Source organism: Patagioenas fasciata, chromosome 23 (genome assembly GCF_037038585.1).
Source record: "Patagioenas fasciata isolate bPatFas1 chromosome 23, bPatFas1.hap1, whole genome shotgun sequence".
Classification (NCBI taxonomy): domain Eukaryota; kingdom Metazoa; phylum Chordata; class Aves; order Columbiformes; family Columbidae; genus Patagioenas; species Patagioenas fasciata.
In genome coordinates, this window is record NC_092542.1 from 6,927,521 (window position 1) to 7,209,874 (window position 282,354).

Genomic DNA, 282,354 nt, shown 5'->3' on the forward strand with positions numbered 1-282,354 from the left:
TTCTGCCTTTTGTTACAAGATTTGATCCACGAGCATCTGTTTTGCCTGACACAGAAATGCTCTGATTGTGCTCTGGGACGAAGTGACAGTGATGATGGGTCTGTGCTGCGGCAGTGAGTCTCAGATCACAGTCCTGCGGACTTGGTGTCTAAAGTGACACTTCAGGTGACGCAAGGCAACTGCCCGGGTGTGGCGGTGGCCACATCCAATCTATGCAAGGGCTTGGACATGTGGACAGGGAGGTCACCTCCCTCCATGGCACCCCTTGCTCACACAAGCTCTGCATTTGCCCCGTTAGGCACAGCAAACAGGGCCTTTCTCTGCTGCAACCCGCAATCCCCTTTCAAGGGCACAACTCTCCAGGATGCACCCCTGTCCGATGTGTGACCTGCCCACCTCAGCCTTGGATGTGCGACCTTGCCTCTGGCCTTGTTAAAATGCATGTTTCTGAAATGAGCCCACCTCAGCAGCGTTACACAGTCATTACTGATCACACGTCCTGCTTTCTCTCTGTCTCCCTGTAAATAATGTATTTTAATAATAAAGCATGCAGAGCAGGCTTCCTTCAACAGACATTGCCATGCTGAGGAAGCGCATTTACTCCTGCTATGCCTCAAAGCACTTCATTAGTACATCAGAAAAGGCCAGAAAAACAATGCAAATATTCTGATCAGCCGGTGCTTTTGGAAAGATTTACTGTCCCTGCCTGGCTGTGCCAGCTCTGGAGCAGCGCCCTGCACACAGCTCCACTGCAGCCCCATGTCTGGGCCTTTCGGGGCACTTCCTGTCCAGCTCCACCTGCCTTTGAAACTCCCCTAATCTGCTCATGGATGGTCTCAATCTGCTCGTCCTTTGGGCTAAAGGTTTAACCCCTCAGGGACTGCACAATGCTTCCCACTCCCTCCTTCTCCTGAACCACTCTTCCTAAGCTGCATCTCTCTCTTCTCCTGGCTGGGACATCCTGTCCCCCCCCATGACAGCTCTGGTCAGATTGCCAATCCTGGTCCTGTTGGACACCACCAGTTTGGAAAAACCCCCTTCCAGAAACTTCCCCTTTCTATTTGCAGTGCTGAACTTGCTGCTGATAAAATGGGAAAAGTCCAGGTCATCGCTAGTGCTGCTGGGGTGATGCTCCAGGCAAAAGGAGCAAAGCGTGTGTGGAAGATGCTGCTACCACCCACAATTCTGTCCTATTCATAATCCTGTCCCAGCAGCAGGCAAAAGATGCTCCCAATACCAGCGACCCTGGCCCCCGGGTTGCCATCAAACTTTCTCTCCAAGACTTGTCAGCAGCCATCAGGACTTGCTCTCCTCAGCCTGTCCTGTTGGCAGAGCAGCCAGAAATCAGTCAGGAGGGTGAGCTGTGGGCTGGCTGCAGAAACACCTGTGCCAAACACACTCTCACTGGTGCATTTTCCCCAGTGAAACACTTAAACATCAAACCAAAACAAAATACCACAGACAAAGAAACAAACTGCCCTCAAACAAACAAACAAACAAACAAGAACCAAACAATGGATGAAACCACATTAAAAAAACACCAAAAACAAAAGAAAAAAACCTCAAGCAAAACAAAATGCAAAACACCCACAACCCTATTTTGAGTTGTGAGCCTCGGTGAAATAGATCAGAGACAGGTGTGGATGTATGTGTGGGAGTGTGACTTGTGGTTGAGATGGACAAACTACATAGACCAAGTTCTTCCAGGATGAAAGTAGTAGATGCCATTTATTGCCACAAGTGCATTTTTATACAGTTTTACCAATTCATGTGTCTCTTCACTATTGGTACAAGTTACAGCAGTAACATCACATTGGTTAGTTTTGCTATCATCAATGTTACTCTTCTACTTCCTTCTCTCTCGTGGGTACATCCTTAACATCTCCGGATACTCCTTCAATCCCATCTTTCTCACGGGTTGGCCTTCATATCTTCCAGGCTGATCTCTGTTGCCGTGCCCTCTGTCAGGGAATCCACGGACCCACCGTAGTCCCCCACAGTGACTGTCCTTGCTGTACTTGTTTTTATACCGCCTGTTTGCACACCCCTGCCATGCTTCATGCTTCCATCCCTCACATCGTGCACACGTGTGCAGCCCTTCCTGCTGTGCCCTGCACCACGGGTGTGTGAACAGTGCCCATGCACAAGTGCGGGTGACACCACCTGTTTTACAGAGTGTATAAACCTTTCTACTAGGGTGGGACGTTTTATCCGTCTGTGTTTGCCAGTGCCTGTACGTGTGCCATGCATGACAGTGCAGGCTGCACCCTGCGCCTGTGTGTGCAATGCACATGTGTGTGCCCTGCAGGCAGCTCTTCCCACTGCAGCGCACGCTCGTGCACCTGGCTGTTGGGACCAGCCCTCCCACCAGACCCAGCGCAGGGAGTTAAACTTAAAAGTCTATTAAAAGGTTGTAAAACAACACTGCTTTCCCGCTTCCCCTGCTTTTCAAACTGCCAGTACCTTATAATCTCTTAGTCAAGACACAAGGGGTTTGGGGTCTGCACTGGACCAGGACCAGGACCAGGACCAGGACCCATCCATCTTTCCCCACACTGCCCTGCAAACCACATAACTGAGATCGCCCTACCAAGGGAGTGCAAATCTCTGCGCAGCAGGACGAGGGGCAGTGATGAAGAACACTGGTGTGTTAAATAACCCCTTCCTTGTCAAAATAGAAAGCTGTGCCTCTTATGCAACCCCTGAACTGAGTGCTGGGCCAGGGTCAGAGGCTGCAAGGGATGATCTCAGATATTCGGTAAAGATCCATGTCCACGTCTCATCCTTGTCTACAGGATCATAATGACTCCATGTCTGTGCCCCCTAGCTGGAAGCTCTCTGTGGGATGTGAAGGCTGCTGATGACATGTGAAGCCACCATCACTGCCAGGGACCCAGTCAGACCAGTACTGCTTCACTCTTGTTTTACTGAGCGAGCCCGGAGCCGGACTTACAAAGCCAGTGTGCTCCTTCGCACAAGCCTCTTCCCCTGGAAAGCCCCTTGCTTGCAAAGAGCAGTTAACAACAGCTGAATTTGCCACGATTCAAGGTGTTATTAGAATGAATGTGAGCGTGAATTAATAATGGCACTTTGATGCCTCTCTCTGTGCTTGCCTGCATCCCTCCTGCTGCACGGCCGGCTCTGTGCTGCTGAGGAACCAGGTACGTGTGGCTTCATTTTGCAATAATAACAGCCTTCTACTAAAAGAGATAGACAGCATGAGGAAGTTTTGCTGGCAAAACACAACTCCAAATGAACTGCTAAAAAAGGTTCACAGAAGGCTATTTCCAGCTCCTCCACTCAGCTGGAGCTGGCTCTCCTCCCTGCCTCTTGTCATTGCAGAGGATGCATCTGCATCTGTAGCAGGAGGGTTGCTGCACAGCGGAAGGAGGCAGGGAGGAGTGTGGGAAAAGGGGCTGCAGTCGGATGCCTCAGTGTCCATCCACCAGGCATGGAGAGGAGACACAACCATGCCAACCATGTCTCCAAAGGGCATCCCCACCCAGCCCAGCCATGCTGGGAGGCGTGTGCGGGCACCATCCCCATCCTCCAGTGCCCTCCTGCACTCTGCCCTGGCTGCACAGCCCAGGTTGGACCTTTGATGCTGTCAAGCTCTGGGGTCCACAAGGAAAACAAGTCCCAGCAGTGCCATTCCCCGGCTACTTCTGCTGCTCGCTCACGCAGGGGTCTCATCAAAATGCAGAGCATCCTTTACTTCTGGCCGACTTAGAGTAAGCAGTTGTCAGACACTTCTATAATCCCAGGTATAATAAACCTTCCCCAGCTCCCTGATTCCTGTATCTGTCATGTGAGCCAGCTGTGCACGAGGAAAGCGCTTTGCATGCAGATTATTTATCTGTCCTCGCTCTGATCCAAGTGACATCCCCCTAAGCACAATCAGACAGCAACAGCTCCTCCTTCCAGAGTCTGTTTTTAGGACAGTGGAGCGAGAGTTCGGACTCACAGAAGTCATCCCATGAAGAACCTTTTAGGACCAGTTGCAGACAGCTGCAAATCTGCTTATGCATGTAGAAAACCTCAGCCTCCCTGCTGGGCTCTGGGGTTGTCCAGACAGCAGGGCTGAGCCATCACAGGGCACAGTGAAGTGCTCTGATGCAAATGTATCAGCAGCGTTGAAGAAGAGGGAGATGCCTGGTTAAGATGGATGCCCTGGAGTGCTTCTCTCCAGCCTGCAGTCCTGCCAGGTTTCCCTCAGGATGGGTGTCCTGATGGTGGTTCCCCTCTGTTCCTCCCCTGCAAGGACTCCATGGAGTTGGATAAGAAAGGAGCAGGATCAGCTTTGCTGTGAGTCCCCTGAGGCAGAGGGACACAGGAGAAGTGCTGCCCCGGAGATACCAGAAACACAGGAGACGTAGGCAGTACAGCTCTAGGGGCTTGGAGATAAACATTGCCAAGCAGGCTTGATTAGGAATTGAGCAGCATCCAAAGCAAAGTGTGGTGTTTAATAAAGGGTGAGGACATGCAGCGCATCCCAAGGGCCAGGCTGACAGCTCTGCAGCCCTGAGACCTGAGGGCTGGCACAAGGAGGGGTCCCCGTCCCTGAGCACAGCCCTGGGCGCACAGGGCATACAGAAGGTCGTAGCTGCCGCTCAGCCTATGTCTAAACCTCAGAGGCACAGGGGAAATGAGTGACACCTGTGTTCCATGTCCCCGAGTTTTCCAGAAATTTAGAAATGCTCCTCGGTGTCACCCTGGGGATATTGGTGAAGTCCCTGTTCTGTCCCAAACCTATTCCAGCCCTCCAAATCAGACCTGGCTTAAAATCCACTACTGATTTTTTATTCTCATCCTCACCTTTTGATGTCCAAACTAACAGCAATCTTTTGATAATACTTTTGGGCTCTTCCATCAACAGATGGGGAAAAACATACTTTTTTAGGTGGAAACTGAGTTTTACACTTAATCTCATGACTTGAGGAAGTGGGGCTTTAAAGTAAACAGCTTTATTGGAGGAGCTGAAATAAAGAGACTATTGCTTCCTGATTCCCCTCCATGAGAAGGGCATGACCAGACAGGGAACAATGATTCTGCTGTTGAGTAGCCAGGTGTCAGTGGAAAGTCAAGCAGACATCATCACAAGGCTGCAGACAGCCGTCTCTCACCTCTAGGTCCAACCACAAAGTGACTGGGATGCTGCAGGAGAGGCTTCGCGTGTCACGCACTGCGCTAGCGAGATCCCAGAGGAGCAGGAGGATGCTCAGCTCCTGAAAGAACAACATCATAGGCTGCCTCTCTTGGTTTTCTCTCAAAAAAAGGGATTTTTCTCTCCCTGTCTGTATATCCAGCAGATGCAACACTCAGGGTCTGCAGCAGAATCCGTAACCACAGCAGATACAAATGTAGGTGGTTCCTATGCTCATTCCCAAAATCTTCATCATGAAATTGCTGTTTTCAGTATTTATTATTAGTGGGAAGTATGTTATGCTCTATGCAACAGTTGGGAGAGGTGACGCTTCTGTAGCTCCATGTCCCCAGGTCCAATCAGTGGTAAGGCTGAAGATGTGTGTTCACAGCAGGCACACACACGCAAAGCACACATGTACTTCACATTATATGTCTATATATTTATATACCTATATACCTGGCCAGCCACACAGGTCACAGAAAAACCTATTGAATGGCCTATTAGAGAACAGTGTAGGGGAAAGGGACCTGGGGGTCCTGGGGACAGCAGGGTGACCATGAGCCAGCACTGGGCCCTTGTGGCCAGGAAGCCAATGGTACCTGGGGTGGGTTAGAAGGGGGTGGTCAGTAGGTCAGAGAGGTTCTCCTGCCCCTCTGCTCTGCCCTGGTGAGACCACACCTGGAATATTGTGTCCAGTTGTGGCCCCTCAGCTCCAGAAGGACAGGGAACTGCTGCAGAGAGTCCAGCGCAGCCACCAAGATGCTGGAGGGAGTGGAGCATCTCCCGTGTGAGGAAAGGCTGAGGGAGCTGGGGCTCTGGAGCTGGAGAAGAGGAGACTGAGGGGGGACTCATTCCTGGGGATCAATATGGAAAGGGGCAGTGTCAGGAGGATGGAGCCAGGCTCCTCTGGGTGACAACCAGTGACAGGACAAGGGGCAATGGGTGCAAACTGGAACACAGGAGGTTCCACTTAAATACCAGAAGAAACTTGTTTGGGGTGAGGGTGGCAGAGCCTGGCCCAGGCTGCCCAGGGAGGTTGTGGAGTCTCCTTCTCTGCAGACATTCAAACCCGCCTGGACCCCTTCCTGTGGAACCTCAGCTGGGTGTTCCTGCTCCATGGGGGATTGCACTGGATGAGCTTTCCAGGTCCCTTCAACCCCTGACATTCTGGGATTCTGTGATTCTGTGATACACTCAGAGTACCCACATGAACACTGACAGCACCAAAAGCCTCATCCTGCTCTCCTCTCTGGCTGAGCAGGGTGGAGATCCACTAGTGCGAACACATTTATCTGTTCTCCATATATGTATATATACATACACATACATACAATGTGAATCCCTCCAGTAGCTAGGCTCAGACACCCAGTTTGCCCACAATTAATACAAAAAAAGCTCTTTCCCTGCATGATGGGTCTCACACCCCTAGATAGCAACCCCCATGGTCCAAAAGGTGACCTGGGGAGCTGCTCCCAGTGACTCCTGTGGTGAGTCCCACACCTCCCAGTGGGGCTGATAGCTCTGCTGGAACAGCCCTGGGGGGCCTAGACAAAGTGCTTGTTCTTCAGGGGGCTGTAATCTGAGTTTCCACCTGCCACCATGTGCCTCTGTGATCCTCTGGGCTTGTGGAGATTGGCCTGTGATGAGCTGATGGTTCTCCTGTGATGAGTCTGGTAGTAGCCCCAGGGTGTTGTTTGGGCTCCCTCTCCTGCCATTGTCTCTTTGTACTCCTTTGTGGGTGTGCAGATGAGCTCTTATCATGTACTCTTATCTTTGAGTGTGACAGATAACTCTACTTTAACCCGGCTGGTAGCCAGGAGTGTAGGAGGGACCACCTTGGGCAGAGCCCTTCCAGTAGGCAGAGTGCAGAGGGGTGCAGGTCCGGGGTGCAGACAGGTGACATCTCCAAGTCCAGGCTCAGCAGCAGGTTTTGGCAGTGCAGGAGGGTCCTTTCCTCTCTTTAATTCGTGTTTCCATGAGGAGTTGCACAGCTGTGTGTGTACATCTACTGGGAGGTCTCTCCTCAGTGTCTCAGCACTGGGAAACGCTCTTGGTGCCACGTCCAGCAGGATGGAACGCAACATGCTTTGTGCCCCATGGGCTGTCTAAGCCCTGTGCGGGTGTGGATGGTGCTTTGCAGGGCCCTGAAGGGCAATTCCTTGCCCAGTTTGCCCAGCTCTTCCCTGAGCTGACGCCTGGGTGGAAAACGATGGAAGTGGTTGAGGAGAGTGAACTCAGGGGAAGCAACAAGACTGGGGAAGGGACTTGAACACAAGCCCTATGGGGAGAGTCTGAGGGAGCTGGGCTTGTTCAGTCTGGAGCAGAGGAGGCTTAGAGGTGAGCTCAGCACTCTCTAGAACGACCTGAAGGGCAGTTCTAGCCAGGGGGGATTGGGCTCTTCTCCCAGGCACTCAGCAATAGGACAAGGGGGCATGGGCTTCAACTCTGCCAGGGGAAACTGAGGCTGGAGATTTGAAAGCAATTCTGTGCAGAGAGAGTGGTCAGCATTGGAATGGCTGCCCAGGGAGGTGCTGGACTCACCGGCCCTGGAGGTGTTTAAACTGAGATTGGCCATGGCACTTAGTGCCATGATCTGGTCAATGGACTGGAGTTGGACCAAGGCTTGGACTGGATGATCTCTGAGGGCTTTCCAACCCAGTCCATTCTGGGATTCTGTGATTCAGTGGTCTGCAAAGCCTGTTTCCCACCAGTCCCAGGTACTGGCAGTCACTGCTGCCCTGGCTGCGCACACGGGGACGCACAGTGTTTGAATTCAGGGAAGATGTCCTGCCTAGCACAAGGTATGAATTGTCACTCATTCACTTTCTGATGAAGCACCTAGTTAAACCTTCCAGAAAGGTGACCACCCTGGATCTGAAGGCAGCAAGCAGGGGGGAAGCAGGGAGGGTCAGTGCCCGTGTCCCCACTGCGCAGTCAGGGATGCCAAGGGACCTAAGCACGGTGACACAGACAGCCAGCTGCCATCAATCACAGGGCCTCAGCAGAGGTTTCTGAGTATTTAAATCATTAATTAGGATTAATGAAATGTGCTTTTGCAGTTTATCTATGTGCATGTTCCGAAACTGAAACCTGGTCATTAATTAGTGAGTAAGACAATTTGGAGGGCTCAGTGAAATCCCTTCTTAAGCCTCAGTGAGGCACATCAGCACATTTCCAAGTGGAAGGATACAGCCCTACCCAGCAGATGCTACACCTGAGCAGGATGGGTGATACTTGAGAAGAGACACAGATGCACAGTCCCGCCAATATGGGCTTTCAGGGCTTTTGGAGGGTCCATCCAGCTCAGGACTGAGAATCAGAGGCAGCACCTGCTAATCTCCTTGTACAGCTGTGGCAAATGAGCGGCCCCATTTGGCTTCCCCAGATAAATTAATTTGAAAAGCTCAGTGATTAGTGGAAGGATTAGAGCTCCCTAGAAATCCCACTGCCTGCTCTGCCCATCCCGAGGCTCCTGAAACCTCCTCTTGAAGACTAATGTGGACACATCTGTCCCATTACAGTATGACTCTGAACTGGAAATCAAAACCTGCAGCCTGTGTAACATGAAATGCCACATGAAGCTCTGCTGTAAAACCCTGCATGTGCCATCTTGTGCTCATCCTCATGTAGGACATCTGTGTTCACCGGACTCAGATCCAGAGGACCAGGGCTCGCTGTCCAGAGGCAGCTGCGCACCATGTTGTGTTCCTCCCGTGCCACGTGTGGTCCTCCAGGGACCTCCTGGGTGAACATCTCTGGTGACAGGCGCAGGGCACAGGACCACAGTCCTCTTCTGCCCCCCAGAGCAAACTTGCTCCTGGATTTGGAGTTTGGAGATAAATTTCAGAGCATGACTTATGGCCACTCACTAGAGTGTTTGAGAAAATGGTGTTACAGAATTACCTTCTCCACAGTGCAATAAAACAGATACATTGGCAGTAAATTGCATCAATTACATGGAACTCAGGAATTAATTAGAAGCTGGGAATCTTCCCCTCCCTCAGTGCAGCTCTGAAATTAAGAGTCCAGATGAAGAATAACTTCCAGGGCAGGGAGTTGGTGCTGGGGCTGCCACACGATTGCCCCACACACAGAAACTTGCTGAGGACTGCAATTGCCTCTTAGAGGTTGATCGATTTGCATTTGAGTTGGCAACAAGGACATGGGTTTGACCTCTGCCTGTGGAGAGGAGGGAGAGCAGGGAGAGGAAGGAGCTCAGGTGGCGCCTGTGGGAGGGGATCCCGAGCAGTTAATGCCATTGCAAGTGTAAAAGTGTCTGCTGGAGCAGATGAGGGGCTGACTCCTGGGTGGAAAATGATGGAGATGGTCAAGGAGGGTGAACTCAGGGAAGCACAGCAGAAGCAGAGAGATTGGGATCTGCCCATGGAGGGTAACGAGCTGTTCAGTTAATGAAACCACCTGAAAGGATGCTGCATGTGTGTGGATTACAGACTGCAGAAGATACGGGTGCTGCTGCCCTCTGCCTGCCCAGGGAACCAGAGCCCTGAGAGCCACTGAAATCAAAGCCTTGTGCTGCTGAAGAGCTCAAGTACAGGCCAGGAGGGACAAGGAGGCATCATGACTTCCAGCCTACTGCAGGCTGAATACATCCCCACCTGAAAAAGTCAGGGCTGGCCCTGCACAGCACCACTGCAGCTTGGCGGGGTCATTCCTGGGCAGATCCTCTCAGCCAGGCTTGGCTGATGGTGCCTGCAAGGCACTCGCCGGGGTCCCATCGGCCAGAAGCAAAGGCAATCAAAGCCTCTGAAGCAGCAATCAGACGCCCTCCAAATTGAGCGGACGTGAGAAGTGAGTTTGCAGCTTGGGATCGATCTGGCAGCCAAGGTCAGTTAGAGGGAAGCCAAGTTCCCCGAGAAGCCCCTGCGGAAAGCGAGTTGTAATAGAAATAGGTTGTAATAGTCTCCAGCCAGCATGGACCTCCAGCTGTCGCTGACCCAGTTAACACTAACTCTCGCCTGCAGGAAACCTCTACTCCATTTTCAAGATGTTATGTCAGGGAAACCAGACCATGGCATGAAGAGCAGCCTGGGAAGGGCACACGATGCTCTGGCAGCTGTCAGGACCTGGCAGTGCACAAGGTACAAGAAAGGTCTGTGCTGGTCATCTCAGCCCAGTGGGAAGCACAAAGTTACTACAGATGAGTGCACAGTGGTCCCCACCCCGCTGGGATGAGCACATCCCTGTCTGGTAGAGTGATTCATGATGGTCTTGCCACGGCCTCACGGCCCCAAGGAGTTCAAACTTTGCATACCCAGGACTGAGAAGTCAAAACACAAAGCCCAAAGGCAAAGACTTTGTGCCTGCCCCCCAATATGACCATCACTTTGGATCTAGAAGGGAATCCAATGCTGTCCAGCGTTCCTCTCAGAGCCCCATCTCCTGAGCCCATAGCATAAAGTCAACAGGTGAAAGAAGGACCAGGATTTGTTTATTTTTCACTTCACTTGCAGATTTCAAGCCATCTTTTAAACCCTTTAGGATGTTTAGGAGATACTGTGCAATCTCCCCTCTCAGCCTACAAGAAGCACCAACTTTGACACATGGGTGAAGAGGCTGTGGACTCACAGCCTGGAGTAGGGAAATGGTTGGGATGGGGAGTGGTGGACACCAGGCTGAATGTGAGCAAACCACAGATAAGATAAATTGCACCTTGGGCTACGTTAGGGGAATTGTGGCCAAGGTGAAGGGAAATTATTCATCCTTACAATCAGCAGTGGGGAGGCCACCCTGCTGGGTTGTGATTAGCCAGACGAAGAGTGCAGCTGCTTGGAGCAATTGCAAGGAAGACAGAGCCAAACACATCTCACTAGTGGCAAACGATGTTGACAAGGAGCAGCAGCCACACATTAGACCTCCAGAGATTCAGGGTGGACACTTTCAGGATGAAATGCTTCTTCACCCGAGTGTGGTGCAGTCCTGAGACAGGTCCTCAGAACAGTAAGAGATCTCTGTCCTTGGGGGGTTTCAAGACATAGGTAGGTAAACCCACAGCCAGCCTGATGTAGTGTTGGGAGGAGCCCTGCATGAGCAAGAAGCTGGACAGGAGATCCCAGAGGCCCTTCCACCAGCCCTGCTGGGACTCACGGTGCTGTGCCTGCTGAATGTCACTTTTTCCTGGCTGGACTTCAGCCCAGGGATGCCCTGCCCCGGAATGATACAGGCACTTCTCCCCTAGCTTTGCAGAGATTCTGGTTGTTCCCTTCTCCTCAGCCCAGCTGCAGTGCCTGTTGCATGCGGGAAGGGTTATGGCACTTTGATCTCTTTTATTTAAGCGATCCTTCTTACTGACCTTGAGATGGAGAGAATTGTGTCCTGGATGCATCCACTGACTTCTGATGCAGCCCAGAGTGGTGGAAAGAACCCAAACATGAGCCACGGTGAGAAGCAAATCAGTATCCTGCACGACGGGCCAGGTGTTCCTTGCAGCCCATAGTCCTGTGTCTGGACACTTTTCACCATGCTAGGCTAACCAGCCATCTTCAGAGACTGGTGCAAGTGGTCCTCAGCCATGGGCCAGATCCTGCTACTCTTCAAAAGTCTTTTGCTTTCTGTTTGCCCTTCTCTAGGACTATGAGGATAATGAGGGCTCTGGAGCATCTTTGTGATGAGGAGACACTGAGAGAGCTGGGGCTGTTGAGCTGGAGAAGAGAAGCTGAGAGTGATCTGATCCATGGATCAATATCTCAGGGTGGGTGCAAGAGGATGGAGCAGACTCTGTTCAGTGGTGCCCAGCGCCAGGGTGAGGGGCAACGGGCACAGACTGAAACACAGGAGGCTCCATCTGAACATGGGGAGAAACTTGTGTGCTGGGAGGTGCCAGAGCCTGGCCCAGGCTGCCCAGAGCGGGTGTGGAGTCTCCTTCTCTGAGCCATTCAAACCCCCTGGCCCCACCTGTGTGATCTGCTCTGGGTGATCCTCCTTTAGCAGATGGGTTGGACTGGATGATTTCCAGAGGTCACTTCGCTCGCAGTCATTCTGTGATTCTGTGATTCTCTCCGTGGTGAAGCCACCTGCAGAGTGGTGCCAGCCCTGCCTGGTGCACCCGGTGCTGCAGAGCAGGGGCTCCTGCTGCCTCGGGGCTCCTGACGTGTTGTCAGCATAGCTCTGGGCACCCTGCTCGGATCCCGTCTTATTTATGGCACATCCTTCCTGTCTTTTCCCTTCTATTATTGCCTGAAATGTTGTAATTTAGATTCCGGCTGTGTTTGATTGCAAACTCTCCCAATCTACAAATTTCAGTGACAAGCGCTAGAGTAGCTCATTTACATGCCAGAGTGATCAGTCCGGAACTGCTCGTTACACAAGTGAATAAATAAATAACGGATACATTAAAGAATGGGAAACAATCAGCCAAATTAACCAATAGATGTTGAATAACAACAAGCTGTGACATCCCTAACAGAGAACAAGAAGAGGAGGGATGGGACAAGCTTTTCCAGCATTGCCCAGGGCTGCTAAGCACTCATATATCTCCTCTCATCCCATGAGCCGGTAGTGATGTTCATCAATGCCAGGAGACAGTAAGCAAGGGCTGGAGTGTGAAATCCTGGCTTTTAAACATCATACCTGTCTGTGCTGCTCCCACCTGTTCTGTGTAAGCATCTGTCATAGGAGTAACACATCCTCTGGGACAGCAATTAAAACACTTTAGACATGAGTGGCAAATGGCCTTGCAGCCTGATTTTCAGCTGACAGATCAGGAAATCCTCCCAGGACACCTGGACTATCACAGTTCCTTGTTTCATTGATTGAAACACGGAAGATTTCAAAGTTCATGCAAACACTGCCTCATCGTGCAGGAGGTTTATCAAGTGTTGCACATTTTTGGACAGACCAGCTCTACAGCAGCAAAACTTGCCAGTGAAACAGGCTCAGTTATTTGTGCACCATTAAGCCAGCAGTGACTGCAGAGCAGGGATGCTCTGGGCTGTCCTGACCTCCCGGTGGGTGCGGGTGGTGGACTGGGATGCAGAGCTGCGTGCAGTACCTGCCAGTACTGCCGATCTCCCACCACCTGCCTTGTTGCTGTCACCTGGACAGTGACAAGTGAGTGCCAGCTACCTGATTTATCCTCCTCTGGCAGCTCCTGCCTGTCGGTGCTCCGCACCCTGGGGGATCCCAGCAGGGAAGCATCTCTCCCTGTTGTCTGCTGTCAGGCAGCTCGGCTGCGCCTGTAGGCACTGAGGACACAAGGAGGAGGTTTTGCAGGAGCCACTTTTCCTTCATGAAGGGCTGCAAGGCTGGGCTGGCACCGATCTATCTGCCCAGCACCACCAGCTGGAGGGCAGCAAGGAGGTGAAGGAGCTGCCCCATGGCCCATCCTGAAAGGAGGAGGAGGAGCGTTGCTCAGGGTAAATCCATCTGGAGCAAGGCTGGTCCTGGGTCTGCAGCAGAGCCAGGAGGTCATGATGAGTGCCCTAAACGATGTGGATTCTCACCAGAGTGGTAGGGTTACCCCAGACCCAGGGCTGTCTGCTTTGGGGCTGGATTTGGGGCTGTCTGGAGCTCTGCACAACACCTACATTCTCTGGTGACTCCAGCATATACCCACCTTCTCCTCTGCCTTGAGCTCGGCCCCATTTCATGTCATCTGTGGGTCCCCTCCATTGTCCTTGCTCCTTCTCCATTCTGGATCCTGCGGGTGATGGTGCTGCACCTATATCATCAGGGATAACCTGCCAGGGCATCGCAACCCTGTGTTCTTCCACCACGGTTTGCCCCTCACCGAGGGAAAATCACTTCTCCCCTTGGTGCAGGGGGTGCCGAGTGACTCCCAGCGTGGGGCTCTGGTGGCTGCGGCCCCAGCAGGGCCATTTGCGGGAGGGAGCTGGGTTGTTCTGGTCCCCAATGCGTGGCTGCTGGGTGCTGAGGCAGCGGTGCTCCTGTGCTTGCTCTGCAGCTGGACATCCTGCGGTGTGGCCTCTGGGGACACGGGGGTGCCCCGGCGCTCCCCCCCAGCTCAGGTTTTGGAGGAGCCCTGGCGGGCAGGTGCCACCAGGCATGGCTGAGGCAGCACCGCCACCTCGTGGCGTGTCACCTCGTCACATGTCACCTCGCTACCGGGGCCACCCGCTCCAGAGACACCCCGATGGGAAGGGGAGGGAGGACAGTGCCAGGCTGGGGGTGTTTTTGTGCTGGCAGCCGCTGGGACGAGGCTGTGTGATGCTCACCCTCGGCTCCCCATTGTCAGCCGTGCTCCAAAGCCACCATGTCCCGGCTGCAGGGCAGGAGGAGGAGATGCTCAGAGGATGGGAGAGGAAGGCTTGGCTTGAATGCAGCAACACTGAAAGTCAAGTGATCGGGGCTAAATATCACTCAGGAGTCTCCAGGACCTGGAGGAAGTGCTGCTGGACCAACACCAGCTTCCAGGAGATGCTGGAAAACTATCAACAGCCCCCTGTAATTCAGCATTTAAATGGGGTTAAGGGGATGGTCAGGGACAAAGGACACAGGAGCACCAGGACACAGCCATCAATCAATCTGAATGAAATGATGGAGTCGTCTCATTTTGGCTGTATATTAAGAAAGGGCAATAGGGCAGAAATACAATTCATGTCCAGAAACACTGCTTTGTGGAAGGTAGGTCTTTTCAAACTTACTTGTCATCTTTTCTTGACATTATTACAGGTCTGGTTGACAGAGGAACTCTGCTGATAGAATGAAATTGCATTTCTTTTGGCCATCTGATTTATCATGGGGTGACATTTCGATTAAAAATATGTATTATATTGCATTAAGAGGGCACATATTCAATGAATCAAAGATCAGGTCCGTGACAGATCTCCAAAGGTAATTATTAATGGAGATGCACTAATGAATGAAGTTTTGTCTGCCAAGGATCTCTGGGGCTGATTTTTGGTTTCACACTAGTTGTTCCCTTCTTCAGCTGTTTTGGAAACAATGCAACAGCTTCCCTGGGAGCGCTGGAGGCAGCGGGTGGGGGGAACGGAGGCTTTGCCAGCCCCCCCAGCCTGGGGAGCAGCCTGACCCCCGGCTCTTTCCCTGAACACCCCCGCCTGAGCTCCAGCTGCTGCTGCCTTTGCTCTGGGCACCCCAGCGCTGCTTTCCCATGCAGGTCAGGGCAGCTGCCACAGGACTCCTGAAAGGAGATTCCAGGTGGTTCTGGACCAGAAAGCCCCTCCAGTCCACCCACTGCGCTCCTCAATTGGGTGGCCCAGCTGGTGTCCAGGGTCCCAAGGATGTTCACCTGCTGGTATCCTTGTGACACATCTTGTCCCTCTGCTCCCTGCTGCAGTGGGGCTTGGATAATGGTGGCGGTTTGGGGCTCTTTGTGGCAGAGCTGAATGTGCATCCCTTGGCACATTCTCTGGTCTCCATGCTGTGAACCATTGGCTTTTTCTTTTTGCAGGTCTGGGTCAGGCCACACACAGCTCCTGGGTTTGCCGAGAACTGCCTGGTAGAAGGCACAGCCACTCAAAAAGGACCAGGAACAACCTAGGTGTCAGAGACCCCCATCTTCTCTTGTTCTACCACAGAAACAAGGTCCCTAGACCACTGAAGAGAGGCCAGTGGGAAGATGTCTCACCAAGGATGCTTGAGACTCTGTTGAGCCACACAGACACTAATGGTCCCTTTGCTGGAGCTCTGATCCATCAGGGTGCAGCACCAAGGTGGGCATCTGGAGGGGTCAGTGCCCCGCAGCAGCTATGGCCAGGCTGGGTCCAGCCTGGAAAGGGGAACAAGTTTCTCTCTCAGAGAGAGAAAGTAAAACTTAGAACTTCTCTTTTCCAACCAGGCAAATCACTGTGCAAGCAAGTACATGTCCCCCACCCTGCTCCTCTTCCTCCCTGCTCCCAGGAAAGTGTTTCCAGCAAACAGAACTACTGCTCAGACCCGTCTGTCTTCACCTCCAGCAAGGAGGTAAGTCACCCCAAATATCTGGGGACACACGTGTCCCCTGCCACTGCTCCCCAGTCCTCACTCCCTGTCCCCCTTCTTTCTCTCCCTGCATGGGCTTAAAGCAGGAAAAGGGGAAGAAGATGATGGGCGGGAGGAGGGGGCTTCAGGAATCTGTTCTTGCTGGCTCTGGACAACACTGGGCTCTGCAGGCTTGTCGTGGGCTCAGTGCCCCAGGTTTTGGGGTAAGTCTGTGTGCTCAGGACCTTCCTTCTCTTTCCCAGTTCTGTGTATTGGAGATCTGCATCCCTTTTGCCTGTTTATCCCTTTCCTCTCTATCCCTCCTCTGTTGTGTTTCTTTCGCACCCCTTCCTCACTTGTGCTCTCCATTCCATGGGGCCACTGCCTGTTCCTCAGTGCTTACTCCCCCAAGCATCCTCTGTGTGCATCTGATGCGTGACCACCCATACCCAGAACACTCACCGAGTGATTTATGGCACGCTCCACATCCTGGGCTCTCCCACCCCACAGCCCTGCCACGGATGCACATCAGAGGTTTTCAGCAACAGCAATGATTTCAGCTCATGCAATGCAACAACCTCAAAATCCTTCTGTGAAGTCGTTTTCACCATTGCATGTGGTGTGTGTCTGTCTGTATTGGACAAAACATGGGTGCTGTGGTAGATCAATGGATGCATCTGGTGAGAGCACTGGCGTGTCTGTGTCCAAGGTGCAGCTGTGTGTTTGCTGTATGTTTGCCTCCTCTCAGTTCCCCCACCCCTGTGCTTGCAGGGAGCAGGATGCAGCCCGTGCTTTGGCTGGTGACCAGCGCCCTGGCAGCGGTGCTGGGCACGGCGCAGCTGCAGGAGAGCGTGTGTTTGGCACCCAATGGCCGGCAAGGCTTCCCGGGAGTCCCTGGCCTCGATGGGAGGCCGGGGCAGAAGGGTGACGTGGGAGAACCAGGTAAGGGGGTATCAGAGATGTGCAGTGCGGGTGGCCCAGGAGCCTCCAGCTCTTTGGTAGGAGCATCACAAGCTGTGGGAGCATCTTGGGAGATGCCAGACATAAATGAACTTCTCCTCCTCATCCTCTCTCCCCAGGGAAATCAACACCGAGGACGGGCATCCGAGGATTCAAAGGGGATCAAGGTGAACCAGGGATTCCTGGTTTACCAGGGAAACGGGGCTACCAGGGCCCACACGGCCCCCCCGGGATCCCAGGCCAGCCAGGGCTGAAAGGGTTCCAGGGCAAAGCTGCCAACATCCTGGAGCAGCCACGTCCTGCCTTCTCCGCTTCACGGAGGTCCCCACCATCTGTGGGCAGGACGGTGGTGTTTGACAACATCATCACCAACCAGGAGAGCTCCTACAGTCCCCAGACCGGGGAGTTCACCTGCCGCGTCCCCGGGCTCTACTACTTTGCCTTCCAGGTGGTCTCCACTGGGGATCTCTGCCTGAGCATCACCAAAAACAGGGAGAACGTGGTCAAATTCTGCGACCACAACAGCCGCAACATCCTGCAGGTGAACTCGGGTAGCAGCGTCCTCAGCCTGGCCAAGGGCGACCAGGTCTCTGTGAGCACCGACTCTGCCAGGGGCAGCATCTACAGTGGCTCTGAGGCAGACAGCGTCTTCAGCGGCTTCATGCTCTTCCCACAGAAGGGCTGAGGGACCACCAGTCCAGACCTGCTTAGCACCAGAGCATTGCAGTGTGTGTGTCTGCATGTGTTTTCCCCTTGTGAGTGTGTGGGGTGGTTTAGTATCACAGTAAAAGAGGATGGCCCCAAACTGAGCCACCAGACAGGTCCTGTGCTTCCACCAATGTCACCAAGTGGCCAGGCTGTTGGTCACCACTGCAGCAGCTGTCTCTGTGCTGAGCCTGCCTGCTCCATCCTGCAGGCAGAGCACTCGTGGCCCCAGCAGCCCTTTCTGCTCCTGGGTGCTCAGACCCCACACCGGGGGGGACCAGTTGATACTGGGGCCGTTCACCAGCTCTTTGCTCCTGAGTGGGAAATCACTGTGTGCCACTGCTCCTGCTGCACTAACCACTGCAAATGCTTTTCTGGTGCTGGGTCACTACTGCCTCTGACATCAGAATAAATAAACCCTTCTTCCACTATAACCGTTGGTGTTTTCTTTCCTGTTCGTGAATCCTCCAAAACCATCAGTGTCCTTGGCTGCTTCCCAAGCTTCCCAGGGAGAGAAGTCATCCCAGCTTCCCCCTGGCCAAGCACAGATCCCAAGTGCAAAGGCAGAAGGACAGGAGGCAGCTGCGTGCAGAAGCAGAGCTGGCATTTACAGGAACAGGAAATTTCTGGGACTGGCCCGTGTGTGTCCTTTTGCTGATGAATCCAATCTTGCTGTCCTGCACCAGGGTGAAAACAGGCAGCACATCATCTACCTCACCCACATGGTCTTCTGTTGGTACCCAAACTCTCCCAGGAAGGGAAAAGGCGTCTGGGGTCCTCCAGCCTTTCAGCAAGGGGGGACAGGGACATCGGGGTGACTGATGGGGTTGTGGGGTGATGGTGGTGGAGTTGTGAGGTGAAATGCTTCTCCGTCTGGGTTGGGGTGAGACTGGTGAGCAGCACAGCAGGCTGGGCAGGTGTCAGGTAGCCAGAAAGCATCAGGGAAGCTGCACAGGTGTCATATCCTGCGACTGCTTCTTGGAGGGACTTCTCCACACATGCTGGGCAGCCAAATGTCTCCATTCCTGGTGCAGTGAGGAGGAGACCAGGTCACCTGTGAGGAGCAACACCCTGACCAGGAACACTGGGGCCCCAGCACACCCAGCACCCAGCAGATGGAGCACAGGACAAGGTGCAGCCAGGACAGCCAGCCTGCAGGTCAGAAACCCTCAAGCAGAAATGCCCTTCAGTCCCATTTGCTGCGAATGCAGCATCTCCTGTCAGAGCCAGGCGAAGACCCTGCACCAGCCCTTCATTTACACTGATGGCTCTGGCTCCATGGACCTGGCACGAGGGTCTGTTCCCCATCCGCTCACTGGCCTTCTGCTCAGAAACAAGCTTAGGCTGGGTGAAAGGGAAGTGATCTGCAGTGAGTTATTCCCCTCGGTGGTTGGGGAATTTGTGACACATCTTTTGCCAGCAGTTTATACCATCTCTGTCCATCCGGACCCTGCTGCTCTGGTGGCATCAGTGCAGGTCTCAGTGTACAGGAAAGTGCTTGTTTAGAGGAAACAACTAGACAAGAGGATGTGAAACTCAGCTGGGGGTCAGCTGGACATTCTGGGTCCCCCAGGGTTCTTTCCTAACTCTGTGACTTCCTCCGGGAGGTTGTCACGGAGAGTCCTCCACGCCGTGCCGTGACAGCGGGCAGTGGCCACAGCAGCCAGAAGCTCAGCAGCTCAACCAGAGGTAAGAGCTGCTGCAAGATCCGTCTCTTTGGGGTGGGTTGCGTGGGGGCTGGGGCATGGCACAGTGCTGGGCTATGTGAGAGGAGGAGAGAAAGGTACTGCCAGGCTGCACACATGTCATGGGGGCTTATGCACACCTGTCCTTGCCGGGGGAAGACCCAGTCCCCTGGGCCAGGCACTGTCCTGGAACATCCCCAGCTGATGGGGGCTTGATCCTGACAGGCAGAGCCAGGAAAGCCAGGTGGCTGGTGGAGGAGGGGGGAGATCGTCTGGGTCCAGCCACAGTGCAACTGTCTGCCCTGGTGTGTGCATCTCAGGGGTTCGGGACGCTGGGCCAGGAGGGCTTGGGCCTGGCCACAGGTACTGCAAGACCTCATGACTCCATCCAAGTCCAGCTGTCCCTTGTGCCATCAGAGGCTGTCCTGGGGGTGGTGATGAGCCCGAGGTCCATCATCACATATCCACCCCCCCAGTGCCTGGCGATAGGTACAGGGGTGACACTGAGGGTACAGCCATCACAGGCAGGTGCTCCTGCTGCAGTCAGACTCATAGCACAGTGCCTCCTTTGCCCCATGGCCTGGAAGCCACCTGCTGTGGCCCCTCACTCTATCACTTTCTTTCCATTGTCGTGCTCCAGAACACCAAAATGAGACAGAGCTTCTGGGAGCAGCTCTGTCTGGCCCTTGCCCTCCTCCTGAATCTGGGGTCTGCTGTGGCTCAAGATGCCCCTCACAGATGCTATGGGACTCCAGGCCTGCCTGGCATGCCGGGTGTGCCGGGCAAGGATGGCCGGGACGGGCTGAAGGGAGCCAAAGGCGAGCCAGGTGAGTGAGCAAGGAGGGGAACCACACAGGCTGTTGAAGGGGGGGCACTGAGTCCTCCGTGGCCAACTGCCTTGGTATGCAGGCCATGGAGAGCATCCTCTGCGGACAGGGCAGGAGGAGCAGAGGCTGGAGAGAGACAACAAACTTCTCCTGCCTGAGGGAAGGGTCTGGAGGGGCCTCTCCCCACGTCCTGCCATTGACTCTGACTGTTTCACTCCCCACCACCCCACAGGCATCCCAGCCACTACTGCAACACGAGGTCCCAAGGGCATGAAAGGGGAACCGGGCAGCCCTGGTGTGCCAGGCAAGATGGGCCTCATTGGTCCCCCTGGTCCCCCTGGAGACCCTGGGGTCATGGGCCTGCCCGGAGAGCCAGGCTTGCCAGGCGTCTACAAGCAGAAGCACCAGTCAGCATTTTCAGTGACGAGGCAGACCATCCAGCCCCCCTCGAGTGACGTCCCCGTGGTGTTCAATCACGTCATCACAAATACCAACGATGACTATGACACCACCACGGGCAAGTTCACCTGCAGGCTTCCCGGCCTCTACTACTTCATCTACCACACCTCACATGATGCCAACCTCTGCGTCGCCCTGTACAAGAACAAGAGCCAGATGGCCAGCTTCTGCGACCACAAGACCAACACCATGCAGGTCAGCTCTGGTGGGGTCCTCCTCCACCTGGAAACTGGGAATGAAGTCTGGCTGGAGGTGAACGAGTACAACAGCATGGTGGGCACTGGCAACTCTGACAGCATCTTCTCAGGGTTCCTGCTCTTCCCGGACTAGAGCCCATTCCAGCACGCCAACCTCTTTGCCCTGCCCTGCAAACACTGCTGCTCACTGCCAGGCTGCTGCTGCTGCTCCAGGTTTCTCTGCTGGGCGGGAACCCCTCACAAGGGGTCAGCCCCAGCTGCCAGGGACAACCCCCTGGCCTGGGGACCAAGTGCAGATGGCTGCTGAATGGGGGAACAGGCAGATCTGGGTGCAGATTCACCCAGAGTGATGGTGCCACCCCCTCCAGTGTTGCGCTGGCACTGCCATGTGCATCTACCCTGATAACCCCACATCACCATCTGCTGCTGGAGACAGAGGTCTCTCTGTGTCTCTCCCTCCCCACCTGGGTTGGACCAGGGACAGCCAGGTGTCCCGGAGCAGGCTTGCAGCAGCACCTTTGCTATGACCCAGCTGTTGGAAGTGTCAATAAAACCTTCCCCAACGTGCCTGGCTGAGTGTGTTTTTTCCTCCATGACTTGCCTTTCTGCAGGAGGAGCCCACGTGTGGCTGGCTGGATGTGATGTTCACATGTGCATGTGTGTGTGCACAACTTCTGGACATCTACACGGCATGAGAATGTCTCCAAACCCTGTTTGGCCCAACTGTGCTCAGCGCCAGTGAGCACTGTTCCCAATCCTGGCTTTGCCCAGTTGGTTACAACCTCCAGCTGCACTGACTGCAGGAAGGGGTTGGTTCCCATACCCATGCACACAGTCCCCGCTTAGGGGGGATCAAGACTCTTCTCCAAGCAGCTGTCCTGATACTCCCTTTCCCATCCAGGTGGATAGGATTCAGTTGCAGAGGGCCACAGACCATGCAGCAAACCTCCTAGATATGTGTCCAGTGCCTGGGACAGCCCCAGGAACCAGCCTCACCAGGGACATGGCAGGGGAAGCACTGGCTTCCCAGAGTAAGATCAAAGGAGCTCATGGCTGTGGAGGTTACAGAGCCCACTAAAAGCCATTGGAGATTCCTCCTGGTGGCACACATTTTACTGTGGAAATAGACACCATCTTCACTGAGCATCCTGTGATCCACCTCTGCAATACATCAGCAGAAAGCAGGAGTGGAAATGTTTCTACCACAGGGTGGAACCATTTCATAAAATCATCATAGAACAGTTTGGGTTGAAAGAAACCTTCACAGCTCATCCAGTGCCACCCCTGCCATGACAGGGACATCTTCACCAGCTCAGGTTGCTCAGAGCCCCGTCCAGCCTGGCCTGGGATGTCTCCAGGGATGGTTCAGCCACCACCTCTCTGGGTACCTGGGCCAGGCTCTCACCACCCTCAGGGACAACAATTCCTTCCTCATGTCCAGCCTGAATCTCCCTCCTTTAGTTTAAAGCCATCACCCCTTGTCCTATCACAACAGGCACTGCTCAAAAGTCTGTCCCCATCTTTTTTCTTGACTCCTTTTAAGCACTGAAAGGCCACACTAAGGTCTCCCCGGAGCTTCTCTTCTCCGGCTGAACCCCCCAACTCTCTCACCTGTCCCCAGCAGAGCTGTTCCAGCCTCGGATCATTCCTGGGGCTCCTCTGGCCCCTCTCCAGCAGCTCCATGTGTGTCCTGTGCTGAGGACCCAGAGCTGGACCAGCACTGCAGGGGGGGCTCACCAGAGTGGGGCAGAGGGGCAGGATCCCCCCAAACCTGCTGCCCACGGGGCTGGTGACACAGCCCAGGGCACCCCTGGCTTCTGAGCCGGGTTGTGTTCAGTCTTTCATCCCCCAGCATCCCCAAGTCCTTCTTCACAGGGCTGCTCTCCATCCCTCCATCCCCAGCCTGTGTTGGTACTGGGGGCTGCCCCAACCCAGGTGCAGGACCTTGCACTTGGCCTTGTTGAACTTTATGAGCTTCACACTTCCCATCCACAACATTTTGGAGAGCTTAGGGGACAGATTTAAGGTGAAGGATGCTGAGACCCTCTGGGCCTGCTGGTACCTCCTGGCAGAGCTGGGTATGTACAGAGCAGCCTGAAGGATGTTAGCTAAGGGCATGCACATTTCTGCAGTCCTGAGGGGTTACCCCAAACTTGACTAGAACTCATGGCAGTGTTCCCCAAAGCAAGCTCACCAAAGCAAGGCCCAGGGATCCTGCAGGGCAGAGCAGATATCCCTCTGCTCCCTGGCACCAGAGCTGTGTGTCTGAGGGGCCTCAGAGTGCCATTGGAGACAGAATGAATGTCTTGCTGAGCTGACAGCATTTGTGAGGGATATGAAAGTGCTGCTGAAGAAAGAGCAGGAGCTAAAGATAAAAAAGGGATGTGGCCCGGATCCTTTCACAACAGCCCTTGCAGCAAACATCTGCTTCCCATCGTGGTCATTTCACGGCACGACACTGGTGTGTCCTGCTCCATCTCCGGGTTCGTGCAACGAGGTGTTCAAGGTAAGAGCAAGCAAGGCTGAGCCCCAGCTCTCCCCTGCAGGCAGGAGCACGCGGGGGACACGGCAGCACCAGGGTGCCCGTCACCCCCTGCATCAATGGCACTTTGATGTGTCAGAAGAGGAAGGGTGCTGCTGGGATGGGGGTGGTGGAGATCAGGACCCCATTGGGGTGATCAGGGGCTGAGTATTAGTCTGAAAGGTGTCTTGGAGATACTCTCCTGCCCAAGACGCTTTTATCATCTGCCTGGGCCTGGGCTGGGAACCTGCAGGTTGGTCCTTGTGATTTCACATCTGAAATGGAGTTGTTGTGGCTGGAGGATCCAACTTACTGGCCTCTTTTCCTGCTGACAAGAGAATTTCAGCACTGGGAGAGTCCACCTGAGTCCAGAGAGTGTGATTGGGGTGGCTTGATGTCCTGATACAGTCCCCTAATTCCCAGTGTGTACCCTGCATGCACCTGCACCAGGAGCTGAGGGAAGGAGCTGAGCTGTGGGATGCAGGGAGGGCAGAAGGAAGATGGGACCCCAGGGACTGGAAGCCCAGATCACCGTCCCAGTATGGCTGGTTAGATACAGAAATGCTTCTGGGATGAAGCAGGCATGTGGCGGTCCACAGCGGGAACCTGCAGGAGTTAGGAGAGCAGGTCTGGAGACTTCTTTGCTATCTGCAAGGACTAAAGCTGTTTCTTGCATATGTTGGTGGAAAGCAGATGGTGGAACTCTCTGGCCTGGGGAAGGATTTTACCCTACAGTTGTGGTCCTAAGATGGGATGGAGAACTTCTCCTCTGAGGGAGCAGTGGGGACTCGGGACAGCAGGGACTTCCAGCACGTGCCTGTGGCAGCGTGGCCAGGCTGGACATCAGACCTCGGGGACAGGATAACCTGTCCCAACATGTTCAGGTGGCTGAAGCTCTGGGCACTTGTAAACCGGTAAATTAAGAGTGGGAAGAGACTGACAAGCCCTTCCACGCCCAAAGGGGATGGTGCCTCCAAGGCCATCAGGTGGACAGATTTGGCTCTGCAGCAGGGTGTTTTCCCTCTCTCATGGTATTACCCAGAAGTGCTTTTAATCCTCATCTTCCAGAACAGCACAAAGTGCCTTCCCCATCCCTCCAACTGCCCAAGCCAAGCCCCTCGACATCCTTCTGTGCTCCAACAGATGCAGACCTTGTGGGTGGTGCTGATCTGCCTGGCTGGAGGGCAGCTTGCAAGTGCCAAACTCTGTGAGACGTATGGCTACATCCCAGGCATCCCAGGGATACCAGGACAGCCAGGCAAGAATGGCAGAGATGGGGACAACGGCCCAAAGGGCGAGCGAGGTAAGGAGGATGCTTCAGGTGGGGAAAATATTGTCCTGTGAATACCAAGAGCAGGAACATCATAGAATCATTGACCAGTTTGGCTTGAAGGGACCTTCCCAGCTCCCCCAGTGCCACCCCTGCCATGAGCAGGGACATCTTCACCAGCTCAGGTTGCTCAGAGCCCCGTCCAGCCTGGCCTGGGATGTCTCCAGGGATGGTTCAGCCACCACCTCTCTGGGGACCTGGGTCAGGCTCTCACCACCCTCAGGGACAACAATTTCTTCCTCATGTCCAACCTGAATCTCCCTCCTTTAGTTTAAAAAAATTACACCTTGTCATATTGCAACAGGTCCTGCTCAAAAGTCTGTCCCCATCTTTCTTTTAAGCACAGAAAGGCCACACTAAGGTCTCCCCGGAGCTTCTCTTCTCCAGCTGAACACCCCAGCTCTCTCAGCCTGTTCCCAGCAGAGCTGTTCCAGCCTTGGGTCATTCCTGTGGCTCCTCCAGCCTCTCTGCAGCAGCTCCGTGTGTGTCCTGTGCTGAGGACCCAGAGCTGGACCAGCACTGCAGGGGTTCTCACCAGAGCGGGGCAGAGGGGCAGGATCCCCCAAACCTGCTGCCCACGGGGCTGGTGACACAGCCCAGGGCACCCCTGGCTTCTGAGCCGGGCTGCGAGCGCACATGGTGGTTCATGGACAATCTTTCATCTCCCAGCACTCCCAAGTCCTTCCCCGCAGGGCTGCTCCACATCCCTCCATCCCCAGCCTGGATTGATACCCAGGGTTGCCCCAGCCCATGTGCAGGACCAGGCGCACGGTCTTGGAAATGTAATCCATTTTCCACGCGTCCCTTTGGGGTGTTATCAGGTGGGGGTGATGCTCGGAAACAGGAGAGACTGGACAGACTGGAGAATCCCAAGGAACCTGGGGATGGAGGGTGCACGAGAGCAAGGGGTGTCACGCCTGTCAAATCTGTGGGTGTCTCTGCTGACCTACACCCCAGCATAGATACTGGTGGTTTCCTTCCGAGTGCCCCATCTGCAGACATGTGGTGCATGGTTGTGACCACAATGATTCTGCCTCCTTTTTACTAGGTCCCCCTGGTCAGGTGGAGCATGAAGAAGACATAGGGGAGAACGGAGACCCAGGAATGCCAGGGTACCCTGGGAAGATTGGCCCCAGGGGCCCCTCAGGTTTCAGGGGGCCACCAGGTGTTGCGGGACCCCCTGGCCCTCCCGGAGACTCTGGTGACTACGAGTCCACTTTCAAGTCCGCCTTCTCAGCTGCCAGGAGCATCAGCTCCTACCCACGCCGGGACCAGCCTGTCCGCTTTGACCGCATCATCACCAATGAGAAGGGCCACTATGAGAACCGGTATGGCCGCTTCATCTGCCAGGTCCCGGGCATCTACTACTTCACCTACCACGTCACCTCCAGGGCCAACCTGTGCCTCAGTGTGAAAAAGGGCCAGAGTAGAAGCAGGGCTGAGAAGGTGGTGACCTTCTGTGACTACGTGCAGAACAGCTACCAGGTCACCACCGGTGGCGTGGTCCTCAAGATGGCAGTGAATGAGTCTGTCTGGTTGGAGCCGACAGAGAAGAACTCCCTCATGGGGATCGAAGGCTCTGACAGCATCTTCTCTGGCTTCCTGATCTTCCCCGGGCCTTAGTCCACCAGCAGTGTCCCTCTGCCCTCCCCTCTGCTGGCTGGCCCTGGATGGCCGAGGACTCCCCAGGAGATGACTCTGCTCCAGATTCAGTGCCCTAAGCCTGTTGCTGCCGGTCTTGTACATTAAATGACAGGTCCTTGTGCTACCAATCCTTCCTACATAGGATTTGCCTCCTTCTCCCCATATAATGCTCAGACACCCAGGGCACTGCCTCCTGCACCTCTGGATGCCTCCTGGGCTCATGAGTATCTTATTATTGCTGATCAGATCCAGATGATTCATGCATCTCCTGCTGCAGCCCACACTGAGTATCTGCTTCCAGAACCACACAGAGAAAGTCTCAGCCCAGGGTTAGGAAAACGTGGAGAGGAAGCCCGATGTCTATTGGGACACATGAAGTAGTGGGAAAATTGGGGTCACCGGCTACTGGTAGTAGACAGGAAGGTGCTGGAGATGGTGCTGAACTGGAGAGTCCTGAGGCTGGTGTAGGACCTGGGGACACCAAACTCTCTATATGCCTTTTGGGGGGAGGGTGGTGGTGACAATGATACCCACAGAAGCTTGTCAAAGCTTGTGACAAGGTGACCCAGGTGTATGTGGGGAAGCCAGAGCTTGATGCCATGATGAAAGAAGTGTGGGGCACACGGTTACCCCCTGGTCCAGCTGGGCAGGGGCCAGAGCAGCCCCGTAACCCTAGCAGAGAATCCACACCTGTAAGTCCTATAGCGCACCCAGACCCCCCTGGAAAGCCAAGGACCCACGGCCCTCCAGATGAAGACCCCGGGGATGTCCCTGTCCCTGGGCAAGTGACACTCCAGAATTGTACCTGAGTGGGGGTTTGCCTACAGCCCCCAGTCCAGCCATAGCAAGTGGTACCCAGAGCTGTGGGGCGTGAAGCCCATGGGGATGTACACGAGGTACAGAACAGGAGAGTTTTTTTGGGAGGGGTCTGAGGTTTGAAGGAGGCTGGTGGAAGGGGATGATGACAAAGGGTCTGGAGGGGAGTGGGCTGTAGCCTGGATTTTATGAAGCTTCGCTCCTTTGCTCTCAGGGCCTGCTGGTGGGGTCAGGGTGCGCGGTTCCCGCTGCCCCAGCACAGGACGGTGCCCCGGCCGGGCCCGGTGCGGCCGCTGCGGCTCCGGAGCGATGTGCCGGCAGAGGGCACCGGAGACCGGCTCAGCCTTCCCCGTCCCACCGGCTGGGGGGCAGAGCTCTGCCGCTCAGCTCTGCCCTGCCCATGACATCGGGAGGAGGCATCGGGCAGGATTAGTGCCGCCTTTCGCTGCCCTGTCTTCACACTCTGTCCTCGCCACCTCGCCGCTTGACCCTACCCCCCGCAAAATCAGTGGCTCCTGGTCCCTGAAGTGCAGCCGCCCCGCGTGCCCAGACCTCCAATCACACAGTGATCACCTCTGATCAGTGATCAGAGCAGAGATGTTCAGTGTTGGACGCCAAAGCTCTGCCTGTGCACGAGTGCTGGGCTGCTTCTAAAACGCAGCTGCAACGCTCGCACCATTTGCAGCTGGAGACGCAGCACCCCAAATAAAATCAGGTCAGCGTGGCAGGTGGAGGAAAAGAGTAGGTGTTTGACCCCCAAAACAGGGGCTGAGCATCAGCTAAGTCTCCTAAACCCTCTGCAGGAGACACCAAAGCAAGGAGCAGTCAAAGCACTGGAGGACAGGGCTGCCATTCAAAGAGCCTGGACAGGCTGGAGAAATGACCTGGCAGGAATCAACTGACATTTAACAGACGTGGGATAACCCCATGGAACAGGACAGGCAGGGGGCAGGAGGAAGATTTGCAGGATGGGATCTGGATGCAGGTGGACAGCAAGTTGAAGTTTTCTGCCTTTCAGAGTAATTGATATAATAACTTTGGACTTTTGAAAAGGTCTTTGTCAGGACCTCTCTGGAGTGGAGTTGTTTTTATTTTTAAAACTGATGTCTGACCTAACACCAGCACAAGCCAAAGGGTTTCTGGTGCCTCGGCTGTACCTGGAGAGGGTCGGAAGGCAGTGCAGGTACCAACTGTCCATAAAGTGCCGCTCACTGTGCATATGCAGCTGGAAAACAGAGGTGCACAGGGCAATGCTCCCTCCTGCGGGGCTTGGTCAGCACCCAGTAACACCACCTCAGGCACGAGGTCTGGGGGACAGCAGCTGTCTGCTCCCCCCAGAGCTGTCACTTCTTTGGCCACAGAGAAGCACACCCCTCAATACCCCAAATGAGTGAGAGAAGTGGGGCAGACGGCCATGGTCGCTGTGGCGGGTGGTGGTCCATGAAGCATCCCCGTTCGCTTCTTCCAGAGCCACCCAGGGAGTGTGAGGAGTTTCTGACTCCGCAGGAAGCCCTAAAGCCCCAGACCTGCACCCCAGGGCAAAGGGAGGACCCACAGTGCCGAACTGCAGGTGCCCTGTCCCACGGGAACATCCGCAGCCAGAGGCTGGACGGCTGCCCCGTGGGTGAACCCTCTGTGAGATCCTCAGTGGCGCTCAGGGTCATGGCGAGGAAGATGAAAACCCGTCTGGGTAGCTCTGTGCTGTGCTGCCAGACATGCTTTTCCTGCCCGATGGTCCCCGAGAACGGCAGGACTGCTCCAGCCCTGCTCGCAAACCTCCCCGCCCTGCACGCTGGTACATAATTAATTATTCCATGTAACATAAAGCAATCTTGGAACAACAGAGCAATTAACAGGAGAGTTGAAAAGAAACCTGTTGCCAGGTCAGGTGCAGACTGATGGCGAGGACGCCAGACAGGGGAAGCTCCACATTCACTGTTTCTCAGGGAAAGGACCAATTTGCATCTTTAATTATAATTCTTTACATCTTACCCATGAGCATCTCTCACACACTAAATTTTAGCCTGGCCACGTCTGCAGCTACTGAATATATTTGCAGGTTTGAACAAAACCTGGGAGGTGACAGAGGTGAGCTGTCCCAGAGCTCTGTGCGTGCTCTGCTGTGCAGTCCCTGTGCTCACTCACCCCAGTCTGTGCACGCTCACACCGTGCACACTCACCCTGCTCTGAACATGTACTCACTGCTCTGTGTACGTCTGCACTGTGCACACAGCACACTCACCCTGCTTTCTGCACTGGCACAGTGTTTTGCATATGTTTGCACTATGCACATGTGCACTCTCACCCTGCTCCGTGCACTCTCACCCTGCTCCGTGCACTCTCACCCTGCTCTGTGCATTCTCACCGTGCTCCGTGCACTCTCACCGTGCTCCGTGCACTCTCACCCTGCTCTGTGCACTCTCACCGTGCTCCGTGCACTCTCACCCTGCTCTGTGCACTCTCACCATGCTCCATGTACTCTCACCGTGCTCCATGCACTCTCACCGTGCTCTGTGTACTCTCACCGTGCTCCGTGCACTCTCACCGTGCTCCGTGTACTCTCTCTGCAGACCTGCCCTGACACGCACGTTCTGCTCCTCTTCTGTTCCTCTTGATTTTCCTTTGATTTTAATGGCACCCAGGTGGAACTGGAGCAGCAGTCGCTCCTCGCGGTCGAGACAGAGTTAACCCACAAAGCTTCGCCAGGTGGTGCTGTGACCCTCCTTGGTGGAGTTGGGCCTCCACTGAGCTCTGGGATGTGGCCAGACAGAGGCCACCAGATGCTCAGCAGATGCTCTGGTAGAAGTTGAGACGGGTAGGGATTTGAGGTGACTCCAGAACAGGAATTTTAGGGGTCTGATTGTTTTGCCAAGCTGCAGAAAGTGGCTGCGAGCTGCTCGGATCTCTCGGTGCTGGAGGCTGCACAGACTTGTGAGCTTAGCGGGACAGAGGGACACAGAGCTACAGGGACCAGCAAGAACATCACATGGAGGTTTCTCCTGCATCTTCTAACTGGAGTTTTGGGTTTTTTTTCTTTATCAAAGTCCCAATCCAGGCATAATCAGGACTCTGGCAAGTTCTGCTGCCATGGAGCAACAAAGTGCCTATCGGTGTTCACAGAAAGTGAAGCTGAACTGGGAAGACCAAAGCACAGTCGTGCTGTTTATCAGCAAGATTGAGCCAGGGCCATCAGTCCCATGGTCTGGTCTAACATCACGGGGAACCACGGTGGCCTGTCAAATGTGTTGATCCATTTGCACTGTGCCCCATCATTCTGCAGTACCTGCTGCCTGTGGAAGAGCCCTCACCAAACCACCGCCTGGACACGGTCCTTCCCGGCAACACCACACAGACACAGTCGTGCTGCCCAGCAGGGTCTGCTGCAGGGTCTTCTGGAGACCCCATGCAAGCCCTGTCTGGCAGCTGATGTCCCACGTAGCTCACGACGTTGCTCCTAGACGCAGGGATGCTCTTCCCCTGCCAGCAGCTCCCTCACTGACAGCCCATGGCTGTTTTCCCTTCAGTGTCCCAACACCAAGGCACAGTCACTGTGGGGCTGCTCTCCACCCTCTCCCCTGCCCTTGGGCAGGGCTGTGTAGTAAGACATTGCATTTTTCTGGTGTTCTTCCTTCCCTTCCCTTCCCTTCCCTTCCCTTCCCTTCCCTTCCCTTCCCTTCCCTTCCCTTCCCTTCCCTTCCCTTCCCTTCCCTTCCCTTCCCTTCCCTTCCCTTCCCTTCCCTTCCCTTCCCTTCCCTTCCCCTCCCTTCCCTTCCCTTCCCTTCCCCAAACCATAATATCAAGCATGAGGCCCATGGGAAGCCTCAGTGGTTTGATGCGGTGCCGTGACACCGGTGCGCTCTGGCAGAGGTGTGACTGGGCAGCACACCAGACAGTGCTTGCTGGGAGGGTTGTGGACACCGATGGGACACAGCAGGACCAACAGACTCACAGACTCACAGAATGTCAGGGGTTGAAGGGCCCTGGAAAGCTCATCCAGTGCAATCCCCCATGGAGCAGGAACACCCAGCTGAGGTTCCACAGGAAGGTGTCCAGGCGGGTTTGAATGTCTGCAGAGAAGGAGACTCCACAACCTCCCTGGGCAGCCTGGGCCAGGCTCTGACACCCTCACCAGGAAGAAGTTTCTTCTCAAATTTAAGTGGAACCTCTTGTGTTCCAGTTTGAACCCATTGCCCCTTGTCCTGTCACTGGTTGTCACCCAGAAGAGCCTGGCTCCATCCTCCTGACACTGCCCCTTTCCATATTGATCCCCAGGAATGAGTCCCCCCTCAGTCTCCTCTTCTCCAGCTCCAGAGCCCCAGCTCCCTCAGCCTTTCCTCACACGGGAGATGCTCCACTCCCTTCAGCATCTTGGTGGCTGCGCTGGACTCTCTCCAGCAGTTCCCTGTCCTTCTGGAGCTGAGGGGCCACAAATGGACACAATATTCCAGGTGTGGTCTCCCCAGGGCAGAGCAGAGGGGCAGGAGAACCTCTCCGACCTGGTCACTTTGTGGTCAGCAGGGTGGGAGCTCCACGCACGGATCCCCTGGGTGCACTGGTTCTGCTGAAGGATGGGACTGGTTGCAACCTCAGTGGGACTCATTGGGAGTTTGATAAAGCAGGAACCATCTGAGACAGGGAAGGGTGTTCAGACAACAGCTCCTCTTTCAAATCTAACCTCAGGCTTTCTGATAACTTTGTTTCCCCCATTCTGGCTCAGGCTTGGATTTGAATTTGAATGGGAAGGTGCAATAGCTTCTCTAGCCTGGAGCAACACAGACTGGCTTGTCTCCCACTTGGAGCTGCACAAGGAATTCCTGCTTTTCCTGGCCGCTCCGCAGGGACGGGGAGCAGCGGCAGCTTAGCTCCGGGCTGGCCACCAAGGGGTTAAGTCCCAGACCTTTTTTCCTGCTCTGCCTCCTTATGAGGAACAGCCTTCGCGGGGCTGCAGAAAGGCTCTTTCTTTCCCCAGCAGATCTCTGGGAATGAAAAGTCTGTGTTCCAGATATTAAATTACTCATAAAATAGTTGGCCTGTCCCTGAGGCGGCTCGGCAACCCCCCAGCCCCCGCCGCCCGCTCTGACGGGCTGCTGATGTGCATCTGCATGTCACCTCCTGCTACAAGGTCAATCTCTCCAATTTAAAGCAGCAACGTTGGAAAGCAAACCAGATTTCAGCCGGAATTAGCTTCAAATGGAGCATTCAGGGGACTGGTGCTGGGAAGGGAGTGCAGGAGGAGAAGGACAAGCAGTGCCGGGTTGTGGGGTGGTGCCATCCTGCTGCTGCAGCACCCCGTGGCGGGGCACCCTCAGCCCCCCGGCTGCACCGAGGGTGCAGGGATGCTGCAATGAGAGAGGATGCTCAGGCATCCCCAGCCCTCCAGTGTGGGGGGTGTGCGGGCAGGGTGGTGGGAACAGCTCACCCCCTCACCCCATTGCAGCCTTTGCAGCCCCAGTCCATGGCCCTGGGTGACAGACAGTTGCTGTGCCCCCGTGGGAGGCCATTTGGACCAGTATGGCCATCGGTGACCCACAGTCAGTGTGGGTGCAAGGCAGGACGGTGGGTACAAGGCAGGATGGTGGGTGCGAGGTGGGATGGTGGGTACAAGGCAGGATGGTGGGTACAAGGCAGGATGGTGGGTGCGAGGTGGGATGGTGGGTACAAGGCAGGATGGTGGGTACAAGGCAGGACGGTGGGTGCGAGGTGGGATGGTGGGTGCGAGGTTTCCACAGGAATGCGCAGGGATGGGGAGCCCGGTCAGCGCTCAGCTCCAGGCTCAGCTCGCCTCTGCCAGGCTCAGGTGCTTCCTTTCTGCTGCCTCCCACCCTCCTGCCCAGCCCTGGGTGATGCAGGGGAGCCTGATGGGAGCACAGCTGGGTCCTGCCTGTCCCAGGGCAAGTCCTTAACCCCTTGGGGCATACACCTCAATGAGCTCGGGTTTGCCCCCCCGGGTCCTGGAGCGCTGTGACCGGGTGCTGTGCTGGTGGGGATCTCTACTATGATCCAGGACCAGGCTGTCAGTGAAACCCCAAAACCAGTGCTAGAGATGTGACCACACAGTTCTGGTAGAGCCCCACACAGCCCAGCTCTCCTCTTCAGAGGTTTTCTGTGTTTTGCAAGAATAAGGAAAGGCAGGGTCGTTTTTCTTCCACTGCTGGTTCCTGGGAGTGATTGGGGACAAACCAGTGACCCCCCCCGAGTGCCTCAGTTTCCCCACAGGGAGGAACAGACCCTGCTGTGTTACAGAGGCTGTCGTACCAGCCTCGCTGGAGAGGTGTGGGGGTTTCAGCCTTCGTTTTGCAGCACTCGCCAGGAAGTTGAGCTGTGATCTCAGCCTACGTGAGGCTCTGAGACAAGCCCCAAGCCCCGTCCTTGTCACATATGTAGCCATGTGCCTCTCATGATGCAAGTCAGAGGCTCATGAGAATTAATATGCGGGGCACGTAGCAGGCATAGGCACCACAAGCAAACCACACAAACACCATGCAAAGCACAACACACTTTCAGCCTGAGAGCAATGCGTGAGCAGGCTGGGCAGTCAGGACTGGGAGGGAAGAGCCCAGGATTGCTCTCGACAGCCGCCCGCTGCCCTAGATCTTACATTTACATGCAGAGCAAAAATAAAGAGAAAGCAAGCAAGACAGGCAGGAGCCCCCAGCGCAGCGAGACGCTGCCATGTGCAGCCTCGCGAGGGCTGCGGAGCGCAGAAGGGTCCCCGGGGAAACGCGAGCAGCATGCGTGGACACATACCTGAAATACCCATCTGGTTTTTGAACAGGGATTATCTGTGAGTCCGCAATGCTGGCTGACTTGGGAAGAGCAGGGGTTGGAGCCATAGGGTGAGGGCTCTGAAAACAGCCCCCCAAGGGCTGAATGCCGCTGCCCAGTGCTCCCTTCTGTTCCCATTATGTGCCAGGAGAGCTTTTGTCTGGGGATGCTGGCATGTGCAGTCGCCTAGGAGACGGGAACAGGCGGGTCAGCAGCAGCACATCCAGAGGAGCCGGACAGCCCTGCACATCCCGGAGCAGGTGGCCCAGTGTCCTCTGCTGTGGAGGTCACCCTGTGCCACGGGTGCAGCCCTGCACCCTGGTGATGGCCATGAGGGGTGTGTGGGGAGTCACGCTCTGGGAACACAAGGGTTTTCTGCAGAGTTTTGGTTCCTGGAGACCCCCCTGCAGCACGCAGCGATGGTCACCAGCCGTCAGAAGCCCTCAGCATCCACCAAAAACCAGACTCTGCTCCTGTGGTGACACCTGAGCTCTGCCGAGCACCAGGCTGGTCCTGCCGGTGCCGCCAGCTGCCTGCAGTGGAGCACAGGGGATGCAGGGACCACGCTGGGTGCAGTGCTGGGTGCCTCCTGCCCACCTTGGGTGCTGGTCCTGCCCAGGAATTGCTCCTTGGAGAAAGGATCAATTGGCCTGTCCCAGAGGGTCTCCTGGGCCAGGCTGAGTGGCCAGGAGAAGGTGGTCTCCTCTCTTTCTATCATCCATGTGGATCCACCACAACTGCTCCAACCCTGACCCCAGGCTGAGGATGAGTCCTGGAAGTTCTTCGGTCCTTTGGTCTCCACCTCCATCAAGCTTGTCTCTCAGGCTTGCTGAAAAGTGAGTCCTAGGAGCTAAACCTGTAGGCCAAAGAGTGTTTTGCTGCACAGCACTTCCTATCTATTTTGATTTGATTCAGAGGAGGACCTGGGTCCTCACTGAGCAGAGAAAAAGGGAGGGGAAAGCCTTTTTAAAGGAAAAACAGACGCCAGGGGAGTCTGTGAAATGGTGTAGCACCCTTCTGCCTTCACACCCCCAGCCACTGCCCCAAAGGGCAATGCAGACAGCTACTCCTGTCATTTGCCAGGCTGGAACCTCGGGAGGGACCTCATAGCATCAGTGAGGTGGAAAGCTGGACTGGGGTTGTTCAGGAGGCCTGTCCTCGTCCTTCAGGCAGGCTTCTTCATCGCCCTGTGGCTCCCAGCAGGGTTTTTTGTGGTTCTGTTACCTGGTCTCTTCCCTTGTTTTCTATTTCCCCCAGTAAAATGTATTGCAGAAATATGGGATGTGTCTGAATACTGCGTATTCACGACCCCAAGGACCTCCGCCAGAGCGTCTGAGCACCCTGAGCCCACGCGGACAGAAGCAGCACCATTTATTATTAACGCATTTTGGTTTTTGTGATTCTGGATGCAATGTATTTAATTTTTAAAGGCAACTTGTGTTGGTCTGAGTTTTGCTCTTTTTTTCCCTCCCAGCATTAAAATGTGAGTGATGTCAAACAAACCTTTATTTCCCCAAGTTGCATTTCTTCTGGTTTTCCTTGACCCTGGTTTTGCTGCAACACCGCGTGTGTCTAGGAGAGCTCAGAGAGACTGAAGTGAATGTTGCAGGAGACAGGCAGTGCCTGCCCAGGTTTCCTTTTGCAGTTTTCAGCTGTGGAAGATGAAGCTCCAGCACAACGAGCCGGGTTCAGCCACACGGCCGTGCTCGTGGTGTGGCACAACTACTTGTCACAGTCTGTGAGACCAGTGGAGGTTACGGCTGCTCTGCCTCTGTGCAGGACACCGAGCACCGTCCTCCATCCTTACCCCTGGTGTCTTTGTTCCGCTGTTGGTGTGGCTCTGAAGTCCTCACGCCCTGATGCATCTGCAGGCGCATCCTTCCTGCACGTTCTGTTTGCCAAGCCAGGATGATCCGCTGCAGGAGACAGGCTGTGCAAAAGAGCTAAATCCTCTTTTGGTGGTCTCTTGACCTGGGACAAAGTCCAGTGGCTATTGGCAGCTCATAGTCCAGCAATGTGGATGCTCTGGTGTGTAGTAAGTAGTTAGAAATTGCACTGAAACCCTGTAGTGGAGACATTAATGATGAACCTTTTCAGTATGTGCTCTCAGGAGTGGATTTTCCAGTGCTTGGTAAGGTACTGAAGCTCCTGCCAGCACCTTAACACAGTTTGGTTAAACAGCGAGCAGCCCAGGCTGCTACTCAGTCTCAGCCAGCCCGGCACCCCTGCCAGGACCATGCAAGCACAGAGGCCACCTGAGCTCCGGCAAGATGCCCTGCAAGCATCCTAGAGACGTGTTCCGCGGGGCTCGGCCACCTCGCCCCTGGCTGCTGCAAACGTTCCGCTGCTCTGTGAGACGCGGTGTGTGCACCGCACTCGGCTGGGAACGTTCGCACACCTGACGTGTCATATAACTGCAGCTGGCAAGCAAACAAGGGGACGTGTTGGAGCACAGACCGGAATGAGGAGGGTGATAGGTATGTCTGCGCCTGCTTCCATTCCCAGCCCAGGCGTGTGCTTCGGGGCCCTGTTTTATGCCCTGAAAACACAGAAGGCACAGGGGCAAGCACACGTTTCGGGGTGGACTGTTCGATACCTCTGGGCTGCTGGGGCTATTGTGCAGCTTGTTTTTCTTCCCTCTTAACCGGGGACTGTCTGCTGCTGTACAAAGGGCAAAATGCCGCAGCAGGAGACAGCCGTGCTGCAGCCAGGAAAACGCAGCCGACATTTTCCTCCTTCCCTGGCTTTGCCACTAGATGTCATAGGAAAAGCAACATTGCCGGCCCTGTTCGGTTCTCCCGGCTGGGATTCTGGGGTCTGTCAGGTCCTCCTCCCACCGCTGGACACGCAGCGTCTTCCCAACCTCCGCCTCGGTGGCTTTGTCTGTCTGCAGAGCCCCTGGAGAAACCATCGCTGGGGATTCAGGGTTCAATGGACATTGAAATGCAACTGAAACCTTTTTTTCCCAGTGCCTGGCTAAGCCGCCCGCTCAGACCCTCCCAGGAGGGAGCCGCACGTCACCCGTTCTCAAAGGGGCGATGCTGTCACGCCAGGACCCGCAGCACCTACAGCAATATGGTCCCCTCAAACAAGTCGGACAAACAAGGCCTTTATAGGCATTTTCTTTTCTTCTGGAGTGGAAGGGAGAGAAGCCGGGGGAGAACTCGGGGGCGTCCCACCGCAGCGGAGCAGCACACAAAGGCTCGCAATGAAAGGGGCACCAGCAAATCCTCTTAGGGGCTTCGCTGTGTGCACATTCATATCCCGGCCCCATCTGCTGGGGGGATCCCCAGGAGCGAGGGGGGAGAGGGGCTCTCCCTGCCCTGGCTGCCAAAGCAAGCAAAGCGCATTCAGGGAGTGAGAAAGGGATGAAAAGGAAGAAAGGCCGAGCCACGCCGGTGCGGAGCCCAGCGGTAAATGCAGCTCTGCCGACACTGCAGGGAGGGGGTCCTGCTTACAGGGGGAAGGTCTGTGTGAGTGCTGGCCCCCCCTGGCCCCCAGGGATGAGACGGGAGCAGAGGGAGCCTTCCTGGGGGAGTGAGATGGGCAGGGCAAGAGCCTGTTGCCTCCAGGCATAAAAGTGATGCTGGATCCTGGGCAGAGAGGAACATCCTCCACGGATTTAATGGTGCATCAGCTGGTGGGGACAGGCTGGGAACTGGTGGGAATGCAGGACGCTGGAGGTGACCTGGCCCCCTGGGAAGCTGATGTGCTTGTGGTGGTGCTTGGCCCCAGCGAGCGGAGCTGGAGCATCACAGCCCCGCTGCACAGCGCCCGCGGGACCGGGAGCCTCGCAGGCTCTGGGCAGGGTTATGGGCATCCAGCATCGCCCAGCCCTCGGCGCCAGAGTAATGGCAGGTTTTGTGCAGATGGGATCAGAAGGACGTGATCCTGTCAGCCATCGCACCATCAGAGCGCGAGCAGCTGCCTGATGCTGCTTCGGAGCCAGCACTTGTCAGGACCGGAGGAACCCTGTGTGGGGCCACAGCAGACGTGGGCAGCAGCTTCCAGAGCCTGGAGCCACCACCCAGGCAGGGGAAGGAAATCCCCATGTCTGTCAAGGTAGCGCTTCACTTCACTGGGGCTTCCAAGTCCTATAGAGACCAAGCAGAGCTACCGGGACTTGAGTTTCTTCCCAAGCCAGGGGAATGCCAAGGACACTTTTAGTCTGGTCTACAGAAACCATCTTCTCTGTAGAAGCAGACGATGAGGGTGAGTCAGTACATAACACACATTAATACTCACTTCTAGGTGCTGTGGGACAGCAAACATCATCTCCCACAGGTTTGCACTCATTGGGCCTCTTCTTTAGAAGGTGTCTAAGCTGGGTCAGTCTACACCAGGAATTTGCTGCCTGCTTTGCCAGGCCCAGGGCAGACACTCTGCAGGGCTCAGATGGGGGTGAGCAGATCAGACAGGTTAGGACAATGTGGGTGTTTCTGGAAAGCTGACCCAGAGGAGCTGGGAGCCCTCTCTAGCCTTGGACAGAACAAGCAACAGAGCCCAAGCAATCTAAGCTCAGTCTAAGTCTTCTGCCTTTTTGGGGATGACTGATGTGTTTGTCTAGTGATGCCAGTGACTTGCACATGCTGCAGCAGCATGGAGACAGTGGGGAAGACGTGATGTTCTCTCTCATATGGGCTGAGGATCCAATTACTGCAGCTCAGGCAGCTTGTGTCTCTTTCTAGCCTGGCGCCGGTCCAGTCCCGTCCAGGGAGTGGTCCTTCCTCTCTGGTGGCCTGGAGCCAGCGCTCCAGGAGCCCTTCCAGCTCTGCTGTGATGTGGTTGGGCCATGCGTTGGGAGAACGTCTCCTTCCTGCAGCTGGGTGGGGATGTCGGGGAAGGAGGACAAAGCGCTGGGGAAGCAAAGAGGGTCAGGGTGCCCTGGGCTGCGTCAGGTCTCTTCGGGAGGTAGCGGAGCAGAGAGACGTGAGCAGGAGTGGGGCTGAGGTTGGGATGTGGCTGCTTTGGGCAGTCCCATCAGGGTCCCTGAGGCTTTCGAGCATGTGGATGAGGAAAACATGCAGAGATTAAGTGGTGGCAGCTACTTCCCACCTGTGCAGCTCCAAACCCCTGTGATCGGAGGTGGGTAGCAACAGGTACATCCATTATCTGCAGGATGCTGTTCCCTGCTGCAACCAGGAATGACTCACGAGCAGGTTGGGTAACTCCTGGTGCCAGGCTGGTGACTAAGGTCAGACAGTCTGTGCGTGGCTCTCCAGGGTGAGACAGTGTGAGACACAAACAGCGACAGACTGAAGGAGATAAGGAAGGTGAAGGATAAACAACCTCTCTGGAGGGCACTACAGGCCACCCACACAAGTCTGCTAAGTGATGCGAAGGTGAACGGCTGCACAAAATACAACCTGAGCTTGTAGTGTCATTTCTCAGACTCTGAGGACGACCTAGGTATCTATCCAGCTAGCCAGCTGGTTCACCAGCACCGCCTGGTCCACTCAGATTGTGGAAGGAAAGATCTGTGAGAAAGACTCACAGGTAGGCTCAGTTTAGCTGCTGAGCATGACCATCAGATAACTTCGAGCTGTGGCTGTCCTGGATGCGTTTGGAAGAGCCAGCTGGAGCAGTTCTGCCACACGCAGGAGAACAAGCTGCGTTTGTCCCACCTGGCGATTCCACAAATTGTGTGAAGTGCGTGGGAGAAAGGAGGGGTGCAAGAACGTTGCTGGTGACTCTACTGGGGAACCAGTGTCAGCGCAATGGGACCAGTGAAGTCAGAGAGCAAAACCCTCAGTTTGTGTGCACTGCCTTCTCCCCACGCACTGAACGTGACCTATGGAGTGTGTCCACCTCTCTCTTTGCAGTCTATCAACCCTGAGGGCTCCGCTATGCCATGACCCATCACAGGAGGAAGTGTCAGCCTGCTTTAGACAGCTTCGGATGCTGTCTGAATGCATGACACCACCTCTCATCTGAAGGGAGAGGTTAGATCTCCATAGGTACCCACCTCCCATGTTGTCTTGCTCTCCTGACATTGCCCTCAGAAACAGGAGCTTAGGCTGAGGCAGTTTCTGTTGCCCCAGCTAAATCGGCACTTTGCAAGGCTAAAAACCAGCAGAGGCTGAACATCCCCACGTATCGTCCCAGACTCCCTTGCTCCCTACAGGTGACCCGAAAGTCCCTAAAGCCAACAAACACACAGGCTGTTTCACTTCAGCTCAGCTGACTTAACTTCCCAGACACTTCATTCCTCCAGAGGCGCTTGTCTTCTGGCCGTGGAAGAGAGCTTCCCCTGTCCCACAGCAGAGCACCTCCTCTCCGAGAGCTGGCTGGAGATGGATGCTGTGACTGATGTGTTCAACCATAACAAGGTCACTAGGAGCTGCAGACAGAGAAAGGAAGGGTTTTCTCTTTTCCAGCTCTCAGCAAAGATGAGAGAGACCTGATAGATAAAAGTCTGTTGAACCAGGAGTCCTGGGGGATGGGAGTCAAGGGAGGGAAGGGCTCCATCACCTCTGCTGCCCCCTGGGTCCTCTGCACACCCGTCACTCTGCTGAAGCTCAGGCAACTTGTGTGAGTGGAGAACCCAGTTGGTGGGCGGAAGAGGACAGGGCTCTGGTGTCCTGCAGCTGCTGTTCAGGTGCCAGCGAGCGGCTTTAGAGCCTCTGTGTGCACACACCACAGCACCCAGCTCTGATGTTAACGAGCTGTTGTGCTATGCTAATGCCCTTGATGGTCAGAGAGTTCATGAGGGTTCAAGAACGATCAGCACTGGCCACCCCACAGCTGCCATCCAGCCCCTGGGCTTCCCTCCGGATTTATAACCACTTCTCCTGATCCCATGGCCAGCACAGCAGGGGCTTTCTCCACCCCACCTGCTGAGCCTGCACTTGCCTTAAACTCAAGAGCACTTAGGCAGATCACCTCGACCTGCAGGTCTGCGTGGTGCTTAGCAGCTCTTGTGGGGAGCTCTGCCTTGGGGCCAGAGCTGCTGGAGGTCACTGAACGTGAGAGAAAATGTATGTTCCCTCAAGACTTAAGCTCAAAAGGAGGAAGCCAGGTCCTCAGGCAGGGGCTGCATCACCCCAGGGACTCACGAACGCCAACACTTGTGACCACTGCCCAGGCCAAGTTCGTGTGAAGCTGCTGACCAGATCAACAAGTGTTGATCAGGAAGGGCATGTTGAAAAGGGTGAAGAGAAATGGGTGGCCCTACCTCACTGTGTCTGACTGACCATTTCTGCCTCCAGTGACCTATCACCCTTGTTCCCTTCACCACTGCCTCCTCAGCAGGGAGGACTTGTAATGCCCCATCAAATGCAACCAACACACTCATTAAGACTCCTGTGGGGACTTATTTTCCAATGCACGTAGGTGTCTACCTGCGTCGTGTCTTCAGCTTCCAGGGCAGCCTCCTCACAGCAGAGCTGCAGGGCTGTGAGCACCGGCTGGTGCTCAGCCCCTGGAGAACAGCTCGGGCAGATGCAGCGGTGCCCAATGCACCCGGACTGGTGCTCTGTGCACCTGGAGACCCTCTCTGAGAAGGGCAGCATTTGGCACTTCGGAGTGAGATGCAGTTTTTGCCATAATCCGTTGCCGAGGGAAGTTTCCTGCTCATCGGCCTCGGTAGGAGCCCTTAACACATGGGAAAGAGGTTCAACACTCATCAACAGTCAGTGTTGTGTTTTATTCGCTGATAGTAGAAGGAAGCATATGTGGGTTTTTTAACTTCTGCTGTTCTAAAGAGAGAACTCTGAGTGTCTTCAACCTCCACCAAACGCAGGCACGCTTTTGTAGACCCTGTACAGCTCATATTCTGTGGCAGCAAGCTCCCCAGGCAATCAAAGAGGGTGTGAAAGTATATCCCTGATGAAACGGATCAGAGATCACAGCAGAAGGCCTGTGAACGTCCCCTCCTGGAGGCCAGCAAAGCCCTGAAGAGAGTCGAATACATTGCTGATTTTTTGTTGTATTGATCCAGGCTGAGCAAGGGGCCACGAGCCGGGTGCTGCACCGGCTGACACAGCCACAGCAGCACCGATTCCCCGGGCAGGACACGAACAGGGTACTTAAATCCACACCGGCTGCTGGATGCCAAGTGCCTGATGCTTTCCGACAGCCCCTCTTGCTCCCTTCATCGCTCTCGCAGTGTTGCTCCTTGCAGTTGCGTGTATTTCTCCTCCTGGTTCTCCCCCTCTTCCCCCTGCAGGTCTGGATCTGCTGGGAGGAGCAGCTCCTTCCTGGAGCCCCGGGAAGGCTGGGGGGCCGGGCTCCTATGAGCAAGCACCAGGGTCTCTCGGCTCTTTCCACCCACGCAGAGCTGCGGTGACAAGTGACAGGACCTGCCAACCTGCCCGCTGCAAGACCTGAGCCCCGAGCGGGGATGGGGAATTGCAGTTCAACCCCACGGGTTTCCGCACCGCGTTCAAGCCGGACTCGCAGCAGCTCCTGGAGGTTTCTGGCACCGACCAGCTCCCTCTTGGCAGCCTCCTCCCCGTGCCGGGGCTGCGCTGTTTGCTTATCTAGCGCCGTGATTTAACACAGACGCAGGAACTCACACACTCTCTCCCAGTCTCCTTCAAATTACTTTATTGCTTCCTGTCAACCAGCCGAGCATATCCTGTTAATATACAATCCCCAACGAGCAGTTTTCACAGCGTAATCCCCCTTCGCAGATAACACAGTTCAACTCCCGGAGGATGCCCAGTCAGGCACCTCGGGATGCAGGACCCAGGCACCAGGCAGGTGTTTTCCAGCTAAGTGGGGCTCCTGTCGTTGTTATTGCTCAAGATAAAACCCAGTGCTGCAGGAGATGCTGGCTTTCTGCCAGTTTTGTGACCTCTCTCAACCAATGCCAAGTGCTCTCCTGTGCCTTGATGGCAGTGAGAGTCCTGCTGCTGGAACCTTCCCCCCGGTTCTCACGTCGCTGCTGCCTGGGGGGCTGCCCCGTCAGGGGAAAATGTCTTTATCCAGCTGCAGCAGGGACGGCAATAGACTCGGGCACCACAAGAGCAGCTGTGCCCTATCCTGCTGCAAACCCGGCATCTGTGTCCCAGAGGTCAGCTCATCAGATCGCGTATCCTAGAGGTGGTGATGGGAACCCATGCGGGGGCTGCGGTCCAGCCCCCCGCTCACAGCAGGTCTGTCATCAACACAGGATCAGGATGGACACAGCTGCTTCTGGTCAAGTCCTGGAGGCCCTCCAGGGGATTTCCTGCAACCCCAGGTTTCCTTACACTGCTGCAGCCCTGCAGTCTTGGAGCTGATGGTGTCCTACCATCTGCGCCGAGGACTGTGCTGCTCTCAGCATCCCTCAGTGATGTCCAGCCAGCAGGGTATCTGCCAAAGGTGGTTGTTTTGAGGGGACCTACTGTGTTTCTCCTACAGGTTTCTGATCCTCCATCCAGCATACTTGGGTCCCATGCTAAGACAGCTGTGTCCTGACATTGCATTTGTAGGACATTCACCCTGCTCTACCTCACCTGCTCTTCTTCAGCCTCCCTTTGGCCTTTCTCCCCAACCTTGATGTCCATCTGATGGATCAGCCTGTGGTGTAAGACTATGGACGTCCCTTTCAGAGAACACCCTTGTGATTTTTTGATTCTGGGATGTGGAACTGTCCTGAAGACCTGCAAAGACACTGCAGAGCCCAGCATGTCGCGTTTGCATTCCCCTTGCTGCGCATCCCCCTGTCCGGCTGCACCAACAGGCAGCGCTGTGGCCGCCGAGGACAGGGGACGGTGTCCGGTCCCCGCGCTGCTGAGGGACGGAGCGCGGTGCCAGTGAGTGCAGCTGGGCTTTGGGGTTGCTCCAAAGGCAAACAGCGTGGGCAGATGACGAATTTGGTTTCAAGGCTGGCCCTGAAGCTGCTTCTCTGCAGTGCTGCAGACGCTGCTGACGGCTCTTGGTTGATGACAAAGCAAGGTATGCAGCTCAAACCCAAACAGTGTTTCTTCTTCCTGGGGAGCAGATACCTGTGCTAAACCTCCCTGACGTAAGCTGCTTCATCTTCTGTGGCCATTTCTTCAGCAAGCTGTGGTGTTTCAGGGCTCGGGAGGCTGTTCCCAGGAGATGCCTTGTGCTCTGCAAGATAAAAGCCACTGTTTCTGTCTGCTCCAAGCATGCCCCTTGTTGTCATCAGACTCCTCCATTGGCCTGAGGAACTTATATAGCCACCTAATGCAGCATTACATACGGTCATATTTTTGTGGTTGCATTTCTTAACTTTTTCTTGATCCTGCCCCTCAGACAGCTTCTTTGTCTGAAGTTGTTCCTGGAAGTTGAGGACAATCCTAGTGTTGGTTTTTGGTTTTATTAGCAGCTGGATCTGCCCTCAAGTACTTGTGATTCTCTCTACACTTAACACCTCATTAGCTGGAACATCTACTTAGAAAGCACAGTTTTGCTGGTCTGAAAAGAAGGAAAAGCCTGCTCGAGTCAAAAGCAGCACTTAGTTCTGAGACATCTGAACAGCCAGGCCTGGAAGCTGACTCCAAATTAATAAACAGTTGAGAAGTACCTGTCCTCCCAGGTAGACCAGGGGCTGACTTGTTTCCTCTCTAGCAGCCTGCTGAGCAGTGTATTCTGCACAAAGCCAGCCTGGCACATTCCTGCCTCTGTCCCAAGGCTGGAGGTCTCTGTGGTTGCTGTGTCTCCGGGGATGGAGCACCCAGGGTCCCCTCACAGCCACCTGCTGCTCCCTATCAGCATCCACAGCAGCTCCCGTGCGCCCAGGAAGGGGTTTAATGGCAGAAAGGAGACAGGAGGGGGGCTGCACAAGCCCAGAAAGATCTGTATTGAAGACTTCTCAACTGTTTTAATTTCCATGGGTTTTCCTGTGTGATATATATTCCTGGACCTCTCTTCCAAGAACTTGTCTGGCCTCCACTTGAATTCCTGTGAGTTTTGTGCATCCATAGCATCCTCTGCCAAGGAGCTCTACAGTTCATCTCCCACCCATGTGAAGAGTCACCTCCTTCAGCCCTGAATCCAAAGCTTTTTGAACTCTGAATCTCACACAAGTTGCCTTTGACGGCCTTGGTTCGTTTGTGGGAAAAGACAGAGAGTGTCCAGTTGTCACCATGCAAGTGAGGTTATGGTTGTTCTCCCTGTGCCACCTCCCTGCTCGTCCCTATTCCCGTCACTTCTGTGTCTGTTGGAGGTAATGCTCTCTGCTCACGGCACCAGCTGCTGACTCCTTGGGTGCTGCCATGTCCCGCAGAAGTAAAAAGACACGGAACTTCCCTCGTAGCACCTGCCTGCTTCCTTTCCTTAAAAAACTTTTGGCGAGGACTTAATGGGAAGCCTTCGGAAACCCCAGCAGATGACATGAACAGATTGCACTGGTCCACGTGCACTTGGCTGCTCTGAAGGGCTCCAATGGGGTTGTGGAGCAGGACTGCCCTTTGCAGAAGCCCCATGGACTCTCCCCTAGCAGACATCACTTACCCAGGTGTCTTTAACCCTGTCCAAGACAGAGGTGTCCTGGTATCTTTAACTCCATACCATCTGCCTTGTATGAGCAGCCTCAGACTGCAGATCTGTAGTGCTCAGTGTCTCCCTGCGAGCTCCTGTGCAGGCTGGTGTCATGTTGGCCACCACAGCACTCCTCAGGACACCCAGTCCCCTCCTGGTTCCAGGAAAGGGTGGCGAGGGGCTTATCCCCCGTGCTGCAGCCGGGTGGGAGCACGGACACGTCCCATGGGTGCAGGAGGAGCCAGCAGCCACGTGTGCTCACGGGAATCCCCTGAAGGAAGCGCTCAATGAGTCTTTTGGAGACCAGCCAGGACACTGATTCAAATGGGCTGAAGGGATCCCAGTAGATGCATGGACCAAATCTTGCAAGGAAAAGAGCAAAGAGCCTCCTCCATCAGCAGCACTGAAGGGCCTGGTGAAAGGATGACACCATAAACACTCTGAGCACTGCAGCCCCCTGTGCTGGGTGTGCACAGCAGGGCCCTGTGCCACAGCCCCTCCAGCAGCTCTGCTTTGTCCCAGGGGTGTCGTGGCAGCGTGTCAAGGGGACAGGAGTCACCCGAGCGCTCTTTTGCTGGCAGATCCTGGTGCCACCAGGGCAGCGGCCCAAAGAGCAGATGGACAGGCTGGACAGGCTGTTCCGGGGGCAGCCGCGCTCCATCCGTCTTGGCTACGTGGGCAGCGTTTCCCCCGCTCCCTGCCAGACCCACCTCCTGCCTGCGGACACTCACAGACCAGAGCGGTGCTCCCGCGCCATGGCCAGCCCTCCTCCAGCCCACGGGGATGCTCCTGTCCCTCTGCCCAGCCCCAAGCTGACATTGTCACCACTGCTCGCATCTTCAGCACAAGCCTCTGCCTCTCCTTCCCTGAGGATGAGCCCTCTCTGCCCAGCACCACCTCCACCGTGCTGGGACATCGTTAATGCTGGTGCATCGTTAATGCTGCCTTGTCCCATCCCGCTGCTCTCCTGCCTGTGCACGCTGTGCTTCTCCCTGCACACACCCCATGGGCACCACCCAGGGCAGGAGAGGGTAACTTGTAGAATCACAGAGTCATTTTGGTTGGAAAAGCCCCTCAAGACCATCAAGTCCAACCATTCCCCCACCCCAGCACTGCCCCATGTCCTGCGAACCTCATGTCCGTCTGTCCAACCCTCCAGGGGTGGTGACTCCAGCACTGCCCTGGGCAGCCTGTTCCAATGCCCGACAAACTTGGTGCTAGAACTTATCACTCTGATGAGTCTTCAATTAAAACCAAAAAAGGTAAATAAGTAAATATTAGCATGAAAAGCTTATACATGCATTTTCCAGCATCCAGCAGTGCTCTCATTTCTGCAGGACTTGCTCCAGCTCGGTCACGTTTTAGCCAAAACCTTAGCGGAGCGGATATTCCCCCACTCAAAGAGAAAATGTGAAATGCCTGTCACACAGCGCGGCACCGCTCCCGCTGACTCCTGACCTTTTATCTGCAGACCTTGGAGGGGCTTTTCTGCACACCCCTCCTCTTTCTCCATGCCTCTGCATCTCCCTTAGCTTGCTTCTCTTTGCAAAGACACAGACAACCTGCCTTTTTCCGTCCTTCTGCTGTGGAAGGAGATGTGGTTGCCTCCTGCAGGTCTTCCTTTTGTAGTAATCACCTCTTAGGAGAAAGGAGCAATTTCACAACATGCCATTGCCTTTGATCCTATATTTGCCTTCTCATAAACCTACACCATCTCAGGGCATTGGAGGATTTTGGTCTTGAGTGCCTTGAAGATAACACATAATGTTGCATTTTTTTCATAGTGTTCATAAACATTTGCAAAACTCCTATTTTTAACACCGGCATTGATAAAAAGCAGATCGTTTTCTCCCCAGTTTCCTATTAAATGCCATTCCAGCATTCTCAGTTTCAAGGATGCCACCCCGTAATTTTATAGCATTAAACAGAGACCTGAGTCTGACTTTTCAGCTTTTCTACCTTCCTTTGAACAACTTTAAAACTATTTTCCACAAGACTTCTGGACGGACGCAAACCAGCTTGGGTTACATCCTTTTGTTTTACAGTAATTAAATTGTGCATCTTTTTATGTCATTACCCCTGTCAGTATGCAATGCCTGGCAGTTTTTCATCAGAGGTTACCTACCAGGCAATTTTGTTCTTTAACATTGCTATTTCTGGCTAACCATAAAATAATCAAGGACTGAAATGAACGTATTTTCCGGAATGCTATAACTGCCTCCTGCCAGTCGTGCTGTACAGTTGTAAAGTCTTCTGGATTGGATTTACATGCATAACATGATATTCTGGTGATCGTTCCACTTATTCTTTGCTGCATATCTAAATCCTATTTGCTTCTTTATGTAATTTTTAAAACACAGGGTAATAACTTATATTCTTGATTGTTGTGTTTCTCTGTGTTGTGGTAAATCGGGAGTTCCTTATTATTCATATGCTTTTATTTAAATTTGCCTTATATTTATGTAATCTTTCTTTCTTTCTTTCTGCCTCCATAAGGTCCTGTTTCTTTATGATATCAACTTTTCCATGACCTGGCATGGCTGCAGTCCCAAATGACATAGATACCTTTATAAACTTCGCTTTTCCAAGAGTTTCTTCTATTCTACAACCAGTTAACATCCAGCCACGACTGGGTCACCTCTGCAGTATTCAACGTAAGGTTTACCAGTCTCATCTAAGGTTTACCTGCCTGAGCTCTTCTCCAACTGTCACCATAAGATGGGCTCAAATTAGCTCTTAAAGAAAACATCCAAAATTTCCTGCCCGGTTCTACAGTTCTAAATCTATTTTAAATGCTTCAAAAGGGCCTCTTCTCTTTCATTTGTTCCCATGGAGACCATTCAAAAGTTTCATTCATTTTAGAAGTGCAATACTCTTCAAATCTTTAATGCGATCTACGAGTTGACTTTTGATTCCTAATTTAGCTGAAGGCTGTAAAACCCAAGACATCAGCCATCGCAATGGCAGCAGAAACACGGGTTCTTGCCACTCCTCGCTCCTCTCTGCAGCCACCCGTGTCTCCCTAAGAGCTGAAATCCTCGCCTGAAGCTTTCCTGGGGCTCTGCTGCACTCCAGGTTGTCCCAGCACAGGACAATGCTTGGTTGACCTGGGCCATCCTCATACTTTCCTCCTTTTCTCTCTGTCACATCCCTGCTTCGGGTACCAGGTATCATCAGAGCTCATAAAACGCGTGAATCTTTCACTCAGCAACAGATGAGCTCAGAAATGCAGGAGGAAGGAGCCGAAGGGCAGAGGGAGCCGCGGTGCCCTCCGTTAGCTCCCCCGGGCAGGACCCCGCAACAAGCTGAACGGGTTGAGCGAGGGCTCTCCAGGGTCACATTTCAGCACAAGCCACCCAGGGCCAGGTACCCTCACAAAGCCTGGAGGGCTGTAAAAGCCTTAACTGCATTTAACTCTGCACGGGGTGGGGATGGCAAGGGGTTGCAGCCAGTGACTGCTTGGAAGGCGGCTGCTGGCCAGTAATGACGGGTAAACACGCTGGTCCACACTGGGAGCAGGGGGTGGGTGGGGGACTGATGTCCCTGAGTAACGTCTGCACCATCCAGATCAGGGCCTGGGGGTGGCAAGGCCCTGGGAAGCACCCAGGGCTCGGTCCCTGCTGCTCCCACCCATCCTCCTGAAAGGGGCAGAGTCCAGTTGAGACCTGGATCCAGTGCAGTGCCTCAGGGGTCAGTGCTGGGGCCAGCACTATTCAATATATTCATCAATGACTTGGATGAGGGAATAGAGTGACTGTCAGCAAGTTTGCTGGTGACACCAAGCTGGGAGGAGTGGTGACACTGGAAGCTGTGCTGCCATCAGAGACCTGGACAGGCTGGAGAGCTGGGCAGGGAAAAATTTAATGAAATAGAACAAGGGCAAGTGTAGAGTCTTGAATGTGGGCAGGAACAACCCCAGGTTCCAGTGTAAGCTGGGGAATGAGCTATTAGAGAGCAGTGTAGGGGAAAGGGACCTGGGGGTCCTGGGGACAGCAGGGTGACCATGAGCCAGCACTGGGCCCTTGTGGCCAGGAAGCCAATGATACCCGGGGTGGGTTAGAAGGGGGTGGTCAGTAGGTCAGAGAGGTTCTCCTGCCCCTCTGCTCTGCCCTGGGGAGACCACACCTGGAATATTGTGTCCAGTTGTGGCCCCTCAGCTCCAGAAGGACAGGGAACTGCTGCAGAGAGTCCAGCGCAGCCACCAAGATGCTGAAGGGAGTGGAGCATCTCCCGTGTGAGGAAAGGCTGAGGGAGCTGGGGCTCTGGAGCTGGAGAAGAGGAGACTGAGGGGGGACTCATTCCTGGGGATCAATATGGAAAGGGGCAGTGTCAGGAGGATGGAGCCAGGCTCTTCTCAGTGACAACCAGTGACAGGACAAGGGGCAATGGGTGCAAACTGGAACACAGGAGGTTCCACTTAAATATGAGAAGAAACTTGTTCCTGGTGAGGGTGTCAGAGCCTGGCCCAGGCTGCCCAGGGAGGTTGTGGAGTCTCCTTCTCTGCAGACATTCAAACCCGCCTGGACCCCTTCCTGTGGAACCTCAGCTGGGTGTTCCTGCTCCATGGGGGATTGCACTGGATGAGCTTCCCAGGTCCCTTCAACCCCTGACATTCTGGGATTCTGTGATTCTGTGACCTGACCTGCTTGTCCACCAGACCGCAGAGCATTCGGGTGACAAGGAGGAGGCAGGACAGGGACGCTGCTCTTGGTGACAGGCTGCAGTCACAGAGATCCACGGGGTCTCGTGCTACTCACACACCCTTCACAGAGGCTGGAAAAACCCACTGCTGGGAACAGATCCTCCACCCCTGCCGAGCTGGGGAACATTAGTACGTGATAATAAGCGGTCCCTGCGCAGGAGGGCCTGCTCTCCTTTGGAAAGTGCTACTCAAGACAATTTATCATTCAGACAAAGATGGGAAAAAGGGTTAAACGCTGCCCAGCCTCCCCAGCCAGCGGTGGCTTTGGTTATCGGCAGCATGGCTGCAGGGCTACATGGTGCCTGTACATGTTCGGGGATCAAGAGTTAAGTGTTAAATGATAACTGATATCTTAAAAACACAAGTTTAGCAATGAATCTTTGCCGACAATACTATACTATTAGTTAATAGGCAGAATTAACTCACTGGCCTGGGGCCAAGCCCGTCAGAGCCAGAGCCAGAACAGCTGAAGCTGCTTTTCACTTGGGTTTTGCTTTTACGGGATTTGCTGCTGCAGGGAGACTCCGATTTCTGTAAAAATATGCTTGTGTTTTCCTCCTCCCAACCTGCCCCTGGAAGCACAGAGCCCGAGGGTTTCAGCCAGGAGCTGAAAATCTTTCCTTTACATGCAGAAACGTGAGCAAGGGTGCTGGTTTCCTGCTGAGCATCTCTCCGTGGCCCCTGACCAGCTGCCTGCCCGCTCCTGGCAGGTCTTTACAGGCAGATTTACTGCTCTAGGTGCCACCGAGGGACTCGCTCCCCAGCCCTCCCTTCCAAAGTTAACTGCCCTGTCCCTCGGTTGGGGGACTGGGCTTGATCAAGTAGCTCCAGGGGACCCCAAGAAGAAGACTCTCCTGGATCCTCGTGGTAGCTGGGGCTCCTGGGTGAAGTTCCCTCTCCATCCTGGCCCCAGGATGGCTGCGCTGAGCCTTGAGTCTGCCCCTGACAGCTCTGTATCCCCTGCTGCACAGACGCTGCTTCATTCGTGCTGCTTCCCGTTGTGTCTGCCTTGACTCCCGGCTGCCGCCCTGCGCCTCTGTAACCTCGCAGGGAGCCAGAGGAAGGCACCTCCTCCAGGCGTGACCAGCCAAGGGCTTCATGTGCAAATGAAACCTGTTCTTCCTGCACCACGAACTGAAAATGCTCTATTAAAAGCGTCACCATCAAACCCATTTTAATGTCCCCTAGATGTCATCTTTCTTGGCTCTGTCTGCCTGGGAATGATCTTTTGATATAAACGCATAGGTGCAACTGAACTGGTGGCTGTTCCATCTTTGTAACCCCAGTGCTGCTACTTTTCCCAGTCTAGGCTTTATCTGGCGCTCTTTGCAGCAGGGTTTAACCATTGTCCTACAACAATGCTGCCCAAGGATTAGATGTGGGCAGCAGCTACCCTTATAACCAGTCTATCTTGGCTCCCAAGGTAGGACCAGCTGCCTGGTGGTGGTCAGGTCCATGTGGCATAGTACTGTGGTCACTTGTCACCAGATGGCAGCAAGGAGAGCATCAGCGCGCATCTCTCTGGCTGGCTGAGGACAGCAGTGAGGATCTACAGCGGTCCCCGATCCACCACCACCCTCCGTGGAGGCCACTAATTCTGGTGCGGAATGAGAGGAAGGTGCAGAAAGGGACGTTGGAGGAGGTCCAGCAATCACTTCTTGTGGCGTGGTCCTTCATGGCACTTGCTGGTCTGCTTGGAGCTGCTGACTTGGTGACCAGAGAAGCTTGTGTGCTGCAGGACAGAGGGTAGAGGTTGGTCAGACTCCCTACAATGACAACAGCAAGGTCGTGAGCGTGGCTGTGGGGCCTTGCCGGGCCTTCCCATGGAAGCTGAAGGGATCCGACAGTCATAGAAAGCCCTTCCTGGGAGCAGGGTGAAGGTGTGAGGTTGGACCAGTGCCCACAGCTCATGACTGACTCTGAAGAGCATCTTCAGGCAACAAGCTGGACTTCAAGGTGTACATAAGATCTTCAAAGTCACTGTGGCAGTCAGACAATAAGTCTGTGTAGCCCAAGGTCCCACCGTCAGCAGCAATAGCCGAAGGGGGTGCTCAAAGGGTTTGAAGAAGAGAGAAGGTCTCCAATTCACTTGGGATAAAATTCCCACTGCCCTGGCAGCACAGCCCCCGAGAGCTGCAAGAACATCCTGAGGCTCTGGGTGGGATCTGGCAAACAGGGTTGCTGCTTGTTCTTCGGCTCCAGGGTCTCACTTTGGAGAAGTGGGTGGATCCTCTGGGATGCACGTGCCTAGTGCATGGCAGGACACAAGAGCCCCGGGATCCGGAGGCGTTTGGAAAGGGTGAGTGCTCTCTGATATCTGGTGGGACACGCTGGGTGCTCCGGAACGGTGGGGAGTGAGGGGACCATTGCAGAACCTGGAAATGGGGGAGCCCTGGGTGGGTGCTGGGCAGCTGCAGGGATGCTTCGGCCCCTTGCCCTGCAGAGGAACACATCTAGAGGAGGGAGCGGCCAGACCGCTGGCTGGCCCTGGCCCTTCTGCCTCCTCCTGTAGTGAACTGAGCACTCTCCATGCAAGAGTGAACCCTAATGAGGCACTAAAGACAAAAGCTTGTGGAGCTGTGCCACAGGTTTCTCCGGAGGCTGCTGCCATGAATGTGGGGCCAACCTGTATGACCAGTAACATCCACAGTGACAGGAGCTCCCAAAGGGAGCCTGCAGCTGGCCATGCTGAGTTGAGGAATCTCATTTGGTTCGTGTGTATGGCCAACATGATCAGGGAGCACTGACCTCCTCCAAACACACCTGTGCTGGGCAAGAAATGAGTCACTTGTGATGGACCAAATCAGGGAATCCGAGATGTTCAAGCTGCTGATGCAGGAGAGGAACAAGGAAGAGCACAGTGAGCCAAGATGTTTTATTTCAGTGTCTTAGACACTTTGGTGAGCTGGGGGGCAGGGACTCATCCTGGTAGTCCTGTGTCTCCTCACTTCTTGACCTATGAACCTTGCACAGCTCCTATAATGCTCCGTGTGCAGCTCGTGACCTTCTCTGGGAACATCCTCGAGGACATACATGTGAGTTCTGTGGGATGCGTCTGACTGTAAGAAAGAGGGTCACAGTTGCAGGAGGTGAGCACAGGGTACAAAATGGACGCTGGTGGGCTGAAAGGGGTGAGAAGGAGATGTCAGGGTGGTAGCAGAGGGGACCTCTTGGGGCAAACAGTCCTGGTGACAATCACACATGGCCTGGAGAGGGTTTGGCTCATGAGGGACTCAAAGGGCAGATTTGGCTCCCAGGCAAGTGGGGAAATTGGGTCCATTGCGTGGCGTGATGGAGAGGTGGAGTCTCAGCTTGCACTTTCTGGGAAAGTCCTGCTTGACCCCGTCTGGTGTGACCAACTCACAACTTGAGCTTGTGACGAGCTCACAACTGCTCTGCACGGGAAATGAGGGAACTCCTGCCCCACCCGGGTTGACTCCTGCGATCTGGGATGGTGGGGCAGTCAGGGCTGCCTGGAATCTGCCAGCAAGAAGTCACAGATTTTGTCAACTCTTCATTTATTTATTTATTTATTTATTTATTTAAAGCCACAGATTTTGCCATCTCCTTACTTATTTTTTAACCGATTTATTTATTTATTTAAAGCCACAGATTTTGTTAAGTCCTTATTTATTTATTTATTTACATTTTATTTTTGTCCCGCTGGACACATCCATTTTTCCTGCCGGGCCCCGCACGCTGCCCTCTGTCACCTTCGTCCCCCCGGGACGCCCCACGCCCGCCCCGGTGGGCAGCGGCGGGGACCGAGGGCCAGGCGGGCGCACCCCGGGTGGAGCGACGCTGAGCCCCCGGGGCCGCCGGGCCGGAGTGGGGCTGCGGGCGGTGGGAAGGGCCGAGGCGGGGGCATCCCCCCGGGAACCCCCCCCTCCGCCCCCCTCCCCGGTTTTTGCGGCGCGCAGTCAACCCCGGCGAGGAAGATTTGGGCTGAAATCACGGCTTTCTCTGGATGATCGACAGCTCCGGGAGAAACCATCGGCGGGCGGGGGGAGCCGCCGCCCGCCGGCCGCCCGCCGCCCCCCCGCCGCGCCGCCGGGCCCCCGCCGCCCCCCGCCCCGCCGCCGCCCGCCCGCCGCCGCCGCCCGCCGCCCGCCGCCCCCGCCGGCAGCGCGGAGCCCCGGGGCGGGGCGGGCGGCGCGGGGCGCTCCCCTGCGCGGCGGCGGCGGTGGCTCGGCCCGGCCGCGGCGGCGGGGCCGGCGGTGCGCTCCGTGCCCGCGGCCGTGCCCGCGCCGGCGGCGGCCCCAGCGAGGGGGCTCGGCTCTGCGTTCCGCCGCTCCCCGCCGCCTCCATGGAGCGCCGGCCGCGCCGCCTCTGATGCCCGGCCCGGCGCGCACCATGGGGCCGCTGTGGCTCTGCTGCCTGCCCCTCGCCCTGCTGCCGCTGCTCGCCGCCGTGGAAGGTAAGGGGGGCCGCGGGGGGCGGGGGCCCTTCTGGGGCAGGGCGAGCTCCCCTTCGGGGCTTTTCCCCTTTTTTTGGGGGGGGAGGTTGGCACTTTGTCCCCCTCCCCCCGGCCCGCCGCACCCCCTCCGCAGCGCTGGAGGGGAGGCGAAGTTTTGGGGAAGTGCTGCCCCAGCTGGAGGTGTTGCCGCCGAGCCCGCTGCGGAGCCGGGGGCCCCTCGTGTGTCCCGTCCCCCTCGCCCCGTCCTCCTACCCTCCCGATCGCTGCGTTGCCCTTCTCTCCGCCATCCCTTCGCCAAGGTGGGCATCCCTCCCGGCACCCCGCACCCCGCAGCACGTCCCCCGGTGCCGCTCGGTACCGCGGAGCCGCTCTCCGAGGGATGCCCGGGCTGTGCCACGCCGTGCCCGCCGCTGGCGGCTGGGAGAGGCTTCGGGGCGCACCTCGACAAGGCCTTGCCGGCATCCTGGTGCTCATGGCCGGCTCCCCGTTGGCGGCGTGGCTTTCCCGGCGGCTCCGGGAGAAGCTGGGCTCCCCGCCGAGTTCCCCCGGTGCTCAGACAAAGCAGAGCCAGGCGGCAGGTGGGGAGCTCCTGCGGGGTGGGTGCGTGGGGCGGTAGCCCGGTGCTGGGGTCTGGGCAAGGGGGGACTCGTCTTCCCGCTCCCCACACCATGTCAGCCGTGCCTGGTGCCTTCAGCCCGCCCGCTGCACAGCACCCCGGCGAGCACTGGGGAACCGGGCTGGACGGGGGTGAGGACAAGGTGTCAGGCCGAAAACTGGCTCGTCCTGGCGCGGCGTGGTCCATGGGTGTCTGCCCATCGCAGGAGGGCCGTGTCCGAGCCCGCAAGGGCCCAGGTGGCTCCACTGTCCCCTGGCTTCGCTGGGCACGCTGGGCGTGGAGGCGCCGGATGGTGGGAGCTGCAGGGACGGTATTTGTCTGGAACATGGATGAGGCACCATTTATTAAGTTGGAGTTTTGGGAGATGACTCATGGGTTGGCCAGCTATACATCGTGATATTTACAATATGGGAGCTTGGCATAAATAGGACTATTTACGTTGCAGTGGAGAGCGCTAGCCAGCTATGCTATTCAAAGGAGCCCAGTATGTTTTTAATTATGGGGGGGGTTGGGGTGATGAGCGTGTTTGTGGGAGCATGCGAGTCCATGTGGGACATCTGGCCTGATCAGCCAGCGGCGTTGACACTTACAACGGGGTTTGTGCTTGGCCAGTGGGGCCCAAGCGGGCTGGCCCGTGTGGAGCCGATGCTGGTGACTGCGGCAGGGAGGGAGCCGGGCACCTTGTGCAGGGACAGGGTGACACCCGGTGACACCTCCACCCCGCCCGGCCCGTCCTGCACGCCGAGGGGAGCTGCCGGGCAGTGCCGAGGGTCAGTGACCAGCTCCTGGGGCTCTTGTGTGTTCGCTTGAAGACACAGGTGACCTTCCCGCCACCATGGCAGGAGTGGCAGGGCCTGGATGTGCGAGCGCCTGTGCTCGCCCAGGGTATGGGGAAATGTATCAGGGGACGAGGGGATGGCCAGAGCTGGCGGGGGTTTCCCCCACCTGAGATGGTCGCTGTAAGGTGTGTTCCTCCATGGATGGGGATGCTCCCAGGAGGTGCTCGACAGGGGCCCTGTGCTGTGCTTCCAGCGGCCGTCCCCATTTGGGGCCGAACATGTCGATTTGGGTTTGTCGGGGTCCGCCCCGCGCCCTCGCTGTTGCCGCCTGCTTTGCGTGTGTGTGTGATGGGTTGTGATGGTGGCTCACAGAGTGTGGTGACCATGTCCCAGCCTTTCCCTCCTTGCAAAAGCTTCTGGAGAGCTGGAGAGGCAAAACCATGCGGGACACAGCTCCGGGTGAGCCTCTGCTCCCGCTCCTCTTCAGGAGCTGCCTTCCCAGGGCTCTCTGGGCGCTCGACGCGGTGTCCTCTCCATCCCCGGATGCTCGGGGCCCCGCTGGTGCAGCGGACTGACCCACCCGCAGCCGCTGGCCAGGCAGACACTGTCTGGATCCCCCCGCACCCCCGGCCACCGGGCACCCCGGAGGCGGCGATGCCCCCTGTGCTGCCGTCACCAGCAAATTCCCAGGGCCAAAATGAGGGCAAAAAAGTCTCGTTCGGGGGAAAAATGCGTTCTGGTTATTTGCCCAGGGATCCTGCCTCCCGAGTCCTGTTTTCAGCTCTGCTACAGAGCTTTTCTGTAATGCCGGTAATTTCACTTGTCTCCTCTGTGCCTCAGTTTTCCTAATTACAAGGCGTAAAATAATACAAGCGTCTTTCCCAAGGGAGCCGCGAGGTTTTGTTAATGAACATGACAAAGTGCTTTGGGATCCGTGGTTGAAAGCGCAGCCTTAGTCAGTGCGCCTGTGTGTGGGGTGTTTATTTATCTACATGCTTTATATTTCTCTGTATGCTATATATTCACTTGCATTTAACAAACCTTAATTAGAAACAAAGCCGATAGGGAAGGAAATATAAACAGGAGTGTGCATGAAAATTGGAAGTTGATTACTCACTGGCCAGCAGAATGCATGGCTCGGGCTTGGGAGGAAAGGCTGTTTGCTTAAAACCGGCTCTGTTAAAAGGAAATGTGAAAAGAACGTAAAACATAAATCAATATGGAAAACAGGGAGGTGGATGACAATGTACATAAAGCAGAGGTTAAGAATTGCATACAGTTGTTAAGGCAGTTGCAAGGTAATGTATCTGCAGCTGAGAAAGTTCAGGCTTGTAAAAGGAAAGGGGTTTTTGTGTGTTTTTTATTTAAAAAAAACCCCCACAACAAACCACAAACCAAAAAGTGAAGAACAAAGGAGTCCTGGAAGGGTCTGGATCCCACACCGTTGGTAGCGGTGCCGCTATCGCTAACGGCTCCTCTTTGTGTTCCTGCTGGTGTGTGCCGCGCGCCTCCCTGGAGCACCGGTGCTTCCCAGGTATTTTGGGGGAGCTGGGAAGGGCACTGGGGTCTTTCAAAATCAACAGCCCAGCGAACTCACGTGTGAGGGTGGAAGGAACCCAAAGGCGCTCTTCCCTCTGTCGGAGTTAACTTTTCATAAACCTTGCGGCGCTGGCAAGTTTCCCAAGGGCTGGAGGAGAGCCAGCCATGTGCCAAAAACGCAAAAGGAGAAACGAGATGGCCCCAGTATCCGCGAGGGCGCCGGGAGCGCGGAGGCGGCGTCGGGCTCTGGTGGGCGAGGGAGAACCGCCCGGCACGAGCTGTGCGGGGAGCAGCGTCGCGGCAAGGGGATGCTGAGCGTCCTGCGGTCCTGAGCCCGGCCTCGGGCCGGGAGGGGACGCTGGGGCGGGAGGGACGTGTCCTGTCCCGGGTGGGCATCCCCAGGGCACCTCGGGACTGAGGTGCCGGGCATGGACACCTGTGCTCATCCGCTGAGCAAGCTGGATGCAGGACCTGTGTGTGGCTGCATAGTTAAGAATGTATTAAAATGTGCACAATATACATTATGCATTTCTTTTATGTACATAATGTACAGTATATTGTATTTTATGTATGCTATAACATATTTTAGCGTGTGAGGTCTCCTCTCTTGTACACAGTGTTGTGACCCACTGCTGAGCGTCTCCGCATCCTCCCCCAGGGCTGGGGACGGCGCGGGGATGCCAGCGAACGCAGGGCTTGGCCTGTACCTCCTTGAGTCCGGCGCTGTCGCTGCTTCTGCTTTGTGGCCACGGTGGAGGAAGACTCTACCTGTCCCTTTGGGGTTCCAGGTCACACCGGGCAGGCACTTTGGCCTTGGTGCCAGGGTGTGCCAGGACCACGGGAGCTGCGGGAGCATCCGCCGGGTCCAGCGCGCTCCCGAGGGGCACAATGCGGCGACAGGTCCAGGGAAAACCACGGGAACTGCTGAGGAGTGGACCCTCCAGATTTGCAAACACTGTCCTGCATCCGTGCTGGAGACGAAATTTTGACGAATGGGGCTGAGGCGTGGGGCAGAGACCGTGGGCTGGGGTCGGCCCTGTGCTGCGCCTCCTGCCGCTGCCTCCCCTCCCCGCCTGTTTCCTGGGTTAATTTTTGACAAGGCGCATTCCTTGCACCCACCTGCCCTTTGCGTTACCACGGCAGCGACTGGGGGAGAAAACTCCTTTTGCAGACCAAAAGGGTGCCCAATTTAAGCATTTGTGTCGCTGCCACCGCAGCTCTGCTCTTCTGCTTTTCTCAGGCAGGAGCAGCAGTTACTCCCAATTCCTACTGTATTTCCAGTTTCTCTGATGATAAAAGCCGAGGGAGGAGGTGCTGGAGAGAGGCACCGAGGGGACAGGGCTGTAGGGGACGAGGGCTTGGTGCCAGCATGGCCGCTGATGTCTCTCAGTTCTTGGGGACACCCCGCAGAGGGATCGGGGATGCACACGGGATGTGGCTGGGCCCTGGGGATGCTGTCAGGGGTTTTGGGGCTGTCCCCAAGGCTGGGAGCAGCTGTCCCCTTTGCAGACGGACTGAGGATCTGCCGGCACTCGTCGGCGGTTTGTGTACACATACCTGAGCTGGCTGTGAAGAGGGGTGGGCAGCGCGGGGCTGCAGAACCTGCCCGAGGAGCTGGGTAAGTACTGTAAATACTGGATGCTGAGATTCCTCCCGAGCCCCAAGTGCTTTTGTGTGATGAACCAGAGTCTGAACCCCCCGCTCCTGCCCCAACACGCGCCCAACAGACCAACCCGGTGGAGATGGGTGCCTGTCCGTGAGTCTGTCCGGCGGCGGGTGTTGGTTCCCATCTCCCAGAAGATCCTGTTTCACTGAGGAAGACCCCAGCCAGCCCCCACCCTGGTTCGCAGTCCCTCCCAACCTGGTTTCTGGTCTGCAGAGGAGCCAGAGCGAAGCGCGGCTGCCCGTGGGATCGTGTTGGGATGGGGAGATCCTGGGAGGCAAAAGTTCAGTGTTAGATAAGGGGGTAACGATGGGGCCTCCTGCGATAAAGCGCTGACGTGCGGCGCGGGCGGGAGGGAGAGGCAGCGCCCGGGAGGGGGCGCGGGAGGGGGCTCTGCCCTGGCTGGTACCCAGGGATGCGGGGGGTGTCACTGGGGATGCCGGAGCCGCAGGGACCCCTCGGCGTGCCAGGGGCAGCAGGTAGGAAGGTGTGAGGAAGGAGAGGTGATGCAGGGGGTTGTGCAGGGAGGTGTCAATACCAATTTTATATCGATATCGGGTGTCTGGGGCATGTGCTGGGTGGGTGGCAGCTTGTGCGGGGTGCGGGCGCAGGGGTGGCTGTCCGAGCGGTGCTGACCCCCCATAGCAGAGCAAGATGGAGACAAAGGGGTAAGTGAGGATCATGCTATGCTGTTCACTCTGAATTTCTGTGTTCGGGGCGCGGGGAACAGCGCTGGGACTGTGCCACCCCTCTGAGCGACTGCCGAATGTTAAGGGAGGTGAAACAGGCCACGAGGGCAGAAAACACAGCTGTAATTGTGGATGATCTGTGCCTCCGTAAATGTCGCATAGGGGTCTTACGCAGAAATTATAGTTTTAGCGACTGCGAATAATCCCGGCTCTTGTCAGAGCCCAGGAGAGGAGAATCTGGAGGTTTAGAGCCCCGCATGGTGTGGTGTGAGGTGTGGGCTGCTCCGTGGGACCAGGTTCAGTCCCTGGTGGGCGTGAGAAGGGGCCGGTGAGCTCCGGAAGTCAGTGAAGCTTTGTCACTTGGTCTGATAAATAATGTTCTTTCCACCTTCCCTTAGACCATCGCATCCGTAAAATGATCAGCACTCCAAGGTACCACACAGTGTCGTTTCAGAAGGAAGGAGCTGAAGGGAGCAGCAAAGTACTTGCACGTGATGTGGGAAATGATATTTAAGCTCGGGGTAAATGCATGCAGCTGTGTAATGTGTGGGTTTTAAAAAAGAAAAAAAACAGTGATTAAATGGCAAATTGAAGGAGGCCAGCGGAGGTAAAAAGATGCTCTTCGAAATGTGGAAGTTGTGTCTAAAAGGGGAAAATAGAAAAAAAGTCAGAAAGGGTGGCGTGGTGAAGGCGAAACCATATATGGCAGCCTGAGAGGAGTTTGAGAAATAACTTGTGAGGAGAAACGAAAAACCCCTCAGGCCCCTCCCAGCGAAGGAGAACTGGGAGGTTAAACCAGCCGGGATGGAGCCCTCGGGGACGGGAAAGGTTTTGGTGTCCCCAGGTGGTCGTGGCCAAGGGGACTCCTACCCAGGAGCTTTTCCTCCCCGGCAGGGCTGGGACGCTGCCCGAGGTGACGGCAGCAGAGCTTAAACTGTAGAGTAAACTGGTAAACGAACATTTGGGCCAGAGCAAACAGGCCGAGCATCCTTTAAGAAGAGCTCCCTGGGTGATCCAGGAGACTCCAGAGCAGTAATTTTAGAGGAAGGGCTTTCCTATGGATTAAAATCTGCTTAAAGAGGGGGAAACAAAGAGTCAGTTTTCCCACTGGACGGGGGTCAGCGTGGGGCTTGCGCTGTGCGATGTGTTCATAAATACTCCAGAGAGGGGTGGGAACCCGAAAGCGGGAAAGTTTGCAGATTATACCAAATTATTCAGGATGATAAAAACAACAGTTGTCTTTAAAATATTGTAAAAGGATCTCATGACACTGGATAACCAGGCTATAAAGTGGCAGATTAAATGTAGTCAGTGATGAATGAAAAGGGATTCACTTGGAAAAAAATTACCCTAAACCCATGCATGCACAGTGGCAGTCTTTAAATTACTTATTAGCATTTTAAGAAAGAGATCTTAAAGTCATTGTGGATGGCTCTTTGAAAGCATCAACTCAGAACAGGGAAGGGCTGGGAAAGGAGGGTGAGGATGCTGGTGCAGGAGTGGTACGTGGGTGGGGGGCTCCAGGAGACGCGGCTTGGGGGTGCACGGAGGTGCATGGGACCACAGGAGGTGTGAAGAAGAGGGTGGTGAAGGGCTGACAAACCAGTATTTTCTATTTCTTAATTTCTCAGTTGCCTGTGAGTTCTCCAGCAGCAGGTTTAACCAAGGAGGGTGGAGCGGGGGTTACGCTGGGCAGGGTGAAGCCCATCCCTGCCCATCCGGGTGCAGAATGGGGTGCAGAAGGTGGGGTGCTTTCTGCACCTTCTCCCCAGCATCCCCCGTGTGCTGCTGGAGGTGGAGGGAAACCAGGAATCCCGGTGGCTCAGGCTGCTGTGCTCTTTGTCTGTCCCAGGGGAGCGGGTCCTCCCCGGGCTCCGACGCTGGATGCTCGGTGGGGATCCCGTCACCCCCAGCTCGGCTTTGTCCGCAGCTTCTGGGGCAAAGCTGCGGGGTTCGTGTCGCTACGGGTGCTCGTGGCCTTGGCTGTGACGGTGGAGCGTGTGGGAACATCTTCCAGCCTTATGAGGCCCTTGATTTTGGCAGGGTGGCCGGGGAGGGTCAGTCCTGGAAAGTCCCCCTTGGCTCTCGCCTTTGCCCTGCTCGATGTTTGGGAGGGCGAGAGTGTCTGGAGCTGGGAGAGGAGAGGAGCTGCCCCCAGCCCTGGGTTCATTTGGGGGTGCAGGCTGGCTTAGGGGTGCTCAGGCCCTTGCCCACCGGCTGAGCAGGTCGGGGGGTGGCGGGAGCGGCCGAGCGTGTGAACGTCCCCGAGGCGGAGGGGACGCCGTGAGCCGCGCGGGCTCGTGCTCAAAAGGCCAGACAAAGGGAACAATGGGCTCCGCGGCTGGGCTCCTGGGCAGCCCGCGGCTGCGAGCCCCCGGCGTGGGAGAGGAGGGGGAGGCGCTGGGGCTGGCCGAAACGGCTCCTTTCCCCTCTGCTCCCACCCCAGCTCTGGACCCAAGGACAAACCATACCCCAGCTGAGGGTTATCTTCCACCAAACACCTTGCTGCCGGTACCCAGCCAGGACGGGCTCATTTGGGGGCCATGTGCCTGGCAGTGGGCTGAGAGGAGCCCTGCTCCATGGATTAGAGAGCAGTGTAGGGGAAGGGGACCTGGGGGTCCTGGGGACAGCAGGGTGAGCATGAGCCAGCACTGGGCCCTTGTGGCCAGGAAGCCAATGGTACCTGGGGTGGGTTAGAAGGGGGTGGTCAGTAGGTCAGAGAGGTTCTCCTGCCCCTCTGCTCTGCCCTGGGGAGACCACACCTGGAATATTGTGTCCAGTTGTGGCCCCTCAGCTCCAGAAGGACAGGGAACTGCTGGAGAGAGTCCAGCGCAGCCACCAAGATGCTGAAGGGAGTGGAGCATCTCCCGTGTGAGGAAAGGCTGAGGGAGCTGGGGCTCTGGAGCTGGAGAAGAGGAGACTGAGGGGGGACTCATTGCTGGGGATCAATATGGAAAGGGGCAGTGTCAGGAGGATGGAGCCAGGCTCTTCTGGGTGACAACCAATGGTAGGACAAAAGGTTCCACTTAAATTTGAGAAGCAACTTGTTGGGGGTGAGGGTGCCAGAGCCTGGCCCAGGCTGCCCAGGGAGGTTGTGGAGTCTCCTTCTCTGCAGACATTCAAACCCGCCTGGACCCCTTCCTGTGGAACCTCAGCTGGGTGTTCCTGCTCCATGGGGGGGTTGCACTGGATGAGCTTTCCAGGGCCCTTCAACCCCTGACGTTATGGGATTCTGTGATTCTGTGAAAGTGCCACCCCAGCTCCCAAAACACGTCCCCAGAGTGTTGGGGATGCTGCCAGAGCCTGGTGAGCTCTGGGCGCACGTCCTGGCCGTGGCTCACAGGGTCCCTTGTCGGGTGGCGGCTGCTCTGCTGCTGTGGGCAGGGGAGAGCCAGGGTGGGTGAGGAGGGTGAAACAGGGACTGGAGCCTCTCTCCTGACCCTCTGTGAGCCTGGACCACCTCAGCAGAGGGATGCAGGAGAGAGGAGGTGTCTCAGTCCTCCACAGCCCTGGTGCATGGGGGTTGTGGGATGCTGTGGATCGAAGCATCAAATGCATCATGGTGGTCAGTGCAGGTTCTTCATATCCTAGAGTCTCATGGGGCAAGGGAGGACCAGCTGGAGCGCTCTGTCTCGGAGCAGGACACAGGGCTGCGCTTTGGTCTCCAGAGGAGATTCTGCTTTTGGGATCCTGCTCCCTGTCTGCCTTGCCAAACATCCTGTGATGCCGTTGATTCACATGAGGTGGCCACCCAACCCAAGTGCTTTGGCTTAGGCTGCTCGCTAAGACTACAGGGTCTGGCATGATGTGTCTGAGGACAAACTGGGCAGGAACAGGCTGTTCAGATGCTTCCAGGCATGTGGTTGCTTTACCCAAGAGACTGATGTGTGTGTCCTACCAGGACCCATCTCACCTGCACGCGCTGCTCTCCCTGCTCCCTGGGCACGGGATGGTGCTTCTGGAGGGAGCTGCAGGGTCCTGCCCTGCTGCTGGCTCCTGCACCTGCTTCTCCCTGGATGTGGACAAGGTGCTGCCCCTGTGAGTTTGGCTTCCTGCCTTTCTCTCATGAGATGCATCTCTTTCCGGCAAGCTGAGCTTTTTGTATGAGCAGTGTTTGAGCTGTGTGTGGGCTGTGTTGGGTAGGGTTAGAACTCACCTGGGGATGACACCTCTATCCTGTATCTACCACCTGTTCTGAGGATGTGTCCGAAGAAGCTGTTTATGATCTTGAGTAAGAGCGAGAAGAACTCCAGACTGACAAACACACGTGCAGCTGGTTTGCGTTTTGGCGCACAGGGCGATGGATATGGTAGAAGGTCACTGGAGATCACAGCTGAAAGATCAGGATCCTGAAAGATCAGGTAACCGTGGTGGCTGCAGCAGAGCGGAGGCTGGGGAAGCTCTGGAGAGGCCCGTGCGCACCACATGGCCTGTGTGAGATGGGCTGGAGCTCGCCAGGGGTCACGTCTCGCCACGCAGAGCTTACAGTTGCGTTTCATGATTTGCTTTGCTTGTAATCCTGTTTCCAGGCTCCACAACTGCAACTCAGAAACCTTTACGGTGAGCCTCACTTAATAAATCTTTGCCTTGTTTTACTTTTAAGCCTGTCTGGTATTGGGGGACAAAGCGAGCAGGAGAAACGTGTGAACTGGGGGCAGCGTGGATGGGATAGAACAAGGTGTACACGCTGGCTGGAGCGCTTTGCTCACGGGGGTCCTGGCCGGGCTGCGGAGGGGTCCTGGTGGCACACGGAGAGCATTCCCTGCGGATCCTTCCTGCGGGACACAGCAGCTCCACCTCGCAGGTGGCTGAACGCGCATCCCCAGCCTTCGCCTGCACACCCTGGCGCACCAAGGGCTGCCTCGCGGGGCCGCCTGGGGACGGTCACAGCTCCAGCAGGGGCAGTAAGCCGGTGGCGGGTTTTTTCTTTCCCTGGGGAGCAGAGTGGCGGTGCCTGGCCACGAGGAATGGCCGGTGGCAGGGTGTTAATTGCCCGGCGGTGGGATGGAGATGTCTGCCCCTCTGAGCTGGCTCTTGCCTGCATGGGGTGCGATGCTGTGGCAGCGAGGGGGTGGATTGAGGCAGGCAGGGGAAAGCAGCCCCACCAGGGACAGTTTCCAGCCAGGCTGGGCAGAGCCTGGAGCTGCTCTCTCTGTGCTAACCAGGACAAAGCCCCGCTCCTTTCACCCACCTTGCAGAGGGACGAGAGTCCCCATGCAACAAGGACCCTCCTGGGCTTCTCCCGTCCTCGGCTCATGTTAGCACCGCTCTGGAGGCTTGGAAAGGATAAACACAGAAGTGTGCATGATGCCGTGTGGAAATCCCTTGACAGCAGACACATAGCAGAGCAGCGGGGCGCTGGCGTGGGCTGGAGGCACAGCCTGTGCCAGCTGCTCCGGAGGGGACGGGTGCTGAGCGCCTGCAGGACTTGTCCACATTCATCTGCTCCACCTTCGGGGAACCTCGGAGAGGGTCCTCGGACAGATGCAGAGCAGTCGGGAGCAGGGCAGGCACGGGAAAGGTGCTAATTAGGATGTTGGCAGCATTAGTAGGGGTTGGTGTCGGGCTGGCGGGAAGTGTTGAGCAGCACGCGGGGTCTGCTCGGCGTCGCGCTGGGTGTAAATCTCCGGGCAGGAGGCAGCGCGGCGGCGATGGGGCCAGCTCAGTGTGCGGTGGGGCCAGCTCGGTGTGCGATGGGGCCAGCTCGGTGTGCGATGGGGCCAGCTTGGTGGCGATGGGGCCAGCTTGGTGTGCGATGGGGCCAGCTCGGTGTGCGATGGGGCCAGCTCGGTGTGCGATGGGGCCAGCTCCGTGTGCGATGGGGCCAGCTCGGTGTGCGATGGGGCCAGCTCGGTGTGCGATGGGGCCAGCTTGGTGGCGATGGGGCCAGCTCGGTGTGCGATGGGGCCAGCTCGGTGGCGATGGGGCCAGCTCGGTGTGCGATGGGGCCAGCTCGGTGTGCGATGGGGCCAGCTCCGTGTGCGATGGGGCCAGCTCGGTGTGCGATGGGGCCAGCTCAGTGACGATGGGGCCAGCTTGGTGTGCGATGGAGCACCCTGGGGTGGGTGGCTGCTGCTTTGAGCCCACCCGTGGCAGCTGGGTGATGTGGCTTTGTCACGGGGTGGCAGATCCACTTTCAGCATCACCTGGTGATGGGGAGATGGTTGCATTAGGCAGATGTGCTTCTGCTGCACAGAGACAGCACCTGATAACACCTGGTTTTCTCCTCTTTTTGACTCTTCACCTTTCTTTTCCCAAGGCTGTAGGTGAGATGGAGGAAAGTCACTAACGATGCTTCTGTTTTTTTGGTCTGGTATCAAACTCTTGCTCCTTCAGATTGAATAGCTGCCATGAGATTTGGCTGTGACTGACACCTGTTCTGGCTGGAGAGCGACAGCTTTTGATAAACACAGATCCTCTGGAAACGCTGATTTTACTGGCAGCTGCTCCCATTTGTCGTCTGGTCTCTGTTCCTGGGTTTGGCTAAAGCTTGTGTCTCCATGGGAGGATGCTGACGGTCCTGGGGCGGAGCGGTGGCTGGGGAGCTCTCCTGGGCTGCACTGCTGTATGGGGGCTGGGGGCAGGCAGGACGTGCAGACACAAGGCTTTGCTGGGGAGCACATCCAGGTCCATCCCTCTGGGCTGAGCACTGGGGCTGAGCCAGCGGCTGTCCCCATCCTGGTGTGACATGACTCATGGGCACGTGCCGAAAGATGAGCCAGCCCGCTCGGCCCTGGCATTTGCTGTTATCCACCTTGAATCCTGGGGGCAGTTCTGGGCCCCTCACACCAAGAAAGGCCTTGAGGTGCTGGAGCAAGTGGAGAGAAGGGAACGGAGCTGGTGAGGGGCTGGAGCACAAGTGTGATGGGAGCGGCTGAGGGACCTGGGGGTTCAGCTGGAGAACAGGAGCTGAGGGGAGACCTTCTGATCTCTGAACTGCCTGAAAGGAGCTTGGAGCCAGGGGGGTCGGGCTCTGCTCCCCAGGAACAAGCGCCAGGAGCAGAGGAAACGGCCTCAAGTTGCGCCAGGGGAGGTTGAGGTTGGATCTGGGAACAATTTCTTCCCCAAAGGGCTGTGGGGCATTGGAACAGGCTGCCCAGGGCAGTGCTGGAGTCACCATCCCTGGAGGGCTGGACAGACGGACATGAGGTTCTCAGGACATGGGGCAGTGCTGGATTTAGGTTATGGTTGGACTCGGTGATCTTGAGGGTCTCTTTCAACCAAAATGATTTTGTGATTCTGTCCCTTGGCCCCTGCTCATCTGAAGCACAACCTCTCCGGGCTGGCACCGTGTTTCCATATGTCTCTGTGTAAGAACAGGTGGGGCTGCATGAGGGGCTTGAATGTTGGACTGGAAAGTAATGGATGTGTAGGGGACACTGCCCAGGGCTGTGATCAGTTTGGGAGTGGCACATTTGGGGACCATCTGGAGGGACCTGTTGTGCGGATGGGTGGCAGGGCTGCCCACGGCCTCGCGCTGGGGGAGGCAAAGCAGGTCACCCTGGAGGAGAAGCCTTACTCTGTAATTTTGGTAGCCTAAATATGACCTGAACTCCTGCTTGTGAGTGCTGAGCCCTCGGAAAGCTGACCTGTGTTTTACCGTGTGTTTGGGAGGTCCTCGGTGTGTGGGCTACACAGGGAAAAGGGAAAAAGAAGGGGATTTGCGAGGTCAGCCCTGGGTGTGTCGTCCACCAGCCTGGAATTGCTCGGTGGCCAGAGGGTGGGGAAGGGCTTGGACCCTGCTGTGGGTCCCGCGGGTGCCGCAGCTCCTGGAGCCGTGGCAGGGCGCCCACCCCGTGGTGTTTCCATCAAGGCGCCATCCGGGTGCATCGGGGGCTGTGCTGCGTGTGCTGGGAGGAGAAGAACCCCCTGGGTGTGGGGGCTCAGGCGATGGCACCCGAACGCGCTGCGGGGTCTCCTGCCCTTCCGCAGCAGGAATGGTCTGTGGGCTTGCACAGGGCTAAAAACTGCTGGCAAAGACCCATCCCACACAAAGAGCCCGGCTGAGCACCGAGGGACACGTCCCCCTCCTGGCTGTGGGGGCTGAGGGTGCTCAGCGCGGGGTGTCTGAAGTGGTGGTGGCTTTTGTCTGGTGCAGAAGAAGGGTTTGAAATCAGTGGTAGCTTCTTGTACTTGGCATGCTCCAGAGCTTCGACTGAGGGGCCAGCTCGTGTGGCCGTGGGCGAATGTGAGACACAGGAGCCCACCTGGAATGGGTGTGTGGTGGCCCCATCATGCCAGGGAGTTTCAAGAGGGCGGCCAGACAAAATGATGGATGAGTCAACGAAGCCAAAAAAACAAAAAAAAAAGGAGGAAAGCCTTGGTTCTGTTCCAATTCTATAACAATAAAATGAAACAAACATCATGTTCAAATTGCCTGAAGAAATCCCACCCACCAGCGCGCCGAGGGAGCCCGTGCCCGGCTGACGTCGGGCGGTCCCGCTCCCCGGGGATGCACATCCCCGCACAGTCGCTGTCGGCGCGTTGCAGCTGAGGGGGTTCCTGCCCCAGCCCCCCACTCTTTTCCCCTTCCCAGCTCAACTCTGGGTCTGGAGGGGGGGTCTTCACTGCACAGGCGTGTCCCCCAGTGCGGGTTTGCTGTCCCCCTGCGCCACGCCTGGGCTTGGCGGTCCCCACTTGTCCCGTCTCTATCCCTCCAAATCGATTTCCTTCTCGATCAAACCGGAGCACCCTGGGGTGGTTTGTCCCCACTGGTCACCTGGGTCAGCGTCTGCCTGAACCCAGGGGACGTGTTGGGGTGTCCCCTCCCAGGGCTGCCCGGGGACCGTGGTCTCCGCTCCAGCTGTGCAGTGACAGCCCGGCAGAGGCCGCGGGGACACGCAGTTTGGATCACCTCAGTTTAGTGGAGTTGGCTCCAAATCAAGTGGTTTAACCCTATATAAAACTTTGCTGTGGGATTTATCCAGTGGCTTGGGAGGGTGGTGGTGGCCCCCATGGTGGCCCTGGGACTCTGTCGAGAAGGACATCGAAGGCTGAGAAAACCTTTCTGCAAGAGCGGTTGAGTCCCCTGCACCCAGCTTCTGGGACCCAAAACGGGTCCTGGAGGGGTGGGTGTCCCCTCTGGGCCGCAGAGGGGTGAATATTCCCTGGAGATCAGCACAGCGACTGCCGAGTCACTTCATTTCAGTCTCGAGATCGCGATGCGGTTGGAGGAGGAGCGGGCACGGCCTGCGGCGCCGCTCGCCGGCCTCTGATGCTTGGAATAGTTCTGCCGCTTGCATTCGCAGGGCTCCGGCGGGGATGGGACTTGCTGGTCTCCATGGTTTTATGTGCCATGGGACTGTGCCAACAGTTTAATCACAGCTGAACCCTCATAGAGCAGCATAAAAAATGTTGTAGTTGGGATTAGGTTACCCATCCTTCCTATAAAAGACTCTATAAACAGTCCATCAAGCCCAAACATTCCTCTGTTGGCTGTGAGGTCCTTTGCTCTTAATGGGTCTGGCATTTGCTTTGACTAAGTCTTTTTTTTCGGGGGGAGGCCCCGCTGTAAAGGAGCCCCCAAAGGATGGCTTTTCTGCTTGCATTAGTGGGGGAACCCGGCGGGGCTGGCTTGGCAGCGGCGGTGTTGGATGTCAGAGGATCTGGCGGGGGGTAAGAGGCAGCCCTGACGAGGCACTGACAACAGCAGCTGCTCCCTCCCCACTGCTGAGGGCCTTTTCCGCATGGATTTGCCCTTTGCTGGGGTGTTGGGGGGTGTTCTGTGACCTTGGGGGAGGCAAGGACCTGGTAATGTCCATCCCCCACCTCCCAGCACACCCCAGACCTGCCTGGTCTCTGCTGCAGCTCAAGTGGGTTCCCAAAAGCTCTTGAAAATCCTAAAGCTCAGACTGGGCACCAAGTGGTGTCTTTGTAGCCGTGGGTGTGCTCCCACCGTCACCTTCACCTTCACCGTCACCATCACCATCACCATCACCTTCACCTTCACCTTCACCTTCACTTCCGTGTGTTTGCTGTGGAAGAGCCCCTGGTTCAATACTGTCTGTGGGACTTTGTTGGGGTGCTTGGACTTTTGCTGCTCGGCCTTTGGGAAGCCGCAGGGCTGGGAATGGATGGGTGCGGGTGGTGCTGAGGGTGCTCCCTGTCCTGGCTACTGCGTCCTTGTCACGGTTTAAAACGAAGCCAGGACAGTCCCTGAGGCAGGGCTGCGCACACCTCGGCTCCATCGTCAGGCAGCTCATCTGTGGGACCTCATGGATGTTCCTGCCTGGGACAGTCATCTCCCTCCTGGAAGCCTTAAAACTGTGGTTATGCTCCTGCTCTCCCAGCCGTGGAGGGGAAGGAGGAGTGGAGGCAGCACTTCTTGCAAACCCCGACTTATCCCTCACCCTCCCAGCTCCCGAGGGGTCCCCGGCTGTGACCGCGATCCTGTCGGTGACACCCGTCTGCTTGGGAAGGAATTGAACCTGTCCCAACATCTGTTGGGTGGGAACAGCATCCGTGCTGCGGTGCCAGCGCCAGCCGCGGGGGGATGTCCCACCAGTGCCACCGTGTCACCGGCACCATCTGGAGCCCCTCCTGGCTGGTGCTCACGTCTGAGCCACAGCAGCTCCAGGGTTGTTTACTGGAGGAGACCAGGCTTTCCAGTGCTTTTCCTGACAGAGTATAAATTATTCTAAGGATTGTGCCCCCTCCCCCAACTTTCTGTTGAGGATGATTTGGTCAATTTAACCAGCAGGACAAAGCAGGGTTTCTAATGTAAGCTGTTAGAAAGACCCTCTCCCTTAGTATCCTGCAGAGGGCAATTCAGTTCACCTGCCTGGGATGGCTGTTGTAGATCATCTGGCTTGTCCTTGGAGGCCCTTTTCTCTCTGTCATTACCAGCTGTAGAAAATTAACAACTGCATTAAAGTAGAAGCATTATTTTTTCATATGGTGAACACCAAGGGAGGCGAATCCCACATCCTTTACCTGAGGATGCTCTGTGAGCCTGGACGAGCATTCGATGCTTCAGCATCACAGAATCACCGAATCCCAGAGTGTCAGGGGTTGAAGGGCCCTGGAAAGCTCATCCAGTGCAATCCCCCATGGAGCAGGAACACCCAGCTGAGGTTCCACAGGAAGGGGTCCAGGCGGGTTTGAATGTCTGCAGAGAAGGAGACTCCACAACCTCCCTGGGCAGCCTGGGCCAGGCTCTGACACCCTCACCGGGAACAAGTTTCTTCTCATATTTAAGTGGAACCTCCTGTGTTCCAGTTTGCACCCATTGCCCCTTGTCCTGTCACTGGTTGTCACCCAGAAGAGCCTGGCTCCATCCTCCTGACACTGCCCCTTTCCATATTGATCCCCAGGAATGAGTCCCCCCTCAGTCTCCTCCAGCTCCAGAGCCCCAGCTCCCTCAGCCTTTCCTCACACGGGAGATGCTCCACTCCCTTCAGCATCTTGGTGGCTGCGCTGGACTCTCTGCAGCAGTTCCCTGTCCTTCTGGAGCTGAGGGGCCACAACTGGACACAATATTCCAGGTGTGGTCTCCCCAGGGCAGAGCAGAGGGGCAGGAGAACCTCTCTGACCTACTGACCACCCCCTTCTAACCCACCCCAGGTACCATTGGCTTCCTGGCCACAAGGGCCCAGTGCTGGCTCATGGTCACCCTGCTGTCCCCAGGACCCCCAGGTCCTTTTCCTCTACAGTGCTCTCTAAGTTGCCTTCATCCCTCTCCATCGCACTGACTGCAAGACAAAGGTGAAGCTGGAGCAGGTTCCTGCTGAGCCCGCTGAGGTCAGCGCTGGAGCTGGAACTGCTGCTGCTCAGCCCTTGATCCCACGCGTGTTGCGGGTGATGCGGAGCCGCACACCCGGCTGGTGCTGGCACCGCCCGCCCCGCTCCCCCAGCTGTTGTTTCGCCCCCCGTTCTCGGGGTCAGAAATCCTCCTGCCTCTGCACCGTTACTCTCCCAAATCCAAACTTGTAATCTCAGTGAAGAATGAAATCAGATTTGTTTGACAAGACCTGTTTCCTGTAGAAGTATGTTGACTGGTGCTAATTATACTCCTGTTCTTTAATACTTTATGATTTGAATTACATCAGCGTTTTCATTATTTTCCCAGAAGTGATTTCAGGCTGAGCGAGACCTTGAATGCCGACCATTTCATTGTGCTGTAATCCGTGTGCATCTTCTGAACGTGATCGTTCTGCGCCAAGATGCTTCTGCAAGGACGTACCAGCTTTCTTCTTCTCCCAGGCGTCCCCTTCCGGGCTCTTGAAGACTGTTGGGTCTGTTGCTGTGAAATGTGTTTGATGTCCTTAGCTCTCCCTCGCCCCATCCCGGTCCCTGAAGTGTTATGAGCCCTGATGCGTCTCACTCAGAAGTTCTCCCCTACCTCGTGCTCTCTGCTGGCTGGTGGCTCACGGATCTGCACCCTCAAGGGTCTTTTCCTCAAGCTGCTGTTGCAAGTGGGAAAAATCTTCTCGAAGTCTCCTCTTGCCTCCAAAAGTGCTTCTGGCGTCACCTCTCCCGCCCTGGGCAGAGGCTGGGGCTGCTCGGTGCTGGGAAGCGCTACGTGACTTTGCTCCACTGCTCGGTTATTCCTGCAGACACTGACCAGCACTGGAACCAGGCTGTGGAGCTTTCTTGTGGTTTTCTTCCAGTTTGATGTTAATGACTAGTCCCAGAGTTGGATTTTTCAACCTATTGTGGAGGTGTCGTACAGGGAGTTTCATGTGGCCATGGTTCCTTGGGCTTGTTTATGAAAGTGTCATAGCTGAAAAGCCCAGAAATGAAGATAAATGACGGTGGTGGCTTCTCCCACCTCCACGAGGCTGTTGTTTGTGTAGAAAAGAGCCGAGCTGGCTCTAGCCAAAGTCTTGGTTATTTGTTAGATGCTTGTGAATGGTGTGTGTGACTTCTAAGAGAGTTACAGCCAGAGGGTCTCTGTGTCATTAGTTGTGTATGGTGGAGGAGGCAGCGCTGTCCTGGGGCTGTGGAGATAACATCCCACCCTCCTACAGCAGGGTGACCATGAGCCAGCACTGGGCCCTTGTGGCCAGGAAGCCAATGGGACCTGGGGTGGGTTAGAAGGGGGTGGTCAGTAGGTCAGAGAGGTTCTCCTGCCCCTCTGCTCTGCCCTGGGGAGACCACACCTGGAATATTGTGTCCAATTGTGGCCCCTCAGCTCCAGAAGGACAGGGAACTGCTGCAGAGAGTCCAGCGCAGCCACCAAGATGCTGAAGGGAGTGGAGCATCTCCCGTGTGAGGAAAGGCTGAGGGAGCTGGGGCTCTGGAGCTGGAGAAGAGGAGACTGAGGGGGGACTCATTCCTGGGGATCAATATGGAAAGGGGCAGTGTCAGGAGGATGGAGCCAGGCTCTTCTGGGTGACAACCAGTGACAGGACAAGGGGCAATGGGTGCAAACTGGAACACAGGAGGTTCCACTTAAATATGAGAAGAAACTTGTTTGGGGTGAGGGTGGCAGAGCCTGGCCCAGGCTGCCCAGGGAGGTTGTGGAGTCTCCTTCTCTGCAGACATTCAAACCCACCTGGACCCCTTCCTGTGGAACCTCAGCTGGGTGTTCCTGCTCCATGGGGGGATTGCACTGGATGAGCTTTCCAGGGCCCTTCAACCCCTGACACTCTGGGATTCTGGGATTCTGTGATGACTCGGTAATCATTCCTAATGAAGACACAGACGGGCTGACCGTGGCTGTTCTTCACAAACTGGTACAAGAACCACAGTGGGTGAAGCTCCGATTGCATGTAGGGAAAATAACATTAATCCCTCTGGACGTGCTGAAGTGGTGAAGCTGGACTAAGAGACAACAGCATCTGCCCCGGACACTGTCAGTGCTTTTTTATATGTTTCTATGAATTTTAGCATTTTTACTTCCCATTCTCTCTATATGTTTGAAAGAATAACACCACCATAACTTTTTCCTCTCTTCAGCCACACCAGACATGGCTTTTCCATAGGTTTCCCATATTATCTTGCTTCACTTCATGCCAGTCACAATAAAAACCAGGTTGCCTGCTTATTCTCCTTCCGTTTCTCATGAATTGCCGTTCACGTGCAGTTGTCACAAGTGCTTTGTTGCTCTGAGGTTGGTGTTGGTTGAAGTTGTTTTCCTCGATTGTCAAATTGTGGCCTTTAAAACAGTAACTTGTTTAAACTTCTCTTTGAGTCGTAGGATCATGGAATGGTTTGGGTTGGAAGGGATCTCCAGAGATCGAGTCCAAAACCCTGCTGGTTTTCATCTGTACTTTTTCCTCGTGTTTCTTGGTTGCCGCTGGTTGCAAATTCTCTGAGATTTGGGAAATTAATGCATTTGGAGCAATGGGCAAAGCCAGTTCAGGCTTGGCCTGTCCCTGTGGCCAGCACAGGCTGTGGTCACTGCTGCTGGGGCCATCACACGCTTCCCATCCAGGGATGCTTTCTGTGTCATTATGCAGTCCGGAATTATAGACCTCAAGGTCTTTAATGCACTTTGTGCATTAAAATTATGTAACGAGCCTGTTCTCACCGATCGCAGGGGATGATGTAGCATAATGATGACAGATATTGACAGGTACAAGGCACCAGTGTTTCCAGGCGTTGCGAGAAGCAGGATTCTGGTGGTGCGAGCTGAGTTGTGGTCCATCACGTGTTGGCTTTCCATCATGTGTGTCCTTGCACCGTTTCATACCCTGAGTGTGCTTCTGATTTGTGTTGGTGCAATGGTGGCTCAGCTGAACCGGTGCCAACGGTGGTGTTGTCTTCAGCATTTAGAAATAAGACAGGAATTCTCCCCGTGAGGGTGCTGAGGGCTGGCCCAGGCTGCCCAGGGCAGCTGTGGGTGCCCCAGCCCTGGAGCGTTCAAGACCAGCTTGAACAGGGCTCTGAGCATCCTGGGCTGGGGGAAGGTGTCCCTGCCCGTGGTAGGGGACTGGAACTCGATGATCTTTAAGGTCCCCTCCAACCCAATCATTCTATGATTCTGTGATCCACTTCAGCTTAACTGCCCTGTGATGAGTTTACAGTGTAGGCTGGTCCTAGTCCGAGCTCCGGTGGGTTGACGTGCCAGTGGTGGCTTGGTTGGAACTCCTCCTTTGTAGACAAGACGGGAGCTGGAGGAGACAAGGTTTGGGGAGATCACAGCAGAGTCTGCTGTGGCAGCTTGGTTCGGGCAGACTGGTCACCCTGCACTCACCTCTCCCTGGTCTCATCATCATCCTCCTCAGGAGCCCTGGCAAGACTTGCTGAAAGGGAGAGGGGAGTCAAGACGACCTTAGGCTCAGGTTGGGCACAGTGTCAGGTGAGTTGGATGGGATGTTTCAGGACTGAAGAAAGACCACTGTCTGGAATTGAGATGTGCAATGACAGTAGCCTTTGTGAGCAGGTGGTGTGGCCTGCTTTGCTGATGGACAAGGACCTGCAGCCCTGCCAAAACCAGCTTGCACCTCAGAAGGTTACTCCTGCTAAACATTCATGGGTGTCTGTTGGGTTTGGGCTGTGCAAGTTCAGCTGACTTGCTGTATTGCTGCTGGTTAAGGAAGAAGATCCTTTGGGCACCCACTGGAGGGTGGGTGAGCATCTGAACTTTCAGGATGGGTGCCAAGGCACAGAGACTCACTCTTATGGATGAGCTGGGCGTTAGAGCTGGGACACCCTGCCTTGCTCGTGCCTCACTCTCTTTGTGCCTCCGCGAGACTTTTGCTCTAAAACACAGTAAAGAGAAATCAGTGCTATTTCTGCCCCCCCCAATATGCTATAATACAAAACAGATGGGCATCTTGCAGTAAGCAGAGGGGCTGTGCTGTCAGGGGGATGGGGCAGCTCCTGGTTCCGTGGGTGGCTGGAGGGGCAGTGGGTCTGGGTGGTGCACCAGTGTTTCCCAGCCTGTTTACAGCCCAGCTCCCCGTGGGCAAAATTCAGAGCTGTGTGTTGTAGCTCTGCTTGCCAGAAGAAGGGAGAGTTGGGGTGCGAGTGGGGCTCTGGATGAGAGAGCGGCTGGCACTCTGACACGGGAGGCGTTGTACTGTGGAAGAGATTTGTGCTCCTGCTGTCTCCTCACCTTCTAGGAGAACAAGATTGTTCAAGTCCATAAGTAAAACAAGGCACCTCCATCTTTGGTCAGAGCAGCTGCCCAGCTCTGGTGTCCCTGTCCCCGAGGTCCAGCTGTACCAGTTGTACAGGGTCAGGGTGGCTGTGGGTTTGCCCAGTCGAGTCCTGGCAGCCCCGGTGCTGGGGGTCCCGCGTCTCTCGGGGTGTTGCTGCGGGGCTGTACGGCCCTTCCGAGGTAGCGACACCCTAAATAATCTTTTAATATGTGACTTGAAACTCCCAAGTCACCATTTATATTTTGAAAAGGACTCTCCTGGGTCAAGATGCCCACCCTGGAGTCACTTGCTGTTCTTGTTTTGTGGGATAAGATACTTTCTGCTTAGCTGGTGAAAGCTGTTTTCCCTTATTCTTTTCAGCCTGTAGTAAATTGCATCTCTCTGGAAACAGCCAGGTTGAGGCTTTAAACCACATCTTTCTTTTTTGTTCTCTTCTCACTCTGCCCGAGCATTGGTGCTATATGAATGGCATTGCCCCAGTGTAGATGATCCCATTTGAGCATGGACCCCTCTGGCCCAGAGATCCAGGCCTGGAGGTCTGGGGACTGAAGCACCAAGGAGAAGGTGGGAGAGGAGCTGATCCATGTGTTCATTTATTCCTAAGGCACAGTTCACCACTCTCCTGCTGTGCACGAACAGAATCGCTGGCAGCAGTGCTGCTGAACTAAAAGCTGGAGCGCTTCAGAGCTTCTGCTTCCTTGGAGTAATAATTGCAATCACATCCCAGCTTCAAAAAGCACCTGAGTCAGGTGGGGGTGAATTATTTGCGGACAGCAGAGCTGCCTCCTGCACACCAACAGCGTTCGCAAGTGGAGGATGCAGCGGGAGAGGCTGTGGTTGAGAAAGATGTGCAGACACAGGACCAGGTGTGTCCCGAACCTGGGGGTGCTCCATCCGTCACGGCTCCACCCCACGCACCAGGCCCTTCCATAGCCATTTCCCTCTGAAATCAGATTGCTGGCTGTGGAATACCAATTATACATATTAAATGCTGTGTGATGGGTTCCACTTGCAACCTTACGTGACGGTGTGTTTCTAATAACAGGCTCCGGGAGGCAGGTGGGGGCTCTCTGGCTGGGTGATCGGGGTGCTGGGGAGGGCTGGGTGCCACAGTTGATGGGTGTTGTGCCCACGAGGCTCATGGGGAGCTGGGGTGGCTCTTGTGGGGTGAAATCTCCCATGTGAGGAAAGGCTGAGGGAACTGGGGCTCTGGAGCTGGAGAAGAGGAGACTGAGGGGGGACTCATTCCTGGGGATCAATATGGAAAGGGGCAGTGTCAGGAGGATGGAGCCAGGCTCTTCTGGGTGACAACCAGTGACAGGACAAGGGGCAATGGGTGCAAACTGGAACACAGGAGGTTCCACTTGAATTTGAGAAGAAACTTCTTCTCAGCAAGGGTAACAGAGCCTGGCCCAGGCTGCCCAGGGGGGTTGTGGAGTCTCCTTCTCTGCAGACATTCAAACCCGCCTGGACCCCTTCCTGTGGAACCTCAGCTGGGTGTTCCTGCTCCATGGGGGGATTGCACTGGATGAGCTTTCCAGGGCCCTTCAACCCCTGACACTCTGGGATTCTGTGAAACAGCCACATGAAACCCCGTGGAGGATGCACACTAAGGAAAATCCCCAACTCACAGCGATGCTCTTCAAGGGGATTGTCCCTTCTCAGCTCTGTCGGTGAAGGTGTGGGGTTAACCATGGAATACTAGAATGGTTTGGGTTGAAAGGGACCTTAAAGATCATCCAGTCCCCCCCCGCCATGAACAGGGACACCTTCACTAGACACATCGCTCCAAGCCCCATCCAGCCTGGCCCTGAACACTTCCAGGGATGGGGCATGTGGGATGAAGATGTGGGGTTTGGGGGAACAGGGCAGCAGCAGGACATGGGACACAAAGCTACCATGAGGAGATGTCTTCTTACTCAGTCTGACCATAAAGATGGGGAGATTGTGGAGATATGTGCTACAGGGTGCTTTAGTGCGGAGAAAAGCACATGGGCAGCCCTTGGTGCTTTCAAACTGGGGGATGGATGAGTCTCCTCAAGAGTTCTTGCAGAGCTGAGCAAGGGTTTCAAGCCATTTCTGTGCAGTTCAGCAACCTGAGGAGTGCGGGGTTCCAGTGGATGTCCATCCATCCGTCCATCCATCCATCCATCCATCCATCCATCCATACATCACACATCCACTGGACGGATGTTCCAGCAAGAAGTGGATTTACAGGCATGTGCTGAAGAGGTTTAATATTGGTGGGTCATAGGAAACTAAGTGAGTCATCACCACTTTTTGGGCAGCATCGCTAATGAGATCCCTGTCTGCAGCAAGTGCAGTGTGGGGAGAGTAACGAAGATGGGAGGGGATGGGTTAGTTATATTTTTATATGTTTGTGTTTGGTGCATCAGGGGAATGAAAGTGTCTGAGTAGGGCCATGGTATATTCGGGAGCAGAAAGTGTAGTGCATGGCTGTGGGATGGGAGATGCAAACTGGGAAATCCCTGGCCCTGAAAACACCTTTGAAATGCATTTCCATGGAGTGAAAGAGCTCATCAGGTCCTTCCTCGCTGAGCCAGGATGTACCAGTTCATCCTTTCCTTGTGATGGTGGGTCCTGGGTCGTTTCTGGTGTCCATAGCTGATGGAAAATCAAAATACAAATATACCAGCTGCTCAAATAAAGCGTGACTCACAGTATGGAAAACCCGCCTGCCGTTTGCTTTATCCAGCAGATTAAGGAGTGTCCTGTGCCTCGCGTGCTGGCGCTGGCCTGGAGGAGGGCTCGTTAATCTTGAAGGTCTGTTTCACTTAGCAGGGCAGGACTCTGTGGCTTGGAAGCTGGACTAATTCAGACTGGTAGAGGAGCATGTTTTTAATAACGTGTCTAATTAACTGTGCAGCAGCTCACCCAGGGATGCAGTCGATTCGCTATTGCTCGTAATCTGTAGATCAAAGGTGACTGATTTCTCATAAACTGTTGTGACCTCCAGGGCTCTTCCCTCCAGCTCGCAGCCCCATGTCTGCAGCGTCTGTGGGCACGAGCTGGGCTGGAGGGGCGGCCAGTGCTGTGCTGGTTTAGGAGCACGAGTGCGATGCCAGCACCTCATCCCAAATCCCCCAGTCCTCTGTGGGTACCACAGAACCAACATCGCCCGGATCATCACAGAATGTCAGGGGTTGAAGGGCCCTGGAAAGCTCATCCAGTGCAATCCCCCCATGGAGCAGGAACACCCAGCTGAGGTTCCACATCCCATTGGCTTCCTGGCCACAAGGGCCCAGTGCTGGCTCATGGTCACCCTGCTGTCCCCAGGACCCCCAGGTCCCTTTCCCCTACACTGCTCTCTAATAGGTCATTCCCCAACCTATACTGGAACCTGGGGTTGTTCCTGCCCAGATTCAAGACTCTACACTTGCCTTTGTTATATTTCATTATGTCTTACGGTTTCAAGGAATATGCTCATAAATGCGAAAACACCTGGACACAAGGCGCTGATCAGGGTTTCCTTGCTGCATGCCGGTGTCTCCCAGCTGCGCACACCACGGCTGCACTTACCTGTGCTGCTCGAGGTCCCTCCCCACGGGCACAGCCGGGGCTGGGAGGGCTTCCCGTCCTGGCAAACTTAACAGCAATAATAGATGCTTCCTTCTGGAAGACTCGCCCTTGTCTAAATAAACCCGGGGAAGCCCTTTGGCCGGCGCTGGGCAGTGTCAGACCAGATGTTCGTGCTTCACCCGTCTGACCTCCCGATCGATGGAGCCGTGAACTGTCCTTTGTTCGCCCGTCCTCGCGGTCGGACACCTGCTGCCGAGGCTGTGACAACCACCCTGCTGCAGACAGTGACCAGCAGGGCTGGGGGTCCCCTCGGGCTGGGGAGGGCTTCCCCCTCCCCTGCAGCAAAAGGGAGTCGGTTTTGTTCATGCATCCGCTTCAAGCACTCAGTGTAGCGTTTTCCAGGATCTGATGTTCCCCTGCTCTGTGGGGAGCAGAAAAAACCCCTGTTTTAGGGGGCAGCCGAAGCAAATGCTGCCCTCAGGCACCGAGCGGTCATGGGAAGCCTTTGCCATCGCTGTAGCGAATGCGGTGAGGGCTCTGCTCCCGGCACATCACCGCATGCTCTGCCCCAGCCCGCCGCACAGGGGCCACATGTTTGGTGGTGGCTCAGCCTTTTGGGTGCCACCTCCTGTCACCTGTGCCTCTGCAATGCAGCATTTTGCTTTTGAGGGCTTCTTCATGTGAGTGATCCTGGTGGGCAAATCTGCAGCATCTGAAGGAAAAAAAGTTACCAGAGGTGTAAGGCACCGAAGGTCCCATTGTCTTGGTTCACACTCCTCTAGGGTGGAAACCAGCTGGGTATCAGCAGCTGTCACCTCCCCGTGTGGCATGGCCGGTCCCACAGGGATGCTCCCCCTGTCCCCTGCCTCCCCCATCCCTCCATGGCTCCTGTCCCGGGCTCCCCGGTGCAGGGTTTGCTCCTTGCTGACTCTCCCGGCTTTTGCTTTTGCGAGCAGATGGGATCTGCCTGGGGACGAGTCCCGACCTGGGGACATTGTGGCACAGGGACAAATGGGTGTACGCAGCGGGGATATGGGGACTGTTACCATTTGCTTTTGCCTGTGCTTGGAGCGGGGCAGCCTTAGGGACATTTTGTCCAAGTTCTTAAATCGACATCCCATGAGTCAGAACTGCATCAAGAGTTAATTATTTTCTCCAGGATGGAGTAAGCAAAGACTCAACCAACAGGTTTTTATTCGTCTATAAATCACTGGCAGTGTGAGCAGGTATCTGGGGCCGGCAGCCCCATGTGTCCCACCGGTGACTGCGGAGGGGCAGCCCCGGCGCCTCTGCTCCCCGGGCAGGATCAGTCGGGAGATGCGGAGGAGCTCTGTGTCCTCTGTGGGCCAGAGAGGGGTCTCCTGCGAATCGAGGAGGTATTTGTCACTCCAAGGAGATGTTTCCCTCTGCATGGGCTGGTGGGGTGCGATGGAGCATGGATGTGCTCCTGGCAGGGCAGGGACCTGGTGGTCCCCCCTTTGCTGCCCACCGGGACGTGGTTTTTGGGGAGACTTGCCTTGTGCATTTGGGGTGAGCAGCTCGGAGAGCAGCAACCATGCCCCAGGTGTTCTTGGTGAGCAGCCAGGTGTGTGTTATGGCGCGAGGGACTTACCGCAGCCAGCAGAGCCCGGCAGCGGTTGCAGGGGAGGGTTTCCAGTGGGGTGGGAAGATCCCTGGTGCCCTGCGAGGCTGCTCGTGGTGTCAGCCCATCAGCCACGGCAGCGACGCTCTCAGTGCCTCAGCCACACTGCCCGTGTTGGACGCCTCTCCTGGGGCCGGGAACCCGCTGGGGCCACATCAGCTGGGTTTGCTCCCGTGTCCCCGTTCGGAGCAGCGGTGCTGCTGCCGAGCCCTGGGCTGTGCTCACCCCCTGCTTGTGCAGCCCCCCTGGGGACAGGGTCACGGCTGGGCTATGGCGGCACCGCAGCCGCTGCGCTCTCCGTGGCACTGGCGACTCGTTGGGCTTGCTGGGCTGTGCTGTGGTCCCAGCTGTGCTGGAGGGGATGTGCTGGCCATGCAAGAAGCTGCGTGTGTGGGCTTGTGCTCTGCTCCGGAGGACATTTCTGTGGCCACCCTCACTCCAGCTACACGCAGACCTGCGAGATTGTGCGCACCCCGAACACCATCCCAGAGCCAACAGCTCATTGCTCCAGCGGCACCGGCAGCAGTCAGGGTGCTGGGGGTTTCCCAGGGCTCGGCCGTCATGGCCGCTGGCCCAGACTCCTGTCTGGTGACAACAAGATCTGCTGGGATGTTCTCAGGGGGCTGCATTTCCTGAAAGGGCTTTGCAGGTGGGTGAGGAGAAGATTCTGTGGTGACCGAGGACCGAGCACAGCGCTGGGAAGTGGGAGAAGAGCAGAGCCCTCTTCTAGTGCTCCCGGGTGTGTCCCTGGGTGCTCAATAACATCCCGTGGGGCAGAGTCCCCCGAGCAGGAGATGGGACTCTCACCATCCGGAGATTGCTTCCCACCACATTGGTGGGATTCAGTGATCATCAGGAGTGCAGCAGCAAGGGGAGGATGAACTTGCTGCTCCCTCACGTGTTTTCCTCCTGCAGGCATTGATTTATAAAGGCTGTTTCGTGCTGAGTCGGGAATTTGGGGGATGGTACATTCCCCGCACAAGACTTTTCGCCTGATCTCCCGTGTCAAGGCTGAGGAGACTGTCGGGTAGCGCCTGGGTCACCCCGTACACTACATTTTTGGGAGTGTGGTATTGTGCTTTTATGAGGGTGAGACAGCAAACCCTGAACCCTGCAAAGCTCCAGGTGTTTGCGTCTTTACCTGGAGGACGCAGGGCTGCGCTCTTCTCGGCAGGATTGTGAGCGTGAGGAGGCAGCGGGGGTGCCGTGGGTGGGTCCTTCCGTGCTCCCCACCCTGCAGCTGTGCAAACAGCAATGGGGATCTGGGGTGATGGGGACAGGGTGCAGACACAGCGGGTCCTGAGGACACGTCTTCCCTGCAGGGTCCATGGGTGCCTGTGGGTGAGTTTGCTGCTGAGTGCGTGTCTGCACAGGTAGTGCTGGTCACCCCGGTGTCACTTCGGGAGGGTCGGGGTGTGCTGATCAGTGCCAAGCCAAACCCGTGGGCAAGGGGACGGGGTCCTTCAGGCTTCCAGCCTCTCCTTGGAGCATCCCATGGCAGGCAGTGGGCAGTGCTCCCTGCCTCCGTTTCCCTCCCAGTCAGTGGGGTTGGTGTGATACCTCCTCCTTGCACAGATGCGCTCTGGAGGAGCCGCCCATTGCGGCGAGAGACTTTTATCCACAGTGAGGAAAGGCAGCAAGTGAGGGACCTTCCCCGCTGCAGCAGCACAGTGGCAGGGGTCTGTCCTTCCCGCCTCGCCTGCCGCCAGCAGGACAGTGCCCATGGCCCGCGTTGGCCCGTCCTGCAGTGCGCAGGAGCTGTGCAGCATCCGTGCTGGCTGGGGTGGCACCGGCCATGCACGGGGATGCAGAGGAGCCGTGAACCCCCAGCCATGTCTGGCCAACATCCATGCTAATACCTCTGCTGCTTTTATCCTCAAAGCTTGCTCGAGGTCTGTCCCCATTGCTACACCTCGTAATGCAACTGAGGCACAAAGCAAGGATGTAACAGCATGGCGAGGGGAGCATGGGGCTGAACCACCTGGTTTTATCACCTGGAGAGCTCTCGGCGCTGGATCTGCCCTGCCCGACGCTTGCCATGTTGTCCTGTATCCTGGCTGCTCAGCCAGCGCCCTGGACCTCTCTCTGCTTTGCCTCCTGCCAAGATGTTGGCTGGGCCTGGGCGACGGCCGCAGCTTTTGCAGGGCCGCTGGGTTGTTTCTGCTCTCGGGTTTGCTGGTCGGGTCGTGCCCAGGGGGCCAGGATGGATCCTGCAGCGGCACCTGTAGAGCCACCGTGGCCTCTCTGCAGGCAGCACTTGCACCACGGGCTTCGGGCATCCTCCTGGCGCAGGCAGGGCTTGGGAGAGCCTGGACACCTCCGCGGGCTCTGCCGCGGGCCCGGCGCTGGCACGTCCCCATCCCTGGAGCTCTCCCAGGCTCCACTGGGCAAAGCCGCGGCTGCCCCAGTCTCGTGGTGGGGATGGGGCTGGTCCATGGCCCTGAACTCCTTTCCACCAGCCTTGTGGGATGCTACAAAATCATTCCCTGTCCTCTGACTGCACCATTCCTGCTTGGTGCATGGCAAACGGTGTCGAGAGGGGAGAGGAGAGCTGTTGGTCCAGAGTCCTGTCCCTGCAGGGCTCTGCTGACCACATGAAGGAGCTGCTTGGGAGCAAGTGGTTGTCCTGGGGATGTTTCCCACTCGTGGCCCCAACACCGCCTGTCCCTCATTCCTGGCTGGGGCAGGGAGCACGGCTGCTCGTGGCGGGGGACGCTGCTGGCGAGGGGGCGTCCCAGGTGTCCGTGGCTCCCGGTGCCCTGGTCCCTGCTGGTCCCCGTCTGCAGCCGAGGCTCGGCCTGGAGCCGCCGCGTCTGCTGGTCCCTTTGGCCTGGCCCTTGTTTTGCGCGGTGCGTTTGCCTTTGCCACCTGACTTCGCGCTGAGCACCCCCGTGGACTCGCCTTTCCACAGCTCTGGCTGTGTTTGCTTTCGGTGTATTTAAAAATGTCTCTTTTCTCTCTTTTTTAGTGTTTGCTGGCAGTCAATTTTTCATTGATACATCCTTTCGCAACTGTCTGCATCTTAGAACTGCTAATTTACTACTGCCAGCTTCCCCCAGTTTTAATTTATACAATATGTTTACTTTTACTGCAGTTTTTTTCTTTTATGCAAAGCCAAGATAATTTTTAGCTAGAGACGCCTCCTTTTATGATCGCAGATTTATGAGATTTTGGCAAAGCCTTTTAAAGCTAGCTGTAATTACTCCTCATTGTTTTTGTTTACATGTCCCCCTAATCAATTTTTGCTAATAATCCCTTTCAACTTCTGGAAATTGCCCCTTTTCTACCTCCGGGCATGTTTCCTTTTGGTGGGTGCAAAAGTCTCTTCGACATTCGTGTAGCAAGGTCATGGTTGTCCCTTCCCATGCACCGGCTCGTCCTTGGGTTGCTGCTGCCCTTGTCTTCAGCTCTCACAACGAGGTTTGCTCTGTGATTACCCACATCAGCTCTATTAGTTTTGTGATGGAAATGAGTCCTCCTCCAGGACCCCATCCCCGTGGTAGCCCGGACCCCGGCGTGTGTTCCCTGCCAGCCCTGTGAGTAACAGATCCGGCTTAGACGCTGCTGCCGCGTTCTCCTGATGCACAGACCTGCAGACACGTCCCGGTGAGGATCTCCCCACTGCTGCCATGTCCCCGCTGCCCCCGCTCCTCCTGCAGCCCTGGCAGGCGGGGGCAGCTCTGCTGTGCTGCACACCCGAGATTCAGCCTGAAGGGGTTTGTGTCTCCTTGTGGCCCACAGCCCATCTCCTGCCTGCTGCGGGGGTGCTCTTTCCCAGCGGGGAGCAGCTGGCTGGCTGCTGCTTGACGGGCAGCGCTGGGGTGGGTGGGTGGGTGGACGGATGGACAGATGGATAGATGGATGCACAGATGGATAGATGGATTGATGGTTGGATGAGTGGATGTATAGATGGATGGATGGATGGACAGATGGATAGATGGATGGATGCGTGGATGGATGGACAGATGGATGGATGGATGGGTGGATGGATGGATGGATGGATGGGTGGATGGATGGATGGGTGGATGGGTGAATGAATGGATGGATGGATGTGTGGATGGATGGATGGATGCGTGGATGGATGGATGGATGCGTGGATGGATGGGCAGATGGATAGATGGATGGATGGGTGGATGGATGGATGGATGGATGGATAGATGGACAGATGGATGGATGGATGGATGGGTGGATGGATGGATGGATGGACAGATGGATGGATGGATGGATGGGTGGATGGACGGACGGACGGATGGATGGATGGATGGATGGATACATGGATGGGTGATGGATGGATGGACAGATGGATGACTGGATGGATAGGTAGGTGGGTGGATGGCTGGATGGACAGATAGACAGATGGATGGATGAGTGCATGGATGAGTGGCTGGCTGGCTGGTTGGAGCACATCCCTTCCCTGGGCAGAACCACCGGTGAGCAGGACCCTCGCAGCATCCCCCAGCGGAGCATCCCCTTGATTCAGCCTGCTGCCCGGGGAGGTGGTGTCAGTGTGTAATGCGTTACCCGGCTGTGAACGAGGAAGCCTTCTCCGTGCTGAGGTTTTGAAAATGGGGTTTTCCCAAGGAGGGAGACGTTTGCAGCTTGCTAAAAATACCCACTGCCCGCAGCTGCCGGCTCTGCTGTGGCTTTATCTGTAGTGGGGGGGTCTGGAGGGGACACAGGGTTTGTACTCCTCACATGGCTGAGAGCGAACCCCCCAGAGATACCAAAGGGACGGCGGCAGCGGATGCTCTGGCCTCAGGAGCTGCTAGAAGGAAACTAATCTCTTTGTAGGGATTTTGGGATTTCCTGCATCTCTCCCAGGGAGACGCTTCCCATGGCGAGGAGCCCGATCCGGCCCCCCAGCTGCCACGAGCAGCCCCGGGCACGGGGCAGCCCTCTGCGGCTTGGCAGAAACACCCTGCAGCTGGTCCTGCGGTTCCTCCCGAGCCGTTCCTGCTCAGAGCTGCCAACCAGAAGCAAATTTACAGCTTGTCAGTACAAACAGTGAAAAGCAGGAACACTTGGCTGTCAGGTAGATGCAGGGAGCCAGACGCGCGGCGCAGGCAGCGCATCCTCGCTCAGCCACGTGCTCTGCGTGTGCGGTGCTGGGAGCTGTGCAAGAGGGTCCAGGAGCATCCGCAGGCACCAGCGTTTGCGTGTCCGGGTGCAGGTGGAAAGTCGAGGGCTGCTCGATGCTCGCTGTGTGCTGGGCACCCCTCCCCGCTGGCTGGGGCTGGTGTACCTGTGCCGCGGTGCCTGTCCCCGCGCTGCCATCACCTCCCGCAGCCGCCTGAGTCGACACCAACCTGCTGCAGGGGCCGGATCCAGCGATGCTCGGAGCAGCCGTCGGGCTGCAGGCGGGGGCTGAGTCGTGGGGGAGTTACCCCAGTGCAGCCTCCCAGCCCTGAGCAGCAGCTTTGGGCATCTCCCCGCTCCAGGCATCTCCCCGCGTTGCTTTGCAAAGACCCAGTGACAGAAGAAGTTAATCAGGTTAATCTGCCAGGCTGGCCTGGCTGCACCGGGGCTGGCCCTGGTCTCTGTTGCTACTCTGCCGGACCCTGGTCTTGCCTCCCTCCCTGGCCCCGGCGGCCCTGGGTGGCCTTTACGAGCCAGGCACAGGGCTGTGCGGCACAGCTGCGCCTCGCTGCGTGGTGGGGGGGCTTTCGCTGGAGCTTTGGCTGTGTTTGCAGATAATATCTTTCCCCCGTAAATGTTATTACCCTGTATACGTTCGGGCGGGGGGAAAGAGGGGGTCACCATCTGTGTTTTCCAATAAAAGCAAATTAAAATTGAAGCCCATTAAGGATAGCTCAATTGGGATGCTGAGCGGGGCTTTGGAGCCTGCTGGGAGCAAGTTGCTTGCAGCCCGTGCCACCACGCAGGGTGACAAAAGCTCATTTAGTGCCAGCGGTGCCGGGAGGTGGGATGGGCGCTCACTGCACTGCAGCACCGGCTCCCGCTCCAGCTGGGGTGGCCGGTGGCACTGGCCCCAGGGGGCACACAAAGCTGGCCCGAAACCCGTGCCTGGACTTACGTCACCCCTCCTGGTCACCTTAACGCTCATCACATCGAACGATGGGCAGGGGTTAGTGAGGAAAAGGGATGGATGTTGTGCGAGAGCCAAGCATGTGCTCCCTGACCCGGTGATGCTCTGCAGCCTCCAAGCTTCCTGCTGCATCCCAAATCTCCTCAGGCTGCCTTGCCCCTGTGCCCAGGGATACAGAAAAGTGGGTCTGGGGACACAGAATGCTGTGTCTGGGATACAGGGGAGTGGGTCAAGAGTATCGAGGGGGACTAAGCAGTGCAACCCTGCACCCTGATCATTCCACCTGGCACCGTTTGGCCCCAGGGCACAGTGATGGGAGCAGGTTATTATGTTATAAAGCAACTTCTTCCCCCACATGCTGCAACTAGGAGCTGTATGGGCTGTCTGCTGCTGCACTCCGATGGTAGTGGCTCCGTGTTTGGGCTCCAGCGGTGACGCTGTGTGTCTGTCTGCACCACGGGGTCAGCCCCATAGGGTGGCTGTGCCACCACGCTCACGGCTGGACCGGGGCAGCGCATGGTGGGGGCTGCTGGTCCTTCAGGGCTGGAGCATCTTCAGAAGGAGCTTGTGGGCATGGGGCCTCCAGCCTCCTGGAGCTCCCCTGTGGCTGTCAGGAGGGACATCCTCCTGCCAGGTGGCTCAGTGGGGAATTTAGTCTTTGCTGAGCCTGTTCTGAGGGGCTGGGATGCAGCTGAGGACACTTGCTTAACCCTGGGATTCCCTCCTGCAAGGTATCTCCAAGACAATGGGGCCGATGCCACTGCAGGGACCGAGTCATTAGCGCTGACAGTAGCAATGGCTGTTAAACGTCTGCGTCTGTGTCTTCTCTGTGTGGCTACCGCATTCCCGGCAGCAGCGGGAGGGCCCCTGCTCGCTGGGTTTAGCATCTGCATTGTCTCGGCAGCCTGCCCTCGGCTGAACTCGGACCACCTACACGTCCCCGCTGCTTTTGGGACAGATGCTGCCAGCAAGGACCCAGGGTCCTGGGTGCTGCTGGAGCAGCTTTCAGGGGTCTCTGGTGGGGTTATGGTGTTTCTGCTGACCTCTGGGGCCAGAGGACGCATCTGCAGCGGGGACTGGGGGTGATGTGGCAGCACAATGGAGCATGGTCCCCCCTCGCGTCCAGCCTAACGTGCTTCTTCAGCGGAGGCCCCAGGCTGAAAGGTCACAAAATCAGAATTCCCAGCCCGAATCCCTCTCAACTGAGAGCCAGGGCTGGGCTGTCCCCTCCTGGCCAGGCAATGAAGGGGACAATCCTTAGAGCCTGGCAGTGGCGGTGCCCGGACGGGCCGGTGGTCAGCTGGGTACTTAGGAAGCAGGACACATGCTTGGGTCACTTGCAGGACCCTGGGGCTGCTGAGTTGGGCTTTTCCTTTGGTTCTGAGCTTTCCAGCGTCGGAGCAGCCAGCACCATGCAGGGCATCGCCTGTGGTGACCAGCAGGCTCGGAGGAGGGAGGAGAGGGGCTGTGGAGCGGAGCTGTGAAGCTCCTCCCGGTGCACTGGCTCTGGGTCATGACGGTGCTCGTCCCCATCATCCCCATCATCCCTGTGCCCGGCAGCGAGGTGCAGCTCCGCTCCCACACCTGCCTTCCTTAGTGCCCAGCCTGGCAAGGGCTGGGACCCAAGGGCCTCAGTGCCCCCGCTTTCTGCACAGCAGCCCCCTGGCTTTGTCCCCTCAGGTCTGGTCCAGTGTGGTCAGACGGGATGTGGGTGATCAGGGGAAGGGAGGGATCCAGGTGAGGATGGGGACAGCATAGCCCAGCTCGTGTCAGCCCCCGGTCAGGTGTGGGAAAACGCAGGGGGAGGTTCAAGAGCAGCTGCTGAGCTGCTGTGGAGGGCAGGACACCTGGGACACGTCCCGTGTGTGACACCAGCCCTGTCTCCGAGTGTCACAAGCAGCTGAGCATCATCCAGTAGATGGGTGAAGGCATCTAAGTGGGCACTGCTGAGCCCCACCAGCTCCCAGCACCGTCCTCCGGTCCCCTCACGGGCTCTGGGGCTGGCTCCTGATTCTCAGGGTTTGCAGGTGGGCTTGGGTGGCATCCTGGTGAACTGAGGGGCCAGAAAGGCTCCATGGCTCCCCAAAAGTAGTGACATCTTTCCCTTCCCAGCGCTGTGTTTTATCTCTGGGGTCAGGCCTTGGTGCTCCATGCCCTGCTGGCCCCCAGGACTATCAGCCTGGGGGGCTGGCTGACAGGTCAGAGATGCTCTGGGTGCTGGAGATGCTGGACATCACCCTTTTTCTTAGGTCTCTGAGTCTGACTGGACCTAATTTCCCAGGGAAGGGGGTTGACTGATCTGGATCCACAGCATTAGGACCACTGGCAGGAGGTGGTGCCCTTGGGGTGGCCTTTAGGGCTCTGGGTGCGGGGCGGGGATGCTGGTCCCCTTCCCACCTCAGTCAACTGCCTCTTCTCGCTCCCTATCAATCACTCTCCCTCTTGGAGTTTAAGTGGATCCCTGAGTGAAGTATCCAAAATATCCTGTAGCCGCCAGCTCACAATGCAGTGTGCTGTTCCTGCGCCAGCGGGCCGGCCGGGGGGGATTGGGTTTCAGTTTGTTCCGCTGGCCACGGGCCAGGCAAAGCAAACTCGGGGCTGTGGAGAAGGGCCACTGGGTTTGCTCAGCCCCTCTCAGCTCTCACTGGCAAAAATATTATAATAAGGCTCCAGTAAAGCACAGGAGGCAGAGAGGGGCCTTTCAACTTCTGGAAGGGTAAATAGATCTGCAGCAAGGGCTCCTCGGGGCGGGGGACAGACGGGTTTCTCATTAACCGCCCCCTGCTCGGGGCTGCGGTGCCTGTGCCTGGAACCAGCCTGGAAAGGCGGTTTCAGGAGCTCTGGTGCCTGCGCCGAGGAGCCGGTCCCAGCGGCTCCGTCCAGGTCCCCGTCTCGCCCACCAAGCCCACTGGGTCCCTCCAGCCGGGTCTGGCCCGGTGCATCAGGTGGGCATGGGGGCACTGCTGGGGGACGGTGACAAGTCACGTTCTCCGTGTCTGCCTTGGGATGGCTTTGTTTCCAGCCCGTCGGAGCGGTCTGGGCAACTTCTTGCCTGCTTTGCATGTCCAGCGCTGGCCCCAGCTGGTGCGATCCTGGGTCAGCCTAGGAGCTTGCTCTCGGTGTTAATAACATTATACCAGGATTAAAATGCTGGCAAGTTCCCTTCCCTGAGGGAGGAGTTGGCCTGAGAAGTGAAAGGGGAAGGGAAAATGTTGTGGGTGGAAAAATGAGGGTGGAGGCTCCAGCTATCTGTGGGGCTATTTTTTTATCCAGCTGTTTCTTTATCTGGATGAGTTTGGAGCCTGTGAATGTGAAGGACTTGCCAGGACTTCTGAGAAATTCAGGGCCAGATATTCTAAATTGGTCTAAATTGGCAAAGCTCCATGGAAGTTATTTTCCGGACACACAGAAGTGTGTCTCAACACACACAGCTCCCCTTGCCCCTCCTGCCTCACTGCCACTGTCCCCCGGTGCTGTCTCCACCACATCCCAGTCGTGTCCTCCCCTCCCAGCTCTGCTCGCCAGTCCCAGTCCTGACCTGGCCAGATAGGAAAAGTTGGTGCAGCTGAGATTCTCACACCCATCCCATGGAATACAACAAGGGCAAGTGTAGAGTCTTGAATCTGAGCAGGAACAACCCCAGGTTCCAGTGTAAGTTGGGGAATGACCTATTAGAGAGCAGTGTAGGGGAAAGGGACCTGGGGGTCCTGGGGACAGCAGGGTGAGCATGAGCCAGCACTGGGCCCTTGTGGCCAGGAAGCCAATGGTACCTGGGGTGGGTTAGAAGGGGGTGGTCAGTAGGTCAGAGAGGTTCTCCTGCCCCTCTGCTCTGCCCTGGGGAGACCACACCTGGAATATTGTGTCCAGTTGTGGCCCCTCAGCTCCAGAAGGACAGGGAACTGCTGCAGAGAGTCCAGCGCAGCCACCAAGATGCTGGAGGGAGTGGAGCATCTACCCGTGTGAGGAAAGGCTGAGGGAGCTGGGGCTCTGGAGCTGGAGAAGAGGAGACTGAGGGGGGACTCATTCCTGGGGATCAATATGGAAAGGGGCAGTGTCAGGAGGATGGAGCCAGGCTCTTCTGGGTGACAACCAGTGACAGGACAAGGGGCAATGGGTGCAAACTGGAACACAGGAGGTTCCACTGAAATATGAGAAGAAACTTGTTCCTGGTGAGGGTGGCAGAGCCTGGCCCAGGCTGCCCAGGGAGGTTGTGGAGTCTCCTTCTCTGCAGACATTCAAACCCGCCTGGACACCTTCCTGTGGAACCTCAGCTGGGTGTTCCTGCTCCATGGGGGGATTGCACTGGATGAGCTTTCCAGGGCCCTTCAACCCCTGACATTCTGGGATTCTGTGGTCCCACCTGTGGAGCAGCGAGAAGACCACGCGGATCATTGTCACAGCAGATCATCACCTGCACAGCACCTTAGTGTAGCTGTTGAGCACCTGGAGGCGGTGGTTTGGTGGTTTAGGTGCAAAGCGCTCCAGCCGGAGCCCTGGCGTGCCCTGCGCAGGCAGCCGTGCGGCAATGGGCCCCAACACTGCCAGAAAGTTGCTTATTGAAAGCATCTTCAAAGTGAAAAGGACAGGCACTTATCTCCTAACTGTCCCGCGGGGAGCAGCGCGGTTGCTGGTGGGAAGCGGGCCAGAGTTGCGTCTGCTGGTTTCAAGCAGCTGCAGATTTATTTATAATGCCGTGGGTAGCATGTGAATCTGCAGATAAACACGCGGGAGGGAAGAACACAAACAACAATATTGAGAAAACGCTGCTCCGGAGAGAGCATTGCACTGAGCTGCAGCTATCGGCAGCCACCAGCGATGGCCAGGGGCCAGACACCCGCTGCTGCCGCTCCCACGCGCCTTGCTCCGTGTCGTCACCGTCACTGCCAGGGCTTGCTCTGTCCTGGATGTTAGGGGGGTCTTTTTGTGGCTGCTGAGGCACCAACCCCTCATCCCGTTACTTGGCACCGCCACATTGGCAGGATGGTATCGTGCAAATGTTGGCTGTGACAGTGAGCAAAGCTGCCAAGTTTGCTGGTTGTGAAGGTGCGAGGCATCTTCTCCTTTCCATGGCTGGCAGGGCGCTAACAGTTGGGTTTGGAGTTGCCCATCTGGAAACAGGTCTGTGTTTGTTGTCCCCAGCGCAGGGGTTGGTCCCGTTGGGTGCCTGGAGCAGGGTGTCAGTGTGGAGCAGACACAAGTAGGACCGGGAGACCTGCCGGGGGTATGGCCATGGCAGCCCACCGCAGGTCACCGTGGGCGCAGAAGTTGCCAGGGCCGAGCAGTGAGGACAACCCTGTGGAGCGGCTGTGGTTGGCAGAGCTGCCTCTGGAGATGGGGGTTCCCATTCCCGGGGGCCTGGCCCATCCAGTGTGGGCTTCGCGCCTGTAGCAGACTCTGTCACTGATGTTGTGGTGCCCAGCGTCACCCATCCACTCGGAGATGTCCGTGAGTGTCTCCTCGGTTATCGTACTCAGTGGACACAGGGCACCACGCGGACCTCCTGCAGCACGGGCTGCTCCAGCTCCTGGCTCAGCTGCCGTGGGGAAGGATGGAAATGGGGCCAGATCTGCATCTGTTGGCCATGGCTCTTCAGGGGCCATTAACCCCCTAGTGAAATTGAATCTTGCTTTCCACGTGTCTTACTGGGTTCAGCTCGCAGGCAAAGCTGTAGCTGCAATTTCCCTCACGGGTTAAGGAGCTCCATTTGCTGCTGCTTTCTCCTGGTGTAGATCCTTGCAGACCATGATCCATCATCTTGCGAACTCCTCTCTGATGAGCTCCCGCAGTCCCCTTGTGGCAATAAAAACCCATCAGCTGGAGGAGGAATGGGCCCCAGGGAAACCTCAACCTCTCTTGCACGTCTGAGGCGGGTGGTGGGGCCTTGTCTTGCTGTCTTAAACCTTCCTGGTTCGGACTCTGCGCTGGCACTTTCAGGACGGGATGTCAGAGCAGGGCTTGGCCGTCCTCCCACCATGGTCTGCCCGTGTGGAGATGTGAGCAGATCCGAGCCTGGGAGAGCGGCGGAGAGAAGCCCCTGCAGATGAGGGATCTGTTGGTTCATTGGACATGGCTCCTGATTTTGTTTGGTGGAGAAATGAAACCATGTGCTTCCTTTGTTTGGAAGAAAGAAACTTCTCAGGAGTGAGACAGGGAAGTCCCTGGAGGACCCCGTGGCCTCCTCGCCGTGGGTGGGGGGTGAGGGCTGATCCTGACCACGTGGACAGGCTCGAGAACTCCGTGTCAGGCCGGTATTTGAGCAGTGAGATGTTTTGAAGTCAACCATCCCCACCACTGAATCCCATCCTGGCTTCACACCCACTTTTGCAGTCACTGTGACCAGCCGCGTTCACTCTGATTCACGGGGACCAGTTATTCACCGTTTTCTGTAATTCAGGCAATGCTGCGAAGTGCTGTTGTACCGCTCCATCTCCAGATGGCCTGCAGACAGGGCAGTGGTTTGGTAGAAAAGGTGTTCAAAAAGGGGCGCACTGGGATGCTACACCTGTGGGCAATGGGACCACAGCCTTGGGGTCCACCTGGTGCAAAGAAGGTTGACAAACAGGAGCCTCAAAGAAAGGAACCTGTTTTAGGGTGGAGGAATAAAGCAGCTCAGCTGATTTAGTTATCCTGGAGATGATTCATTTGCCACCCTTAAGCACCACAGCAGGGGAAGGAGGTTTTGGATAGCAGAGTCTTTGTACAAGTAAAAGGAAATCTAATAGCTGGCAGATGAATAGTGTAAATTCAGACTGAAATTAACGGAGGATCTTTTTTAATGAGAAGATAATTGACCATTGGAAAAACCTGCTTGAAACCTCTGAATTTCTACTCCTCCTCGTCTTGTGTCACAACAAGGTGTCCCCGGGCCAGCTGGGATGGGTGTTCATCTCCATGGGGATGAGTGTTCATCTCCAAGGGGACAGGTGTTCATCTCCAATGGGATGTGTGTTCATCTCCAATGGGCCAGGTGTTCATCTCCAATGGGGCAGGTGTTCATCTCCAAGGGGACAGGTGTTCATCTCCAATGGGATGTGTGTTCATCTCCAAGTGGACGGGTGTTCATCTGCAAGGGGATGGGTGTTCATCTCCAATGGGACGGGTGTTCATCTCCAATGGGACAGGTGTTCATCTCCAAGGGGATGTGTGTTCATCTGCAAGGGAATGTGTGTTCATCTCCAAGGGGACAGGTGTTCATCTCCAAGGGGATGGGTGTTCATCTGCAAGGGGACGGGTGTTCATCTCCAATGGGACGGGTGTTCATCTCCAAGGGGATGTGTGTTCATCTCCAAGGGGACGGGCATTCATTTCCCAGGGGAGGGGTGTTCACCTCCAAGGGGACGGGCGGTTCTGCAGCCGTGGGTCAGGCCGTGGGGCTCTGCAGAACATCATTGACATTGCATTGAGTTCCCATTAAGTAAAAGATTTTTAAAATTGCAAAATGCTTCGAAATATTATCTTTATTTGGGGAATTATTTGTATTGTTTTATAGTACATCTTCTTTTACATGATAGTCACTGCTGTTAATATTCGTTCAACGTGGCACTATCACTGATAGTTGAGATAAAGTAACAGTTTTAAGTCTTTTTTCAAAGCTTCTCACTGGCACTGGGTGAAAAATGTTGTTTTCCTCTCAGATCAAAGTGCCACTGGTGTTTTAATGAAAAAGCCAGATACTCTGATAAAATAAACACCATTATGGAGCTATGTAAACAAGTATTCAGTTAAAAAAGGAATTTCATAAATCCGAATGACAACATTCTGGACGAGCTCTTTTCCAGAGCTCTTCCTAGTGGGAAAACTTGAACAGAACTATTTTTGCTTTTTACTCTTGGAATAAAACCAAAGTTTGAAATCCTGGTTTCCTGTGAACTGGAAACCGCTGGCTGTAACCAGGAGGATCGAACAGCCCACGGCTGAAAATGATGTAGTGCCAGCAGTGGGTGCAGGGAGCGCTGTGCCGAGGCGCTTTTCGGGTTGCGGGTGGAAGGGGAGCTCAGGTGCTGCACCGCGGCCGGTGCTCGGCGGGCTCGTCTCTTCAGTGACGGGGCTGCTCAAGGCCGAGCTTTTCCTCCTTTGATTTTGTTCAATGCAGTGGAAGTGGAGAAGGGGGAGATGCTTTCTGGGGATTTGGGGCAGGATGGTTGTTTTTTCAGTGGTGCGGTGCAGCGGGACACGGTTACAGCCGCTGACTCTCCATCCTTGTGGCCATGGGAACTGGCACCACTTGTTGGGTTATAGGAGGGTGGCTGGGGATCTCAGCACTGGGGTTCTGCTGGTTGAATGTTCTCACTGGGCTCACGGAGTGGGGCACATCTTGTGCATCAGCTGCTTTTGACCGTGAGTCACCAATGTGCCCGTGTGGCCAAGAGGCCAATGGGACCTGGGCTGTGTGAGGAACAGTGTGAGCAGCAGGTCAGGGAGGTTGTTCCTCCCCCTCTGCTCTGCTCTGCCCTGGGGAGGCCCCATCTGCACAGCTGGGGCCAGGCCTGGGCTCCCCAGCTTCAGAAGGACAAGGAATTACTGGAGAGAGTCCAGCGAGAGCTACAAAGATGCTGAGGGCTCTGGAGCATCTTTGTGATGAGGAGACACTGAGAGAGCTGGGGCTGTTGAGCTGGAGAAGAGAAGCTGAGAGGGATCTGATCAATGATCAATATCTCAGGTGGGTGTCAGAGGATGGAGCAGACTCTGTTCAGTGGTGCCCAGCGCCAGGGTGAGGGGCAACGGGCACAGACTGAAACACAGGAGGCTCCATGTGAACAGGAGCAGAAACTTGTGTGCTGGGAGGTGCCAGAGCCTGGCCCAGGCTGCCCAGAGCGGGTGTGGAGTCTCCTTCTCTGAGCCATTCAAAGCCCCTGGCCCCACCTGTGTGATCTGCTCTGTGACCCTGCGCTGGCAGGGCTGGGCTGGGGATCTGCAGAGCTCCTGCAGCCCAACCAGACTGGGCTTCTGTGATTCTGTGATTTGTCTTGAGAGCTGCGGAGCCCTAAAGCTGGACTGCGTTAGGAGGGCAGGGAAAGTGAAGCTACAAGCTTGATTTAGTGTTTGCGTCTCACGTGTGTGGTGATGGATGCTTTCCAGCAGCTCGCATCCCGAGTGCGGCGCTGACATCAGGGCAGGTTCACATTCTCCCTGCAGAGCAGAGGGGTGTGATTTATTTCGTGGGCATCACCCTGTCTCAGCCGCAGGATCACGGGCTGTGCGCTGCCCTGTGCCGTCTGCCCCACAAGCGCCATGCTCTTCCCAAGCCCAGCCTTGGCGTGCTGAAACCTTTGGGTGTGATTTCTAAATCCCATTTCCTAAACACTGGAACATTGTCTTATTTTCTTAAAACATCAGCATTAAGCACGGTGCAGAAAAATCCCTATGCTGCAATGAGCATGCGACCACAGACCTGGGGGAAGGACGGTTACACCCGTGGAAGTGTCTGTCCAGTGTGTTTCTGATGGGGCCGTCCAGCCCGTTCCCGCGTTGCATGGGGAGCACCTGCCGCCATTAACTCAAGTATTGCAGAACCATAACCCGAGCATCCCTTCTCGTGGCGTCAGTGTGGTTAGGCCAACCTATAGCTGTTCGGGATGCAAAAAACTTCAGTGCTGGAAGCGTGATGAGCTGCAGACAGGACAAGGAGACTTTGCTGCCCATGTGGCTTACGGAGACTTTCTCTGCTCCGCACTGGTCAGCGGTAGCATCGCCTGACCTATTTCAACCTAAATTGCCTGGAAAACTTGCTTTAGTGTTGGTTTAATTTTTTAGTACTTTTAAGTCCCAAAAGTGCTGTTCCTTCCCGTGTGCTACCGCATCACCAAGGATTCTGCCTACCGTGCAAAACGCTGTTAAAAAATACCCTGCTTTTGCAAAAGAAACTGGGAGATGACGGAGGAAACCCTCTCAGGGTTTCTCAGCAGCAGAGCTGCTCTGCGCTGTGGTACCTGGTCCTGGATTTTGAGGAGGAAAGTCCATCTGGGCTGGTAGGTGTAAGAGCACATCCCTCTGCGCTGCAGGAGAGGAGGAGCGGGCAGTGGGTGGGGAAGCCGATCTGGTGGAGAGGGGCGACGCTGGGCTCCTCCCCGGCCGAGATTTGGCCACAGCGTGGCACAGTGTGGGCTCGGTGGCTGCGGCCCAGTTCTGGCTCCTCTCCACCCCCTTCCCCTTTGCCAGCCTCGGGGTGTTGACTCGGTGGCCATTGACTCCTTGTTTCACCTTCCTCCCGCAGAGACGCTGATGGACTCCACAACGGCAACGGCAGAGCTGGGCTGGACGGTGCATCCTCCCTCGGGGGTGAGTTATCCGGTCACTTTACCCAGAGCCCAACCTGGGGTCTCCTGCTGCACGTGAGTGCAGGTGGGATGGCTCAGCAACAGTCACCTGCTGAAGTGAAAAGGTCTAATGGGAAGAGCACAAAAGAGAATGACGGTTGAGGTTTCCAGTAGTTTTCTAGGAGGTTATGCTTCAAAAAAAATACCTGAATGCTGGTTGGGTGTAACTCTCACCTTACAGCATCAGGTCAACATGATGTTTGGAAGATCATACCTTCCATAAAGCTGGCCTTCAGGCAGTTAACGATCAGGGAGAGGGAGTAATGAAATGCCAAGGCCACTGCCATTAGTCCCCAGTGTTTCACGTGTTATCCCATTGCCTGTCACTTGCAGCAGAAAAGGATGTGGAGGCTTTGGCCTGTGAGGCTGCACTCACAGCCCTGAAATGTCTGTCCAGCATCCCTGGCATCTCATGGACGGACATTTGCTGGCTCAGCAGTGACTGTCTCTCTTGTGCCAAGAGTTCCCTGAGCCACATCCCAAGACCACCTGGAACAAGCTCCTTTAAAGAAGAGCTGAAAGAAGGCAGTGCACCTCTGCACCCTCCCACCCTCCCCTCCTCTGCCCCAGCCACCTCCATGTCCTACGGGGTCTGCGTGGGCATCGAGGTGCTTGAGGGCATCCCACAGGCTCTGGTTGTGGTAACCGGCAGCAGCGTGAGCCCCTGTGCACGACATCCCCGACCTGCTCCCCCGGGCGTGGGTGGCCCAAACCAGCCCAGACGAAGCCTGGAGATGCTCCGCATCCCCTTGTGCAGAGGTAGCAATTCAGCTCCATCCTCCCCTCCATCCCCCTGGATGAAGATGTTTCTCCAGACCTCACCTCAGTGCTGACAGCAAGTCCCCTCCCTGAGCCGACTTGGCAGAAGAACATAAATGGCCAAGAAAAGCCTCCATTGAGGAGATTAAACCTGGTTCCTGAGCAGGCCCGCCGCGCTGGGGCACGGGCGCTGCCAGCACCGTCCCCATCACCATGATAAAGCCCCGCGCCCGCCCGCAGCCGCGGCCCCGCCAGCGCCGGCCCGGCCGCCGAGGGGGATGACGGGCGCACAATAGGCGGGAGCACAGGTCAAGTCTTTTTCTCTCCTGGCCCAGCCTTTCTTGTTTGCGGTGTTTCCATATGTAAAGCACGCCTTGCTCCCGGCTCCCCAGCCCCGCGGTAATGAGGCCTGGGCCTGCTGGAAGCCGTCTCCCCGTATTATTGTGCTGCCTTCTTCTTTTGAGCTCCCGGCATGTTAATTAGAGAGCAAGGAGAAAGGGAGAGGCTTCTAATTAAGCATCGAGGAAGCGCAGGGGCTGGTGCGCGGGGGTGACTTTTTCTCTCAGCTGAGAAAAGGGAGCTCGGGAGCCCCCCGAGCACTGCGGGCATGCGGGAGGGTGCTGGGGGTCCTGAGCCTGACCCCGGGGTGCTCCCAGGGCCCCCAGCGGGCTGGAGATGCTTGTCTGGAAACTCCAGTGCAGCCCCAACGTTGCTGGTGGGAATCGCCTCCTATCCCCACCTGGGGGGACATGGCACACGTCGTGCCCTGCGCTGTGCATGTCATGGGTGCCGACGCCGTGGTGCCTTCACCGCTGCTCCCAGCATGGCCGTGTGCCCACGGGCAGGACAAGGCAGAGCATCCCATCCATGGGTTGCTTGGTGCTGGCAAGGCTGGGTGCAGCCAGCATCACCTGGAAAAAACAAACTGCTGGATGTTCTCCTGTTTATTTATTGCTCTTCGGTGATTATTAATGAGCTGAAAGCCTGAACAGTTGCTTTTTCCCTTGCCATAGAGCTCCCACGCTGCTCGTAGGTGCCTGTGCCCTGCTGTTCATCCCCAGGTACCACCACATGCTGCTCCTGCCCAGCCAGGCTGAGCAATTCAGCCTCGTCCTGAGCGCTCCCTGGGGCTGTGCAGGGGTGGGTGGGCACCCCTGGGTCCTGGTGGGTGACACGCTGTTCCAGAGTGGGTGTCCAGGCAGGGCCACATCAGGGCCAGGGCAGGGGAAGGAATTGCTTCGCTGTGCCTTGTCCTCTATTCTTTCATTCCCCTCCCAACTGGTGCCCTAAAAAACGGGGAGATCCTTCAATTTTCCACTACCACAACACATTTATTTTTGGAAAATGAAACAAATGCTTCCCCTGTGTTTTGCAAGGATGCTTTCCTCCTCCCCCTGCGATGGCAGCAGGTTTACAACCACTGCCAGTCAGGAGCGGTTGGAGCTGTTTGGGAATCTTCCCTGACAGCCTTCTGTTGGGCTCTTAGCCTTGATATGCGAGGAGCAATCTGTCTTCCATCTCGTGAGCCTCCCTCCGCAGTCCTGGCTGCCCTTGGGAGGCCGTTTGCAGTCCGAGGGGCTGGGGGTGCTCGGCCTCTGCAGGGTTTCCCTGCGGAGCTCGGTCCTGGCGCTGGTGCTGGGTCTGGGCTGGATGCACTGGTGGTGCTACCACCCTGCCCAGGGTCTCGCAGTCCCGCTTCCAGGGCAGGGTTGTGCTCAGAGGTTCACGTCCATGGGAAACAGCTCGGCTTCCGCTTGAGCAGCTTTGTGAACAAGTGCACGAGAAGCCGTTCCAGCTGGCTGGGGCCGTGGACACGCTGGCTGGACCCCGCTCTGCGCCGCCGGCGTCACGAGGAGCTGCGGGTGGGGAGGGGGCAGCACAGGGGATGCTCTGCCCTCCAGCAAGGTCTGGGCTGGGGAGGATGCTCTGGTGAGCCAAGTGAAAGGTTCTCCTCCCCAAAAAGACCCTTTCCCATCTGTGCTCATGGCAGGGGAGTTGTGGCCGTTACAGGCTCTGCCCTTGCCTGGTTCATCACCTGCCCTGAAGTCTCCCCGGCCTACAGAGGATGGAGATAACAGAAAGCACTGAAGGATTTGGAAAACATCACCCTGGGGAAAGGGTAGGGAGCAGGACAGGACCAGGAGAGTCACAACAGCCCCGAGCTCTGCAGAGAATCCCCCCAGTCAGGTGCTGGTCGGCTGTGGGGAGATGGGCTGAGCTTCCCATGGAGAAATATGTCACATTAGGCTGTCTCTCTGAGAAGGATGCTACTGTTGTGCCAGAGCTCACAGGACATCCCACAGGTCCAATTTGAGACAGCCAGGACTGGGACCTGTGCACACCTGCAGGAAGGACCCCAAAGCATATTGGCTCTTGAAGGGGCAGGGACAAGGGTCACCATAGAATCATTTTGATCATGGAGTCCAACCATAACCTAAATCCAGCACTGCCCCACGTCCTGAGAACCTCATGTCCGTCTGTCCAGCCCTCCAGGGATGGTGACTCCAGCACTGCCCTGGGCAGCCTGTTCCAATGCCCCACAGCCCTTTGGGGAAGAAATTGTTCCCAGATCCAACCTCAACCTCCCCTGGGCAACTTGAGGCTGTTTCCTCTGCTCCTGGCGCTTGTTCCTGGGGAGCAGAGCCCGACCCCCCTGGCTCCAAGCTCCTTTCAGGCAGTTCAGAGATCAGAAGGTCTCCCCTCAGCTCCTGTTCTCCAGCTGAACCCGCCAGCTCCCTCAGCCGCTCCCATCACACTTGTGCTCCAGCCCCTCACCAGCTCTGTTCCCGTCTCTCCACTCGCTCCAGCACCTCAAGGCCTTTCTTGGTGTGAGGGACCCAAGACTGAACCAGCAGGGCCCAGCCCAGCACACCCTTGCTGGTGCACAGCGGGGTCAGCCGGGCTCCCACAAACCCTCCTCTGGGAGGGGCTGCTGATACTGGCCGGTTCCTCCAGCCAGGAGGGTTTATGGCTGTTTTAAGGACTCCTGAGAAAGTGGGTCCTGTCTACCACATCTATAACTGTAGCAGCACTAGTGGGGCAAGGTCTGCTAACAGCATCCTCTTGTTTTGTCAGAGGCTCCGCAGTGCGGTGCAGCCCACGGGCGAGAGCCCCAGCTGAGGTCATTGCTGCTGCAGGGGGGGTCATGGTCTCCCATGCCCGGCCACCCTGCAGAGATGCTTTAGCAGAAATCGGGCAGGGAGCATGGTGCTGCTGGTGCCAAGATGGCCCCAAGCTCTGCCGGGGGCTTGTGCCACCTCGTCCCCATGGCACAGTGGTGCACAGTGTGGGTCACAGCTTGCCGGAGCAGCGTGGAGCTGTGTGGGTGTGGGGTGTGCAGGAGGTGCTGGAACTGTGTGAGGTGCTGGGCGCCCATGGGGCTGCTGCTGTGATGGGGTGGCCATGGTGTGGGGCACGGCGTGGGGCGGCTGGTGTGGGCAGAGCCTGCCTGCTTGGGGCACGATGGGGCTGGGAGTATCTGAGACGGGGAGCACGGGTTCGATGCAGCCCCTTGACTTTGTGTGTCCTGTCTGCAGTGGGAAGAGGTGAGCGGGTACGATGAGAACATGAACACAATTCGCACCTACCAGGTGTGCAACGTCTTTGAATCCAGCCAAAACAACTGGCTCCGGACCAAGTACATCCGGAGGCGAGGAGCGCACCGCATCCACGTGGAGATGAAATTTTCTGTCCGGGACTGCAGCAGCATCCCTAATGTCCCAGGCTCCTGTAAGGAGACTTTTAACCTTTACTATTTTGAGTCAGACTTTGACTCGGCCACCAAGACTTTTCCTAACTGGATGGAGAATCCTTGGATGAAGGTGGACACGATCGCTGCTGACGAGAGCTTCTCGCAGGTGGACCTGGGTGGACGAGTGATGAAGATTAACACTGAGGTGCGCAGTTTTGGGCCTGTCTCCAAGAATGGTTTCTACCTGGCCTTCCAGGACTATGGAGGCTGCATGTCCTTAATCGCCGTCCGTGTCTTCTACCGCAAGTGTCCCCGCGTGATCCAGAATGGGGCTGTCTTCCAAGAAACCCTCTCGGGAGCAGAGAGCACCTCGCTGGTGGCAGCCCGGGGAACATGCATCGCCAACGCGGAGGAGGTGGACGTGCCCATCAAGCTGTACTGCAACGGGGATGGCGAGTGGCTGGTGCCCATCGGCCGCTGCATGTGCCGGGCGGGCTACGAGTCGGTGGAGAACGGCACCGTCTGCAGAGGTAACCGCTCGCCGTCGGTCTCGCTCTGCGCGCTCGCCTTGCTGCCCATGGGCTGTGCCGGTGGTGCCGATCGGGATTTGCAGCTGGGATTTCCGTGAGATGGCTCCTTGGGCAGGGGTGGGAGAGCAGCACACGGGGCGGGCAGAGCAGCATGGGTGTGGACGCTGACTCCTTCCCCAGCTCCTCCATTCCTGCCCTGGGCACATCCATCCGTTGCAAAGGCTCCATGTTACCTCTGTGTCCTCAGAGTCATGGGGTCCAGCGCTGCCAGCTTGTCACTGGTACCCTCCATGCTCTGCAGGTCTTGGAGGGACACACATGTCTGTAGCCGTGGTGTCTTCAGTCACCTCCTAAAATACTAGGGCTGTTTTCACTTCAGTTTGTGCCCTGTGCCTTGTCATGAACTGAAATGCGTGTGGGGTGAGAGGAGCAGGGGTGCAGGCATCCCAAGGTGATGCTGTGGGAGGTAGCAAATTGTCTGCAGCATTTTCCTGGTGAGGGGCAAACAGCCCAGGGTGGGATGTGGTCACGGGCTGTTTGGGCCAGACTCACCTTCCCAGCCTGGACCAGGCCTGACCCTGGAGCTCTCTCAGCAGCCAGAGGTTTGCTGCCCTGTAGATGTTCTAAGCGGACTCCTGGAGCTCCATGGAGCCAGTGTGGTCCTACAGACACAGCATCTCTGTGCCACCCACCCTTAAAGCACGGTGCCTGGACCCCTCTCCGTGCTCCTCCTCCGTTGTGCCGAAGGTACGGGGGAAGGAAAGTCAACCTGGGCTTGGGGAGGGAGGGGAAGGAGCCGTGGGGTTACTGGGAGAGAAATGAGGTCCTGAGAGTTGCATGTTGAAGGAGCACCAGTGGCTCCACCATGTACAGAGCAAACCACGGGCTCTTCTCCCCACTGTCCTGGCTGAACATCAAAATCCCGTTACAGGTTTGATACCGTCGGCACGCTCCAAGCAGAGCGGGGGCTTCTCTGGGATCAATTCTAGATGTGTCAGTGGGCATCGCTGTCTCCTCTCTTCTGCTGTGGGTGGGGGTGGCTGGGGGCACCAAACAAGGATGGGGAAGGTGCTGGTGGTGAGGAGCTGGACACACCGGAGAGGGGGGTGAAGTCTGGCCGCGCTGGGTCGGGACCGCAGGTCGGACTGTCCCCTCGGAGAGGGCACCGCGTCTCCTGCTGCTGGCTGGGCTGCTCACATGTGAAGCCTCCTGATGTGCTGGGTGTGTTATTTGATACCTGTGCTCTGAGCTGCTCCTCAGTGACCCACTGAACGTCTCTGCCTACTGAGCTCGGTGTGGCCAAGTGTCCCCCAGCTGCTGCGGGGACGGGGACAGCATGGCTGTGCTGCTGCAGCGCGGGGTGGAAAGGCAGCTGGGCTGATCCCTGCCTCGAAGGGAAGACGGCTGTTTTACGACACCCAAGAGAAGCATTCGTAGCAACACCAGAAAGCCAGAATGATTCATGTCAGCTTTTCCATCTCAGCCTGTTGTTTTCTTTTTCCCGAGCAGACCCAGCCCTGTGCGGCGCTTTGCTCTGCAGCCGCGGTTTCTCGGGGGTCCCTGGTCCCACTGCCAGCCCAGCCGAGGGACGGGCGCTTTGCACATCTCAGGGTTCCTGCAGCCCGACCAGCGGGGCCGGGAGGGGAGACGGAGCGGCAGGAGCGAGGGGCCGAGCTGGAGGGAGCGATCAGGAGAGAGAGGCCACATCTCCTCTTTGTCTGCGTCACAGCAGGATTTGGGGAGGACCGGTACCTCGGCAGCTGTTTCTCCAGCCGGTGTTGATGTGTGCCCGGCCCTGCGCTCCCCACTGTCGTTAATCATGTGGTGTCCATCAGCCGCCGTCTCTGTGGGGCTGCTGGCTCCGTGGCTGCCTGCCTTCCTTTCCCCTACCCCTTTCCTTCCCTTTCCTCTTCCCTTTCCCCTTCCCTTTCCCCATCCCCTTCCCCTTCCCACACTGGGCTGGCGATCGGGGCTCGATGGGACCCCAGGGCTGTGCTGGGCTGGGACACAAGCTGCGTTCCCCCCAGCAGCCCCAGAAGAAGAGTGGGGACCAGGAGCAGAGCCAGCCGTGGGTTGGCAGGACAGCCACAGCATCCCCATCCTCCCACAGCTTCCCCAGTGAGCCCCACAGGGGACTGAGGACAGGCTGGTCACCCTGGCTCAGCCGGGCGGAGAGAAGAGTCCCCTCCATAGCTCAGCTCAATATGACCTGAGGACACCATCCTGCATCCCTGCCCCTTCCTGTCGTGTCCTGTCCCCGGTCCGTGCAGAGGCAGCGTACAAGCCGTCAGGTTTGGGAGACTCACTTGTACATGTGGCCGGCAGGTTTTCTCATGTTTCGAGGGGTGGGAGGGAATCTGGGCCTCTTTCCAGAAGCAAAACAAAAGCAAATCCAAACTGGCTTGTAGGGTGAAGTGCTCGCACACAGCTTGGTCGCCCAAACGGGATGTGGCGGGGACTGCAGGGGATGTGGCCCCGCCAAGGGCTCCTGGTGCCGAGGGGCATCCCGAGCCATGCCGGCTGCTCGGTGCAGCCGCAAGGCGCTGGAAGGAGTTGCTCACTTCTCCGTTGGGCTTTTCATCTGGCTCATACAGTGCAAGCCCGCTCACGGCAGTGCACACAAGGGATATTTATGGAGGAAGTTCATGCATCTAACAGCTTAAGCTCTTCTAAGCTTGCAGCCCCAGCACAAAAGGATTTGGGGGCAGTTAACAATTCTGTGTGGTTAAGAGATTTTCATTTCGCTGGGCCTCGCTCGCCAATCCCGCAGGGCCCTGCGCGGGGCCGGCTGCCCGCTGCTCCTCGTTCCGCTGCTCCGCTCGCTTCCCGGCTCCTTTCCGCCGCGCTGCTCCCCGCACGCGTCTCCCCCCACCGCCCCCCAGCCCCATCCTCCCCCTTCTCCGCTTCACCTTCTCCTGCTCCCCGCCTGCATCTTTTTCTCCATCTCCCTGTTCTTTGTCTGCCGCCTCCCCCGCTCCCCCGCCCGTCCCTCCCATGCAGCACACGAAGCGCGTTTCTCTCTCTGCCGCCCGTATTCATTGGCTCCCTGTGCAGCGGCGCAGGCAGAGCTTTTGTGCTGCCTGCTCGCTCCGTGTGCGCTGGCCGGTGGCTGAACGCTGCTGCACGATCTCCGCCTCGGCAGGGATGGCGAACACTGGCTGCTGGTCCTCACGGTTAAACCCTGCATCCATCTCCATCTCTGGAGGACATCTCCCCATGGGTCTGGTCACTGCAGTCACAGCAGGCAGCCTCTTGTATGCTGCGCTCGAGCGTGGACAGTCCTGGTCTTGTCACGGTCACAAGGGATGGTTTTGCCTTGCAGAAGCTTGTGGTGACACAGTCTTGTTGTGAGGGACATGTGGCATCACCCCTTGGGGTGACAGTGTTTCTGAGGAGGAGAGGAGCTGGTGATGTGCTGGGAAGAGGAAAAAACGGGTCATCTAGGTGGTCTGTGGAAGATACAGGCTGCCACCTGTCTTCTCCAGCTTGAGGTGGAGCTGGGCCAGCCCTGTGGCAGCCTGAGGGGTCAACATTGTGTCCCACCAAGATCGGGGGCAGGGAGGGAGCCTGCATTGCCTTCCTCTGCTCCTTCCCTGAGCCAGGAGGGGGGATGTGGGGTCCTGACCCAGCTCCAGCTCCCTCATCTGTCCTGGTGCTGGTCCCATCCAGCCTACCGACACCACAACCTGGTTCCACTGCCAGCCCAGCTCGGTACTCCCAGGTCAGCTCCAGCACTGACCCAGCCCAAGTCCAGCTCTAAAGGGCCTCTGGAGTTGTTGCTGTGCTGGGCTGCACCTGGGGTATAGGGACCTTAGGTACATACAGTCTGGGACTGTACAGGGCTGGCTGGGGGGTCTGGGTATGGCCGTGACCTTGCAGAAGTGGGTCCTACATGTGGGCTCCATGATGGGCTTTTCTACACGTACTTACATGTTATTTTGATGTCGAACACAGCAGATCTGCCATCACCCCACCGTGTGCCGGGGACGCGGTGCGGAGCCCGCGATGTGCACGTACACCGTGTCGAGGACCCGGAGCTGCTCATGCGTCACCGAGGCGCGGGACGTGGTGGGGCTCTGTCCCTGCCCTGCCGAGTTTGGGTTTCAGAGCTTGTACTGAGGGCCTGGAGGGGCGTGCAGCTTTCTGATGTGCTGGGGAAGGGCATGTCAGAGCCGTCTTACAGCCACGTCCCGTAAGTACGTGATGTTTTGAAGATAAGAGTCTATTTCTGGCTCCTTGCCTGTTTCAGGCCTGGCCCTCAACCGATAGTGCTGGACTCAGCCAGTAAATTGTAAGGCCCTAGAGGTAATTAAGTTCTTGCAGGAAGCATTCCTGATGGAGCGGGAGCAGATACAGCCAGTCGTGGTGTAAATGTTTCCAGAGATGGGGAGTTGCCCCTTCAACGCTTCCAGTGGTCGCTCCTGCCTTCTCACCCCTGGCTGTGACTTGGCGCGTGGACCTCGGTGAGCTTTGTCCATCACTTCTGTCTTCTCCGTGTCCGTTTCAGAGCAATCCTCAGCCTCACTCCTCTGGTGAGGTTTTTGGCCAGTTTCTTGGCTCTTCCCGGCCCTTGGCACCACTTGAACCTTTCTGCTGGCAGAGCAGAGCCACCGGCCCATGTACAGTGACCAGCCGGGGGTGACGCTGACATTTCCCTCTTCCCACACCCCCGCTTTGCTTTAACCATTTTGACACTGGTGCTTCACTAGGTGCTTTTGCAGGACCCTGGTCCTTCCCAGTGGGACTGGGAGCAGACCCTGTGGCTCTTGTCCCCAGAGGTGGGATTTGACACGCGTTTGTACTCAAACGCACATTCCTTGCTTGTGCCCAGCTCGGGAGGCACCCGGATTGCTGTGTGTCGGGAACCCGTCATCTCCAGCATTTACCGCACTACAACTTCCATGTCATCAGCTGACTTGATTTGGAACGCTTTGGGCTTTCTCCTGGGTCATTGATAAAAATGTTAAATAGCCCAGAGGCATGAACCAAATTTGTTGGCTCTAGTAGAAACAGACCTGCTCTCTGCATATCCCCGCTTAGATCTCCGACCAGAGCAGCATCGGCTCGCCAAGTTTTAATGCATTGAGTATGTCCCACGGTGTCTGTCGACCCTCTAATTCCTGAATCAAAATATCATGTGTTACCGAGGGAAACGCTCCGCACAAGTTTGGGTGCCTTGCATTAGCGCGGTTACCTCTCCCAGCCAATCTTGTAATTGCATCAAAAACCATACGAGGCAAATTTGCCTTAAGCTGTTTTCCATAAATGTGTGTAGGTTGGCACTACTATTACAACCTTCCTTTAATCCTTGGCTGACTGAGTGCTGTAGCTGGCACATCCTTATTTGACCGGTCCTGACGTTGCAGTGGCAGTCCTAAAATAGCCAGGGCTGCCTCATTTAACAAATAGCTCTTTCCTACGTCTCTGAAACATCCTACTACTCCACAGCGTGTGGAAAGTGAACGTTAACCGTCCACTGGCTCACCAGCCTTCTCTTCAAAAACTCCTAGGTAAATGCTATCCTGACATACTGATTTAATGATGTTTAACTTTAGGAACTGCTATTTAACATCTTGAGTTACTGCTGGAATGGAAAGTATTTCACCATCATCCTATAAGATGATTACATCACCTGGCTCCTGCCCAAGTACAAAACAGGAATTTGTCTGCCTTTTCTACAGGGTTGTTGACAATTTGAATGCTCCCAGCCGGCCGTGGCTCCATGTCATTGTGGATGCTGCTCTTTGGGCTTCTCCCTCTCCTCCCTCTCCATCTGGGAAGCAAGAATACAGCGTCTTTCTTTCCATTGCTTTAATTCTTCTCCGTCCTGCTTCGCGCTGACCCCTCCACGGTGTGAATCCAATTAGGGCTGTGGTGGGGATTGCAGCTGCTCGGCATTAACCGCTCCGAGCCTGCCTGGTGCACTCTGGAGCCAGAGGAGATGCCGGTTTGTCCTCTGCACATTGCTGGGTAGGGTCTGGGCTTCTGGAGGCTGGAGCAGGACCAGGGGGAGCCCTGCAGAGCAAGGGTTTGTCCAACGGTCTGAAGGTTGAAGAGATGCTGACCTCACCAGGAGGGTCTCGGGTGGTCCAGGAACAGGGCAAGACATCTGCTGCTGATGGAGGGAGATGGACAACGCACCTCAGAATAGAATCATAGAATCGAAGAATCATTTCAGTTGGAAACGCCCCTCAAGCTCATCAAGTCCAACCATAACCCACCCCTGGCACTGCCCCATGTCCTGAGAACCTCATGTCCGTCTGTCCAGCCCTCCAGGGATGGTGACTCCAGCACTGCCCTGGGCAGCCTGTTCCAATGCCCCACAGCCCTTTGGGGAAGAAATTGTTCCCCAGATCCAACCTCAACCTCCCCTGGGCAACTTGAGGCCGTTTCCTCTGCTCCTGGCGCTTGTTCCTGGGGAGCAGAGCCCGACCCCCCTGGCTCCAAGCTCCTTTCAGGCAGTTCAGAGATCAGAAGGTCTCCCCTCAGCTCCTGTTCTCCAGCTGAACCCCCAGGTCCCTCAGCCGCTCCCATCACACTTGTGCTCCAGCCCCAGGCTCCTCCTCAGCACTCCCTCTGGTATTTCAATGTCCTTCTTACGATGGAAATGCTGTTTTGGAGTGTCTGGACCATTGTGGCCAAAAGGCAGGCGAAGGAAATGAGAACTGCTTCCTCATTTAGCTGTCAAGGCAAGGGATGGGCTGCGACCTTCCACAAAAGTGTTTTCTCTATAGAGAAAGGGAGGAGATGCGGTTTTGCAGAACATGAGTGTGGGTTTTGGACAGGAGTGTTGAGCACTCCCAGCGCTGTTGTGAGGTGCAGGACAGACCCCAGCAGGCTGCAGCCCGCTGGGTGGGAACAGCATATGCTGATCTATTAGTATGGGCAGGTCGTGAGTCACTGGGGTTGTAGCAAGGGCTGGAGAGCTCAGGTCCAGCAAAGCGCACGGGGAGTTCCCTGGTGGAAATGATGCCAACCCGGGGTTCCTCGGGGAGACCCGGTGGAGATTTGCTATGGCAAAGCCCTTTCTTCTCTCTGCTCAAGATGTGACCCCGCAGAGGGGAGGGCTCTGCTCCCCTCCCGCTTTGGGACAGGCTGCTCCCCACCCTCACCCCCCGCGTGTCGTTGTGCCGGGACCAGCGAGAGGACGCGAGGAGGAGGGTGCTCGCGGGACCACAGGGTCACATTGCAGAAGGTCCCTCGTGCCCGGGGGGCAGGGACGGGACCCCCGTTCTAACACAGGCGCTTGCATGGAGCCGACGTCTGTAGCGATAAGAAAATCTCCCCCTGACTTCTTTTACAGATGAAACATCATTTTGGATCAAACACCACATTCCTGGTCTTGCTACACCCATGTGAGGGGGAATAGCGGCTCTGGCAGCGTTTACTCCTTTATTCTGCTTCTCCTCTCTCCTTCATAGGCCTCCCCCTTTTTTTTGGAGAAAAGTGGTAAACATTAATAGGAACTGGAATGAATAGCTGGGATCCAGGCCCGGGCTGCCAGGGTTTAACTCATTATTGCCATAAAACGCAGGGAATGTGTTTCTTACCATTAGTTTTCCCTTTGCATCAGGTGCTTGGAGATCTGGGGGGCAATGAGGGTTTTTCTGTGCTGAGTGCTGAGTCTTTATGGGGCAAGAGGAGAATGTTCTTCATCCTACGTAACCTGGGGAAAATGGGGGAAAAATCCGCTTTTTGAACGTTTAATTTTGGGAAATACCCCCAGACGTTCTCTCTGCGGAGAGAGACACCCATGTGAAGTTTGTCTGATATCAGATGATCCCTGTGTAAGAGCACAGTTGTTTTATTTTAGCAATACAAGGTAAAAAATCTTACAGAAAATTTGATCTAGAAGCCATGATTAGCTTAATTAGCTCCAGGGAAACTCTTTATTGTTCCCCATATGCCTTAGAAGCACAGTATATCACTGGAAAGTATACATAAAAGTCCCCATAAAGGTTAGGAAATGGAATCAAAGTATTTCGTAGCTCACACGATGGCTGTGTTTGCGTAGACCAGACTTCGAACAGTGTTAAATTAGGTTTGGCCAAGCAAAATACACAACATTTTCAGGTCCTGAAGGAGACCGTGAGTTGTGTAACACCCACTGGCGATGCCTGGTCCTGGTGTGGGCAGGCGGTGCAGCTCGAGCTCCGTAAGGGAGCAGCGGGATGGGGGTGTCGAGGGTTAAGATTGCGGGGTGACAATCAAACCCTGGCAGATGTGTTGTCAACCTCCTCTCCCCCCCCACTTCCCCCTTTTGCCCCTCCCTCTCCCCCCTTCCCACTCAGCACAGGCGATCGGGAGGGAAAGAAGGACAGAGAGAAGAGAGTTGGAAAAGTTAAAGATGTTTTGCTGATGCTACTGATAAGAATAGAGAAAATAATACAAAATATACAAAACCAATCTTGAAAGTCTCAGCAACTGCAGAGCCAGCACCCAAAGTCCTGGACTGGACTCTGCAGCCAACCGGAGCTGGGTTCAGTCTCTCACTGGCCTCAGTTCGCAGGGACGACCAGCAAGGTCCTCTCCTAATGTTGGCCATAAGCAGAAGGGAAGGGAAAAGGGAAAAAAGGAAAGAGATCCTCGTGATCTCCCACTTTTATATGAAGTATTCACGTGAACGGAATGTTATTCACCGTTGGTCAGTCTCTTGGTCACCAGTTTCTCGTTGCCCCTCTCGCGAGATGTCCATCTGTGCTTATCAATAAGTTTCCATTCCCTTGCTGGGTTTAACCAAAACATGTGTTGGGTTCTCCAGGAAAATGCAGCTGACATGAAGGCTTTAGCTGACAGGCAAATTCACTAAAAGAGAAACTTGTTTTTAACAAAACCAGGACAGGGGTATGCGGAGCAACAGCAGGCGCGGTGCGGTGGGACCCCCCTCCTGAGACCAGGACACCCCTTTGTCACCTTCGTTTCTTGGCACTTGGGGAACTGGTGTCCAAGAAAAGCAGATGAAAAAGCCCCAAAATATTAATACTTATTAAAAGGAGCAGAGATGTGAAATAAGGGGCACGGCACAGCCCATGGGACGTGGCCGACAGCTGGTTTGGGGCCACACTGGAAATGAATTTACAAGCAGAAAAGGCTCTGAAGCAGCACCCTTGGCTTCCTCCCTGCCGGTGAGCTGGGTCTGCCTCGGAGTGAGCGGCAGCCCCATATCCATCTGGCTCGGATGCCTTTGTCCAGCATCTGTCCAAGAAGTGGAGAAACTGGTTGTAGTTAGAAGCCAGTAATGTGCAGAATGGCAGATCCTGCAGGCTGGAAGGTGGGGAACAAGGTACAGCATGAGCAAGAAGCTGTAAGTCACTGCATCAGGGAAAGCGCCCTGTTAAAGGGGGACAGAAGAAAGTCCCACTGAGATCAGGAGCTACCAACTCAGTGCATTGCTCCTCATGCATCCCAAAGGGGACACCCGTGTGAATGTGTTCTGCAGGTAGGTGACTCCTGTGAGCCCTTTGTGGGTCTCTGAACCAAGGCATTCAAGGACAGAGAAGTCTTCGCTTCAGCAGGTTGAAATGGCACCTGCCAGGGTGCTGGCGTCTTCCTGGAGCCCTCAGAGGTGGGCTGGGGACACTGGCTTTGCTCCTTGTGCCAGAAACTAGGGGAAAGGGACCTGGGGATCCTGGGGACAGCAGGGTGACCATGAGCCAGCACTGGGCCCTTGTGGCCAGGAAGCCAATGGTACCTGGGGTGGGTTAGAAGGGGGTGGTCAGTAGGTCAGAGAGGTTCTCCTGCCCCTCTGCTCTGCCCTGGGGAGACCACACCTGGAATATTGTGTCCAGTTGTGGCCCCTCAGCTCCAGAAGGACAGGGAACTGCTGCAGAGAGTCCAGCGCAGCCACCAAGATGCTGAAGGGAGTGGAGCATCTCCCGTGTGAGGAAAGGCTGAGGGAGCTGGGGCTCTGGAGCTGGAGAAGAGGAGACTGAGGGGGGACTCATTCCTGGGGATCAATATGGAAAGGGGCAGTGTCAGGAGGATGGAGCCAGGCTCTTCTGGGTGACAACCAGTGACAGGACAAGGGGCAATGGGCGCAAACTGGAACACAGGAGGTTCCACTTAAATGTGAGAAGAAACTTGTTCCTGGTGAGGGTGTCAGAGCCTGGCCCAGGCTGCCCAGGGAGGTTGTGGAGTCTCCTTCTCTGCAGACATTCAAACCCGCCTGGACCCCTTCCTGTGGAACCTCAGCTGGGTGTTCCTGCTCCATGGGGGATTGCACTGGATGAGCTTTCCAGGGCCCTTCAACCTCTGACACTCTGGGATTCTGTGAAACCTTTGCAAAAAACCCATGTCCTCTTGGTGCTTGAGAGCACGACGCTGCACTCAAGCCCACCCAAGCCCATGGGCTGTCCGACCCCTCCGCGGCCCCACTGAGTTGCTGCTGGAGGTCATGGCCGTGCCTGGACCATGAGGGGACGGTCCCACTGCAGGTCCACAGGTTTGGTGGCCATGGCTTGGAATAATTATGAGTAATGGAGCAAATTCAAATGCACTTCGAGGGAATAATATCTGGTCCTTCAGTGTCTGAGCACTGACAGTTTTCAAGGATGACAAGCTCCTACTTGCAGAGTGTTTTTGCACATTCAAACTATTGTTCCGTTCGGAGCTCCTGGACACCCTGTGCTCAAGAAGACAATTTTTAAGTCTGAAACCCAAACTAGCGATTTCCTTTCAGAACATGATGATCCCAGGAGTACCACGGTTGTTACACCCGCAGCTGTGACAGGAGCAGAGTGAACAATAAACGGGCACGTGGTAAAGCTTTATTCATCTCAAAGTATCAAAATGCCCAAACCCTCAAGTTTAGTAAGAATGAAAGTGCAGGCTGAAGTGGAGCCCATAAAGCAGAGCAGCACGGATGCTTTGCTCCAAATGGCATTTCTGCCAGCCTGGATGGCTTTTGAAAAGATCGTTGCAACTTCTTAAGCAGCTGTAGGAGCAGATAATATTTGTCGAACAGCGAACAGCACACTCCATTAAATGTACAATATCGGCTCTCTAGGAGGCTTTTGGAGACACGGGAAGGGTCTGTGCAGCGTCGGGGACACGTTTGCTCGCAGATGTCAGCGGGTGGTTTCCATCTCACCGGTCCATCCTCCTCCTCCCCTCGGAAGGGCTGTGCTGGGGCGGTGTCCACGTCCTCCTGCCCGTGCAGGGACCAGAGGTGCCCCCGTGCTGGGGACAGGCAGGATGCGGGACATCGCTGGACATCTCACCCTTCACCAGGGATTTGGTGAGAGGAAATAATTCTGAGCCTTTTGGTGTATCTGCACAGCCTGAGCTAATAAAATAGAGTAAAAGCGGGGAAAACAGGATTAGGAGAAGCATTCAGGGAATGACTCACACCCAGGAAGCGTCTCCTTCACCTCTCCCTGCTGTGCACCCCAGCGATGGATTAAACATTGCCCTAATCCGCCGTTGAGCTGCTCCCTGCAGCCCACGGCGCTCCCTGGTGCGCGGGACGGCCAGCGGGGCCAGCGGGGCCCGCGCTGCGGGTCTCAGCCGCCCTCGCAAGCACAGTGGTTATGTCGTTACCATCACCTGCATCCGCTCAGACATTGATCCAAGCAGTAATGCTGGTGTTTCACTCTCAATTTACACCCTGGGAGTGGACCTGTGGCACCGACTGAACAATAGGAGATGGGGTAGGCGTTGTAGGAACAATAATCTCCAGGCTTTCTCAAGCTCAGCCTTCCAGCTGCAGCACATCCTAGCCTTAGGACCCGCAGAGGGCTGTGGTACTGGAGGCTGCGGTATGCGTTGGTTCACCCGGTTACTGCCGACACTACTTGTTCTGCTTTCTAAAGAGGATTAGGAGGCCAGGAGAGGGACTTTGTCGTGCCCACCGCTTCCTCGCGTTGCCACCACGAGTGTGGTTCATTTGCAAACAGAGCGACAAATCTAAGTGTGTGTATCATCAGGATACCCTATAATTAGAACTGGTCTCTTTTTTTTTGCTTCTGGAAAGGTTTTTGCTGTCTGGCTCAGATGGAAGCAATCCCAGTTTGTTTTTGTTGCTCTTGAATTAGAGCACGGCTGCTCTTTCCAGGATTTCCCAGGCAAAAATATGCGCATGGGGACCTGCCCGACGTGCACGGGGGTTCCTCTAGGACGTGTTGAGCCCAGTGCACGTGCACTTCACGCGCAGCCAGTGCACGCTCAACATCTCTAATGGCTCTGGGTGTGTGTGGCGCTCTGCAGCTCCGCAGGGCGCGCGGCGCGGGTTGCCCGTGTGCGAGGGGCGGCGTCCTGGGGCGCCCAGCTGCACGGCAGATACTGAGCCGAGTGTGGGAAGAGGGGCTTTGTGTGGGAAAGCAGTAAAAGCAAATGTGCAAAGCTGAGCAGAGACTTCAGACTGGACACAAGTGCAGTTTTGGTGCTCAGTCCTGCCTAAAGCAGAGAGGGGTGAGCACAGGACGTTTGTCTGTCCTCCCGGCGGAGCAGGTTGCCTGACACCAGGGCTGCCTCGGCTGCTGACGTGGGAAGGAAGGGCTCAGAAAGACTTTGGTGAGAAACAGGAGGTTCCCAAGCTGGGGCTGGGGTGGCAGCGCCATTGTTGCGCTAGCCTGACCATGGTGCATCTGTTTTGGGGGGACCCTCTCCCCCCCGCCCACCCCAGATGGGGTTTCTATGGAAACCAGAGCCGTGATTCCCTGCATGCTGATGTGCTGGAAGGCCAATAGCAAACGTGGTGGGAGGGAGGAAAGTGTCCTCCCTGGGGACCTTCATCCATGAGTGCGGAGGAGAGGAGGAAGGAGGACGTGTCGGTACCTGAGCTCCCTTGCGGGGATCGAGGGCCGGACCTGGTGGGGGCTCCTGGGGGCAGCAGCCACACATGGGGGTGTCCAGCACAACGTGTGCTCCTGCTATGGGAGGGGCTGCTGAGCTCAACATGAGCTTCACAGAATCCCAGAATCCCAGAATGTCAGGGGTTGGAAGGGCCCTGGAAAGCTCACCCAGTGCAATCCCCCCATGGAGCAGGAACACCCAGCTGAGGTTCCACAGGAAGGGGTCCAGGCGGGTTTGAATGTCTGCAGAGAAGGAGACTCCACAACCTCCCTGGGCAGCCTGGGCCAGGCTCTGACACCCTCACCGGGAAGAAGTTTCTTCTCAAATTCAAGTGGAACTTCCTGTGTTCCAGTTTGCACCCATTGCCCCTTGTCCTGTCATTGGCTGTCAACAAGAAGAGCCTGGCTCCATCCTCCTGACACTTACCCTTTACATATTTATAAACATTAATGAGGTCCCCCCTCAGTCTCCTCTTCTCCAAGCTCCAGAGCCCCAGCTCCCTCAGCCTTTCCTCACACGGGAGATGCTCCAATCCTTCAGCATCTTCATTGCCCTTGCACACCTTGCTGGCCTTGCTCACCTTGCACACCGTGTTGCTGCAGCAGCAGCAGCAGCTCAGCATCCTCCCTTTCCCCTACACTGCTCTCTAATAGGTCATTCCCCAACTTACACTGGAACCTGGGGTTGTTCCTGCCCAGATACAAGGATGTGCCATCCTGACAGAGCTCCACACCAGCCCAGCTATCTTGCTAATAGGCAGGATCAAACAATTAGCCCAGAAGGAGCTGCAGGAATACCGCTCTTGGCATTTGGTCTGTAGCCTCTGCCTATGTGCACCACCCCTGTGTGCACCAGCATTGTGTGCACCACCCCTGTGTGCACCACCCCTGTGTGCATCACCCGTGTGTGCACCACCCCTGTGTGCACCACCCCTGTGTGCACCACCATTGTGTGCACCACCCCTGTGTGCACCACCCCTGTGTGCACCACCATAGTGTGCACCACCCCTGTGTGCACCACCCCTGTGTGCACCACCATTGTGTGCACTACCCCTGTGTGCACCACCCCTGTGTGCATCACCCCTGTGTGCATCACCCGTGTGTGCACCACCATAGTGTGCACCACCCCTGTGTGCACCACCCCTGTGTGCACCACCATAGTGTGCACCACCCCTGTGTGCACCACCCCTGTGTGCACCACCATTGTGTGCACCACCCATGTGTGCATCGCGGCTTCCCTAGCGCTGCATGGGGTTGTGGGTACCACTTTGAGAGGGTGATGAGGGCAGATGGGCACAGGAATGAGACACCGGCCAGGGTGGAGGTGACACCCTGGGCAGAGCCATGCGCAGCCAGGCGCAGTAGCAGGGTGGGATGCTTCAGACAGCTGCCGAGTCCTGACACTGGCACATCGGGCTCAGGTCTGGTGTGATTTACGAGGCTCGCGGGGGTCCCAGCTGACATGCTGGGTCCTCCCTGATGTGCGGGTGTGCCCGTTGTGCCCGGTGGGTGTGTGGCATTGCCCTGGCACCTCCACATCCGCACCCTTGGGCTGACGTCCCCGAGTCCCCACTGTCACTTGCCGCCTTCGAACCTGCGGGCCGGGTTGCGGCTGCAGCAGCGATGAGTGCTGGAGCTGCTAGCAGACTGGAAATGTCTTTTGTCAAAGCTTGAGATGCCTCCAACCTCCTTTAATTAAAGACAATTACTGCTTTCAGCCCCTCTTCACAGCTCAGCTGGGTTGTTTGCAAACACACAGCTGCGGGAGTCTTTGTGCCCCTCTCCGCGTCCCGCTTCCCTGGAGACGCACAGAGGTTTCTTTATTACCCGCATTATGGCTGGCGAGCAGCTGGGGGAGGAGGGGGCGTCCCGGGGTGCTGTGGGGTGCGGCGCTGGCTCTGCTGGGCAGCCGGGAGCAGCCCGGCCTGCCGTGTCCGGCCTTTCCTGCAAGCCCTGTGCCTGCTGAACCAGCGCACCGAGCGCGGCTTTTGCCGGAGGCGTGAAGCGAAATGCAGAGTGAATGGTAATGGAGGCGCTTGGGCTGCGGAGGAGGCGGCTCTTGCCCTGGCTGTGGAGACACGGCTGAGCAGACGTGGGCTGTGAGCTCTGGATGTGCCCATTGAAATGACGCCCTGCCGCGCCATAGCTGTGGCTTTGCACGCTCGTGTGCAGGTGCATCAAGGTGACCAAATGGTTGTTAAAAATTAGGTTTTTTCCACTATATAAATGCAAGTGTATTTATTATAAAATCTGCACAGGTTTCAGCTTGGCCAGCAGCTATGAAAGCAAGAGGCCAGCTTTGAATTTGATTGTTTCGGTTCTTTTTCTTAAGGAGCGGAAGGAGTGAAATGAAGAAAGCAGTTAAGTTTGGAAATTTTTAACACTGCTCTGTAGACTTGTTTGTTTAATTATTTGATCATACGTCAGAAATAACAGAAAATATACGTCTATAACTGTTCTTCTTTAGGAGACTCATCTCTGCCTACTTTGTTCTCAGTTTTTCGTGACTGGGTGTCCCCTGGTCCCCTGCACCCGTCCTGTCCCCATCCCCAGCAGAGCGGGAGCTGCTTGGGTTGGACACACAGGGAATATTTTCTGCCCTAAGTGAGGTTTTTTGGAGCTCCAGCCATTGTGTTAGGTGGTTAATTTTTGCCCCCTCTCCAGGGTTATCATGGGATATCCTGATCATGCATCCGGAGCCCAGTATACAGGTGACCGGAATTTCTTGCATTTAAAGGAAAAAAACCACAAAACATACAAATGCAAGGAGAAAAAGTGTTTTTTAAGCTGTTAAGCTTTTAAACTGTTAAGCTTTGCCTCGCTGCGGGAGCTGAACCAAGCGGGCCAAATCTGTGCTTTCTTGACCAAACCATGCTCAGAAAAAGAATCCGAAACCTCCTGTAACCAATAACCCCCCTTTCTGTGCTTGAATAACTCGGAGGCAGCCAAATGGAGCTTAACCAAACTTTCCGAAACAGTCAGGGCTGGCGCGAGAACAAGCGGCATCCCCTGCGGGCTCTTGGGATGCAGTTTCCAGAAATAGGAGCCCCGGCGCGGCGGCAGCCCTGGGGCCGTCCCGCGGGCCCGGCTCTCGCACGGCCCGGCCTCGCTCTGCAGCGCCGCCTCCAACCCCAGATGCGGTGGCCAAGGCCGTGGGTTCGCGGTGTGCAGGTGCTAATGGCCTCCTCGGGGAGGAGCGGGGCGGGAGAGGCCGGCGGGGCCGCACCGCCTGCCTCGGAGGCGTTGGGCTGGTAAATCCGCCGCCGGGGCCTGGGCGGTAAGTGCTCAGCCTGCGGGCTCAGGGGAGCCAAGATCCTTTTTGAGCTACTAACAGCCTGACACTGCTCTGTCTTCTCAAGTTCAGTGTGCAGCTCTGATTCCCTGAGGAATTCCCTGGGCTGAGCATGAAGGGAAACATACCCTCGGATGGGAAGCGCGGAAGCTCTTTCCCCTCGAACAGCCTCTCTGTGCACATCTTTGATCTGGTTTGGGGTGGTTTCTTATTCCACACAAGGTTCCTGGAGGCCAGCAGAAGGGTTGGAGCAGCCTCCTAGAACAGGTTTAAATGCACCGTGCTTTGGATTCAGCACAGGCGGCAGATGGGCCAGGCCGGACACCGTAGAGAGCCTGGTGCTGCGGCTGTGGGTGCTGGGGCTCTGGGGACAGGGTCTGTAGTCCTTAGTGCAACATCGTGGGATGCTGGGGACACGGTCTGTGGTCCTTAGTGCAACATCACGGGATGCTGGGGCTCTGGGACACGGTCTGTGGTCCTTAGTGCAACATCATGGGATGATGGGGCTCTGCGACATGGTCTGTGGTCCTTAGAGCAACATCATGGGATGCTGGGGCTCTGGGGACATGGTCCATGGTCCTTAGTGCAACATCGTGGGATGCTGGGGTTCTGGGGACATGGTCCATGGTCCTTAGAGCAACATCATGGGATGCTGGGGCTCTGGGGACATGGTCCATGGTCCTTAGTGCAACATCGTGGGATGCTGGGGTTCTGGGGACATGGTCCGTGGTTCTAAGTGCAACATCACGGGAAGTTGGGGACACGGTCCGTGGTCCTTAGTGCAACATCATGGGATGCCGGGGCTCTGGGGACACAGTCCGTGGTCCTTAGTGCGACATTGTGGGATGCTGGGGCTCTTGGGACATGGTTCACAGCCCTTAGTGTGACATTGTGCTGTCCGTCCTGCTGCTGTCATGGGAGATGGTGACCGTCCTCAACCCATCGACCAGGGCACTCTGCTCACACACAGCTCAGTAGAACAGGGTTCCTTCGTTTGGGGGCCCCTCCACTTTCTGCTCCAGCTGCTGTGTTGTTACTTTGGCTCACCAAAAGCTGGGTCTTTGGGGCTGGAGCCAGCTTTAGAAACGGGCACCCTCCAGGTGGTGTCCCCTGGGAAAGAGCTGCAGCTCTGGGGTGCTGGCCAGTGGGTCCAGGCAGACCCAGACACACATCCAGGAGATGTCTGGGAGTTTCCCACGTGTTGAGCACGACTGCGTGAGTGATTGTAAAAATGACCTTTCCAGGAAGAGAAACGTGGTTTGCAAATGTCTGTTCTGTTCCGACAGTAGCAGAAGGAAGGGATGGATGGAGTCGGATTCCTCCTGTTTTCTGGTGTGCTGTTCATGTTTTCAGTGCCCACAGTGCCTTGTGGCAGTAAGTTATGCAATTTAATTATGCGCCGTATTAAAAAATATGTCCTTGCGTACTGTAAGAAATTGCAAGCAATCTATTCCCATTCGTGTCCCCTATAATCCTGACAGCTTTATATACCTCCCCGAGTGGTCTCTTTTCAGATGGATGGTCCTGAATTGATTGACTCTCCATATGGAAGCTGCTCTGTATCCCTAATCATTCCTATCATCTACCTCGTGACCTTGTCTAAGGGTCTAAGGGTGCAAACACGGCTCAGAACATGGCTCCATGCAGTAGCTTAATAACATTCCTGTTTTGCACTGGGTTTCTTTCTTAATAATTCCATACATTTTCTCATTTTTTTTGATGATGGATGAGCTTTGAACTGATGTTTTCAGAGAATTATCTCTAGTGCTGCCGAGATCTCCTCCCTGCATGTTAATAGCTAATTTAGTGCCCATCATTGTGTTTGTATAATTAGGGCTCTTTTCCCCCAAGTGCATTAGTTTCCTTTTGTCACCACTGAATTTCATTTACCGTGTTATTGCCCAGTCACTCACCACCCCGAGATCTTGCTGTCACTCTCTGTGAGTGGCTTTAGCTCCGGTAAACCCGGCTAATTTGGGGACGTCAGGAGACTTCACCGTGTCACTCGTCACCCCCGCTCCAGCCTGCAGGTGGGTGCTCAGCGTGGCTCCTTGTTCCGGCACCACGATGATCGACATCCTCAGCATCTGCGCGAGTATGTGCGTTCACAGGGATGCTATCCATGCGTTACGCAGCAGCGGGTCGCCCTTGGTGGGCCAGAGCTCTGGATGTCACTGGATGCGTCGTGTTGCTGGGGTTTTCTGTCTGCGTGGTGGTTTTGTGGACATGTTGAGCTCTGTTCCAGATCTGTGTGGTTTCTTCAAGCACTGTTAGTCTGGCAGAGCCACTTTGTCTCTTGTCTCAGGAGACTTTCCCAGTGTCCGGGGAGGGTTGCGTCGCATGCTGTGCGGATCCTGGAGGGATGCAGCTCTGACTGGGAGCCCTTGGCTGGCGTTTGGCACAAGGGCATTTCAGTGATGTGGGGGAACCCAGTGAAGAAGAACACGAGAAGGGATCTAAGCACAGCTACGGGATGGAGCCAAGCCCCCATCAGTGCTGCCAGATTGCTTAGGAAGGGACAACAGCCACAAGCTGCAGCTTGAGAAGCTCAGAATAGGCTTTGGAGAAGCTGAGACAGTTCCTGAGAGAGGTCGAGCGTCACTGTCCTCAGGGATTCCCAAGGCTTGGCTGCATGCAGCCGCAGCTGCCCTGGTTTAGGGCTGGACTCAGTCCTTGGGCTGGGCTGGACTCAGCCATTCCGTGAGCTGGAGTCTGGCTTGGGCACCCCAGCGGTCTCTTCCCACCAGACCTGCTGGGATGCCATGAAAATCATGCGCCAGGACTGTGGATCCAGCTTGATCCGAGCGCCATGTCTGCGCTGGAGAAGGGCGGAGAAGCCGTGGTTCGGTGCTAAAACCGGCTTGGGGTCTAATTATTTTTCTCAGGTGGTAAGTGTGGCATGGGGTGACAGGAGACCCCGCCATGGGTCGGCAGCGCTCAGAGCCAAACCTGCATGGAGCAGGGACTGAAAATCCCTACTGGGAAGACCTGCGAAACCATGAGCGGTAGTGAGGAGGTCTGGGAAGCTGTGCTGAGCCACATCTCGTGTTAAATGCAAAATCTGGCTGTCCTGTAGGCCTGAGGTCACAAAAATGACTCCACATGAGCAGATCTGAGCAAGAGGGTGAGGACAGCAGCGCGGGGACACCCAGCTCTGCCGGCTGTGACGGCCGCCCCGCTCTGCAGGGTTCAGGAGGGATCTGAGAAATAAACATGGAGGGTGCTGCAGAGAAACACAAACATGGTCCCAAGAGCCATGGAAATTGCCCTTCCACGAGAGACTGGAAGAGCTCCATATGCTTAGCTTCTCAAAAGAAGATTAAGAGGTGAGATGATTACCCAGAGGAGACACCAGCCTCTAAAGGGCTTTTTAATCTGGCAGAGAAAGGGATAACAAGAAGTGGTAGGGTTAAATTGAGGCTAGACAAATGAAAAAAATCAGGCATGTGTTTCTAAGTGATTAACCACTAGAGCAGCTAATGAGAAAAGAGAGACTTCCCCACACTTTCGAGTGTGTAAAGCAAGATGGTTCATTTCTGGGCATTGGGCTTTAGCCGAGGACCAGCCATGGGGATCAGTGATAAAGTGTGTGGGACCCCGGGGTCCAGAGCCCTGGAATCTGTGAGGTTGATGAGGGACCAGGCAGCCCGGGAGGCTGAGAAGACCCAGCAGTGCCAGTGAGAGCGGTGGCAGTGTCACCTCGGCAGCCGGACCCTGCAGGGTCCCACTGTCAGCACCCACCAAGGGGACTGTCATGCAGGCATTGCCAACATCCCCTGCCTTGAGCACCCATCCTGTGCTGGCTCTGCGGGCACTGGACGCCAGGGCCATGGGCACTGGGCTGCCCAGCTGGGGATACTGGTGGAGAAGGATGGAGCCATTCAAAGGGGCGAGAAACCGGCGCAACGACCGAGTGCAGCAGCTTGGCAGGCAGCGGTTCCTGCCTCCGGTGTCCGCGGAAAGGGGCTGCTCTTCCCCGGCACCCGGGCTGCAGAAGGGCCTGAAGGAGAGCACGTGTCCAGCGCAGCATCACTTGGATGTGCCCTCTGCAATGAGATGAGCCCACAGCATCCCCATGATCACCCTGAGACACCCTCGCTGCCCCCCCCGAGCCCCACTGCTGCATCTCGCTCCCTCCTGGCACCCGACACCAGCCGACCCTGCCCTGTCACCCCCAGAACGATTTTCCGTGTCCTGCAGGTTCAGCACCCTGCACCAGGGTCTTTGTGATGAATCTGGCTGATTGCCTCCCGGATGAGCTGGGGGCAGAGGCCAAAGGCTCCCACCGAGGCCCAGGTGCATCCTTGCACACCTTGCATGCCTTGCACAGAATCACAGAATCCCAGAATGTCAGGGGTTGGAAGGGATCTGGAAAGCTCATCCAGTGCAATCCCCCATGGAGCAGGAACACCCAGCTGAGGTTCCACAGGAAGGGGTCCAGGCGGGTTTGAATGTCTGCAGAGAAGGAGACTCCCCAGCCTCCCTGGGCAGCCTGGGCCAGGCTCTGCCACCCTCACCAGGAACAAGTTTCTTCTCATATTTAAGTGGAACCTCCTGTGTTCCAGTTTGCACCCATTGCCTCTTGTCCTGTCACTGGTTGTCACCCAGAAGAGCCTGGCTCCATCCTCCTGACACTGCCCCTTTCCATATTGATCCCCAGGAATGAGTCCCCCCTCAGTCTCCTCTTCTCCAGCTCCAGAGCCCCAGCTCCCTCAGCCTTTCCTCACACGGGAGATGCTCCACTCCCTTCAGCATCTTCATTGCCCTTGCACACCGTGCTTGCCTTGCTCCCCTTGCACACGGTGTTGCTGCAACAGCAACAGCAGCAGCAGCAGCAGCAGCAGCAGCAGCAGCAGCAGCAGCAGCAGCAGCAGCAGCAGCAGCAGCAGCTCAGCATCCTCGCCGGGAGCTCCAGCACCAGGCAGGTCAGAGAGCTTTGCTCTGCTGTGGGGGAGAGCAGCTCATTTGGGCTGATTTGCTTTCATTAACTAGATTGATTGCTTCAATCTGTGGAAAGTGAGAGGCAGTGGGTCCCGCTTGGGGGTGCGCAGAGGGGTGTCGGTGGGGAGGGCAGGCTGGGGAGGTCTGTGCTGTGTGCCCTTTGCACAGACACATTTACCTCCTCCCACCCCTTCTCCACCACTTTTCTTTGTACGGATGGGTGACGCTGTTCCCGTGCTGTCCCCTCAGCGATTGCCCCCATGCGGGTGCCCGTGACCTTGTGTGCACCCTTAGCCTAAATGTGTTTGCATACACACACGGCCACCCTCAGCTTTTTTGCATCAGACAAAGAAATATTGCAGCAAATGGTCAGAATCCCTTAATCGCTGGGTCAGTTATGCATTTTCTTGCCCGGCTGCATTTGCCCAGCTCCAGCAAACGGGTCATGGTCACCAGGGTGATGGTGTGTCTCGCCTGACATCGCCTGTGCATGTACACACAGCTCCTGTGCATGTACATGCGCCAGGATCCATGGTTGCTGTGCTCCAACTCCATCCTCAGCTGGAGGCAGTTGTAGTCTTCACCGTGATACAAGACACTGATGGACCAGGCATGTCCATCTTGAAGGGTAAAGGCTCCTCCCTGCATGTCTGCAACTGCAATTGAAAATAGTCTCTCCTGTATGTGTTTTGCCATTCGAGCTCCACTGGTTAAAGGGGGGAGAGCGCTTGCCCAGGGACACGACGAGTTGGGGACAAAGGTGGGATGCAAAAGTCAGAATCCCAGCTCGGAGCTGTGGCCGCTCCACCTGCCACCTCCCCTCTGCATCAGGGCTTTTTATTCCTTGGTGCTCCAGCTTTTTAGCCCAAGGAGAAAAGGATCATGCAAATGATTTGCCCCAAGGGGTTTCTGGAAGCTGTTTAAGCCAGCAAATGCTGCCTTCTCCCCAGCTGTGCCATGCAACTCAGTGTGCTCATGAATTTCCCCTCCCCTAAGTGCAGGAAGGGGCTGACAGATGTTAACACACGATCAGTGTCTCAGGAGAGAGAAATTAAAGCCACACTGGACCCTTCGAAGACACACATTAGTGTCAGAAATTTCTAATCAATCAGCTCAGGGCCTCCTGGGGTCAGAAGCCTCTTTGAAACTCAAATGGGGAATGGCTCCTAATGGGTTTTATTTTGATTGCTATAAATTGATTAGCGTTAAGATAAACAAGTTTTGTTTCCTTCTGAAAGTTCTAAATATGCTCTGGGGGAGGAGAAGCGGTGGAGTCTGACTGCTTCCCATTAGGGTGTCCTCACTGAACTCCCACCCCATCCCCGGTTCGCACCAGACACGAGACACCTTTTTATCTCCAGAGCTGGCTGGAGGATTTGAGTGCATCATACCAAGAGGCTTTTGCAGTGCGGGAGCAGGATGCAGGATGGGGAGAAGCTGTGAGCGTCCCTGCTGGTTTTACAGGGTGGGATGTGAAAATGCAGCTCGACCCTGGAGGAGACCAGTGCGGGCTTGTGTGGTGGGAAATGTGGCCCTGTTTGAGGAGCATACATGGGTTTTCTGGGCCGGTTCAGCCCAGCAGCTATGAGGTATTTGGGAGATGCTCACTGCAGGAGCATTTGCTGTGGGTGACAGCTCAGCAGGACTGTTGGGTCCCCAGGGCCTCGCTGGGATGTGTGGGGCAGGCGGGTCCTGTGTTTACCGGTGAGGTGTGAGCTGGAGCCGGCGTTGTCTGAGGGTCCAGGTGGGCCCCGTGCATGGGACCAGCGGCTCAGGCCATGGTCCCGAGTGGGATCAGCTGAAGAGCCACAGCGGGGCTCCCTGCACCCTGTCTGTGCTCCCTGCAGTTTGTGTTGAGTCTACACAGTCCATCTAAAGCATTTGACACCGTCTCCCACAGCATCCTCACAGCTAAACTGAAGAAGTGTGGTGTGGATGATCAGGTAGTGAGGTGACTGTGAACTGGCTGAAGGGAAGAAGCCAGAGAGTCGTGGTCAATGGGGCAGAGTCCAGTTGGGGCCTGGATCCAGTGCAGTGCCTCAGGGGTCAGTGCTGGGGCCGGGATTATTCAATATATTGATCAATGACTTGGATGAGGGAATAGGGTGACTGTCAGCAAGTTTGCTGGTGACAGCAAGCTGGGAGGAGTGGCTGACACTGGAAGCTGTGCTGCCATCAGAGACCTGGACAGGCTGGAGAGTTGGGCAGGGAAAAATTTAATGAAATAGAACAAGGGCAAGTGTAGAGTCTTGAATCTGGGCAGGAACAACCCCAGGTTCCAGTATAAGTTGGGGAATGAGCTATTAGAGAGCACTGTAGGGGAAAGGGACCTGGGGGTCCTGGGGACAGCAGGGTGACCATGAGCCAGCACTGGGCCCTTGTGGCCAGGAAGGCCAATGGTACCTGGGGTGGGTTAGAAGGGGGTGGTCAGTAGGTCAGAGAGGTTCTCCTGCCCCTCTGCTCTGCCCTGGGGAGACCACACCTGGAATATTGTGTCCAGTTGTGGCCCCTCAGCTCCAGAAGGACAGGGAACTGCTGGAGAGAGTCCAGCGCAGCCACCAAGATGCTGGAGGGAGTGGAGCATCTCCCGTGTGAGGAAAGGCTGAGGGAGCTGGGGCTCTGGAGCTGGAGAAGAGGAGACTGAGGGGGGACTCATTGCTGGGGATCAATATGGAAAGGGGCAGTGTCAGGAGGATGGAGCCAGGCTCTGCTGGGTGACAACCAGTGACAGGACAAGGGGAAATGGGTTCAAACTGGAACACAGGAGGTTCCACCTAAATTTGAGAAGCAACTTGTTCCTGGTGAGGGTGTCAGAGCCTGGCCCAGGCTGCCCAGGGAGGTTGTGGAGTCTCCTTCTCTGCAGACATTCAAACCCGCCTGGACCCCTTCCTGTGGAACCTCAGCTGGGTGTTCCTGCTCCATGGGGGATTGCACTGGATGAGCTTTCCAGGTCCCTTCAACCCCTGACATTCTGGGATTCCGTGATGTGTGTGCTCCCTACAGCCAGATGTGTGCTCCCCATGCCTGTGTGTGCTCCCACAGCCTACATGTGCTCCCACCCTTGTGTCATGTGTGCAGCCCCATGTGTGGTCTGTACAACCCGTGTGTGCTCCCTCCAGCTCTGTGTATGTGCCTGACAGCCTCGTGTGCTTCCTATAGCTGGTGTATGCTCCCTACAACCTGTGTCTACTCCCTACAGTCTGTGTGTTCTCCCTACAGCGCCTGAGTGAGCTCCCTACAGCCTGTGTGGAGCCCTACAGCCCATAGGTGTGTCCTACAGCCTGTTTGTTTACCCTGTACCCTTGTGTGTGCTCCATACAGCCCATACGTGCTCCTCACAGCCTTGTGTGTGCTCCCTGGGGCTCTGTGTGTGGGTTATACAGCTGGTGAGTGCTCCATACAACCACCCCCGTGCACCTACAGCCACTGCGTGTTCCCTACACCCTGTGTGTGCGTGTTCCCCACACCCTGTGTGTGTGTGTTCCCTACACCCTGTGTGTGTTCCCTACGCCCTGTGTGTGTTCCCCACACCCTGTGTGTGTGTTCCCTACACCCTGTGTGTGCTCCGTACACCCAGTGTCTGCTCATACAGCCTTGTGTGTGGTTTGTACAGCCGCAAGTATCTTCCCTACACCACGTGTGTGGTTCGTACACCTGATGTGTGCTCCCTACAGCCCTTTGTGTTCATTCTGCAGCCCCCTGTGTAGTCCCTACAGCCGATACGTGGTCCCTACAACCGTGTGTTCTCCCTACAGTCTGGGTGAGCACCCTACAGCCCATTGTTCTCCATACTTTTCGTTCGTCCTCCTTACAGCCCTGTGTGTTCTCCCAACAGCCAGCATGTTAACAGCACAGCCTGCGTGTGCTCCCCACAGCCTGTGTGCGCTCTCTGCAACCTTGGCTCGTGCTGCACATGGCTCTGCTTGTGCTCCATGTAACCCCCTGCTGGCTTCCACCACCCATGAGTTTCTCCAGCAGCCCGCGTGTTCTCCCAACAGTCGCTGTGCGTGTTCCCTACAGCCTGTGTTGCTCACTGGAGCACTGAGCGATGCCTGCAGCCCACGTGTGGTCCGCACAGCTGGTGCTGCTCCCTACAGCCCCCGTCAGCTCCTATCGCCCGTCTGTGGTCCTTGCACCCCACATTTGCTCCCTGCAGCCCCGTGTTTGCTCCCTACCACCCATTCATGCTCCCTGCAGCCCATGTCTCTCCACGGCCCCGTGTGCCTCCTGCAGTCCCTGTGCACTCCCTGCACACCCGTGTGTGCTCTTGTCATCCTGAGGAGCAGCTGTTTCTTTTCTTTGCCTTTCCCAGACTGGGCAGGACAGAAGTTCTTGTGGTGATGGAAAGTCACCCCAAGGAGCTCGGTGGGTTTCCTTTCATTTGCTTTTGTACTCTAGAGTTCTCCAACCTTCTTCTTGGTGTCCCAACCGTGGGCATTATGGTAGGTTGGGGAAACACCATCCTGGAACCTTTTCAGGGCCAAGAGGGAAACAAGGATGGTCCTGCGTGTCCCCCGGCACGTTATGGATGTGAGAGAGAACGGGTGCTACTTTTAGGGAGTTCTGGGAGTGAGTCCTGGGCAACACTCAACTTTCTGAGCATTCTGCCCAGTAATGAGGGACATGGCAGATGTTCACAGGTGGTGGTGTTCATGATGGCACGGTAGCACTGCTGGGTGGGGATGGGGACCCTCTGGCTGTCGGTGGCTGTAGTGGTTCAGGATGGTGATGGGATCTTGCTGCTGGGGGTGGCCTTGTCTCTGTGCCGGGTGTGGTGAAGGTCTCGGTGTTGGTGGTGGTGAGGATGGTGTCGCTGTTGGTGTGATGGTGTCTCCGCGGGGGTGGTGGGAGGCCGGGTGTGCCCTCAGAGGAGACGACCGAGTGGTGCTGTGTGCTCTGCTGTGCATGGAGGCAGGAGACAGGCACTTCATATTTCTGTACTGAACAGGGAGCTGACATTAATGAACAGCTAATTAACATCGCAGGGCTTGATGGTTGCAGTGTCAGCGTCCCTAATTAGTCTCACACTAATCTGCTTTAATTAACTGTCCCTGTCACGGTTTTAATTTAATTTTCAGCTCTAGACCAGAGATAGCATCCTGTGAGCATCTGGGTTCCAGTACCATGGCACTGTCTGTACTGGGGCGAACTGGTGGGGCGGTGGTGGCCACCCGGGCATCCTGGCACGGGGGAAAGCGAGGCTGCCGTGCACCATCCACTTGTGCTTTGTGCAGGACGAGTAACCATTGCTTCATGACCCCAGCTCTATGGGTTCCCAGGGGTGCTGTCACATCCAACACCGGCTGTGTTGGCTGGACAGGCGGCTGCAGACGAGCTGAGGGACACATTAGCTGCCCCATGCTCTTTCACACGGCTGCTTTGCCTGCATCCGCTGTGGTTTGTGACACACCGAGCTGCCGTGCCTTCCCTGTTCTGGCGCAGGAGAACATGGTGTTGCCCGTGATGCTGGCGCCTGGTCGGCCGTGCCCTTCATTGCCTGGAGCCGTCCAGGGATGCGCTGCCTTGTGTGAGGTCTCCTTGAGACAAGGACACAGGAAGCTGGTCACTGCGCCTTGCTTGGCCAGTAGGTTTGGAGAGCCCTTGGCCCTCATGCTGTTGGTGCCTCTTCCTTTGGCTTCAGGCACTGCTGAACCAGGAGCTCGTGGTGCAGAGCAGCCACTGAGCGCTTTCCTCCTCGTCACTTTTTGGTACCTCCCTCCCGCAGGAGATATCCCTGTGTTAGATCAGCCAGAGACCTGCAAGTTGGGACCAGCGTGGGAGGAGAGCGGAGTCCACATCCCGCTGTGACGGTGTGAGGGGTGCTGAGATCCCGTGGGGGAGGATGGGCAGAGAACAACCTGGGACACTCCTAATGATGCTTTCCCATATGAGCAGATGAAATCACAGGAACAAAAGCAGCGGGGAAAAGTACCCCAGGGAGAGAGGAGGAGGAGAAGTCACCAGGCAGGAAGAGCCTTAACAACACAGAGATGTTGTGAGAGCTTGTGTTTAGTCCCAGCAGAGCTGCTGTTTGCACAAGAGGGTCTCCTGGTCCTTGTGCTGCCAAGCAAAGCTCTGCTTTGCAAGCTGGCCACAGGCAACCTGCGTGACCTTGCCCACGCGTTGCCTTTCCATGGCAAACCACGCTCTGTATCCCAGAGCGAAAAGGAGCAGGAGAGAGAAGACAGACCTTACATTGATGTGCATGGCAGCTTGAGTTTTGCTCACGCAGCCCTGATAATACGGCAATTCCTCGTTAACATCCCTGCGCTGCAGCACGCGGCCTGCAAGGCTGAGGGGTGCGGATGTGTTGGGGTGGGAAGTTTGGGGTTTTGCACCCGGTTAGGCAGGACTGCAACAGGACAAGCACCCCGCGCTCCAGCCCGGCTCTGCTTTCCCCTCCCTGCTTCTTCATCAGGCAGGGCTCAAATCTTCTCAAACAGGAGCGTCTCCCCACGGGACCCTCTTGGGGGGCTGTGGTAATCTGTCAGAGCAAGTGGGGCCTTTAAAGTGGGAGTTCATGCTTGGCAGCGTCCCAGGTTGCTGCGCAGTGCCGGGCTTGGCTTGCCTGTCTGGATTAGTGGGGCTCTGCCATCTGTTCTGCTCCAGCCCTGCCTGGAACTGCTCCAAGCGCCTCGTGCTTTGAAGAAAACCCTTCTCCGACTGCGGTCCCTGCTCTGAACAATGCAGCTGCTTCCCACCTAGACCAGCGTGGTTGCTTTCCCCGTCTCCTGCGCAGACGGAGGAAATCCTCGTGTCAGTCACCGCTGCGCCGTGGGCTTTGGAACCATCTGACCTCGGGGAGATGCAGCGAAGGTCCCTGGAGAAGGACTTCTGGGACTCCTCGCAGCCAAATGAGCGTGGTAGCTGGGCAGTCTGTAGATTAAGAAGCCCAAATCTATCTATATTGCTATACGGCTGCCAAGGGACCAGGAAGGGGTTGTTGTACAACGCTGCCCGTGCGCCGCTCTCATGTCACCTCCAGCTCTGAGTCAATGTGCTGGGCGCTCGCTGCCTCCTTCCTCTGAGGATCTCGCTGATCTTGCTGCAGCTTCACGCCAGGTTGTCATGCTCAGCCCTCTCTCTGCAGCAACCTCTCTGCTTCTCAGCAGTGGCACATGGTGCCGAGAACCACTTCTTGAAGAACAGGACCAGGAGGATGCTCAACCTCGCCAGTGCACCAGGTGTATCTGATCCCACTCTGCAAAGTGACCAGTGAACCAAGGAAACCCTACAACACATAGCAGATACATCGGGGGACTTTATTTGATGTCACTTGTTCCACTCTATACCCCTGGCAGTGGTGCCATCATCTTGGCCAAGAGAGCTAAGCATCTCTTACCCTTTAACATCAGAGCCGCAGTGTTATCGGTGTGTTATCTGTGTTACCGGTGTGTTATCGGTGTGTTATCTGTGTTATTGGTGTGTTATCTGTGTTACCGGTGTGTTATCTGTGTTACCGGTGTGTCTGCTCCCTGTCGTGGTCTCGCTGCGGCTGATCTCATACCCACCAGCACTCGCATCACAGTTTTCCTTGGCTGACTCTTAAAGCTCTTGGGTACGAGTTGTCTAATCCTGCCTGGCGCTGGGACACCATTGCTGATATTCTTCCTACTTTCAGGGGGAATGGAAAATTTTCAGGAAGTGTTGGTTATGAAACAATCCTTCTCCATGCATACATTAAATTATTATATATCTCCTTCTGTGTCACAAAGGACAAATTTGCCATATTTTGGGGCACACACATACCTGTCCTATAGCTTTGTTTTTCTTGCATTCTTCGTTTCCATCCTGTTGTTGTTAATCTTACGGGCCCTGTTTTTTCCACTGCCCAATTTAGCTGCTCTTATCAACCAACTGCCTGTATTTTGCGCTTACTAATTTAAAGCGGCTGCTGCCAGTTCCTGACTCTTTAAGATGCATTTTTACTCCCTCGGTGTCATTTCTTGGCCAGAATTAATTTTTACAGGAAAATCTGAATTGCGTTTTCCTGGGGGCAACGACAGCTTTTTTTGAGGCAATATCTCAGTTATTATTCATAGCGTTTTATTAGCACTTTCTGCCCTTGGTGGCATCGCCGGCATCTCTAGGCACTCATTCAGCGCCCGCGCTGCGTGCCCGGCGCTGGCAGCGAGGCTGAGCACAGCGGGGGAGCCCTGGCAATGCGGGAAGCTGGAGAAGATCCCTGATTTACTGAGATTCCCTTATCGATGCACAGAGGCAGGAACTGACTGCAACTTCTGTGCAGCCGAAACCCATCAGCGAGCTCCCAGCCTTGTGCTGGAGCAACCTCGCATTTTTTCCGTCTCAGGTTGCTCGTGGTGCCTTTCCAAGGCCTCTCTGCTTTCCAGTGGGAGCATGGAAATCTGAGAGTGTGGGAGCATGAAATCTGCTGGAAGAAAGCTTTCAGGTGTGGAAGGTGCATTTTGATGGATGCAGGCGAAACCCACCCAAATAAGGGGAGTTACGAGCTGTTGAAAACGCCTCTTCCTGTCTGCGCGTTCTGACAGCGCACGAGTGGCGCTCGGGCCCGGCCGTGCAGCGCTGCTCCGGATGGATGTAGACAGATCGTTATCTGCTGCTGCTTTTCCCTCCGCAGAGCATCCTTTCAGAGAAAGGTATCAGGGAAATGAGAGCCAGGGGACCTCGGGATCAACCTTCTTCTTCTGATGTGGATCGCTCGCAACCCTTGATGCTGCGCAAACACCGCTGCCGGGTTGAGGCATTGAGTGCGGAGGGCATGCCGACAGTGCAAGTGACTCCCTTCAGCATCTTGGTTGCCCTATGCTGGACTCTCTCCAGCAGTTCCCTGTCCTTCTGGAACTGAGGAACCTTTATCTTTCTTGCTGCTCCCCTCTCTGCCGCTGGTGGCTCTCGGTGATGGCCCATGTTCCTGCAGAAGCCAGCGCGCTCCCGGCCCGTCTGTGCCGTGTGCTGCAAACACCATGGTCACACACACACAGCTCGGGGGCTGCAAGGTGGGGAGGAGGCTGCTCTAGTAGGTTCATTCCCGCAGTTCCAAAAACTTCTAGCACTCGAGTTGTCTTACTTAAAAGAACTTATTCCCATTGCGAGTGCTTCCAATTACAATACTTCATGTGTTTTATTTCATCAGCAGTGCTGAGATAGCAAGCTGACAGCTCCTAAATAATGTTGCAGACAGACTGCATCGGTGCAGATGGGTGCAGGGACAGACACGGATGCTCTGGCTGTGCCCGGGGAGGACACGTGTGTCGTGGTCACCCTTGGTCTCCCAACACTCCTTCTCCAACCCTGGTTTAAGCTGATGTTGCCCCTGCGGGATGGACCTCAGAGGCTGTCTGTGCATCTTCCCCAGGAGCAGGGCGTTCCAAAGGAGCTTTTCGGCAGATCAGCCACCTGGAGCCACAGTGATTTTGGTTCCTTCTTGCAGTTCCCTTCGCAAACTCAAAACCATCACACCACGTTGCCACGGCAGCTCGTTGCTGGGTGAAGCTGCTTCGGCTCAGGTCGCTGGGGAATCCTTGGAGATGTGCGAGGGCCAGAAGTGTGCCTGTTGGGACGTGAGCGAATCGGAGGTGGCAGGGACAGATGGACAGAGCTGGAGTCGCAGGCTGCGCCGCGGTCGTGAGGCTGCGCGGTGGCAGCACCGGGGGCTCTGCTTGGGGACAGGACTGTCACTGTGAGCGATTTAACAAAGTCTGTGAAGTTTAAAAAACTAAAAAAATGAGTTGTTTGTTTTCCCTGGGCTGCTCCTACAAACAGCTGCTTGACCTTTGTGCTCCTGGTGTGAGTGGCTCTTTTTTGCCTTCAGACCAGCAGCGTGTTTGCACAACCCTGTTTGCTGTGCTTGTCCATGAAGTGGGGGGCAGGCTGGGCACCCAAAAGCTTGAGGAGTGGAAGCTCTGTGGGTGATGAGCAGCTTCGGTGACCTGAATACGTGCCAGTCCATTGGGAGAGGCATTGACTGCCCCAGAGGATGTAGATCCCTGCGCCTGCCTGAGCTCTCCTTCCAATACTTGACCTCCCTCATGATGAACATTCCCTTTGTGTCAAGCTGGCATTTCCCATGTTCCACCTTGAGCCTTGTTCTACCTCTGAGGGTCTGGCTCCACCTTCCTCACACCCCTCGTTGGGCTGCTGAAGGCAGCGATAAGATCTTTCCTTCTCTTCTCTTCTGCAGGCTCACATCTGACCCTCAGACCGTCCTGGCCCACCCCAGCTGTCCCAGTGACATCCCCTGGAGTCCCTTCCTTGCACTGGAGAGCCCCAAACTGGACTCAGTGCTGCACACAGGTCTCACAGGTGCCAGAGCACTTGGGAGCTCATTTTGGAGGAAGGGTGGCTCTCCTGGGCTTCACCCTTCCCAAGTACGTGTTCCAGCTTCAGGGCGCTTTGGTCGGTGGAGGTGGACAGTGCGGGGCTGTGTGACCTCCCGTCCCCTGCGGTGCTGCCTGCCTGCAGCTTCTCCGCGGGCTGGAAAGGAAAGTTACTGTGCAGCTACACCCCCGGTGATTTAAACCGCCATAACTAACCATTTTTAATCAGCCCTTATGCCAGCTCCACTCAGCACCTAGTGCTGACAAAGAACAATGTTGTCATCTGGAAAGCGGCTGCTGGCACTTAACCAGCTGGCATGTTTTAAACTTGTCTAAACTGGGTGCTAAGCGGTGTTAAAATGTAATAATTAAACATGCCCACTCCAAATTTTCCTGGCCACCTCCACCTGGAAAAGCTGCTTGTGCCCTGGAGAGGCTCCCCCGGGAGCTGCACCCCCAGGGGTTTGCAGTGTCTGATGGAGATAGAGGAGGAGATGGAGATGATGGAGGTGGAGAGGAAGAGGAGAGGGCGAGGGCGAGGGCGAGGAGGGGAGAGGAGAGGAGAGGAGAGGAGAGGAGAGGAGAGGAGAGGAGAGGAGAGGAGAGGAGAGGAGAGGAGAGGAGAGGAGAGGAGAGGAGAGGAGAGGAGAGGAGAGGAGAGGAGAGGAGAGGAGAGGAGAGGAGAGGAGAGGAGAGGAGAGGAGAGGAGAGGAGAGGAGAGGGAGAGGGAGAGGAGCATGTGGTGAGGGCCACTGGTCGTCACACTGTGGGAACTGGTGGCGGAGCGATTTGGGAACGCTGCCGTCAACACTTCTGCCCTCTGGCCAAGGGCTCTGGATCAGCCTGGGCTGTCCAGAGACCCCGTCCCAGCCTCTGCACCCCTGACCCTGAAACCTGCTCCTCCGACCTCTGGGGTGAGGGAGATGGGTCAAGACAAGCGGTTCGCAGATAAAACACTTGAGCAGCCACAAATGCTCTTGGAGTCCCTGGAGGTGGAGAAACGAGGCTGCTCAGGCCTGATCCCAGCTCTGCTCGTACCTGGAGATGTGCAGACACTGGGTCCCTGGTGCTCGGTCCCCGGGTCTTTCTCTGGTCTTGGTGGCCGCGTGTCCATGCCCAGCAGCCCTGTGGGGCCAGGGAGTGACTCTGGATTCACATGGGGAGGGGAGACCGTCCACTAAAAGGGGTCTTGTCCAGGAAAAGCGCCATTTCTATTTCATGTTTCCTTTAGGATTAAAGCCATTCTCCTCGGGCTGGGAACGTGGAATGTTTGTCAAGTTTATGAGGGCTTTTAGAGAGGCTTTTAGAGGGTACATCCTATCCCTTCTTTTATAGGGCTGAGATAAGATTATCTTTGTTTTAACACCAATTAAAGCAAGAAGGGTTTATAGGATTAGGGGTTTTCCATCAGTGCAACTTTGATGTCACCACTTGCTTGGTTTTCTTCTTTCCCTGCGTTAAAGGGTCGGGAGCCGTTCCCGTAATGGTTAACACAGCACAGCTCTCCCAGGCAGAAGCTTTGGGAAACACTTAAACAAAGACCAAACAAAGCAACAACATGTGAAAGTCCTAAATTCTTCTGGAGACCGCTTGGAGAAAGCTGGCTTACCATTTACACAACTGCTCCTTCAGTGTGTGGAGCTGCAGTGTGCACGCCTATTGCAAAAGGACATGCTGCTCCCTGAAAGGAGTTTTAAAAATATAAAAAAATAATAAATGAGTATGTTGTAAAGAATCTAAAGCAAAACGAAAAAAAAACCTACCCCTGCAGTCAGAGGGTGGAAAGCACATCAGTCCATCCTCTGCACCAGCAGAAAACGAGAGGCTGAACAGGGAGAACGTGACATTTGGTGTGTCTGGTGGCCTGTAGCTGCACAGCAGTAGCCCCGTGGTGCGGCGCCTTGTCTGGCACGTCTGCCCCGCTCACGTGAGCGTCCCCGCGTCCGTGCCGAGCCGCCAGACACGGTGTGGGGCTGAAACCGGGCAGGTGCTGGCAGTGTCCTGATCGCCCCATGAGCTGGGACTGGGGTTGCTCCCAGACCAGAAGCACCCAGCATCCCCAGAGGAGGGGGTGTCACGCTGAGCGTGATCCTGGAGCTTCACCCTAGGGTGCTCTTGGAGTGTCTGCAGGAGTGAGGAGGGACAAAGCATCTGCTGCCACCAGAGCTGTGCTCCTGACCTGTCACCTCACCTCTGGTGTTGGCTTCACCCAGGGGTGACACTGCAAGTGAGCTCTGAACCCTGCCCATGGGTTCAGAGAACCCCAGAATGTCCTGAGTTGGAAGGACCCACAGGATCATGGAGTCCAGCTCCTGTCCCTGCACAGGACACCCCACAGGTCACCCCGTGTGTCTGAGGACGTTGTCCAGTCTCCTCTTGAACACTGTCAGGTTGGGACCGTGACCCCTCCCTGGGAGCCTGTTCAGCGTCCAGCACCTCTGGGTGAAGAACCTTTTCCTCATGTCCCACTGACCCTCCTGGCACATCTGCTGCCGTTCCCTGGGCTCTGTCACTGTCACAGAGAAGAGCTCAGCCCTGCCCCTCCTGCTCCTGCTGAGGAACCTGCAGCCCATGGGCTCTGCCCTCAGTCTGCTCTGCTCCAGCTGAGCAAACCCAGGGACTGCAGCCGCTGCTCACACGGCTTCCCCTCCAAACCTTCACCCACCTCACAGCCTCCTCTGGACACTCTCCAGTAGCTTTATCTCCTTTTATCCCGTGTCCCCAGCCCTGCACACAGTGAATGCTCCAGGTGAGGCCGAACAGAGCGGGACAATCCCCTCGCTGCCCGGCTGGCCATGCTGTGCTGGATGCACCAGGACACGGGTCCCTCTTGGCCCCAGGGACACTGGTGGCTCATGTTCAACTGGCCATCGACCAGAACCCCAGATCCCTCTCCATGGAGCTGCTCTCCAGCATCTCGTCCCCCAGTCTGTATGTACAACCAGGGTTGCTGTATCCCAGGTGCAAAACCCAGAACTTGCCCTTGTTAAAGTTCATGCGGTTGGTCACCTGTGGTCTACAGCAGTGTGGTGAACACACAGCTCCACGTCTCCTTTGGGTAGGGACGCCCTCTCCCCTCGGGTGTCCACTGAGCAGTTCCAGCAGAAGTGCTGGATCGTGGTACTCGCTGTCTGTAACCGGAGGATGCTGCGAGCACCCCACGCTCAGGCAGGGACAGAAAGCTTTCCATTTCTCTTTAAGAGCCCCATGACAGGTTGAGGAGGCTGAACGAGGCTGACCGGGCAGGTGAGGAATTCCAGGCGTTTCTCCCTGACAGCTGAGTCCCGTCCGTGATGGATGTGCCGCCCAGAGCAGGTCGGCGGGGGGCTCGCAGGTGTGTGCCCACAGGTGCGCGGTCTCACCAGATGCTTGAACTTCTGAGCAGTGCTAGCGGGGACGTGACCTTGCGAACCCCGTGGAAGCCGCAGGAGAGATTTGCCGGCAAGCCCCCGGCACAAAGCCTCTCCCAGGCTGGGGTTCAGCCCTGCTGGTGGTGTGGGCACTGCAGAGAGCTGGGGGGGTCTGGGTGAGTGCTGCCTGCCCAAGGCTGTCCCAGCAAGCAGGCTGGGGTTGCTGTTGCAGAAGAGCAGGGAACGATAGATGATGGCAAAGCAGTGGATGTGGTCTATCTTGATTTCAGTAAAGCCTTTGACACAGTCTCCCACAGCATCCTTGCAGCTGAACTGAGGGAGTGCGGTCTGGATGATCAGGTAGTGAGGTGGACTGTGAACTGGCTGAAGGGAAGAAGCCACAGAGTCGTGGTCAAGGGGGCAGAGTCCAGTTGAGGCCTGGATCCAGTGCAGTGCCTCAGGGGTCAGTGCTGGGGCCGGGATTATTCAATATATTGATCAATGACTTGGATGAGGGAATAGAGTGACTGTCAGCAAGTTTGCTGCTGACACCAAGCTGGGAGGAATGGCTGACACTGGAAGCTGTGCTGCCATCAGAGACCTGGACAGGCTGGAGAGCTGGGTGGGGAGAAATGGAATGAAATAGAACAAGGGCAAGTGTAGAGTGTTGAATCTGGGCAGGAACAACCCCAGGTTCCAGTATAAGTTGGGGAATGAGCTATTAGAGAGCAGTGTAGGGGAAAGGGACCTGGGGGTCCTGGGACAGCAGGGTGACCATGAGCCAGCACTGGGCCCTTGTGGCCAGGAAGCCAATGGGACCTGGGGTGGGTTAGAAGGGGGTGGTCAGTAGGTCAGAGAGGTTCTCCTGCCCCTCTGCTCTGCCCTGGGGAGACCACACCTGGAATATTGTGTCCAGTTGTGGCCCCTCAGTTCCAGAAGGACAGGGAACTGCTGCAGAGAGTCCAGCGCAGCCACCAAGATGCTGGAGGGAGTGGAGCATCTCCCGTGTGAGGAAAGGCTGAGGGAGCTGGGGCTCTGGAGCTGGAGAAGAGGAGACTGAGGGGGGACTCATTCCTGGGGATCAATATGGAAAGGGGCAGTGTCAGGAGGATGGAGCCAGGCTCTTCTGGGTGACAACCAGTGACAGGACAAGGGGCAATGGGTGCAAACTGGAACACAGGAGGTTCCACTTAAATACCAGAAGAAACTTGTTCCTGGTGAGGGTGTCAGAGCCTGGCCCAGGCTGCCCAGGGAGGCTGTGGAGTCTCCTTCTCTGCAGACATTCAAACCCGCCTGGACCCCTTCCTGTGGAACCTCAGCTGGGTGTTCCTGCTTCATGGGGGGATTGCACTGGATGAGCTTTCCAGGGCCCTTCAACCCCTGACATTCTGGGATTCTGTGACTATAGCTGCCTGGTTTTGGCCCAGGATGTGCTACCGAGTCACTGTATGGTGATCAGCATCTGTTTTTGCTGAGGTGTCCAAAGGCTGAATCCCTGGTCCATGCAGTTCCCCGGGTCTTTGCAGCTCATTGGAGCCGAGCTGAGGACAGCTTGGCTAGAAGGTTGGGGACTATTTGTCCCTTGCAGCACCTTCCAGTGTGCTCTTTTGGGGACTTCCCAAAACAGGGCATCACTCTGCCTCACCCAGTGCTCTCCAAGTCTCGGTTACACCCCAGTACTAAGGTCACAGTCCCACGCTGACCCGGTGCTGCCCCTCAGCTGCCTGCGGAGCGAGTGGAAGGTGGGCGATGGTGAGGACAAGACACCGGCGGCGGTGAGCTGCAGGCAGACAGGGCGCAGCCTGGCCATCCGTACCGGGGCACTTCCGCGGGGCTGTGCCTGCAGGAGCCCTGGGCTGAAGCTGGAAGGCAGATGAGGTGGCCTGGGGGGAGCACCAGGGTAGGGGACGTGGGGTTTGGAGTCCTGGCAGCTCCAGCTGTGCGGCCGGAGCAGCGGTGCCTATGCTGGGGAGCTGGTGAGGTGCAGGTTGCTGGTCCAGTCAACAGCATAGGGGCCTATTTAAAGCTGCCAGCAATGGGAGGAGGCTTTTGCAGGCCTGTGCCATCCACTTCTGTTTCTGTCCTGTGGAGAATGATGGGGTTAAGCAGGAACATTTGCATTGCACCTTCTTCTTCCTTCATTGACAAGTCTTTAATGCACATCACAGAAGTCAGCTGAGCTCCGCGTTCCCCTTCAGTTAATCTCATTTAACCCTGTTTTCCCTTCTTTATTTCCATCCTCTGCTCTCCAAATGCTGTCAGTGCTGGCAGTGACAGCACCTGGCAATGGGATTAATTGCTTATCTCAAGTATGAGGTAACAGCGTAGGCTGCTAATTAAATTTATCAGGAGGGAAACCGGAGGACCTGGGCAGCCCTGGGGAGGATGAGTGCAGAGAGCTGGCACCTAGAGCTCCAAGATCCTGTCTCTTTCAGAGCTCCCAGCCAACTCCAAAACCACGTCCAAGGGGCTCTACTGTTACCAGCTGCGTCCTGCACCACGGTCCTGCAGGGCAGGATTGGGTCCTCCCACCTCCAGCACTAACATGTCCGTGCTGAGAGGCCACAGCAGAAGCGTAGGCAGACCACAGGCAATGGGCAGCGTTGCTCCTTTGGGCTGTCCAGCTCAGCTGACGAACACCATCGTGTGAGGGCCTGGGGACAGGAACAAGCAGAGAATGGGCAACTTGTGCAGGTGACACAAAGCGTTTGGTCTGGTCCCGAGGAGGCTGCAGAGCTCTGGCAAGGGGAATGTGCGTGTGAGCTCGTACAGCTCCGGGTGTTCTCGCTGGTCCGGACCTGGTGAGAGCCGTTCACATGCACGGCTGAAACAGAGTCAGGGCACAAGGGACAGCATGGGCAGAATATGGAAAAAAGTGACAATGTCATTGCAACAGGCATCTCGTCTTGTGAGAAGGGCATGGCTGATGAAAGGGAGAAGGGGTGAATTCAGAGCTGGTTGGATGTGATAGCCTTCAGCACAGGACAACATGAATACCCAGATACGGCCCATGAGCAGTCCACCCCGAGGACGATCTACCACCCCTGTGTGACCTGTCCCAGGGCTGCACCGTCCTTTGGAGAAGGAGCTTCTCCTAAAGTCCAGTCTGACCTTGTGGTCCTTGTCCCTCACTGCGCACTCTGGCACTCTGAGAGGTGTTCGGGTCTGTCTGCTCTGCATCATCTGTCCCCAGATAGCTGCAGCTGCCGTTAGATCCCCCGTTGCCCCAGTTAACCCATCCCGGCTCTTTCCGAGGCTCCTCGGGTGCCCCAGGACTGGCCGGCTTGGTGATCCCCCTTGACTCTCCTGTTCCTCCACATCACCCTTGGACTGGGCAACCCCAAACAAGCTGTGGCAGCGCCCCTGGTGCCTGGCAGAGGAAAAAGCCTCCCGTGATGTGCTGGCCAAGCTCCTCCTGGCACGGCCCAGGACATTGTTTTTCCTCTTTTCCAATCACTGGCACCCATTCGGTGTGGGGTTGGCGCAGGGGCGGTCCCGTGGTGTGTGGCCAAGGGCGCCAGAGGCTTGCGTGGGGTTTGTGAGGTGATGAGGATGCCGGTGGGAGTGGGGAGAGCCGTGGGGGGGTGCTCCCAAAATCACAGGGCAGGGCGAGAGGCGGGATGCGGCCGAGCTGAACTGCTCCGGGTACCGCGGCTCCAGGGATGCTGAGGATGCAGGGATGCAGAGCCAGCCTGCCTGCCCCGCTCTGCCCCCGGGGAGGACAGAGGCAGCTGGAAGATAAGGCGGGGATTTAAGACTCTTGGCAGATCCTCCCTGACAGAGCCAGGGCTGCCTGTTTTCCATCAGCCATTGAAAACGCCTTGCTGGAGTGGAGGGAGCCTGCTGCCAGCAGAAACAAAGGCAGGCACGGGGCGCCGGGGAGGACCCGTCCTCAGAGCCCTTAGCACAGACCGAAGGTGCCATTTTAGGAACTTTTATGGCAAGAGAGAGCCGGTTGCGATGAGCTGTTTGCAGAAGTGGCGTGGGGTGGGCTGTGAAGGCCTGGACAGTTTTGGATGCGGAGGAGCCTGTTTGGAGCCTACGCAGATCATACTGGATTAATTAAAAAGTTGGTTAGAGAGAGGCGGTGGGACGTGGGGCCAGCAAACAGGGAACCTCTCTGTGACCTTTCCTGCACGTTTGCCCAAAGGTTTTTCCTTCAGGCCGAAACACGGGATGCTTTCTCCACCGAGCTGCCCCGGGCAGACAGCACCCCAGGGTGGGGGGGCTGGAGCCGGTGCCAGCACTGCCTCCAGCAGCAGATGCTGGAGCCTGGGATGCTCTTGCCCCCCAGATCCCTGGCCTGGTCTTCCTGCAGCAGAGGGCAGGACCCCCCGTGGCTCCTTCTCCACGCCGTTCCCTTCCCAAAGCAGCGTGTCCCAGGCACAGCCGCCTTTCCGTGCTCAGGGAAGGGGTGGATGGGGAACAAGGTCTGTTTGAGACCTATGGCCAGTGCTGTTAGCAAACCTGCTGCCGTCTCCGAGCCGTACCCAGCGAGGCAGCCATCCATGCCTACGTGCAGCAGCGAGGCAATTAAAGGTCCATCTGTTTCCCGTGAACCCCTATTAGCATCGTCCGATTGGTGCTGGAGATGCAGGAACCCGCCACGGGGGAGGCCGCAAACCGCCGGAGCCGCTGCCACGGTAACCGCCCTGCTGGAGGAAGGATGCTCTGGTACGGTACCGATCTCTGCGATTCCACTGCGTCAGTTCCCTCTTCCCAAGGGGAGTTTCCGGGGATGCTGTGCCCTCATCACAGCGTGTCCCAAGGTGCTGTCACCTCCCGGGACAGCGCTGGGGTGCCCTGTGTCCTCCAGCAGGCGCTGAGGACATCCACGCTGTGTGAGAGGGGCTTCAACCCTCCATGGAGATTCCAGTTTTGATTTGCTGTTTACTCTGGAAGCAAGAAATTGGATGGATTCCAAATTAAAAGCTGTGTTCTCACCCAGAGGAAGACCTGGAGGGAACAGAACAGTTTCAAACACAACGTTCGTTTATTTTACTTCCGGAGGTTGTCATTACTTGCGAGGAGAAGAAAAAAAACAAAGGCCGTCTTTGCATCGAATTTCAGTGATTTTCCCGTCTTTCAGCGTGATTTCAGAACAATTATCATGGGAGAAGTTGTGATTTTCCAGGATTATTTTACCCCATGTCGGTGTGCGGGACCTCCTGGGGAGGGAGAACATTGCCAAAACTTCTGGCTGTGTTTTGATAGCGTGTTCAATGGGTTTGAACATCCCCGCTTGCTGTTTTTGGTGAGCGATCATTAAGCCCCTGATTTTGGCTGGGCTCTCCGAGCAGCACAGGCAGGAGTATTAATTGCAGCTGTTACCCTGCGCCAGCCAAACCTGGGAATGGGTTTTGTCTCTTGGGGCCACTCACTAAATCTCAGCAGCGGAGGCATTTTTTTGATGTATCTCTATCTTGATGCAAAGGAAACCTTATAGGAAAGTTGTTATTTTTAAAATAAGCCTTGGGAAGGTGAAAGAGGCCTGTGCCTCAAAACATCTTTGATCAAATGACCCCATATTTCACCCTGGATGTCAGACTGGAGCAATTCTGTGTGTTGGTCTTATCGTGTTTCAAAAGTGGGTATTAGCACGGGGACCCCGTTACCGTTACAGCTGCAGAGCCACCGTCCCTGCTGTGTAAGGGAGAACCAGGCGGCCGTCACCTCTCCCAGCAGCTTAACACCCTCCGCGGGGTTCGTGCCGAGGGCTGTGCTGGGAACAGGGTCAGCAACGGAGTCACGCTTGTGGGGACGGGGACGGCGGAGGTGCAAAGATCCCCGAGCATGAGGAGCACCCTGGTTTTCAACAGATCTGTGACCGTGGGAGTCAGGAGGGACTTTGCAAGCAGGAAAGCTGATGGTATTTTTCCGTTGAGCTTTTCTCGTTGGAAACTCCAGATAATTTTGAAGGAAAGGAGATGCAAACTAAAAGAAAAACCTAGATTTTTATTCCAAGAAAAAAAAATAGATAATCACAGTGATAGCTCTTGCTTACAGCAACCCCCAGCGTATGTTTTTCCCAGGCTGTTTTTCTGCTCCGTCTCATTCGCGAAAGCCTTGGCAGCGAGCTGCAGTAGAAGTTCGTTTAACTCATTTCGGAGCGGGACCACCTGCCACCCCCGGGCTCTTGGTGCCGCACAAGAACTTAACAGCGCAACCACGAGCGATCACCGAGAGCCCTGGTGATGAGTGCTCTGACCCTGGTGATCCCTCGCCTTGGAAAGGACTTGCTGGTGTTTAAAGCTTTGCATTGATATCTTTAGCCACCTGTTTCGTATCTGTTAATATTGTATTTCACGCTGTGGTCCAGCCGTCACCACCCTCGCCTACCTGCCTGGCTCAACACGCAGTCTTGAGCGACTGTTGCTGGTGGAGCATCCTCTATGGGATCCAGGGTCTGAGCCCCAGGGAGGCAGAACCCAGCACGCGGCTGCCATCGGGACAGCAGTGAGGATTCACTTGTGATACTGAGCGGTGTAGACAAGTACTGGCTGTGGAGGGTTGCAGAAGGACATTCCGAGATGCCGTGACTGGGGAGTGAGAAGGCAGCTGGAATTCGATAGACACGAGGTGATGCAAGTGGGAGAAAACAACCCCAGCTCCACACATGGGTGCACAGAGGCTGTGAGTTGGCTGGTGACTCTCAGGAAAGAGACCATGGGGCTATAATAGGTAGTCTGGTTGGTACATTGGTGGTTAAATAACAATTTGGACATTGCTCATTATGAGAAAAGAGTGGAGAATAAAATAGTGAATGTTGTTATGCAACTTGCTTGGGGCATGATGGAGGTTTGTGCAGCCCCAGGGGCCACAGAGTTATAGAGTCACAGATGGTTTGTGTTGAAGGGACCTCCCCAGCTCCCCAGTGCCCCCCCTGCCATGACAGGGACATCTTCACCAGCTCAGGTTGCTCAGAGCCCCGTCCAGCCTGGCCTGGGATGTCTCCAGGGATGGTTCATCCACCACCTCTCTGGGTACCTGGGCCAGGCTCTCACCACCCTCAGGGCCAACAATTTCTTCCTCGTGTCCAGCCTGAATCTCCCTCCTTTAGTTTAAAACCATCACCCCTTGTCCTGCTGCAAGGTCTGTCTCCCTCTTTCTCGTAGGGCCCTTTTAAGTACTGAAATGGTCATAGAGAAGGTGGATGGCACTTGAATGTTCAGTGCCAATGCAAGTGTGAGATTGCAGCAAATGGAACGGCAGCTGGCAGGTCCGACGCAGGCGGCAGCAGTTTCTTGGTGCAGCACACAGTTACACACGAGGCTCCGTGCTGCAGGATAAAATGGTGGCAAAACATTTGCATGGAATGGAAAAATGGCTGGGTAACGTAGTGGAGGAAGCAGCACGCAAGGGATGTCACGTGCAAAGAGCTGCCTCTTGGAAAGTCCCTGAGCTGCGACGTGTTGGGGGGTGAGACGGTCCCGTGGGCAGTGCGTGTGTGTGGCTCATGCCCTCTTCCTTGTGGGGTGGTGGTGACCGTGGACCTTTGGTCTGATGTGGCACAGCTGCTTGCAACTCCTTACGTGACAGCGGCTAAAAACCCCGTTTGTATTCGCAAGACTCCCTGAGCGGTCCCTGTTCTGCGCCGGTGGCTGGGAACTCGCGGGGAGCTGTCTCCCCATCCCGGCAGGGAGCGCCGGCCTCAGAGCCTCCAACAGCTGCTCCTTCTCTGCTTTGTTTACTTGCAATTGTCAGGGTTTGGCTTTGGACCCTGCGGAGCCCCGAGGGTGTTTCCCGGCAGCACCGCGGGGCTCGGGGCGGCCCCGCCAGCCCCATCCTCCCCACTCACCGCTGCTCCTGGTTCTCTCCTCCCCACTCACTGCTGCTCCTGGTTCTCTTCCAGGCTGCCCGTCAGGGACGTTCAAGGCCAGCCAAGGGGATGAAGGATGCGTCCACTGCCCCATTAACAGCCGGACGACTTCGGAAGGGGCCACGAACTGCGTGTGCCGGAATGGGTATTACCGGGCAGACGCCGATCCTGTCGACATGCCGTGCACCAGTATGTGGGTTCTGGGCAACTGGGGAGGGATGGTTGCATGTGGAGGGGATGGAGACGCACCAGTCACAGCACCGAGCGATGTGTCACAAAAGCATCTGCCTCGGTGGGGGTTTGGGGGAGGCCAGGGGGCTCAGAGCAGCTCGTCCAGAGGAGCATTGCAGGCATGTGTCTTGCAAACATTGCATGTGCAAAGGGGACAGAAATTCAGGGGGTTTTGTGCTGTGGTAGGCAGTGGGATGACTTCACTCTGGGGCTGTACCTGGATGATAAGACCCGTGAACTGACACACAGGAGATCAGTGCAAAGACCAGGAATCAGAAACGCTACAAAATATAACAGGGGGATTTTGCCAAGGGTTGCCGTGTAATCAAATTAGCCAGGGTTAGGAGGACAGGTTTTGTTCCCGCTCTTGCCTTTGGCGGTCCAGCTTGGCCACGCATCCCTGACGCCAGCAGAAGCGCCCGGTTCAGTGCGTGCCTGCTGCACGGTCCTGTCCGGGGACGGGGGTGCGGAGCGGGTGCAGCTGCTCCTGCAGCCGTGAGCAGGGCTCTGGCTCTTACACCTTCTGTCTGTTCCCTTTCCAGCCATCCCGTCTGCCCCCCAGTCCGTTATCTCCAGCGTGAATGAGACCTCTCTGATGCTGGAGTGGACCCCGCCGCGGGACTCGGGGGGCCGGGAGGACCTGGTGTACAACATCATCTGCAAGAGCTGCGGCTCCGGCCGCGGGGCCTGCACGCGCTGCGGGGACAACGTGCAGTTCGCCCCGCGCCAGCTGGGCCTGACGGAGCCGCGCATCTACATCAGCGACCTGCTGGCCCACACGCAGTACACCTTCGAGATCCAGGCGGTCAACGGCGTCACCGACCAGAGCCCCTTCTCCCCGCAGTTTGCATCAGTGAACATCACCACCAACCAGGCCGGTAAGATGCGGAGCCGCATCTCCCAGCAGACCTGTCCCGCAAGGGGAGGTGTGGGCAGAGATCTCCTGGGCAAGAGGTGCTGGGTGAAACCCTGCAGGGTGAGCAGGGCTTGCAAGTGGAGAAGAGCTGGGGTGAGATGTGGCATGGACATGAGAAATAAACTGTTGGCCCTGAGGGTGGTGAGAGCCTGGCCCAGGTACCCAGAGAGGTGGTGGTTGAACCATCCCTGGAGACATCCCAGCCCAGGCTGGACGGGGCTCTGAGCACCCTGAGCTGGTGAAGATGTCCCTGTCATGGCAGGGGGGAGCTGGGGGAGCTGGGGAGGACCCTTCAATCCAAACTATTCTATGATTCTCCGGTGTTGCTTGCTCTGTAATGCTGCTGATGACCAAAGTACACGGTCCTGGCACTTCCAGGATGAATCCAAGGCCTTGGGTGTGAAAAACATACCTTATCTCTGTGTAAAGCTGGACTTTGCCTCAAGGCAGAGCTGCCCGCCCTGTCCCCACAGCAGAACAGCTCATGTCCCTGTCCCCTGGTGTCTCAGCATCCCTCTCCAGTGCTGGGAGCATCGGCTGCGTGCAGCCTTGCTGTGCTGCAGACAGCAGCTGCTGGCAGCCTTCTGCAGCTCCTGCTCCTCGTTCCTGAGCAGGGAAGGGGAGATTAGCTCCAGCATTTTGACACAAACTGCAATCTCTGCGCTGACTGCAGAGAAAGCCAGGACAGGCATGAAGGGAGAGGAAAGCTGCATAGAAGAGGGGCTGGGAGATGGATGTATGGGATGACCATAAAGCTGCTCCGGGTCCTGTGCTGCTGCAGAGTCACCTGGGTGAAGACCAAGCAGCAGAGCTGGCAGGGTGTCATTGGGGGTCTCCAGCTCTGTGCTGGCCTGGGGGTTGCTGCGCTCCCCTGCGCAGGGCGGTTTTGCTGGGGCTGTGTCGGGGTGGCTGGGCTGCTCCCGCAGCGTGTCCCGCCGAGCCGCTGCTCTCCCGGCCCACCTGGAGCTGCAGCACAGACCGGGGCTTTGCTTAATCCCATTGCATGGGGAAAGCACGCTAGTAAGGTACAAACGTGTGGGAGCGAGTGTCTGTGGTCCTTCTGAGCACTGCAGCAACTGAGTGGGGAGTGTGGACATGCCCAGGCTGCCCTGGACCTTCAAGACTGAATTCAGCAGTCATGCATGATTGCGTTTCCACTGAATTACCTGGAGACTGGTGTGTGCTGGTGCAGGGGTGGGAGGCGTTTGACGTGGGCATCCCTTGGTTGGACATGCAGAGCTCTGGGACAGAGGTAACCTACAGAAATGCCTTGGTTGCACGTGAACTGGCAGACTGACCTCTGATCTGGAGTTGGCTCAGGAGCCGCGGGGTCGCGGTGTTCTCGATGCAGTATCGCAGCCCCGAAGGCAGATTTAGCGTAGCGTCGAACCCCGGGTTGGCTGCGCGCAGGAACACGTTCATGCACGATGAGGAGAGAGGAGCTGGGCTGGGGCGGTGACCTGTTGCAGGTTCCCTTACAGAGATGGCTGATGGAGACGGGGTGGCTGTGATGCTGCTTGGGGCTGGGAAGGGGCTCTGCACACCCCCAGCATCGTCCCACGCTATAGGCGAGTTATTTACTGCTCAGATTTTGCACTTTGCAGTTACATGGTGTGATTGCTACCTTAATGTACTCCCTGTGGCTACTTCCACCTCAGCAAAAACAGGGAGCTGAATTGCAGGTGAATCCTTTTCAGTCCCCTGGATCCTCCTCCTTGTGTTTTCCTTCTTTGACGCTCCTTTATAATCAGGGCTCATACTTCTCAGCCTGTGCGATGTCTCTCTTAATGTATCTGTTCATTAGCACTAAACAGTAACTGTCTGCTTGCTAATTCCTCTGTAATTAGAGACTCTGAATTCTTCTGCTTACACTCCCACCGCCTGGCAGCCTTGATGTAGATCATTAGAAGTTGGTAACAGAGGCTGCAGACACAAAGGCAGAGCTGGGACAGAACGGAGGGTGTTGTAGGGAGGGATGAGCGTGGGGATGGCGACTGCAGGCTCCCTCTGCCTTTGTCGGGGTTCAGCAGCCGCTGGGGACCGAACACCTGGCAGGTTTTCTCCTGCCATAGCTGGACGGTGGCCATCTGCAAAGCTCCCGCTCCGCTGGCCTTCAGGGACCTCCCAGCTCCAAAGGAAACTCCAAGATGGCCCAGGTTCACCCCACTGTTGGGGACGGGGCACCACCTCTGCCTGGTGCTTTCGGGGCTGAGATGCTACCTCACCAGCAGCATTTTAAACCTTCTGGTATCGTGAATTCTTCAGCACCCTAGGAGAAAGCTGCTGTGAGAGAGTAAGAAAACAAGCCCTGCAGAGCATGCAGAGGGCAGGTACTGAGTGTGGCTGGGAGAGTGGCACTGGGGGGTGACAGCATGGTGACCGTCGTCCCGAAAGGGAAATTTCAGACCAGAGAAGGTGGGACACCATTCACCAGTCACCTTCTTGTTCTTCCAGAGAATGATCTGTGGTCATTACTGTTGTACCGCTCTCCAGTGAGGTCTGGACTTGACTAACATTTGCCTTTACATCAACATGACTTCATTAATGTTTACCTTTACATCAACATAACTTATTTTGCCGTTGTCTTGTGGTAATGGGACATTTCTCTTCGTGTAGACACAGGTGGCAGGTAGCATCTCTCAAGGGAAAGTAAGAGGTAATTAGACAAAGCTGAATCACACTTTCTTGCTATGAAGTGGCTTTCCACAATTTGGATCTTCCCATAGCTCTTTGTGGACACCTCTATATTCTTCATCATCATGTTTTGAGCTAGATATTGTACCCAGTAGCAGATAAACTGCTCTTCTTGCTGGTCTCACTGTTCCCTTTACACATCAAGTGTACAGTGCAATCACAGTCATCTGTGTGGGCAGCTCTTACCTCCCTGTTGGCTTCTGTCTTGGTCCCTTCAGACGCTGCTTCCCTGGATGCAGTCACCCGTTCTACAACCAAGACCTGTATTTTGGTTTCCAGACCCAAGCACAACCTTATAATCATTTCCATGGGCTCAGCCATCAAGCCATTGATCATTGCTCCACAGAGCTGTCATTCCCAACACTACTATTTTGAACACTTTGTGAATGGTTTGCCAGCAATGTTTTTATATCATCTCCTAGATATCTACTAATTTTAAGGCACTGCCGCATTGTGCTGGACACAGCGTGCGTCCCCATTGAGTTCCGGTCTTGTTTAACACTAATCTCATCTGTCGCAGATGGTGCTGAGCCCAGTGCCTCTGTGCACTGTGCTGGACTCCTGAGTGCAGGGGAAGAATCAAGGCAGTTTGACAAAAGCTACAACCACCAAGTCGTGCTGCTGTGCCTGGAACAGCTTTCATGTGAGGACAGGCCAAGGGAGCTGGGGTGTTCAGCCTGGAGAAGGGAAGGCTCTGGGGAGGCCTTATGGCAGCCTCCAGTTCCTAAAGGGGACCTACAAGAAAGCTGGAAGGGAAGGTGTGGATGCCCCGTCCATGGGGTGTTCGAGTCGGGCTGGACGGGGTCTGAGCAGCCTGAAGGAGCAGGCGAGACGGGCAGCGCCAGCCCGTGCTCAGAGGGGATGTCCTGGGCCTGTTTTTTTCAGAGCGTCCTAAAAAGACCAAAGGTGTTTAACCTCCAGAAAGCACGTTTTGTTAGAACAGGAGCAACAGTTCTTCTCTTTTCAAAGTATAGGAAATTGGTAAAGACCAGGATGATCAGAACAGAAATAAAAAGAGCAGAATAGGAATAAAAAGAGCTTGGAATAATCATTCCCTTCCCACCACCTCTTTGCTCCTTGGCTGGTCTTCAGCCAACTCAATTTTAACCCTTCCAGCAAACTCTGTGTGGTCCCCACTGCCTTCCTAGGAGCTGCCTCCTGTCACAGAATCACAGGATCCCAGAGTGTCAGGGGTTGGAAGGACCCTGGAAAGCTCATCCAGTGCAATCCCCCATGGAGCAGGAACACCCAGCTGAGGTTCCACAGGAAGGGGTCCAGGCGGGTTTGAATGTCTGCAGAGAAGGAGACTCCACAACCTCCCTGGGCAGCCTGGTCCCTTTGAGGCCAGGTTGTGTTTTCTCTCTGCTGTTCTCAACAGGCTTCTCCTTGCACCCCAGCTCCATGCTGTGCTTCCCCCGCCTATCGCGCCTGCAGCTGAGCGGCACCTCTCCCCAAAGCTCCGCAGCTCTCCCAGGAGGGAGATCCAGGGATTTCCATCTGACACAGCCCGTCCTGTCTTAAGGGACCATGATGTGGCCAAAGAAAACAAGAAAACCAGCCCATCATGCAGATATCGGGTGCCACCAAGAGCCTTTTCTCAGCCATGCCAGGACGAAAGATCTGTGCCAAGAGGGTGGCTGAGAGCCGTGCCAGCATCCAAGAGGGAGGCACAGGAGGAAGCCAGGGGTCAAGGAGCTGGGCACGGCCCAACGCTTGCGATAATGACACTTGACTAATTGAGAGCCATCCCAGGCATCAGCCCTCTTTCTGGTGACAGCACGCAGCCCCTGCTTGCTGAGTTGTGGCCATTCTTTGTGCAGGGTTGGGGAGGGTGGACGCTCTCGGTGCTGTGAGGATCCACAGCTCCATCCGCACTGCGGGCAGGCTCCGTGCCCCGGGCGGGCTCCGTGCCCCGGGATGGGGCTGCTTGGGCAGGGGAGACTTCAACAGCCCTTGGGAAATGCACCTCTTGATAGGTGGCTGTGACCACTGTGAGCTGAGAAGGGAGGAAGAAGCCCTGGGCTTCTGAGTATCCAGAGACAAAACCAAGACCTCCCAGTGATGGGGGAAAGAGAACAACCAGATTTTTGGGGATGTGTCCTTTTGTGAGCGACTCTGGTGTCACATGGGATAAGAAGGGAGGATTAACTCTAATGTCAGAGGCTCCTGGGTGCAAACAGAGCCAAAAAGAGTGATAAGGACCTAATACAGTGTGAATACCAACTAGTGTGTGACAGGATAAAATGATGCACTTTCCCGATAAACCCATCAGGAGCAGCATCTGCAACGGTGGAGTTTATTGGAGTTTACTCCCTCCCTATGGATCCAGATAATTTGTTATGATTATTTGCATTATTATTCATGGTGGCATGTCGCGACATGGGTCTTTTGGCTGGAGAGATGTGCAGCTCACACCTGTGCACCAGTTCACACCAGACGTCATTGGGGTCTGAATCTGTGCTTCACGATGCTGTCAGAGCCCAGGAGCTCGCATCCCAGACAGGGCATGTCTTTTGGACAGGACTGTCCTGACAAGACCCAGAGGTGCCTGTGAACCCAGGGACAGCTCAGCCCAGTCCTGTCCTCACACAGAGCTTGGGGAGTTCGGCCATGAGTAACGACACATGGGTGAGGCAGATCCTAGGAAGCGCAAAGCACCATAAGGGAGGACTTTTCCTTTACCTTCAACCAAAAAGAAACATCCCTTGCAGAAATGGTCTGTGAGCTTTACTGCCAAATGCAACAGGGAGCATGGAAGGGAAGGGGGTGAGGAGAGAGCAGCAGAGCCAGGGTAGTGACAAGGCGAGGATACACGGTTGGTAGGGACTGGCACTTCTCGTTTGTCCAGGTTGCTGTTTGCTGGTCACATCAGTTGGGCTGCAGGCAAGGCAGGGAGAGCAGAACTGAATGGCCTGGCACTCATTGGACTCTTGCTTTTGTCTTCTTGCTTTTGTTTTGCATCGGAAGATCTGTCTGGCTTCCTCCTTCAGAGGGGTGCACAGCAGGTCCTGCACCCCTGGACACGAGCAGGGAGTCGTGGCATCTCCTGTTCTCCGGTGCGGCTCCCAGCCTGGTCCTGAGCAACTGCAGTCAGGAATTGTTCAGATGAGATTTCCCTGTCTGTGAAACTGCAACCTGGGACGGTGCCAGCAGAAATCACCGCGAAGAGGTGGAATGAGCTTCCCTGCCCTTTAAAGCTGTGAATGAGTCTGTTTCTTGTCTTCCCGTGTAAAAAATAAAAGGCAGGAGATGGATAGTGGCATCCCAGCATCTTGGATCTCTCGTCCAACCTCTCACCCGTGCCAGCAGGGCAGCCGGGGCTTTGGGTGAGACAGTTATTGGTGACCCCCACACGCAGGCATCTCCCCACGTTCTCAGTGCCGTGTCCCGGCGCTGCACCCGCCCCTGGTGAGGGAACTTCTCCCAACATCCAACCTGAACCTCCCAAGCAATGACTTGTGGCCATTGCTCTTTGTTATACTGAGATTCAGAGGTTCAAGCCAAGAGATGCTTTAGATCAACCTGCATTTCTATTATCCTCACCTTCAGTCCTGTCTTTGGCTACAGCATCTTTCAGAACGGCAGCCAGTCTTGACTTGAGACATCAAGAGACAGAGGACCCATCAAGTCCTTCTACACAAGTCTGTGTAGCTTGTTTTTGCCTTTTTTCCAATGAAATCACTGATTTTCTAAGGAAATGCAGTAGACTCTGCTTGTCTGGACACCAGTAAAAGATCTGATTTAGTAAAGCTGGAAGCTTGTCCAGGAACTGTCTAAATGGAAGATGGTACCACCTGAATGGGGAAGCATGAGGTGGCTGACTGAGGTCATGGAACGTGACCTCATACTTGTTGGTGTTTCAAATCTGGTAGAGTATTTCTTGTGCAGAAAACCGGCACAAACGTTGCCAGGGCAGCAGAGGACTGTGGTACCTCCAGGAAGATGCTGAGAGGTGGAATAGCAGAATGAGGGTGAAATTCAACAATGGAAAGAGTGAGGCCATTTGGGGCCCAACAACAAAAACGTCGGCAATTGTGAGCTGGAGGCAGCTGAGCAGGAGCTGGCAGCAGAGAGTTCAGTATAGAACCTCGTGAAGAATGGGCTGCAGGCAGAGCTGTAGTGAAGTCTCACTACGTGCTGGGCTGGAAGGACACCAGGAAGGGAGAAGAGCTACGAAAGCAGAAGGACAAGAGCAGATGGTGCAGAGTGGCTGGTGATAGGTTTAGATGGAAAATCAGAGGTGTTCTGAGCTGTGGAGCCATCTCCTACTTGGAGGAGCTGGAGCAGAAGCCCGTTTGCCTGCGTGACAGAGCGAATGGGAGCATGTCTGCAGAGCTACTGTAGATCTATTCCTGAGGTCCCAGGTTTCTTCTTGCGGGGACTTTACTGGATGTGTTTCTCTGACAGCTTTTCCTGCTTCCAGGCTCCCAAACTTCCTGAAACCTTGATATCCCCATGGCCGCCTGTTTTATCCAGCATTAGCAGCCAGACCTTACCCTCCACGTGGACCCACATAGCCATCCTGGCTCTGCAGCCCATCTTCTCTCCCCTCTTCTCTTTCCTTCATCCCCAGCTCCCACCTTCATCCTGGCTGCCTCTTACACGGGGCCATGGCCACCAAAACCTGATGCTGCTTGACATTTGCTGCCCTGCTCCTCTTGCTTGGTGGCCCAGCCCCTTGCCTTCGCATCCCCGCGCTTGCAGCAGCTGGCGGTCAGTGCCCGGGAGGGACCTTTCGTGCCCGAGTCCCTTGTCCTGTGCCCGCGGGAGCCCGTCCGCAGCCAGGGCTCCCAGGTGGCGGGAGCGTTGCCAGCTGCCGGCTCCCCGGGATTTCTGTCCCCGCTGCCGCGCGGGGCGTTGGGGGTGTTGGCAGAGCAGGGTACGGGCTGCACGGCTGGAGCTCTCCGAGCAGATGCTCCTCTCTGCCCACCACCGGCTCCTCCACCTGCTCGCTCCCAGGCCTCCCTGTTGCATAAATGACTCGGTGAGTTTGAGGATCATTTTTCCCACACCTGCCTGGAGCTTCAGAAACCTGTTCCGAAGCATCTGGAGTTGACTTCGGGTAGAAAACAAAAACCCATCCATGATGGATAGGGTGGAAAGTCCCTTCTGGTGACGCAGCGCCTCCCCCTCTCCCCACAATGTTCTGCCATCGCCGCCGTGTGTGCCAGGAGCTGGCGGGTGGCTCGGGAGCTCACCTGCACTGACGTGTGCAGGAGGGTGATTTATCTTCACTGCTGCGCTTGGCAAACACAGCCCACGGTGCTGATTGCTTCGCTTGCACACGAGTGCCAGCGCTGGGGCAGGTGGAGGTGCTGGAGGCAGCAGACAAGACAGGAGACGCCAGTTTTGGGGTCACAGTGTTTGATCAGCTGAGCAGACGCTGCGGGATGACGCTGATCAGTGGTGCATTTATTTGGACCATAATAGATGGTTGTAGCAAGTCGGGTTAATGCAGCCGCTGGCCGGTTGTCCCTTGGCCCATCCCAGAGTCCCCGTGATTGAGTCGTCCGCTCTATGTGTCAAACAACACGGCTGTGTGTGATTCGGCTCAGGCAGGAGGATCCTCACTGCGCCTGTCGCACCGCAGCCCGGTCCATCTTCATCACTGCCCGTGTGCTGTGGCACTGGTGGGGCTGGGCGGGAGGTGCTCTCTCCAACAAAAACCCTGATCTTTCCAAAATTTCCACCCACACAGAGAGAAGCCGTGAAGGAAATCAGGGGAACAAGTTCAGTCTCAAATTAGCAAGACCTGGTGGGTGCAAGGGGGTGGATGCTCCGCAGCAGGCGTCATTTCTCTGGTCTAAGTTTTCTGAGTTTGACATTTCAGAATCAGTATGTTCCTTAGAACAGTTTTGGTTGTAATTAACTGACACTTTCTAGGAAAGCACCATTCTATTGACAGTCCGAGGAGGGCAAGTTGGAGGGATGGAGGGCCGGCCGCTGCCAGCGCTCCTGCTCCTGCCAGCCTTTGGCCGATGCCATCGCCCTGATCTGGAGCAGATGAGGTTTCCACGTGGAGAGCGGCCAGGAGGTGCGGTGACCTTGGCACGCGCGGCGCTGCGGGGGATGCGGGTCCTCGGCAGCACCTCCTCTTCACGCTCAGCACAGCGTCCGTCCCCGCGCCAGGGCGGGGGGCAGCATGGAGGTGACGGCTGCAAACTCAATTAGACAAAGAGCGCCAAGACAGCCAAAAGCCTTAAACTGCCCGCGCCAAGGCGCTGGGCTAGTGACATTAGGAACTGCTTTACAGGCTGTAATCTACACCAAAGCCTTCGTTGGTTCTTATGGGGCCAGAGCCAGGACTAGCTCTGGACTGCACTGCTGTGTTTTTAAGATTTTCTAGCACTTGTAGTTACAAACTCAAGGGGCTGGGGGCTGTGCCTGCTGGGGGATTTTCCAGACACTCGACTCACACAAACACTGTGGGTACCAGCCTGATGGGGCCACCTCACCGGGAACCTCAGAAAAAGAACATCGCAAACTGTGCAATACCAGTTTTCTAGAGCTCCAGTGAGTCCGGTGGACATCCCAGACCTGCGGCTTTTGGTACTTTGAGGGTGAAAGTTTACTAAATTGCTCGAGCGCTGTCATCCCTGTGATGCTGCATTGCCTTCTTCAGCGTCTGCTGGAGGTAATTGATCTCAAAAGCACGTGGCTCCTGAACAGACCATCACAGGGAGAACATGGGAAAGAGATGAACATTTTAATAGTCCAAGCAATCGTGAACCCTTTTAGCAGGAGAGTCACAAACCTGTGGAGGTCTCCAGCCCATGAGTGGGCCCAGCAGGGTTGCCACCGAGGGCAGGTGGGGAAGAGCTTCCCTGTGGTGCTCTCAGTGCTCCTGTTGGAGGAAGGCATCCCAAATCCAAATCCGGGAGTGCCTGTGAAGGGGGTTGTGAAACATGGTCATGCTTAAATGGCAGCAAAGAGTTTTACATGGAGAAGCAAAAAATGGAGACGATTTTAATGAAATAAATCAATTTTCGGTTACATACCTAGGTGCATTTGGATGCTGAGGATTAAGTCTAGTAGGAGTATGAAGAGCTGGGGTCCTGAAGTCAGTGATGGGACCTGGACAGGGGACAGCTGAACCAGTGCACAGTGACAGTGACCTCCTGGGGACCGTGTGGGACTGGGGTGCCTTGGGGCAAGGAGAGCTGATTTGGATGAGGTGTCCCTTGGGTGAGATGCTGCACAGGACCTCCAGGTCTGCAGGACGTGCAGAGGGAGTTGTCCTGGCTCTCCACTCTGCCCATGCTTGAGAAACAGAGACCACCTGAGCCCCAGGTACATATTTCACCTGCCTGCAGCCTTGCATGGAGCCACTCTGTGCTCCTGTCATTTCAAACACTGGTTTTGGGCGCTACTGGAGCCTGGGTCCCAGCCTAGTTGTCTCCATACCCTGTGTGCCTGGTCAGGGAAGCGCTTGCTCCGTGGTTGATCACAGCACCGTCCTCGCTGCTGCGTTCTCACTGCTCCGTCCGGCCGCAGCGAGGTTGTGCAGCACCTGAAGGAGCTCGGGGCCCTCCTGGGAGCCCCATATGAGGGATGTCCCCACTCTGGTCCCCCGGGGGATCGCGTTGCCCACCCAGTTCCCACGTGTTGGAGCTACGTGAGTCGCCCAGTGAGGCTGAACCCCTGGGGGAGAAGTTTGCCCGCTTACCCCAGGGTTCTCCAGGTCTCTCTTTCTGCCACGTTTGCAGGGCAGTTGCAGAAATTCAAGTATCCTCAGCCAGATTCTGTCAGCAGCTCTCTCCCCCACATCTTCCCATTCACTGCCCTGTCCCGTGGCCTCTGGACTAGCTGGTGCCTTGCAGCATCATGGTGCATTTCCCTGCCACTCTGTCTTCAACCGGGGGTCAGGCGGTTAATCCTGACCCTGGATCGCAGCCGCTCCTGCTCGCGGGTAATTGAAAATACCAGAATTCCCTGCTGACCCTCCTATAATAAAAGCAGTTCCCCCGTTCAGTAACCTGACACTCCAGGGACCAAGATCTGTCAGGAGGGCTCTGAGGAGATGCTGGAGAACTCCCAGCTGTTCACCTCGTTTTTTCCCCCGGGTAATTTCAAAGTGTTGCTGGGAGAGGCCACGGGCCGGGCTGGCTTTGCTCTCACTCTGTCGTGAGTGTTTTCCAGAGCAAATGTTGACTCTGTCTGACATGACATGGGTTAGTGGTATTAAAGTGATCAGAGATAGGGGTTTTGCTGCCTGTAACCTGACTCTTCCAGCTAAGCCAGCGGAGGAATGGAGACGCTTTGATTGTAGCGGGATTTCAACAGCGCTGACCCGCTGGCGGGCTGAGCCCTGCAGGCCCAGCAGGTGAAGGAGCTGGGGGTCTAGCGGCAAAATGGGGGGCAGATTGCAACTGGCAGCGTTTCAAATGGGTGTACAGATCATGAAAGAGAAGGTGCGGAAAGATCCCTGTGTCCCCTGGGAGGCTGGAGCCACACAGTCCGGCCAGCCCCTCCAGAACAGCCAGGGTGCTGCCTGGGGAGCCCAGGGGCCCGCGCTGCTCCCTGGGTGCTGCTCTGGCAGGGCCTTGTCCAGTGTTCTTCCCTTTGCAGCAGCCGTTCAGCTCCCAAGCCTGCGTGGTGGGACCTCCCGGCAGCACCGGGGCTCCGAGCGCTGGGGACACTGGTGGGCAGCACACGTCACTGCGGGTCACACCTGCTGAACACCGGGGCAGCAGTTGTGGTGGCCCAGGAGTCAGGACCCGACACAGAAAACCGCCTCTGCTATCACAGCCTGTTAGGAATAGGATGCTTGTAGCCCCGATGGGTCCCTTGGGGTGGGATGAACCAGCACACACGAGCGATGAGACTGTGTCACGGGGGGGCAGGTGATGTTGCTCCACGTTTGGGAGGAAGATGCTTGCTTGTTCCCTCGTTAAGTGAGTCCTCATACACCCTCATGTCCTTGTTCTTGGTCTCTGTGTACTGAAAAGGGCTAGGATGGAGGTCATCTTAGGATATTGAGAAAGCAGGGCTGGGAGAAAGGTGACAGCTCCCAAATGGAAGCTCTTGCTGTCTAAATCAAAGAGGAGGGTTCCCCAGCACATGTCCTGAGGATTCCTGGTCTTGTTCAGCTGGTGTCATGGACATAGGTTAGGGAGCGAAACACATGAGCTTCCTAAGAACAGCTCTAAACAGTACAACTCAGAGACACCAAACCAAGGAGGAAAATAAGCCTGTTTATTTCTTATTCATCCAGTACAGTTGGTGATTGTGTGATGCACCCCTGCTGCTTTTTGTCAGTTTGATCGTAATGAATTGCCCTAAGCTTTACAGAGCAGTTTCACCAATTACACTAATTCTGGATGCATCCAGGATCTCTCGCCGCTCCCAGCAGGACACGGGGGTTGTAGGAACTGCAGAAGCCGCCGGGGTCCCCGGGTGTTCGGTGCCACCCGCACCAGCAGGGAGGTGCAGGGAGCAACGGGAGCCGCTGTGCTCCCATCCCCGGGCTGCGGGCACAGCTGGAAATCACAGTGAAGCGCCCGATGGAGAGGGGACAGCGGCTCTGCACGAGCGTCTGAGGGCCGGGCTGAGTCAGAGCAGTGTCCTGGTGGGCACGCTGGAGGAGAATCAGACCTGAGCGAGGAGGTGGGTGCTGTCGCTGTGGTTGAGAGAGACGGTTGCTGGCCACTGGGACCAGTTTCGAGGTTTATATTTGAAAAGGAGGTTAACACAAAATCGAAAGCGGTTCGGGAGAGAGTCATCAGATTGATATGTGGGCTGATAGATCTGTGAAGCACTCGAGAAATTCGGTCTGCTTAGATAACAGAAAATAAGATTAAAAGAAAATATTGTCGTGATCTCTCAGTTCTTTCACAAAGATAAAACTCTGTTTCTAGACTCCTCCTTAATTTAGCTAGCAAAACCAGAGAGGTTCCAGCAGTGGGAAGATGACAGCCATACATTTCCATCTGAACATAATATGTGTGTTTTAGAAAAGAGCAAGTAACCATGAGGAAAACCTCCCAGGAGGCCCGGTGGGCTCATCGTAATTTGCAGTCCTCAAAGAAAACTGGATGTGAGTCTATAACATATGCACAGGGTCAGCCACAAGCGCCCCAGCTATATTTAACTCACTGCCTGTCGCCAGTCCCGTGCAGATGTTCAGACCTGAATGTTACAGTAGCTTTTCCCAATTTTGTGTGAAATCACCGTGTTCTTGCTCTGTCTCATCACACTGCCCTGCGTTCTGCAGTTGGCGCGACCTTCTCTCTGGTTTTGCTGCAATTATAAAGTGCCTATTTCTCCTTGGAAAACAGATCTCTTTCCTTCTGTCTTTCCTTCTTTCTCTTCATCTTTTTTATCATTTTCAGCAGGCAAACAAAAACAGAAGTAACTATTTGGTATGGAAGTAAAGTACTGGCTATAGCAAGCCTGAGGGTTAGCGATGCTACCAGCATACCTTTGTCTGCACCTGAGATCAAGCGAATCTTTAGTTAAGGAATCCAAAGCCTCTTGCGGAGGGATGAGCGACGGTTTAGCTGCCCCTGCAGCAGTGGATCTGTGCCTCCTGGGGTTTCAGTCTCTCTTGGCAGAAGCTGTTCCTGTAGCCCTGGAGGCTGCTGGGCACGGAGCTCTCCGGTCCCTCTTCCACAGAGGTGTCAGCCTGCGCGTCACAGAGGGAAACCTGGCGATGCTTTCCAGCAAGGATGTAAACCTGTAAAGAGAGACCCACAGTCACAAATCGGTTAAAACAGGATCCCGTTCCTGAAGGAATCATCGTTTCTTAGTTATCTGGAAGCACATGCTGAGCTATGAGAAGCTGCTGCCTCGTCCTCGGGAGCAGCTGCCCTGGTTTGGAGCTGCGGGTCACACCTGCTGAACACCAGGGCAGCAGTTGTGGTGGCCCAGGAGTCAGGACCTGACACAGAAAACCGCCTCTGCTATCACAGCCTGTTAGGAATAGGATGCTTGACCCCGATGGATCCCTTGGGATGGGATGAACCAGCACACACAAGGGATGAGACTCTGCCACGGGGTGGCAGGTGATGTTGCTCCATGTTTGGGAGGAAGATGCTTGCTTGTTCCCTCATTAAGTGAGTCCTCATACACCCTCATGTCCTTGTTCTTGATCTCTGTGTACTGAAAAGGGCTAGGATGGAGGTCATCTTAGGATATTGAGAAAGCAGGGCTGGGAGAAAGGTGACAGCTCCCAAATGGAAGCTCTTGCTGTCTGAATCAAAGAGGCTTTGCCCGCTCCTGGTCCTGCGGGGCTGGCACGGAGTCTGTTCCCAGCTCAGGGTCCTTCCCACCAGCCGCAGGTCGGGAGGCAGAGCCAGCGCACCAGCGCGGGCTCCGGGTGCTGTTCTGAACGATGGGGAGGCTCTGCTGGGCTCTGTGCCTGATAGGGATCGTTAGCTGGGTGACTTCGGTTTTATAATCAGTTTTGGTCTCTTTTTACCTTTTGCTTTGTTTTTCTTTTGAAGATTTACTTTTTAAAATGCTGAATGTGCCTCAGCTAGAGGGAGTGGGAGGCAGGACATGGTAGGGCTCGTTGACAGTGATGTGGCAGAGAAAGGTTGTGCTTTATGACCCAAAATCGTCATTTCATTTCTGGAGATAATAAAAAAAAAAAACCAAAGGGTATTAATACAAAGAGATCTATAATTAGGGAAGCCCCATCCATGGAGATGTAAAGATTTGGCTAACAAAGCTCCACCTGTCCCTGATCCGGTGTCGGAGATCATCGTGTGGCAGACAGGCTGGACCAGACTGCCGGGGTCCCATCTCACCAGCACCCCTGGGTTTGGTGCTATGGGGAACTGAAGGGTGGAGTGGGAGAAGGCGCCTCAATCAGCGTCTCCCGCCAGCCCTGCGGCTCCGCTCTGTGCTCGGCGTGGAGGCACCTGAGCCTCTCAGTTCATCCGTTTCCCCAGGACAGGCCCTTGAGCTGGACCTGAATAAGGCACCTCAGTGGATTACCTAGGCCGGGAACACTGACCTGGGAGAGGCCGGAGCACCATGGTTATGTCTGGCCTAGGTTATATCTGTCTCGCTAGTAGACTCAATCCACAACATGGCCCTGGTACAAAGCACAGACAGAAGAGCTTAGGATGGACTTCCTTGCCTGTGATTCTTTTGCCTGATTCATTAACTCAGGGTGCCTGCCAGACCCACCTTGACACTGGCAAGACCAACTCTAGGGTACACGAGAAGTGTTGTCCTCTGTGTGGCACTGCTTTTGGGAAGGTTAAATACTCAAACAGCTGAAAAGCCTCATGGCTTTGGTCCTTCTCTTGCCAAAACCCATTGTGACTTTACATTTCTGCCCTGGTAGATGTCTGAGTTTCCCTGGGAGGCAGTCAGTGAAGCAGCATATAAGGTCCCAATCTCTCCATGAATATGCTGTGCGGTGGGATTTGAGACCTTCTTGCCTGGACATGTGCACCCTGTGGCACGAGCCAGCATGGATTACAGAATCAATCACAGCATGGATTGTGAGGACGCTGCTGGTTTTGCTGTCATTACAGGCTCTGGCAAAATGCAGCGGGCACCTGTGTGTCCTTCGGGGAGGTTACGGGTATGTGGCTCTTCTGGCAAGACCTGCGGATGGGCTCCATCTTGATCCCCATCCTTCCCACGTGTTTCCAGTAGTTAAGCTCAGGCAGCTTCTTGCACCCTATGTGGGCTGCAGAAAAGCCGGACAAGAAGAGCTGTCGACACCTCCAGAGACTGACCCTGCAGAGCTGCCCCCAGCCAGGAGGGTCTGCTCAGCTCCTGGAGCGCTCAGGTGAGCCGCGGGAGCCCCGAGCCCGACCGGGCCTGGCTGTGGTCAGCACCACGGGGCCGCGGTTGGTGACCGCGGAAGCGTCTCCGTCCCTCCCTGCTCTGCAGCAGGGGACAGGTCGTCTGCCTCTTTACATCACCGGAGTTTCATTAAGCTTGCTTTACACTCCGGTGGTGGTTTTGGCTTGCTTTATTTCTCGGCAATTTGGAAAAGCCACGGGACTCCACTAGGAGGAATCCAAAGAATCTGAGGCCATCCCAGATGAAGAGGATGGAGAAAAGTGCCTTTCAAGGTCTGATTCGTTTTGCCACAAAGTGAAGTGGGGCTCGGGGGTTTCAGTCGTGAGAAGTAAGGTTCCCTCCGCTGTGGAAGTGAAGTTCTGTTTAATTTTGCATTGTTGCTGTACACATGCACCTGGAGACAGCATCAGGATCAATCTGCCTCTGCTGACATGTTCATGGGGGTGATAACTCAAAGTGACAGTGGCTCTGAGAGCTGGGATGCTCCAAATCTCATCTTCTTTCTGTGTCACAGGGCAGGTCCCTTTTCCAGCACCCCTTTTCCAGCATCCCTTTTCCAGCGTCCTTTTTCCAGCACCCCTTTTCCCTGTGTGCAGTAACTCAATCAGCTTCCATGGGAGAGGGACAACCAGGAGCCGAGAGCTGAGAGAGGGTCTGGCACTGGGGCATTTGCACCATTGGGCAATTGTCACCAATTCAGTGAGCAGTTCCAACCTGGAAATGTTCCAGGTGACCGTTTTCCAACCTGGAAATGGTCCCTAAAGCTCTGTTTCTTTTGTCGCAAGGGAACAAAGAGGAGTCACGGTTCGTGGAACGAGGTGACCGATCCCACAGGGCCAGGTCAAAAGCTGCCGCGGGATCAGTGGTGGCAGCAGCCGCGCTGCACTCCGGCTGGTCCTGGACAGGGCTCGGCACAAAGCAGCCTGGAACAACAAAGGCCTTTTTGATCCTTTTTGCAGTTTGTTAAATCTTTGCTTTGAAACACTCAGAAACCCAACAGAGGGAACCTGTGTACGGTTTGTTCAGAAACAACAGCTCAGGGAAGTCAGCTTAGATATTTCGAGGCTTTAGTCATCTTTGCCCGGCTGAGTTCATCACGTCTGAGGAACTGCACGTTTCTCTCAGCCTTTTCCGTAGCGTTTGTCACTTCACCGTGTCCCGTGGCAGAAAAGCTCTTTTTGCATCGTGGTTCAGGCTGGTCACAAAGCGCTTGGTGCTTCTGTGGGAGCTGGGCACACCTGGTGAGGAGGGTGTCACCAGGCAGCGCCATCCCAGACCGGGTGCTCTTGGTGTTCCCTTCATATGTTTTCATCTCCCTCCTTCCTTTTTAGCTGTTATGTTACGTGCATTAAATACCGCCAGAGGATGAAGCCCTGAGCACAGTCTCGGCCTCTGAAAGTGCTCAGTAAAATTAGATAAGACAGGCAGGGAGTGGAAACAAGCCAGGACAGCTAACCTTATTTTCCAGGTAGAAAATGGCAGTGCAGAGGGATAATGTGGATTTGCACAAGGTCTCCCACAGGGATTTAGGGCAGAGTGGAGAACCAGGAGCTTCCAGCCTTGGAAGTGGTGAAGAGACAGAAACTCGTGGGTCTTCACGAGCTTTCAGCTGACTGTGGAGGAGCTGTTTGCCAGACACCAGCTACCTGAGCATTTGTGTCGTGATCTGGAAGCTTTTCCTTCTGACTGGGCTTGAGAAAGTCACTCTGACTCCACTAATCTGCCTTCAAACCGAGACACCCAGTCCCAGTCCGTATCTCATGCACAGTCGGGAGCCTCTCTGCACAAACCTTTGCCCTCACCTGTGGTGAGGACGTGTGAGAAGGACCGTGTTGTGTAGCTGTGCTCTGTTACCAAGAGTACAGGCGAAAAATTGAGAATGACTGTCCCCATCTGCTCAGCACTCATGAGGCCACATCTGGGGTCCTGTGCCCACGTTGGGGCTCCCCAGGACTACAGAAACATCAACAAACGGGAGCAGGTCCAGCAGGAGGGTCACTGGGATGGCCTGGGGACGGAGCACAAGACATATGGGGGAGCTGAGAGCTGGGTTGGGCCAGCCCGGAGAGGCCGAGGCCGAGTGGCAGCTGACTGCAGTCTTCCACTTCAAAAGGGAGCTTAGAGAGAAGACAGAGCCAGACTCTTCCCAGAGGTGCACAGTAAGAGGACAATAATGATGTTGAGTTTAGGTTTAGTGATGTTAGTTTAGGGCTCTGCAGCATCTTAGTGATGAGGAGACACTGAGAGAGCTGGGGCTGTTGAGCTGGAGAAGAGAAGCTGAGAGGGATCTGATCCATGGATCAATATCTCAGGTGGGTGTCAGAGGATGGAGCAGACTCTGTTCAGTGGTGCCCAGCACCAGGGTGAGGGGCAACGGGCACAGACTGAAACACAGGAGGCTCCATCTGAACATGAGCAGAAACTTGTGTGCTGGGAGGTGCCAGAGCCTGGCCCAGGCTGCCCAGAGCGGGTGTGGAGTCTCCTTCTCTGAGCCATTCGAACCCCCTGGCCCCACCTGTGTGATCTGCTCTGTGACCCTGCGCTGGCAGGGCTGGGCTGGGGATCTGCAGAGCTCCTGCAGCCCAGCCAGCCTGGGCTTCTGTGATTCTGTGATGGCCACAAGGTGCAATGAGAGAGGTTCCAATGGGATATGAGGAAAAGCTTCTTCCCCACAAGAGCACGGCAGCTGGGACCGGTGCTCCAAGAGCCTGTGGGCTCCCCATCCCTGAGCATATTCAGATCTCAACTGTGTGCAATCCTGAGCAAAGTCATCTGACTTTGAAATTTACTGTGCAAGCCAGTTGGACTAGAAACCTCCAGAGTTCACGTCTGACATAAAGCTTTCTGTGATTTTATTATTGTGCATTTCCCTGATGTCTGTGATAACAAGAGCAGTTAGTGAGGAGAAGCCGTGGTGGAGGTTCCTGTCTATCCAGAGACGCTCCTTTGCCCCAGGTGTAGAAAAAGTGCTGAAGTTGCTGTAGTCATTCATCTCATCTGCCTCCTCCCCAACATGCAGCGTATTTTGCTCATTAAGTCTCATTAAATGAGCCCCACCTCATCATTTGGTTCTTTTTTCTGAGCCAGGTGAGAGCAGATTCACCAAGTGCAGGGCTGCCTGGGCCCTGGCTGGTCACAAGTGATTCACACACATGGTGCTCTAGCTGTTATGTTTTGTACCTTCCTCAGCGTGGCCTGGAGAAGCAGGAGATGCCTTGTAGAAGCCACGTACTCCCAGACTGGCGTGCGGTGCATGGAAGTGGTAGAAGAGCGTCCCGGGGACCTCAGTCCTACCCAGAGGGACCTGGAGCTAAGGAGCTTCTCCAGCTGCAAGACCAGCTATTGAACCTGTGTCTAAATCATGGGACATTTCCACATCCCAGTTTTGTGGTGGGACTGGTCTGGGTGTGTGCGGCCCCTGTCCTGGAACAGCCTGTGTGAGCGTGGGCTCCGTTCCCAGCGCCTGTGCAGCTCAGGTGTGCCACATCCTCATCTCAGCCCAGCCCCGGTCCCTGCTCGGGGACACCTGTAGCCTGGGCACGTCTGCCTTCCAAGGCCTTTCTCCACGGAGAGAGGAGTGTTTGTCTTGGAGACTGCAGATGCCCTATGAAACCTGTGTTGACAAGGAAGCGGCAAGCTCTGACAAGAGCTGACAGGCTCCAGAAATGTTACCTGTGTCTTGTCTTAACACCAGGATGAGAAACTAATCCCAGGAGTTTGTGAATGTGGCCCCTGAAGTGGTGGGACTGGGACATGAAGGTGCGAGGGACACAGTGCTGTGCGCGACAGAGCAAGGGGAGCTCTGAGATGATACGGAGAGTTTCAGAATGGTGGATAATGGGGCTTGGGTAACCAGAAGTGGATGGAGGGACCGGTGTTTGGTCAGAGGTGAGGCTTCAGTCTCGGGATCTGTTAGAATCACAGGATGGTTTGGGTCAGAAGGGGCCTTTAGAGATCACCTACTCCAATCCCCCTGCCTCAAGGACATTTTCTGCTGGATCAGGCTGCTCAAAGCCCTGTCCAACCTGACCTTGAACACTTCCAGTGCTGGAAGTTCTCTGCACTTGTTCGATTTTAGTAAGTTCTGGACAAAACCAGAGGTCACCGGCACTTTGCTGAGGCTCCCCCACATTGTACCTTCCTTCAAGGGTGGGAAAACGCAGGGAGATAAAGGGAAATGGTGCAGCAGTGTGGTGGCAGGCCTTGCTTTACCCATACCCTGCCCCTCCTTCCCCGGGCACACAGGCATTGAACATCTGGGAGCTGCAATGCTCTGAGTCCAGAAGACCAGCAGAGAAGTGAAGAGGCAAAGATGGTGGATCAGAAAAGTGTCTTTCGTTGTATACTTTGAGAGAAATTGCTCAGCTGTAATTCGTGACGGGGAAGTGCAAGAACATGCTGCAGCCGCGCTGGTCCGGGTGTCTGCAGTCCCCAGCTGGCACGGCTGCTGGTGTTGCCAATGCAAACCAGGCTGGAGATGGGCAAGACATGCTTGGCTTTGTGTGCCGCTCCTCCAAGCTGTTTCTCAGAGCTGTCAAATGAGTTGTTCTTCCATGAAATATTGAAAGGGTTGGACCTAGTAAAAGCCCTTCTGAGTGCAAGCCTCACTGCATCCATTTGTAACCAGGCCTGGCATGCAGGTGATGGAGAAGGTCTCCAGGCTTTCCAGTCCTCTCCCAGCCCTGAGGCTTCCCCTGTGCCCTGGCGCTGCTGGAGCAGGGAGTGTGTGCTGGGTGCCAGGGCTGACGCTGTGCTGAGCGCTCTCTGAGGCTGGGCTGGCGCTGGGTGAGCTCTGGGGTGGCCGTGTTGGTGGTGCCATCGGAGACTGGGCACGCGGTGGGGCAAGGACACGTGCTGGGCTCAGCAGTCACAGAGGCAGCGAGGGCATCCACGTGTCAGCCCCTCCGGCGGGGCGGGGGCTGAGGGCTGGTACCCTCAATGCATCTCTGCATGCGTCCCTGCATGGCATCCCTGCCATCGCCGCCTGAGCCAGCAGTCCAGCCTGCTTGCTCACCTGCCCCGGTCCGCAGCAAGCAGGATCAGAGCCGGTCTGCGTTCTGCAGGGAGGTGGCAGCTCCGCACCGTGGTCCCTGCCCCATGGGCTTGTTAGCACAGGTCCCTGGAGGACAATTTTCCCACGGCGTGGCAGCAGCCGAGGCTGCGCTGTTCCCCCCTGGCCGTGCGTCAAGCTGCGTGGGCAGCGCAGGGCCGCGGAGGGTGGGCAGCTGCCCGGGACGTCTGGGGAGCTGCGGGAAGGCCCTTTGTGCGCAGCGGGACAAGCGGCGTCCGTGGGTGTGTGATTTCCAGGGCGCTCTGACGAGGCGGGCGACTCACCATTGTCAGCATGTCAGGTCAGGTTTGTGCTGCGTGCTCAGGCTGCTGGATGCACCTCCCTTGATTGGCGTGTGCAACTTGCAGACCCAGCACGCTGAGGCGGAGAGGAGCCGCTTGCTTCCCGCGTCTGCCTGTGCCTTAGAAAGCTTCTCTATGCAAATGTCAAAGCACAAAACCCTCGACTTCCCTGTAGCAAGCAGGGAGGATTGCATGTTGCCGGGCTGGTAGCGCTTTTTCCAGGTGAACAACGCTGTGTCTGCTTCAACCCGGGGATTGTTTTGCCTGGGAATGATCTGTTCTCCTGCCTGACACACTGCCCTGCATGGTTTCTAATTACAAACTGTTAAGGAGCACTGGAAATATTTTATTCTCCCCTAACTGCCCTCTGCACACAGCAACAGCCGGGATGTCCTGAGCCCTGGGCAGCCCCACCGCTGCTGGAGGTGAATTCAGCAGCTCCATCCCGCAGCGGCGCCCCTGCCTGTGTCCGGCCCGGACGAGGTCCTGCGCGTGCGGTGCCTGACTCCGGCCTCTCTCTCGCTCTCTTCCAGCGCCTTCAGCCGTGTCCATCATGCACCAGGTCAGCCGCACCGTGGACAGCATTACCCTCTCATGGTCTCAGCCTGACCAGCCCAACGGAGTCATCCTGGATTACGAGCTGCAGTATTATGAGAAGGTACTGCGGGACCTCGGCAGGGTTCAGGTGTGGGTTTTTGGGAGAGGAGGTGGTGCAAAACTTCACATAAGGGCATAACACCACCCGCAGCCGTTGGTTGATCGATAGGCTGCTTCTCTTGCTGTGGTTGGCCATGCCATTTGGAGTTCAGCGCTGGTTCCAGTGACCTGCACAGACACTGCAAGTGTGGACAATCTGTTGGTCTTTCCAGAGAAGCTTCTCCTCCCTTCACCTCTCCAGCACTTGTGGCAGGTCTCCCATTGCAGGGAGAACTGGGAAGCCAGGTTGCCTTTCCCCTGCTGGGGCATTAGTGGGGAATGGGGATGGTCAAGGGATGTGGCAAAACATCCATTCCCAGGCTGGACCACACTAGCTGAGTGTCCAGTCTTTGGGGTTTTGTGTACTACTGTCTGCCAGTGCATTTACACCAAAGTTTGGCATCTGTGTGGAGCAGCCTGAACCCCTTTAACGTGTGTTGTACCAGGCAGAAGCTGTCCCAGCCTCCCAGGGACGGTACGTGTGGCACTGCAGAGTCAGAGGCCGGTGTGATGGTGTCCCACAGCTCCGGCTCTTCCATCCCTGAGGAACCCTTTCCACCTCCTCCGGGCCCAGGCAGCAGAGGGACTGCAAGCTGCGGCTGTGCCAGGGTGTCCACGCGTGGGGCTGGGGTTGTGTGGCTGCTGAGGGACCTGAAAAACACGTCAGTGTTGGTCCCAGGGCCTGCCGGGCTCTGCCGGGCTGGTGAACTTCATCCCTGCTACCCGGGGGAGGTGGGGAGCGGGAGATTTCTTCTTCCAGGAATCTGTCCCCTTACACAAGAGCTTATAAACTATACATTAAAAATTGCAAACTAACTAATTAAAAAGCTTTATGATTAAATGGAACTGAAAATATTTTTCCCAGCAGCTGCTGGAAGAAATGATTAATCCCCCCCACTGCCTGCCTGTGACCTATTTTCTTGTCACCAAGAGCCAGAGGGAGAATGGGGAGGGGGGGAGCTTCTTTGTGAGCTGTTAAATAGGTCCTGACCTATATTACATAAATCACGGCCTTTTATTTGACCCTTGGAAATCATCCCAGAATACGTGGCAAGATGGATGAGTAGGCAGCAAGACAGATCTGGAAAGCAAGAGGGGTCCTTTCCCTAGGGACCCTTGAAGTGGAGACAGAAGATCTCACGAGGTTCATTCTCCTCTTCCTTTCTCCTAACCTCCACCTCTTTCTTTCTTCCTCCCCATCTGTTTTCTGGGGGAGGCTGTAAATAAAGGGAAGTTTTGTCCAAAGGGGGATCTGCTGTTTGTGGCCAGTCACGCAAGGTGAGCATCATCAGAGCTTAGGACACAGCGTGTCCCTGGTCATGGGGACAAGTGGCCCAAGCCACACTCACAGAATCCCAGAATCCCAGAGTGTCAGGGGTTGAAGGGCCCTGGAAAGCTCATCCAGTGCAATCCCCCCATGGAGCAGGAACACCCAGCTGAGGTTCCAAAGGAAGGGGTCCAGGCGGGTTTGAATGTCTGCAGAGAAGGAGACTCCACAACCTCCCTGGGCAGCCTGGGCCAGGCTCTGACACCCTCACCGGGAAGAAGTTTCTTCTCAAATTTAAGTGGAACCTCCTGTGTTCCAGTTTGCACCCATTGCCCCTTGTCCTGTCACTGGTTGTCACCCAGAAGAGCCTGGCTCCATCCTCCTGACACTGCCCCTTTCCATATTGATCCCCATGAATGAGTCCCCCCTCAGTCTCCTCTTCTCCAGCTCCAGAGCCCCAGCTCCCTCAGCCTTTCCTCACACGGGAGATGCTCCACTCCCTTCAGCATCTTGGTGGCTGCGCTGGACTCTCTCCAGCAGTTCCCTGTCCTTCTGGAGCTGAGGGGCCACAACTGGACACAACATTCCAGGTGTGGTGTCCCCAGGGCAGAGCAGAGGGGCAGGAGAACCTCTCTGACCTGCTGACCACCCCCTTCTAACCCACCCCAGGTACCATTGGCTTCCTGGCCACAAGGGCCCAGTGCTGGCTCATGCTCTTCCTGCACTCAGGCGATGCTTGTCTCAAGCTCTCAGGTGGAGCACTAGCCTGGCAGAGAGGACAATCCAAACAGTCCCATGTGCTGGTGCTGAGGTGCTCTCGGTCCTGCTATTTGAACCTCTTGGTATATTTTTTTGCTGGTGCTTTGGTTGAAGAAGAAAGGGATGTCTTTATCTCTTCCCCAACCAAGATGTATGTCATTCTCAGAAAGGAATCTTAGAATTGTAGAATGGTTTGGACTGGAAGGGGCCTATAAAGGCCGTCTAGTCCAATACAGTGGGCAGCGACATCTTCACCAGCTCAGGTTGCTCAGAGCCCCGTCCAGCCTGGCCTGGGATGTCTCCAGGGATGGTTCATCCACCATCTCTCGGGGCAGCTCTCTGGATCTCTGGATCCCTGGATCACTGGGTCAAAGCTTTGTCCCACAGCAAGCAAACGTGAGAGGATTTGGAAACAGCTTAAAAAAGAAGTGGAATAGCCAGGAGCTGGAGTCAGGGCCTGGCCAATGGCCGGGGGTTTGTCTCTCTCCAAACTCCTCTGTGTGTGTCAGACTTTACTCCGAAGTCCCAGTTGCACAGTCAGGGTCTGATCTATCGGCAGGCAGCCCCAGCCAAGGTCTTCATGTGCTTTGGCCCCCGCATTTCCAGCAGTGCAATGACTCTATATGGTTCTCTGCCTGCGTGGCAGAGCTGAATCTCCTGTTAGTCTGAGCCATTGCAGTGCTGAGTTTTGTGATGAAAGCCGTTTACTTCATCCCCGGGAACACTCCCAAAATGCTCAGCTCTGGAGATGCCGCGCTCTCCCCGCCTGCCGCCAGGACCGCGGTTTGGATGGTGCGCGGCACGTCCCAGGTGTGCTCTCCCTTCACTGCCAGGCTCTGCAGAGGTGATTTCCTTCCAGAATGTTTCATTGCAAACTGTCCCGTGTGCTCCTGAACGCTCACAAAATATCTCTGGAGCTAGTTAAGCTGTTTCTAGTGGAATTCTTTTTCCCTAGTAGAAAATTATGTTTTATTAGCCCGAAAACAGTTCAAATGTAAGAATAGCACCATATACATCTTGTGTAAAAAGTTTTTTGGCTCTTCATTTTGAATTGATTCTTTTCTATATAAAGACATAAATTAAATAAAAAAATTGGAATGAGCGTTCTGGAATTAACAGAAAAGAACTATTTGCAGTACCTGAAACAAAGGTATATTTTTGTTTCCATTTCGCAGATTATTTATAGCATTGCTATTATTAGGTGCCATTAAAAATGCCTGTACAGAGGCAACATGATTATTTTCTTTCACATGTAGTTAGAGCACATCAGCGCAGATCGTTACGTAAATACCGAATGACGTGTCTGCTCTCTGTGCTCCTCTCCACTCTTCCTTCACCTCCAAGAGGCACCTGGCAGTGTTTGACTCATTAAAGAAGTTAATGTTGTCTTCATTTAGAAGGGGTGTGGTAGTTTTTGTACAAAGTTGCCAAGTTCAGACCGGAGTGTGGGAACTGCAGACCCACTGCAGTGTCAGGCACTGTGAAGAGTAATTAGTTCTCCTTGTTATGCAAAATGATTGGGCTTAGGGTATGACACGAGTTACCCACTTTGTAGTCTGCAGATATTCAGCCTGTCCCTTGTACCCAGTTTGGTCACCAGTGTAAATGTTTTAGGAAGCACAGGGCCCTTTGATTCTGTGACTCTGTGGCTGTGACTCTGTGACTCACAGAATCACCAAATCCCAGAGTGTCAGGGGTTGAAGGGCCCTGTAAAGCTCATCCAGTGCAATCCCCCCGGAGCAGGAACACCCAGCTGAGGTTCCACAGGAAGGGGTCCAGGCGGGTTTGAATGTCTGCAGAGAAGGAGACTCCACAACCTCCCTGGGCAGCCTGGGCCAGGCTCTGACACCCTCACCCCCAACAAGTTTCTTCTCATATTCAAGTGGAACCTCCTGTGTTTCAGTTTGCACCCATTGCCCCTTGTCCTGTCACTGGTTGTCACCCAGAAGAGCCTGGCTCCATCCTCCTGACACTCATCTCCAGCTGATGCTGGGAAAGGCCACGGGGGGTGTGGGGCTGACAGGAGGTGACCAGTGGCAGCGGGTGGTGGAGGTGAGACCAGAGCTGGCTGTGGCCTTCGTGGTGCCAGGAGCTTCTGTAGGAGGCCAGCAGCCCCGATCGGGTGCCAGCAGGGCTCCTGCAAGGACAGCTGGACACTCTGCTCCGGGTGGGCTCGGGGACGTTCCTCATCTCCACCTGAAGTGTTGGACACCAGCGTCCCCAAAGGGGCCAAAGTGTCTGCCTGGTGTTTCCCACCTGTCCCCAGGATGGAGTGAGAGCTGGGACGCCCCTTCCCTTTGTGCTGCCCAAACCCTTGGAGGGGGCTCTGTCTGGGGAAAACTGTGATATCAAGAACATTAAGAGGAAACCTTGCCAGGGAGCCCTGCGATAGCTTTCGTGCGGTCCCAGGCCCTGCTCAGGGGCCACGCTGCTTCTGTTTGGGGCTGTTTTCTTGGGAGAGGTGTCCGGGCACTTGTACCACAGCACACTTGACCTGTCCGGGAGGGAGATGCTCCTGAGGTCTCCCCACAAGCGGTGCTGCCCGTGCGAGCCCCACCATCCACCCCAGGGTGTTCCAGGACCCCGTCACCGCACCTGAGCGTCCCCCCGTCAGACTCAGTCCCGCGGGGGCTGAAATTCAGATGTGTGTGACAGATTGGCACCCGGCCCTGGCCTGGGTGTACGTGTGGCTCTGTTTGCTCCGGGAACCAGAGCAGATTGCCGCTGTACACACACAGAGGAGCTGTCTGCCAAATTAAGTCGGTTGACATTTTACTTCTTAGAAAAAATTTTTGCAAATCCTTCAAGCGTTTCATGGACTCTCCATGTTTCAAGAAAGTATTTTTTGATAACACTTTGGTTTCAGCTTCAATTTGGCTCAGGGGAAGGACAACCAGATAAGGACTCAAAATCAAAACTGTGAGGAAATATGAAGTGCGTTATTTTGAATTAGGGTTTCCAAACACTCACCAAAATCAGCAGGAAAAACAGCAACAACAGCAAAGCACAGACCCCTGCAAGAAAACAAGCTGGGAGAAACAGCAAAGGGACTTGGACTGAAACCACCCGGGCTGCCCTGGACCTGCTGGAGAAGCACAAAGTGGGGAAAGAAGTGTCTGAAGTGAATGGCTGGAGAGGCCATGGCTGAGCAGTGTGCCAAGAATAAGTCTGATGGGGAGGGTGCAGAGCTGTAAATGCTCTTTCCTCGCGGTCTGGGATTAGAGAGCGGCAGCACAAGCACAGCTTTCTGAACAGACATCAATTTCCCCGGTATGAACTGTCCTGTAACCCTGCCATTGCATTCAATTTGAAGTCCTCCAGGAGAAGAGATGAGCTTCCCTCAAACAGTCAGACAAATGATTTTAAAACAATTGTGTTGTTAGTGCCATCCAAGGGCCTGGGAGGATTCATCCAAGCCCTTAAACACTAAAACTGTGAACATTTCCTGACCTGTTTCTCTCCTAGCCTGCCTGGGAAAGGTCCAGGGGAGTGCTGCTGATCAGACAAACAAGACAATCTGTTTTCTGTGTGCTCATCTTTTCTTGATCTTTCTTATCTCTGTACCTATACTTGACATTTTCATTGTCATTAGTGTAATTCCCAAACACCCCAGTGATACCCAGACACCTTCAGCACCAGGTCCAGATGGATAAAACTACCAGTGATACCTGGGGTGGGTTAGAAGGGGGTGGTCAGTAGGTCAGAGAGGTTCTCCTGCCCCTCTGCTCTGCCCTGGGGAGACCACACCTGGAATATTGTGTCCAGTTGTGGCCCCTCAGCTCCAGAAGGACAGGGAACTGCTGGAGAGAGTCCAGCGCAGCCACCAAGATGCTGAAGGGAGTGGAGCATCTCCCGTGTGAGGAAAGGCTGAGGGAGCTGGGGCTCTGGAGCTGGAGAAGAGGAGACTGAGGGGGGACTCATTCATGGGGATCAATATGGAAAGGGGGAGTGTCAGGAGGATGGAGCCAGGCTCTTCTGGGTGACAACCAGTGACAGGACAAGGGGCAATGGGTGCAAACTGGAGCACAGGAGGTCCCACTTAAATTTGAGAAGAAACTTCTTCCCGGTGAGGGTGTCAGAGCCTGGCCCAGGCTGCCCAGGGAGGTTGTGGAGTCTCCTTCTCTGCAGACATTCAAACCCGCCTGGACCCCTTCCTGTGGAACCTCAGCTGGGTGTTCCTGCTCCATGGGGGGATTGCACTGGATGAGCTTTACAGGGCCCTTCAACCCCTGACATCCTGGGATTCAGTGATTCTGTGATTTTTGAAGAGAAAACTGTTCTGGATGCTGTCAGTAGTGGGGTCTCCCGGGAGTTTGCAGAGCCGCTCTGCGTTTCCTGCAGAATGATGTGCCGTCGGTATTTTGAAGCCTCCGAGTTTGACTGCACCCTTGGAGAAACACATTCGTGCCAGACCACTCTCTTACCAGCCATCCACACCGGAGCACTGTGCAATCAAGAGCTTAATGCAAGAAGTAATTATCTCCATTAATGTTGTCTTTCAGCGGGGAGGCCAATAGTCTGCACAAACCCAGGTCATATAGAGTATAATCAGTCTTGCAAATGATGTTGGACTTGCAGTTCTGCTGCAGCATGGTGGCCAACTGAGAAAGCACCAGACTCTCCCAGGAACAGGAGAACATTGTTTTGACACGGTCAGCTGTATGGAGCCCTGTAGTGAATGGCTGTTCTTGGTAATGGTGCTGGAACTGCAGCTTGTGGCTGTGCAGAGGATCCTCTGTGCGAAGGCACCAGCGCTGTTCTCAGAAGTGGATGAAGACGAAGGCAAAGTCACCAGATAGCTAAGGATGTGGACAGTGGAAAAGAAAGGAGACCAACTGCCCCCAAAGGCGAACTTGACAACCTCTGATTCATCCAGCGCCCCAGCAGCTGAGGACACAGACACCTCCAGGCAGGGTTTGCAAAGCTGGGAGCAGGCTCTCCATGGGCTCCTACAGGCAGCCAAAGCAGCAGAGACAGCAACGTCCTGCACAACCCGCATCACCGCGCGGGAAACCCTGGTTCATTACCAGAAGGGACCTCCTACCTGATTGCTTCTTTGATACCCCCTGTCCTCCAGGAGCCCACTGCAGAGGTTGGAAACTTTGCTTCTCATGGAGAGTTTTACTCTCATCTGGTGTTAGCACAAGAAGAAATCCCTCCATGGCCCCTCAGCAGAGTTACACACTGAGACAAAAGGCCAGTCCCTTGATCGCGCCCTCAGTCCCGCTTGATGGGACGGCGCAAATGGTGTGGCTGACTTCTTCTTTCTGCCATCCCTGCCTGCTTCTCATGAGGTTCTTTCACCTCTCTGGTGAGTCTGCATGATGGGTGGGAGCTCTTGGGTTTTCTGAGCCCTTTGCAGTGATTGAAGCCAGCAGATCCCAGGGACTCACTTGTAAGATTGCCTGCTCGGATTTTGAGCCGTCAGCTGCTGATCTGTTCCAACCAGTGATCCTGCCGAGGCAGCCTGACCCGCCAGAGCAGAAGTGTTACCAGAAGGGATAAGCAATGTAGCTACAGAAATTTGATTTAAAAATTGGTGCCTGTGTCCTCCATAAAAATGGGGGCTCATACCCACAGCTTGGCTTTCCTGAGATTTCTCCGTTTTCCAGAGCATTGTGCTGTTTTCATGCATTGCTGCTTTGCACTGGCTCTCAGGACTCCATGGCTGCAGGCACCTGGCCAGCCTGCCCTGGTCACAGGAAGCACCACGTTCACTACGGTCTTTCATCCTCCGCTGTTGACCTGTTTCTGCCTGTTCTGGTGGGGACAGTGACTGTCTTCTTGTGCCTGGCACAAGGAGATCCTGACCCGTCCACCGGTGCTTCTGGATGCTCAGCTAAGGGCATAATTACCAAGGGCAGTGATGTATCCGTCATCTACACAAGTGCAATACCATCTATACCATTAAGATATGAATGCCCCAATCCTCAGCTAGAAAAACTGCACACAAGGGGCAAGACAAAAATTTGAAAGTAGTCTCATTGTGTCTTTTAAATATCTTTTAAATATGCTCTTTGATTTCCCAGCTTTGAAAACCTGGCCATGGTCCCTGGAGAAGCAGGCTCTGGGCAGGGGTGGTGGCAGTACTTCTGGGGTCCACACACTTGTGTTCAGGTCGACTTTACCTCCAGGTGGGGAAGAGCAGATGGAGAGGGTACTGAGGCCAATCCAGGCACAGGAGGAGAGGCTGAGGAAGAGGGGCAGTGCTGAGAGAAAGCCGGCATACGAGAGAAGCAGCTCCCATCCCCACTGAGCTCAAGGCTTGGAGAAGCGACCTGAGGTTTCTAGCCGACACCTTCATCAGAGCCTTTCCTGAGAGGTGGTGGGGAGCCCAGGGACTTCCCTGCTTCCATCCCTGCTTCTGTGTCTCCCTGTGGGGCGGCAGGCATGGAGGAATGGCCAGTTTGTTCAGGTGTCCCCATGGCGGTCTCTGCACCCACACTACCCTGGTGTCCTGTGCTTCCTTCTTCTAGAAATGCAGCACCTGATTCTGGACGCATTCTTCTGACGACAGATTTGTGTTTTCTTGGCAGGATCTGAGTGAGTTAAATTCAACAACAGTGAAGAGTCCCACCAATACTGTGGCAGTGCAAAACCTCAAAGCCGGCACCATCTACGTCTTCCAGGTGCGCGCACGCACTGTGGCCGGGTATGGCCGGTATAGCGGCAAGATGTATTTCCAGACTATGACTGAAGGTGAGTCCTCAGCTGCCTCTGCATAAAGGTGACACAGGGTCCAGAGAGACTTGAACAGGATGGAGATGCCCTGGCAGCGGTGCTGGTCCCCTTGCTTTTAGCCCCTTCAAGGCTGCATGGACAAGTCATGGGCATTTATTCAACCTGGCAAGACCTGCAGAGAGGTGTGAGCACTTGGCAGTCCATGCAGGGAATCACATAATGTAGGCCAGTTTCTCCCAGGCTTTTCTGGCATGGGGACGTGTCCATTCAGTTGGATTTAGAAGAAACAGTATTTATGATTTTCATGTGCACAGCTGTTGATGACAAATGCAGACTTGGGTCTTTACTTTCTAAATTTGTGCTGCTAAATAAAACAGGCCTAGCCAGTTTTCTGCCCCCGAGGCCAAGGAGCAAGGCACAGCATGCACCCGTGGGACTGAGCTTTCCCACTCAAAAGGGGTAGCTACATCCAGCCTTCCTACAGGGGCACATCCCCTGTCACAGCCGCCTGAGCTGATGCCTGAGACAGCACGAGCTGTCCAGGACAAAACCCATGCCAGGGAACCCCACAGCAACAGCCACATAAATGCAGGGCAGTGCTCAGGGCCATGCTCTGACCTTGATGCACTTGTTGGTGTAGACCCATCCTGTAGCCTGGTAACCCCTTCCCTCTTCCTTGCATGCCAGCCGAGTACCAGACCAGTGTCCAGGAGAAGCTGCCGCTCATCATCGGCTCCTCGGCGGCAGGGCTGGTGTTCCTCATCGCTGTCGTCGTCATCGTTATTGTGTGCAACAGGTGGGTCAGTCTGAGCGCACCACCCGGGGCTGGGGCTGTGCACGGAGAGGGCGATTGGGATTGAGGTGGAAGGGGAAGGTGAAGGGGAAGGAGATGCCCCTGCAGCACGTCCCTTGTCCCCACTGGACCCGTGCTGGTGCTCAGGACTCTCTTTCTTTCCAGAAGACGGGGATTTGAGCGTGCTGACTCTGAGTACACCGACAAGCTGCAGCACTATACCAGTGGCCACAGTACGTACCGCGGGCCCCCGCCAGGCCTGGGGGTCCGCTCTCTCTTCGGTTTGTGTTCCTGTTCACTCATTCCTTGCAGCATGTGGGGGGGGCTCAGGCCACCCAGCTGGGTGCATGTGTAGGCAGGACCTCTGTGCAGTTTAGATTCCCCACCAGTCCCTGTGACCTGCACCCCTGCCCTGCTTTGCGGAGCCCGTGCTCCGCAGACCTGTGAGCGTGCAGTAAACACCCCTGCGTGTTCTGCAAACCCCCGCTATGTCCAGCACACACCCTCTGTGTGCCCCTGCAGCCTCACCCTCTTCTGCCATGCAGCCCCTGCCACCGCACCTTGTCCTGCTGCTGCTGCTCCTGAGCTTTGCCCAGCTCGTGGGCAGCAGCGAGACCCCTCTCCCACCCCAGGCACGTCCTGCAGAGCACTGTCCTCTGCAGGAGCCACGTACCTCCTGGTGCCTTTGCTTGAGCCCATCCCAGCGCTCCCAGAATCATAGTAGGTGTCAGGTGTATCTATATCTATGGGTATATAATGTAATGTGTAACATGCCCTCTCTTGCAGCCTCTCTCTTCCAACATCTCTGCAGGGCACTCCCTCACATGCAAAATTCCTGCTCCAGACCTCGCTGCCACCCTCCCTTGCCTCAGTGCATCCTCCTTCCCCTCATTAGTCCCTGGCTGTGTGCCCTCTACAACACCTTTCTACTCCCTTACCAGAGACCTGTCACTATCATCCTGCTTTGTTCGAATCTCAGTTGTTATTTACCTCACGTTATACCTGCAGCTTCAGGATTTCTGTCCTTTTTATAGCTTGTTGCTGTACAGACCTGGGTCTTGTTCAGGAGATGGGAAACACCGGTAGTTTCAGCACAGGATTCACTATTCTTCTGTGTGCCTGGGAAACACTTCCCCAGAGGCACAGACTGCAGCTCGATGCCAGCGCGGTGGTGTGCTGGCTGCATCGCTGGGGCTTCCCAGGAAAATGACACTCTTCGAGAGAGATTATGGAAATGCAGCTCTCAGTTGTTTGTCAGTCCGTGCTGCATGTGTAAACATACATTCACACTTTCTCCGGGGTCTGGTGCATAACATGACAGCTTCAGGCTGGGGTGGCATTAATAGCTGTGCCTTCACAACTGTCGGAACAGGCTCGATGCCACCGGATAGAGATGAACTGATAATGGGCCTGTGGTGCCTTTTAGCCACATCGTCACTCAAAACACCAGTCCAAGGCACAGTCCCTGCTTGGCTCCCAGCAGTGACTGCTATGGAGAGGCTATGCTTAGACGATTGCCAAGGTGTGGGGAGCCTGTAAACCATGGAAGCATTGCAGCAACTTCCCTCAACCCTACCAGCATCCTACAGTGGAGCTGGGACTCATGCCCCTGGTTCTGTGTTGGGCTCCTTATTTAGTGAACTGTGAGCTCTGCTCTCCAAACACCCCCAGGTTTGGGGTGAGCCAGCAGACAGTAAAATGAGTATAGAAACGGGAGAACTGCAGGACTGCAGGTAAGAGCTGTCCCACGGTGTAGGTAGCATGCAAGATGGCATCAGCAGTCCAACCTCACCATTCCTGTGGCCATTGCCTTCCACATAAACATGTTGTTGTGTCTTCTGCTCTGCCTAGAATGAAGAGTTGGGTTTTGCGATTTCCCCAGTGTCCCTTACAGCTTGTCTTGGCCATGTTGAGGCTGGTAAGAGAGAACCCAGCCTCCGACAGGGTTACCTGTCAGGAGAACATGCGCCTGGAGTGTCTGTCCCACTTGCACTGTCCCTGAGGGGTCACAGACACCCACCATGGAGGAGCGAATCTGTTTTGGTGGCTGTGTCAGTAGTACCAAGCACCTAGAGCTGTAGATCTCCACGTAGAGAACCAGGAGCAGCACGTGCCTCAGTTTACGTCCCGAGGCAGACCCGAGGCACCGCCTGTCGTGTGCGCTGAGCCCAGGCCTCCTCCTCCCCGTTCCCGTGCCTCTGACGGACGCTGTGCCAAGGTGGAAGCAGCAAGAGTGGGGCAGAGCTGCAGCCTCTGCAAATGGTCCTATTGCAGCATTAGAGCACGATGAGCATTGAGTGGCATTGGTGTGCCCGTGCACCACCTCCCGAGAGCCGATGCTTCTCTTGCTTTTCCTCTGGATGTGCTAAAGCTGAATCCAGCATGTGTGGCTCTCTGTGGTCGCAGTTTGCAGTCCCAGCTAACAGCGCAGCCCTCCACTGCCCAACAATTTCATTAGAATCCAGCTTTAACAGTCCTGTGCAAATGTGGCTCTGCATGTTCTTTCTCAAACTGCTTTGCTGTATATGCTTCATGTCCTTGATTATGCAACTTGCTGAGCTAAAAAAGACGCTCACACAAATAGGTTTCTCGTTTCTTTGATGCCAGCCATGGGTCGTTCCATTTGCATCTGTCTGTCTGACTGTCTCCCTCACTTTATGCAGTGACTCCAGGGATGAAGATTTATATTGATCCATTCACCTATGAAGATCCCAATGAAGCTGTCAGGGAATTTGCAAAAGAAATTGATATCTCTTGTGTCAAAATTGAGCAAGTGATCGGGGCAGGTAGGTGAACTGTGAATGTCTGTCGTGTCCTCAGCAGCACGGTCTCCTTTGTGGTCTCAGGCTTTGATGAGGATTTAGCCTTACATGTACTGGGAAGACTAGTGTCAGTAAGGTCCTACACTTAGGCCCAACCTGGGCTACCAGGAGCAAGGTGGTCCAGTGCTGGAGGAGCAAGTCCAGCCAGTGCTGGAGATGAAGACTTCCCGTGTGCGTATATTGTCCAGTGCTCCTCACCAGTGATGAGTCCACCTGAAGGGGAGTCTTTGGTGTGGGGTGAGGGAGGAAGCACAGAGCAGACGGTGGGTGGTTGGCTCAGGGGTGTGCAGGGTGGGCACGGCTGGAGCCCATCGGAGCGGGGTCCCTGGGGGAGAAAGGCAGAGGTCTGGGAGGCTGACAAGCCCTACCTGTTTCCCTCTGTTCGCAGGGGAGTTTGGTGAGGTGTGCAGTGGGCATCTCAAACTTCCTGGCAAAAGAGAGATCTTTGTGGCCATCAAGACCCTGAAGTCTGGTTACACGGAGAAGCAGAGACGGGACTTCTTGAGTGAAGCCAGCATCATGGGACAGTTCGACCACCCCAACGTCATCCACCTGGAGGGAGTGGTGACCAAGAGTTCACCAGTCATGATCATCACCGAGTTCATGGAGAATGGGTCACTGGACTCCTTCTTGCGGGTATGAGATCCCAGGAGCATGGAATCGTAGAACAGTTTGTGTTGAAGGGACCTTCACAGCTCATCCAGTGTCACCCCTGCCATGAGCAGGGACATCTTCACCAGCTCAGGTTGCTCAGAGCCCCGTCCAGCCTGGCCTGGGATGTCTCCAGGGATGGTTCATCCACCACCTCTCTGGGTACCTGGGCCAGGCTCCCACCACCTTCATTGTAAAAAAATTCTTCCTCATGTCTGGCCCAAATCTCCCCTCCTTTCATTTAAAACCATCACCCCTTGTCCTGTCACAACAGGCCCTGCTGCAAAGTCTGTCCCTATCTTTCTTATCGACCCCTTTAAGCACAGAAAGGCTGCGATAAGGTCTCCCCGGAGCTTCTCTTCTCCAGCTGAACACCCCAGCTCTCTTAGCCTGTCCCCCAGCAGAGCTGTTCCAGCCCCAGATCGTTCCTGTGGCTCCTCTGGCCCCTCTGCAGCCCCAGAGGTCGTGTTGGGCCCGAGCTGGGCCTGGAGAGGAAGGCTCCCAGCCTGACCCCGTGTGACAGGGCCCTTCGCTGCCCAGCGTCCCCGGCCACTGGGGCGGCTGCTGCGCCGTCCAGAGGTCTGTGCCTCAGGAACAGACATGGAGGTGGCACCAAGGCTCTCGTCTGTTATATGTGTCCACTCATACGAGCAAAAGGCTGTGCCTACCTGTCCACATGCCCACAGATGCATTTACAAACCGCTTCTGTGGACGTGGAGGGTCAGTCTGAAGTAGTTTTAGCACAGCAGGACTTCACCTCAAGCTGCTCTGTCTAAATATTTGTAAGTCTGAGTTTGAAGTGGTTAATTCACTATGTTGAAGGGACATAATCTGCTTAATATGAATAGATTGTCCCTTCTGAACCCTCCTGTGCAAGGTGTGGGAGATCTGCCACCCTCGGATGACAGCAGCCACCATAGCAATGCCCATAGGGTGTGCGAAGGCGACTTCCAGCCCCTGTGAGCTCCCCGCTGCCCACCCTCTTGCTTTGGGAGGGAACAGACGTACTCATTGCAGAGCAGTGTCTGATATGCAGCACAGAAGGAGGCCGCTGGCTGTTTGCCTGGCCATGGTGGGCCGTGAATTTGCTCCTCTGATGTGGCCTCTTTCTCTCTGTTCCTCTAAGCAAAACGACGGGCAGTTCACCGTGATCCAGCTGGTGGGCATGTTGCGGGGCATCGCGGCGGGCATGAAATACCTGGCCGACATGAACTACGTGCACCGGGACCTGGCTGCCCGCAACATCCTGGTGAACAGCAACCTGGTCTGCAAAGTGTCTGACTTCGGCCTCTCCCGCTTTTTGGAGGATGACACCTCCGATCCCACCTACACCAGTGCACTGGTAAAGCTGCTCTCTGGAGGGGGAGGGAGGGCGGTGAAGGACGAGTCACGGAGAGAGATGGGGACATTCCCTGTTGACCTGAGGAGCACTTTATCCAAGTGTCAGCACTGGAAATAAAGTACCAGATGGGAAAGACCAATGAAATGAACCACAGAAGATTTTCTCTTGCAAGGTCTTGTCCAGTGACTGTTGATGGGCCCCATAGTCACTCCTGCATATAACCAAGCCTCTTCCAAACATGTCCCTGATAAAGCCAGAGTTGGGATGATGTATTATTCCCATCCAGCATGTCTCCTCTGAGATGCTGTCCTGACAGATTTGTTGCTGGAGCAGTAAGTCTGGGGTTTTTATCCGATTGTGCTGCCCAGTTGTCGGGAGGCCATGATCCTTTTCATGTCATGTCACAGGCCCAGGAACAGCAGACTGAAGTGTGGGGACTGTGCTGGGAGAAGCCCTGCAGTACTAGATCTGAAACATCCAGAGAGTATTCCCGAATTAGAGAAACTTTCCCAGAAATGGCTTTGTGATCACCTAACAGCCTCCCAGGAACACCGTGGTTAGCAGTGACACAAGTGCCACTGGGGATTCGTGGCCTGTCTCAGGCTGCAGAATGTGCACTGGGACCAAAGGCTAATTTGAAGACTTTGTTGTTCAGGGAGATTGCAGCCAGGAGTTCTCATAAATACCATTGCTTGTGAAGGGGTACAGCATCGCTCTGCAGTGATGCTACAGGATCAGTGCCTACCTACAACGTCTATGACAGAACTTCTTGGAAAAAAGTATTGGCAGAACTGGGGCGCGATCTGTTGGAAGAACAGGCAGAAAGGGACCTGGGGGTGCTAACTGACAGGAAGCTCAACATGAGCCAACAGTGTGCCCAGGTGGCCAAGAAGGCCAATGGTGTCCTGTCCTGTATCCAAACCAGCGTGGTCAGCAGGACAAGGGCAGTGATCCTGCCCCTGTGCTCTGCATTGGGGAGGCCACACCTGGAGTGTTGTGTTCAGTTCTGGGCCCCTCAGCTCAGGAAAGAGATTGAAGTGCTGGAGCGGGTCCAGAGAAGAGCAACAAGACTGGGGAAGGGACTTGAACACAAGCCCTATGGGGAGAGGCTGAGGGAGCTGGGCTTGTTCAGTCTGGAGCAGAGGAGGCTTAGAGCTGAGCTCAGCACTCTCTGAACGACCTGAAGGGCAGTTCTAGCCAGGGGGGATTGGGCTCTTCTCCCAGGCACTCAGCAATAGGACAAGGGGGCATGGGCTTCAACTCTGCCAGGGGAAATTGAGGCTGGAGATTCGAAAGCAATTCTGTGCAGAGAGAGTGGTCAGCATTGGAATGGCTGCCCAGGGAGGTGCTGGACTCACCGGCCCTGGAGGTGTTTAAACTGAGATTGGACATGGCACTTAGTGCCATGATCTGGTCAATGCACTGGAGTTGGACCAAGGCTTGGACTGGATGATCTCTGAGGGCTTTTCCAACCCAGTCCATTCTGTGATTCTGTGAAATAATCCTTCCCAGATCTTTCCAAGTGGCCACAATGAGGTGTCTGGCATAGCTTTTAGTGAACTGTAACAGTAGGCTAATACCCAACAAACACCTAAAAGTGTGCACTTCTATCTCATCTGAACTTGTGTAACTTCAGACAACAACCATTCGATCATACACAGTCATCCTATGACTTTTAGAAACACTGGCAACGTTTGTTTTTGACAAGGTGATCCTTACATCCAATTAACTTTCCCTTTGTTAAGCTAAATACATGGGAGCTGCTGGTGTTTACTGCTGTTTCCTGTTCTTGTGCCTGTAGCTTTCCTCTCTGTCATCTCTCATTTATTCTTCTTGATCTGCAGGTACAGCAGCAGGACATATATTATCTATAACCACAGAATATGCCCACCCACGATAGCAGAGTGCCAGAAGTAATGTTATCTTTCCCTTCAAAATTCATCATCCTCAAACGTCCCAAGATGCATGAGGGTTTATTATAATTAACTAATAATTATTATTCCCACAAGGAAATCCCAGGTATATCCAGTCTGTGATTTCTACTGTAGGACTTCTTTTTTAGTCATTTTTTAAGTCCACTGCTTGTCAGGAGCTCTGTGAAGAGTGTGCCTGATGGAGGTAACATCATGTTTGGTATAGAATGCTTGGTCCTCCGTCTCTTGTGGAAAACGAAGTTTTTCTTCCGAGGTTTGTGGCAGTGAGAAGATTAATGAACATTATGTTTGGTCACTGAATAACTACCACATCTTATTGAAGGTCTCCTAGGACTTAATGGAACTCAGACCCTGTACAGGCTAGAATAATGAAAAAAGATAATGTTCCTTAATCTTCTCACAGCCACAAAACCCAGACAATTTTGCATATTTTCCAGCACAGGGGAAGATTTTCCCTTCAGAAGGTCCCTTGAGTTGTGAACGGCTCAAGTCCAAAGGCCCCAGTGGAAATTCGGGAGGCTGCAAGGGCTGGAGCAGAACGACGTGTCCCTGTGGCCCCGTGGTGTGCACGTCACTCGCGCTTTGGTGCATTGTTCCCTGTGGGAGTGGAGAGTCCTGATGTCTCCAGAGCTGCTGGGTCATGGAGACCCCAGTGCCCACTCAGTCCATCCCATTTCCCCCAGTGACCAACTCCTGCCTCCAGAAATGGACAGGATCAAAAACTGCTGGATCACATATGTATCAACAGACTGACACATGATGAATTCTGCTTGATAGGATGATATATCACTGCCTTCGAAGAGCCTAGAGATGTAGAAAGCTGAAGAGACTGGTGTTCTAATTCCTTGTATTCTGCTCTGGAGGTAGCTAGGTGACAGCAAAAGGGTGGAGGGAGATTCAGAGGGGATTAGTTTGGATTTTTCTGTGTTCATAGCCATTAATTTTTCTGCAGAAGACCCTACCAGCACAATGGGCATTTTGTCATGCTGAAGATTGCGAGGGCAGTAGGCAGGTGAGAGGAGCTGGGCTTGGTTAATATGATGAAGAGATGAGGGAACATCTGCAAGTGACCTGCGGTACTTGAAGGGCAGTTACAAAGAAGACAGAGCCAAACTCGGCAGTGGTACCAATGATATAACGAGAGGCAACAGAAAAAATCATGGCTTGGGGGGTTCAAGGTGAATAACAGGAAAATCCTCTTCCCCAGGAGGGTTGTGCAGCCCTGGGAAAGGTCACCAGATTGGGGGAATCATCCTCCTTGAGGGTTTCCCACACTTGACTAGACAAACCACAGCCACCCTGATCTAACGACAGGGATATTCCTGCGGTCCTTCCCTGCTAGGATTTTATCAGCGCATTGGAGGCAGATGTTTTGGGCACTCATCTTGGTCAGTTCCTCTTGCTCTTTCAGTTACCATCCCCTTTGTGTTTCCCTGCAGGGTGGGAAGATCCCGATACGGTGGACAGCACCTGAGGCAATTCAGTACCGAAAATTCACATCAGCCAGCGATGTGTGGAGCTATGGAATAGTCATGTGGGAGGTGATGTCGTATGGCGAGCGACCTTACTGGGATATGACCAATCAAGATGTGAGTTGTTAAGAAAAAAAGAGCAGAAACACTGAAATTGGGAGCATTGCAAGGGCAAAGCATGACTACAGCCAGACCCATGTGGCATGTGGCATGTCCAGAGCCTTCTCTGTCATGGGAGATGTGTCCAAGGTCAACCTCTTTGGAAGAAGTAATGGGGATAACTTTGGCTTTTGTTCTGGTCGCATTTTGTTGCTGTGGCAGGGGTTGGGGACTGTCCAACACCCGCTGCAGTAGGACAGGGTTAATGTGAGCACCCTCAGGGATGGTAGACAGATGTCCATGTGGAGAGGGAGCAGGTGGGTGGGAAGTGAAATGCTGCCACTGACCCGGGAGCTCCTGGAGCAGCAGGCAGCTCTTCATCTGCAGGAGACCACAGGTTTGGTGAAGGTCTGGTACGGAGTCACAGGATGGTTTGGGTTGGAAGGGCCCTTTAGAGCCCATCTAGTCCAACCCTCTGCCATGGTCAAGGACATCTTCCACTAGATGGTCATTAAATCTCCCATGGCAAACTCGGACTGTGATGTATAAGAAGCCGAGCAACTTACAGCTAGAAACCAAAACCACAAGGTATTTCAGAACATGCTTAATTTTAAATATAATACTTCGTGTCTCTAATTCAGGTGGAACTATTACTTTCAGTCCTTGTTCCCTGAGACCCAGGCAGTTTCTCTGAGCCCTTCCCTCCATCTGAGGATGACCTGTGGCTGCAGTCTCCTTTCACCACAGCAGTGCCATTCTCCTTGCTGCTCTTGACCTGATACCTGGGTGACCAAAGCCCATCTGTCCAGCGGCAATGAGCACCATGCAGAGTGCTACACCTGCACCTGTGTGTCCAGAAGACTCCTTTGGTGTAGGGCTCCTTCTTCATGCAGTCTTTGCCTTTTGAACCCTCTGGATCTAACACCAAGGTCCTGGGTAGACTTTTTGTGTGCAGAAGGCCTGTCCTCCCACCCTGCTGCAAGCATCTGTCTTGCAAACCTGCATGTTGCAGCGTCTGCCTGGCTTCCAGCTTGTTTCAGAGCTGTCCTGGGTGGTCCGTTGGAAGCCCTCAGACTGACACCTTCATCTCCATCATCCTGTGGGGCCCACAAAAAGCCCTGCCTTACAGGGAGAGAGCGAGAGCCAAGAGAGTCCTGCAACTCCTCCTGCCCCAATGGAAAATCAGACCTTTATCAAGTCAATATAACTCCGTTCATGCCATGCCAGGTTTTTCCAGAGTGGGACAATTTCTTCCCTCGTGCCCGGTGTGGAATTTGTTCAAGTGAGTCCTCAATGCCCGGAGCACACAGATGATATCTTAGCATCCTTGGCTGTTCATGGCCTTGCCACAGCCCCTAGCTTACCAGAAGAGTCTTTGCATCAATTGTTTGAGCCTAAAGGGAAGAGGTTAGGGGCATGTCCTTCTTGGAGAGGACAATTTCCTTCCTGTTAAGGCTTCATTATCACCTGCAGTTTCAAGCATTTCCTGCAGGCAGGTGTCACCACCCTTGTCCCTGCCTTGGCATCGCTCTGTACGCACAGTCCCTTGTCCTCCTCTCCCAGACCTCTTCCCTCAATGGTTTCTCCTGCCGCAACCCCTGCGCTGCCGCAGCACCGGTTCATCTGGCAGGGACGGCAGAGCCCCGTCTGCTGCGTGGTGCCTGTCCCCAGCCTCTTCTTCCCCCTCTTCTGCCGCAGGACATTGCACCCCGGGAGCTGTCACTACTTAATTACAGCTGATCTCCCTGTGATTGAGAACATGGTATTAATATTCGCTGCAGATTAGCCTCCTGACCCTGGGGTGTGAGCGCCTGGGGAGGCTGCGGGGAGAGGAGACGGATCGTGCAGCCTGTGCCCCCTCGCGGGATGTGTCTGCTGGTAGCGAGCGGGCAGCTTGTCGGGAAACGGTTTCATCCATGCTGTAGACAAGCTCTTGATGCTTGTGATGACCCTCCCCAGCCCTGCTCGCCCCCTGCTTCCCCTCCCTTCTGTCCCAGATAGATCTGCCATCCAGAGGGCTGGGAGAGGGGACAGGTCTCCTCTTGGGAGAGTCCCTGAAGGGGCACCAAGAGCTGCACAAAGCACAGCAGCGATGCCCCAGCTCAGACCTTCCCAGGGCCAGTGGGCTCCGTCATGTCCAGCTGGGGGCAGAGGGGAGGGAGGGCTCAGACATCCTGCAGCACCAGTGCCAGCCCTGTCTGTCTGGGATCAGCCTGCCCAGCACCTTGGCCGTGCGCACCGGTGTCTGCAGCACCTCCCAATCCGTTCTCTCCCTGAAGCCACAGTCCATCCTGAACCCTGCCAGATGCCCACCTCACACCCTGGATTGCTCGTCATGGATCTGCCACCTACCCTCCCTTGGAGCAGCAGCCTGCTACCACCACCGCACCCCAGTGTCACCTTTCCTCCAACCTTCCCTGCTGTTCTCCCAGTCCCAACTGCAGTAATGTCAATTTTGTCTATGCAACCTTCCTGCTCAACGATATATTCACCATGCTGCTGTATGGGCATGGCTAGTCCTTCTCCAGGAGGGTGATACAGCCCTGGGGTAGCCCAGCAGGCAGATTTCTGTCCTTGGAAGTATGCAGGACACGATGAGAACAGCCAGAGACACTGAGGTCCTTCCTCTGGACCACTGAGGGAGGGTTCTATCAACCTCCCTCACGTTTTTTATCATCTCTGTGAAGAGCTGGTCATTTCAAAATGCTGCCCCTGATTTACTGCAGTTCTGGTTTTTATTCTCAGTTATGTTTTTGTTGCCATGCACAAGCCTGTTTCTAGTGTCCAAGGCTTCTTCTGCTCACCCCTCAGTGCCTGTGCTGTGAATATGACCAGAGGATGTGTAAGGAGAAGCCTGTCAGTGCCTGTGTTGGAGGAACATATGTCCCTGTAGGAAGCTGTGCAGTTCCATCCCCCTTGATTGCCCAGGAAAGGATGGAGGGCTACAGGTGCAGAGTGACAGGGAGACTGAGTTCCCCTTGAAGAAGATCCTCTAGCCCTTGTGCATGTGCTGTTTGCACTGAACACTGCAAGGTCAGGCATTTTCCCACGTCATGTGGTGCAGTAAGGAGAGACCAAACAGTCAGCAGCCAGAGCCTTCCTGCATTGGCCCACAGAGCTGCAGCGGGACTTGGGCAAGCTGTACCAAGTTCTCCTGTGCCTGGCTCTTCTGACCAAGGTATTGGTCCTCCCCACTGTGAATTTAGTTTGCATGTACACAGGACTGTGGGCAGAGCCAGCTCTTACTGCTGGCTCAGCACACCCAGCCCTGTTCCCTGACATGGCACTGTCACCTGGAAGGGCTGGGTTGTTGGCAGGAGTAGAAAGCACAACTGGAGGAAGGAAAGCACAGGGGGAGGTTCCCCCATCTGTAACTCATGAGCAGACCCATCACTGGATGGGGATGTTCTCCTCCCTGTGAGTGCTGGGTTGGGCTGTGTACCTGTCTGAAAACATGAACCCTTCTCTCTGACTGGCCCTTCTCATGCCTGGAGCTGCAGGCTCACACATCCTTGTCAAGGTAGCAGGGATGGTCTCTTTTCCCAGGTCAGGAGACTGATGGGCACAGCTCATCACAAGCAGTCAGCGAGGCTGCATGTCGGCTGAGCATCGCCTTAGAGGACAACATGGCATGCAGAGGGCTGGAAGCTACGGAGTCATGTTTTGCTGCAAGAATAGGCGGCTGAGATGGTGGGCAGCAGTAAGTGCGGGCACAGCGGCGTCTTTGTGGAATGGCTGGCCATGCCAGCCGCTCTCAGGATCCAAGAACAGGAACATTATGAGTTAAACAGCTTTCATTGCCGCCGTATTGTTCTCTTTTTCTCCTCTTGCAGGTAATAAATGCTATTGAGCAGGACTATCGGCTGCCACCACCTATGGATTGTCCAAATGCCCTTCACCAACTAATGCTTGACTGTTGGCAGAAGGATCGAAACCACAGACCCAAATTTGGGCAAATTGTCAACACCTTAGATAAAATGATCCGAAATCCTAACAGCCTGAAAGCCATGGCACCTCTCTCCTCTGGGTATGTACCTCTGTCTTCCTCTTGTCCTTTGGTTTCCATTTGCAGTTCTGCTGTCCTTTGTGTCCTGATGGGCATCCTCTAGGATAGCTATTTTAGAGGCAGCTTGGCCTGCATTGTTTGGTCCTTTATATGAAGGCCAATAAAAGATGTAAAGGTCACTGTGATCTCTCTTCTTGAACAGGTTAGGTCTGGTATATGCGGACAGCTCATTGAGTTGGGCAGTGTCCTGTGCACAGGTAGAGCAGCATCTTGGTTTCATGTACACAACTGGATGGATGTCGTCGTTTGGTAGTTGGCATTATGATGTTTCCCTGGACTGGATGGGGATACACCAGCTTGTGGGAAGCACATTATGAGGATGCACTTTCTCCCCTTGTGCAGCCAGGATTTTAGAGCTGCATCCTATCACCTTTGATGTGTCCTACCTCTCCTGTACAAACTGACCCAGAAGGACTTCTCTGATGCTCTACACAGTCATTCCCTCAGTTGAACAGAGTGCTTTCTGGGTGGTACTTCTTAATATGGTGTGGTGCAGGCACTGTGAATGGTGCTGGTCCGGGTCCCTGAAGCTGATGGAGGGTGCAGAAATATGTGCGCTTGCTGCTGTCTGTTCTGCTCATTGCCCATTTCTGTGTTTCAGGATGAACCTCCCCCTTCTTGACCGCACAATCCCGGATTACACCAGCTTCAACACTGTGGATGAATGGCTGGATGCCATCAAGATGAGCCAGTACAAGGAGAGCTTTGCCAGTGCTGGCTTCACCACCTTTGACGTAGTGTCTCAGATGACTGTAGAGTAAGTTCCCAGGCTTCTAGTCCCAAAGCACAAGAAGTCTCAGTAGTTTAGCAACAGTTGGTTGTTATTGAATTAGTTTTCATTTTCACGTGATGTAGTTTTACTTTTACAGAATGTGTTGCTTGGTGGACTCACTTCCAGTCTGTTCAGCCTCTGCAGAGCTCTCAGTTCTGCAGGCTCTGTCTCGTCTCCAGACTCTGCCTCTGTCTGTCGTTCCATAGCTGCAGAATTCATTTCCACACTATCATGCTGCGTGTCCCCACTGTGAAAACCAAAACCCCCATACGGGTCTCCAGAACCCGAGCATGGAACAAAAGGAGATTTCAGGCCAGCATCAGGCAATTCTCCATCCACTCGAGAGCGCTTTCAGACTCTGCAGTCCCTTGGATGTCTGGCTTGTTGGTGATGGAGACAAGCAGACTGCAAACAAATTTGTGTCTGAGAAAGGCCTCTGAAAGCCCAGATGGTTTCAAGTTTGTTCTGAATTGTCCTGCACCCGCTAAAAACGGCCCTCAGTGACAGAACCTTAGCAAGTTCTTCAGAGAAAGCAGGCAGCTGAAATCCATTCGTGGGGTTTTTCTAAATCCCTTGGGACTGGCTGGGCTTTGATGCCTCGGTGAAAAGCTTGTGGTTGGTTGCAGTTAGCTTTAGAAACCCTGCCTAAGAAAGCACCAAGCATTGAAGCCATCTGTAAGTGCTACAGCATCTCTGTGCCTGGTAACCAGGAGGATCCTTGGATTTGGTGCTTAATTCCAGACTTTAAATCTACCAATGAATCAGAATCCGTTCACGCAAACAGCCAAACTGACCTTTTCTGACTTTTTGTTCTTATTTGCTGCCAGGAAAATCACACGGTGATTCTGACTGAGTGTATCTGTGGTACAACCCCGAGGCCCTGGGGGTGGTTCTGGCACACTGTGGGCTGTGTTCGTACAGCAGGAGGAGTGTCCATGAAATCTGAAGGACAGGGAAAAATAACTTTGACCAATCTGGGACATCACACCCGCACCACAGCCCAGCCCTGCCTGGGTTGTGTCATATATAACAGCAAACAGTCCAGCTCATGATGTCTGTTTTTTCACAGACATGCTCAGTGCCCCTTAAATGCCACTGCTCCCTGTCCATTACCAGGTCCCACACAATATGCCCTGTGTTCCTCCCCAGGTGCCTTCATCACAATCACAAGGGTGTCCTCAGCTCCTGTCCACACCAGTTTTGACAAACCTCCTTTTCACCTTTCTCACCCGCTTGACTGATTATAATAATAGAGAGAATGACTCTCCAAGTTCTTTTTCCTTTGGAAGTCTTAGAACAGTTTGGGTTGAAGGGACCGTCCCAGCTCCCCAGTTCCCCCCCTGCCATGAGCAGGGACATCTTCACCAGCTCAGGTTGCTCAGAGCCCCGTCCAGCCTGGCCTGGGATGTCTCCAGGGATGGTTCATCCACCACCTCTCTGGGTACCTGGGCCAGGCTCGCACCACCCTCAGGGACAACAATTTCTTCCTCATGTCTGGCCTGAATCTCCCTCCTTTAGTTTAAAACCATCACCCCTTGTCCTGTCACAAAAAGACTAAAAAGTCTGTCCCCATCTTTCTTATGGGCCCCTTTTAAGTATGAAAAGGCCGCACTAAGGTCTCCCCGAAGCTTCTCTTCTCCAGCTGAACACCCCAGCTCTCTCAGCCTGTCCCCAGCAGAGCTGTTCCAGCCTCGGATCATTCCTGGGGCTCCTCTGGCCCCTCTGCAGCAGCTCCATGTGTGTCCTGTGCTGAGGACCCAGAGCTGGACCAGCACTGCAGGGGGGGCTCACCAAAGCGGAGCAGAGGGGCAGGATCCCCCAAACCTGCTGCCCACGGAGCTGGTGGCACAGCCCAGGGCACCCCTGGCTTCTGGGCTATGAGAGCACATGGCCGGGTTGTCTCCAGGCTCTCATCCCCAGAACCCCCAAGTCCTTCTCCGCAAGGCTGCTCTCCACCCCTCCATCCCTCCATCCCCAGCCTGGATTGATACACCACCTTCTAATGTTTACTGGTCTTTGCAGAAGCAGATAATCATGTAAATGGAGCTGAACTGCCATGAGACAGTTTTCTTCAAATTTTCATAGCCAGCAAAGTGTAAATGTTTACTTAATACTGCTTCAGTTCACCGAATCCACGTGTTGTCAGCACTGACCTACTTGAAAGGTTTCTCACTGGTTTGTCTGCAGGCTGGGGCACCCGGGCTGCCAAAGGATCTGCGTCCAGGGCAGGCAGCTTAGGAAGCACAGGGCTCTGCAGAGCCACAGACTTATTCTGGTTTACAGACATGAGTGAAGACTTCAGGCTTTGTTCCCAATCAGAACAAAAGCAAAAGTCCAAGTGCCAAACTCATCCAGGGGGGTAAGTTCCCTGGCTCAGCACAGCTGGCTGCGGCAGAGGAGGGAATGGAAGCCCTGCAGCAAGAAAGCAGCCACTGCGAGGGGCCCCATCCTGGTGCCGGAGCTGCGTGGTGTGTTAGCGCATTTCCAGTTGCTTTGCTGAGCACGAGTCTGGGCAGCAGCAATGCTGTGGCTTGGATTCCCGGATCTCAGAGGACGCTGGCGTGCAGCTGTTCAGGGTGGTCTCCAGTCAGTTGCCTATGGCACACCCCATGACCAGCTTCCCTTCTTTGTGCTCCTTTTGTGTGAACAAAGAGACAAGCTCTAAAGCAAATGTACTGGCTCATGTGCCTGTCGTGCTAGAGGGGTTTTTCCCACCTTTCCTTCGATCTCCTTTTCACCCTTCTTCGCCCATTGACTTTCACTCTAAAACAAAAGAGGGCTTTGCCGTGCTTCCTCTTGTAAGTCTGCTCCTGACACTCAAGGAAGGAGAAAAGGCAACTGAAAATCCTCATGAATTCCACCCATTCCCTGATAGAAGAATTCATGACTGAGGTTTATCCACCAAGAGGGAGGCGAGTAGCAGACTCAGCTGGAGTGATCAGAGATAGGAACAATGCAGAGTCACAGTCATGCTCTTGGCATGACCTTTACTTTTCCCTAATACCTATAAAAAATAGAAGCAGTGTGAAAAATAGATCGCTGTAATTTAGCAAAGAGGATAACTAGCAAAAGTTTATCGCTTCATGGCATCACCAGATCAAAGTAGAAGCAGCAAGAACAGCCATCATCTTCACTGAGGGAGTGAGATTCACACTGCCGAGGGTGTAGCACATGCTGTTCCTGGGTCTCCAGGGGTGAAAAAAATGGGTTACTGTGTCACAAAATGAGAAAGAGGATCCAAACATGTAAAGAAAAAACCCCGAAGCGATACAAGGCTGGAAAACCTAAAGCAAATCCCCATACAAGCAGTGAGCAGAGCCTGTGGTATTTGGTTTCACACTCTCGATTGAGGCTTCCAGCGCTCTGGGGACATTGCAGGTAGGTAGCAAATGAAAAGATGAGGAGGATAAGCCAGGAAGAGTCAAAGAGGAAGACAGAGGTTTCACTGGGTTTGCATGCGTTTGTTTATGGAATAAATCTGTGGAGACTTCTGCTCCCCACACAGCGCGCTGCAGCGGGACGGTCGCACACGGGCTTGTTCTGCTGTGAGAAAATGCCTCCTGGTATTTATGTGGTGTTTGTTTCTTTTCCTCCCAAAGGGACATTCTGCGAGTTGGGGTCACTTTAGCAGGACACCAGAAGAAAATTCTGAACAGTATCCAGGTGATGAGAGCACAGATGAACCAAATTCAGTCTGTGGAGGTTTGATAGCTACGTGTCCTCCTGCTCCTCTTCCTTGAGGCCCTGCTCCCCTCTGCCCCTGTGTGTCTGAGCTCCAGTTCCTGAGTGTTCTGCATGGACCAGAGACAGGCAGCTGCTCTGAGGATCACGGCAACAGGAAGAAACGCCCTGTCATCCGAAACGAGACGTTGCCAAGAGCTTCTAGAATTTAAGCAATGGAAAAAGGGAACAAAAAAAGACAGCTATTTTGAAACAAACAAACAAACAAAAAACTCTATGAAATATTTTTAAATAATAATAAAGCAATTACGTTCTTGAAAAAGGCTCCAAGACCAATGGGAGTCTCCAAAGGGAGAGGAAAGAGCAGCTTCATCCGTTTCCTCTTGCACAAGGCTGCTGCAGCCGGGCCCGTTCGCCTCTGGAGCAACGAGACTTTTTCAAGAAGATGAATGCAGAGAAAGGCCACGAGAAGCACCTCTCCTCCTCCCACGGGGGTGGCTCTGGGGCCGTGCTGCCGCCAGCAGCCCCTCCTGAGAACCTGGGTTAGCAAATCGAAGGGGAGAGAGAGCTGAAGCTCTTTGGTGCTGTGGAACCAAGTGCATCTCAGAAATCGATGGACTTCTTCAAAAGATGAAGACTTTTTTTTAAAAAAAACAAAAACAAATACAAATAAACTGAGACTAGAAGAGGCTGTTTCCAACAAATGAGAAGGAATCTGTAATGCTTTGGGGGGTGGGGATGGGGAAAACCAATCCTTTTTACATCTCTTATTTTCTCTTGTCATGGAACAGTTTTGTGAGAGAGTTTCCTAAGGGTCCGTCCATCTGCCCTCCAGTGGCATCATTGTCTCACACATATCATATGCACAAGACTTTTAGTGATGCCCTCACTAGATGCCAATGATCTTTTCCCGGAAGGCTTCCCAAGTACAGTATGTAGTAGTTTTTGATTACGGTTGTCATTGTTGGGAGATTTGTCCTTTTATCTTGTTTTGTTAAGACCAGTTTGTGAGTTTGGGGTTGGAAATTTTTGGTTGGTTGGGTTTTTTTTTTTTAATGAAAAAGAAATTACATCTCCAAGCATCATATCATTCAAGGACTTAAAACCCTTCCCTGCGGAAGGAAAAATTGCAGCTTATTGACAATATGCCAGGAGAAAAATGTTTTTATATGCACATTTCCTCCCGTTTGCGTGTTTGTTGTTTTGCGGTTTGTCGTGGCCTGGCAGAGGTTTCTGACCGTTGGGTTGCAGGTGCTTGCCAAGATGAAATGACCGCCCGCTCAGTTCAGGGTCGCTGGTGCGGGGGCGAGCGGCATCACGGGGGGTTTGGGGTGGGGGGTGGGTGGTTTGTATTGAGGAGGGAAAGATGAGGTGATGAGCTGTGGGAGGGAGCAGTGACTCCACAGCTGGGTGTCGGAGCCTTTTGGAAGCGTCTGGCTGCTTAGGGAGGTCTCAGGTTGGTGCCCGTGCCACAGGGAGGCAGTTGAGCCCAGGCCTCCAAGAGGAGCTGGTGGTGTTTGGAGTCCGATCGGGTGAGCTGCCAGGGTGAGGATGGTTCGCCACGGTCACCGAACTGTGCAGATGGGCTCTGGGGCCTTTGGGCACCCACTTCCTTCGTTAGACGATGTGCCGGGGGCTCTGAAATGGCTTCAGTCTCGGTCACCGCGAGGAGACCCTGCAACAGCAAAGGCAAAAAACTCTGATCTGGTAGGTCAGGTTCCAGAGCCAAAATTCTGTGGTTGAAACCGAATGGTCAATCAGTGGATTTACAAATAATGGAAATAAATACTCCAGTTGCTGTCCAGGTCTTTGGTATGTGTAAATGCCAACAGCCAAGTGCAGGGGGGCTACAAGTGAGAACTGGACTTATTCTCCCTGTTCAGTTCCACCTCATATCTGTTCAAACCTGCCTACGACCACCCCTCTCTGGCCACGTGTGGCACATTTCCACACATCTCCTGGCCATGGCCAGCATAACTCGTGTTTACAGGCCCTTGTCTGCCACTACCATGTCATTCCTACGGTTCTCCACTGGTTTTCAGCAGCATGGGGTGTTAAAGGCATGTTCAATGGGAGCTGCTTTGCTGTTTTCTCCAGGAGCTGAATCCAAAAGGAAGCGTGTCTGCTGTGGACGAAACTCCCAAGCTGTTTAGACCTCTGTGGCCAGACTTCATCTCCCTAGACTGCTTGTAAATATGGGGCCATTTATAAAAGATGTAGTGTTTTCTGCTTCCAGACCAGATCCTACAATGAAGCACTCCTGAGCGGCAGCAAGTGAGTTACTGCTCTGCTCAGCTCCTGCAGTGTCCCAGTATTTGGTGCACAGCTCACCTGGAGGAGTGTTTCCTCCAGCCCTGATTCACCTGAAATCTCTAGTGCAGGATTATATTTGCATTTGTATGTAGCATTTCGTGTTCTCGCATCCAAAAGTGCATCTCTAGTCACGCGAACATCAGTAGCAGGTGTGTGCTGGGTGCACAGGGACATATTCTGCGCTCGGTGTCCACAGTCCGTCCGCTCTGACAGCAGTGCCATTGCTCTGCGTCTCTTTCAGGTGGCAGAATGTGATGTAGAGAGAGGGGTGAGAGGACTATAGGCATGTTGTATGCAGGTGGTGTCTGGACATAACCAACTCTGTCCTGTATCCGGTCTGTTTTAGCCTGTGTGTCTATAGCCAAGGGATGCTTTTAATATCCTTACGTCTAAATCACTGCTCCTGGTCGGGAAATGGACTCAAGTTTTAAAAGAGCAGCATGCAAAGATCGGTGGTGTCAACTAAACCGCACAAAGTGCTTGCAGAGGACACGGAGAAACAAGCGGTTTCTCTGCACCCTGTCCTGCAGGGGCGCGGAGCAGCAGCGGGAGCTGCTCACACGGGGCGGCCCCGTCTCGCGTTGTAGCTGCTGTGTTTTAACAAGGAACGGTTGTCGGTCTTCCCCAAAACGTGTCTGAAGCTGTTTGGGGGCGCTCCATGGTGCTGTGCCAGGCTGTCTCGCCACAGCCAACCGGCCACTTTATGCACAAGGAGCTTTGCGAGGAGAGCTGTCTGTCTATAAAACTCACCAGCAAATTCCTGTGGGGCGGCCATGTGGAAGGAGCACGTGGTGCCCTTCAGTTGTCCTTCCCACACAATTCTTGACTGTTCTCTGCCGTCCCTCGCATTCCAGCAGACACTAAGGAGGACAATGGCCAGTCGTTATTAGACAGGGCTTGGAAGGGCACTTCAGGTCTTCTTCACTTGGAGACGTTTTGTCTTACTGCACTGAATCTCCTAGCTAACTACCATTATACACATCTACCTATCAGACCCAGCGCACTGTGAAGGACGGGACCATCCCAGCTCGGTGCCGCCGCTCGCCGGAGCCGCAGCTGCTGTCTGCAGGACAGAGAAAGCACATCCTCGTCTCTTCTTCTGACCAAAAATCACATGGTGTTGGTACCAAGAGTAACACATTCCCATCTGTTTGTACCAGGCGTCACTGTGACATCTGCCTGTATCTGACTGTGTAGCACTAACGGAGAACCGGACCTTAAATAGAAATGATTAAAAGACTGCAATTTTCCGCATCCCTCAAGCTCTCCTGGGAGCAGAGGAACCAAGTTCCTGTAGAGTACTTTGGTTGTAGATGCCTCTGGAGCTGCTCCGGTGGAGGGCAGAGTCACTTTCTTAAAGTGACTTTAACTTATTTATTTCGTGAGTATCAAATGTACTGCTATGACACAGGAGTCTAATGGCAAAATTCAACTTCATGGAGAGAACACGTAACAGGGGGAGAGGGCACTTGCTAACATTGACGCTGTGAAATACTGTTGTGCATGTGCATGTGTGCATGTGTGAATACTTAACAAAAACCGCGACGATGAGATTCTCAGGCAGCTTGTTGCAATTTTCACATTTCCCCTCCATCTTCCAAGCGTCCTCCCTGCCTGCCCTCTCCTGTTCCCTGCTGCCATCTGCTGCTGAGGGTCAGCGCGTCCGGTGCGGGCAGTGGAGCTGAGCGGGCGCTGGGCTGAAAACACTGAGCCATTTGGCCAGTGAGCAGTTCAAGTCATGCAGACAATCCTGGGGCAGAGCAGGCAAAGTACATGTGGATAATAAAAAGCTAAAGAGTCTCCATGCTAATCTATTTAGTGGGTTAGTGGGTCATTTTCAGCTGTTGCCACCAGCTCTTTATTTGGATTTAATAGCACAGGGGTGTGCAAGAAGAAAGGAGAAATCCAACTTGTGAGGTACGGCACTGCCTTGAGGAATCAATCACTGCCCTTGAGGAATCACTTGCCCTCGCCACCTGTGGGGACATAGAAACAGGGCACTGTGACCTGCACCCCCCTCCCCAAATTATCTTCCTCCCTCCCCAGTAAAATCTCAGAACTACCTTCCATAAACATAATGGAGATTCGTGGGTTTCAGCAGCTGAGGAGCTGCTTGCTACAGTCTGATTTCTCCTCTCCATAGCATCCTCAGTGCCAAGCAGTAGTTTTCATTGGCAGTAATCCACGCTTGGAGCTTCCATGTGGTCCAGGTGAATGTGACTGTCACAGGGTTATGTAGTATTAATTTACTATTATAATTCAAATGTAGAGTTTTATCCCACAGCTCCCTACCAGTCATTATATAGCAGAGTCATCTTCTTAGCATCACTGAACCAGTACACACCTCTGTTAGCAAGAAGAGAACCGTGTGTAGGGAAGTGTATAAAATGGTACCCATGCGGGGCTGGGGAGGGAGCAGTGCGACATCTTCGTGCAGCCCTGGCTTGGAAGGTCTGCTGGAAGGGTCTGTTGAGCAGGTTCTGCTCCTCCACTGGCTGCTCAAGCACCATCCAGTGCACAGGTGCCTCCTGGTCTGGCGCATCATGAGCTAAGGAGGATGGTTTGTCAGTATCAGGTGCTGGCTGTGCTAATAATGCTTTTCCCACACCCCTTGAAGTTGTTTTTTGAGTTGGTGTTAGAGGAAAGGTTCCTCCGCAGTCGTCGTCACGCAGTCTGCTGATAAGCAGTGGCCTGTAGGGAAAAACCTCTTGGTGGGTTTGAGCAGTTGAGGAGACTTCTTGTTGCATTTTCCAGGCTGATTTGTATAAACCTGGAATCAGGGCTTGAACCCCACTGCATCATTAACAGTTGTATCCTCTGATAATGTAATAAAACTGTGGTTGCCTTGGGTGTTTAAATCCAAAGTGTCTGGAAGTATCACTGTTGTCTGGTTTGTTTTAGCAGAGTCTATTTTGTAATGTATTTCATCTTCCCTTCTGTACGCCTGTCTTAAGGTTCATTTAATGTAGGTCTTTTCCATCTTCAAAAAATTCACATACTTACAAGTTCTTCACATATAGGATTCAGCTTTTCCCCCTTAAAAGGTGTATGAACCGCTAATGTCGTACCAACTTCATTTTTATATTCTGCTGACTATTATCCAATGCCATAAAGGCATCCTAAAAGTATCTTCTTTGCTGTGTTCTCCTCCTTTTATACTGCAATCTCTGTGTGAGCTGGCGTTTGACATGCTTTCATCTCTGGGACCAATACTCCTTTATATCAATTAAGCCAAAGGACACGTCCTCATTGTTGCATGATCTGAGCTGTAACTGCTTGCAGTCAACAGAGCCACATTCTGTCCTGCAGCTCTAGTCTGTGGCCTGAGCACTGGTCCTGTCTACTCATAGCATGGGTTCCACCATGTTCACAACTCACACAGTTCTGCCACTGGCTGTCTTACAAGCAATTCCCACAAAATAATTATCTTCTGTATGTTTTGTTTCATCTTGTCATTGCTGAGAGCTGCTTGAGTCCTACTATGCAGAATATATGTGGGTTTTTTTATCTTCAGTCTCATTTTGGCCTTGTCTTTGGTCTTCTCCAGGTTGACTTTGCTTCTTATAACTATTGAGCCCTTCCCAAAGACCAGACACAACTTTGGTCTGTGTTTGCTTCCATACGTGTTGCAATATTCCATACTTCTCCTGGAGCGCTCCCTGCACTGTGCCAATATTTCCTGGAGTTCACCTTATTACTCTCCCTCTGTTATTCCTGCCAATCCACCTACAAATGTTACTTGCAGAAATTTGGGTCTGTAAGCAAGAAGTCCTCTCTCCCCGTGAATCTTTCTCTTAATCTGCATTCTCAGCTGTCTTACAATTGATTCGGCATTTTCTCTCCCCCCTTTTCTGTGATTCTGTAAGACGTTTCTCTGCAGTCCTGTGCTCGCAGCAGTGCGGCCGCAGCCCCGCTTCTGCAGCACCAGGGGTCACAGACGTGCTCGCTGTGCCACAGACCAGCAGATGCTCATAGTGCCCCTTATTGCCGTTCCTGCAGACAAGGCACAAGAATTGACCTCGGGTGCCTCTTTTTTTTCAGGAAATACATTTTGCCTTTGTGAAAAAAGAACAACAAATGCTTGGTTGATTCTTTTCCACTTCTTTCATTCCAGTAAATTTCAGGAATTTTTCAGTTGCCTCAACTGTTCTTCTACCTCTAAGGTCGGTCGTCAGCTCCTGCACAGGTGCCATTCTGTATCCTTTGATGATTCCTACTAAGTCTAGGAGGAAAGGATTAAACTTTGTCAAGTCTTTTATAGCCAAACAGCTGTGTTAGCAAAAACTAATGGAAGGAGTTCAAGGAGTGTAGGGGGAAACACATCGTCCTAACCTCAGGTTTAAGCTGGCAGTCCCTTTCCCCTGAGCTGCCTTTCCTCTCACGTCCACCCCACTGACTCCAGTTTGTGGGGACTGAGCTGGTTCGGGAGCCTGGGAGATGAAGGTTGACAGAAGCACCAGAGGCCAGCTGAGCATTGTGGGCACCAGACTGAGACAGAAGATGTGGCAAATCCGCACCCTTGCTTGGCCTTTACTGGTGGACAATAAATGTGAAGTGTCTGACTGGTAACAAATACGAGCACTCAGTGGCCTTCACAGGAGAATGTTGTAAAGAGCCAGCAAACCTCTGATGTGTGGCTTCTCGAATACCAGCAATATTTTGTTCTCAACTCAAAAAGGATACACAGAAACTAAGAAATATACAGATACGGGCCTCAGGATCAGCCAGAAGTCTTTGGGAGGTGAAAAAGATAAACATTTTCTTGGTCTGGCAGAGTTAAACCATGATGATATAACATTTCATGCCATTGAATCAGGAAAGATGTGAGTAAGGTGAATAAGCTGTAGTCACTATTTCACAATAAAAGCACTAAGACAGGTGAATCAGAATATTCTTTGGCACAAAGCACAATCATTGAAGGACAGAACTAATTGCTGGAGGACATTGATACCATGCGCTTGATGGATTCAAAAGATGACTGGACGGATTTGTGAAAGAATAACCTCCTCAACACAAAAATACCTCTTCCAGTTTTTCTGGGTAATGGACATCTGGGGGCACGGGGTGTATAACAGCATTCCTACAACACCTCTTTTTATACCATCACATTCTTGCGACTGGCACATTTTAAATCTCTTAAAAGCCCAAACATCGAGCATCATTGATTTTCCACTCTTCACTCTTTCTGGTGAAGGATTTCTGTGTGGAGCCAGAGGGCTCCCCGTGTCAGGAAAACACCTGCATCCTCCCCCAGTTCCTGTGTAGCACAAGGCGTCCCTGGGGCTCAGCACCGCGCTGTGTCAGCAGCGCCTCAAACCGCCATAATGGCACAAAAATTGAGATTATCTTGGTGATCCATCATGCTCGGGCTGTGGACGCTGTCTATGGAAGCATACTTGCCTCAGACCTTTTGCATTTCGGAGAACCTGATGCACAGAGGGGGCTGCTGGGGCAAGGAGGGGTCCCTTCCCTTCTTTCCTTCGTGACGGTTTGGTTTCTGACAGTGAGACTGTTGCCACTGCATGGGGGGGTTCCTCAGCCTGCGTGAGCGGTCACTGCTGGTTGCTTGGGTATCTGACCACGAATCCGAATGGACCCATGAGAGCTGCCTCAAGGGTTAAAATGCAGAAAAGGAGCCTGGAAAAAGCTTCTAAAATGGGCAAAGAGGTGTTGGTGCGAAGGAGTGATTTAGGGCTGGGTGCGTGCGGTGAAATCCCAGAGGCACCCAGAGCAGACACGGAGCATTGAGGCTCCAGGACAAGATACAGACCGGTATTAAATGCAAGGTTTGGTTGTGAGTGCTGGCCCAGCTCTGAAGCCGAGTTTGGGGTTTTTGACCTGGAGACAACTTGGATCCAGCTGAAAAAACCCTTCTGCTGCTTAGGCTGCCTTCGTAGCATACATGAAAAGCTATTTGACCCGGGCAGTGATTTATTGATTTATTTCCCTCTGCAGAACAGGCCGGGACGTGGGAGGAGGGCCTGTCTGGAGCAGGAGCGGTCCCTGGTTGTATAGCCCTGCAGACCCTTGTAAACTGTAGGAGACCAGGGCAGGGACACAATGTTTGGTGCACTTGTACTTCTTGCTTGGCCCCTTCTGGGCTCTGATCTCCAGTGGGGACTGGAAGGGAGACAACCAGGGTGTTTCTAGCTGATGGCTTTATATGGTCTCTGATGGGTCTTTTTTCTCTGAAGATCCCACCTGCTTTGTTTATGATCCCAGGAGCACTGGGGTCAGGTGAGAACCACAGCCCTCGTGTGAGGAAACCAAGCTGTAGGGCTATGGCTTTCATGCTGGCCAGCCCAGCTTCTACTGACCGCTGCGTCTGTTCCCACCGTACCTGAGCACTTCACAGTCTGTAAAACACGTGTCCTAGGGGTGAGCCAAGGCTTTCAACCAGGCTGAGGTACAGACAGATAAAGACTGACAGCCACAAAGAACTCAGGGTGCAATTCTTGTTTAAACAGCTGAGTTCAAATTGCAGGAGATCCCAAAATACTGTGGTATTCTGGAGTAAGAACTTGCTCAGGGTCACGCAGTCAGGTTGTAGTTAGGTCCCTCAGGCCAGTAGAAGCACTGAGCATCTTGCGTCCAAGCTCCAGAGCTTTCTCCCATGTGTTCAACAGAGGAAGGAAGGGAGACATCCCCGCTCACCCTTCCCAGGATCAGCTGTGTGCAGAGTGTACGAGTCTGGTCCCTCCTGTCCCACCAAACAGTGAGAAGATCTCGGCAGGGAAAATCCAGGGGTGGAAGGAAAGACTCCCTGGTGGGTGAGGAAGTTGGAAAAACTCAACACGAGCTTGGGCTCTCAGACAACTGCGGTTCGTGGGTGCCCTGACATGAGCCCCTTCTGCAAGGAGAGCAATCACTGGTGCACACATGCCCAGGGTGCCAGGCCGTGGCCCTTCTCCTAGGTCATCCAGATTCTCCTGTTGAGGTCCTGGTATGGCTTCTGTCCTCTTCATAACGGCTTTCCTGAGCCAAGACCACAAATTACAGCACACCCGGTGCCATCCTGCTGGAGCTGATGGGGGAGAAACCAGGGACTGGGGTTTGCATCTGTTCCTTCCCTTGTGGATCCAAGCACAGGGGGGCTTCTGTTGGATGCCCTCCACCGGTGACTTCTGTATCCACTTTTCAGACTTTGACCCCTGCACCCTTTTCTTTTTGTTGCTCGCCCTCCATCATCAGCCGTCTGTTCTCTGCATTGTTTCATTGCCTTCTGTCCCTTCCTCAGTACGGGAGGGCTGGATGATTTGTTGAGGTTTGGGCCATCACCAAGGATTCCCTTCCTCGGAGCTGGCTCAGCATGTTTCTGCAAATTGTCTGTTTTTAGCTACCTTTCTTCCCATGAAAAAATCCTCCCTCTGCCTATCTGTCTTCCTCCCTTTCCTTGTTTGAAACATCAGGCACCTCACATCTCAGATCTTCCTGGATAAAGAAGTAGAAAATTGTATGAAAGTGGGGGAGGTTTGTCAGGATCCTTGGTCAATGTTCCCATGGAATAGTTCAGGGAAAAGGGTCCAACCTTGCCTCTTACCCACAGGTAAATTGTCACACCCATCAGTCTGAGGACACACTTTCTACTCCCAGGTCTGCTTTGGAAAGGCTTTGCCATCCTTGTGTCGCTCCTTGCCGTGCTGTCTCTTTTGGATGGGCTGTGAAGTCAATGTACCCAGGGTGTGCTTTGAGGCCCCATTTTAAGATGTTTGGCAGTGTTCAAGTGGTTGAAGCCAGAGCCAAGCAGCAGCGGTTCCTGCTGGAGAAATAAGCCTACTGTTTCAAAGTGCTGTCTCAAGTAAAACCGTGATGCCCACTCACTTAGCCAAGCTTTGGTCCCAGAGGTGGTGGGGTTCAGGACACAGATGAGTTGAAACTAGGAGCAAAAAGACCTCCATTCAGGGGGAACGGGGCACAGATGGTCAAACTGCCCTCTGCAGCCCCAGATGCCGTGTATCAATGGACTTCGGAGGAACTGAAGAGCCAACATAGCTGAACATTTTGGAAGAGTCCTTGCAGGGAAGACATTTTCCTAGCTCAGAGACTAAAGCCCAGGTCAGCAACGCAAGGGAGGAAGCAAGAAGGTTCTGGAGGGGAGAAAACCTTACGCTGCAGTCTGAGAGGTGACATGGGGAGGTGGCAGTGATGCAGCGGAGAAGAAGATGGTTGAGAACTGTGGCAAAAAATCCATTTCGCTGTCAGGGTGTTGCATTTCTGCGGTTTGCTCATACGTCTCCTCCAACATGACAAGGTGTAAAGCTGTCAGAAATTCACTGAAAGAGTCATGGGTCATAGGGAAGGTTTGTAAGGTGAGGAGGTTTTGCTGGGCTCTGACCTCCTAGTCATGGCTTTGGAAGGGGCTGATGGTATTAGGATGGAGAAACGATGTGTATCCTCCAGCTGGCCAAAGACAAGTACGCCTAGTCAATGCTACATCTTGTCACCCTAACACTACTCCAAGGAGACATCAGCTGGGCTCCAGGGGCATCCTCCGTTCTGGTTTCCTACTCATGGTCGTCCAGTATGTTGGCCATGGCCCTGTGGACAATGTAACACTTTTCATGACAGTATTTGTATTTTTTTAATTGTGAATGGGGAGATAGTGTGCAGGTCCTTGTTACACAGGGATGTGTCTTCCATTCAGACCAGGGCTCCCCCTGGCTTTGTCAGATGTCTTTCAATGTTACTGAGAAAAATAAAGAAATAAATCAGATGTATTTATAAAGGAAACAGAAACCCGCTGCTCCAATGCCTTTGTAGGAGTATTTTTAACAAAACATTTTTTCAAAATAAATGTGAATTGTAAAGTTTGAAGCATTTGCTTGTGGTTTTCTTTTCTAGATGCTTTGTCCAACTTCTGCCTTCCCGATGATCCTGCTTGGGTATAAATATTGTGGTAGGTGAACACGAGGGATATTGATCTCTTAGACAGAGGAAAACATACCCAGACCTTGCTTAGTGCCTGGGAAATGAATTCAAGATAAACAGATATCACTGTTACCCTGCTTAAGCCATTTAGTCTGAATAATTAATTGACAAATGTAGCCATTTGCTCCACTTGTAAATTACCCAGAAGAACATTTTGTTTGTCATGAACTTGTTCTTTAGTTAAAAAGATGCTACAAATTTATATGTGTACATGTTTGAGTACTAGAACTTCAATATTATGACTTTGGTGGTGGTTTTGCTTGGTCTTCATAATTAGTGGAGCAAGAAGGGATATCTTAGTCCTATAACATGTCAGTTGCTCAATGCGTTGACAAACAATTGCAAGCAGGAGGAGGACACTTAAGGCAATTTGGTGTCTAAACAACCACCTCCCAGCTTGAAGCCCATGTTGGAAGTAAATATTTGCTGTTTTCATGAGAATTCTGCTCCCTTGACAACCCTGCATGTAAAAAAAGGAAAATCACATATGTAAATGATCATTGCAAATCAGTGAAAAGATCAAGTTCTGTGGAAATTAACTCAATGCTTTTATTTTAATTATTATTCACAAATTCTTCTCTGCAGCAATCTTTCAACCCTGAAGTCAGGCACACTGAAAGAACTAGGTGTAGTTTAGATGATTGATACAAATAATATAGCAAATAGACTGTATAGACCCATTAGCTGTCATAATGTAACATTCAGCTGCAATAAAGAGTTTGACTCATAATAAGAACATCAATAATTTAGCTCATAATCACAGATCCATGATGTCTGGTTCTGTCACCCTCCTACTTCCTTTCCAAAGGAAAAAGAAGTATATGCATACATTTGTCAGGAGAAGCTGAGCTTTACTTGTTTGTAACTGGGGTAAATATTTCTGCATTCATATGACACTTGTGCACAGCCACGTTTAGAAAGCCGGAGCTGGATGTACATCTGACTCTTTGGATTGAGGTCGGAACCTGCTGAATCTGTTCCCTGCACCTGAGTTCTGAAATGTCCATGAGAAGTTCCAGTGGGAAGCATCAGATTAAAACCAATGAACCTAGCAGGGCTTTTGTTTGACTGTTAATCAGCATCGTTCCTTCTGGCACTACAAATCTGGAAGTAGCCAAATAGGGCATAACGTTGCCCTTTTTCTTGGGCTCCCGGAAAGCCCCTGAAGGTGCTGGGGCAGACCCCCTCGTTTCCTGCAGTGACCGCTCTTCCCAAGAACCCAGGACTGATGAGCAGCAAGGGGCACAAGCCCCAGGAGAAGTAAAACCATAAAAAATGGGGTCCCTGAGAGAGATCAAGTATTTCTGAGCCGTATGGAAGTGTGTGCGGCGGATGCTCGCCCACCTGGACACTGACCCTGCCCACGTGCGGAACAGGCAGGCAGGAGGGTCTCAGCACGGCAGCAAAGGCATTGACTGTCTGGAAATCCCACCTCCCACCCCACTGGCCCCAGTTTACCAAGAAAGAGCATTGTCTCCATCTGGAGCAAGACCCATACTTTGTTGGAAACCTGTTGAATAAATGATGGGGCCCACAGCAGCTCCCAAGAACTTCGGGTACACCCAAAATTCTTCACAAGTAAACCGAATTTTCAGCACTATTGGTGCCAGGTTGGTGTGTTACTCTGGGCCGACTGTCCGCTCCTGGCTCTCCCATCACCAATTACTGTAACAAGAGCCCCCTCAGGACCCCATTTCTCCTCCCATCAGGTCACCCACCCTCCCAAAGTATCTTTGTAAGGCCCAGTGCTGTGAGGCCCTGGTTACCTGGCTCTTCCGTCTGTACTGCATGCACAAAGCACCTGGAAACAATTAAGGGAAGCTCCTGAGCCCATAACCACTTGACCAGGATGACAGAGGTGCCATTTTGCAGAATGTGCTGGAAGGTGGGACATTTGTACTCTAAGCTGATAATAATGAGGAGCAATGTGTCTTCCATATAGCAACAGGCAGAATTTCTGGCACTAAGGGGGAGCGCTGGGGAGAAGAACAATGCTGCTGTCCTGACATGAAACTGGTCTTGCCTGGGCTGCTTCCAGCCTGCTTGCTTGCTTTCATAGCAAACCATTATGAAGGAGTCTGAGCTGGATAAGTCTCACCTGGAAACTTGATCTTCCCAGGCTATAAGCTTTTCCTTTCATGACCCAGGAAGGGAAGTCTACAGAATTATGCTATTTCTGTCCCACATCATCCATTCCCCAATGACCGGTCTGCTTGCTACTTTGAACGTGTCGAGGGTTAAGATTGCGGGGTGACAATCAAACCCTGGCAGATGTGTTGTCAACCTCCTCTCCCCCCGACTTCCCCCTTTTGCCCCTCCCTCTCCCCCCTTCCCACTCAGCACAGGCGATCGGGAGGGAAAGAAGGACAGAGAGAAGAGAGTTGGAAAAGTTCAAGATGTTTTACTAATGCTACTGATAAGAATAGAGAAATAATACAAAATATACAAAACCAATCTTGAAAGTCTCAGCAACTGCAGAGCCGGCAGCCGAAGTCCTGGACTGGACTCTGCAGCCAACCGGAGCTGGGTTCAGTCTCACTGGCCTCAGTTCGCAGGGATGATTCGCGAGGTCCTCTCCTGATGTCGAACATAAGCAGAAGGGAAAAAGGAAAAGGGACGAAATCCTCATGATCTCCCACTTTTATATGAAGTATTCACGTGAATGGAATGTTATACACAGTTGGTCAGTTTCTTGGTCACCAGTTTCTCGTTGTCCCTCTCGTGAGATGTCCATCTGTGCTTATCAGTAAGTTTGCATTGCATTGCTATGTCTACCAAAACATGTATCTGGTTCTCCAGGAGAGCTTGGTGGGCTTCAGTGGAAAAACACTGATGGGAAACTGCTGTGTAATCAGAATCTGTCATGGGTGTGTAGAGTTGCAATTTCCAAAAGTGACAGAGACCTCAAGAGTGACATTACAAGGAGATCTATCTCTACATCTCAGCTGTCCCTGCAGACACCACCTGTTTGGGACCCACTTGTGAGATCAGGCTCCAAATGGCTGAATACGATCTCTAAAATGGCGCATAATCATTTAAGCACCTACATTTCTGCCCTAGGAGATGCAGATATCTCCATTATTTGCACAGGAGCTGCAGTGCAGCTCAAAACCCATCTGCTCGCCTCCCCTCCCTTTGCACAGCTCTGGGGCAGCAGGGCAGCACCACCTCTTCATGCACTAAATGCTCCGTACCAGACAGAGCAGAGTCAGAGGATGCACAGCTTTAGATTCCCTCCTGTGTCAGGTGAAAGGCTTGACCTCAGCTTCTGCACCAAGTACAAAGCATGATGGCAAAGGACCCATTTGTGGAGTCAGTTCTACCTTTCACAATCAAATCCACCTTGAAGGGCAGCCTTCAACTTCAGGATGGTTTCCTCATACTCCCGACTGAGCTTCTCTTCCCAGTTATCAGGATCTGGTAGTCTGCTTTCATCTGCCATGCTAGCAACGAACCCTCAGCATGTCTTAGCATTTGTGACAGTCTGAGGCATGGTCCCCTGCAAAGATCACAGCCATGGTAGCTGGTGGGCTTCCTAGGACCTCCTCGCACCCGCACCACGAGTGGTGGAACTGATGTTTTCTGCAACATCAGTTTCTTTCAGAACAAGGTCCTCATGGCCTCGTTTGGGGTTGTGTCTTTGTGGAAAAGAAGGGGCGTAGGAGGCCGGTTGGGTCTGAAGCTCAGCGCACGTTGAAACTGCTGGCCCTGAACCTGCAGGAGTGTCTGCGGTACTGGGATACCAGAGAGGATTTCTCTCTTGCTAGCAGATGCATCATACTGTCTGAATATTTTATATTTGCTTACCCACTTCACTCCTGTGGTTTTGTATGGATTATTTCTCTCTGATTTAATGTCAGGACTCCTTTAATTTACTACCGAGAGCAGCAATTCCTGTGCTGTTTGGCCGATGAATATCCTTTATGGTATGTGTGTGTTTTACGTTGCCTTAAAGCCTGCATGACATTTTAATTTATCTTAGCTCTGGGTTTGCTTTTCCCCGGCACAGTGCAGTCGAGGTCTTTGTAGCTTTGCTCATTCGCAGAAGCGTTGATGTCTCCTTCCCATCCAATTTCCTGTTTGTCTGTGTGCCTCTGACAGGTTTTTCCCTTATCTGGTGCTGCCCGAACCTAAAATAAAAAGAACCAAACATATTTCTGCTGTTTTGGAATGTGCTAGTGTCGTAAATGTATACAATCTGATCTTTTGAGACTGGTTGTGTCCCAGGTATTGTGCTTTCATTCCTTGTTTTTTTTTCTGGTCATCAGACTGTTGCATAATGGTTGATTTCCTGTGGTTATTAGGTACAAGCCCATTGTGAGGCACTTTTCTAAACACATTTTATCCATTGTCTGCATTGTTCCTCCTTTGACTCTTCAGGTCTTCCCAGGTACGTTTGTGATGCAGATTCTTGTATGTCACAAGTCATCACAATATCACGAGAAACATGGGAATGGGAATGGGTGCGAAGGACTGAGCTGGGCTCCAGGAGTTGTCTTCCATCAAGGGTGCAGCCCAAGGTTTCCTGAGTGTGTTTCTGGAGGAAAACTAAAAGGACCCTGGAAGTCACAATTTCTGTGCATACAGCAATGATGAGACTGTGCCTGCAAATGTGTCTCCATGCACAAGTTCTTGGGCTACCTGGGGTGACAGATAAGCAGAAGAAACCTCCAGTGGAAAACCACCCAGCAAGTGAGGTGGATCTTTGCTCCCCTCCCCTTCCAAGTCACCCGTTTATTTAGAGATCTCAGTGGGGCTGGAAGGAACCTCTGGTGTGTCTGGTCCGGCCTCCCGCTCACAGCAGGACTGTCCCCAGCACTGGATCAGGACAACTGTGGCTTTGTCCAGACTTGGAAACCCCAGATGGTGGACACCCCCCACCGTCCTGGTGGCCTGTGCCTCACCACCCTCCTGATGTCCAGTCAGAACCTCTGAGACTTCCACTTCTTTTGCCATAGGACTTCAGAAGATACCTATTTTTCTTTAGAGAGACTCAAACGAATAATTATTGTGTCATATCAACCCTCTTCCTACCAAACTTTCACTGACAATTAGCACTAAATTTGGATTTTTTTTTAATTAATACCCAAGATGTTTTGCAGTTCTGAGTATTGGATAATTAATTATTTTCTGAGGTATCAAACTTCTTTCTGTCATTGTTGATGTATATCTGTTTTAATAAGACGTTCAGCACTGTGGTTTTGAATTTTGCTCTCTTATTTCTCGATGCCACATTTTATTTAACATTTAATACATAAATAATGTGTTTTGTTGTGATCTTGATTTAGAAATTTGTCGAAGAACTAAATGCAGCACAACGTAAGGGAAGATCCAGGCTGATTACAAGCACAGTAAAAAATGAAACTGAAGTTGTTTGGATTTGTTGATAGAAATCAATTAGAATTGTATTTCAGGTCAATCTAATATATATAAACTGCCAAGATAAAATAACATAGATCACAAAATGCTGTGGGTCTCAATTAATCAGCTCAGGCCACATATATGAAAGTGTCACATTTATGCTAGTTAGTACATTATTAATGAGAAATTATGGAGCTGTGAATGCTCTGAATGAATTGTAGAGCGGTAAATAAATGAAATGTCAGTAGTTTTACAGTGGAAGCTGAATAATCAATTGTTAATTTACCAAACCAAGGAAAGAAGGCAGTGTGCTCAATCAAAACAGAATTATTTTTGTTGTGTTTTGTTGTTTTCATTAAATAAAGTAAACCACGCACAGTCCCTGAGCAATTTAATGAAACTGTAAGTGACACTTTTTGCTTCATGTTTGACAGCACAAAATCTCCAAGTGTCGTTTCTTCTCTTTGTTTCACAAATGTAAATGTTTACAGATATTATCCTGAACCAAAGGTAGGATTGTTTCCATTCTTCCTGAACTCTTCCTTCTTTGCAAGTCTGCTGTTAGCAACAAATATATGTATATGTGTGTGTATGTGTGTGTGTGAATGTAATTGTTCAGTTCCACAGGCAATTAGCACTCAGTAAATGTACACCCAACAGCCACAGTTGTGAGCACCTATTGGAGGAAGACAAAGGATAAAACTGTGATTAGAAAAAAAAAAGCAGTGTTAATGTGCACAGAATAAATAACATCATAAATCCAGGTATGTTTGTAGGAAATCGCGATGGATTATTACAGAGAAAACATGCTCAGAACCCTGGTGACAACCAGCAAGTCTTGGTGAGCTGCAGCATGACAATAAATACAAATGGACAGCACAGCCTAGTGCAGTGAAAACAGGAGGATGGACTAAGACTGAAAAAACCTTTTGTACAGGTTGAAATCTCTTTTTCCAATATTTATTGGGCAGTGGGAGAGGGCATGAGGGGGGGAAGAGAGGGAAGGTTAATCAGTAATTAATTGATTTCACTGGAAAGACGTAAACTTCTTCCATTTGTTTCACTGGTACATGGAAAGAAAATTCTCATTTTCACTTGGTTATCAATGAAAAATAGATGTCTAAAATACCTGAAGACAGGAAACAATTATTTGTATACATTTTCTCCTGTTCTTTCCTGCTGGCTTAGTAACTGGAGGAGATACTGCTCTAACTTCCCTGCCTTTATCTCTGCAATTTTTCAAAATACCACAAAAGGTGTCATTTTATATCACTCAGAAAGGAACTGGTTTTCCTCTCTTGGAAATATCCTGCTCATTTTTTTTTGCCACTTTTCATCAGGCATAATGCTTTAAGGTACCTTTGTCACCCTTGCTCCTTATATCACACACCAATATCAAGTTTACTTGATGATCTCTGTTCTTGCCCTCTCCTGTGTCATGTGCCATATATCCCTATCTCAGACTCTTTAAGCACAGCATCTCCATTTGGTTACCTTACTTGTTGAACATCTATCAAATCATTCTCAACGTACAGTTTTCCATGCTGAGCCTAAGTTTTCTTTTTCCAGTATTTGTATCTTCTTATAATTCCCTCCTTTTCATTTGCTATAATTATTATGGTACTCTGAATGTCAGCTGAGTATCACAGGCTAATGTCATGAACGTGCTATTTGCCCTTCTCCCACAGCAGATTATTGTAATAGCTGCCTGATCTACCGTCACTGACACAATGCTCAGGCCAAAGAGAGTCTCTCAATGACCCAACATCATTTCTGATCACATCCTCAGATCAGCACACGGATAATCCTGCAGTGCTGGTGGCTGTACCCTGCTCCTTTACAGACTCTGTCCCACTGAATGCCATAGAAATTCCTGTTGACTCGCCACGAGCGGAATACACCGTCTTTTCTATTCCCCTGCCATCCGGTTAGAATTTGACAACACCGAGCGTTGGGTCTGGCAACAAGGCGTACGATAGTGCCAACAGGCGCTTTCACCAACCGTGACAGTCTCTTTCCTCTCCACCTGTATTTGTACAAGGGTAACGTGAACGAAGTTGATGTACAAAGAGAACGGTTCATCTTCACCAGCAAGAGTAGAAGCTCCTGGTTGGTAACACGATGCAGTGAGTAAATAGAGAAGGGGTCCCTCACCAAACAATCAAAGCAGTGGTACAAAGAGGAGGGGATGCAGTAACTTCAGCTTTCTTTTAGTTTCATGTAACAGTTCCTAGCTGTCATTAATTAATGGACATATATTAGAAAGTAAGATAAGAGCCTTTCTAGGAAATGCAGACTAGGAAACCTTTATTTTCCCTGAGATTATCATTTCCCACTGTCCATTTTTGACTTGAATTTGTCTAGATCAACTTTTCCTTTGTGCAAGACCAGCCCATGGTCTACATCCCCCTGCACTTTCTTCAGCTCCACTTCAGTTCTCCTGGTAACGGGGTCTCCACCAGGCCGAGGTGCCTGTGTCACTGTGGGCCGCATCTCCAACCAGCAGACACGTTTGTGACTGTGTAGCCTGACCTTCTCATAGCACATGTTTGCATCATCCATGACCACATTTCTGCTTATATAAATGAAGGTGCTACAGATTATTTTAATTGCATAAGCCTGGCAGCCCTGGGTTGATGGACGGCCTGTGCAAACTGGATGCCTGCGTTCTGCTGCCAGTCCTACCAGAAGGTTTTTTTATCCGCATTTGCTTTACACAAAGTGTACAATCTGCTGCTCTGCTTAAAGGACAGGAAAAGCCCACGCTTGGTGAGTCCAGCTGAGAGATTTTTCCATCCAACTTGTGTTGGGAAAAACATTTCAGGAAAATAAAAACACAACAAATCAAGGTCACGGGAGAGCTCATCAATTCAAACTGCTCAGTGGCCTGGATTTATGATTTTTTTCTTTTCCAATTAACTTCACCTTCCCTAAGTGGGGATTTCACACCCCTCGTGTTAAGTAAATTGGTGTCTGGATTTTTATGAGCTTTGGCAGGAAAAAGTAGCCAGTGAACCAAGAAAAATCCAGAGCTTTTGGATGGGGGCACCCAGGATTTCAGGCTCACATCTGAACCAAAAGAATGATTGTAAGAAGTCCTTTGATGAGTAAAGACAATCATTTTGATGCAGTTTATAATTAAATATTGTTGTGTATCTCCGTTCTTCCAGAACCTCCTCCTGCCACTGGAGTTTCATTTGGGTTATTTATGCATCGGTGATGTATTCTGAATGCCTCACTAACATTGACGGATATTACACTTGATGTTTTTCCTTATGTCCCTTTGGTGGTGCAAATGTGAGAAAGGGCAATGAACTTTCGATGACTCTCTTGTATAACTAAAAAAGAGATTTTTTCATCGGGTTCAAAAGTTCAGCGCGTCAAGAGAAATCATCTTCTTGATGCCATTGCGTGAGGGGCGGGAGAATTTTGGGAGGGTTTTATGTTATAGTGAAAGATAATTACTCTGGGATGCAAATTTGGTAATTCTCACCAACACTGGTTTTCAAATCACCATGTTGATAAATTATTTGTTGTGTTTTTATTAACCTCTGTGACCCGACGGAGTGCGTTTGCCATGCTGCGAGCTGCTTACACTGAAGGACAAAAAGCTCGTGGTGCGCCATTCATTGCGGTAATAACGCCTCAGGGTCCCTTCAGTCTCCGCTTTGCAGAGGCTGGTAGAGTCAAAAACACAAGGTCTTTCCCTCAACAGCAGGAAGAAATGATGGGAAGGAAACATGGAGAAAGAGCAAAGCAAAGAAATCCCAACAATTTCATTCCTCTCCACAAGTTCTTGCTGAACTTGGGGCTCAGGCCTTTCCAAATGCAAAGTTTCTTCAAAGTCTGCTCATCTGGAGGAATTCGAAAGGCAATTAAGTCTAAAAATAGACGTGTTGGCAAGAAAAGTCCGTTCTGGAAATGGGACATCATTTTGGGTGGCCAAGGAAAACCTAACCAGCTTCTGAGCACGGGGGAAAAACCCACCGCCACCACTACCAGTGAAGAACCACCAACCAAACACCAGCTTCACTGTAGTTCATAAGAACAGCTTTTTATAGTTAGTGGCTTCTGTGGATGATGGGCCATGGGCTTGGAGCATCAGGTCAGCAGAGAACTACTGATGGCCACCTTGATCATCACACAACCTTTCCTTAGCATGATTATGGGACCTCAGGGGTAGAAACAAACCTCAATAGGCTTCTCAACAGAGAACAGAATTTTCTCCATGAGTCATTTCTCGTCCAGGATGTGTTTCCAACCAATGGTATCTGTCAGAGGAGCACTGCCCCACTGTGCAGCACCTGCTGGACAAGGGGATGTGGAGGTCAGTGGTGCTCTTCTCACTCCGTCCTGTTTTCCTCCTGGGTCATCCTGGCTCTCAAACCCCTACCACTGACTTTTTATGAGTCCTGACTGAAATGGCTGGCAGCAGGATTGTGTACATGACAGGAGGAAGCTCTTGGCTGCAATCTCCTTGTGCTGTGTGCCCCACAGCTCCAAAGCCACTCAGCTTCCTTTAAATAGAATATATGGCTAACACATCCTTCTGAAGAGTCTCAAAGCCTTGAACTAACTTATAGAGACAACCACCTGCCCCTGTAGCAGGCGGCTGGGAGCGAGACTTATCCCCACATCATCACAGACATGTGGCACATGCTCATGTGCATGTATGCAGACATGCATGCATTCATAGGCGTGTATGTATATTTTAAAGAGAAGGGTTTAGTGAGATGCACTTAACCGGCCTTCTCTGCTTGTTCAGGTCTATCCATGCAGCTTAACATCCCAGAGTCACTCTGAATCAGTAAAGAGCCCTTATCTGACAGGATGGGATGCTTTCAGTCTTGTTGAAAAGTCACAGGTCCTGCTGGAAGAAATTGTGGGTGTGTGGTTGAATGTCTGCCAAGAGATTTTTTTTATTGCAGATACGGAAAATCCTGTCCTGGGCAACATGAGGAGGAAAGCAGTTTTCTCTGTGGTCGGTGCTGGTGGGGACAAACGTAATGTATTGTGGCCAGTTTCAGGGACCCCATCTCCTAATTCAAGAGGCATGCGGAGAAAGAGGAGAGAGGCCAGCAGGTGACAACGATGGTCAGATCCAGGTTGCAACATGAAGAGGATGGGGTTAACCAGGTCAAGAGGGACTCAAAGGAGGATGTAATAGTAGCTGCAGCTACTTCAAGACAATTGCAAGGATGATGGAGCTTGAGTTCTCATTGGCATTCTGCAATATGAGAAGAGCCAGTAGAAGAAAAATGCTCATTAGGTGATTCACATTCAGACATCAGCAGTTCAACTCTGTGACAGCTTCTTTCACTGCACTGCAGGTGAGTCACGCTGCTCCTATGACAGTCAAAGACTTCCATTTGATCATAGAAAACGTCTCTTGATTGCTCACAGATAGGGATAGTAAGACCTGGCGTGACCAAGCATCTTCTTATCCTGCCACTCACTTCCAACAGTTTGACTCCCATTCTGTTGGGCATCTCTTTGTCTCTGAAGACTCAATAATGTCACATTTGTGCCCTATTTACTATTACATCACATCTTCTGTTTTCCACTCCTCTTTCTAACTACCAAGATGCAATCTGACTCAGATACCCAGATCAGGTTGTTTCTCTAACCTTTTTATCTCTGCAACCCGTGACTCATTGTTCCAATAAGATCTTCTTTAACATACTAGCAGTACACTCCAGACCCAGGGTAAACATGCCTTAGCCACTGAACTAGAAATAGTGATCTCTATTCAGCTCTCTGCAATGTCATCCACATCTTTGTGAAGTCAACAGCTTCCCTGTAGTAGTCCAACTCATTCTCTCTACTGTGAGATTTCTTCTTGCCTGTGTATGAATACGCAGTGTGAATGCTGAGAGATACTGCATTTCTAAATTTCTACAAGAAGTTCCAGGTCATATATGTGCAAACAAACCCTCATTCAGTGACAGTAACATTAATTCAGGGGCACTAACATCACAGCAACAGGAATGTTGTGTGGGCTACATCTCAGTTCCTGTCAGCTCACAGTCTTGCCTGGAAAGATAAAGAACATCTCTGCAGCCAAGTAAACCCACATCTTCTGCAGAGCAGAGTGGATCCCTGCACCTGCTCACAGTCCCTGCTGTGCTTCGGGGTTGCACCTGCTTCTGGCACAGGTTGTGGACTGAACCATGGGCACACGTGTGACCGACTGGTCACAGACCCTGTGCTCCTCAGGTGTCTTCATGGCTCCCCCTAATATTAATAATTTTGCAACGATGTCCAGTGGACAGTCTGTAGCTGCTGGTGTCCAGGAATTCCAGGGTAAAAATGGTGGCATGTAGGTCTTTGAGTGCATCCAAAGAAGAGCAATGAAGCTGGTGAAGTGTCTAGAAAACAAGTCCTGTGAGGAGCAGCTGAGGGAAGAAGAGAAAAAGAGGCTCAGGGGAGACCATACCACTCTAGAACTACCTGAAAGGAGGTTGTAGCAGGGTGGGCGTTGGTCTCTTTTCCCAATTAACAAGAGATAGGACGAGAGAAAATGACCTCAAGTTGTACCAGAAAAGGTTTGGATTGGATATTAGGAAAAACTTCTTCAATGAAAGGGTTGTCAGGCATTGGAACAGGCTGCCCAGGGAAGTGGTTGAGTCACCGTCTCTGAAGGTATTTAAAAGACATGTAGATGCGGCACATAAGGACATGGTTTAGTGGAGAACTTAGCAGTGTTAGGTTTATGGTTATACCCTATGATCTTAAAGGTCTTTTCCAACCTAAATGATTCTATGGTTCTGTGTTGCTTCTGTGGTTTTGGGTGCTGCATGTCTTGGAGAAGAACTGGATCATCTAACTGCTACAGTGACTCTTCCCACCGAAGCTGAAGGTGACAAGTGCTGAGACAGACTTCAGGAAAGCTCAAATATGGTGCTAGCAGAATTGTTCTTACCACAGTTAGCCACCAAAACTTGGATTGAATGCATGCTTATTAGTGGATCTGGGACACATGTACCCCATTGAACTGCTCCACTTCGTTTGACTTGGGCAGAAGAATCACTTCTAGCTGGGAAGAATGCCATGGCACTTCTACAGTGAGATCCATCCCACCTGCATCCTTCCAAGTGAGACAGCTCCTGTCCACAAATCCTCACACCCACTTCTGGGGATCCACGTGTCCTAGTTCTTTGCCTTGTAGGAAAAACTTGATATTTTCTGTGATACAACTAGCGAAAAACAATTACTTCTACATCTAGGATTGCATGAACTACATGGAAAAATCAGACCGGGGAGGAAGAAAACTTGGGATTTCAGGAGAAAATATTTCTCTGGGACACTCCCTGTTAAAGCAGAGAGAGACAGTTCATGACTGTATCAACAGGTGGTGTGTGGGGACAGTTTGCTTGGATCCCTGGCACATTTGGAAAGGTTTTTCCTGGAAAGCAGGTTGAGGTGTTGTCAGCATGCACTGGTTCAGCAGAGAGGCAGATTGCCCCTGTTCGGAAAGCGGGAAGGTCACTCCCAACACTCCCGAGACATTTACCAAACAGTTATGTTCATATTTATAACATGAGTGTTGAAGAGTCTTTGTCTAGAACATGAGTCAGTTATATGGGATGTGAGTGCCAGTGGAGGAGGAGAAGCTTAAATTGTCAAGAAGGTGACTGAGGTAATGGACTGATTTGGCCAGGGGAAAATAAATAAAATAGAATAAAATAAAATAAAATAAAATAAAATAAAATAAAATAAAATAAAATAAAATAAAATAAAATAAAATAAAATAAAATAAAATAAAATACGAACTATGTTTGCTATCTCCAACACAGAAGTTCAGTGGTTTTGAAGCAACCTTTGTTGTTTGTCGTTCAGGGGCCAGCTCTGCCTCTGGTCATTTTTTTCTTCTTGGCTAGTGCTCCATGACTGATGAGGATCTCAGTAAAACACAAATTGATTTGCTTGGCTTTCATGGTCACCTCTGGACTGTAATTACTCAGGCAGGAAAAATTAATTAGTCCAATGTGGACTGGCTGCTGCTCTGCAAGTGCTGCTGAATCTTAACCGGAGAGCTCCAGAGAAAGGTGCCGATTCACACCACAGCACGATGGGGTGGCGATTTTTCCAGGGCGGGAAGAAGGTCAAGATGCGATACGTTGTCTGTTCCAACATTAGCAGCTGTTTCTTCTTTCCTGCCCTTAGCTGTGTTAATGAGCCTGTTAAAACCTCTTTGCCTCTTTCAAACAACTAAACCAAAAAAGACTATGCCTTTAGTTATATCAGTATCTACATAGATCTTTTTGGGGTATGCAGTGTGGAAAAAATCCTCAGAGTTAACTGTTCTCTAAGATACCCACTAGTTATTATTCTCTTATTGCTTTCCACGATGCCATTTGCAGTGACGGTGCAGTGCTGCCTTCCACACCGCTGCGCTTGGGGCTGTGCAGACATGAGCTACCGGGACAGGCCTCTTTGGCAGAGACATTTCTATTAGTTAGAGGAGAGCTCGTGACTGTCAATGGCTTTGCTGAGAAGACATGCCTCTGCTCTTGCTGCATTTGCCGGATTATTTTCATTTTGCCATCCATCTGTTCCTCTCCGTTCTTCCAGTTATATTATTATCATGTGCAAACTGCAGAAACAAATTTGCTTTTAGTTGTGCGATGAAAGAAATACTGAATGTACTGGTTGTCAGGATTAAACAGTGGAACATTACTCAGCCCTCACTTGAAAGCTGGTGTTGGTGATTGCCTGAGAAAAAGATGAGGAGAGGAAATTCAGCAGAGAACGTTTTCCAGACAGTGCCCAGAGATCACTGTGGCTTGGCTGTGAGTCTCCTTCACCTCCCGTGTGTTCCAACCCAACAGCCGGTAGCAGCACAGCGAAAGCTGCGCAGGATTCTCTCATGGTAGATCAGCCCTGCTCACAGATTTGTTAATGAAATGAAGTTTTGTTAGAAAAAAAAGAGTTGTTCCTGTGCCCTATGCATATTTTGTTTGTTTGTTTTTTCAAAGATTTGATACTTACACTAAATCTACAGTGACGATGTGGGGCAGTCCTGCCTGGGTTCCTGATGGTGCACAGAGCCTGGGATGTTGCTCATTAGTGAAGCAGACATCAACACCACCTTTACTGTTGCCATTCTCTCTGAAATTTGTTGTCTCAGAAGCACAGTTTTGTTGAGAAAAGGTAGAAATCCTGTTTTTCTGGACAGCTCCACATCTGATATGTTTCTTCCAATGCAGATGGGACAGGATGGCAAAAGGCCAAACTAAAAGAACTCCCAAACAGAATTCCACCAAAACAGAGCAGAACTGGAATGCTCTTTGCGTCTGTCTTCCAAACCAGAAAATCTGACCCTCCTTAAATATGAAGCATGATGATAATGACATGGAATATTCTCATTGGTCGGCCTGGATGTCAGTCAAGGTCTGCCCCAGGATGCCCCACTGCCCAGCTGACTCCCACCTGCAGCCAGAGAGCTCAGAAAGACCTTGGCTCCCGTCAACAACGGAGAGAACAGCAAGTTCTTAGATTCTCTTTGTTCCAACCCAAAGACACTGGAAAGCTACTTGAAGAAAAACACTAACTTTGTCCCAGGGTGTTATCTTCTTGTTCTCAAACTAAATCTGAACAATGACAGTGTTAGCTATGAAAAATAAAGGTTTCTAACTGAATGTAGAAAATTAACTCACTTTCAGTCAAACCATCACAAGGATACAGATCAATGAGGCAACCAAACCATCTATACTCCACAATACACAGTGATTTCAGATTTAATGCTAGGTTCCCTAACATTAAAAAGATGTTTTAGCTGCAGTAATGAAGACTGTGACACAAGAGTATCCATGTACTCAAATACTGGGATGTTATTATTCTAGTCTTGTCTGCCAGACCAGCTGCAGGTGCTGGTAGTGTCAGGCACTTCTCTGTGACTCCATACCCCAACATGTTTGCCATTGTTGCAGCTTGTCCTCTGTTTGTGTGGGGTGTGATGAACTGGCCATGGGTCTGTAGGTGAATACTGGCTTGATACACATGTCACATTTTACTTTGGAAATGGAAAGTTTCTACTAACTTCCAGACCAAACGTGCTCTTGATCCACCTGCGGCCATCGTTACAGATCCCAGATTACCCAGTTCCTGTTTCTCCTTCATATTTACATAGGAAATAAAGTTCTTCTGTCACTTGAACATTTAGTCCTAAAGGTATTAAGACCACAGAACTGTGCAATATGTCTCAAATGAGTGTCAGGGCTGTATTCATAGTGGAAAAAAAATAGCAGTCAGAGTAGACGTGACTTTGTGTTATCCTTTGTGTTATCAAATGTCTCCTCATCTGAACCATTTAAATCAGTAACATTATCCAATTCTTGGCAGTACTTCCCAGTTTTGTGTCACCTGCAAATCACGAAGTTCACACCTATTTTTAGTCTTCGGCCACCATGGCCTTACAGAACAGATCTAACTCTGAAACTGGCTCTGCTCTGAGCAGGAGGTGGGATCTCCGGAGGTCCTTTCCAGCCTACGTTTCTCCATGAGTCTCTGCTCTGTTGCAGCAGTGGTTTCGGAGCTCTCTCTGAGCACCACTATGGGTAACCTCTCGTTTTCTGGTAATTACCTCTTCAGTGGAAACAGCTGCAGACTCCCTTCATTCACTTGCAGCTCCAGAGCCCAAATCCATGGCTAATTTATTAGAAGCTCATGGAAAATGAGATCAATTTAGTTCATGCAATGCGTCTTGTACAAGGGAGCACAGGTCCTACTAAGAAATGCTGCTAAATTCTCCTGAAATTACTTAGTTTTAGTAAATGATTTTGTAATATATACCGTTCTTCCTACTTCCCTGGATCTATGTATTCTTGTTCCAAAATTCTGATGTCAAAGTAACAAGCCTACACTTGTCTGAATCATTCTTCACTCTCTTCTGGACAGAGGTATTATATTTGCTACCGCCCCCATTCTGGGGACTATCCCTGATTTGCATAATTGTTTTACATCATCCCCCTTGGTTTGTCATCCCACCCACCAATACTGTTAGCGGTCTAGCAAGAACAGCTTTTCATTTTTCACTTGAATCAGGCTAGATAGTGGTTTTTCCTCAGACAATGTTATGCCTAGTGCCCTACTCTCTTTACACTGCAAGTTAATGCCCTTGTTATCATATTGTTGCTGCTGCTAACTGCAGAAAATAAGATTTTCAGACTTGGCCATAAGTAACTTTTGATCTATTTTTGCCTCAAGCATGCAACTGTCCTAATTTCCTCTTTGTTCCCCTTGGTTTCTCTGGCTTAAGTACCATTTACTGTTATTAATTTTAATTTCTTATGTGAGGTAGCTTTTCAGTCATTCTTACTTTCTTTTCGCAGTTTATAACCTCTCAAACATGTGCCTTCTTACTGCTTCCTCTCCCTTTTGAATTTTGAATTTTAAGTACCTATGCCTTCTCCGCACACAGATCCCAGAGCTGCTTAGTCAGGCTCAATAATTCATTTTCTTAGATTTCAAAGTTTGCCTTTCTAAGCTTCCAAACTTTCATTCTAGACCTACTTTTGTCCATTTTGAAATTTAAAGTGAGAAAAGTCAGCTCATGATCGCACTTTATTCAAATTTTATTACATTTAAACCCATACAGGAGTTAGGTCTAAAATGGTCTTATACTTACTTTTGCAAAGACATTAATCACCTAAAATATCTGAGTCAACATAGCCAGTAATTATCTTTCGATCAATTTTTGAGACATTAAAGTCTCCCATAATTCTCGTTAATGTTTATGCATTTCATAACTGTACAGAGACTGATCTCGGCCGGGCTGGAGCTGGGGGCGCAGAGGAGTTTGGTGAGGCTTCCCGCAGCCACCCGTCCTGGAAGGGGTTTGCCCCAAAAACATTCTTTTGCCCCTGCCACAACGTTTAATTTCTCTGCCCTCCGCTTCTTCCCGACACAAAGCACCACCTCGTTCCATCTGCGCTGATTTCCAGTGTCCCTGCGGTTTCTCATGGGACTCTGATGCCTCCGTTTCACCTTTTCAAGTACCACAGCTGTCTGTTACAGTGATGCGTGTGCATTTCAAAGTTTGCTTGAGGGTTTGGTCTTTCTCACATTGTCACTGAGTGTCAGGTCTCTGTCACTTTTAACAGATATTGGGTTAGTTCCTTGGCATTGTCTTTTATGCTGGTAGTCCAATATCGTAGTCCATACAGCTGGTCACAATCTGAAATGATGAGGTCTCGTCCTGCCCATTTACCTCTCTGAAAGGCAGCTTGCATGTCCCAAACTGCAATTGTCTGGCTTTGTAAATAATATAAAATTAGAGATTTTTTTGTCTTTTCTGACTGTTGTTGCTTGTAACAGGGGAGGGTTTTCCCCAGCTTTCTACAAAAGCTCTGAGGTCTTCTGTGATCTTTGCAGTTTCATGGTATGCTATATTTTTACTCCCAGTGTAGGCTGGAAGTCGTTGTGAATAGTGCCAAAGAACAAGAAACACGGCCATGAAAATGATTTGTTGATGTAGAATGGATATAAAAAATGTTCACCTTTTCTAGTCAAAACTAGGAAAAAAGTTCTAAGTCCTAAAATGTCAGAGCTGTGGCCAAAGAATAAGGAGAGACAGCGTTTTTTCAAAGCTGGGATGTCCTTCCCTCACCCAGCTGGGTCGGCAGAGCAGCAGGGAGCTGGATGGCTCCAACTCACGGCTGATACCCTGAATGATCTACAGGAAGCTCTTCTTGTCTCTGTGCTTCTGTTTCTCCTCCCACTTTCTGTCTCATCTGTTTATATTACTGTCTCTCAAACTGCTTCTGATATGTGTCCGTGCAGCATCCAACACAACGTGGTTCCAGGCTCCGGTGGGACCCCGAGGCGTTACCATCCTACAAACAAATAACAACGATAGTGAGTATAATTATAATAGTCAAACTACTCTAGCTCTGCATCATTAGCCGTGCCCTGAGAAAAATAACCTTTTAATCAGTCTGATATGTCAACTCTGGCTTCCTTCACTGTCAATGGTGATCTAGCAAAATCCCTCCTTCATGTTTCTTGATTAAAAACAAGATGGCAGGCATCCATTGCCCTGTGCAGAAAGTACTGAGACAGTCCATCTTTTCACAGGACGTAGCCCCATAATGCTGTGCAGTCACCTGCTGTCCAAGCATCACGAGGCACAGCGTGTACGTCTCTTTTGTCCATCCTGTGAGAGCAGAACATTTACTGTATGTGAGAAAAGCAGGGGCTAATGCAGTGATAAAGCAAGACACTCACTCGTTCATTATTCACTTCCATATCACTGTTTTTTGGGTTTCCTCTCAATTTAAGCTCAGTTTGGAATATCTTGGGTTCTGCAATTGCATTACTTCTTCTGAGGGCATCTAAGTAAGTTCCTAGTCTGTCCTCTTTATAATCTAATGTTGTGATGTATCTAGTGTGAGTCACGCTCTGTGCCAGGCTGCCAATGACTTTCAGACATGAGAAGTAAAAACTCCATTCCAAAGGAGCAGGAACAGGAGGTACTTCATGCAGTCACACCAGCTTCTGTTTTCTCCAAACCCTTGTTGTATCAACCTGCCAGGACCACATGGGAAGCCAACTCTGGCCAGGCAGCACAGTGGGTCAGTGAGGCCATGGGGCCTCCATCACTGGGGTGTTCAAAACTTGACTGAACAAGTCGCTGAGCAATATGATGGATCTTTAAAGACAGACCTGCTTGAGTATGGGCATGATAAAGAGATCTCCAGAGAGCCTTTCCAACCTTAAATTTTTCTATTATTATATGAAATCACCTGCAATAGATTCACCCTGTTGCATTATTCCTATCTCAGGAAATAACTGTGACACCTGGGTAATGGTTATTACAGCGCTGATAACCTTCAAGAAGAGGACAGGGGCCTCCATATTTACACCATTCAACATTTCTGCTGAAGCATTTCTCATATATGTTTTTGTTGGTTGGTAGTTGGGTTTTTGTTTGTTTTGTTTTCCAAGAATTCAGCAAGTTTCACTATACCTCTCTGAAAGGGACACATTAAATAAATCAAGCCACATTTGTTTTTCATCATCTGCCATAAAAGATGCTGTACTTAAACATCTCCCCATCTCTAGTGAAGGTAAAAGGAAACACTTGTGTACAAGCTCCTCAGTGAATCCTGCTTTTCTTCACGAGTGTCTAGAGTGCAGTTACAAATGTCTCCTTTCCTCTTTTCCCAATATTCTGCATAGTGAGCTTAAGTGAACTGCATGAAATTGCAATACTGAGGATATTCTCTGTGTGTGTCTTTCAGCTTTTCTAAAGCATGAAATCACGGAGCTACATGAAATGTGGTCAACTTGCGAAGTCATCCTCTTATGACATGAACTCCGTAATTGTGTGTTTGTGCTCTGTTTCCCCATAGGAACCTTTGCCATACTGAACACAAGATTAGTGGTTCTCAATTAAAAAGTCTGATCTGTCTTACCAGAGAGATTGTTGGAGTCCACAGTGCTTTGCTTGAAATTTGAAAAGACTGGAAAACAAGCTGCACAGTTCATGGAGGGCACTCAGAAGATGTGAAATCCTTGCTGTCCCTGACACTGTCCCACGTTGGTCACCCTGGGCCATTTTATGTAACTAAATCTTGCCCAGTGGGATCTTTTCCACCAGATTCCTGGTACGCATTTACGTTAGCAGGTACTCAAATATACCTAGGCATTTTGGGTGACTCTTGTGCCACAAAGTACATAACAACTACACCAGTGCCCAATCTGTGGTATGTGATACCTTCATCTTGCCAAAGCTATATCCCATTTTTGCTTTCCTCACAATCTTAGCACCGCACAGCTAGCCAGGTCTCTCCAACTTGCAACAGCATCTTGCAACAGAATAAGAGGACTACTTCCACCAGAATTGTCTGTATGCTTGAGGAGCAGATACTGTGAGGGGAGGTACATGAGGCAGAAGACAACTACTTTTCTCATGGGAACCTTACGTAGCATAATACAGACCAGATTTTTTAAAAATTTTCAGTAGGCTAGAAGGGCCTTGATGATGAATAGGCTGGCAGTTTGAAGAGGAGGATGAAGCAGGAGGAGCAGGCATGTCTGAGCTCAGTTATGGCAAGAAGTGCATGAGGAAGGGCAGAGGCCACGAGACAAGAGCGAGGCCCAGGGCAGGTGTAGACAGCAGATGGCATTTTCCTCTGTCTCTTATAACTGCACCTTGGTCCTTACAGGAGCTGGAACAACAGGCCTCAGAGAGCTCACCGTGCTGCCTTCTCAAGCCCTGCCTGTGTATTAACTCTCTTATTGTTCCCCAAAACCATCACTAACTGTATACAGGTGCTACACAACCTCAGTGAACCTTCTATCTCAAATGTCACTGCCTCCCTGAGGGCCTGGGTCACTATTGCACCAGTGGCACCACCAGTGACACTTTCCTGCCTCCAGCAGTTGTTCCTCCAGCCTGTTGGGACAATTCCTTAGTGCTCTGGCAAGCATATGGAGCAATGCCTCATATACACGCACATAGATCGGTTTTGGGTCCAGAACTGGACTACATGGTATTCCTATCACACACTCAGTGCTGGTGGTTTGCTAAGAAAGGGCAGTAAGACCAAAGTGGTCATTTCGCAAAACAACTGGTGGTTGCACTTGAATCTCTGTCATGAAGACTTTTGCAGGCTCTGGTGACCATGTATGCATCACAATACCCATGTGAAGCCCTCAGGATCAATAGAAATCATCAACTTTTCATCCTTATCTGACCTTAGCTCACACTTCAACCTTGGATGCTCTGACAGTGATTAACTTCTTCATAAGCTTCTCTTCCAGTGTGTGAGATGTCTTTCCTCCTGAGGAGTTGGACATGAAGTCCTCCAGGAACTTTGAGAAGGAGGGACATGATATTATACCATTGGTACTGGCCTGAACCACAAGAGACCATGGGCAGTGTGGCGGGCATGTGCTCTTGAAGACAGAAGGAGACATCAAGAAATAGTGACTGCCTTGGCTTTTCCTGAACAGAGATAGTCCAGCAGGCTGTTGGATCTGGAAGTCAGAATGGAAAAAAATGTTCTCCTTGTTATTTTATTTTTTTCACATAAAATCTGGGTCTTTGTTTGTTTGTTTGTTTTTAAGAGCATTTTCTTTGGGTATTTCTGGAAGAGGACCAAGAAAATCAATCTGAAAATTATCGACAGTTCAGAGCCCTCTCACAAGAGACAGATGAAGGTCTGATATTTACTGTTTAAAATGTATGTTTTGCATTGACAACATAATTAACATAGTTTTAATATTTAATTAAATGCTATTAAAAAAAACCACTGGCTGCCTGAGAAAACCCTTTTCTTACCTCTAGTGAGAAAACTTCCATTACATTTCTTTGTATTGTATCTTTTAATAAAATCCCATGAATCATTTTCCTTTATACTATACATATTTATTTTCTTCACAGTCTTTTGTGAGGAACCTTTAAAAAGTGTTTCAAAATTCCAAGTAGATTACATGCAGTTAGGTCACCTTGCTCTCTGATTTTGTTAATGTGTTCAGGTTAACAAGGCACACTTTTCCCTTCTGAAGTTGTGACGGTTTGACACAATCATGCTACACCGCGTTTATCTAAATGCTGGATTATTTGATTCTTAATTAGACGGTTTCCCTGGGACTAGTGGCCCTGACATCAGTGGGCAACTTTCTAATCATCTTGGTAATTGCTGTTAGTATGGATATAAGGACTGATGCAAAGTCTGCTGAAGACACTGGAAAAACAACCTCAGGAGCTCCTTTAAAACCTGTGCAGAAATACATTTTGGTCCTGGTTAGTTAACTCCTCTAACAGCTCCATAGTTTTGTTTTTAATTATTTCAAGGCTATGGTCTTTTCTGGAAAATAAAACAAAACAAAACCAACCAACCAAACAAAAAAACAAACAGACAGACAAGAAAACCCCAACAAGCACCACAAAGCCCCCAGTCCTCCAACCTATAAAAAAAGAGAGGTTCTCCTTGCAAACTGTAATTACTTTTTTATCATTCTTCCCGTAGGCTGGGTGGCTGACCCTGTTCTTCTTCCCCTCCCGATCCCCAGCTGCAGCCTTTGTTAGCCGATGTCTCTTCCTGGCCATCCTTCTCAAAATGCACAGGGCTTGTGGGACTAAATTGCAAAAAAACAATGGTAAACCAAACCCACTGGATGTGGTGGACGTGGTGTGGTTTCTGTGTGTAGTTTTCTCATCTGGAAGGCTTAATATGCTGTACATTTGTTGGCTTCTGTAATTTATGGTGCCTCCTCTACTTGAGAAAGGAGACTGAAGTAGTATGTAAAGCACCCAGACTCTACATAAATGAAATAATACTTTTCCCTTTGCATTCAAGTACTTTCGTACTTACAGCTATGTACAAAAAGTCTGCAAACATGAAAAAAGTAGCTTAAGGTACTATTTGCATAACTTGCTGTGCGTGGAGCTGTGCAGGACCCAGCACAGTGGCCGGTATGTTCAGCTAAACAACTTCTAACCTACAGCTTTTGGTTGCATGTTCCAGTTTCAGGCTCAGTTTACTGTGTAACACTTTCCAATCAGGATTCCCCGGCCAGGGGTGCCTGTCTACAACAGACTGCTTTGCTGGATCAGACGCTCACCACCACTCTGTCAGGCGCAGACGCTCCTCTTCCTCCCATAATCTTTTGTAAGGTAAATTGCAGAGGGACATATGGCAGCAGTCAGTGGTTGGAAAAGGGTAAGGGGCGTATTGCCTTTATATCGGATTATGGTTGCAACATCACCGAAGAGCTCAGCCAGGTTGACCAAAGATGGGGAGCTGTGCAGATGAGAGGAGCAGGACCAGGGGGAGAACGTGGCACGTTAGGGGAGAAGACAGCCAGTCTTCCACTAGGGAAACATGGTGGATTGGAGCTCTAGGGACTACAAGGATGTCTTCTACATTTTGCATAACGTTATGCTAGTGGCTCCTGTGGCTTTGGGCTGTGACTTTTCATGTTCTTCACTGGGGTCCCAAGAAGATTCCTCTGTTGGGCAGAGAAAGGAGAAGATGTGCTCTGGAAAGTGGGGACAAGGGGTTTGTACAGCAGTCCCTTACCTCATTCTTCCATCAGCTGGAAATATTAATTACTCTTGATTTGAATTAGTTTTGGGGAGTGGAAACGAGACTATTGCTGGGCCTGTGCTTTCTCCTAGACCAAATCATACCGCGTCATGACACTTGTCCTTTGCTTTATGTTCTTTAATCTTTGAACAAGGGGTAATGGATGCAAACTGGAACACAGGAGGTTCCACTGAAAGATGAGAAGAAACTTGTTCATGGTGAGGGTGTCAGAGCCTGGCCCAGGCTGCCCAGGGAGGTTGTGGAGTCTCCTTCTCTGCAGACATTCAAACCCGCCTGGACCCCTTCCTGTGGAACCTCAGCTGGGTGTTCCTGCTCCATGGGGGATTGCACTGGATGAGCTTTACAGGTGCCTTCCAACCCCTGACACTCTGGGATTCTGTGATATTTCTCATTTTTATGTTTTCTTTCTTCCTGTCGTCTCTCCCTGTGTTCAGCACTGGTTTTATCACTCCATGTGCGTATCCAGGACCGAGCAGCTTGTTCCGCTCCCTCCGCGTCTCCCCGTCTCTTGCCTCTCTGCCCCGCGGCTGGACAGCGTTGCCTTGATCAGTGAGGTGGCAACATGTCACTTGCACCATAAACTGCTGAGATTCCTGCGTGGCCAGAATAACTCTGGAGCACAGCTGCAGACCAACGGGAGACCACCAATCACCCACATTTCTAAACTGCTTGTCGCAGTTCTGCAGTTTGTAGGCTGTGATGCTGCCAAGAGCAATCTCATCTCTTAGGCACCCATCCATTTCTTCTCTTCCCAGACCCTCAAGGTATCCTACTCAAACAACCCCCCTTCATCTTGCCCCATCTGTCTGTCCCACATTCCTCTTTCCTCAGGGCCCGTCTTTTCTTTTCAGCAACAGTAGCTCCCGCTGCTCGACTCCCGACCTCCCAGCTGAAGGGCTGGACTATTCAAAAATGAAAAGCTGTAAATAAGAGAGCAAGAACACCCAACAATCTCTGAAAAGGAGATATTGAAGAGAACAGAAAATTGATAAAGGCAATTAAGATCAGCAGAGAAAAATCTACAGGTGCAATCAACAGAGTTAGGAAGTTTTTCAAGAATATAAGAAACCAAAATTCTAGTAATGACACAGATGTGAAATGGGTACTGCTTCACTGAAAAATAATGATGTAAGAAGTAACTTTGTATGTGTGTATGTTTTGTTGTATATTTGGGAAAAACAGGCTAATGAACACTATATTGTCTATGAAATAACTTTTTTGTTAGCAAAGCCAATTGTGTGTATGTAATACAGTTCTTAGAGAACTGATTTTGAATGAATAGCTGGGTGGTAGAAAAATTTACAGCATGTTGTATTACTAAAATCTAAATAACATTAGATTTAAACCTATTTGACATTTTGAAGTCTAATTCCCTAATGAAGAACACGTAGAAATTTCTGCTGGACATACGCGTGGCTCAGCTCTAGGACCAGAGATCTAAAGCCAAGTCTGGCAGTACAGCTGAGACCTGCTGTGCGTGGAACACAAGTTGAACTGGAAATAATGCAGTGACGAGCAGATGCCGGCAGAAAGTGGTAGATAACATTTGGAAAAGGAATTCTGGCAAAAAGTTTTTGATGCAGGCAGACTCACACGTCTGCTAACAAAGAGCGGACACCAGGGGGTCGGTCCCAGCTAAGAACCGGACCCCTGCCAGCTGCTCACTCCTCCTTCAGCAGGTTTGGAAGATCAGGAATGAGAAAACTTGTGGGCTGAGGCAAAGACAGGAGGTAGGAGATCACTTACTGAACGTCATTGCGGACAAAACAGACTCAGGGAGATTAATTTAGTGGTAAATAATAGAAACATATTTCATTACTGATTCAGGTATTGGGAAGAAAAAGAAAAATATTAATTCATACACGGAAAACAACTTTCCTCCGTGCTTTACAAGGGTTAACTTCACTCCCAGCACCTGTCCTTCCCCTGTGGTTACCACCGAAAGCTACACCCAACCCTTTCACTGGCAAAACAGGCAGCGAAGGATGGGGTTGCAGTCAAACACGTAGCTCTCCTTTCTCCTCCCTCTCTCTGTGCGGGTCTCCACAGGCTGCAGGTCCTGGCAGGGATGTTCTGTGCTCCGGGGCAGGTCCTCCACCGCGAGCTGCTGTTCTGACATGGGGCGCCTCCTCCTCTGATCCTGATGTTCCTTTGGTTGTTCCTCACACTTTTTGTTCCACTGCCCTCTACACCCAATGTTTTCTGCTCCTTATTAAATATGTTTTCACAGAGACACCACACACTTATCTCATTGGTTCAGTTTTAGGCTATGGTGGGGCCGTTGTTGTGTCCACCAAAGTGGCCATCTCTGGATTCCCCTTGCTGCCAAAACCTTGCCACAAATACCCGGTACAGACACTTATTGAAAGAGATTATGTCTTTCAAAACAGTGATTTGGGATCAAATTGGAAAACAAAAAAAAAGTTACTTTGTGTGCTTTCTCAATGCTGTTTTGTGGGCACAGGGAAACATAAACTTCTCTTGAGTTCATTGGGTTGAGCCCAATTCACAGATTTTCCCAAGTCCGATCTATAATTATTTATATTTACTAGTACTAGAACCATCTATCAATGCAGAGGTGTTTTCTCCCCTGTTACAAGTGTTCAGTTTCCTTCTTACTCCATACTCTCCCCTCATTGAGACAGTGTTCTTCTGGCTAAATTAAAGATGGGCTGTAGCTTTACGGTGTGTGGCACTACCAAAAATTAGGAGTAACAGGAATGGAATTTGTAATGCTGAATCTGAGACATCTGCATACACTAGAGTGAACATGAAAAACCAAGATCAGAGACTAAGGTTTGTGTCAATGGTGAAGCTGAGCACAGGAATGTCCACGATTCTGCAATGGAGACATCAATGACACAGGTTGTGTGGAGTTTCTCCACATGAGCTCACGTGTCAATCCAAGAGCAGCAATTTGGCAACTTGTGAAATCGGGATTTGGAGCAAGAAACTTATTCCTACATTTAGACATAGACCTCTGTCTTCTTATAAAACACGACTGTGTCGTATCCTGTGATCAGAACATCTGCCCAAGAAACAAAGGGCTGTGTCCTACATCCCAGCTGAGGTCTGTAGGTATAGCTGCAGTTATTTAGGGAAGGGAGAACAGACACATCCCCTATCACCCTGACTCACTGTGTCTATTTCTTAAACTGGAAAAGGAGCATAAAACCCACAGGTGTGTGGAACAAGCAGGTAGGGAGTCTCTTGCGTGGTACCTGATGGAAAAACCATGCCTTGAGGCTCTTCTCTGACTTTACATTTGACATTTATTGGATAAGGAAAGACATGGGATGGTCTTAGCTCAGTCTTGTGCTGTAGGGTGACAGCAAGACACATTTGCTTAGTCCAGAACCGTGCCCAGAAGCACCAACATCCCAGCTTTGACCTAGGGAAGCTGGAATTTGAATATGTGCCATACAATCTGTCTCTGGCATGTGGCTACTCACTTGTTAAGGGCTGTACTGCTGCTAAAGTACAGAGTGACCCTGGATCACTGGCTGTGTCCAGCAAGTGCTGTGAACAATACTAGGGTGTGGTCTTCAGGGTACTCAACACCTGATCCCTCCAGGAGAAGAGAAACGTAAACATAGTAAGTACACTAAGGTGTCACCCTCTGCTAACAAAAAAAAATGCCACTGCCAAGCTACCTTTAGTAAGGCTTATCTCAAAGGTTAATCTTGAGATGACATGTATTTAAAATATAACACCGTGGTTTGGATCCATCTGTTGCCTTTTGAACTTCCCGAACTCTCCCCACACCACATGGAATAACAATGGAGAATGCCAACTTTCAGGCAATTTTCTCTTCTCTTCAGGAGCTCTGTTGCCACCTCTGCCCAGGAATAAGCACCGTCACAGTCAGCAACAAACTTCCCTCCTCCCTCAACTGGTTCTTTGTACTCGGACATAGACTCCATCCCTCAGAACCAGGACAGAGAAGCCATCCAGAGCCCTGCTCAGGCAGCAGTGGTGCACACTGTGGGATGCTTGGGTTCATATCCCTCTTCTGCCTCAGGCTCTGGACCTATATCCCACCGAAGGCTATCTGCTGCCAGGGTGAGGGAGAACATTTCTCTCCATCTTTCCATTTATTTACACACAATGCTGGCGTACAACACTGTATGGATAAAGTGACATAGGAGTTCTTCTCACATTGCCACAATGCTCTAAGGGGAACAACTTCAATTCGAGAGGTAGCTTTATTCAAAATCGTGAGTAGTCTGCAGTGCTAAAGCTGTGTGGGTCAAGTCCCTTCAGACAGGTGAGGGATTTGCTCCATCACCCCTGCAAACTGGGACTCTACTAAGCTAGTGAATGAACAAGAGTGAAACTCTCTGCTAACGGACTTAACAAATCTGGTCTGAAAATAGTGCTGAGGCAAAATAATTCCATTATTTTTGCCTTGGATACACAGGGTGGAAATTGCAATCCCTTTAATTTGTCATTAATAAACAGATTTTAAAAATTACGTGTGTTGCTCAAACTTGCTTCCACTGAGTGTATGGGAGGGAAATGACTGAGGCTGGACAGTGTTTCTTGAGTTCTGCAAGTAGGTGAGATCCTATGGGACTGAAGACATTCCCTTTTGGAAATGAAGGCCAACCCTGAACCTACTCTGTATTTGAAGGAGGATCATGAGAGCCAAAAGAACAGAGGACTTCATAATTCCTATATGAGCTCCCCCTGTGCAACACTTCTATCATCTTCGAACCAGCACTCTTACCTGAGCTTGGTGTATCTACATGTGCTACTCTGCTACAGCAATGGCCAGAGCCTGGCCTGGGGTGTAGACTTGTCCATGATATCTGGGTCCAGGTCCAATGGACTAGATCCTTACCATCTGCAGGGTCCTTCAATGGGACCTCGTATCATACAAAGTCTTCCATGGTGGAGGGACAAAGTCCGTGGGAATTATTAGACGTCCGTGTCCTCCATCATGTGGATCCCTGACATTTGGGCACCATTCACAAAATGAGCATAAGGGCTCTGCCCCAAATAGAAAGAAATCCCTGCTCCTTAAGGTCAGATCACTACACTTTGGTGACTTCATCACAGTTTTTGTGCTGGTTTGAATGCATCAAACGGGAAAGGCGAGCTGCTGCTGCTGTGACCTGCCCCAGGCACAGAGTGATTTGATAACAGAGCTCTGGTTGCTTCACTGGTGTTTATATGTGAGAATTGCACGCCCCTGCCGAAGCACAAAACATCAGGCCGTGCTCTTTCCAGCTCACCAGCTGTCACGTGCATCCAGAGGGAACCAGACCCAGCGACAGCAACAGCCCAGCCCTGTGTGTCCCTCCTGGCTGCAGGAGCTCCCCAAACACACTGTACCCACAGCAGGAAACCGGTGCCCACGGCACCAGGTGTCTGTGCACACAGCGGGCACAGGGCGCCCCAGCCCCGCTCACCCGAGCTGCACCCGAGCTTTGCTTTAATGGCTCCTCCAAGATGCGGCCTCAGCACAGTGAGTTTACGAATGTGACATATCATTCAATATCATCTGCCATAAGCCACTCTGTTACCATGGCAACTGCCTCCTTAGCCCAGTTCCTGGGGCTCCTCAGGTCTGCTTGATATTCACCTTGACACCTTTGCTGGAGACCTTGGGGAAACGCATTAAGTGTGAAAACACCTTGTACTTATTGGGCCAAGGTAATTCCTCCCCACATGGGTGTGCACATCATATCATCTCCAGGAGAGGGGCTCACACCTCCCTGACTGCTGTCCGTCCTCCGCTTCCCCCTCTCCCTACCGGCTAACGAGCTGCAAAGCCAAACCTGGGCAACAGGCTGTGTCCTCTGTAATGAGAAATGCTGAGCTCTCAGTGCTCTGGCCTGGGGTCCTGCTGAAAGAGCCAGGCGGATGTGATTAGGAGAATATGTGAAATATTGACCCTACATAACAGGACTTCTCTGAATTTCTGACCCTCTGCTGCTTGTGGGTAGCTTTCCTTACAAAAACTTGGAACTTTCCTTATTTCATGTCCAATTATTCCTTTTTTTTTTCCTGATTAAGTCATTAAGTTTTGTGGCTCAGTCTCCTGGTTTGCCTTCCTCCCCAGAGATTTCTCCCAAGGGGCTTTATCCTAGGCAGCCTTTCCCTCTGCTCCTGCATTCTGTTTCACCACTGGATGATCTGTTGTCCGCACTGTCCCAGTTCCCTCATTCCTGCCAGGTTATGGCAATGGCATTTTCGTACACAGCTAACAGGTTCTGTCCATGGCTCCTTACACCCACAAGAGTGAAGCACCACAGGACACCATAAGGGTAGAAATGAGGTTTAACAGCAGTTGAGATGTCTAGTCAGGCAGACATAGTGACAACCATGAATAAACTTGTTTCCAGTTATTCCCCAGCCTTTCGCAATAGCTATTAATGACAGCACCGTGGTTTCTTCTGCTCTATCGCAGCACGTCAGATGTCTCTTCAGCACTCCTACCTATGGGTAATTTTGGTTCACCTAATGAGGCAACTGGGGATTTCCGGAGGTCTGTTTCAAAAGCCAGTCACACAGTGAGTGCGGTGCAGAGATTTACGCAGTTGAACTGGAAGGCAGCGATATTCTGGAAGGAGGAAGTGTTTGAGCTGTTAGAAATGTTCTTTCCTCCAGCATGCTTGAAAAGATCTCATATTATCTCCTTTTTACTCTTAATTTGTTACTTGGTTAGATGGGAGGCTTCCACAGAAAGGATGTAAACTGCACAGAATCTGTAACAATTTATGTTCCCTGGTTTGAAGCACAGTACCAACGCCAAACACCATTTTTGATTTTGGTTCGTTTGGAGACTTTGAGTCCTGTGTGTGAAGCAACCACTTCTTTTCATCTTCTAAAGCAGAAGGATCTTATCCTATCTGTTTTTCAGCATGCAAGAAATTGGGAAACTGAGTCACTGCGACCAGAACAATAGCATAAAATATCGCTGTGCTGCCTACACTGCGAGTGTTGTCCACACTGCCCGAGGCAGCAGAAGGAGCTGCATGTGATGGGGGAACGGGGGTGGAACACAGAGAATGTTTGGTAATTTGCAGGTGTTTGGTATGGCCACCATAGAGAACACGCTCTGGCGCACGCGGAGCCGCCGTGGTAGCTTTGGCTAGCAAAGAGGACTGGTGCTGGGAGAGGAACAATCTAAGCTAAGGGTCTAGGAGGTGGGGCTGCCCTGCGCTGTCCTCACAACCATTCTGTCTCTCCTCCTGTGATGTCTGGGCCTCTGCAAGGGTTTTCAGTTAGCAAGGAAATAATCAAGGAGAGCTTTTTGACAGAAAATGCTATTTGAGCCCTACAAAAAATCTCATGCTTTTGATAGTGTTCTCACCAGGAAGATGTCTCAGGGCAGGAGAGCATCTCTGCTCTGAGGCTGATTCTGCTTAACCAGCAGGGGAGAGACGAGGCTCAAGCCTGTTTTCCACCTTTGGAGAAGGGAATTATGCATGAGCTTCACTCACAGGCAGCGCCCCCCTCCCCCCACCATCCTTCCGCCAGCCCGCTGCTGTTGCCTCTTCTTTCTGTTTCTGAAAGGTTTCAAACCATGCTGGTTTTACCCATATTTCTGCCGTCCCAGGAGTGTGTTCCCGTATCAGTGGCATCTCATCCTGCATAGTGGGACTGCAAATTCCCCCACCTGCCAGCAAAGCAATTACAAGGGAGTTCTGCTGGCCAGACCCATGATTAGTTCTGACTTCTGGTTCCTGTGTCTCTAACTCTGCTCATTGTTTATTTGACACCTGACAACCAGTGGGCAGCAAAGGAACTTCAGTTTCTCCTGGTTTCTGGATGAAATCCCTAAAGGTGAGATTATACATTCTGGTCACATCTTGCTGCTTCTACTTTTGTACCCATGGCATTTACATTCCTGGTAATGCTGTGGCCACTGTCAGAGCAGAGCGGTTGGCCACATCCGTACCACCCATCAAAGCACCCTCTCAGTAGCTGGAGCACTCTCCAGGGTAGCTCTCGATTTGGGGATCACAAGCAGTCTTGTTGGTGGCTTTTCAGAGGAGCGTGTTCTACCCATTAGGCTTTTCTACATGACACTGATGCTGTACCCACCTCCAGCCAGACTTTATTGAGCCGCAGCACCAGCTGCAGAAGAGCCTGGTGCTGTGAGCTCTAGTTTCAGAGAGATACCATAAAAGCAGGCAAGACTTTTAGGCACGTGTTTGTGCTTACTGCTGGATGTTGTGGCACCTCTACACTCACATGGCTGCTGTGAATCCCATCCTGTACACCTCACCGTCTCTGAGGCGCTGGATGGGGCACTGCCTGTCCTTGCTCCCTGGTGTGTGTGGCAACCTGGAGCCAGACCTCAGCACTCAGCACTTGCAGGGCTCAGCCTAAGGAAATGCTTTGCTGACTATTGCATGGATGCTGTGAGCTGCACCCATAGGGTAAGACAACCTTAAAATTGCAAGAAATGTGGGACCACAACAGCCAAAGGTAGGGCTGGGGAAGCAGTGCTTTGGTTCTCACCTGGAGAAGGGAAGGTCTGGGTGGGCTGGGGAATTACTGCTGAACCCTTCTCTAGCAGCTTATTACTTTTGAAATACTTTGTATACATCTGAGAACATTAATCTTCTCTGATACCAAAAGATTATCAGGAGAAGTCAGCTTCTATGATTTGTAGGGGTTGAATGGGGAAGGGAAGCATATTGTTAATGCTAAGAAATCTTTCCTGCCTGGACCGGTTTAACCGGCAATAAGATGTAAGGTTAGGATGTACTGTCACAGTACTTGATCCCAGTCCAAGACAAGATTTGAGCGATTGCTCAAGGGTATGTTTGAGCAAACAGAGCCATTCTGGATTTGGGCCAGTCTCTGGGGCCGGACTTGGAGACTCAGAGGCTGTGTACCTGAGATGAGAACACCAGTGTGCTGGAGGCAGTTTGTGTTGGGAGGACAATCAGAAAGTCAACAGCACCCTCCCCACGCTCTGCAAGCTTCTGGACACTGTTCTGCTCTCATCACTCTACATCCAGCACTGTCTCACTGCTTTGGAGATATTCCTGGTTTTAAACTCAGACCCTTCACACAGACTCTGCTGAGGATCCTCTCCACCTCATCCGCCCTGATAACTCCACATCCCTAAGCTCCCAGCAGCTGTCTTCATGGGTGCAGGCCCAAAAACTGATCTGACAGCTGTCTAAATGCTAAGATAGCGTAGAAATACAGTAAATTCTTGTCGTTTCACCTCCCAGATTTTGCTCTTCACTCCATCTGCTCCTTCTCTAGGACAACATTTCTATAAAGGCTTGTCTATAGGAGCTAGAAGAAGATATGGATGCTCTTCCCCACATGGCCTTCTCTGTCAGGTAATAAAAAAAAGAGTCAGGCAGAGCCCCTGGCAGAAAGAAGGTGTGTAAGCAGAAATAGGAGTGGTCTCTGCATGATATGGCAGTTCTTGCTGGCATAGCATTGGCAACCTTGGCAGGATCAACTGGGTGCTATTTGGAAGAGAAATACAAACAACAGATCTTGTAGGAAATATGGGAATCATGCTTCTAGAGGGCGATCACATGGCACTTTCATTTGGCTGAACAGGTATGAGAACTGGCCAAAAAGACAGGTGTAATCCTTGCAGTGTGCAATAGGAAGGATTTCCTACCAGTTCAGGGAAGTAAGTGTGCAGGTAATGAACTAGAAACCCCTCAAGCAATATAGCGTTGCAGCTCCAGTCATGCATGCTCTGGGTGATGACCATAGTGGCAACAGCTATGAAGAAGAGCTGTGAAGATGGCATCTGCATGGGCTGGTGAGTGCAGCCTGCCCTACACCTTGGCTTTTACTTTCGTGGAGTCCCAGGAAGGTGGAAAAGCCCCCTGGGCATCTCTAGCCTATCCTCCTGATCCCTCCCCAGGGTTAATTTCAACATCAAATCAGATTGCCCGTGGCCTTTTCCAGTCAAGTTTGGAAAATACCCAGGGCCAGAGGTTTTTGACCATGACTTTACTATAGATCCTTCTACAGCCAGGCCAAACAGACCAATTTCCCTCATACGCCATGCAGTCATTATCCCTGGGTATTTTAATGACCTTCCACTGGACTCTGAAGGCTTTCTTGGCATCTCCCTTGTACCAGAGTGCTTCTAAACCACCCACAGTTTTCCAGATGGAGCCCCAAGAGTCCTGAGCAGAGTGGAATGACGCACACCCCCCATCCCCCAGCTGTGCTCTCGCTAATACGGTCCTGTCTGTGCTGGGGACATTTGGGGCACAGAGGGAAGAGTTAGCACTGGTGCATGTCCACACCCGGCTTTTTGATCTACGCTGGTGTGTGTGGCGAGGACACCCACCCGGTGCAGCAGCACACCCACCGCACGTCCCACCCAACATACACCCCCAAGGAGGGCTATCACAGGAGAAGGACTGACCCTTAGAAGAACAGACTAGCAGACATACTTCACCCAGAAACAAAATGATGGTCTGGAGGAGATAGGGCCACTATCTGTTAATATTTTGGGGAACTCATATTGCTCTGGGAAAGAGGTATTTTAAGCAATTAGACAGTGGTGGTTCAAAGAAAGACAGGGATGAATTCGCAGGCCATCTAAGTTTAGACTGGAAACTTAAGGTGGGATAAGGTGCACTGGTAGCAGCGGTCTCAAAAAACCTTCTAGTTTCATGTCAGGAGGGAGGAAACTTCAGAGGAGGTAAGCCAGTTGAAAAGGGAGGGCGAATCCAGAAGAGAGCTGTCTGGAAGCAGCGGTGGCCTGCAGAAGATGTCCTGGGCTGGGTTGCTGTGGGCAGGTGGGAGCTGACAGGGTTTACTGACAGGCACCCAGATGACAACACAACCTGATGTGGCTGGTTTGAGCTAAATTACTCATACATTTTGCACTAAAAGTGTGAGCCATAGGATAGTTTGGCCTTCTCGAAACTGCATCATGTCTCTCTGGGCTCAAGAGAACCTGGCACAGATACGGAAATTCTTGGTTTTAGCAGTTTTCTCTGAGCCTGTCAGCTGGGAGTTTGAGGTAGGAAAAATGAAAGGGATATTCCATGGGTGACTGGGGAAATTCTGGCCAGTTCCCCAGCTACAGATCTGAAGACTGAAGTTGCAGGCTTGTAGCAGGACAGAGAGAAAATCAAAGAAATCAAAGGCACACTCCGAAGCTGCATTAAAGGAAAAAAGGAAAGCATTTTATCCATCTGCTTGATTTTTCATTGATGCTTCATTTCCATTGCTTTAATAAGCAAGACACTAAAGAAATTTTATGGAAGAAATTTCCTTCCCCCAGCAGCTACTTTCCCATATCTATTTCTCCCAAAATGAAAATATTATTAAAAAAAAAAAAGAGAGAGGGAAGTAAGGATGGAAGGATGGAAGGGCAGAACGAAGGAAAGAAGGGAGGGAGGGAGGGAGGGAGGAAGGAAGGAAGGAAGGAAGGAAGGAAGGAAGGAAGGAAGGAAGGAAGGAAGGAAGGAGCGAGCAAGCTGAAAAGGCTTCTGTGATTTAACAAAGCCATTGTGGGGTATATTAAAGAAGCAAAGGAAACCAAGAGTTGGCTTTGATGTAGAGCCTTTGAAAAACCCGAGTGGTGAGAAACAGCTCTGACCCATGGATGTCTTGAAGAAAGGGAAGAGCAGGACTCATCTCACCGATGCCCGGTCTCTGTCAAAATCACATGAAGGTGCCAGGTCCAAACACGGTTTTGCTGACACTGGCTGTGTGCAATCCAGCTGTTTCAGTCCAGCCAGAGGCCTGGAGCAAGCAGGGAGGATGGGTGGGAGGAGAGGCTGCTGCGCGGCAGCTGCTGCTCTGCACACCGCAGTGTATGAGCATAGAGAGCTGCAGAAATCATCTCCCCTCTTCATACCATATGCTTCTGGTTGGGGAGCAGGAGGGGATTACTGGTGTGCATGAGAGGCAGAGAGGAGCTGCTTAACTTTGCAAGGCTGCAATCAGCCTCCGCTAATGATGGAGCAGCTGGGAGTGCTCCTGTTTCATCTGAAGAGCCCTGCGGGGTTCATTGCACACAGCAAGATGCACGGCTTGCAGGTTGCATTGCATGCAGCAAAAGGACAGAAACACGCATCAGCTTGGCCTCTCTACTCACTGACAGACCCGAAAGAGATGTGGACATAATGGAGAGAATCCAATAAAGGGCCACAAAGGTGATAAAGGGAGCAGAGCACCTCTCATGTGAAGAAAGGCTGAGAGAGGTGGGACTGCTCAGCCTGGAGAAGAGAAGGTTCTCAGAGGGGATCTTGTCAGTGTATGTAAAAACTTAAAGGGAGGGTGAAAAGAGGACACAGACAGGCTCTTCTTAGTGCTGCACAGTGCCAGAACAAGAGGAAACGGGCAAAAACTGAAACAAGGGATCTCTGTCTGAACTTCAGGAAACACTTTTTCTATGCGGGGGTTACCTCAGGTTGCCCAGAGAGGTTGTGGAGTCTCCCTCTTTGCAGATATTCAGAAGTCATCTGGACATGGTACTGGGCAACCAGCCCTAGGTGGCCCTGCTTGAACAGAGGGATGAGCAAGATGCCCTCCAGAAGTCCCTACCAACCTCAACCAGTCTGCCATTCTGTGATTCTGTGATAGTTTGATTCTATGACTGTGATACATCGGGTCATGCTATTCCAATAAGCTCTGGGCACAGAGCTGGGGAAGATGTGCAAAGTCTCTGAAGTCTTCTTTGTTCTGACACATCACAGCAGGAATTTGCGACAGCTTCACTTTCATGTCAGGTGGGAATATTTCCAGAAAGTAAATGTAAACCTTACAGCCAGGGTTTCGTGGCAATATGTCTCAAAGACCATTTGAGAAAGCATTTTTCTTGGCTTGAGTCCTCATTCATGAATCTTTGAAGACTAAACTAACCACATACTCTGCTAGTGGGTAATGGTGCAGGAAACCAGCGCTCAGAGAGAAGGTACCAGCTAGACAGACAGGACAGGCTCCACAAACCCAGTACAAAATTAACTGATAGCCTTGTGGCAGCCACAGAGTAATCTCATCGCAATCCTAAAGGAAGCTTGTTCAGGCAGAGGAGGGATCTGGGAGCCTTAGGAGGATTAGTTTGGATGGCAGGGTGTGCTTTACAGGGGTGGAGGTAGGGGAAGTCACCCAGGTAAGGGGTGGTTGGAGAACAGTGACAGGTCTCGATTCCCACACAGCACACCCCAGTTCCTCACCCCACCCCACTCATGACCTCCCATCATTGCTCCCCTTCCTCCCACTGCTGACTCAGGCCCCCAGACTGCACAAGCACCTCCTGGCTCTGAAAACCACACTGATGGCCCCTGCCCAGCAGTAGATCCAGTGACACCTCCAACCTCCACCATCACAGCTGATACTGCTTTTCACTCGGGTGATCCTATGGAGCTCTTGAGCCTGTTCTGTCTCCAGGCACAGCCAAAGCTGTGAAACGAGCAGGGATAGTGGGCAACAGAAGAGCACGCAGTGGTCTGAGAACAGGGAGGCAAGCACAGGGAAAACTGCAGGAAAGCACGACCTCTGGCAACCTCCACGAGCACCTCCCACACGGGGGGAAGGCCACCACCTCTCCTGGTATGGACCAGGGATAGCTGAAGCCATTTCTGGGACATGGGCCCTTGAATTTCACCTCAGTGCTGGACCGAAGGTCGTCTGCACTGCACTCTACCTGAAACAAAATAGGCGAACCCCAGGATGCCATGCAGACTTGGATGGGGCCTCAGTCTGTCCATCTATTCAGATGATATGTCCTCTGGGCCACTGCCTGGTTGTATTTCTTTCTATTTTAAACCATCATGTAAATTTGTTTGGTTTCATCTTGTTTTGGACCTGAGATGAAGGGAATGCACGGCTTGACCGTTGCTTTAAACCTCGAATCAGCAGACGTGATTTTCCAATAAGGGCTTCAGTTCCTGGTTTTTGTTTATTTGTTGCATGCAGCTCTGTGCACCTGATCTTAAAGAGTGGGGGTGGGTAGTAGAAGATCCAGAATATGGATGATATGAACTGAGAGCATCCTGCTTGAACAGTGCTCCAAGCATAAGACCAGGTCAACAGAGCCTGCAGGTTTCATCTTGCTCTGCTGGAACTTGAGCCTTGACTTGGAAGGTAATCTCTTATTTCTAGACTTTTCTTAGGAGTTTAATTTTAATATGAATGATATATGTAGATACCTTTCAGTCTGGCTCCCAGCCACACTGACCTTCAGGAACACTCCAGCTGGCTACACAACTCCCACCAAGACCAGTAGTGGATACCTTAGGGTGGATGCAAGAACAGCACAAATCTATTTTTCAAACTTCCTCAGTGTAATCTCTCAGCATCTGTAGCTTACAGATATTTAAAAAATATAGTTATATTTTTGCCTTTATTAATCCATCTAACTGCTTTTTGAACCCATGACAACTTTCAGCATCAAAGGCACCCTGTGGTGATGACTTCTGCAGCTCGTGCTGTTGCACTGGGCCGTTCAGGCTCACCGGTGTGAGTCTCAACTAGCACATATGTACACTGGGCTGGGCTGGCAAATCTTCAGTGAATCCACCATAAAAATCATAGGATCGCAGACTGTCTGAGGCTGGAAGGGATCTCTGGAGGTCATTTGGTCCACACCCACCCTCCCTGCTAAAGCAGGCTTGCCTAGAGCGGTGCCCAGGACCATGTGCAGATAACTTTTGGGTGTCACCAAGGACGGAGACTTCGCAACCTCTCTGGGCAAGCTGTGCCAGCATTCAGTCAAAAGTGCAATGTCTTTGTCACCGGTAGTGAAAACATGTTTACAAAACATCCAGTGTGTACAGGGATACCGCGTGTGTGATGGGGCATTCAAACTGATGGATGAAGTACAGCGTGATAGACTGATGATGTATCATGGGGGTAACCTCAGTAATATGAAGTCACAGGCACAGCAATCCCATCAGAGTCAGCTCCAGGAATCTCTGTGTGATATTCAGGCTGGAGCTTTCATCTCACCACCCAAAGCTGCGAGCTGTGAGTTTGGGTATCCATTGGCAGCACCAAGATGATGGGGACAAGTGGAAATGACAGCAGATAAAAATGTAGAATAAAGGCGTCCTCAGGAGTCCCAGCCCCATCACAGAGAAGTTCAAAAGTTCAGGAGCATGCCTGACAATGAAACGTGTTGGAAAATAAAGACCTTAATTACAGTGACCATTTCTGACCCTGCCATTGTTAGTGACTCGGCTGCTAAAATGTCACATTTTGCAGAGGCTTGTGCCAGTGGCTGCGAGCAGGAGCACTGACAGCCGAGGCTGTAAGGTACATCCATCCAGTAAAAAGACTTATTCAGTCATTTTGGGCTGAAAGCCCCCAAGCCTGCAGGTATAGCTCTAGAGGAGGAGTGTGTAGCAGGGGCTGTGCATACAAGTACTTTGGAGAAATGCAGGCTTAGAAGATTTCACTGGTAGAGCAGGAGCAGGAATCCAAAAAGGAAATTTATTGAGATAAGTGCCTGACTGTCAATGCCTCTAGCACTGACTTTAAGTTCCAGCTTGATTATGAGAGGGACAGTAAGGTTGGAAACAAGGTACTGTGAAGTTTGACTTTATTTCTTGCATACGACTCGGGAGGCAGGTCTAAGACTTAAACTCGCATGGTGAATTGCGTGTCCCAGTCAAGGAGTTAACACAACCAGCCACAGATTTACACTGAGAAGTTAATGGCAAGTTCATCAAATCGAGCATTAGTTGAATGAACCAACTGAAAGGAATTATTTTCATGAAACTCACTCTCCACAGGTTTATTGCATTTTTATTCACATTATTGCACTGTTAACTATTTATTTGGGGTGCCAGCCCCACCCATCAGTGAACAAAGTGAATCTATTCTGTTTACTTCTTGTAGAAGAAAAACCAAAGAAATTATCTGTTGCAAATACAGTATTGTCCTGAGCTTCACCAAAGAAGAGTAAATCATTTGTGAGAAGTACTGGTCTCTCCACCAACCAAACAGAGCCAGGACCTTTATACTGTGCCATGGGAAGGACCATGGAGTGCTCTGATGGTCCAGCTGCCTCTCCACTCACAGGAAGTACTGGTGCTTCAGTAAGCACTGATTCTGATTGTCTGTTTGCAGACTACCAAAGGACATGGGCTGAAGTCCAGTGCTGGCAAAATCTCTGTTTCTCAGCTCTGTCATGTTCCCTGTGAGACCGTCGCTTCCCCCACCGCCTCCATCCCGAATGTCTTCAGTGCTTTTCGGGTGACAGGGACGTGTTGGGCAGTGCCAGGCTCTGTATACACATTGAATTATTTGTGAGGTAGCTTACACATCCTCACTGAGTACCTTTTAGAGAGTATGCTTATAAATATGCTAGCTCTTCACAGCTCTGAGACATCGGACACCAAATCCTTCCCCTTTTCATGCTGTTCAGGACTTGGTAAACCAGGATAAAACTATTTCCTGAACAAATAATTTTATATGATCTAAGGTAACCTGGGTCTTTAGTTTGACTGTCACAAGAAGAAAACCCAGAATTATATCATCCTACTATCCACAGTGTGCAATTTATCCAACAAATTGTCCTACCCTCGTCTTAGCCTACAAACATGCATTTGGAACTGGTTTCCTATGGGAAATGGCTTGATGAGTTTGCTAGGTGCTTTGGAAGAACAGTTTTCTCTGCTGTTTGAGTTGATTTCTGTCTAAATCTTCTTCCCTTGACTGAGACAGATTTTGTTAAGCTGTAAGGCACTCCTAAGCTCTGTGATGAATATGCTCTGTAGTGTTCATACAGGACAGGTATACAACTGGGGTGAGATGGACTTTGTGTAAGAAGCAGAGTCAGGCCTGGAAGAGTATTTGAGATTAAACAAAGGTTAAAAAGAGTCTGTACAGGAGGAAGGGTATCTCAGACTAAAGCTGTTCCTGGGGAAAGACAGTGTAGCCCTACAATGAACCAGAAAGTGGTCAGGAGTTGCAAATGGTGGAGACCCTGAGGGTGCACATCAGTGCAGCCACGCTAATGTCATTAGTGGTGCTGTGAAAATTCACACAGGTTTTGAGCTGAACTGGGGTCTTCAATGACTTACATGAAAAGTAATTGCGAATACATTTGAATGTTTCCAAGTAGCTTCCCTGGGCTGGCTAAGAAGCAAAGCAGCTGTACCTGAGCAATCAGCTGGTGCGAGTGGAGTGTTTCGGGTAAGCCATGGTGTGAATGAATGCAGCTCCTTTCTCAGCACGGAGCTCTTTATTCCTGTGTGTAGGAAGGATTTTTCTGTTCTCTGCTTGCAGTAGAGATGGCAAGGTGGTAGTGTGCACCCTTGTTCTGAATTGCAGGTCATTGTTATGAGTTTCCTCATCTTTGGTGATCACTGAGTTTTGATCTGTTGACCATTCTCATTGCACCCTAAGGGGATTTGTTCTCCCTGCTGCAGCAGCTCACCATGTCAGTTTTTACTATGGAGGGAATTGTTTGTTATTTTGTTTTGTTTTGTGGGTTTGGCTGGTTGGTTGTTTTGTTTTGATTTGGTTTGGTTAGGTTTGGTTGGGGGTTTTTGTTTGCTTGTTCTTTGGTTTCATTTTGTTGTTTTTATTTTTCTTCACCATTGCTAAATTTTGTGATGGGAACTTCAGACAAACTAATTTACAACCTTTTTTTTTTTCTTTGTCTTCATCTGGCTCTTGCAGGATCATCTTGTCTGGGTCTGCAGTGTTGGGCAGGAGTTCAGCATTTCACAGTAAAGTGCATCTATGTCAGTGGGAAAGGCTGAGGTGGCCTTTAACGGAGTACTCTGACCTGCCCTGCAAATGCAGCTCCCAGATCCCTCAGGCCAAGACAAAAGCGCCGATCTCCACGTGACAGGTACAGCTGGTGCTTTCCCGTACCAGTGGTGAAGCTCAGCATGAAGATAAACACCAGTCGTAGCTCCCCAGTAAACTGGAGTAGCAGCCAGTGACCAGCTGTGGTCAACCATCACTGTATGCCAAAGACATCACCCAGCAATAAGAGAAGGTGTATCTTTGTGCAGAAGCAGGAGGGGTGATATTCAAGGTGACGTTCACTGCACAGGGGTGCAGCCAGGACTGAAATGACTGTCTCTGACTATCTGCTCCAGCTCCTCAGTGCTCTGCATCCTCTGCACAACTGTGGAGGATCTAGTGGTGGAAGTCTGAATGGATAACTGGGGCTCAGCTGTTTTAATTACTACTGTCCCCTATGAGGGGTGTGTTTAGGGCTTTGGACAGCAGCTTCCTTCTCTTTCACAAGGCACTCTGTACCTTGCTCTGGCTTCTGGGCTTATGCTGTAAACCAGTGCTAACATGGGGAGGGAAGGGAAGGGAAGGGAAGGGAAGGGAAGGGAAGGGAAGGGAAGGGAAGGGAAGGGAAGGGAAGGGAAGGGAAGGGAAGGGAAGGGAAGGAAAGGAAAGGAAAGGAAAGGAAAGGAAAGGAAAGGAAAGGAAAGGAAAGGAAAGGAAAGGAAAGGAAAGGAAAGGAAAGGAAAGGAAAGGAAAGGAAAGGAAAGGAAAGGAAAGCCAGGTCCAAAATTCCATCTGCTCAAAAGTGCAGATGAAGTGGTCGTGTGGACTCCTGCAGCCCCAGTTAGTGATCATGGAATCTCAAGAACAGGTCTTGTCCTGTGTGCAGCTTGTGGTAGGGGCACTTGTAAACCCGTAAAAGTTGTTGACTTGGGGTGAGCAGACCAGGCTCTCTGAGGAAGTGAGCACTGCAGGCACTTGGGAAAATGCAACTAAATACAACCGGGTCTGTGACTGACGGTATTTGGCCCCCTGACAATCTGCCAACTTATCATGGAAAAATATGTCTTACTCAGGCCTAAACTACTCCCTTCCTGCTGCCTGGAGAAACAGATTTTTGGCAGTGTCTCCAACCCTGCCCAAGCCCTCCGTCTCTCCGCACTCTCCAAGTCCTTGACTCTCATCTTTCCCATTAGATGCTTGCTGTCTGCAGGTAAAGGCAAATAGGAGTTCGGAAACAAGAGGCTTTATTTTTTCCCCACAGACCTAGTAGTTCACCCTGTGCTGTCAGGTATCTTCAGAATAGACAAACTGGCCTTTTTCTAATCCCTTGGGAGGCACTGGGCCTGTTCACCTCTTGGCTTTTCACAGAAAACATCTGCAGAAATAAATCTTTCTTGAGATTCTCATGCAAGCTGGAACAAGCAACCTGTGGTTCAGGGAAGAGGGACAGAGCCCTTTGTGGAGAAAATATCTCAATTCAACCATGCAAATTAGCCCCAAGGAGCATCATACTTGCGCAGGAATGCCAAAGAAAGGCTCTGTCCTACATGATAATGCAGAGCCTGGGAAGGAGCTCAGCACTGACTGTATGTTTGGAGTGCACCAGAACTCAATGAGAGATTGTAAGGCAGTGGAAAAGAATTTTATTTAACTTGACTTTCCAAGGACGCTGATTCTGCCCGCCTGCATTCTCACGTACGTATTTACAAACCAGAGCACGTGTTTGCCCAGGTGGCCTCAACAAGATCACTTGTGTGGACAAAGGGTGTCAGCTGTTGTGTCCTTGCAGTACCTTCCTGGATGCTCGATTGGTGAGGAGAAGGGTTTTCTGGACTGTAGTCTTGTCCGAGCAGTCAGCATTTATTGTGATGTGATCTTTTGCTTTAGCATTTTCCTTGCTTCACCGTCTGCAAGTCTTAAGCGAGGTTGCATTCCGTTGCCTGGGCTCCCTTGTTTTGGGCCTCTTGTGATCTGGTCTCTTTGTTGGAACAGTGCAATAGGAGCAGTGGCATATACATTGTGGTACCTGGCTGCCAGAGCTGCCAGAGCACAGGCCGTCTGCTGGCAAGTCACCTGAGCCACCGGCCTTTGTGCAAGCATCAGTTTTCTCATTTACTGTTGTCAGGCATGTCCTTTTAATCAGCCTGTGCTTACCTGAAGACAGCTCATATGATTCTTCTTCGAGCAGAGGCAATATGGATACTATGGATGGTGGCATCTGGAAGAACACATGGAATGTGAAGAGCAGGTTCTTGTTTTCTGGGTTCCCATGTGAGTCCCAGTCCCTGATTGTAGCTCCTGTCTGGCTGGAGTTTCTCATATGACTGAGTTATATTTGGTTCTCTGTGACTTTAGTGAGGAACTTTGACAAAGGCTTTTGAAAGACTAAGTAAATTACACCCTTCAAAGACAGATTGCTGACACATTTAAAGTAGGCAAACAAACACAATTTTCCTTTAAAGAGGACATGCTGGGTTCTCTGTCTTACACACCATAACCAACAATGACAGTCGAACACGTTCCCTGCACACTTTCAAGCTTGTTTGACCCTTCTTGGTATGTTACGTGCTGTGAAATGCACGAGGGAAGACACCATATTGCTAATAACCTGAGCAGTTCTGAAGGTGAAGCAGGTAAAAAGGCTGTGAACTGACCTAAATGAGAAAAGTCTGATTCCAAACAAGAAGGAACAGATTTTGAGGGGTGAGTAGGGCTATGAATAATGTTTTATTCTTAGCTAGAGATCACATTTACACTTTATCCTCCTAGAGTTTTAAAAACTGTTAGCTGAGGAAACTGCTGGTTAAAAGGTAGATAGCTTGGAAAACTAACTGTAAACATCTGCTAAATATTGTTTTTAGTTACAGCTTACATAGTTAAGTATAGGTGTATTTATCTGCTAACAGAAATGTATCTGCTTTTCTTTCTCATTTTCATTGGTTTAATTAAAGTCAAAGATATTTCTTCATCACACAGATGGCTGATGCTGGCCTTCCTGAACATCGTGTCCTGGCTGTAACATATGCTTTGCTAGCGCTGTCAGTAAAAGCTCATTGTTCCCCTTGTTTGGATCATACCCCATAAGAGAGAGGGTGAGAGTAATGAATTTTAAATTCAAGAATATCTTCTTCATTCTTTCATCACAGACAAAATACACTTGCTCACTGTCCTTCATGGAGGTTGGCTAAACATGTCCTCCTCCAGCTTTTCGTCCTTCAGGATCATTCCAAATCCATCTTCCCTCTGTGGCAATGGAATAACTTGTTTGTAGAGCTGAGCTCCCCCAAAGACTCTATTTGCAGAACTCCCTGGGCCAAGTCCCCTGCATCAGAAGGAAGTCTTGTCTTAGGGGACCACATCTGTTTCTGTTGGCATTTATTTATATGCCAAGCCTGCAGTAATCTTTAGGTCTTTCTTAAGTGTTCAGTTATGCAACTTAGTTATTTAATTAGATATGTGCTTCATAGTTAATAGAGAGTATATGTAGAAATAAGCATGTTTTCACGTGTGAAAATATATTCCCCTTAAAAGCAGGGGAAGGTTATCTCTTAGCATGACAACAATCTTTTATATAGAAGAAAGTCTGAGAATATCACCGTCTCTTTTCCTCTGTCCCACTGACTATAAAGAATACCTTCCTGGCTACTGAAGTAGATTTTTACCTCGCATTTTTTACCATGATTAGCTAAATAGGCCATGTACAGATACCTCTGCAAAGGCTCCTGTGTTTTCCCTGAAGCATGTGAATCAGCGCATAGGCACAGTGTAAGAAATGCTACCCTGTGCTGAGATGGCATATAACTGCGATAACGCCTGGCCAGGGAAAACAGACCCACATGGGAATGTTGTCAGGCTTCCCAAACCTCAGCTGCGCGCCCCAGGACGTGGCTGGGCAGCACACGTCTCACCAAGCCTGACTGCACCTGGGGCTCATAGGAGGAATGTGCGGGATGCTTATCAAGCCATCTCCTCCCATGACAAACAATATTGAATAACGGAGCAGGCAATGATCCCGAAGATGCAGACAGTGAGGCAGGGATCTCGAAGATGCAGATATGAGGCAGGGATCCCAAGGTGGGAAGATTCAGACCCAGGACAAGAGGTGTGTCCCCACAGGTGAGGAGTTACCTGAGGTGGTAAATGGAGGAAGTGGGATGTGGGGCACTGGCAGTAGCACGAAGGTGGTGGAATAGAAGACTGGTTTCAGGAAAGACCGGACACCATTGAGCTAATACAATGAGAGAAATATTGAATTAAAGGCTGCAGTAAAGGACCATCCATATCAAAGAGCAGTAATCAGTGCGTACAGTCAGACTGAAGTATGATTGACTTTGAGTAATGAAGAATCCCAGGGTCAAGCAGCAGACTGATATAGTTCAATATCTTCATATACTTTCTGGGTGATAATTCAGATGCACCCTCATCAAGTTTGTAGACAAAACTAAATATGATAGAGTAGCTGACAGGTGAATGGCAGAACTCCAGTTCAGAGGCACATCCACAAACTTGAAACCTGGGCAAAAAGGAACACCACAAATCTCAGCAGCTGGGAGGGCCAAGCTCTGTGCCAGGGCGGGATAACCCGGACATCAGCGCGGGCTGGAAAGAGACGGACCTGCCCTGCTGAGCAGGACCGGGAGGACCAACTGAACACGAGTCAACAGCGCTCTCTCATGGCAAATGAGCGAAACCACAGGCTGGGCTGGAGTAGGACTGTGATCAGCACTCCAGTCAGTGCTGCCTTTGTCGCATCTGGAATACTCTGTGTCTGTCCATCTCCCAAGCCCCCTCCCTCCGCCCAGAACAAGAAGCATATGAAAAAAAAACACGGGAGGTCACAGAATCACCGAATCCCAGAATGTCAGGGGTTGAAGGGCCCTGGAAAGCTCATCCAGTGCAATCCCCCATGGAGCAGGAACACCCAGCTGAGGTTCCACAGGAAGGGGTCCAGGCGGGTTTGAATGTCTGCAGAGAAGGAGACTCCACAACCTCCCTGGGCAGCCTGGGCCAGGCTCTGACACCCTCACCAGGAACAAGTTTCTTCTCACATTTAAGTGGAACCTCCTGTGTTCCAGTTTGCACCCATTGCCCCTTGTCCTGTCACTGGTTGTCACCCAGAAGAGCCTGGCTCCATCCTCCTGACACTGCCCCTTTCCATATTGATCCCCAGGAATGAGTCCCCCCTCAGTCTCCTCTTCTCCAGCTCCAGAGCCCCAGCTCCCTCAGCCTTTCCTCACACGGGAGATGCTCCACTCCCTCCAGCATCTTGGTGGCTGCGCTGGACTCTCTCCAGCAGTTCCCTGTCCTTCTGGAGCTGAGGGGCCACAACTGGACACAATATTCCAGGGGTGGTCTCCCCAGGGCAGAGCAGAGGGGCAGGAGAACCTCTCTGACCTACTGACCACCCACTTCTGGTCTGGCAGAGGGTGGCTGAGATGTCAGGGAATCTTCAAGGGCAGTTACAACGAGAATGAAGCCGAACACTTCTTAGTGACAACAAACAATAAAAAAAGGGACACACAGACAAGAAAATTTCAGGTAGGATATCAGGAAAACATGTCACCATAGCACTAGCTCTTGCTCAATCATGTCCCACAGTGACCTCAAAGCCATTTCCCAAAACAGCTGTTTTTCCCCAGACCAACACTGGTCCATGCAGAAGGGACATTCTCAGCCTAAGATCTTGCATACAGATTTCTCATCTGCCCAGTAAATCCCTATTAGGAATGGTTTTCTTCAGTATTTGCTTGTGTGGAATTCTTCTTACCTGAAACTTCTCACCAAGCAAATGTTAGACATGTACTTGAGACCTGTTTATTACGGGAAATGAAATGAAAAATGAAACAGCATATTGAAACTAGTCTGTGAACAATCAGTGCTGTGTAAATATGATAGTCAATGCCATGATTTGGGATAATACCTGCTTTATGAACAATAAGTTTTGACAAAAACATTCATACAGTGTAAAGAAAGAATTGATCACTACGGTATGTAGGAGTGGAAAGGAGGTGGAAAATACAGTAGAAAAGGAAGAAAGTAAACCAAATACTAGCTGAAAAATCAGTATCAGCAAAAGAGAAAGCGTAAGAGAAGTAGAAAATTTTGACTCATTCAGAATAGATAATATTTTACTTGTTCTTAAATGTATCACATGGAATTAATACAAACTGAGAGGGAGATGTATGCAAATTCATGTGAATTTATATGGAAATCATCACATACCATCAGTCTCTTGGCAAGTTACCCAATGTCTCTCTGACTTAGTGACTGTATATGACTAAGTAGTAGTTTAAAAGTGAGCAACGATGTAAATGTAACAGTACATTACAGCAAGGATGCACATCCCTAGGACAGGAGCTGATAGACTGCGTTTACACAGAAAGGCTGGGCTACACTTCTGCTGCCCTTTTCTCATCCCAAAATTAATAGCATATCCTCACTTTGTCCACTGGCAGCACAGGAACAGCCGGTGCACAGGGCAGGGGACAAGTCAGGAGAAGGATATGTACAGCTGAATTTGCTGATCACTGTAACTCCTTCTTCTTCCAATAATTTTGCTACTGTGTGAACAGAAACATTCCATATTTTGACTTCTCCAAGACCAGTTCAGAAGTGTCTGTGTATGTACCCTCACATTCATGGTTCTCCTGTATTTTAGACTCTGTATTTGAGGATTAAATTGTTCAATTTGTCGACATCATTCCTCACACCCACATAAAAAAATGTTAATAGTTGTTTATTCTTTGCATTTCTCTCCAGATCAGTTTTTTTAAAATATTCTCTCAGAATGAAACGTTTACTTGTCACAATGGGCTTCATCCTCATTTCCTGAGACCAATGGTCCCTACATGTGACATCCAAAGACCAGGACTGAATTCTCTCCCTTTCTTGTAATGGAGTAGAGCAGTTTATTGTGGTGGGTTTTGTTTGTTTGTTGTAGAGTTTTTGTTTGATTTTTGTTTGTGTTTGTTTTGTTTCATTTGTTGTTGTTTCTTTCTTCCTTCTGATTTGTTGAAACATCGTTGTATTAATTGTTCTGTGAGACCAAAGTATTACAGTGTGCAAAGCTACTCATCCGAGGACACCAGTGGCTCCACCAGGAGGATCTGCTTGTCAGCATCAACGCCAGCTTTGAAGACTGAGCTGCCATCTGAACATCTCCTGATCTCTTTCACCATCCTGTCCTCACCTCTTGTGATGCTCACCTGTAGATCTTTGTCTGTTAGGACAGCAGAAGGGACTGGAAGTAGCACAGGGCAGAAACTGGTATTTATTGTTGCCTATGAAATAGTAAGCACATTTTTAGTGCTATATTTTTATTAAATAGATTGGCATACATTTAAAAGGTCCACAGATAAAGGAATAATGTGCATATGTTTTTATGTGTACAATTGAGCACTGAAAGGGGCTGTCCAGAGAGGTTTTGCAGTCTCTGTCCCTGGAGGTTTTTGTACCTGTCTGGAAAGAGCCCTGAGAATCCCCATCTGATCTCATAGTTGACCCTGGTTTGAGCAGGAGGTTGGAATAAAGACCTTCTGAGGTGCCTTCCGACCCAAATTATCCTATGAATTTATGAACTGGAATATTTCCACAGGGAAATTGTACTTCCAGCATATGGCAATGTCTGTTTTGAAGATAAAATTCTCAGGTCTCAAAGTTTTAGCACAATAGTGTTCCTCTCCCACAAGTTAATGGACAATCGTTTTCAAACATCCCAGTGGACCCAAAAATCCTAATCACACCAAAATCTTAGTAGGACTGGAATAAGGAATGGTATAAACCCAGATTCTGCAGAGGTTTCGTGCTTCAATGGGCATGTCTGTGTGTATGTCTGCACTGGGCAGCACCAGCATGAATCACAGTCCTGTGTCACATTATGCTGCACATAGGCAAGAACGTGGAGAGATCAGCCAGGTGTCAGCCAGGTTCTCCTGCTGGTGCACACATGGCTGGGACCAAATGACTTTCAAATCTGCCCCATCTTTGGAAATGCATGTGTGTTCAAATCAAGACCCACAAGCCTTGCTGCTCTTGCCCTGGCCTTGAATATCTGCATATGCCCTACACGTGCCTAGGAGGAACATAGTGGAAGCAGAGTTCATATTCAACTCCACTGCATATATGATCTAGGTAAAGCTATTTTTACATGACAGAGGGTTCTTAATGTATCAGCTATTTTCAAATCAATCTTAAAGGGTGCCATTCTTTCACCTCACCTTCCTGTGTACTGGTTTTGTTCAGAATTACGTAGTCTTTTTTTAGATCCTTTAGCTTTCTTCCTCTGGTGGCTTCTTGGATGGTATTCTTCCCCTCCCTCCCCCTTTTTTCCCCCATCCTTAATCCAAGGGAACTCAGTTCACCTTCTGAGATCATTCTCTGCTTTGTTCATTTTGTAACCTGCTGACTGAAGATCTCTCTGATCTGAGACACAGATCTCAGTTAACTGTATTGATCCTGCCAAGAGAGTAAATCCAGAATCTGGAAATGACATGTGAGACACTAGAGCAGTTGGCCCAAACCATGGGAGTGTTCAGGCTGGACAGGGCTTTGAGCAACAGGATCTAGTGAAACATGTCCCTGCCCACAGCAGGGACGTTGGACTAGATGATCTCTAAAGGTCCCTCCCAACTCAAACCAGTCTATGATTCAATGATCCCAGGCCAGACTCTGTAGTAAGTTGCAGCTCTAAGCTTTGTACAGGGCTGTCAGAAAACCTGTGAAGACCGAGCCACTATGGCTGAAGAAGAGCTAAAGCCACTCTGCAATACATATCGAGCCCATGACTGGACTCCTATTTCCTCTGTATCCAGTTTGCCTGGTGATCAGTATTTTAATCATATGCAAATGACAAACAGTTTAATGTGGTCAGTTTTAAGTTAACTATTTCCCTGTTACACAGGTGAAGCAGAAGAAATTATTAGGAGTCTCACTAAGGCTTAAACTTAACACTCCATAGGCTGTTTCTGTAGGTTTGGATGTGATATCAACACCATGACTGTCTTTGCAGAGAGGAGACAGCCCTGCAAAGGTAGTGGGGACAAGGACAGCCCAGCCGATCGGTGGGACCTTCTGACGGGTTGCAAAGGAGCACAGCACTACACCTTGACCTTAGAAATTTATTGGTTTAACTGTCTTACAGTTTCACTTGTCCCATGTAAAACATCTGCCAGAAGCTGCATTAAGTATTAGAGAAATATTATTGCATTACCCAAAGAAGAAAATGTTCTTTGACTTCAACTTGCAACATGTAGGACAAACTAACCTGGGTCCTGCAGCAGCATATCAGAGGCTGCTGCTGGTGGCCGCTTCTCCTGAGCCATGGTGAGCATTTTCCTGTATTTTTTTCTCCTAAGCAGGTATCTGAAGACAGACTGTAGGGTGGCAATGGGAGCCCATGAACTTGAAGTGAAAGAGGCACTGAAGACCAAATAAACAAAGAGGGCAGTTAAAAGGTGTGTTTGCTCTTGCAGAAAGTGCCACCCATGTGCCCTGCGCAACAGAGGCTGCACCACCTGCCCTTCCCCCAGGGCAGAAGCGGCTGCTCATGGGGTGGAACAAAGACCTATCTGCTGGGTCTTTGGGATGGTGCACAATGGAGCAGGAACATCTACCCAGCCACAGCCTACGGCTGCAGCCAGACTGCTGTCCTGGTCACCTGTCACCTGTCAGAGCTGCGAGGGGTGCCACTGTGAGGCACGAGTTCCAGAGCCGCAGCACAAGGTTAACATGCAAAATGCGTTGTGTGGAGCTGGTTGGTACTGGAAACACCCCCATGGCTGTGGGAGAGAAGCACAGCAGGAAGGGACTTCCATGGATGTGAATCTAGTCCGTGGGGCATACAGCGACCAGGGTCTAGCTCTGCTGACAGGAATGGCAGCTTTTTACTACTTTAAATGTTTTCCAAGCTCTCCTTCATTGACAACCTTCCCATCTCCAGCTTTACTAAGTTCATGGCTTGTTTCCTTCCCATATGCCATAGGCAGCGTAAATACCTAATGGCAAGGTAAACGATAAACAAAATGGAAAGAACCATACTTGCCATAAATCAGGATAATCTCATTAATAAAGAAGGATACTCTGAAGGCTAGGGGCCTGCTCAAATGTAGCCAAGACTGGCTCATAAGTGGTGGTAATTCCCCACACAGGTTTCTGTGGGAGAGACCTCAAGGTCTCAGTCATGCTGCTTGACCATCCTGGAGCAGAGCTGCTGCACAAAGGCTTTCCCCATTGTTAATAAGTGCATGTGCAATGCACATCCCCTGGCAATAGGGAGGAACAAAGCCTCCTGCACTGGTCAGAACCAGCCCTGTGTCTCGGGGCTGATGAACTGCGTCCACGCCACAGTGGAAGCGGGGTGCCCTCTGCTGTGCCTCAGTTTCACTGGTGTTCGGTGGTCTGCAAATGAAACAATGGTGTCCAGTCTTTTCCCAGCTGAGAGCCAGGAGATGCCACTATCTATAGTGTTTAAATTGCACATACAGGTTATCGCCCGGGCAAGCTAATAAGATTTTAAGTCATAGCCCTAAAACCCAAGACAATGGGAAACAGTAGTCATTGGTTATGTCTTTCACCATTTAATCTTCCTTAAGGAAACTTCAAAAATACAAATGCAGTTGTCAGAAAAACAGAAGTTTCAGGGGGTTACCAAGACCTTATAAGAAAAAACAATAAGTAACCTAGTGTCACCTCAGAGTTGAGCCTGTATTTAGTAGTAGGTTGGACTAAATTACTTCCTAAGGTCCCTTGTAGCTTGAAGGACTGCGTTATCCTCCCATCCCACAAAAAAATGTGGAAAACCCACCCATAGCTTGGGAGAACTGGCACAGTGTCCCTGCCGTAATGTCACAGGACCCGAGTGAGCTTGTCCTACCTCTTGAAGCAAAAGAATTGTCTTCTCTGGATTCTGTAAGGCTATTCCTTTAATAATTTCAAATTAGCAACATTTGTCCAAGGATGCAGTTTTAAAAGATGCGGTGATGTGACAGCTCAGCACAAGGGGGAGGTCTTGCTTTACCTTCCACTCCTCTGGAGGTGCTCAGCAGACACCTCAGTGGTGCTGGGCAATCCAAGAGTAGGTTTGTGTGTTGAACCCCTTTACAGAAAGACTGACATGCACATGAGCTCCTGCAAGGGAGGGGACAGGGACTGGGGTCAGGAAAGGACCAGGGAGGCAGGAAGAGGAACAAGAGGAGAGGAAATCTCCCTTTTTAAGTGGTAGGACTAGACTGTCTGAATTGTCCCTGGTACAGCCTCTTTTGTCTCTGTCCCCTGGCCTGACTATTGGGATCTGAGAGTGTCCCAGTTTCAGAAATAACAGGTGGACTGTCCCAGCACAGCTGTTCTCATGGTCTGGTCTGGCCCTGGGGCCACCTGAGCTGCCAGCACTGTCCCTCCTCTGCCCCTGGCAGCCTGATCCTGCTTCCAGTCCAAGCTCTGCTGGGCTACACCAGCCCTGCACAGTCATTATGGTCCTTATTTGTTCTCAGCCACAAAGAGTGAAATGCGGATGCTGCTTCTGAGACCAGGGAATTGAGCAAGGCCAGAGGGTTGTGTCTCAGAGCAGTCAGAAGGTACCTCCTGCGGTGAAAACAGGCCATGGTGGTACCCGGGAGTGCAAGGTGGGGACCAGAGCAAATCCCCTGGACACACTCAAAGACCAAGATACTCCTGGGAAACCACAGTTTTACATCTTTCAGTCTCAAATCAACCATCATGGCTGAAGGTGCTCCCACACCTGGGTCCTCAACCCAGTTAGAGAAATAATTCAGCGCTGTGTGCTGGAGGGTGACAAAATTGTTAGTTAACCCTTCTAATTGCCAGTTGCTGCCCCAGACATTGTCATTCTGAATGTTTTCAGGTGAAATGGGCCTATTCTGACCTGTTCAGAACAGATCACTTCTCCCCCAGGGTCACAATTATGTGCCAACTACTTTGGCTTTGTCTTCACTGACAGTGTTTTTTGGCCACCTTTCAGTCAGCTCAGCCTCCTGTGGCCATGCACGTGCAAGGATACCCGCTTCGGGTCTCAAGTACCTCACCTGGGACAGCTTCTGACATGGTGAACGCAATTTTTTTGATGCCAAACTCTCCTTGGCAGATCTGCCAACATGAGACTGTCTCCTGCCTCTTTGACACACCTGATAAACCAGGGTCCCTCGTGTTGCCGGCTGCTGGGAGTCCTACATGTTCACTGCAGAGGGAGAATGTGTTTTTCAGCATTTATGGACTGCACTTGTCAAGGCCTAGCATTCAATGTTCAGACTTTTGCAGACTGGTCCGCTGCTAAAATGGAGAAATGCATGAGAGCTGCATGAATTTCAGCCTCAACAGCGCTCAACAGTGCGCAGCATGGGGGACCGGAGCCCCTGCTCGGGAGTTTCACTTATGTTGCTTTTGGCTGGCAAATCCAAAGGTGAAAACTGGAGCTGATGTCAAGGCGTTACTACTGCTGTCCTCAGGGACAGTTCCCACCCTTGTAGGCACCGTGGGACATGCAGAACCACAGGCCCCTCTTTTATTTTTCTTTGGACCAACTAAGACAGATTTTTAAGTTTGAGACCATCCCATTAAGTACTATGGCCAGTCATAATGTCTGCTGTAAATGTCTGCCTCAAAACATGGTAACAGAGCCCTGGTCTCCTTTGGGTTTGCTGATTTGATCTCTGCTGCCTGCTAAAGCAGTTTTGGGTGATGAGGGCACATGGAAACAACTGGGTGCAGATATCTGGAAGAAACTACATGGAGTCTTCCTTGTTGACCCCATTCTTCTCAGCCGTCATCGTCAGCTGGTCTATTGGGAAAGAAAAGGAAAGAGCAGAAGCGACCACAGCCAAATGGAGATGGTTTCCAGCAGCGCTGTTCAGGGCTATCTCAGGTGATATGTCAACCCAGCTTCTCCTAGAGGTCTGATGGAGACTGAGAAAATAAGAAGGCAGATTTAACATCAGAACACAGGGGACAAAGACATGTCAGTGCTCTTTGATTCATAGTATCATGATTAGCTGTCTTTCTGCCCCATGCAGCTGATCGAGCACTTGACTACAACAAGCCTTCTGTAGCTCTAGACGCGTTCTCAGATCTCATCCTGCTCTTTTTCCCCGGTAAGGCATCCCTGTCCTCATGTTCACCCACCATCAGACCTAATCTTGTCCACCAGTCAATCCCTACCCCTGCCTTCCTGATGTCCTGTTGACCCCACAGTGTCCATACCCTGATGGTCATCATGCCCATTGCTGTTGACTCCACTTGCTCTCTGCTACAATGAAAATCTACTGGAAGTGACACATGAAGACCAGTGTTGTCCTCTGTTTACCTCCAGAAATGGGAAGATTTTGATCTCTAGCCTAAACTGGTATTTCAGTGTTATAGACCTCCACACGAGCTGCTGGTCTCTGCAGTGGGTCAGGGGAGCACAGAGAAAGGCTTTACACTGGCTGCCCAGTGACGGTTTTGTATTGCTGTGGCCCACAATGATGTCTGGGACATGTCCTCATGCACCTTTACAAGCAGTGACAAAACCCTCCTGACCTGGCTGCTGGTGCTTCAGGGCAAGGCTGAACTGGCATGGGCACATGGCATGCGAGGAGTTAATAAAAACTGCTGGATTAAAATCATTACATTGTCAGTGAAAAACCCTGCTGCTAGCCACAGGGAAGGACCCTGTCTGCGGCTCCCTTACTGAAAAATGAAGGGTAATTTAATCCAGTCACCTGCTGCTGACCTATTTAAAGTACCCAGAGACAGGGCAGAGCAAGTCGCTGCTGGTTCAGCCCACAGCAGCCAGGGTCAGGCTGCAGCTGAGGCACCCCAGTGCCACCTCTTTGGGGATGGGGTGCCCACACCTTCTTCTGAGCATGAACAGTGCAAGCGGGCAAGCTGGTGCTGTTGGCAGCGTTGCTCTGCCCCTGGTCAGGCTCTGTGCAGTGGGTGTGCTGCTTGTCAGAGGAGGGGGTGCCTGGCTGATGCTGGGGCTGCACAAGCACGGCCACCACCGCCCAGGCCAGGGAGGCCACTCCCCAACACAGAGAGCCCAGCCAGGCTTTGAGGAGCCCTGCGCATCCTTCTGCAGCGCTTGCCCAAGTCCCTCCACCCTGCTCTGGGATGGGGAAGGAGAAGCTACCCTGCATCAGCTGCCACTGGATCTGCAGCTTTTCAAACGGTGCTTTTAAGTCTTGAATGAACACTTGCAGTGACTTGGTGTGCACAACCATGGAAATTTGCTGTAGTGGTTAATTGTATGCTGGTATGTAATTGGCTTGAAAGTCAGTCTTCGAGGCATTCAGACACCAGCTTAACCATCCTGTAAATGTCACAGAATATCTCTCTGCTGAGAAGGGATGCACAGCTGCTGTGAAACTCCTCCCTGGATTCATGGTGGTACCTATCAGGAATTGGGTTAGGTGGGAAACATGGAGCTCAAGCCTTGTGTCCACTCTACAGAGGATATTCAAGGGTATTAAAAGGTTATTATGAATCTCATAATGTTCAGTGTTTCCCAGCTCTTGAAGTCCAATAATGACTGTGGGAGGAATGCTGCTTTCATTAAAAAATTTGGAAAGCTGTTGCAGCCCAGCTGGGACAGGAAGAAGGCAGGTGATGCAATCTTGAGAGCTCCAAAAGCCACCTGCAGAGAGAAACAACTCTTAGAAACTTCTTATTTCTAAGCTTCCAAGCTGTATCTTTCTTAGGACTTTCAGTGCCGTCGGTCTCGGTGAGTGCAGGTGGCCACAGGGGCCAGGTCCCGTTGCTGTGCATCCTGTCCTGTCTGCCAGAGCTCCAGGACAGGTGTCGCACGATGCTGCTTCCACCGTCAGCTGCTCCCACAGCCACACACGCACCCAGTCCTGCACAGGGTGTCGCAGACACACAAAACTCACAGGTGCAAGTCCCTGCTGTGTCAGTCTCAGCCTTCAGGATGACAGTGCTTTCACCAGGTGGGGTTGTACTTGTGAAAAAGGATAAACCTGGGGTGTTGTGATTTCCCTGGTGATGAAGAAGGTTGGTTAGAGAGTGCAGCCTGGGTACTGCATCAGGCCAGTATCTTCTCTGCCCTCTTCTCTCAGCCCTCTTCAGGGTTGCTGCTTATCCATGCACACCTTTGGATCAGGCTTCCAACTCTTTCCCACCCTGTGGCCTTTCTAAGCCTTTTCTCTTTACCCAAGCGAGCTGATATTCCCATTTCACCAGCCCTCCGTAGCTCCAAACCGTTCTGATTTCTCTCTCCACTGGTGACAGAGTGGGGGAAGGTGGCACATGAGAGGCAGGGAAGGAGACTAATGGGGTGGTCCTGGGCGTGTGCAGGGTGAGGCCACATCTGAGATGACCTATAGTTTAACTCATCCTGGCTGGAGCCAGTCAGGGTATTTGTCTCACCGAGCTCAGTCTTACCATGTCTGAGGAAGATAAAATATCTCCCGGCTGTGTCAGGGGTTACTGGTCTGCTGCATGGGTAGAAATCAATGGGGAAGGGAATTTATCTGTGAGAACTGGTGGCTTGGAGATCATGGTGACAAGGTTGAGCAGAGTTGCACCAGAGATCCCTGCACGAGGGGAGGGTGGTCTGTGTGTCTGTCTGTGAGAGGGGAAGCTGCCAGCTTGGACTTACTGGAGACAGAAAAATAGCCTGAGTGCCTGAGGGGGCCCAGAACCCTCGGGAGGCCTCGGAGCATCTTCGTCACTGCCATGCACACCGCCTGCTCACCACTGCCTGGCTGGGTAAGGATGGTACAGGATAGCTGTGTATGATCTTCCCAGCTTTCTCTGCCCTTGCCTTGAATGTGTCCTTCTGTCATTTGAAGGCCAACTTAATCCTGGGCTGTTCTAACACAAGCACAGCTGGTGCATCAAAGGAAGTGATCTTCCCATTTACTCGACACTCATGAGAGCACATCTGGAGCACCATGTCCATTTTTGGGACACCCTGCTATGAGAGAGTTGTTGATGAACCGTAATGAGTCCAGAGGAGGGTCACTGGGGTGGTCTGAGCTGGACCACAGGACATATGAGCTGAGAGCTGGGTTTGGTCTGACAGAAGGAAAGGAGGCTGAGGGGACTTATTAACATCTTCCACTGCCTGAAGTGGAGTGGAAGAAAGGACAGAGCCAGATTCAGGTGTACAGAGAAAGTACAGCAGCAATGGGCACGTGTTGCCATACGATGGGACATACAGAAAAATCTCTTCCACTTGAAAGTGGACAAGAACTGGAACATGGTCCCGAAAACCTCTGTTGTAAGTCAGGTGAAATGAGTCCTACCCTTGAAATCAGGTTTCCTTCTTGTAAGGAAGACTAGAACCTTTCAATTTTCAAAAAGCAGTATTTAAAAATGTTAAAAATTGCACTTCCAGGCCAGGTCTTTTTAACATACTGGCGATTGTGTGTGTTTTTCTGTCTTACCTGCAAAGGGAAATCATCATTTCTAAGGGACTTTGCTAGAGGCAAGAGGTGGATTAGTAAAGCTGTGTCCTTCATTTAGGAATAATAGCCATTAAACTCCTTGTTGCTATGGGGCTGCAATTTCCACAGGCGATACCCATTATCAGAGAACTGGCTGCTGGCAAGCAGTTAATGAGAGAGCTTTGAAACGACTCAGTAAAAATCCAGCTTCCCTGCAGACTTCTGAGACACGAATGAAAGAAGAAAGGGAGCCAAAGCTGGATCCAGCTGTGATCTGCACAGACGTGGGGTGGCGGCAGCTTCACTGTTGCTCCATGAACTGAGGGAAGCCCCTTTCAGACCCAGCACAAGAGGGTTTTTTTCAGAGCTTTAGGGGCTCTGCTGGCCTGTCACAGGTCAGAGCTCTTTGCCCTGAGCTCAGACCCCCACCTGTGGCCCAAGTCAAGACCAGCATCCTGCTGAGCCAAGAACACACAGAGGTGTCTTTAAGCCATGAGAGAGCACACATGAGAGCTGGGGCATGGGGTGTTTAGGAATTCTTACCTCACAGCGTGATTCTTCTACTTGTGCTGTGTTTTGGTCTCCTCATTGTGTCTTCCCAGCAGCAGAGAGGAGCTGGGACAGCAGCGAATGCAGCGGGATGTGGCTGCTGGGTGGACGGAGGAGCTGCGCACCCGCTCGCCAGCCCCGCGTCCCTCCGCAGCACGGGCTGTCCCACCAGGCTGCAAAACGGAGGCAAGGGAAATGCCACAGTCCTCCTGTTCCTCTCCACTGAACTAGGTCTGAGGTGTATAGCGAAGATCCTTGCACAGTGGCATGTCATTGGGCCTAATTCTCAGGGACAACCAGTTTCTCTGAGTCCCAAGGCAGCTGGATGAAATAAGGCAACTACCATGCTTTCAGTTTTACTGTTTTTCTTCCTTTCTGTTTGTTTGTATTGTGAGAGCACTGATGGGAACTTGCATTCATCATCCCCTTTCTGAGATGAGAAAGTCTTCATTTGCTTTGTGACAGAGGAAAGAGAGAGGAAACACAAAACATCGGGGCTGTGCTGCGCCGTGGCAGAGCCGGGAGGGATGCCCAGGCACGGCCACACGGACCGAGCATCGCACTCCCACGCAGGGTCCTGTTAACAGTGCAAAGACACTTTGCATCACAGATCCCATGCTAGCAGTGGTCCCTCTGGTTGCACGAAATTCTCCCTGAGAGCAGACATGCTAAAGAGCCCTGCTTGGACTGCTGAACTTCTTTATACCCCTGGAGTTGTAAAGTCTAAACGCAGTGTAGCTCAGTGAAGCTTTAGAGAGGACAACGGGATGTACCAGGCTGCCATAGTTGTGCTCCAGGAAGTGGAGGGAAATTCCCAGTGTTTAAAAAAACAATTTTATCATCAGCAGATCTAAAACGTTAAAGAAATGAATGTCATTTTGGATGACAGTTTCTGGCTTTTCATTTCTTTTGTATAAACAGCCTCTAGAATGGCATTTTCATGTTGTAACCAAGAGGGTTAGAAATAGAGGTTTTAATTCAAATGGTGGATACTAATCACATGACACCAGGACCTGTAGGTTGAGGTAACCATCACAACTCTCATCATACACAGTAGGCAGTCTGTAGATTTGCAGTCTCAGAAAGACTGGACTACCTCACGTGTGTTAATGACCTGCAGAGATTCAATGATGTTGTGACATCTAGGACATGCACATTTGCTCTCTGTGTACAGTTCCAGGAGCAGGATACTTCTGCATTGGCATGTTAGCAAGTTGAGAAAGAGAAAGAAGGCATTTTCTTTAAATGCACTAAATGAATCAAATGCATTGAAAGGAGTTTACTGTTGTCAGGGAGCAAGAAGATTGTCTGCTTCCTAATGGATGGGGATTCAGGAGCCAAAGGCAGTAACACAGCCAACAATGCAGGGACCTCACCAGCCAGGGCCCAGCTCCACCGTATCTGAGCGAGGTGAGCAGGGCAGCACCAGACATTGTGGCCAGGTTCAATCAAGAGTCTCCATCATAAGGGGGTTGGTGTTGATGGGACAGGTCCAATTTCACAGAATCATAGAATTGTTTCGGTTGAAAGGAACCTTAAAAATCAACTAGTTCCAATCCTCCTGTCCTGGGCAGGGACACCTTCCACTAGACCAGGTTGCTCAAAGCACTGTCCAACCTGGCCTTAAACACTCCAGGGATGGGGCATCCAAAACTTCTCTCGGAAGCCTGTTCCAGCACCTCACCACCCATAGTGAAGAATTTCTTCCTTACATCTAATGTAAATCTATTCTCTTTCAGATTAAAGCCATAACCCCTTGTTCTATCTACTACATGCCCTTGTAAAAAGTCCATCTCCAGCTTTCTTGTAGGTCCCCTAACCCTTTAGGTACTTGAAGGTGGCTATAAGGTCTCCCTAGAGTCTTTGCCAGGCTGAACACCCCTAACTCTCTCAGTCTGTCTTCACATGAGAGTTTCTCCAACACTCTGATCATCTTTGTGACCTCCTCTGGACTTACTCCAAGTGTTTCCTATTTTTCTTATGTTGGTGTCCCCAGAGCTGGATGCAGCACTGCAGGTGAGGTCTCACCAGGATGGAGTAGAGGGGTAGAATTGCCTCCCTTGACCTGCTGGTCATGCTGCTTTGGGTGTAGCCCAGGATACAATTGGCTTTCTGGGTTGCAAGTGCACATTGATGGGTCATGTTGAGCTTCTTATCAGCCAACACCCCCAAGTCTTCTCTGGAAGGCTACTGTCAATCGATGCTCTGTCCAGACTGTACTTGTGCTTGGGATTACCCTGATCCACATGCAGGACCTTGCACTTGGCCTTGTTGAACTTCATAGGCTCAGCTCTCAAGCCTGTCAAGGTCCCTCTGGATGAGTCTCCACCACACCACACAGCTTGCTGTTGTTGGCATATTTTTCAGAGGGTGTACTCCATCCCACTGTACATGTTGCCAACAAAGATGTTAAATAACACTGGTCGCAATACTGACCACACATCAGGTCAATCCACACATCAAGCATGAGAATGGGCACAACTACACTGAGCCATGCCTCACAACATACTCCAGGCAAGGACTAAAGGCTCAGACCTTGAGCTTAAATGCAGCCCTTTGGGTCAATTGGCAGGGGAGGTAGGTAGAGGCTCAAGGTGAGGCTGGTGGTCCAGGACATTCATGCTCTCAGGGCACAGAAATCCTCCTGGAACATAAAGCAGTATGTCCCGTACTGTAGCATGGAGCAGCATTCCCCATTTCTAAAGGCTTTTGTTTGATTTTATCACAAATCTGTTGATGAACAGTTTTTCAGTAAATTCACAAACGGTTGGGTCCAGGGATCATGATGTGTCCCACCTGGTTCCAATACTGAATATCTCTTCTCAGGCTTCTGACTCTTGCTTTGCGAATTCCTGACTTGGGTAATGCCAACAAATGTCAATGCTGGCCACCCCCTCCATCATCATCCAGGTCTGCACTGCCGCTAGCATGCCTGGAAACAGGAGCGTGCAGCCAGATCCCATCTGGCACTCTGCTCCATCTTTTGACTTTCAAATCTCACTTCAACTATGCAAAACTTTCAAGAAAATGCACCAGCTGGTAATGGGACACAAAGGCTGACAATGGTGCCCGGTAGGACACAAAGCACACCCAGGAGGACAACAAAGGCCCTGGCTGAGCTTTGCAATGGGGGACTGTGGAAGAGGGAAAATCCCCCTTCACCCCCATGCTGGTTCAAAGGCTGGCGTGGAGAGAAGGGCAATTAGAGCTGCCAATTGCTTTTCCTGCTGCAGCTTCCCCTTTGTCCCTGGTAAAAGAGTGACAGCCCAATAGCGAGATGATAGTGCGGCTGGACCCACATCCCTGAAACATGCCCACTGCCCTCCCCAGCAGACAGAAAGTACCTGGACCATTCATTTGAGAGCCTGCCTCCGTTCATTTTCTAATTCCTTTTTTCCCTTTAAGCTACTCATACACCTGGACCTGACTCATTCACTCTGTCTGTTTAATTTGAGATTGTGCAAGTATTTGGGGTAAAATGTCACCCAGGCAGTTTCTGTGGATTTTGAATTATCAGATACATAGAGAAGGAAAAAGGTATTCCCACAGTGGGATAGGGTCTGTTTAAGCCCAGACTTCTGTGTGCATTTCACTGCCATACTTCACAGAGACATGATTATTCTCTGCTTAGCCACCAGTCCTGTAGCTCAGAGGTGTTTGTTTGTTTGTTTGTTTGTTTTCTCCCAGAGCACCTCTGAGCACAAAAATTCACAACAGTTCCAGCTACCCAGCAAAATCAAACCTTGACAAATTCTCTTTGCAGGGATTTGCTCAGAAGCAGTGGCCTGGGAAGCAGCTGAGACCTTCCTGAAGACCTCTGAGTGCATCCTGTTTTCCTGCCTGTGGTAGGAAAATGACAGGAGAGCACTTCAAGGAGATCTTGGAGAACAGCACTAGGAAAAGGTCGTACAGGAGAGCTTTTCTTCACACACGTGCGCTGAGTTACCCTCGGCTAACAGAAAAACCCCTGCTGAGCTGCCCGCTCATTCTCCCCCCTCAGCAGAAAAGCGGGAGAGAATAGAAAAACAAAAGCAAACAGAGAAACAAACAAAAGACCAAACCAAACCAAACAAAAAAATAAACAGGAGCAAGAGACCTCATGGGTTGAGATATAGTTGGGGAAGTCACCAATTACTGTTGCAGACAAAACAGACACAATTTGGGGGGAAGTATAATATCTTTATTTATTGCCCATGAAAATATAATGTAATTAAAAATTTGAGTAGCGGGAAACAAAAAGATGAACATTAGACCAACACCTTTCCTCCCCTCCTGTCCCAGGCTCAATTTCACTCCATCACTCCCAACCTCCCTTCAAAAAGTGGTGCAGAGGGGGCTGGAGACAGGGTCCAGGTGGGTACAAAGCAGTTTGTCTCCGCCGCTCCCTCGTCTTCACCTTTGCTGTGCTCCAGCACGGGATCTCCACAGGCTGCAGTCGCTCAGGAAATCTCCTGTCTGAGTCCTTCGTGAGCTGTTTTTTCTTCAGGAATATCCGTGTGCCCTGGAGTGGATCCCCCACGGGTCACTGTGTGAACATCTGCGCCAGCGTGGTCCCTTGCACGGTTGCAGGGAATATCTGCTCTGGTGTGAGTCCCCCATGGGCTGCAGGGAATATCTGCACCATCATGGAGCACCTCCTCCTCTGACCTTGCTGTTCCTCTCTTGTATCTCACTTCATTCCCTCCTTCTCCTCCTATCTGGCATTTTCTGCCCTTTCTTAAACATGTTTTTACAGGGGCATCTCCAGCCTTGGCCTGTGGTGGGTCCATTATGGAGCTGAGTGGAACCAGCACAAGGCAGCCCCAGACCTCTTTCCACGTCTGCAACCCCCCACTACCAAACCCTTTGTGTGTTTAGCCTGTGGAGTATGGCAAGCTGCATCCCCCCATTCAGACAGGGAAACGGACACGGGAGAGGAACTCAAGGAGGAGAAGAATGGGATTCTGGAAGACAGGAACGCATGGGGTGCCCAGCAGGATGCTGCAGGTGGGAAGGGGTTCTGTGTGGGGGTGATATCGCATGCTGCTGTTTTCCAATGTCCTTTCATTAGCCCAGCTGGTTCCAAAGCCCGTTTCAGGGCAGTGCTGGCCAACTAATCTATCTGGGAGAGCCTGCCAGGTGCTCCAGGAAGAGCCCGCCCTGTGCAACGTGATCGTGGTGTTGCATGGCTGGCTCCTAAGGAGCTGGAAATGGAGAGGGACGGAGCCAGGCTGTCTGCCGGGGTGGTGTGGGACACGCACAGGACTTTGCATCAATCTGCAGCTGAGGGGGTAGAGAAGCCTAAAAAACCCTCAGACAGCTGTCTGGTTTGGTCATTCCCTATCCTGCTGGATGCTGCCAGGTCAAAGTTATTTCATGGATTGACCTGCCCAGCCTGGGGCTGTGTTGCTTTACTGTAACTAATGTTACAAAATACGAAATCTTTTGTGTGCAGCCACTCCTGTGCATTATATGTTTGATTAGGTGGCAGGGAGGACAGTTGCTCTTCACCTTCCTTGTTGTGGCTCTCTGGGTCACAGCGATGCTGTGAGAGCAGCCCAGGAAGGAGCACCTGCCCTGCAAACCTGCTCAGGACAGAACGGGCATGAGCTCTTCTTACCCTCACTTCTGCCACATCCTTGAGGTTTCTCTGGGATGGGACCCTTCTCTGGGCCAGTGGAGGGTGATTTCTTTGCAAGGAGGGACTGAAAGACATGCAAGTGAAACTTATGAAACACTGCTGGGGCAGAAAAGACTGAGACTCCATCATAGTTACAGGTACACAGGTCCTTTTTGGAGGGGAAGCACAGAGCCAACAGCTTTCAGAGAGAAAGTCAAGAAATACAGGGATAGTGAGTGAATTGCTGCAAATCACACTGAGCTGGAGACTGAAAAACCGAATTTTTTAAAATGAACTCTGCAGAAATGGAGTGAAAATGAAGAAGGAATGGAATGACAATATGTAATATGTAAAGAGCATGAGCTACCTACCACTCTCTGGATTTGAGGGAGGATCACCGCACAGTGAAAGAAAGCCTGGTGAGCCTGGTAGCAGGGACAGAAGAAACAGGAGTTCCCAGAAATGAGGATCAACAAAATTGTGAGGAGCTTGATCTGCTCCAGTTAATAAGCAGGTCACCTGCAGCCTTGTTCAGCAAAATTTGGGCACAACTCTGGGGCACAGGCACATTGTGCATAGGCTCCACTTCAGTATTTTGAGCACTGTCAGAGCCTGGCCCACTAACGCAGATACCAAAATGAAGAGATGGCGTTGAAGAGAATACCCTTACCTGTGAACATCTGAAGAAGGTAACAGCGTGGCAGGACACCTGTGGTTGTTTCTTGCATGGGTTTAGTGCATAACTGGGGGCATGACCATGTCCTCCTCTTTGGAGAGTATTTGTAATCTACTTTACATGATAATTACAGTTCATTAATAATATTCCCAGCTCACAGTGTATTAAGGATTCCCTCCTTCCCCCCATTTTCCACCCTGCTGTATTGTTTGGGCTGTGAAATCACCAGCAATATTCCCTTTTGGCTGCATCCCTGGACAGATGCTGTATTGCTTGAGGAGGGGTGAGGCACGGCTGATTAATCTATGCTCAGAGAGGCTGACTGTTGGGATTAGTGCTTCAGATGCTCTTAACATCTGCAGCTCCAGGACAGCCCCAAATTCATCAGCACTGGAAGCTGGAGGGTAGCAGCAAGGCCGGTAAGAGCTGATACTGGAGAGAAGGGGGGTGTTTCTATGGAATGGTCACTGCCAGGTAGCAAGACAGGAGGGAGGCTTTATGGGAGAGGTGGGAACCATGCCATTACCTTGGCACTTCCCAATCTGTTGTACAGTTTCTTGGCTATATCTGTGATTCCCAAGACTAAGGAGGGTCGTATAGAGAGAGCAAGGCTGAGAAGCCAGGGATTGGGCTGGAAGGACCCTGCAGAGCAAGCACAATAGAAATGCGTCAGCCTTGAGGTTCTCGAAGCTCCGGTTCCCTGTGTCTGGAAGGTGGGCTGAGGATGACCATGGGCCCTAGCAAGTCGTAGAGCTTGGGTCCAGCCCTTGCAGTAAACACAACGTGTTGCCAAAACAGAGGTAGAGAGAAGGGAAGGGGTTACTGGGGACTTGCGTGGTTACTGTGGTTTATCTCCCTAACCAAAACCAGTCCCTCCTTGCTGCTCTGCTCATCTTGGCTGAGATTTGTTACTCTGGGCTTCCCTCTGTGTGCTCTGATTATTCTTTTTTCCTGCACTAATTTTTTCTTTCTCTTCATCACAGGGTTTTATAAGCCTTTTTTGGGGGGGAGACCAGCAGCACAGGGGATGAGAAGAGGCTCCTGAGCAGCCATGGATGGGTTACAGCTGCGGGTAAGGCTCACCTCGTGCGAATCACAACCTTCCACCATCCTTCAGAGTTCCCAGCAGCCAAGGGGAAAGAAAATAACAGCTCCATCTCTGTCTAGTGAGCCTGCTAGCTGGGAATTACTCTCTTGTCGTTCACTGCAGGGGAACTCCAGGAGGCTGTTCAGGATTAAGCCCAGAGAGTGCCTGAGCTCCTGGCTTAAGCTCCTCCACTGCCCCTTCCGGCAAACAGCCCAGCCTGCCCCCTCCCAAACCCCTCCAGGGGTGGCGGCTGGAGACACACAGGGGCTGTCCATCTCATGGGTTAATCACCTCCTGTTCAGATGTCAGGAGAAGATGAAGCTGCTATAAATAGATTGCGAAGCCCTCATGGTTTCAGCTGTGATTCACACACACGGCAGAGGAGCATTAGGAAGAATTAACATTCAATCTCTCAGGCACTTTCCTGAGAGCAAATGCCACTCTGTCCCTGTCACTTAATCTCCTTGCCCAGGGGAGGTCAGCAGCAATTTCTGGAGGCTCTGAATAGGTCAAGGGAAACCCAGAGCAGGACTGTCCGGGTGCTAAAAACATCCACTTCAGCCAGAGTGACTGAGCAGCACCTGCCAACAATAAGCAGCTGCATTTTGGAGCATGGCAAGGCACTGTGCTCCCTCCTTGCTGGGGCTGAGATCAGACGCTGTGGTTCTGTTACAGCCCGCACATGCTGGGATGCCTGACAACAGCCTCTGGGACTGAGACTCCTGGCAATGGTATGTGCAGGGGGCTGGGGCTCTTTCTGGGTCTCCCTAACTGGTGTTGAGCTGTGTTGAGCAGCTTGCAGGGTTTGTGCTGGTTTGCCTAGGTGGGCATGGTGGGGCAGGACAGTGTACGTAGGTGGTCTATGTGAAATGCCCATTTCTTTCCCCACCTCATCCTAATTTTTCAAAGCTCAGGGGCAAAAAATGTAGCATAGAGTTCACCTACCCATGGGCAGCTGTGTGCACTTGTTCCTGCATGTATTTGTGTTCATCTGCATGTGTCGAAGAGCTTGGTAGCCTCCCTCCCCCTGCCTTGCTGTTTTTGTGTTGTTAGCAGTGGCAGTCATTGAGCAATGTAAGTGAGGTGGAGAAATCAGCTGAAGGAGAGGTGAGAACAGATGGGTCCTGCAGTGTGAGGGTTCTGTTTGCAGTTATCTGTCTGTCTGACAGCCTCCCAGGTATAGGGAAAGAGGGAAATTTTTCCTGAAAGGTAGCTTAGGGAACAGAGCACCTCCTCAGGTGATGAGTATCCCTCACACTTTTGCATGTTTGGTGTCCCATCAATAAAAGAGAGATCCATGTCTCTAGTTTCGTAACATTGCTATGGTTTCATTGCATTGCCACTAGATTACGGGTCAGAGAACAAAACAGGCATTCAGGGCACTCATCATCCGTAGGAGATAAAAGTGAGTTTTGTCTAAAGGGTGAGAGTTCAGTGTTGGTATCTTTGGGTCCTCAGTGGTCCAGGGAGTCTGGAGTTCATGAGATGAGGCATATGCCAGAAAATCCTTTCCTTTCACCCAGCACTTAGGGACCCAGGAATCAGGGTTTCTCAGTGAAGCAAAGAAGGACGCAGAAAAATAGGGAACCTGCAGGCTGGTAGGGGACTCACATTATTATGATGGGACTAAATCCATGAAAGTGACCCCATGACTACTCCAGGGCAAAGCGGGCCCTCTCCCACTCCTTGCTGCAGGAAAACTGCATCCCATTGCAGTTCGAGGTGACATCCTGCACAGACTGAAGCCTGCCAGCATGAGGGTGATTAAAGAGTTCTCAATACACAAGCTTCTCCTTGTACTGGTATGAAGTCCTGCCTACCAGCGCACTATATGTGGTTGTGCATATCCAACCCAAGCTGGATTTGGTGTCAAAATTTGATTTCCTTATTCAGGAAATCGCATAACTTAGTCTGACAGCTGGAATACAAACTGCATGTGTGCTATGGCAGGCTCCGGTCTGAGGGGATTTGCAGGCACCTGTGTGGTCTTAAACCATCCTTGAAATCTTAATTATGTTATGGAAGACCCTGAAGTAATTTGCCTTTAGAAATGTATGTGGGAATGTCTGAACAGACTAAAATCCTTCAGAAATAATTGTGACATATTTCTGTTACTGTACAGAGAGTGGAATTGCAACCTAGATTTTCAGCAGGGCCTAGATTCCCCAGCCAGGTCCTCACAGAGCCACAGGTCCACGGGCAAGTCTGGATGCAGGTCTGCAGATTCCCTTGTTGTGGGTGACAAGGCTCAGTCGACTTGCAGAACCTTTTGCATTAACTGTCCCATATGTCAAAAAAAAAAAAAAAAAAGGGCCACGTGGAAATCTAAAAGCAGTGTTTTAGTTTGTCTGTTCTACAAGTGGGTCCAGACAACCTGAAACAGCTTTGGAATGTGGACCATATTGGATGCAAATGGTAGGCCATATGTTTTCTAACGTTAATTGCCAAACTTTCAAAAGCACCCTATTGACCTCCTACAGTCAGTGAGAGAGTACTGCTCATTCTTAGGCACCTCATCATTTGTCATCTCTTCCTTGTTTTTCTTCAATATTTATATGGTAGTATCACCACCTGGATGGTCTCCAGTGTTGTGAGAGCTGCACAAACCCAAAATATTACCCAGTTTTCCAAAACATGGCATCTGTAAATGCCAAGCTTGCAGATGGTACGTGATAAAACGGGAACTGCAGGCACAAAATTTAAGGGCAAGGGCAGTACATGGTGAAAAATTTAATAATTCATCTATAAAAGCTGGATCTGATCAGATGATCTGGCTGGTGGATGCCATTAACAGATGCTGGACTCTGGAAGAAAGGGGTTGGAAAACTATCCAGGAATAAGTCATGATGGTTGAGAAGGGATGAAATGAGAGCTGTAACAGAAAATCCAGCCTGGGCTAGAGAGGTTCCTCTGCAGGGAGGGAAAAGGTAAAAGAAGTGGATGGTTTTCATCTGCAAGAACCAACAAGGCCAATAAGGTAGGGAGACTAATGTCTTGCAAGCACCATTGGAAGAGAAGTAGTAATATCTGGTTCCAGTTATTTCAGTGTGGCCCGGTATGCCCAGCTCTGATGCTGCAATAGTACTGGAATTAGTCCATGTCCCTGCAGCAGCTTCTCCAATGCAGTGTGCCTCCTTCACCTGGCTGCTGCGAATGAGAGGCAGTTTTTCTCTGTCTGAGACCATCTCTTTTTCTGCTTACAGCCGGCATCCAGCAGCCGCAGCCTTCTCAAGCTCACTGTTATGGAGGTGAAGTGGATTCACGTGTCGGCCATGTTCTTCTTCCTGTTGTCTGTTGCGATGACGGGCTGCTTTCTGTGGCAGTACAGCCTCCCCAAGGTGGAGCCCAGTGAGTAGTCATCTTAAAACTGGACCACGGTTTGACACAGGAATTTGTGAGACCAGTAAATGCCTTTCTACTCACGAGGATGATTTTCCTCAGAGGATTTCCCCAAACAGCACAAATATTTACCACCTCCTAGCTGGTGCAGTGACACAGAGGAGATGGACGTTCTGACACTAACCTAGGTTAATTGATATACCAAGGATATATTTCATTTTACATTATCTTTTTCTTTAGTATCCTGTTGTAAAAGTCACTCCAATTTAAAACAGATTTTGGTTTTCATCTTACCATATGCTTTAGCTTATGGGTTTGCTTCATTTCCCGTTCACCTAATCTTAGATCTTTGAAGCAACTCAGGACCCTGGTTCACACTAGAATTCCTGTTTGTTCGTTATACAAAACTCAACAGACTCAAAGCACTGTACATGCAAGAATACGGTATAACTGGATCAGAGCTTTAAGTAGCTCTAAGGTGGCATAAAATCCACCGGGAAGGTTCCAAAGGTACTTCATAGATCAATGTCTGAAAAGATTTCAGATCCTACCTTTATCTCACAGAGTATCAGAGGTTACCTGGGTTGTGTATACATCCCCATTCACCTCAAAGTTTTCACAGTGCTATTTGTCTTCTTGTCTGTATCTCCAGTGCTTCATGCTCAGTTGGTAAGTGAAAAGATAGATAAGCATTTTGTTTGCAGTTTAGAGAGCAGAAAACCTCTGTCCATGAAGAGATGAGCTGTCTGTATGCTTGCCCAGTCCCTGGAAGTGTTCAAGGCCAGGTTGGATGGGGCTTCGAGCAACCTGGTCTAGTGGAACATATCCCTGCCCACGGCAGGGGTTTGGAACTGGATGATATTTAAGGTCCCTTCCAACACAAATCGTTTGATAATTCTGTGATTATATAACAGCTTGGAAACAACTAGGAAAATACTGTTTCCATGTAAAGGAGTTCCCATCTCTCAACAAGTTTAAATATTTTAGCTTGTTCAGAAATTTCTGATATGTCTCTGGGATATGGAGGATACAGCTAATTCAGACTATACACTATACACTAGATATAAGCCTATCAACTGTTGCTACAGTGTCAGATTTCGTGTGGCATTCAAAATTCACTTCTACAAACGTTTTCTGAGGTTACAATACACATGGGACAACTCCGTCCTCCTGAACCCAGACTCAGACTTTGCCCTAGACAAAGGGCAGGGCACTTCCATGGGGTCTGAACCCACTGTCAGGAGCCTTTTGGAATCTTCACCAGTCCCAGTTTCTTACTCTTCTGGGTTGCAGAGTCAGTTGAAGGTCCTGTCCAACCCATGTGGTACCCCATGTTGGAATAAACAATAACAGAGCACAGTGAACTCTTCAAGTTCCATTTTACATGAAACAGAAACAATTCAAGATTGTCCCTTAGTCTCTGCAGAAGTATCCTTTGGTTTTGGACGACACAAGCAAGAAAGCTAGTGCTGACTGCTGGGTAATGTTAAAGCTTCCTGGTGTATCTATTCAAGTCATGTGTGCCATCTTTGAAATGTTTTGCAGGCCCATCTGTGGAAGAAGTGAGATCAGAAGCTGTGCAGATGTGTCCCCGCTATCCCGAACCCGTACCGCTGGACCACCCAATCCCCATTCTGAAGGATGCGTTGGAGAAGGTCTGTGAGGAGAAGGGAGCAGAGGGAGACAGAGCTCATGACTGCTTTTCTGAAGGTGTAAAGGGGACATCATGTATTTTGCCCCACAGCATCTCTGGGAACGGAGGTGGGGAACTGGGGAGGTGGAGAACATGTGAATCTAGAAATGGGTATATAAAACTCCTTCACTGAACATACACAACAGATAAATAAGCAGTTATCTAAAGCATAAGCTTTGATGAAGAAACATTATTACTTGTTCATCAGAAGGTTTGGTGAGCACACATCAGCTCTTGGCATCTTGTCTACTATTAGGCAACCTTCATGTCCTGGAAAGCAGGTGACTCATGTAACTTATTCCTATTCATTTGTGACTGCCAATTCCCTATTTTATTGCTTTGCTGGCTTTGCCCATGCCACTATTTAAAAATTAGAAAGCTACTTGTAGATGACTTCAAGGAAAGGAATGGAGAGGGAGGGGAAGGAGAAGAGGCAAGAGAAGGGGAAGGAGAAAAAGGAGGAGGAGAAGAAGAGGTCTTGCATTTGAATGAAAGAGAACTCTGCTTTTCTTGAGTTTGATATACTGTGTCTGTAATTTTAGCACTGTCTGAAATTCTGGGAGGCTCTGTTTGCAATGAGGAAACACTGCGGCATGCCTTGACCATATGGACCGTAAAGATGGCCATGCTGTAACAGGACACTCCTGATTTTGTAGACTCCTATCACATACTATGGCCTTTCATTTGTCTCTTTCTCATGGGTAGCTTAATTATTCATAATAGAAGTTGTCCCACCAGTCTGATCATTCTTTTTACCCTGCTGTGAATCTTTTCCAGCTCTAGCATACTCTTATGGAGATGCAGGAAATCAGTACTGCATATAATTTTTAAGGTGCAAGTGGATCAGGCATTTATGCAGTGATAAAATGGTGTTTTCTGAGTTTTTTTATGTTACTTCTCTAGTAAGCCCTCATATTTGTTTTACCTTTCTTTCTACCATAGGACACTGCACAAATGTTTACATAGGAGCACCCATCATAGTCCCAAGGTCTTGTTCCTAAGTGCTAATGACCAGCTCACTGCACATCTGTGTGTATGTGCAGTGAAGTTAGGGTTGCTTTCCTGCATGCACATCACTTCATCTACACTGAATTTCAACTGAATTTCACTTCACATCCATTTAACGAAGTCTGTGCTGCTGTCTCTGGGGTTACTGTAGAGAGATGTTTTATTATTCAACTAAGATAAGTCAGAGAGGCCGGGGAATGTGCAGAACACTGAGTGTCCATCAGAGACTCATCTAACCTCCCTTCTTTGCGCTCCTCAGAACTAAAGTATCGAAGCACCTCTTTGAAGTAGGCTGGTGAAACTATTCCTGTTTTGCAGATGGAATAAGGCATGGAGAACCTGATCACTAGATGCACAGGAAGACATAGGTATTTGAAGGGGGCTTATACACCAACACCTCAGAAGTGTATCTTCAGGCACCCTTAGGTTCTCCCAAAGCCTGTGGACACCCGAACCCATACTAAAGATCTTGCACTACCTAAGGTGAATTACTGACCTCCGCCAGGCCAGGGACCCAGGAACTCGTACTCTGGACAGTACCAGATGCCGCTGCACACAGGGCAGACTTTTCCCAGCAGCCTGAAACAGGAAAGTGACATTCACTTATGCATGAGGCTTACGGAAATATTTCTCTTCTAAGGATGAATACTTTTGTTTACCAGAAAGACCTACATTTTCCTCAGAAGAGTCTTGCTAGTGACCAAATCCAAATGTGAACTATTGGATTCAATGACACTTGAGTCTAGAAGAGCATCATGTATTTCTGCCAACTTTCTGCAGGTCCAGGCGGGTCTACATGCCAGAGTCCCTGTGACGAAACTCTGAGGTGGACCATGCTTGCTGATATGAGATCATTCTGTTCTCTGGAGGCGCTGATGTACCTAACCATAAAAGATGGGCCACTGGTGCATGGGGAGGGGAGCGTAAAGAATCATTACAGAAGGACTTGGCACAATTTGGATGTTTTCACTGCTGGCAGTCAGTGCACCTCACTAGTCAATCCAATGAAGAGGTCCTGAGGACATGACTTGGCTTGGCCTTCTTGTCTCAAATTCTTGGCCTGGAAGGCCATTTCTTATGTCTCAACCTTTCTATACAAAAGATAACTTATGCTTGATAACATAGCTTTGAAAAAGTCATAAAAGAGCAGGACCAATGCATTCTGCTTGCAGGAGGTGGGTGGAGAACAGCTGGCTGATTAGGTCAACACAGCCCTGGCACAGCAGGGATCAAAGAGTAATCACAGCCATCTAATTGGTCAGTGCTGTTTCTCAGATTGCAGTTTAAACAGGAGTCCAAGCTCTAACGTGTTCCATGGCGTGAAAAGTGTCATGGGACATTTGAAAAGTCTGGATCATTTTCTCATACATCTTTGAACCTAGAAGACTAGTGCAAAGAACAGATGTGCACAATACAATTCAAAAAGGAAGAAATGTACAGTTATTAAGTTTTAGTGTTTGTTTTAAATCATATAAGCACCAAAAGTATTACAAGGATGAGCACCACATTCTTCTACACAGGGGACATGTAGACTGAATGAAAGATACTGGATAATTCAGCATAAGCTATTCAAAGGAAGAGTACAGTTAAAATATTTTCTTTTGCGAAAACACATTTGAAAAAATCACTTTGGAAGTGAGGAGGGCTGGTGGGCTGGGTCTTCTACTGCCTGTTGCAGAATAGATGCATTGTAAGACTCTTCTTTATTTGGAAATTCATAATTTCCCCTCATTCTCCAGGTAGATATGATGCTGCGCCAAAAGATTCATAGTTCTGGTCTCCCTGCCCTGTCTGCCATTGTCATCTACAATGACACTGTGCTCTGGACAGGCAACTTTGGGAAGAAAAATGGTTCGGACCCGTCTTCAGCGGTGCCCAATGAGTACACTATTTACAGGTGAGACAGATGTATCACAGCCATAAGATCTAGAAAAAGAGCAGATACACATACAGAGGTCTGATATCTGAAAATAGAGCCACTGTCACAAACTGCATATTCCACCAGTTCAGGTCCACTGCAGAAACCTCTTCTGGGTTTCACTGAAACTTTGTTAGGCAGTGCTTCAGCTAGTCCCTAAGTTACCATATACTTGTGGTTTACTCAGTTGCTAACTTTGGATGCATTTTTTTAAAAATTTTTTAACTCAATCTGAAATTATTTTAAATTAGAATAGTGGCGACCATCCCGGGGAACCTGAAAACATATTACTCCTGACATAGGAATGTATCCACGCTTTGAGGAGGCCTAGGGCACAAATCTAAGCCTGAGAGCCAGCACAGATTTTGTGAACAGAGAGGAAACAGTGTCACAGGATTGGAAAAAAAAACCCACAAAAGTTCGATGTGGCAAAAAATGGAGTTTGGGAAGGGTATCTAATGAACACAAAGTAGACTTGTATGCTTATTTATTCTCCCAGTGAAGTCAAAGCCATATTTGCCATTATTTTTCAGATGGAGATTTTTTTGTTAAAAAAACAAAACAAAACAAAACCACAAGAACAAATACAAAAGAAGTATTCACTTCCCTTAAAGATCTCCTTTCAGTGACTTATAGTTGTGCTATATTGAAACAAGTGGGCTGCACTCTGACTGTCAAGTGTTGTCCTCAGCATAAACAATTTTGGAAAGCTTTAGCAGCTGTGATTACCTCTTTTTTCCCCCTCTGTATTGTGACTAAGTCCCCGTGTAGATGACCTCATGCTGTTTCTTCCAGAATCACAGAATCATAGAGCTGTTTGGGTTGGGGGGACCTTAAAGGTCATCTAGTTCCAACCCCTCCACCATTGGAAGGGAAAGGGGAACATGTCCCTAGGTGGGCTCGATCCACCAACCTTGCCTGTTAACAGACAGATGTCCCACCCATTGCACCACAGAGACTGCCCCCAAGAAACTTTTTCACCAGTCAGTGTAATTTATGGCTGGAACTACGATGACGTTTGGTTGTCTTTGAAGCTCTGACTTTCATTCCTGATTAATGAAAACATTCTTGGCAAACGCCTTCACTTGTGCACTAGTCCAAGAATTTCACCTCTAGCAGCACAATATGAATGCCCCTGGCTGTCTCTCTTAATGATGACTCCATTTCTGAAAAACAACAAAGTAGAATCAGAGTCCTGTTCCAGAAGACCTTTTGTAAGTTTGGTTCTGTTCTGAAGCCACCCAAATATGAACACTGGATATGAAACATAAACCTTCGTGGAATTTTAACCTTAAAATTCCAATAAATTACTTGCAACTTGTTATGGTATTTACTAAGCAATATTTTTTGAAAATTGTCATGCGTACTAAGTAAACAGAAGTTCTGTAGCCCACTGTGCTATTAGGGAGCTACTACTGAAGGTTATGTTGCAGTCCATAAAGGCCAGACTTATGGATATTAATTCAGGCTTCTTACCTGCATTTTAGCCATTCACTTCTGAATCAGCAAAGGTGTTGCATGTAAAGCTACAGGCATTGGGTCAGTTGGGTTATCTCATGTACTGACCATTGATCTTCTTGATTCATGGATTTCTTAATGCTTAATCTCTCTAAATGTCTGTTCCTTAACAGAATTGCTAGTGTCTCCAAGATCTTTCCCACCATTATGTTGTATAAGATGTGGGAGGAAGGAAAAGTCACATCTCTTGATGACCCATTGGAACGTTACGCCCAGAACTTTGTTATAAAGAACCCTTTGGGAAGGCTCAAGGAATCAGAACAGAGATACACAGCAGATGGGCTCATTTTTTTGGAAAAAGGCTCAATGCCGCTTAAGCCATCACCTGTTACCTTGCGTAGAATGGCCAGCCAGCTCTCAGGTGAGACAACACTACCACCTGCTTGCCCTCTCTCCATCACTGTGCCAGGTGAAAGAGAAAACAGGGAGAACAGACCACGTGCCAGGGTTAAAAAATGTTGCTGTTGAGGACTTTTCCCGATATGGACCCTGCACCTTTGCACTTTCCAGAGGACAGGGAGGACCCTTTGATTAAAACTGTCAGCAGCTTCACTGAGTGCTAAAAGGAAACTCTTGTCCAGGTCACCTGCTAGGAAAGGGGGCAAAGCTGCACTGTGGGCTGGGCAATTGTTTTTCCAGTGTAAGGTGAATATATATTTCTGTCAATACCGTTGCATGACCTGAAATCAGGCTCCAGTTGCATCGCAGTTTTTTGTCCTCCAGCTGAGGGTGCTCTCATTTTCCTGAGATGCGGAGTTGAGGATCAAAGTGGCACCAAACCTCTTTGCTTTGAACAGATAGACCTTGGTCACTGAGATAAAAATAGCTGTCAGTGTGGTTCCTGATCTGGGATTCCTGAGCTATTAATAGCTTTGTACTTGCTGGCAGAGGACTATTAATCTGTTGCTACCTTCATAATTGGGTAGCTCTTACATTAAGTTAGAAAGAGCTCACAGGACTCAGGAGAACTTTAACCTTTCTCAGAAATAAAGCTGGTAATACTTGACTCAGAGATTCCAGAATTTAATGACCAAAGAGACTGTGCTGATATCTTACGTGGCATTTTGATTAAACTGAAGCACCTGCATTATTCCAGATTGGAATAAATGCTCTAAAACTGGGACGTAAGGTCAAAGCAGAATGTAGGCAAATTGCAGTACCTCAGGACAAGGTACAGCACCACCTGAAGCAACCCAGCATCAAAATAAGAGTTGCCCAAAAAGGAATGATGTAACTGAAATCGAGAAACAGACAAATGACCCAAAGTGGTGGAAGGAGATGGAAAGAAAGATGTGCTCAAGTCCTGCCCAGCCCCTCTCCCTGCAGACACAGGCCTTGCTCCAGCCAGCCTGATGATGTCCATAGGGGCACCAGATCTGCTTAGTCCCCTCTGACTCTCAGGAGCACCTGGAGCTGGTCTGGATGCTCCTTGCAGGAGCAGCGTGTGCTGGGGCTGCAGTTCCCAGCCCTTCTGCAGTGCCCTGTCACTTTCTGACGTGTGAGGTTTGCCCTAGAAACACTTGTAGGAAGCATATGTCAAAAGTTGACTTTGTCATAATATAATTGCTTGTATTGTGCAGCCATTGCATTACTTTCATTGCTATGCTAGATTTGTGCCCCTGCTTCAGATTCTTTTAAATTCCGATGTCTTTTTTTTGTTTTTTATAGAATGTGGCCCAAATTTCCCAGACCACATCACAGGGCACACCAACCAGCTTGGACCTTGACAATTTAGTAGAAGAACACGCACAGTTTCAAAATTCCAGCTTAAAATCAAATCAATGTTGAGGTCACATATTACATTTCCTGTCTGTCAAAACAGAATAGGTTCTGCTCAGCTTTGAGATCAAAGCCATTGCGTGACATATCGTAAAGTGGTTTTCATCTCAATTCTTCCAGTGGAAAATGATCTATAATATATCCTCATTATCTGGGCTTTTCTACATCACACATTGCAAAAGTACCTCCAAAGATTTCTCTTCTCAGCACTTGATGGGTACATTGCTAGAGGGAAGTTCCAGCTTGTTAAGACTGTGATTTTCAAAAGTATATGAATGACAATAAGAGATGCTATTGTAAATTATTAACAGCATGCTTGTCACATCAATTAGCAGCCCATGAAGTATAAACAAACAACTATGGATTTTCTGTTATGCTCACACATTCTCTGGTTTATCACTTCTAGTGAACCTCAAGAGAGACACTGCACTGCTGACACGGTGCTGGTGAGCTCTCCCAGTGGTGCAATATTTCTTTACTGTCATTGTGGCAAGTAGGAAATGAAGGAGCTCATTGTCTACTGGAAAATACTCAGTGCATCTCTTATCTGGTCATTAAGCTGCACAAATAACCACAGACCAGAAGCAGAAAAAGTGCTCTTGTTCCAGTTCAAATCCCCA

The 282,354-nt window shown here is 52.5% G+C and overlaps 5 protein-coding genes across 16 annotated transcripts in view; all 5 read left to right on the forward strand.

Annotated features, from left to right (window-relative positions):
• Positions 1-14,406: 14,406 nt before the first annotated feature.
• Positions 14,407-18,144, forward strand: C1QA (complement C1q A chain). Of its 2 annotated transcripts, XM_065855197.2 has the most exons (5): positions 14,407-14,746; positions 15,664-15,798; positions 15,924-16,048; positions 16,817-16,987; positions 17,125-18,144. In XM_065855197.2, the coding sequence occupies exons 2-5, from the start codon at positions 15,719-15,721 to the stop codon at positions 17,688-17,690; spliced, it is 942 nt and encodes a 313-aa protein (XP_065711269.2). In that variant the 5' UTR covers positions 14,407-14,746; positions 15,664-15,718; the 3' UTR covers positions 17,691-18,144. The 2 variants fall into 2 exon arrangements, with proteins under 2 accessions (XP_065711269.2, XP_071654493.1); XM_071798392.1 differs by lacking the exons at positions 14,407-14,746; positions 15,664-15,798; positions 15,924-16,048 and adding an exon at positions 16,127-16,269.
• A 1,141-nt stretch (positions 18,145-19,285) lies between these two features.
• On the forward strand, positions 19,286-21,445 carry LOC136111190 (complement C1q subcomponent subunit C-like). The gene is made up of 3 exons (XM_065855174.2): positions 19,286-19,399; positions 20,036-20,222; positions 20,455-21,445. Exons 2-3 carry the CDS (start codon positions 20,045-20,047, stop codon positions 21,009-21,011), a joined length of 735 nt encoding a protein of 244 aa, XP_065711246.2. The 5' UTR covers positions 19,286-19,399; positions 20,036-20,044; the 3' UTR covers positions 21,012-21,445.
• Positions 21,446-23,213: 1,768 nt separating this feature from the next.
• On the forward strand, positions 23,214-26,501 carry C1QB (complement C1q B chain). The gene is made up of 3 exons (XM_065855194.2): positions 23,214-23,384; positions 24,543-24,702; positions 25,778-26,501. Exons 1-3 carry the CDS (start codon positions 23,214-23,216, stop codon positions 26,350-26,352), a joined length of 906 nt encoding a protein of 301 aa, XP_065711266.2. The 3' UTR covers positions 26,353-26,501.
• Positions 26,502-54,328: 27,827 nt separating this feature from the next.
• EPHB2 (EPH receptor B2) lies at positions 54,329-194,553 on the forward strand. Of its 7 annotated transcripts, none has more exons than XM_065854887.2 (16): positions 54,329-54,506; positions 97,283-97,347; positions 101,681-102,365; positions 144,890-145,045; positions 145,630-145,965; positions 167,348-167,472; positions 176,073-176,235; positions 176,905-177,013; positions 177,176-177,291; positions 179,674-179,796; positions 180,221-180,468; positions 181,610-181,825; positions 185,199-185,348; positions 189,164-189,357; positions 189,998-190,153; positions 193,768-194,553. In XM_065854887.2, exons 1-16 carry the CDS (start codon positions 54,422-54,424, stop codon positions 193,874-193,876), a joined length of 3,036 nt encoding a protein of 1,011 aa, XP_065710959.1. In that variant the 5' UTR covers positions 54,329-54,421; the 3' UTR covers positions 193,877-194,553. The 7 variants fall into 7 exon arrangements, with proteins under 7 accessions (XP_065710959.1, XP_065710961.1, XP_065710962.1 ...); XM_065854889.2 differs by having other exon boundaries at positions 54,330-54,506; positions 177,176-177,243; XM_065854890.2 differs by having other exon boundaries at positions 54,330-54,506; positions 177,179-177,243.
• Positions 194,554-269,717: 75,164 nt separating this feature from the next.
• LACTBL1 (lactamase beta like 1) overlaps positions 269,718-282,354 on the forward strand; it is a 19,898-nt gene continuing 7,261 nt past the window's right edge. The window contains exons 1-6 of one of the 5 annotated variants that reach the window (XM_071798430.1): positions 269,718-269,811; positions 270,376-270,464; positions 273,683-273,827; positions 275,364-275,473; positions 278,259-278,416; positions 280,069-280,316. In XM_071798430.1, coding sequence (XP_071654531.1) covers positions 270,444-270,464; positions 273,683-273,827; positions 275,364-275,473; positions 278,259-278,416; positions 280,069-280,316 — 682 coding nt within the window. In that variant the 5' untranslated portion in view covers positions 269,718-269,811; positions 270,376-270,443. Of the gene's footprint in view, positions 269,812-270,375; positions 270,465-271,013; positions 271,211-273,682; positions 273,828-275,363; positions 275,529-275,943; positions 278,417-280,068; positions 280,317-282,354 lie in introns of those variants that run through there. The other 4 variants (XM_065855326.2, XM_071798431.1, XM_071798432.1 and 1 more) reach the window with 4 other exon arrangements.

What these genes read in the sequence shown, in the direction of transcription:
- C1QA (XM_065855197.2), top strand. Translation starts at nt 15,719, where the DNA reads ATGCTTGAGACTCTGTTGAGCCACACAGACACTAATGGTCCCTTTGCT. An exon ending in CATCAGGGTGCAGCACCAAG is followed by an intron (nt 15,799 to 15,923) that starts GTGGGCATCTGG and finishes TTTTCCAACCAG; the next exon opens with GCAAATCACTGTGCAAGCAA. An exon ending in GGGTGACGTGGGAGAACCAG is followed by an intron (nt 16,988 to 17,124) that starts GTAAGGGGGTAT and finishes CTCTCTCCCCAG; the next exon opens with GGAAATCAACACCGAGGACG.
- LOC136111190 (XM_065855174.2), top strand. Translation starts at nt 20,045, where the DNA reads ATGAGACAGAGCTTCTGGGAGCAGCTCTGTCTGGCCCTTGCCCTCCTC. An exon ending in GGGAGCCAAAGGCGAGCCAG is followed by an intron (nt 20,223 to 20,454) that starts GTGAGTGAGCAA and finishes ACCACCCCACAG; the next exon opens with GCATCCCAGCCACTACTGCA.
- C1QB (XM_065855194.2), top strand. Translation starts at nt 23,214, where the DNA reads ATGAAAGTGCTGCTGAAGAAAGAGCAGGAGCTAAAGATAAAAAAGGGA. An exon ending in CGTGCAACGAGGTGTTCAAG is followed by an intron (nt 23,385 to 24,542) that starts GTAAGAGCAAGC and finishes GTGCTCCAACAG; the next exon opens with ATGCAGACCTTGTGGGTGGT. An exon ending in CGGCCCAAAGGGCGAGCGAG is followed by an intron (nt 24,703 to 25,777) that starts GTAAGGAGGATG and finishes CCTTTTTACTAG; the next exon opens with GTCCCCCTGGTCAGGTGGAG.
- EPHB2 (XM_071798395.1), top strand. Translation starts at nt 54,886, where the DNA reads ATGCCCGGGCTGTGCCACGCCGTGCCCGCCGCTGGCGGCTGGGAGAGG. An exon ending in TGTCGACATGCCGTGCACCA is followed by an intron (nt 145,046 to 145,629) that starts GTATGTGGGTTC and finishes TTCCCTTTCCAG; the next exon opens with CCATCCCGTCTGCCCCCCAG. An exon ending in ATGGCACCTCTCTCCTCTGG is followed by an intron (nt 189,358 to 189,997) that starts GTATGTACCTCT and finishes TCTGTGTTTCAG; the next exon opens with GATGAACCTCCCCCTTCTTG.